Here is a 280,301-nt window from a genome sequence, read left to right on the forward strand (position 1 = left end):
CAGTCCAAACTTGGGTTGGAATTGGTAAAGGTTGTAACAAACCTGGAGGTGCTATAGTTTCATACTTGTTTTGCTGGCATACTGAGCATTCTGCAACCCATTTTCTGATATCTTTTTTCATTCCCTGCCAATAAAAACCTCTATTTATTCTTTGATAGGTTTTGAGTACCCCAGGATGACCTGCTGTGGGAGTAGCATGGTGTTCTTCAAAAATTTTAACCCTCCATGTTGATGTTGGACTGAGGACAATTCTGGATTGATACTTGAGAAACCCATTATCCATCTGAAATTTTCGCAATTTAGACTGCTGATAACTACTTGCATCTACTGCAGCCAATTCTCACAACTTGTTAATTATCCATTCATCCTGCTCCACATGTCTTCTCAGTTCATCCAACCATCCAAAGTAAGGGTAAGAGATTGATGTACATTCAAATTGACTATCCAGGGGAGTTTCTGCAAGTTGTTCAGCACCATGAACTCTGGAGAGAGCATCTGCAACAACATTTTCAGTACCATGCTTGTATTGTATCTCATAATCAAACCCAAGCAACTTAGCCACCCACTTCTGTTGGAATGGAGTGTTAGCCCTTTGATTCAAAAAGAACTTCAAACTGTTGTGATCAGTTTTAATCACAAAATGTCTTCCTTGTAGATATCCTTGCCATTTTCTCACTGCATGCACAATAGCAATGAGTTCTCTTTCATATGTTGACAATGCTTGATTCCTAGGACCCAGAGATTGGCTTGTAAAAGCTATTGGTCTTCCCCTTTGTTGTAAGACTGCCCCAATTCCATTCCCTGAAGCATCACACTCAATTTCAAAGGGTAAATTGAAATCTGGTAAAGCTAGAACTTGTGGTGATACCATGATATTCTTCAGATGTTGAAAGGCTTCAATTGCAGCATCAGTCCAAAGAAACCCTTCCTTCTTGGTTAATTGATATAGGGGCTGGCAAATCTTACCATAACCAGGTACAAATTTTCTGCAGTAACCTGTTAGCCCCAAGAATCCCCTTAACTCCTTGACTGTTGTGGGAATAGGCCAATCCACAATGGCTTGCAGCTTTGATGGGTCAACTGCCACTCCCTCTCTAGAAACAATGTGGCCCAGATATTCCACTTTACTTTGACCAAAAGCACATTTTTGCTTTTTAACAAAAAGTTGATTCTGTTGGAGTATTTGCAAAGCCTGCCGCAAATGAGACAAGTGTTCTTCCCAACTCCTGCTAAAAATCAATATATCATCAAAAAAAAGTAATATGAACTTTCTCAAAAATGGTCTAAACACATCATTCATAAGGTTTTGGAAGGATGCAGGTGCATTGGTTAGCCCAAATGGCATAACCAAGAACTCATAGTGGCCTTTATGCGTTCTAAAGGCTGTTTTCTCCACATCTGCAGGATCCATCCTAATTTGGTGGTAACCCGATCTCAAATCCAGCTTAGTAAAATACTTAGCACCATGCAATTCAACCAATAAGTCATCAATCAATGGTATGGGGTACTTATCTTTAATAGTGACTTGATTAAGCTCCCTGTAATCCATGCACATTCGCCAAGTTCCTTCTTTCTTTTTGACCAACAACACAGGAGACGAGAAAGAACTGTGACTTGCCCGTATAAACCCTGAACTCAACAACTCTTGTACTGCTTTCTCAATTTCAGTTTTCTGTAGTGGGCCATAGTGATAGGGTCTGATGCTAGGTGGTTTAGCTCCTGGAATGAGTGGAATCTTGTGATCATGGGGTCTGTTTGGTGGTAGGGTAGTTGGGCTTTGAAAGACATCATCGAATTCTGACAAAACTTCTTGTAATTCCTCCAACTGCTTGGTGTTCAAATCACATGCTTCAATTTTATCGGCTGCCATAGAATAAAGCAAGATTTCGAAACTTGAAGTATGCAAAATTCTCTCAAGTTGTTGCTGAGTTGCTTCTTGTACCAAAGGTGCTTAAGGTTGAGTGCTTTCTATCTTATATTTTACTGCTCCCACGCTAAATTCCATAGTCAGAAGCTGGAAATCCCATAACACAGGGCTTACTGAGGATAACCATTGCACACCTAGGACCACATCACAACCCCCAAGAGGTAAGACAAAAAGACTTGAGTCACACACATAATCACTCATAGAAAGAGTGGTGTTCAAACACCCTTTACTCTTAACTTTACCCCTATCGGCTATCAACACCTCAAACTCAATAGTGGGGTTCAACTTCCAGTCAAGCTTTTTGATCAACGGACCATCACAAAGTTGTGAGTACTTCCAGAATCCAAAAGAATAGTTACAGGGCAATTTCCAATGAAACCTGCAACTTTCATGGTTCTGATAGACTTCGTGGCTGATGTACCATAAAATGCACACTCACTAAGCTCCATTTGTTGTAATTCCCCAGAGGAATCAACCACAGTTTCTTCATTTGTTAACTCTTGATCCTCCATCTCCCAATTCACATCTAGAACCAATAGTTGTTTCTGATTATATCTATGATCCTGTGTATATTTTTCTTCACAGTAAAAACAAAGGCCCTTAGACTTCTTCAATTGGACTTCTTCTGGTGTCAATTTTTTGAACATGGGTAACCCAGCAGGCTTAATAGTATTATTGGGTGGTGGTAAGATGGCTAATGGCTTTGCAGCAGAGCCAGAACTTGGAATTGGTGAGGGTTTAACTACAGGCTTAAGTTCACTCAACTTAGCATCAATTTGAGCAGCCAGAGCAATTGCCTCATTAACAGTCGAAGAACGCATCAACTTGACATCAAATTTTAATTCTTTCTTTAAGCCTCCCAAAAAACAACTCTTAAGTAAAATAGGTCCAACTTCTCTAGTACGATTTGCCAATCGGTGAAATTCAGTAACATAATCCTTGAGAGTACCTGTTTGCTTCAATTTGAAGAGAGCCTTGGCACTATCATCAAATTCTGATGGCCCAAATTCTCTGCAAAAGGCACGAGTGAAATCCTCCCAACGTGGTGTCGTCGCTAGGCAATCCATCCAACGAAACCACTGTAGTGCTTCGTTCTCGAGATGAAAAGAGACGGTGACCACTTTTTGATGCTCAGGCGTGTTGTAGAGAGAAAAATATTGCTCTGCTCTGTAGATCCAAGCTAATGGATCATCCCTATCGAAAAACGAGGAAAACCGATCCGATGTGGCCATGGTTGACGCTGCGCTCCTCCCCCCCCCTCCATCAGGACGACGGCGACGATAATAGCCACCATCAGCGTTCTCCGCTGTATCTTCAGCGTTCGATCCACCCCCTCCCCCTAGAGCAAGGTCATGGCGGAGCTGGTTAAAATACACACGGAGTTGTGTATCAACGGTGGCTGGAAGGAAATCCCTCAAAGATTGAAGGTCAGTAGTGAAAGCGGTGATGGAAGTTTCGACGGCGGTCAGACAGGTATCCATTTGCTTCGCGCGGGTGAGTTAGCGGGGCATACACAGGAAGGGAACAAGGATTAAATGGCTCTGATACCAAATGTTAGACCCCTTTCAACCTTGACCTGAATATGCAGAGGAAATGAAAAAGAAGGAGAAGATGGAAGGAAGAGCTGGAGTCACGAAGACTCCAGAGGATATTCCATTGATACTTTCTATTTAATCACTGCTTACAAGGAAAGAGCTGTTGGCCTATATACTTGCGTTAACAAACAATTTACCCCAGCCTAGGCTGCCAGCTAGCAGTTACAATCAATTTAAAAGATAAAACAGTAAAATAGTAAATGTGACTATAAGTTGTGATTAAGCAAATCACAGCTTCGTAACAATCTGTGATTGTTTTACGGAGCTCGTGCCCAGTTCGATCGGGTCGTTGCCGAGGCTCAGCAGCTTGAGGAATCGTTCATAGTCCCTTGCGCGAAAGGTGGAGAGGGGAGGAGAGGGAAAGAAACAGAGAGAGGGAGAGAGAGAGAGAGAGAGAGAGAGAGAGAGAGAGAGAGAGAGAGAGAGAGAGAGAGAGAGAATGGGGAGGCCGGCTGTAGACCACCGCGTCGTCCCCTGAGCCAGGACCGGCTGGGTACCGGGTTTTTGCAACCAGATCCCTTTATCTTGGTGGTGAAGTTAAGGGCCTTTATATAGGCCTCCAATGGGCCAATGGGCCAATGTGCATATGGGTTTCTTCTCTTGGGAGCTTTTCATGTTTCTTTAATCATCAGATCTCATGGACTAGGCCATGGGTCTTCCTCTTCGAACTCTTCAATGTGGGGCCCAAATGGCTAGGCAAAAAAACGGTACAAACAACATGCATCTGAAATCTGGATGGATCAACACTTGCTAAAAGCTTGAACAAGGTTACACCACTTACACATGAATAAGTAGTTTCTCTAATTAGCAGGTTTTTTAGATTTAAGCTTGTTCAATATGTTATTCCTGTAGAAGTATTTAATGTGTGGATCGAACAAGATGGGCCTCCTTGGTTATTTTATGTTATTCCTAACGATAAACATGTAATTTCCATGACATTGATATCTGGCTTTTTCATAAAAAGAAAAAGTTGGTGAGTTATTGTCATCATGTATATTTTTTGTGCAAGAGTAGTCCCTACCTCCTCTGTCTTTATTGACGCATAAATTCAAATCTTCTTATAAACACGTAATTTTAATTGATTAGTATAAAATTAGCATACAAAGGACTAGCAGAGAATTCAGATCCAAAAAAAAGAAAGTTGGGGGAAAAGAATGAAGCCAAATCACAGACATTGCTCCAACATTTACTCAGGAAAGAAAGCTTCAAGATTGTAGCTTAATTTGGGAGCCAATTTAGGCTAAATTCGTCTTTGATCACCTTATCTATATGTTTTCCGAGATTGTGCTTGAAGGATTCCCGTTAATTTTGTCTCCACAAAAAATCCAAAAAAGAGATGAAAAAAAATAAAAATGCACAAATCACTATAGATAATCAAGGCTTTTTTGCACTAATACCATCTTAGACTATATGGGATGTGCATAATTAGCACCCATAAAAAAAACATTACAATTAATCATCCATACTTTCACATATGTGACAATGTGACATCTATTCTCCAATTTCGTCAATTTATCTGTTAACTTCAAGAGTATTTTTGTCAATTTATGTGATATAGCATTTAAAAATTTGAAGAAAAAAAGATAAGGATACCCACCAATTTGCTTACTTGACCCTAATAACTTTTTTTTTAATAAAAAAGTTAAATTTAAAGTTTACTCAAAAATGAAAATAGAAAAAATTTAAAAAGCCCACATATCCCCACCGATTGCAGCCATATATGGAAGAGAGAGAGAGAGAGAGTGGATGAGGGAGGTTCGCAGGACTTTGCGGGGAGGGGGGGTGTTTGAGTGTTTTTCTTTGGATATCGCCATTTTAGAGGGGTGTTTTTCTTTGGGCGGCCATTTTCTGGAAAAACAGATTTTTGCTTTTTATTTTTTATTTTTTTTTAATTCAGGGGTAAAATAGGCAAAATGGGCAAAAAATGGAAGGGTGGTCAACTAAGTGGTTTAAGGTGGTGCGCATAGCCCCACCCATCTTGGTTTCGCGCCGTTTAGTTTTTCTCTTGGGCCTGTGCTTTTGTTTTGCCCACAGCGGGCTGCTCTCTTAGGGCCTACTTTGTAGCTGGCCCTGGTTTAGGCTTTGAGTGAAGAATTGTGTCCTGACCAAACTATTTAAGATAAGAGACAGAGCAGTATCTTATATTGGGTAGTTTGGAAAATGTGAAACAAAGTGACTCTTAGAACTGAGTATCCATAGATTATGATCGAGTGTCCAGTGGTGTTAATGGTATCACCACTCGTTGAACCAAATTGAAGCTTACAATCGCAGCTTAAGATTCATAGTTGTCAATTTGTCATATTTGTGCTGTGCTCAAGATTCTAGATTATTGTAATACGGTTCTGCTGATCATTTATGGCAATACACCATCCAAACCCACATTGTAAATTTCTGTATCTTCCCATGCGTTGCAGCATGAGTAAACCAAAAACTAGTAAACTACCCTGTGATATTCAGCAATCTGCAATTTCGGTTGGCACTTGGTATAATGATTCAAGTCAGCACCAACTGTAAAATTTGAACTGAACTCAAATGATTGCTAGAAAAAAAGATAATGCAAAGAGAAAAGATACACGCTGTATGGTTTTACAAACAATCCTCCAATTAACTCAGCACAAATAGTTACTGCAAGAACATATCGAATTTTTTTTATGTATTCCAACAATTGCTACAAAAAATAAAAAATCATGGAAAGAAGAACAAAAAAGAAGACGATTGTTCAAACATTCTAAATTCAATGTCTGATCCATAAAATCTGTAGGATCCAATCTTAGCACTTCAGTCTTGTAAGGTGTGAAATTGACATTTTACTTCATTGAGTGCCATTGCACCGGAAATGAAGAAGAAGCTAGCGTCTGTTGGGCATAGGATTGAGAACTAGAAGTAGCTAACTAGATTGCTTAGAGGTAAGTTTGGATTGCTTTGGTTTTCCGTTGATTGCTTGAATCTGTTGCAATGCCTCCACAACTTCTTTCATCGAAGGTCGCTTTTTAGGATCTCGTTCTAGGCATTTTAGAGTAAGATGTGCTGTCTGTAATGCTGCCTTGAAGGAATATTGGCCCTCTATCCGTACATCCATGATGGTTTTCAACTTTCTTTTATGTGAGAGAAGTGGTTTAGCCCACTCAACCAGATTCATTTTTTCCCTACGGCGGTTTTTATCAATTACTCGTAACCCTGTCAGAATTTCCAGCAGCACAACACCAAAGCTATAAAGATCGCTCTTCACGTACAAATAACCTGTTAATTTATGATAGTGTGTACACATTAGACGTAGCAGCTGATTTACTTTCCCAAAAAGGATAATGCTACACTTTTTATATATTTTGGCTTGAATAGGCGTTCACAAAATATTTGCATCTAAAAGATGTCTCATTCATCAATACCCCTAGTAGAAACATATATATAAAGTAAATATGTAACAAACTTCCATATAAAATTTCCATATAATGAACTTCATATATAAAATTTCCTAAGTAGCTTCCATTTTTTTTTATAGAGATATCATTACCTGTTGCAACATATTCTGGAGCAGCATAACCAAATGTGCCCATAACCCTAGTTGACACATGTGACTCTCCATCCAGTTGGCCCCAATTTTGCCAAGCCTAAACCTGAGATTTTTGCATTGTAATTCTGCAAATGATAAATGCAGAAGCAGGGGAAAACAAAAAGGAGGGTTTAATCAATGTCATTTACAATGAAAATTCTTAATCCAAAAAGTCTGCTCTAGTGTAAGAGTGCTCTATTCAATTCTCAACAAGTCTTATAAAAAAGAGAAAAAAAATCAGGAATAAATGCAGCTATAAAAATGTTGCAACATTATTTCTTACATATGTTCTGTTATGTCTGACATAATGCTGTATTTGGTAGAAAGAAAAAAGAATAGACAAGAAGGAATTTGAAATCATTAAATAGTTATTCATTCCAAATTGGCAGCTATATTTCTATATGGTTACTAGTTACGACCAACCTTTCTATCTTCTCAGTAACAAAATAGAGCATAATACATATTACTAAATGAGAGATAGAAAGCTTGGGATAAAAAAGAACAAACCCCATCAAGTAATATGGTTGAGGACTTGATATTCCTATGTATGACTTGTTCTTCTAAGGTGTGCAAGAAAGCCAGTCCCTGAGCTGCTTCAATAGCTATTTTGAGTCTGTTGTCCCAAGATAGTGGTTCAACGGTAGCGCTTCCTACTCAAAATGAAAATTCTAGATCAAGACAACATAATAGATTTGTGATGTAAACAAGGAAAAACAATTTATTCTCAGTTCTCTGTTTTCGTTATTGATTTTGTACTTGTAAACAGTTGATTCCCCAAGCTTCCTCTCGGCATGAACTCATAAACAAGGAGTAGCTCCTCTTTCTCTGTACAGTATCCCAATAGCTTGATGAGGTTGGGATGAGAAACCTTTCCTAGAAAGTTCATCTCTGACTTTATTTTCAAATTTGACAAGATTCACATAATTAGCATTAGAAAAAAGCGAAATACTGAAAAAATTGTAGGAAGAAAAAAATGGGTTACAAATAGCTCTGCACCAAATTGTATAACTAGGATAGCAATCAAAATATGGCATTAAAATCACAACAGGTACTTCTTACCAAAAAAAAAAAAATCACAACAGGTACTAGGATTTTGAGGATTGATATGACCATCAATGAATTAGATTTATATGCCATGTTAACATTATAATCCTCATGCTGAATGGGTTCAACACAAAAAATGGTGTTTTCGATCAGTTGAAAATGAGTTGCAAGACCCAACAGAGCATCATACTTATTAATTACTGAGCGACTAACATACAATTTAAACACAGTATCAGTGCTATGGGAAAGGATAATTAAGAAGATAAGTTTCCAAGTTGGGTGCTGCATGAGGAAAATGAATAGAATCTCCTAAATGCTTACTAATTCAATGCACGACTTAAGCCCATGATTGAACCGTTATTTTCCCTCATGACTTATATGTGGGTGAGAGAGATTCGGATTTACGACATCTCTAACATTATAGATAGAAAAACCACTAAACTAATGGTTAGTTTATTATTCATTACCTTTCTAAACATTTGTAATCAATAGGAACACGACAGATCTTTTCAAGTGAGACCCATATCCTGCTGCATTCCTATGGAATTGAAAATAATAATAATACTAGTAATAAAGCTAAGGCAATAATGCTGCTTAAAATTGAAAACAGTACCTGCCACTCAGGGAAACCTTGTGGATTAAATTTTTTGATAGCAACCGTCATTCCTTTGAATGGCTTAGAAGGTGCAAGTGTCTTCTCATTCACCCAACCCTTGAAAACCTTCCCAAAGCCTCCCTCACCAACCACTGCTTCTGGCCTGAATTTCCTAGTAGAAGCCTTCAACTCTGCAAAACTGAAAGCTCTTAAGTTGGATTTCTCCAAAACTTTCCCATCAGTCTGTGACTGGTCCATTCTTAGGCTTTCTGTTTCTAAAAATGGACTGCTTCCTGCGCTGCTGCTGGTGTTTGAAACTCTGTTCCTGCTGTCATTTCCTGATTCCCCTGGAGAATGACACAAAGTATGCATAAATCATATATGACTTTTGATGATTAAGGAAAAAGAGAAACATTGTAATGGTCTTTTTATAGGAATGATTACATTCCATTCCTTTAAACCAAACATCACCTAAGAAGCTTCATCTTCAATTCATTCAAAGGTATACCAACCTTTAATTTCATTGTGATTTTGTACCACATCACTCCCTTCAATTTGCATGACCCCCACCTCTGTAATATTCGTTATCAAAACCGCTGCCTCATTCACATCCCTTGTTCCTTGCACGCCCAGTGCATCCAATTGAACTGTAGGCAATGAAGGTTTAGGTACTGCACACAACCCTTTAGTTTGAATTTGATTTTGTACCACACCACTGCCTTCAATTTGCTTGATCACAGCCTCTATATTACTTATGGCCGGAACGACATTCACATCTCTTGCTACCTGCATTTTTAGTATATGTAACAGTGTCTGAAGAGATTCATCCAATCCAAGAAGTTTGTCAGTGTATTTATGCTTTTTGTAGCTAGCCCACAGACGAACCTTGGAGCACTTGTGAATGAGCTCTACACCCTTCTCCATTTGTATTCTAAAATTTTTCAGTTCCTCCTTCGGAAGATTCAATACCTTGTTATGTTGTGCTATCTCTTCGATTAGCGGTTTTAAGCAGTCCAGTGTGGATTTGAGATATACAAGGAGGGGTTTAAACATCTTATTCTTATCCTTCACTTCTTTAACAGCATCAAACAACATCCCAAATGCTGCGCGTAAAGCATCTACTCCTTCTAACAACGCCACTGCCATAATTACAACACTAACAAAATCAGAAAATTTGTATTATGTGTTTCAATCAAAACTTTAGAAGTGTGGAAAATGTGAGTCTTAATATAAATTTGGAATCCAGTAACATTAAAAACCAAGCAATACAATGGTTCTCAATCTTTTTATTTAACTTTTTGTGATCACACAAGACGTACGTTAAAGCCAAATAAAATATTTCTGAGATAAAGAATATATTTTGCTTCAATGAGAAAAGCACCTAAAATGCCTTTTCAAGACCAGCCCCTCCAAATTCTAACGGCACCACTGCCATGTTTACAACACCCAACACCCAACACCATAATAATAAAGCAATAACACTATAGGCACCAAAATTTTTAGTTAACAAATGATATGATAGTTGACTTTAGCAGTATCTTCGTTGTCAGAAATAAATAAGGTTCAGAGCGAGTCTAGTTAAATACGTACGATAAAGTTCGAAGGCCAATATAGAATGTTAGAATCCAATTCCCAAGAAAATAATTGTCACCTTGTTCCCCGCCATTCCCTTCATTTGGGTCAGGTATGGTCTCTGTATTTCTTCCGGAAGCCAAGGCCTCCATCACATCCTCTTCTTTCTGCTGCAGTAACTTCTCTATATTTAACAGTAGTCCCTTCACTTCATCAAGTTCTTTGTGGTTATTCCTTTGGTTCCTTGAAAGCTCCAACAGCTCCTTCACATCCCTTGCTTCCTGCAACTTGAGGTTTTCTAACAGTCTTCTGAGAGCCCTGTCCAAGTCAACAAGTTGGTCTATGTAACAACTTATGCAGCAGTAGTTCCACTTCCACAAACGAGAATTCGACAACTTTTCGACCAGCTTTGCCCCCTCCTCCATTCTTCTTTCAAGATCTTCTATTTCTTCATTTGGAAGACCCAATTCCACATTATACACTCCTATCTGTTGGATCGCTGTGGTCCTTAATCGTGTTAAAGACTCTAGTGTGAATTTGAGATCTTTGAGGAGGTACTTAAAGGTCGCTGTCTCGTCCAACGCCTTCTTAACGCCATCGTACAACAGTGTAAATGTTGCTCCTCCGATTAACTCCTGTGCCATAGTTACAACACCTGACCCCAAAATCAGAAAACTGGCTTTCTTTTCATTCTCACGTTTAAGACAACAGACTCAGAGCAATATCTTGCCAGATTAGAAAACGTGGAAAAAAAACTGAGAGGCTATCGATTTTCTCTTTGTTGGTGATCACTGATCAGAAAGACCCAAAAGATGAAGAAGAGAACTATGTTCGTTGGTTGCAGAGACTCTGCTGGGCTCTGTTTTAGAAAAGATTAATTATTCATGAGGAAAGCTCCACTGAAATATCCGAGTGGGGCCCACCATTGAATGATCGACTCTGGTCCATTAAAATGTTTTGTTTTTGATAAAGAGAAGGAAGAAGGAAAGAGTTGTACAAATTGAACTGATGATGCCTAGAAATTGGTTGGAACCACCCTGCATCTTTCTTTCCAATAATTTCCATTGACCAAAAGCACCCATCAATGTTTTTGAGACAGACTTGTTCCACCAAATCACTGCAATAGTCAATGTTCTTTTCCACTAGATTTGGCATTGCATACATCTGAAATCTAGATGGAACAAAGCTTGAACGAGGTTACACATGAATAAATAGTCTCTCTAATTAGTAGGTTTGTAAATTTAAGCTTGCTTATCTCAATATGTTATTCTTGTAGCAGTATGTGACGTGTGGATCGATAATGGGCCTCCTTGGTTATATTTTGTTATTCCTGATGATAAGGATGTAATTTCCATGACATTGATATCTCTTACAAATAAGATTTGACAGACTATTTGGTAGAGGAAACTTGATAACTCTAGAATTGTTGATAATTTAAACAGTGTGCAGTAAAAACACACAATGTATACAAATCCCGGATAACTCTTACATTGTTTTTACAAACAAACACAAAATCCAACAAAAGAAGAATGATAGGTAAAAAATGCAACACAAATCACACAGATGTTGCTCCAACATTTATTGAGGAAAGACAGGAGTCTCAAAATCGACGCTTGGGGAGCAATCCAGGTTAATGTTGTCTTTGAGTGGTACTGGGATTGAAGGGATCCCATAAATTTTTGTGTCTTCATCGCATACCACTTCCCGTAAGTGCCCAAGATCCAAAACAGATACAGGCAACTCTTGCAATCTTGAAAATAGAGAAAGTCGAATGAGAATATCTTGCAGGAGAAACATAGAAGCCTCCATACCTTCCAACTACAAGATTAGCCAAACTTCGGGTGGCGAGCTCCAGGAGGCTCGCAATGGACAAGAAATCTTCATCTAGCTCATATAACTCTACCCACATATTAATGAGAGCGGCAACAGGGATTCTTGTGTCTTCAGGAAATGAACCAAGGTCTATGAAACATTCCTTCATGATAGCCTCTTTTTCATCCAAGGTATCTAAGCTACTTTGAAGGCAAAAAAGCAATTCAGTCTCAGAATCAAGAACAGAAGAACCTCTCGTCCACTCCGTTACTCTTTTAAGCCACAACTCTATAGGCTTTCCGCAAAGTGATCTTCCAACCACGGTAATGGCAAGTGGAAATCCCTTACAGCGCTCTACTATCTGCAGTTACTATTTGAGTTTCAGACTGAAAACCTAAGTTTCTCTTAAGCATCTCAATGGTTCCATGATGATGAGAAAATGGTTAAATAATTATCTACTTTTCTTTATTCTTATTAATTTTAGCTTTAGTTCATAAGTTAGCATAAATGTATGATATATTATTTGCAGGTTAACGTGGTAAAATGGATGTGTTCACTCGTGTGTATGTATGCTTTGTATTAAAAATGAAGATAAGTGAGCATAATGTGGTGCATTGCAGACTAAGAAATCACCTTTTTTGAAAGATCTTTTAGAACATAAGAGCTCCTATCTCCCAGGGATGCTGAATGATGAAAAAGAGTCATTGCATCGTTATCATTCAATGATTTTAGATAATATGGATAACCAAATCCTGGAAATTCAGATCTTGATGTCACCAAAATCTTGTAATATGGCATTTTCAATTCATCAAACTTCTGAAGTAGAGATTCGGATCCAGGCCAAACATCTTCCAGGACCAACAGTAAAGGATTCTGTCCTTCTTCCTTGAGAAAATGTTGCAGCCACTTTATTAGAGTTAATTAAGGCATTTGCCTGATAACCAAGTTTTCTGTTTTAGTTAGTTAATTAAAATGTCGTTGCTTAGTTGGCATTGCCTCATAGGGTGATGTTTGTATTGTTGTAAGAGCTCATAGGCTCGTGTGTGTGGCAACGGTCTTAAGGCTGCTACTGTGTCGTTTTGTATAACAGAATTCTTGGAATGGAATATAGCTTGCTGGTGTGTGCATCTTGCATACATGAGCATGACTTTTTCGTGTACCTACTTCTTCTCTCTCTCATTGCTCTGAAATCCTCTCTGTAACCCTCTGTACTCTTTAGCCTACATTCCTGGTTACATTCTAGGTACCATATATAGAAAATCCAACATGGTATCAGAGCCAGGTTGGTTCTGTGACTGGGCGTTGTACTGTGTGTGTGAGCTAGAGTAAAGCAGAGTTGCAAAACCATCTAGATCTAGGCATGGCTGGGTCTGGGAGTGGTGAGCTACGGGCTCCCATTTTTTATGGTACTGAGTATGAATTCTGGAAGGTGCGCATGGTGACTATCTTCAAGTCACATGGCATCTGGAAGTTAGTAGAAAAGGGAATTACAATTCCAGAACCAAAGAAGAAAAAGGAGAAGACTAAGAAGGAAGGAGAATCCAGCATCGATGAGGAGGATGAACTGGAAGCTTACATGGAGGAGCAGAATATGAAAGATGCAAAGGCATTGGGCATCATTCAAGGGGCTGTATCCAAAGAGATTTTCTCTCGGATTATCAACCAAGACACTGCAAAGGGAGCTTGGGATCTTCTACAAACAGAGTATCATGGTGATGAACAATCCAGGTCAGTTAAATTGCAAAGTCTGAGGAAGGAGTTTGAATATATGAGAATGAGGGAGAGTGAAGCCTTATCTGAATACTCTACTCGTTTCTTTGATTTAACTAACCAAATGGAAAAATATGGTGAATGTTTGTCTCAACAAAGAATGGTGCAGAAGGTCTTAATCAGTGTAACTAAGGTCTATGATCCTATGTGTGTGGTACTTGAAAGAACCAGTGACTTAAATTCTGTGTCTGTAAATGAAATCTTTGCCTCTCTCAAAAGCTATGAGTTAAGGCTAAGCAGGCATGAAGAAGATGATGAGAAGGTGGAAAGGGCCTTTGCTAGTATGAGTATTGGCTCCAAAGGACAGAACAATCAAGCAAAATCTCACAATCATGATGGGGGAAAACGAAACTTCAAGAGTTGGAAGGGAAAACCCAAGAAATGGGATAACAAGGTTCAATCTAATTTGAGACCAGGAGGTGACACTGGGAAGGCAAAGTGCAAAGTGTGTGATAAGGCTCACTATGGAGAGTGCTGGTTCAAGGGAAAAGTGAAATGCTACAATTGTGATAGGTTTGGGCATGTAATGAAGGATTGCCATCAACCACACAAGAAGGGACAGGTTGCTAATTATGCAAACCAGGTCCATGAGCCTGCCACCATGTTCTATGCATGCCACAAAGCCTCTGTGGAGAAAGAGCAAGGTGTTTGGTATTTAGATAGTGGCTGCAGCAATCATATGACTAGCCATGAGTCACTTCTGATCAACATTGACAGAAGTATGAAATGCAAAATAAAAATGGGGACTGGAGACATTGTGGAATCAACTGGGAAGGGAGTCTTGCCTGTGCAAACCAAGGGAGGAACAAGGTATATCACAGAAGTTATGATTGTGCCAGGATTAGATGAAAATCTTCTCAGTGTTGGACAAATGGTGGAGCATGGTTATTGGCTGGTATTTGGTGAGTACATGGTGAACATTTATGAAGATAAGAGTATGAAAGCTTCTGTGGCAGCAGTTCAAATGAAAGGGAATAGGTGTTTCCCACTTGTACTCGAGGACATAAGTCCAATGATGGAAAAGAAGGCCACAGTGGCTGGTTCAAATTGGAAATGGCATAAAAGGCTTGGCCATTTGAATTTCGAGAGCATGCTGCAATTGCAGGACAAAGAAATGGTGATTGGCTTACCAAAGCTCACAAAAGGAGAGCATGTTTATGAAGGATGTGCTTTGAGCAAAAGTCACAGGGAAGCATTTGATATAGGGAAGACTGTTAGAGCTATTGATCTGCTAGAATTGGTTCACACAGATGTTTGTGGACCAATGTCAGAAACCTTGGGAGGAAACAAGTATTTTCTCACATTCATTGATGACAAGTCAAGAATGTGCTGGGTATACTTTTTGAGACAAAAGTCAGATGTGTTCACTGTATTCAGAAAGTTTAAAGCAATGGTAGAACTTCAGTGTGGTTACAAAATGAAGAAAGTAAGAAGTGACAGAGGGGGAGAGTATACCTCAATGGAGTTTGAGAAGTTTTGTGAAGACTTTGGAATAGAAAAGCAACTCACTATTGCTTACTCTCCTCAGCAGAATGGAGTGGCTGAGAGGAAGAATAGGACAATTATGGAGATGGCAAGAGCTATGTTACAAGAGAAGAAGCTACCTAATTATTTTTGGGGGGAAGCAGTTAACACTGCTGTGTATCTTCTGAATAGGTGCCCCACTTGAGCCTTGATTGGTCAAACTCCATTTGAAGTTTTCAGTGGAAGGAAGCCAGGGGTGAAGCATTTGAGAATTTTTTGTTCAATGTGTTATACACACATTCCTACTCAATTGAGACACAAGCTGGATGATACAAGTCAGAAAGGAATTTTTGTTGGATATGGAACTAGAGAGAAAGGTTATAGGGTGTTTGATCTCAAAAGCAATAAGGTGATAGTCTCTAGAAGTGTGATTTTTGAAGAGACAGCAATGTGGAATTGGGAATCAAAGTCCACTGAATACATATCAGTTCCATGGAGTGATGAAGAGGATTCTCAAGCTGCTGAAACTGAATCTGAGCATGAAGTCTTGTGTTCAACTCCACAGAGTCCCTTCAATCCAATTGCATCTCCTAATGCTAGTTCAAGTTCCAGTACCTCTCCCTCACCACTTGCAGCAGAAACTGAAGTAGAACTAGCAAGCACATATGACTTTACTCCAAAGAAGTGGAGAAGTCTTGATGAAGTATTAGCTCACTGCAAAATGAGCATTGTGGAACCAGAAACCTATATGGAAGCAGCAAAAGACAAGGCATGGCAGAAGGCTATGGAGAATGAAATTGAAATGATTGAGAAAAATCAAACTTGGCAGCTGGTTGATAGGCCAGGGAACAAACCAATTGTTGGTGTAAAATGGATATTCAAGACTAAACTCAATCTTGATGGGTCAATACAGAAGCACAAGGCTAGGTTAGTAGCCAAAGGTTATACACAAAAACCAGGAATTGACTTCAATGAGACATTTGCTCCTGTGGCAAGGCTTGACACTATTAGAACCTTAATTGCTTTATCAGCTCAAAAGGGTTGGAAGCTCTATCAGTTGGATGTCAAATCTGCTTTTCTAAATGGAGAGCTAGAAGAGGAAGTTTATGTAGATCAACCTGATGGCTTCACTGTTAAAGGGCAGGAAGACAAAGTATATAGGCTGCACAAGGCTCTCTATGGCCTAAAGCAAGCACCAAGGGCCTGGTACAGCAACATAGACACATATTTGATGCAGTGTGGATTCGAGAAGAGCCCAAGTGAAGCTACTCTTTATGTTAAGAACAAAGAAAATCAGGGAACACTCATTGTTTCACTCTATGTGGATGATATAGTCTACACTGGCAGTAGCATGAACATGCTTGAAGACTTCAAGGCAGAAATGATGAATAGATATGAGATGACTGATTTGGGACTGCTACATCATTTTCTAGGAATTGGTGTAATCCAATTAGAAGGGAGCATTTTCATTCATCAAAAGAAGTATGGTCAAAGTTTGTTAGAAAAATTTGGCTTGAGAGATTGCAAGGCTGTCTCTACACCTCTTGCAACATCTGATAAACTCAAGAAGAATGATGGAAGTACACCAGCTAATGAAGAACAATACAGAAGAATGGTGGGAAGTTTACTCTATTTGACAGCTACAAGACCAGACATCATGTTTGCTGCAAGCCTCTTAGCTCGATTCATGCATTGTCCCTCAATGAAGCACATTGGTACTGCAAAAAGGGTGCTGAGATACATACAGGGAACTTTGGATTTTGGCATCCAGTACAAGAAAGACTCTGCTGCAATCCTAATAGGATACTGTGACAGTGATTGGGGAGGAGATGAGGATGACATGAAGTCTACCTCAGGTTATGCATTTTCATTTGGAAGTGGAGTTTTCTCTTGGGCATCTGTGAAACAACACAGTGTGGCATTATCAACAGCAGAGGCTGAGTATGTCAGTGCTGCAGAAGCAACAACACAAGCCATATGGTTGAGATTTGTGTTACATGATTTTGGTGAGGAACAAATGGAAGCAACCCCACTTATGTGTGACAATACATCAGCTATAGCTATGACTAAGAATCCTGTCTTTCATCAGAGGTCCAAACATATTAAGAGGAAGTACCATTTCATTAGAGATGCCATTAATGAAGGAGAGATTGAGTTACTGTACTGCAAGAGTGAGGAACAATTGGCTGACATTTTCACCAAGGCTCTTCCTAGAGAAAGATTCTATGAGCTGAGGAATCATCTTGGAGTGATATCAGTCAAATCCTTAGAAGGGAGTATTAGAGTTAATTAAGGCATTTGCCTTATAACCAAGTTTTCTGTTTTAGTTAGTTAATTAAAATGTCGTTGCTTAGTTGGCATTGCCTCATAGGGTGATGTTTGTATTGTTGTAAGAGCTCATAGGCTCGTGTGTGTGGCAACGGTCTTAAGGCTGCTACTGTGTCGTTTTGTATAACAGAATTCTTGGAATGGAATATAGCTTGCTAGTGTGTGCATCTTGCATACATGAGCATGACTTTTTCGTGTACCTACTTCTTCTCTCTCTCATTGCTCTGAAATCCTCTCTGTAACCCTCTGTACTCTTTAGCCTACATTCCTGGTTACATTCCAGGTACCATATACAGAAAATCCAACACACTTAACATCATTTTCTTCATTTTGGAGAGTAGGTACCTGAGCACCTTTGCGTTGATATAGTTCTTCTAAAATAAGGTCCAAGCTGGGCTTTTGTGAAACAGTGACAAAGAAGATATTGTTGCCAAATTTACCTATGCAAATAAAATCCAAGAAAGCTATAACTGAGGGCTCATTTAAATGTCTAGAATTGTACAAAGCAAAACATACAAAATGATACCTTTGACTTCATCATTTTCCCAAAACTTTGCTGCCAAAGTGGTTTTCCCACATCCTCCAGGAGCTAGCAGTGAGCAAAAGCATTGACACCGCATCATCCTTAAGAAGCTTCTCCTTCAATTCCTTCAAAGGCACATCCAATCCAACTGTAAGTGATGGAAGCTCAGGTACTGCACCCCAAGCTTGAATTCCAGATTGATTTGTACCACAACATTCTCTTTATTCTCCAATTTTACTTCAAGTCGCTTCACTGTAGCCAAGGTCTCCTTCCCATCCACCAAGGTCTCTTTCCCATCCCTTACTCCTTGCACTCTCAGTATATTAATAAGTCTGGAGAGACTTAGCCAATTCAAGGAGTTGGTTGTTGTATTTATACCTTTGTAACCTCATCAAGAAACCACCCTGTGAGCATTTGCGAATGAGATCTATACCGTTCTTCATTTTTTTTTTTCAAAATTTTCTATTTCCTCCTTTCGACGATCCAACACCTCGTTGTATTTTACTATCTCAATGATCAGCGGTTGTAAAGAGTTCAGTGTGGATTCGAGATCTTCGAGGAGGGGTTTAAACATTGTAGCCTTCTTCACCACTTCCTTAACAACATCATACAACAGATTGAATGGTAGTCCTAGAGCAGCCCCTGCAACCTCAGCCATTCTCGTCTTTACAACAAAACCCAACACCAAAATCACAAAACTTGAATTCCAGTAAAAAAAAACAGAGCAGTTTGCAAAACCCAATTTTCTCTTACTTTGAATGATGCCTGATGTAAAGAAGAATAGAGTCTTCTTCAATGGGAACTTGGGAAGCAGGTGCAACACTCTTTCTAGGAGACTTTCATGGTAAGGAGAATGATAACTCACCAACCTGCATAAAATAAAACAGTTTATTTTTCAAAAGTTTTCTTTTTGATAAAATAAAACAGTTTTTCAACCTCTGCATCTGTATTTCACTACTATTTCCAATAATTTCCATTGACGAAAAACAGGAGGAGCTAGGTGTTTGAATCCGTAGCTCCATCTCTCTTGTTAGAGAAGTGGACCTTTTATTGTTTTTTAACCTTTCTAGCCTTTAGTTTTTCTCTCGGGCCAGTACTTCTGTTTTGCCCACAGCGGGCTGCTCTTTTTGTGCCTAAAGTGTTGTGCCCGGTTTGGGCTTTTATGACGAATTGTATCCTCATATATCCAACTATTTTTATATAGCAAGGACGTATGCCATATGGTATGTATTCTACGAATCTATACTCTAATTATGTGACTTATCATGTGATTAGAGAGAAAGATATATAAGGTATTACACTTGTTACATGAAAGTTTTAATTCAACAAAAAAGCAAAGTAAGATCCTTATGATTCAGGTTATTTTTCATTTTACTTTTGGAAAATCTTAAAAAATTACCCAAAAGTTTTGGACATAAGGCATTATCCATTTTTTAAAATTTTTAGAATTATAACATTTGACTAGTGTTCGAGTTCTCCTCATGTGGTACTTGAACCCTCTCGAGTAGTGCTCGAACCTTATCAAGTAGAGAAAAGTCTTTTTTGTTTTCTAATTGGAACAAAATTGGAAAGTTTGGACCAAAAATTGAGGAACTAATATTCTAATAAAGAACCCAATAGTTCAAATCATATTACATAATTCAATGGGTAAGAAATCATGATTTTATCCATTTTACATAATTCACTATAGTTCATTGGCTTCAGATGCACAGAGATTGCTTTCAATAGTTTTCCATCCATAGTATTTGTGGATAAATCCACAAGGATTTAACAACCAATTATAGACTTTCACGTGGTCTGATAAATCCTATTTGGCACTTTGACATTTCAACAATTGACTTGGTCAAACCGAGTACCTGTACCACCATATCAGCTTTGATCCGACATCATTGTCCGAACCGAGCTCCCATCTTGGTTACTATATTTATCCGCTTGAGAGATCATCTTAGAATATGGCAGTTTGGCTCGGCTCGGATTGGATATCATTCCAGATCTTCCTAAGATGACCACTTCACACTTGGAAGGATTGATATTCAGCCATTCAGTTCAGCTCAGACTATATATGATGTCGCTGAGCTCATCTATCAGATCTCATACGATGTCCTGGAAAAAATCTATGTTCAGTTCAGCTCAGATCCAATGCTTTACCGTTATTCCAAAAGATCAAGCTAGTATAAACTGCCACACTTGAGTGTATGTGATGGGACATGCCACATACAAAGTCTGACACTCTAGTTTCAGTCATGACTTTTGGGACATCCCACTATGCCCAACCATGCTTGCATTCAATGTAAGCATTGAATGCAAGAGCGCTTGGTAGCTGTGCATGCCACTGTTCTGAACTAATGATGTGGCCTCTTCTTCAACATTCATCCTCATGCAGATAAACATAGTTTTTGCCTCTTCATTTGCCTGTATAAGCTCACTTATATTCATAATGAAAGAGTTCACAGAAACAAAAAGAAAACACACACCCACTTGAGAGATAATCCCAGAACATATTACTTTGTTCTTCCTATTCCTCCCAAGTTCATCACTTTATTTTTTATGGTTCTTGCTCATACACCTCCTTCTTGCTCTGTACTAACTTAATCATCGGAGTGTAGTTGACTGATACTACACTAGTGCTACTTCTTTTGATTCTTGTTCATGCAGGTTACTTGTGTTGGAGATCATCAGCAAGATTAGTTCATCATCATCGCTCTTGTTCATCCTTCAAGAAGGCTGAATCATCATCCACATCATTTACTTTAAGTTGTTGCATCACCGGACGAATTTTTACATCAACACATAATTTGAAGTATTGGAACCTATATTAAGACTGCAATGAGCAATAACACACGAAAGTACAAATATCTTAACCCACAATGGAATTTGTGAAGACCCTCTCCTTTTTTTTGGGTGCTGTAGGTGTAAGGCTGATCATTAAAAATAAAAATTCTAAAAATTAATGCAATCACAAAGAGAAAAGAAAAACGAATATGTGGAGGCAGAGAGAATTGACTTTAGTTAGTTAGTTCAATGTGGTCTTCCTCATCGCGCGAGTTCATCATAATTTATGACTTACTTAATTTGAAATCTGGTAGAGACACAAGTACACAACAATCTTCAAATTATTTGATCTTCAACATGGGCAACGTGAAACTTACCACTCGCAGAGTGGACTGACCATTGACCAAGACCTTTTATCTTTTGTACTTCTATTGACCAAGACCTTCTCTTTTATTTTGGACTGATCATGTCCACAAGTTTCAGATCTCTACTCTGTTCCTATTATTTTATTTATTTATGTCTACAGTTCTCTTTTTATCTTTTGTACTCATGTACTGTAGTGCTATTGACCAAGACCTTCTTTTTTATTTTGGACTGATAGTTGTTCTCTACTCTGTTCCTATTATTTTATTTATTTATTTATGTCCACCGTTCTCCCTCTACTCTGTTCCTAGTTCCTACCTAATATCTTTCATTCAGTTCGCAGTTTCACACTGCAGCTAGATTGCTAGAATATATTAATTCCATGTCATTACAATGTTTTTATAAGTTAACCAGGACTCTAAAACTTATAACACCTAGTCCTCTCATATCACGTCTCAGTTTTTTTTTTTTTTATTTACATTTGTGTGACAATGAAGATTACTACCTGGAAAATGGCAAAGGTTTGATCATTAAGCCAATTGTTGAATCTAATTGTCGTGTGACAAAACATAATTGCATCAATTAATCTATTGTTCCAGTGATCATTTTTTTTTTTTTTCGGTCGAAAAACAGTTCATTAAAAAGGCACAAAGCCCACAGAAAACACAAGTCCAAATTGGGGCGATACAAACAAAGACACCAAGAAACCAAAAACAGCATCTAAATGTCTTATGGACCAAATGTCTTATGTTGTTATAGACTTATAGTGAAATTTTTATTCTAAAGCAAATAGAGAGATGGGAAAATTAAACAATTTACAGCATATAAAAGCTTCTCTTACTTGTGGAATGGGAAGAATAGCTAAAAGGAAAATATTTGGGTCCTCAGTTTCTCATTTTTAGTACTAATAATCTTATAACATGTGTTATTTTTTTAAAAAAGTGATATATCATTTAAAAATAAAACAAATTTATATTTTATTTTTCATAAATAAAATTATCAAACAGTAACAATATTCCGCATCATTATTGAATTTTTTTCTTCCTCCCTCTCCCTTGGTGCATCACTGCAGCCCTTGATATCTTGGGTTTGTGGGCCATATGGGCAAATAGCTTTACCTTACTCCCTATCTCCATGCAACTATGTAAGAAAGTAGAAATCAACTTCTAAGGTTTGTGGGCGTAAGAGAGGTTTATGGGTGTTAGGTTTTATGCACATCAACTGCATTGTGGTCTTCATCATTGATATATGGCCTCCATTAAATCAATGATGATTGCAACTCCAATACTATATATATTATAATATATAATAACAAATTATAATACCCTATATTTTCTGAACTATTCAACTAAGCGAAAGGAAAATAACCTATTGTTTTTTTGTTTGATGCAGTTTGCTCAAAAGAAAGAAGTGATGATTTGTTTTAATAAATTATTTTAGTTATACAAATAAAATTGAAAAAAGTCTATGAATTGCCCAAAAAAAAGAGTCTTTCATTTAACTCTGCAAAACTCTATATAGCATTCGCAAAGTCTACGTGGAGTTTATGAAAGTCATTAAAAGTCTATCAACTCTATCAAAGTTAATGATTTTTAAAAACTCTATAAAAGTCCATTAAAATTATAATTGAATACCACTCCTTAAATTTGGGGTCAAATTTAAAACTTTTGATCTTTGTTGACGCAGCGTAACACGCAAATAAGAGAGATTAGGGAAAACCAGCGTTAATCCTAAGAAAGAATCTGAAATCCATCAGAGAAATGAGAGAAATCTCAAGGTTTTCTGATTGAAAATAATAATAATGAATGTTACAAACATCCAAAAAGGTTGTTTAAATACGTTCAGAACCCTAGACGTTCGAAATTCAAAACGGAAATAAAAATGGAAATAAAGTGCAATTTAGAAAACTTATTCAAAAACACTAAATTGCTTATTTAAAGCCCTAAACGAAGGAATTTGGCCAAAATAGGCCCTCAGTCATTGCCTATGGCCATGGCTTGAATTTGTCTCGTTGTTCTCTTCGAATCGGTATATCATGGGCTCATTTCTGACACTGGGCTGAGCTGAAACTTGTTTCTTTTCTTAACCTTCTGGCAGTCGAGTTGTTGCATGAACCGTTCTGCCATTTGTTCTACATCATTTGTGATTAGGGTTATTTTTCACTTCTAGTTATTCGAAGAGAAGTACTAACAAACTTGCAGCCCAACTGAAATAATTGAATAGTACCATTATGATTACTAAATTTAGAGATTTTTTGGATATATTACTTCAACATTTCTGTTTTTAGATTAACAATTTATGTCTTTTTAAGTTTTGAATGTAGTCTTCATTTTACAATTTAATAATCCTAATTGGACATACATTTATATTTATTCTCTAATAAATATCTAAAAAATTATAGGATTAATCTATCTAATTCGTAGGATAAATTTTAAATTTATTCAGTCTAATTATTCATCAGATAATTTAACTGCTTTTTTGGCTTATTCAAATATGATCCCAACCTCATTTATTTCTTACAAAAAAAAGTAATACATCATTTGGTAAGAAAACAAAATTGATTACTACATTACTATTGATAATTAAAATACCAGGCCATGCAAAAACACAATGAATATAAATCCCGAATAACTCTTACACTGTTTTTACAGAACAAAATCCAAAAAAGGAAGAATAGTAGCAAAAAAAAAGCTACACAAAACACACACATGTTGCTCCAACATTTATAGAGGAAAGACAGGTCTCAAAATCGAACCTTGGGGAGCCAATCCAGGTTGATATTATCTTTGGCCACAGTTATGCGTATGTTTCTGGTACTGGGATTGAAGGGATCCCACAAATGTTTTGTGTCTTCATCACATACTACTTCCTGTAACTGCTCAATATACAAAAGAGAAACAGGCAGCTCGTTCAATCTCAAGCACTGTCTCATGTTGAGCTTTCTTAAACTACTTAGTTCACCAATCTCTTCACGCAACTCCTTAATGCTGAAGCAATTAGATATGTCAAGAAAGTTTAACTTGATGAGGTTCTTAATCAGTGTTTTCAGACGCAAAAACATGACGCGAGGCGTTTTAGTCGTAGAAGACGAGGCGTAAGCCTCAACGCATTAAGACGTAAGCTTTTTGGGATATATTTTTTATAATAAAAAAATTTTAAATATATATATAAACATATATAAATAGGTAAATATATATATATAAGTATATATATAGAACATAAGACCAAACCCATGCTATAAGTATATATATAGAATATAAGTATATATATTGGTAAACATATATATAAATAGGAAAATAGGTAAGTATATATATATATAAGTATATATATATATATATAACATAAAAAAATTAATATTTTAAAATATTTTTGAATTAAAAAAGAAATAAAAATTCTTCTACCTCCCTTCCCCCCCCCCCCCCCCCACCCTGAGCATCCCCCACCCCAAGGTCCTCAACCCAACAGTCCAGCATTATCCCCTCCCCGGCCCCACCCCCACCCCCACCCCCACCCTATCACCCCTTCACCCTCACCCTCACCCAAGCCCAACCCAACCCCCTCATCTTCACGCGTGGAACCAGGAGGCACTTCCAATCCTTCACGGTCTCTTTGGGATGTCTTCTCCGATCTTCTTGGGGGAGAGACTGCGCGGACCGATCTTGGGGGGTGAGCGAACTGGCAGCGCCGACGTCGCCTCTGGTGACTCGGACGTAGACGTCCACCGGCCACCTGCGATGGGTTGAATTTTGGCGGCATGGGTTTTGCGGATTTATCTCCTTCTTCGCATGGGTTTTGCGTACGCCTTCAACGCCTTTCCGTCGCCTTTCAGTCGTTTTACACAGTCCGGCGACGTCGTGCGCAATCGGCCGCCGCCTCGCCATGACTCGCGCCTTGAGGCGCGCCTGAAGCTTGCCTTTAAAAACACTGTTCTTAATCGAGCCTGGAAGCATTACCAAGTCTGTACAAGACCTTAGCCTCAACACTTCTAAATTGACCAGCTTTCCAATATCTTCAGGCAAGGCAGATAGCTTATGAGAGTGTGTGATACTCAGCTTCTTTAGGCGAATAAGATCAAAGAGCTTGGCAGGCAATTCCACCAAATCATTGCAATAGTCAATGTTCAATTCCACTAGATTTGGTCATGCATCTAAAATTTGGATAGAACAATTGCTAAAAAGTTGACCAATCTTACACATGAATAAAGACATCTTCTGTAGACTCTTCAACTGTATGGGGACGTGCTTGCTTATCGAAAGAAGTGAAATGCCTTGTAGTCTGATTCTCTTAAGATTTGGTAACGAACCCAATAGTTGAAAGTTGCTTAATTCAGCAGGTACAAAACCATAATTCGTGACTATTAGAACCTTTAATTTCTTCATTTTCTCCACAAATTCAGGTATCACATAATTCTCTGTTTGAAAATTAAGAACTAGAACCTCAGCTTCTGGTAGTTCCATGTTGGGCCAGTTTGTTGAGAATTCTCCATCTGCAAACACTATGCTAAATGTTTTGAGAAAAAAATCTATTCAAGTCTTAGTGCATGAACCTCTGTGTGTGTGTGCGCCTGCACGCGTGTGTGTGTATATATATATGTGTGTGTGTGTATATGTATTTTCTACAGAGAGATAGATGGAACAACCAGTTGAAATAGATACTAGGCGAGCCTTGATGGGTTGATACTTCTGTTCTGTCCACCATTTGGGAAGATTGTCTCCACGTATGTCTATAATCAGTCTTTTTCTCTGTTCTATTGGCTCATTATTCGTCTGATGGATAGCTAGCTCTCTGATTATGTCATGCTGGGTAACAAAGTGTTCACTGTAGTAGTCATCCATCTGCCCTTTCTCTTTCCTAGTTATGATTAAAACTAAGGTTCTTAGAAGAGATATGTTGAGCATACATATTGCAATAGATCGAAAACCATGAACATACAATTGCAATAGATCGAAAACCATGAACATACAATTGCAATAGATCGAAAACCATGAACATATATATTGCAATAGCAAAACTAAAAGTTCTATGAAGGTTCTTAGAAGCCTGCATACCTTGTGACTACAAGATTAGCCAAGGTCCGGTAGGTGAGCTTGTAAAGGTTCGTGATGGACATTCTGTCTTTAACTAGCTCATACAACTCTGCCCACATATCAATGAGGGCAGCAGCAGGGATTCTTTGGTCTTCAGGAAATGAACCAAGGTCTATGAAACATTCCTTGATGTTATCCTTTTCTTTATCCAAGACATCTACACTACTTTGGAGGCAATCAAGCACATTCTCCTCAGAATCAAGAATAGAAGAACCTCCAAACCATTCATCTATTCTTTCTTGCCAGATCTCTATAGGCTCCTCACAGATTTCACGAAGTGATCTTCCGACCACTTCAATGGCAAGTGGAAGTCTCTTACAGAGCTTTACTATCTGCAGTTTGATTCTCCCAAATGAAGTCAATTACCATATCATGAAGCAGATCCTAAAAACAAGCTTATATAAATCATCTCAATGCTTTCAGTATGAAGAGGAGAAAATGGTTAACAAAGAATGTACTTTTCTGCATTCTTATTTTTGTTTTAGAATGCATAAGTAAGCACAAATGTATGAATATTTGCAGGTTGATATGATAAATGGATGTTATATGAAAGCTTTGCATAAAAAGCTAACATAACTTAATTAACATCCCTTATTGTGAGGCATAAATAAAGCATATATTGTGTGCCTTGCAGACTTAAAAAATACCTCTGTTGGAATATCTTTCAGATCAGAAGAGCTCCTATCTTCGAGGGACGCTGAATGACGAAAAAGAGTCATTGCATCTTCATCATTCAATGATCCTAAGTAATATTGAGAGCCAAATCGTGGAAATTTAAATCTTGATGTCACCAAAATCTTGCAATTTGACATTGTGGGTTCTTTGAATCCATAACGCTTCTGAAGAAGGGATTTCGACTCAGGCCAAACATCATCCAGGACCAAAAGTAAAGGACTTTGTCCGTATTCCTTCAGAAACCGTTGCAGCCAGTCAAATGCAATATCTTCGTTTTGGAAAGCAGATAGCTGGGTTTTCTTCCATTGATACAGTTGGTGTACAACATGGGAGTTGGGCTTGTGTGAAACAGTGACAAAGAAGATATTTTTATTGAATTTACCTGTCCAAATAAAACATAAGAAAGCATCACTGAGACATGTCATTTAAATCTGTCTACAACAATTGTACACAGAGAAACATATATAAAAAAAAATATATATACCTTTTACTTGTTCATCTTGACAAAACATTTTAGCCAAGGTGGTTTTCCCACAACCTCCAGGAGCAGTGAGCACAAGCATTGACACCCTATCATCATCATCATCATCCTTAAGAATTAAGCTTCCTCTTCAATTCTTTCAAAGGCACATCCAATCCAACTGTAAAAGATGGAGTTTGAGGTACTGCACCCCAACCTTGTACCACAAGATTTTCTTCAATTCGCTTCACCAACGTCTCTATATTCCTTATCGAAACCCTCATCTCCTTCACGTCCTTTACCCCCTCCAAATTCAGTACCTCCAACCCTCTTTGAAGAGACCCCTCCATCTCATGAAATAGTTTGGGGTCAGGAGCACTGGAGACCTTGTCAAGGTCGGTTATGATACGCTCCATTAGCTTCTTCAACTTCTCTGCTTCCTGGCTTGGGAGATTCAATTTCCTGTCAAGCTCTCGTATCTCTTCGATCAGCGGTTTTAAAGAGTTTACCATGGATTTGACTTCTCCCTGGAGGGATCCAACAGACTTGTCCTGCAAATCCATAAGCTTTCCATACAGCGCTGAAAATGTTGTTCCTACAACACCCCCTGTGATAAGCTCTGCTCCTAATAGTAGAACCATTCTTGATTCTTTACAACAAAACCCAACACCAATATCCACAAAACTTGCTTTCGTTTCAATCTAAACTTCTAGACAGCATAACTGAGAAAAATATGAGAAAATTGAAAGAAGCTTGGAAACCAAGCCCAACCCAAGTTTCCTCCTGAGTTGGTGATCAGACGAGACACAATATCCAAATGTATAAAGCTTTTCTATCCTGCTTCATGAGAACAGAATATGTTGTCTATGACTTTTTGGGTCTGGATCAATGGGTCATCGAACTATAATCTTAAGATAAAGTCACCTTCTGGGAGAACAGAATATGTTGTCTATGACTTTTTGGGTCTGGGTCAATGGGTCATCGAATTATAATCTTAAGATAAAGTCACCTTCCGGGAAAATGTGTGTCATGGGGACCCAACTCTGAGTTTGTATTTTCCTGATAGCTTGAATCAAGCAATTTCTTGACCAAAAGTAATTTCCAAAGGGGATATGTGTATCCCTTTTGTTCTTGAATGCAGTCTTTCATTTTACAATTTAACAATCATAATTGTGTTGTAAATATATTGTTATATGTGGCTATCCCTGTAATTAGTTGTAGGGGCATACTAGTAAATATACAAAACCTAGTAAACCCTACTTCTATATAAGGATATTTATAACATGAATGAAATAGACTGATCATATTCTCTATGCCTCCTCTTTTCCACAAACCCTAATTTATACATACTTTTACAACACGTTATCAGCACGAGAAGCTCTTTGGATTGTGGATCGCTAAACGAAAGAGGATCATCATTCAATTTGTTCTTCAACCAAGTAGGTTTTATAAAATAATTTTATGTTCATGATTATTTAACCTTGATTGATTGAAAAATTCTCATGAAGCATGAACCCTAAATTTATGTGATTGATTTATTTAGGATTATATATTTTATTGCTTCCTTGAATTGAATGATTAAAATAAAAAGAGGAAAAATTTTTGGGTGATCGGAAAACCACCCAGCGCTGCCCTCGCGCGCGCAGCAGTGCCTTGTGCCTTACAGCAGGCCTTGCTGCCAGCAACAGCTCACCAGCCCAGCATGCCTTGCTGCCAGCAGCAGGCCTTGCTGCCAACAGCCCAGCAGGCCCAAGGCCCACCTCGCAGCCGCAGCCGCTGCCACGTGGACGCCACGCGAGCTGCCACGCAGGCAGCCCAGGCCCACCACGTCAGCTACCACGTGTCTGCCACGCAGGCAGCCAAGCCGCTGCCACGTCAGCGCCATGCAGGCGCCACGTCAGTGCCAAATCGCTGCCACTCCCACGCTGACACATGGCAAGCCTCCTGAAACTTTGTAAAAAGGAGATGTTAATTCTTGTCATGCCTGGAGTTTGAACCCAGGACCTCTTGGGTACTAAGAGTGCACCTTTACCACTGTGCTGCTGATAGTTTATTGTTAGTATGCAAACCATTTAATATATATACCCTAAATGCTAGAAACTTTTATTCAAATAATTTTGTGATATTTTTCTGTTCTACTTGGGTATATGAATATTTTACTTGTTTAAATTTTTGCACTAGAATATATGTGTAGAAATTGCAGGTAATTAATGAACCAGTAGTTCATACATAAATATTGAACCTGTAGCTTCAATAATGCCATATAAGGAACCTGAAGTTTCCTTTATAATTTCACCATACATGATAAAACCAGTAGATTTTACATGTCTATACCATGTTATAGAACTTGAAGTTCTTATTTATTGTTTATGGATATTATTGCCCGAAGCACTAATCATGATTATTTGTTCCTTTCAACCAAAGAATGTCAAATCTCAACAAGCTTGATTTTGTCGCTTTGGAAGTTTCCGGAAGAAACTATCTAAAGTGGACTCAAGATGTTAAGCTTCATTTGACTGCCAAGAAGATGAGATCGACAATCAATGCAGACAATGTTGTCGCAGAATCTCTTAAGGCAAGTGCCATGATCTTCATGAGGAAGCATATGGAGGAAGCACTTCAAGTTGAGTACCTCGCTGGAGAGGATCCACGAGCTCTTTGGGTTGCTCTGGAAGAGCGGTTTGACCATCAAAAGACCATTTTCTTGCCTGAAGCAAGACATGATTGGCAGAACATTCGTTTCCAGGATTTCAAATCCGTGAATGAGTATAATTCGGAGATCTGCCGGATCCGGTTGCTCCTCAAATTTTGTGGGGAGGAGCTCACCGAAAACTTTCGATGATTATTGCATGCCCCTTGGGATTAATGTTGAACATCGAGTTCCCCATGTTCACACCCAGAATGGTCTCGCAGAAGCGTTCATTAAAAGATTACAAATGATCGCACGAACCTTGGTTATGCGCACCAAGCTTCCAATTTTTGCGTGGGGCTATGCAATCTTGCATGCAGCCATGTTGGTCCGGTTGAGGTCCACTGCTACCTAACCTTACTCCGCGTTACAGCTGGTGACTAGGTACGAACCTGACGTTTCGTACTTACGCGTATTTGGGTATGCAGTTTACGTGCCAGTTGCGCCGCTACAACGTACCAAAATGGGTCCTCAACGAACGATGGGCATATATGTCGATTATGAATCCCCATCTATTATACGCTTTTTAGAGCCCTTGACAGGCGATCTCTTTACCGCTAGATTTGCGGATTGTCACTTTGATGAGACAGTCTTCCCGCCGTTAGGGGGAGATATGAGCGTCACCGTTCTTGAAGAACGACGTGAATTGACGTGGAATGTCCCCACTATGTCTCATCTCGGTCCCCGAACCGCACAATGTGATAGTGAAGTGCGGAGAATTCTAGATCTACAGAGTATAACTCATAATATGCCAGACGCATTCTCTGATCTAGCTAAAGTGACGAGATCACATATACCTGCTGCAAATGTGCCTGCAAGGATATCCGTCCCCGAAGGACGTGTCGTCCCAGGAGGACGTGTCGTTCCAGATGGACGAGGTACAACAATAGTGGCTAACCAGTCATATGTCCCTGCCCAGAAGTGAGGTTGACCACTAGGTTCGATGGACTCTTATCCCCGGAAGAAGATACATTTGGCACAAATGAGTCCCCTTGACATCGCGATCTCAATCGATCCATCTCACGAAATAGTTCCGGATTATGGGTCTGTCCCAGAAGAGACGGCGTTGGGGGACGCTCCAACGTTAGAACCCACTCCCGAGAACATAGAGATCTCTATAAATTATGCATGCTTAAGTGAGCTCTGGAATCGAAAACGAGATTATCATCGATGATATATTTGTATTCGCGGTAGCTACCGAAATCATAACTAGCGATGACATCGAACTTCACTCCGTTGATGAATGTCAACGTCGAGACGACTGACCAAAATGGAAAGAAGCAATCCAGGTCGAATTAGATTCCTTGACAAAGAGAAAGGTGTTTGGGCCTGTCGTTCCTACACCTTCCCCATGTTAAACCTGTAGAATTTAAATGGGTATTTGTAAGGAAGCGTAATGAGAAAAACGAGATTGTGAGATACAAGGCTCGTCTAGTGGCGCAAAGATTTTCTCAACGCCCTGGGATTGATTACGAGGAAGAGTATTCCCCCGTAATGGACGTCATAACGTTCCACTACCTTATCAGTTTGGTAGTTTCTGAAAAACTGAGTATGCAGCTTATGGATGTGGTCACTGCTTATCTCTATGGGGATCTTGATACAGAGATATATATGAAAGTTCTCGAAGGACTTAAGACACCCGATGCAAATAGTTTCAGACCACGGAACACGTTCTCCATTAGTTTGAGGCGTTCACTTTATGGATTGAAACAATCCAGACGGAGGTGGTATAACCGTCTAAGTGAGTATTTGATCGGGATGTGATATGTGAATAATGATCTATGCCCTTGCGTGTTTATTAAGAAAACAAGTTCTGGTTTCGCTATTGTAGCTGTTTATGTCGATGACATGAATCTAATTGGTACTCCTGAAGAGATCAAGGAAACCGCTAAACACCTGAAATTGGAATTCGAGATGAAAGATCTTGGGAGAACGAACTTCTGTCTCGGCCTGGAGCTCGAGCACCGTGCAGATGGAATTTTGGTCCATCAATCGAATTACATCCAGAAGATGTTAAGGCGCTTTAATGAGGATAAAGCGAAACCTTCTAGCACGCCCATGATCGTCCGTAGTCTAGATCCTAAGAAAGATCTGTTTCGTCCCGCAGATGATAACGAAGAGGTATTGGCACCAGAAGTCTCATATCTAAGTGCAATAGGCGCATTATTGTACTTGGCTCAATGTACTAGACCGGACATCTCATTCGCTGTGAACTTGTTAGCTAGATGTAGCTCTGCGCCAACACGCCGCCACTGAAATGGCATAAAAGACATTTTCCGCCACCTTAGAGGACGACGGATATGGGCTTATTCTATCCCTAGCTACGCATCAAGGAATGAATCGAACCCCCTCGATCCTCGGAATGATGTCCGCCTTTTGGATATGCTGACGCAGGGTGTCTATCAGACCCGCATAAGGCGCGTTCTCAAACTGATTATGTCTTTACCATTGAGAATACAACAATATCTTGGAGGTCTACGAAACAGACCTTTGTTGCTACTTCTTCGAATCATGCTGAGATTCTAGCCCTTCACGAAGCAGTTCGTGAATGTATATGGCTAAGAGCAGTTTCCAAGCATGTTCGAACTACGTGTGGGCTGAATTTCACCACTGATGAACCAACGATTATCTATGAGGATAATGCCGCTTGCATTCAGTAGATGAAGACAGATTTCATCAAAGGAGACAACACCAAGCATATTGTACCGAAGTTCTTCTTCAGTCAACAACAACAAGAGCATCAGATGATTGAAGTCAAGCAGATCCGATTTCAAGACAACCATGCAGACCTCTTTACCAAGTCACTGCCAAAGTCCATGTTCTTGATGCATGTTCGAGGTATTGGGTTGCGTAGATTGGCTGATTTACCTAGTATGTAGTCTTCAGGGGGAGTCGACATCAGGGGGAGTATCCCGAAGCATACTCGCTTGACCATCGTGTACTCTTTTGTCCTTCGTCCAGGGTTATTTTGTCCCACTGGGTTTTGTTACCTGGCAAGGTTTTAATGAGGCACATCTTGGCATGGTCACCCTACTCATACTACATCCTGAAGATGTGTTGATCTGATGTATATGCATTTGCTCATCTTTTCCCTTCGACCACGGGTTTTTCCCATTGGGTTTACCGGGCAAGGTTTTGGTGTAGCAACTCTAATGCACCCCGCTCCCATTGACATACTATCTGCTTATAATCCAGAAGATATGACTTCACCTACTTTCGAGGTTCTGATGCGACTACTCCACACTCACGCGCGTTGCACTCTTTTTACTTCGACCAAGGTTGTTTTTGTTCCCACAGGGTTTTTATTACTTGGCAAAGTTTTAACGAGGCAACTTAGAAGCGCATAGTAGAGACAACACTAATGACATGGAATATCCAAGGGGGAGTGTTGTAAATATATTGTTATATGTGGCTATCTCTGTAATTAGTTGTAGGGGCATACTAGTAAATATACAAAACCTAGTAAACCCTACTTCTATATAAGGATATTTATAACATGAATGAAATAGACTGATCATATGCTCTCTGCCTCCTCTTTTCCACAAACCCTAATTTATACATACTTTTACAACAAATTGGACATAAATTTATATTTATTCTCTAATAAATACCTAAAAAATTATGGAATTAATAGTAGGACAAATTTTAAATCTATTCAGTCTAATTATTCATCAGATAATTTAATTGTTTTTTTTTTTTGGCTTATTCAAATATGATCCCAACATCATTTATTTCTTACAAAAAAAATAAATAATAATAGATCATTTGGTAAGAAAACAAAATTGATTACTAACATCCCTATTGATAATTAAAATACCAGGCCAAGCAAAAGCACAATGGATATAAATCCTGATTAACTCTTACACTGTTTTTAGAAAACAAAATCCAAAAGAGGAAGAATAGTAGCAAAAAAAGGCTACCCAAATCACACACATGTTGCTCCAACATTTATAGAGGAAAGACAGGTCTCAAAATCGAACCTTGAAGAGCCAATCCAGGTTGAAATTATCTTTGGCCACAGTTATGCGTATGTTTCTGGTACTGGGATTGAAGGGATCCCACAAATTTTTTGTGTCTTCATCACATACCACTTCCTGTAACTGCTCAATATACAAAAGAGATACAGGCAGCTCTTTCAATCTCGAGCACTGTCTCATGTTGAGCTTTGTTGAACTACTTAGTTCACCAATCTCTTCAGGCAACTCCTTAATGCTGAAGCAATCGGATATGTCAAGAAAGTTTAACTTGGTGAGGTTCTTAATTGAGCCTGGAAGCATTACCAAGTCTGTACAAGACCTTAGCCTCAACACTTCTAAATTGACCAGCCTTCCAACATCTTCAAGCAAGGCAGATAGCTTATGAGAGTGCGTGATACTCAGCTTCTTTAGGCGCTTAAGATCAAAGAGCTTGGCAGGCAATTCCACCAAATCATTGCAATAGTCAATGTCCAATTCCACTAGATTTGGCAATGCATCTAAAATTTGGATGGAACAATTGCTAAAAGGTTGACCAATCTTACACATGAATAAAGACATCTTCTGCAGACTCTTCGACTGTATGGGGACGTTCTTGCTTATCGAAGGAATTGAAATGCCTTGTAGTATGATTCTCTTAAGATTTGGTAACGAACCCAATAGTTGAAAGTTGCTTAATTCAGCAGGTGCAAAACCATAATTCGTGACTATTAGAACCTTTAATTTCTTCATTTTCTCCACAAATTCAGGTATCGCATAATTCTCTGTTTGAAAATTAAGAACTAGAACCTCAGCTTCCGGTAGTTCTATGTTGGGCCAGTTTGTTGAGAATTCTCCATCTGCAAACACTATGCTATATGTTTTGAGTGTGGGGAGCAATTAATTGCAAAAAACCTATTCAAGTCTTAGTGCGTGAACCTGCGTGTGTGTGTGCACATGTGTGTGTATGTATTTTCTAAAGAGAAATTGATGGAACAACCAGTTGAGATAGATACTAGGTGAGCCTTGATGGGTTGATACTTCTGTTCTGTCCACCAGTTGGGAAGATTGTCTCCACGTATGTCTATAATCAGTCTTTTTCTCTGTTCTATTGGTTCATTATTCGTCTGATGGATAGCTAGCTCTCTGATTATGTCATGCTGGGTAACAAAGTGTTCACTGTAGTAGTCATCCATCTGTCCTTTCTCTTTCCTAGTTATGATTAAAACTAAGGTTCTTAGAAGAGATATGTTGAGCATACATATTGCAATAGATCGAAAACCATGAACATACATATTGTAATAGCAGAACTAAAGTTCTATGAAGGTTCTTAGAAGCCTGCATACCTTGTGACTACAAGATTAGCCAGACTCCGTTGGGTGAGCTTGTAAAGGTTCACGATGGACATTCTCTCCTTAACTAGCCCATATAACTCTGACCACATATCAATGAGGGCAGCAGCAGGGATTCTTTGGTCTTCGGGAAATGAACCAAGGTCTATGAAACATTCCTTGATTCGGCCTGCAATGCTGCTTCGGAGGCAATCAAACTTATCCAAGGCATCTATGCTGCTTTGGAGGCAATGAAGCAACTTGTCCTCAGATTCAAGAATAGAAGTACCTTCAGACCATTCATCTATTCTTTCTTGCCAGATCTCTATAGGCTCCCCACGAAGTGATGTTCCGACCACTGTAATGGCAAGTGGAAATCCCTTACAGCGCTGTACTATCTGCAGTTCAGTAGTCCCAAATGAAATAAAATACTATTTGAGTATCAAACTGAAAACCCAAGTTTCTCTGAAGCATCTCATTAGTTCCATGAAGACGAGAAAATGGTTAAATAATTATCTACTTTTCTTTATTCTTATTTTAGTTCTAGTTCATATGTATAGTGAGTGTAAATGTATGGTTATTTGCAGGTTGATATGGTAAAATGGATGCTTTGTGTAAAAATGGACATAATTTATTTTCCTCCTTTTGTGATGCATAAATAAGCATATAGATGTTGTGCATTGCAGACTAAGAAATTACCTCGCTTGAAAGATCTTCTCGAACATAAGAGCTTCTATCTCCCAGGGATGCTGAATGGTGAAAAAGAGTCATTCCATCTTTATCATTCAATAAATTTAGATGATATGGATAACCAAATCCTGGAAATTCAGATCTTGAAGTCACTAAAATCTTGAAATCTGGCATTTTCAATTCCTCAAACTTCTGAAGAAGTGATTTTGATTTAGGCCAAACATCATCCAGGACCAACAGTAAAGGAAGTCCTGCTTTGTTTGGAAATTGTTCAAGCCACATAACTACATTTACTTCATTTCGGAAAGTGGGTGCCTGGAAACCAATGCTTTGATATAGTTCTTGTACAATAAGGTCCAAGTTGGATTTTTTGAAACAGCAACAAAGAAGATGTTTTTCTTGAATTTATCTATCCAAATACAATATAAGAAAGCTGTCACCAGGAGATCATTTAGATCTGTCTACAATTATGCAAGCAAAAAACATAAACAATTGTATTGTCAAGGTCATAAAAACTGAATTATCTTTATCTCAACTGCAGCCCTAACATATGCAAAGAGTAAGAAAGGAGTAAAGCAATTTTCTTCAGAAAACATATTCCAACCATGAAGTTATAATAAATGCTTGGTTCCTCTTCCAAAGTAATAGTTCCTATGGTTGAGATTTGGCAAATTTATTCCTCTAAGGTTATATGCAAAGAGTAACTGTTCGAACATAATGATTAAAAGGAAAGAATGAACCATATATCAGCAATGGGAAGATTTTTCACACAAGTATTGCACGAGTGAGACTAGGGTCACCCCTATCCCTTGGCCATTTTGAAAAAGAAAGCTAGAATTTTGAGTCCAATATGGCATAATATTCAACCAACAGTTCATTACATTATTTGTGGCTTTACCATGTAGTTGTATAAATTATTTACTTTTCTACAGCTCAATCATCTCATAGAAAAGGCTTCAGTTTCAAGAATGATATATTTAACACACTATTAATGCACATAAAATGATGCTAATGCAAATATTAATACTTTACCAATTAGATAGAAAAAAAAAAACAAAAACAAAAACAAAAAACAAACTGATAGCATACCTTTGACTTGTTCATCCTGACAAAAAACTTTTGCCAAGGTGGTTATAAGAAATGAGAAAAGCAATTTTCTTAAGAAAACATATCCCAATCATGAAGCTATAAGAAATGCTTGGTTACTCATCCAAAGTTAAAATTCTTATCGATTGATCAGATGGGGTAAGTGTATTCCCATAACTGCTGAAAACAATTAAAAGGAAAGAAGGAAACATAAATCAGCAATGGCCTCTTTGAAACCACTGTCCCTTGGCAATTTTGAAAAGAAAGCTTGAATTCTGAATCCAAAGACATAATATTCAAGCAATAGCTCATTACAAGATTTGTTGCTTAATCAAGTTATTTACAAAAATTTAGATTTCTACAGCTCAATCATCTCATAGAAAAGACTTCAAATTCAATAATGATGTATGTAAAATTGCACTAATACAAATAAAATGAATTATTACTACTATAACACTTTTCAATTAGCAAAACAAACGAATATCGTACCTTTGACATCCCCATCTTGGCAAAAGATTGTGGCCAAAGTGGTTTTCCCGCACCCTCCAGGAGCAGTCACCACAAGCATTTTCACATCATCATCCTTAAGAAACTTATTCTTCAATTCCCTCAGAGGAACATCCAATCCAACTGTAACCGGTGGAGGTTCAGGTACTGCACACCAACCTTGAATTTGATCTATTTGATTTTGTACCACAACAACAGTACTCTCTTTTTTCTTCCATTCTTCAACATCCAATTTGATTCCCTTGACCTGCTCTTCTAAACTATTTACTGTAACCAAGATCTTTGTTCCTGTCATCATTCCATCCCTCGCCGATTCAACAAGTTCATCAACTTGGTTGTCTAGTTTCCTTGCCAAACCCAAGATCTCCTTCGTATCCCTTATTCCCTCTGCATTCAGTATCTTTAACTGTCCTTTGAGAGACTCATCCAACTCACGGAGTTGGTCGGTGTAGCGAGCCTTTTTCAAATTCCACTTACCAGCCTTCTTCCAGATATTGTCAACCCGATCTTTCCCCTCAGAGATTGTATTCTTTAGATTTTCTATTACCGTGTCTGAGAGATTCAATTTGTTGTTTTGAACTTCTATCTGTTCGATCAGTGGTTTTAGAGAGTTGAGGGTGGATATGATCTTCTTAAGGTGGGGTTTAAACTCCATAGACTTGAAGATCAGTTTCTCAACGCCCTTATACAGCTCTGTAACCAGTAGTCCTACAGCTCCCCCTGCAAAAAGCTCTCCTGCTCCAGTCATTCTTGACTCTTTACAACAACAAAACCCAAAACCCCAAAATCACAAACTTGTATTCCTTTCAGTCTAAACTTGAAATCAAAAGACTAAGAGAGCATGCCCCAAAAGCAGTCTCACCTGCCAACGATGAACAACAACAAAATCGATTGTTTCAATCTAAAGTTTATTTAAAACAAGAGAAAGAGCATAAAGTATCTTGGCATCCAATTATAAGGTTAATGTCAGTTGGAAGCTAGACAAACAATAAATGAAAATAGATTTACTCAAAACCAAACAATACAGAAGTGTATGTACTCAATTTTCTCTTACTTGGCTGGTGATCATACAAGACGCAAAAGATGATTGATCACAAAAATATGTACTCGGATTCTTCTTCAATTTGAGAATTAACAACTACATATATATATATATATATATATGGAAGCTCCTCGGAAATTTCCGAGTGGGACTTGACTCATCAATGAACTATTAAGTCTATTAGCACTTGTGAGACTTTAAACAACCAAATTGTGAGACTCTCTGAACCACTTGTTTCTTGTTTATAAATTGATAAAGATAAAAAATCAGTCTTAATTTCCAATTTCCATTGACGAAAAAACACCAGTAACTAGGTCATGGTGTGAATGCATACCTCCTTTTCCATCTCTGGTCCACTACTTAGATTCCTCCTCGTCTTCTCTCTTCACCGTCAAGCTGGCGTCAACTGGCCCTCTGCTCTTTCGCGCCTTTAGTTTTTCTCTTGCGCATCTACTTTTGTTTTGCGGAGTTTGGGCCTGTTGCCTGTTGCCTGTTGCCTGTTGCTGCCCAGTTTGGGCTGCTCTCTTTGGGCCTATTGCGTATTGCTTTTTTACATTTGAGGAATCAATCAAACATCTAGTCTAGGCTTTCATTTTCACACAAATTTGACTGCATTTGTTCACACATATATGATAGGTTTTTTTGCATGTTTACCACTCAAATTTTGCACTATGTATGCAAATATCACTCGTAAAAAATTTTTGGCCAATTGCTACCCATATGTTACAAATGGTGCTAATGTAGCACCTACTGTTACATTTTTTGGATGAAATGTAACAGCAAGTGCTACATTAGCACCATTTACAAAGTATGAGTGATATTTTCGCACAAGATTTAAAGTTTGGATGGTAAATGTACAAAATAGCCAATTTCTTTTCCTAAACTTTTCATTTTGTCCTTAAATAGAATTTTAATTTTTGTATTAAAAAATATTTTTTTTTAGAAAATTGAAAATGTATTTCTAAATAATTTTTTGTAATGAAAAAAATATTTTTTTCACTTAAATATAAAATAAAAAAACATTTATCAAACAAAATGGGTATGCGGAACACGGTGGTCGTGGTGGCTATGAAGTGTGTCGGTGGTGGTGGGTGGCAATTGGCTAAATTTCTTTTGGGGAGTGCTAGGGTACGTGCCCTAATGACATGGAATTTTCATGTCAATTAGAGTATTTAATAATGCATTTGCCACATAAACTTTTAAAAGACTCATTTAACCTTTGTTAAAATTATATAAAACTTAAATTAAATTTCAAAATTCCAAGACCAAATTAAAAAATTTATCAAAACATACATTATTTCACTTATTTCATCTACAATTTAGAAAAATTTTGTTACGCTTTAATTCACTAATTTTATCTAAAAAAGCTATGAAATCTGATTATTTGGCTCCAATCATTTTGGCTTGGGTGGGTAAAGGGCAGTCCCTCGTGCTTGATGATGAGGTTTGATGTGAAACTTTGGTTGCTGGAACTTCCATTTGCTACTCCACCTGCTCTACTAGATCCGGAAGATCTCTTTTAATTTTGCTGTTTGGCTTTATGCATATATGGGCGTCGCCTTGTTCTTTCCTTTTTGCTACTTTGAATCTCTTTGTTTGATTTCATTTGCTCTGTTTTTTTATTATTCTTAATTAACTTGATTAGTTGATCCAATGCCAAACAAGAAAAATTGTAAATTTCTCAAACCATGGTGAATGCAGTATTTGATCCTACCCAATGTGTCATTCCCTTCAAATTAATCCATACAAACGAGTCATATAGTTAGTATGTTATCTAATGGCAACATACATCTTTAATCAAGCAAGATGTAAAACAGAGGCAAACATAATTTAGAGACAAACCTGTGAGTACACCAAAACAAGATGAACATGCAATCAGCCTCATAAAACCAGTTGTGTGATTCTGGGCAAAACCAATTGATAACAATATATCAGTGTACAATACCAGTCGACCAACAACAAGTTAGTGCTAATGTTTATTTTTGCAGTATGATCATCAAGTGATTTCAAAAAAATTTAAAGGAAATTTCCAGAAAATAATGTATATTCCCTTAAACTTTAAACCCATTTTATTTTCGTTTGAACTTTTTATCCTCTACGTACGACCCTTTGATTGGAATAAGTTCTCAACTTTTGTTTTTTGCAATTTCATAAACAAGATATTGGAAAAGCTGGGAAAATTGAAGATCAAAAGAGAAATTAAAAAGAGGAATGAAAATGAGTAAAATGGTTGAGATGAATTAAGGGTTAGGATTTAATTGAAGTTGATTATAATGGGTAATTTAGTATTTAACTTAAAATGACATTGCAATTAAATAACATGATGTGGCAGTTTAATAATGATATTAATTAAATTAATTTGCCACATCAGATTAGGGCACATATATCTTGTGCCCTAATAAGGCACAAAATCTTTTCCCTTTTTTTTTTGGGTCCGTTAATTTGAAGGTACTGAGAACCTTTTAAATTAACCAAAAGCACCCAAACAAAAATAATTACTCAAAGCCCACCTTCAACTTAATTGCAGCCCACCCGAAAGCCGAATAGAAAACACGCTACACAACACCCTAAAATTAAGTAATTTCAAATTAAACAAAAACTGCCAGAAAACTGTTCACATTCTACTTTACCAATTTCACTAAAGACAGTACAGTACTCGAGAAATTACAGAAAGGGAGCAAATCGACATAGCCAAAACTACACAATTTCTCAAAGGTAACCCTAAAAACCTAATCATCTACTTCTAAATTCGTCAATAAACATCTAATTTATTGGTTTTTTGTTCTAATCTCCTTCTTTTCACTTCATATTTGCAGTACAGTTTTAGTTCTTCATATTTGTAGTACAGTTTCAGTTCTTTTTCACTTCATATTTGCAGTACAGTTTCAGTTCTTGCAGTTTCAGTTTCACTTCATATTTACACTTTTAGTTCGTCAATAAACTTCATATTTATTGGTTTATTGTTTTGTTTGATACATTAAAATGAAGAAAATGGGCTTTTTCTGGGTTTCTGGGAGGTGGAAATGGCAGCAGCTGCGAACTGCTGCCTCTGATGCTGAGGGTAGTGTCTGATAAAACGTGTTTGAGGAATAAAAACTGATTGATTCCTATTGACCACAAAAGTGGTATTTATACAGAGAGTCTATAACATAATTATAGGGAAATAAATGAATACACTAATTACATATTAATAGAAATAAATGAATACACTAATTACATATTAATACCATATAATTCCCATTAATTACACAGTTGACTCACGTCAACACTCCCCTTCAAGTTGGTGCACATATGTCACACATGCCCAACTTGACTAGTGAGTCAAGAAATACCCTGCTCGCTACTGCCTTAGTAAGCACATCCGCTAATTGATCTTCGGACTTAACAAACGGAAAGTTAATTATTCCAGCCTCAAGTTTCTCCTTGATAAAGTGTTTGTCAACCTCAACATGCTTAGTCCGATCATGCTGAACAGGGTTATGAGCAATATCAATTGTTGACTTATTATCACAATGTAACCTCATACCAATCCCTGGTTTAAAATCAAGGTCTGTCAATAAGTTCCTCAACCACAGTAGCTCACATACTTCTAGTGCCATACATCTGTACTCTGCTTCTGCACTCGATCTAGCTACTACTTTTTGTTTTACTTCTCCAAGTTACAAGATTTCCTCCTACAAAGGTGAAGTATCCTGAGGTTGACCTTCTGTCATCAGTTGAGCCTGCACAATCTGTATCAGTATAACCTTCAACATTCAGGTGACCATACTTAGAAAACAACAAGCCTTTACTTGGAGCAGACTTCAGATATCTTAGTATGCGCTCCACAACATCCATATGAGGTTTGCATGGAGCGTGCATAAACTGACTCACAACACTCACTGCATAAGCAATGTCAGGCCTAGTATGAGACAAATATATTAATTTACCAACTAGTCGTTGATATCTCCCTTTATCAGTAGGAGATGCACTCAAGCATTCAAAAAGCTTGTGGTTCTGTTCAATTGGAGTGCTGATTGGTTTACACCTCATTATTCCTGTTTCAAATAAAAGGTTAAGTACATATTTTCGTTGAGAAAGGAAAATCTCATTTTTAGACCGAGCAACCTCAATCCCAAGAAAGTATTTCAAGTCTCCAAGTTGCTTCATCTCAAATTCAGTGGCCAAATACCTCTGTAAGTTGGATATCTCTTCAGCATCATCACATATCACTACCATATTATCCACATATATAATTAAGGCAGTAATTTTACCTCATTTACACTTTAAGAATAAAGTGTGATCGGAATTACTCTGTCTATAACCATAATTTTTCATTGACTTGGAAAATCTACCAAACCACACTCTTGAGGACTACTTCAACCCATATAGGGCCTTTTTCAACTTACACACCTTTCTTGTACCAGAAAATTCACATATACCTGGCGAAGGATCCATATAAATCTCTTCAATTAAATCACCATGTAAGAACGCATTCTTTACATCAAACTGAAGAAGTTTCCAATCTAAGTTAGCAGCCAATGACAACAGTACTCTAACTATGTTTAGTTTAGCCACTGGAGAAAAACTTTCCTCATAGTCTATGCCATATGATTGAGTATACCCTTTTGCTACCAACCTGGCTTTAAATCTTTCAACGGACCCATCTGCATTGTGCTTGACTGCGAACACCCACCGGCATCCCACTGTCTTCTTTCCTTTTGGTAGTGAAACAAGTTCCCAGGTTCCATTCTTTTCCAGCGCTTCCATTTCCACATCCATAGCTTTAGTCCACCTAAAATCTGCTAAGGCATCCTGCAATTTACTAGGAATAGAGACAACAGATAATTGATGTACATAAGATACATAAGACTTGGATAGCCTATGAGATGAGATATGGTTACTAATGGGATACTTAACTTTGGCCTTAGGGTCAGGTTTATATGTGACAGGGGGTTGACCACGAGTAGAGCAAGGTCGAAGTTGATATTTAGAAGGGTTAGACTTAAGAGTAACTAAATTATGATTATATGAATCAAGATTAGACAATACCTCTGTGGAATCGATAGGCGAAGATTGGACCAATGGTTCATGTCCTCACCAGTCAAGTGGGACTGGTCCTCCAGTGACTGTTCTTCTACGAACCGATCTTGATGATGTTCTGAGGATCGGTCCTCTGAGGCATGCTCCTGCAATTCAACACCAATAAATGCCTCAAAGAACCCAAAATCATCGCGATTCTATACTTCATCAATGGTCTCCCCCTGAAGGGAAGAATCAGAGATTCAGCTGGAATAAAAGAACAGATGTTCATGAAAAATCACATCCATGGTAACATACATTCGTTGGGAAGACGGATGATAACATCTATATCCCTTCTGAGATGGCCCATATCCAACAAACACACATTCTAATGCACGAGGTTCAAGTTTAGACCGTTGATGAGAATTTAAGTGAACATACACCACACAACCAAATACCTTAGGTTTCAAATAAAGAACTGAGGATAATGGACAGTGATCGGATAAGACATCTAACGGTCACCGAAAACCAAGGGCACTAAAGGGAGTCCGGTTGATCAAGTAGACATCGGAACTCAAGGCATCATCCCATAAATGTGACGGATCACGACCCCCAAGAAGAAGAGAGCGAGTAACCTCCAACAAATGTCAGTTCTTACGCTCCGCCACCCTATTTTGTTAAAGAGTGTGAAGACAAGAGGTCTGGTGGAGAACCTCAGCAGAATGCAAAAAATCAATGAACTCCCGATTCACATACTCACAACCATTATCGAACCGAAGAACTTTAATAGCATACCCAAATTGAGTTAAGACCATTTGATGGAATTGTTTGAACACAATACACACATCACTTTTATACTCCAGAAAATATACTCAAGTCATCCTGGTGCAATCATCTATGAAAGAAACAAACCAACGCATGCCATTATCAGTGCTGCATGGCGCTGGTCCCCAAACATCTGAATGAATTAAAGCAAAAGGAATTCCAACTTGATTATTATGTGAATGAAAAACTATTCGATGACTCTTAGCCAACACACATGTAGCACAATGAAAATCGGAAAGATTACACCCAACAAATAATGAAGGAAATAAATGCCGAAGGTAACGAAAGGAGGGATGACCCAGTCGCTTATGCCACAACCAAATCAGTCTCTTATTATGAAAACTATCACCACCTACATGATGAGAGAAACTGCTACCATTTGGCTTTGGAAACCCGTTATCCAGATAGTACAAACTACCTCATCTTTCACCACTGCCAATCCTCTCCTTGGTACAAATGTCCTGAAATACACAGTGAGTTGGAAAGAAAAGAGCAACACAATTATAAGACTTAGTTAGTTGACTGATGGATAGCAAATTACAATCAAGAGAGGGTACAAAGAGAGTGTTTGTTAAGGATAAGGAAGATGACATAAACACAGTGCCTACTCCAACAACCGGAGAAGACCATTGGCATTTGTAATAAACGACTTTGGGCATTTAGATGAAAAACTCTGAAACACATAGCGATCACAAGTCATATGATTCGTTGCTCCTGTATCAATTATCCATGCACTATCACAGGTAAATTCTGGAGTGCTCAAAACAGAACTAAATGTACCTGACTTGGCAACAAAGCCGGAAGCGATGACAGAATGACCTATGGGAATCGGTTCCTCCACCTTAGGATCAGAAGACACCTTCTTTCCCTTTGGATGCCATGCCGGATAACCATGTAGTTTGAAACATGTCTCAACCACATGACCGTCACCACCACAATGAGTACACTTTCGAGACTTCTTAGAATCAAATCGATTAGAAGCATGCTTGCTCACCATGGCAGCCCCATCAACTTGAGATGCTCCAAGCATAGCATCTTGTTTATTCACCTTTTGACACACCGTCGCATAGGCCGCCAGCAAATTTGGAAGAGGAGACTAGCAAGAATTCGTGCCCGAGCACTATCCAAATGAGAATCCAAGCCAGCCAAGAACACATACAGCCGGTGAGAATTCTGGATCGCATCAATTTCCTGCCACAATTTTCGTAACTTTCCAAAATAAAGAATATATAACAAACCCTCCATCTTGTCAAACAAAAAATACCTCACAGTGAAGCTGGTATGCCTTTGAGGCATCTTGTCCCACCGAATAGGTCTGTTTCAGTGCATCCCAAATGGCTTTCGCAGTAGGCAAACGAAGAAAGATGGTCCAGACGTCTTTTGTCATGGCATCAAGAAGCCATGACTTCACCATGCAATCATCCTCATCCCAAGTGTCATATTCTGCCGAATCCACATCTTTGGGTGCTGCCTTTGAACCAGTGATAAAGCCCCATCGTTTCCTGCCTTTGATTTTGTTCTGAGCATTAAGAGCCCAATCAACATAGTTAACGCCATCAAGCTTCTCAGGAGTGATTAAAGTGGACATCTCTTGCGAACTCAATGGTGGGAGAAATGAATCCACCACATTCTGGCCCTTATCTTCTTTAGACTGATTAGAATTAGACAGACTACAAGAGTCAGAACCATCAACCATAACTGATGATTGAGTGGTAGTAGTAGCAGCGGCAGAGAAGAATAAAAAAAAAATCTTGGCTCAAAAACTCTAATTTGGATTCCTAAACAAATTTACATAGATTAAAAAACAAGATAAGTTTGTATGATTTTGTGGAAGGAATCGATAACCAAGGTACCTAGAATCACAATATTCCCAAAACACAAACAAAACCCTTATTCCTATGGATATGCAGAGGCATAAGGGGTTGCTCTGATACCATGATAAAACGTGTTTGAGGAATAAAAACTGATTGATTCCTATTAACCACAAAAGTGGTATTTATACAGAGGGTCTATCACATAATTACAGGGAAATAAATGAATACACTAATTACATATTAATACCATATAATTCTCATTAATTACACAATTGACTCACGTCAACAGTGTCTACAGGTAGTTCTGTCAAATCAAGTAAAGCTAGCTAGCTTGCATGCAAAAATTAAAAACTGAAAACTGATGTGTATCGCACAATGCCAGTGGGTTTTGATTGGTACGTATGTCTCCAAGTGGGTTAGGATATATAACTGGGGGTGGTGCTGTTATTTTTGGGGGTAATTGCATTGGCAGGAGGACAGATGTAGACAGATGTGTAAAGTCTAGGTGATAAATGTGTAAAATAGCCTAAATGATGTACCACCCACTGCATATATATGTCTATAGTGTTGATGCAAATTTCCGTAAGAGAGATGCAACAACTTAGAGATGATGACCTGGCTGATCCGAAGTCTCGCTGGATGATGATGTGAGATCTTCCTGTAAGAGAAACAAGATCAAAGGAGATGGACCGGTGTGGTACCAGCCAAATACGCTCTCATGATGAAGTCAGTGATATGTGTTTTGTGGTAGGTGAGGAAGAACAAAGGATGAACTTGGGAGAATGGGAAGAACAAGGCAAATGTTCTGGGCTTATTCCCAGCAAGTTGGGTATGCTCTTGGGTGAGTGAAGGCTTCTTTGTAAGTGTTTGTTTGGTGAGAGGTGATAGTTCGATGGATCCCCATTTTGCACATATGAGTTGATATATATAGGCAAATGAGATTGTGATGAGTAAGTTACCTGCATGTGACTGGCTGGTTGAGAAAGATCCACGCGTTCGGTCATGAACAGTGACATGCACAGCTGCCCTACCTCCTTTGCATTCAATGCTGCATTGAATGCAAGTATGGAAGATTCAGGTGAACTGCCCCAGTAGTCATGAATATAGGCTGGATTGTCTCCTTTGTCAGAAGACCTTTGTCAGGTGCATTTAAGTGTGGCGGTTTATCCCAACGTGATCTTCCTGGGAATGGCGGCGGAGAGCCGAGCCGACCCGAACACATGTTCCTATGTGTATACATGAAGCCCATGTGTGATCGGATCGGACACGGGATTCCTGACCGAATCGATCCAGTAGATAGGGGTCCTTTAAAGCCACAACTGGTTGACGCTTAGGACTTGAAGCGGGATTCCTTCCGAGCCGAGCCGAGCCGAACCGGGATGGCCGTGGAAAGATGAACACTCAATCCCTTGGAAGATCATCGGTTCGGCTCGGACCGGGCATGGAGGATTCGGCATGGAGACCCGATCTAAACTGGCGGCAGAAGTACTGAGCAGTGATGATGTGGAGGTCAAAGTCTGACCACTGAGAAGTCAAACACTGAAGTTGGGTCTGATCGGCCACGTGTCCAGCCCTGACTGGCCGTTGGATCGGTGTGGGTTTATCCACAAACAGGAGTCCCCCAGCTTCCGATCCGAACGGACAGTGGTAGATTGGAAGTTGAAGTGTAGTGGCTTTCCCAAAGATGGCATGCTGCTTGGTCCGAGCCGAACTCGACGGGTCCATGTTCCCGAAGATCCGAACAAGCGATGACTTGTGTTTGGCCAAAATGTCTCGGGGACAGGTGAAGGGACGTTTGGCGTCTGCATGGGGGAACGTAAGGGTTACATCATTTATGGGTATTTTGAATGTTGACAGGTGGCAAGATCTGGGATTTGAAGCGCCATTTTTGGATGGCTGAGATCAGTTTGTAGGGGGGTATAAATGGGCTGTTTTCTCTCTCTTCTTCCTCATTTCCAGTTTTCAAGCTCTCTCTCTGCAAATTCCTCTCTCTCCCCGCGAGTTTTTCTCTCTCCCCGCGACTGAGGCGGTGGTCCGATCCCAACTCCGACCAGGTACGGTCATAGGCGAGGTGGTTCTGAGGGTATTAGGGGCGGAGAGATTTGGCCAGACAAAACCAGTAAGTGATTTTGTCCACTTTTGAGTTTTTGTTTTTTCGGGTTTTTTCTGAGTGTGTTCTTGAGTGTTCTTGAAAAAGGGCACTTTTTGATTCAAAAAGCAAGAGAGAGAAAAGAAAAAGAGTGTTTGTGATGTTTGGAACCGATTCGAGCAGTCGGCTCGGCTCGGGGAATGCCTTCGAGGGAGATAGTGAGGCCGAGCTAAGCCGAAGTCCACCAGGGGGTGAGGCAGACTGGGATAGTCTGTCCGAGGAGCTGAACGAGGTCATCTCGACCTTGGATCGGAACCCAGGTGAAGTACGCCAGCCCCGGGGTGATGAGGAAGATGATCATGCCGAGCCGAGCCCGAGTGTTCCAAGGAGACTCATCTCGGGTTCGGCGGAGAAGGATAGGGGTCACGAGGTGTCGACTTCGGATCGGCTCAGATCGGTGATGGGAAGTCCGATCGATCCGGACTTCTACGAGGAGTTGGCATGGAAGGCCGACCAGATCCCAAACGAGATGACCGAGTTTCATCTCGAGGATCTGAGGGCTCGGTACACTGTCCCCGAGGCCGTGCTGATGAGACTGCCGATCGAAGGAGAAAAACCGAGCCGACCCCCAAAGGGATGGGTGACCATGTACCCCGAGATGTTTGAGAACGGGGTTCGGCTTCCTCTGCACCCATTCCTGCAGGACTGGTTGGCGATGATCGGCGCGGCGCCGCACCAGCTCAACCCCAACGTGTATAGAATAATCCTGTCCATGCACATCTTGTGGCACAAGGTGCACAAGTGTGTGCCAGACAAGGATATCTTGTTTTGCTCCTATGCGCTGAGGTCGAAGCAGACCGAGTTCGGCTTCTACAACCTGCAGGCCTACTCGGGGCCGTTGTTCTCAGGGAACCCCTCTTCCCAGAAGACTTGGAAGAGGAGATTCTTCTTCGTTTCTGGGGATTGGGAGTTCGCCGATCCGAACAGTGCCACCCCGGCTCGGGTCCCTAGAGCCTTTAGGATTCCAAGTGGGCATTGGAAGTCTGGGGCCGATCCGAAGGCAACTTGTATATGTTTTGTGATAATTATGTTTTCTTTTGTCTAACTCCTTTCTGTTTCATCTTTGCAGTTAGCTGGGGCAAGTACAAACTGAGGGGCGAGCTCAAGGATCAGATCGCCGCGATCAGGGACTCACCAGCAGAATACTTATCCACCAAGTTTCTGCTCGGGGAAACCCAAATCAGATCGAGCGGGATCTCCTGGTTTGTGCCCAGGTGGAATTCGCGAGCCGAGAAGGGGATGAGTTCCGCCGAGATGGAGGCTCAATTGAGGAGGAAAGCGGAAAGGAGCGCCCAAAGGAAGGCTGCGGGTCGGGCCCCAGCCGAGCCGATCCCGACGCCCGCCGCGGCGGCAGCCCAACCTGGGCCCTCCGTGCCGAGGTCAGACCGGCACGGAGAGAAGAGAAAGGACCCCGCGACCGAGGTCCGGCCAGAAAAGAGGACCCGGGCCGAGCCCAGTGGTGCCGATGCCGAGGTGTCTGTCTCGGCCTTCTTGAAGACGGTGGAGGTGGATCCCTCGATCGAGCCGTTCGTCACGGGCTTCAAACGAGTGGTCACGCCGAAGGTGGTGGAAGGGCTCTGGGCCGGTCAGGAGACGCCGAGCTTCGGAAGCAAGGCGCTGAACGCTTCCCGCCAAGCTATGGTGGTAAGTATCCCTGACTTCGGTTTTATGCTTTTTCCAATTGGCTCAGACTAACATTTTTCTCTCTGTTTTGCAGCTCGCCCTAAAGCAATTTGAAGCAGCCCAGGCAGCAGTCGACGCCGAGGCGAAGATGAGGAGGCTTCGGGAGAGGAACGGCGAGCTGAGGGAGAAGCTAGCCGAGGCTGAACGGGAGGTTAAGGCGGAGCGCGATCGGTCGGCCGATCTTCGAAGCAAACTGGCCGAGAAGGAGGTGGAGGTGGCTCGGCTCGGGAAGGAGCTCCTGGAGTCTGAGAAGAAGGTGGCCGACCTTGGCCAGTTCGTCGGCGATCTCCAGCGGGACTTCGAGGCCGCTGAGCGGAGAGCCGTCAAGTCTCGGCGTCAAGCTGGGCTGCCAAGCGTTCAGGCACTTGCCAATGCCCAATTCGAAGGGTACCAGGAGCTGCTGGAGGAGATCCGGTCCAAGAGGCCAGACTGGGATGTGTCCTTCCTCGACGAGTCCGACGGCGAGGAGGATACCCAGGGAAGTCAGCAGGAAGAGCTTCCTCTTCCCGATCGCCAAGCCCCCGCCGAAGTGGTCGTGTCAGTGGCCGAGCCGATTCCGGAGGATCCTCCGCTGCCTGAGTGTGAGCCGACCCCGATTCCTCCGATCCCCGAATCCGATCCCAACGCTGAGATGCGGATCGGCGGGGTCGAGGTGGTGCAGCTCGGAGAGGAGACGCCTAAGGAGTCCACCGAGCAGATCCCGGAGGGGCCTGCCGAGCGATCTGCATGATACTTCGCTGATTTTGTTATGTTTTTACTTTTTTATGTCTTTTTCCCGAGCCGATGTGTGGCTCGGGTTTGATTGATTTTGGAACAATTTGTGTTTGGATTTATCTTGTCAATTTATTCAGTATTTTCTTCATGAATTAAGTTGTTGTCAGTTCAGCTCGGAAATGAAACTAAAGACATAACAAGTAACACATGAATAAGAAAATGATAAAAGTAACAAGGCATTGTGAGATCGGTTCGGCTTCCCGATCGTAATGGAATGAATTATAATAATCGATTACAACTTGTCTTCGGATCAGCCTGATGAGCATAATGAAGATAAGTAGGAATCTGAAAAAACTCTAATGATTCAAAAAGGGGTTGATATACCCATTGAAATATTAGAATTTTATTTTTGTGAAAAATATTCAAACCTACTTTCAGATCGGCTCGGCATGCACGATGAAAGTTTGGGATGAGGGTATATTTTTCCTTTAGAAATATCCTATTGAACGTTAGGACTGTAGAAAGTCACTTCGGCTCGGACAGGGATTTTTATAGACCTGATAAGTCTGTACTATGTCGAGCATCGGACCGAAAGTGGCGCGCCAGCTCGGCACAGGAGTTTATAGACCTGATGAGTCTGTAATATGCCGAGCATCGGGCCGAAAATGGCGCGCCAGCTCGACACATGAGTTTATAGACCTGATGAGTCTGTAATATGCCGAGCATCGGGCCGAAAATGGCGCGCCAGCTCGACACATGAGTTTATAGACCTGATGAGTCTGTAATGTACCGAGCATCGGGCCGAAAATGGCACTTCAGCTCGGCACATGAGTTTATTATTTTTTTGAAGGAAACACTTAGATCTTTCCTCTTTGTTGAAAGTGTATAGGAGTAGAGTCCCCAGTGTTTGCTTCAAAAAATGAGAAGAAGATGAGTCAAAATGTGTTCATCCTTTCATTGATTGGAACAAATGTTAGGTCGGACAGTCCCCGATCCTAACTACATTTTACTGATAATAAGTCTTCAAGTGTTCAGCGTTCCAGCTATGCTTGAGAGGCTTCCCGGCCAGAGTGGCCAAGTTGTAAGTGCCAGGCTTGACTATGCCTGTGATTCTATATGGTCCGGTCCAGTTCGGATCGAATGAGCTCTCCTTGACGGCAAGAGAATTCTTCTTCATGACGAGACTGCCCAATCCGAAGCTCCTGGGTTTGACCCTTTGATTGTAGTATTTGGCTGCCCTCTATTGGTAGGCGGCTTGACAGAGATTGGCGTCGGTTCGCCTCTCCTCAATCATGTCTAGGCCGAGCCGAAGTCCGGTGTCATTGGTCTCCGGATTGTATGTGCCGGTCCGGAATGAAGGAGTCCCCATTTCAACCGGGACGACAGCGTCGGTTCCGAATGCCAATGAATAAGGTGTTTCCTTCGTGGAGTTGCGATAGGAAGTTCGGTAGGACCATAGCACCTCTGGCAAGAGTTCAGGCCAATTCCCTTTAGCATTATCAAGCTTGGTCTTCAAGGTCTTCTTGATGATCTTGTTGATGGCCTCGACCTGTCCGTTCGATTGCGGATGGTAAGGGGCGGTGAAGTGCAAGTTGATGTTCAGACGTGAACAAAAACTTCTGAACTTCTTACAGTCGAATTGTTTGCCATTGTCCGCGATGATGGTGTGCGGCATGCCGAACCGGCATATGATGTTCTTCCAGACAAAAGTTTCCATCCGTTCGGCTGTGGTGGTGGCTAGGGGCTCAGCTTCGGCCCATTTTGTGAAGTAGTCGACTGCTACTACGGCCATTGTTACTTGCCCTTTTGCCTTCGGCATGGGGCCGATCAAATCGAGTCCCCATTGCGCGAATGGCCAGGGACTGGATATGGAGGTCAGCAATTGGGGAGGTTGATGGGGGACCGCGGCAAACTGCTGGCATTTGACACAAGCGCGAGAGAGATGATCTGCGTCCTTGTTCAGCGTGGGCCAGAAGTAACCCTGTCTGATCGTCTAGTAGGCGAGGGCTCTTCCTCCAGAGTGGTTTCCGCATATCCCCTCATGGATTTCTCTCAGCACATCCTGACCTTCTTGGGGGGTGACACACCGCAAGTAGGGTAGGGAGAAGCTCCTCTTGTAGAGTTGACCATCGATCATGCTGAGAGCAAGAGTCTCAATTCCGTCGCGGAGGGCGTAGCAATCACCCGTGACGTGGCCGTGGTTGGAATGGTACTTGCAGAAGAAACCCTCATTGATCTTATCTGGGGGTGGTCCCTTGATCTCCCTTGCAGCTAGGAGTTGGTCCTTGATCTTGGAGAAGATCGTCTCCAGACCGGCGTTGAGGGGAGTGTACTCCGTGTACTGAACGAACTTGGGCCCCTTGCCCAGAAGCTGGCGCGGTTCCTCAATTCGGGACTTCTTGGTTTGGGCCTGAGGCTTGGGGCTCGCGACCTCTCCTTCCTTCCGTTTGGTCAGGGTTGGCTTGGAATTCAGGGCCTCCACCTGAGTATCCCACTCTTCAGCTCGTGCCCATTTGGTGGCTTCAGCAGAAAGCTCATCATAGGTGGATGGAGGGTTCCTCATCAGATGGGAGCGGAGTCCCCCGGCGAGCAGACCTTGCATAAGAGCATTCTTAGCCGATCTGTCGTCGCAGTCGTCACACTTCGTATATTCGATGTTGAAGCGGATCAGATAGGTCTTAAGGCTCTCCCCTTCTTGCTGCTTGATGAGCGACATATCGTTCAAGTTGTAGAGTCGTTTGGATACAACCCGATGCCTCGTCAGGAAGGCTCTCCGGAGATCGGAGAAAGAGTCAATGGAGTTCGGCTGGAGAGTTCGAAACCATCCCCGAGACGATTTCTTCAATGTTGAAGGGAAGATTCTGCACTTCGTGGCCTCAGATGCCTGGCGGGCCTCCATGGCGTATCTGAAGCTGTCAAGATGATCGTAGGGATCTTTAGTCCCGTCGTACTGATCCATCTTGGGGGGCTTTATATCTCGGGAGACCTCAGCATCCATGATCCTGCTGGTGTACGGGAGAGTGAGCTCTTCCCCGTGATCGGCTCTACTGGTGTACCCCCTGGAGACCTCGACTTGGCCGAGCTGATCGTGGACACTCTGGATTTGGTTTTGGACCAAAGTCCAGACAAGATTTTCCACATTGGGTGGGGTCGAGTTGGCCGCAGTTTCCCCTGAGCACTCGGTCCGGTCGCCGAGTCTCTCATTCACCGGCTAACGAGTGATCATCTCGCCGACCGGACGCTGATCAGACATGACCATGGTAGATTCTAGTCGGTCACTCGCTGATCGCCTCCCCGAATGAGCTCCTGACGGGGGAGGATCCTGGGTTCGGCCGAACCGGTTGGACTGATGGCTCCCAATCGGGATCGAGCCTGAGGTCGTTGACTGGTGTTGAGGTCGGCACGGTTTTCCCTCAAACCCCCGGGAGAATGTTTCCCGAAGGCCGCCTGCTTTCGCTGAAGGAGACGGTGGGCGTTCAGGAACTCGGCCTGCTCGGCCGGGGGCATGTCTTCGAAGCCTGGGAATGTGCAATCCGCGTCTTGCCGAGCGGGTTGATCGTCCGGCTCGGCCGGAGCACTCTGCCGAGAAGGAGATGGCGAAATGACCTCCTGCTCGGTTCGGGTTCGACGCGATCGGAAACCCGATCTATCGCTGTTCTCGAGCTGAGCACGATGACGCGCAAGCTCCTCGGCTAGCTCGGCCTGTTTTGCGAGCAGCTCATTATTCTGCTTGAGAAGTGCGTTCTCAGCGGCCAGATGTCGTTGGTTCTCCCTAAGGAGTTTGTGAGCAGCCCTGATTTTTAAGGGGCCTTTGGACTTTGGTGTCCTGGGGAGTTGTGCTCCCCTCGTCTTCTCGGGTGTCTCGGGCTGATGTTGCTCATCATTCTGGGACGCTCCTGAAGAAGAACTGCTGTCACGGAAGATGGTAGCCATGGTGATTTGTTTGGAGGAAGAAACTTAGCACATGTGATGATGAGCACAACGGCTGAAGATGATCTTCCCACAGACGGTGCCAATCTGTTGATGCAAATTTCTGTAAGAGAGATGCAACAACTTAGAGATGATGACCTGGCTGATCCGAAGTCTCGCTGGATGATGATGTGAGATCTTCCTGTAAGAGAAACAAGATCAAAGGAGATGGACCGGTGTGGTACCAGCCAAACACGCTCTGATGATGAAGTCAGTGATATGTGTTTTGTGGTAGGTGAGGAAGAACAAAGGATGAACTTGGGAGAATGGGAAGAACAAGGCAAATGTTCTGGGCTTATTCCCAGCAAGTTGGGTATGCTCTTGGGTGAGTGAAGGCTTCTTTGTAAGTGTTTGTCTGGTGAGAGGTTGATAGTTCGATGGATCCCCATTTTGCACATATGAGTTGATATATATAGGCAAAGGAGATTGTGATGAGTAAGTTACTTGCATGTGACTGGCTGGTTGAGAAAGATCCACGCGTTCGGTCATGAACAGTGACATGCACAGCTGCCCTACCTCGTTTGCATTCAATGCTGCATTGAATGCAAGTATAGAAGATTCAGGTGAACTGCCCCAGTAGTCATGAATATAGGCTGTATTGTCTCCTTTGTCAGAAGACTTTTGTCAGGTGCATTTAAGTGTGGCGGTTCATCCCAACGTGATCTTCCTGGGAATGGCGGCGGAGAGCCGAGCCAACCCGAACACATGTTCCTATGTGTATACATGAAGCCCATGTGTGATCGGATCGGACACGGGATTCCTGACCGAACCGATCCAGTAGATAGGGGTCCTTCAAAGCCACAACTGGTTGACGCTTAGGACTTGAAGCGGGATTCCTTCCGAGCCGAGCCGAGCCGAACCGGGATGGCCGTGGAAAGATGAACACTCAATCCCTTGGAAGATCATCGGTTCGGCTCGGACCGGGCATAGAGGATTCGGCATGGAGACCCGATCTGAACTGGCGGCAGAAGTACTGAGCAGTGATGATGTGGAGGTCAAAGTCTGACCACTGAGAAGTCAAACATTGAAGTTGGGTCTGACCGGCCACGTGTCCAGCCCTGACTGGCCGTTGGATCGGTGTGGGTTTATCCACAAACATATAGCCAATAAGGGAAAATGGTTTTCGTTTGGCTCTTGTTTATTTACTATCCATCAGCATGACAACATATAAAATTAATCAAAACACAAAAAACATTATAGGTTTATGCTAAAATAATGTAAGATTTCGCTGACAAATGAGCAACTAATTAACGTAGAAGATTCAAAGATATTTATGTAGAAATTGATTAAAACGAGGACAGTTGGGCTGGGCCTTGGGTCTAGTCTATCTAGTCTGCAAGTGCGATAAATGAAATACAGGGCGTAGTCGCTGATATACGATTCTCTGGTTGGGCTGACCACCCTCCTCATCATGAGTAGCCAATTCGGGAAACAGTGGTGTCTCTGCAGCCTTCTTTGTTCGGTTGCGAAAACTTAGCATCGCTGTTGATATGGTCGAAAGTGCCATCTCCACTCTGTTCCCAGAATTTCCGAAATCCCAATACATTTTGCAGTTGGAGGCCACGCTTGACAAGTCCTTGGCCGGCAGAGCAAAGCCTTCTACGTGGGTATGGCATTTCACATTTTCGGTGGAGATCGGAAGGTTGCAAAATGGGTTGTTGGGTACGGATGCCCAACCCAGAAGCTCTTCGTCTCCGTAAAAATCACCTTTCTCAAGGGTCTTGTGGATCATTGATGATGACGAAGTCGTTGCTAATCGTCCAGCTGCACCACAATTACTGCATTCGCTAGTGGTGAAGGTCCATATGGTGCCTTGTGTAATGAAGAGCATTAGATCAAGTGGTTCTCCCGTTCGAACGATGTAGCTATTCTCAGCGTACATCACTGGCCTCAAATAGTCGCACATCATTTTCAACGCGGGCGCTTTCACATTTTGAAGCTTTGGTACCTACATAACATAATATCTTAATTTGCTTACTTGAATTGATCGAAATGTCTATATATATATCCTACGTACGTACTTTCTTTAGCGTTTCCATGCAGAGAAAACGCTTTAGAGATCTTCTGGTTTTCCAGGGAAGAATAGAGAATAGATTCTCCAGATTCGCATCTTTGTTTTCTTCCAATTTTTTTCTTATGTTTTTAAGGATTTCCTTCTTCAAATCATTAGGGAGAGCATTTCTCTCCATCCACACTTGTATGTCTAGCTCTCTCATTTGAATCTTTTGTCGTATCTCCTCTGATTTTGAAGTTGACAACTGCATGAGTGTCTGTTTCACCACAAAAAGATTAATTAATTAAGCTCCATCTGATCAGCTACTAGTATAAAATTAAACAAGTGAGACAATTAAAAGATTCAAAATTAAGAGAAACAAGTCCGACTGTGTGAGAGAGATTTATTACCGACCTGCACATTCCCAATTAGATATAAAAACAATAGCAAGCCAATGATGGAAATAAGAATTGCAAAGCAATTTTCCCACAAATAGTCACTTGTTTCCAGATTCGTGCCAAAATTACTGCAAAAAATTAGTTAGTGATCAAGCAATATGTTATAGATACTAATCAATGAGGTACATAAGTTATAAATAATTGATCGATGTGCTTATATATATTGGTGATGTGAATACATGTATATATGCAAACCTTAGATTTCGCAGGCCCCACCAGAATGAGTAAAAATACTTCTTTGCAAAATTTATTTCCCCCGTGTTACCGGACTTAAGGAAATTAAGAAATATTCCAAAATTAAACGGCACTGTGGCTTTGTTTGGAATCTCGAAAGGACACTGCTCGTTTATAAATGTACTGATATCTCTTGAAGTAGTATTGCGATCATCGCAATAAAAAATACTCATACATCCTCTAATATCGATATAATTTTTACAAGCTTGATGCCAGCATGTTGTCTCTCGTTGAATAGAAAGAAAGTACCAAAAGGCTCCAAGTATCTATAATATAGCAAATTAATTAGCCAATGATTTAAGCATTACTTAAATTCTTAGTGAGCCAACATTTTTTGAAATAAATATTAGTCAATCACTACTTAAAAAAATAAAATTAAAATAAATAGAGGACGAAGATATGAAACTTACGTGGCTGGCAAGGATGTATTGAAAAAAATTGGATGCACATTTAATCAATATTCCAGTAGTATTTCTTAATTCTTTAGAAGAAAGATGGATTCGATAAATTCTTGGCACATATTGGCTGAGAAGAAAGACATTTAGAATCTTTCTCTTATTTAAATGCCGAGAGCCACTCAATTTGAAGAAAACACCTACTATTAGCACCTGAAGAAAATAAATAAAGGGTTAGAAACTTAGAAGTCTGTTAATTAATCAATTGTAGCGATAGCTTGGTAAGAATTTACACGAAATGAAAAGGAAAAGTTGAATTTGATCGAATTCTTACTTGTGGGATGGGAAGAAGAGCGAGAAAGTCAATAAAGATGGGGGGAGATAACCAGGGCATCTCACTAGCAATTAGCTTCGTTATTTGGTTAAACTTGCGAGCTATTTCCTTAGCAAATTGAATGAAGTCTCCTTTTTTCAATACACAATCATCATTTGCTCCTGTTTCTACGTCCAAGGCCACAGCTTTTTTGGTATTCTTTGTTGGCACAATCTTAATAGCTTCTTGAACTTGATATATGATATCCACTATCAAAATGACATCGGTGAGTGCTCGTAAAAGAAGAGAAGCATTCCTCAAACTTTTGTCCTTCCCAAGGCATTTTTCTTCCTCTTTGACAATTGGAATGTAAAAAAACAAAGGATCCATTATCACTGCAATTACACATGAAAGTGCAATTATCTTATCCCACAATGGAATTTGTGAGGGCCTTTTCCATTTATTGGGTGCTGAAGGTCCTCCTCCTCCGGTTGCATTTTTTGGGTGCCTTAGGTATTGACCTGGTGTAAGGCTGATCATAAAAAATAAAAATTCTAAAAATTAATGCAATCACAAAGGGAAAAGAAAAATGCATATTTTGAGGCAGAGAGAACTCACCTTAGTTCAATGTGATCTTCCTGATCCTGCGAGTTAATCATAATTACTTATTTGAAATTTGGTAGAGACACAGACTACAACACAAAATTCTTCAAAATCGATCTATTCTATAGACTTTTTATTACAAATAAATAGTAGTTGTTAATTTGTGTTATATATTAGTTCATGGAATCTATGTAATCAGGGGCAACGGGAACCTACTAGTCGCAGAGTTTTTTTTTTTTTTTTTTCTTAAGAGGACTAGTAGCTAGTCTCATACACTGACCAAGATCACGTCCACAAGTTCCTATTATCTAGCTTTTCATTTTCAGCTGAATCTGCAGTTACAATTACATTTAACAAGGCTATCAAATTTTGGTCTAATTAAATTTATTTATTTATAATCAGGACCCTGTGGGGTTGTCCAAAAACAATATTGTTAGTTAGCATTGAATCGTTGATAATTAATGGGTCTTCATGCTGACCAACACCATGTCCACAATTTTCCCTATACACTGTTCCTAGCTAATATCTTCTTCATTCAGCTCACTCAGCAGCTAGAATATGTTTTCCTTGTAAAATTTGCACTATGTCCATAAAACTGAGCTGAATGAGCTGAATAAGTTTTGTGGACATAGTGCAAGAGCTGAATGAGCTGAATGAGCTGAATAAGCTGAATCAGTTTTGTGGACATAGTGCAATATGTCTCCCTAAACCCTAAACCCTGAATGAGCAGCTCATTCATTCGATCACCATGTCCACAAAACTTGCATTCCTTTCAAAAATTAAGAACAGAGCAATATGCAAAACTCAATTTTCTCTTACTTTGTAATTGGTGAACATACACTCATACAAAAGTCCAAATGATGCCTTGTATATATAAAGAAGAATAGAGTCTTTCAATGGAAAGCTCGAAATTCCCTAGTTGGTGCCCATTGACTCTGCCATTTAATGACCAAGCAAATGCATAACTGTTTTCGACGAAGCAAATACATAGTTGGGTCTGGCCCGTCTGGGTCATAAATCAAAATGACCATTATTGGTTTCACCAAACCATCGTTGGTAGCTGGCAATATTTATACCTTGCTAGTGACCACTGACCATACAAGTAATGAGAGGTAGTGGGGTCATGACTGAACACCAAGTCAAGATAATCACATTATCAATGAAATTCTAGACCCATGTTTTCCAACTTGTTTGAAGCAAGCAATTTATTTAATAGTTGACTTGTGCTCTATTCTGGTCCACCTCTCCTCTGGGCGAGGTAGAGATGGAGCATGACAAGCTCAACAGTCAATTGGCTTCTGCGGTGAATACTCGTATCTAGCAGCATTCCCTATCTTTGACCTTAATTTGTTTGGGTTGTGTTTCTCTAGATATTTTCGTTTTTCTCTTGGGCCTGTGCTTTTGGTTTGCCCATAGCGGGCTGCTCTCTTTGGGTCTAAACTCTAAAGTGTTGCTGCCTGGTTTGGGCTTTTATTGAAGAACTGTGTCCTGATCCAACTATTTTTAAGTCAGCACCTCAATCGATCAAATGGAAAAAGAGTAAAACTGGTAATGTTGGGACCCTAGGATTAATAAAAGTGACATTAGAAGGAGTTATTTGATTAAATTTCTCAATTTCCCATTATGAAGTTATAACAAAAGTTTAGTTACCCTTCTAAGTAACCAAGATTTGTGGCGTCATTTTCACAGAAACAGCCTTCATATTGAGGAATGAAATTTGAACATAACACATACAAATTAAACGGTGTAAATTTGTGTGGTCCTACAATAATAAATAACCACAATAATTATTCTACAAACAAACTGGCCTTGAAAAATAAAAGAACAAATTCCACAAAACTACAATGTAGATAGTATGGAATATTATTGCATGGCCTGTTTGTTTACTACAATGCAATATCCATACTATTTACAAAAACAAAAAAACATAAAAATATAAAGAGCAGTAAACTAGGCAAACGAAATGAAGCACAAATCACGACGTTGCTCCAACATTTATTGAGGAAAGACAGGTATGTATGTTTTTAAGAAAGCGTAAGAAGGGTTCCCATAAATTTCCCGAGGAAAGACAGGTCTCAGGATGGAAGCTTATGGAGCCAATTTAGGTTGATATCTTCTTTGACCACCTTTATGTGTATGTTTTTGAGAGAGGGTAAGAAGGGTTCCCATAAATTTTCTGTCTCTTCATCACATATCACATCCTTTAACAGATCAAGATCCAACACTGATGCAGGCACCTCTTGTAATCTTGAGCATTGTCTCATGTTGAGCTTTTCTAAACTGCATAGTTCACCAATGTGTTCAGGCAGCTCCTTAATGCTGAAGCAATTAGATATGTCAAGAAAGTTTAACTTTTTGAGGTTCCTAATTGAGCCTGGCAACTCTAACAACTCTGTACAGGACCTGAGCCTTAGTACTTCTAAATTTACTAGCTTTCCAATCCCTTCAGGCAAAGAAGATAGCTTATGAGAGTTAGTGATACTAAGTTTCCTTAGGTTAATGAGATCACAGAGGTTGTCAGGCAATTCTACCAAATCATTGCAATAATCAATGTTCATTTCCATTAGATTTGGCAATGCATCTAAAATTTGGACCGAACAGTCGCTAAAAGGTTGACCGATGTTGCACATGAATAAAGATATCTTTTGTAAACACTTCAACTCTCTGAGGTTCTTGGTTATGGAAGGAATTGAAATGCGTTCCAATCTGATTCTCTTTAGATTTGACAACGAACCTAGTAGTTGAAAATTGTTTAATTCAGCAGGTAAGAGACTGTAATTTGTGACTATTAGAACCTTTAATTTATCCATTTTCTCCGCAAATTCAGGTAAGGCATAGTTTTTTGATCTAAAATTCAGAACTAGAACCTCAGCTTCTGGTAGTTCCATGTTGGGCCATTGTGTTGAGAATTCTCCATCTGCAAACAATATGCTGTATGATGTGAGCAGGGGCGAAAATACTATTGAAGTTTTAGTGGTTGTGTGTGTGTATGTGTACGTGCGCGTGTGCATACGTATGTGTTCATGCTTATGTATTTGCTAAAGAGAGAAGGGAGAACCAGTTGTGATGGATAATAGGCGAGCGCTGACGGGTTGATACGTCTGTTCTGTCAACCACTTAGGAAGATCATCTCCACATATGTCTATAATTAGTCTTTTTCTCTGATCTATAGGGTCCTGACTCGTCTGATGGATAGCCAACTCTCTAAGCACATCATGCTGAGTAACGAAGTGTTCAGTGTAGTATTCATCCCCTTCTATCTTCTCCTTCCTAATTATGATCAAAACTAAGTTGCTTAGAACAGATTTCTTCAGCATGCATATTGCAATAGCTAATCATGAGTGGTAACTTGTTGTGTATAAACGAAAAAAATAGAGTGAAAGTATCATACAAGATAAATATAGAAGCTTGCATACCTTGTGACTACAAGATTAGCCAGGCTTCGGGAAGTGAGCCCATAGAGGTTTGCAATGCACAAAACATCATCATTTATCTCATATAACTCTGCCCACATATAAATGAGGGCAGCAACAGGTATTCTTTGGTCTTCAGGAAATGAACCCAGGTCTAAGAAACACTCCTTGATGATAGGCATTTCTTTATCCAAGGCATCTAAGCTGCTTTGGAGGCAAAGAAGCAATTCAGTCTCAGAATCAAGAATAGAAGAACCTTTAGACCATTCAATTACTCTTCTTTTCCATATCTCTATAGGCTGTCCGCAAAGTGATCTTCCGACTACTGTAATGGCAAGTGGAAATCCCTTAAAGCCTTCTACTATCTGCAGTTCAATTCACCCAAATCAAGTCAATTATTACAATTTCACTAGCAGGCCCAAAATTAAAGTTTCTAAAAGTCATCTCAATCAAGAAAATGGTTAAATAACTATCTGCTCTTCTTTATTCTTATTTTAGATTTAGTTCATGAATAAGTGTGAACATATGATTATTTGCAGGTTGATATGGTAAATTAAGTGTTCTCTGTTCACTACTCACGTGTATGGGTGCTTTGCATAAAAAGCGAACATAATATCTTTTCCCCCTTTTGTGAGGCATAAATAAGCATAAATTTTGTGCATTGCAGACAAAGAATCACCTGTCTCAGAAGATCATCTGGAATATGAGAGCTCCTATCTTCAAAGGATACTGAATGGCGAAAAAGCGCCATTGCATCTTCATCATTCAATGATTTTAAATAATATGGAGAACCAAACCTTAGAAATGAAAATCTTGAGGTCACCAAAATCTTGTTATTTGACATTTTTAATTCATGAAACTTGTCAAGAAGGGATTCTGATCCGGACCAAACATCATCCAGGACCAAAAGTAAAGGATTTTGTCCTGTTTCCTTCAGGAATTGTTGCAGCCAATTAACCGCGATTACTTCATTCTGGGAAGCAGGTACCTGGGAACCCTTCTGTTGATATAGTTCTTGTAAAATGAGGTCCAAGTTGGGCTTTTTTGAAACAGTGACAAAGAAGATATTGTTCTTGAATTTATCTATCCAAATACAATATAAGAAAGTTGTCACTAAAAGATCATTTAAATCTGTCTGGAATAGAACAGAGAAGAAAACCAAACACAAATGGTGAAGTCATGAAAATGAATATCTAGATCACATTTGGAGGTAAGATATGCAAATAGTAAGCAATGGGTGAGGCAATTTTCTTAACAAAGCATATCCCTATCATGAAGTTATAACAAATGGTTAATTGGTTACTCTTCTAAAGCATATCCCAATCATTAAGTTATAACAAATGCTTGGTTACTCTTCTAAAGCATATTGCATGAAGTTATAGTAAATGCTTGGTTACTCTTTTAAAGTAACCAAGATTTGTGGCTTGACTCTCACAGAAAAAGGGTTACAATTAAGGAATAAAATCTTTAAAATAGCACTAATACAAGTAAAATGATGTTAAACTTTAGATTTGGGTATACGATATAGTGATATACCTCTCACTTCTTCATCTACACAAAACCTCTTTGCCAAGGTGGTCTTCCCACATCCTCCAGGAGCAGTGAGCACAAGCATTGACACCCCATCATCCTTAAGAAGCTTCATCTTCAACTCCTTCAAAGGAACATCCAACCCAACTGTAAGCGATGGAGGCTCAGGCACTGCAGCCCAACTTTTAACCCAAGATTGATTTTGTATCACACAACGCTCTTCAATTTGCTTTACCGTGGTCTCTATATTCTTGACCAAAACCAAGGTCTCCTTCACATCCCTTGTTTCCTGCACTTTGAGTATACCCAACAGTCTTTGAAGGGATTTATCCAACTCACGAAGTTGCTTGGTGTATTTACACTTTTTGCAGCAGCTGCTCCACAGACCCACCTTGGAGCACTTGTGAACCAGCTCTACCCCCTTCTCCATTTGCATTCTGAAATTGTCCAGTTCCTCCTTTGGACGATCCAATACCTTGTTAAGTTCTGTCATCTCCATGATCAGTGGCTCTAAAGAGTCTAGTGTGGATTTGATATCTCCAAGACGGGGTTTAAAAGGCTTGCCTTGCAGTTCCATAACCACATTAAACAGTGACCCAAATGCTGTTCTTAAAGCAGAAGACACTGCAATGATTACAATAGCGCCCAACAACAAAATCAGAATACTCCTATTTGTTTCAATATATTCAGACAATAAGAACAATTAAAGTTAAGTAATGTCATTTGGGACCCAAGAAAACAATATATAAATAAAGAGACTCAAAAACCAAACACAAAACACAGTATTCTCTTACTTTAGTTTCGGTAATGATAGCAGACTTCTTCAGTTTATAGAATAATATACTGTTGTTTGCAATTTTCTGGGTTTTGGGGGATGTAAGCATATATATACAAATATGGCCGAACGTAATTTCCAGGTTGGAACTTGGAACTAATTGACGGAGTGTTTCTAATATGCAGCCAACACTCAAAAAAAGACCGACTCTATTATGAGACTAAACAAATTTAACCGCGCAAATCCATACCTTTTTCTAAGAAATATCATACCTTCAACTTCGAGACCCCGCCACGTCCACTCGTTTTTTACGGTTTTACGGTTTTCTGAGAAGTATCTTGGGTATAGTAAGGAAATAACCCCCTTTAGCGTGTAAAAGGAGGTAGTGGGCCTACCACAGAGCCCACAACTTTACTTTTTGTATATTTTAAAAACAAGTTTTTTCTATTTTGCAAAAGAAGGATATATATATATATATTTTTTTTGTAATAAAAGCAAAAGAAGGATAAACTTTAAGGAAATGATACAGAAGATACAAGGTTTGAACCAAAGAATTAAATTTTGGATTTCGAGGAAATTTTGATGGAAATTTCAACGGAAATTTCGATGAAAATTTTGAAGAATTTTAAATTTCAACAAAAATTAGACAGAAACGACGAAAATTGCTATCAAAATACTGAAATTTTTAATGAAACTTTACTATATGTTTATTTAACATATTATCTATTAAATTGATAAAAAATATTAAAGAAACCAAATTATATAGTTGGTTTCATGTGATATAAGGTGAATATAATGCGCGCTGAAGCAAATACTGTTAAATAAAATTAGTATATTCTTTATACTGTATAATTTAATTATACACTAAAATCTAAACCATAATACTCTGTATACTCTATATACCCTAATACTCTTTATACTCTATAATTTATACATTAAACCTTATATATTCTATATTCTTTAGGATATTAGGTTTTAGTTTCTTTAAGATACTTTTTATTATTTTTTTATATAGAAATGTATTAGAATTTAAGGTTTAAAATAACTAAACGAAATCTCAAATCTTTTTTTTTTTTCTTTCCAATTGCCCAAAGACCCCAAACCACCCCTTTTTTTTTTTTCTTTCTTTAACTTTCCCCATGTCTCTCTCTTCAGTCTTTTTTTTTTTTTTTAATCTTTCCTTCCTTTTTTCTCGTGCCTCTCACCCAGCCAAGCTTTGTCTTCACTAAGTGTAACAACCCAAATTTTGGCTTATGGTAATTTTGTTACTTAAATTTTTCAAACTTGTTTTAAGGTTTGTTTAAAGAAATTATAAATTTTTTTAAGTTTATTTTAACTAACTTAGACCTTTGGTTGTGGTTCTAAAGCTTAGTTGTGTGGAAATGAATTTTAGAAAATGAAAATTCAAGAATTTAGCGATTTTTTTTTTAGAATTAAATTATGAGAGTATGATTTTTCATAATTTTTTTGAAAGCAATTTGACTATTTTGAGGTCATAGGAAATTAGTACTCATCAATATGAGTCCGTAGACTTTTTCGGTGAATTATTTAGAGTCTTGAGCTATTTTTGGTGAATTTCTGAAGTTGGAGAAAATAGGAAAATTTCAATAAATTTCGATAAATTTCACCGAAATTTCGACAAAATCTTCACGAAAAATTGTTAAACATATGTTTCGATTTCGAAACCCTAAAAAAATAAAATTTTTTACAAAATTTCGCCGAAAATTTTGAACTTTAATACCTTGGTTTGAACCAATATGCAATAATTAGTTCAATAAATTAGCATTAATTCTTAGTACCAAGAAAACTCATACTAGATATAACCACTTTATGCTATACATATCTCATAGAGTAGATCCCATCTTTATGAGAATTGTTGACGGTTAAAGAAAAATGCAAAGAGTCTCAACTTTTTTTTCTAATTGTTATTATCACCTTATGTATCATTACTTTGTTGAATATGGTACTTCCTTTTTTTTTTTAGATTTTATTTTTTATTTTTTAGTGTCTAATGTATGAATGTCATATAAGTTGAAAAAGAAAAGTTAAGATTCCTAGTACTACTATTCTCAGAAAAAAAAAAAAACAAAATGTTGATGCTCAAAAATGGTAGAGCAGTCAACGTCGAGTCGAACCACGTAGGCCCGTTGACCCACCACTGAGTGGACGACACGTCGAAGTGGGGCAGGAACGGGTAGCTGGGTCCGACTGGTGAGTAATGAGAGAGAATGATATCCAAAGCACCCTGCGCAAGTACACAAAAGTGAGCGGGAAGGGCACCGGTGTGGTGCCGGCCAAAGCTCCTCCGACGCTCAAGTCAGTGTTCAGAGAGATCTGAGAGCAGAGTGAGTGAATAGTATAATAATGATTTCAGTCGTCCTTTTGTGACAAGAAGGTACCTCTTTTATAGTACCTTTGGAAGAGTGTCAACCAATCCGGTGATGACACGTGTCCCTTGTGATGACTTGCACTGTAGGAGCGCCACGTGTCACCGGTCTTGAGGATCCGAGTGAGTTGACACGGGTCGGGGCCTAGGAGGCTGGAGCTTAGAAGGCCGGAGCCTATGGGGCCGGAGCCTAGGAGGCCGGAGCCCAGGGGGCCGGAGCCTATGAGGCCGGAGCCTAGGAGGCCGGAGCCTAAGAGGTCAGGGGCTAGGAGCCCAGGAGCCTAGGAAGGGCTTAGTCTTTGGGTCTAGGCCCAAACGACATGATGTTAAGCCTTATGTCACTTGTCGTTATGCCGAGATGATTAGTCATACGAACAGAAGTCCCCCAAGTTTCCGAGCAGAAGATACTTCTTGGTTGGGAACTTTGTACACACAGAAATCCGAGCAGAACGACAAGTAACCACATGCTTGTTCCTGCTTAAGATACTGTTTAGAAGTCCCCCAAGTTCCTGAGCAAGAAAAGCTGTACTGTAGGAAAGCTTGGGGGGTTAGATATAAAAGATCATAATAATTTTTTTTTTTTTTTTTGAATTTGAGCGCTCTGTATTCCGAACAGTAGACGCTTCACAAAATCCCAGTGAATCCCGTCCAATTTAATGGGGGGATGTCGCCCTTTGTAAATGAGAATCTTGAATGAAATGGTAGAGCCCTAATATAAAGGATTCCACACCCTCATCTCTCCCCCCTCTCCTCTTTTTTATTTTTTTGAAAAATGACTCGATATAGAGCTGCCCCCCCTTTTTGTTTGTGATAACCGAATACAGGGCTGCCCCTCCTCTTTTTTTTTTTGTTGGTTGTGTTTGTGACTAACTCGGAGAGAGAGAAGAAAGTTGGTTTTTTTTTTTTTTTTTTTTTTTTTTTTGTAACAAACATTGGCTGTGAGCGGGGTGGAAACAAAACAGAGGAAGACAAGAGGGGCTCGGGTGGGAGGTTGTGGTGCTCGGATCGGACTGAGGGGGGGGGCTGCAGGCTCGGGTTGGCGGCTTGGAGCAGAGGAGTCCGGGCAGCGACGCGGAGGGGAGGAGCCATCGTTTGGGTCGGATCGGGCTTGGGCTGCTCAGATCGGCGCGGTTCGCCTCGGGTCGGAGCAAGTGGCAGCGGCTCGGAGGCTGGGCCGAGAGGCAGGCTCGGTGCGCGGGTCGGCTCGGGTCCGAACAGGGGATCGGGCCGGAGGTCTGGTGTGCGCGGAGGAGTCGTCGGGGCGGGTCGGAGGAGGAGGCTCGGATCGGGCTGTAGCTTTGGTGTGCGCTAACGACGGGGCTCGGGCCGGACTTGGGACAGGGGCGGCGCGGACTGGCTGGGCTCGGCCCGGGTCGTGGGTTGCTGCTCGGGTTGGCGCAGGGGGGGTGTTGCACGCAGTGGTCGGGTCGGATCTGTGGCTGCTCGGCTCGGAGCAGCTGGTGAGCTTGGGGCAGTGCGGGCTGGAGGTGGTGCTCGGGCAGCAGCGTGGGCTGCTCTGGTAGGCACGAGGGGCTGTTCTCGGGTCGCGTTGGGGTGCTGCGCGGAGGCGCTGCGGGTTGGGCCGGATTTTCTGGCAGCGATTTGGGGGAGCTGCTGGCAGCAACTTTGGAGGATCTGCTAGGCTTGGGCATTGCGCAGGTGGGTGGCTGCTGGGAGTGTGCACAGGTGAGGGGGTGCTTGTCGGATCCATTAGCAACGGGTCGGGGGGGTGCTCGGCGGGGCCGGATCGTAGCTGTGGTGCGCGGGCAGCAGCTCGGTTTGAGTGGGTCGGAAAGTTGGAGGTTGTTCCGAGCACTTTGAGGTAAGCACTTTGAAATTCGTCCTGGCCATGTGAATTGTTGATGTTGCCTTAGAAAATTTAGAACTGTGAGAAACTGTGGTCGTCCAGCCTGAGGCGGACCTTGGAATTCTGATTGTGAATTTGTGGATGATGTGAGTAGGGGCAGGTGGAGGTGCAGGTGGGTATGAACCTTGCCGAGCACTGGGTAGGCCACGCCTTTATTTTGGACTTTGTAATTTATTGGGTGTTTTTGTGTTTTTGGCCAGGTACATAAGAAACAAGATTAGTGGGTCGGAACCCGTCTGAGCCGTTGAAGCCGCGGAATACTGGTAAGGCTTGGGTTGTCATTGCTCTTTCTCTTGAATTGATTTTGTGAATATTGGTATGTGCATGATTAGCGGCTGAACATGAGAAAGTAATAGGGTGAATGTTGTAAATTTGGGGGTGGAAGAGCACTTATGAGTGGTGGGAAACCAGTAGTGATCTGATATGTCCATTGTGTTGCCTTGGTATTCCGAGCACTTCCTATCTTGATTTTTTTTTTTTTTTTTTTTTTTGTCTGGGATGGGCAGGTGTGGTGAGGTCGGACATTCCATGGTTTCCTCAGACGATTCATCAAGGGAGGGCAATTCCATGGATGATGGAGGGTTCGACCAGGCGTCTACAAGTGATGAGACACCGACGAGGCCAAGTGTGCCCCGATTTTGACTGGGACCGCTTGCGTGGTCTGCTACTGGCAGTAATGATGAGCATGCCAACGTCCCGGAGGGAGGTACCCTTGAGGTAGAGCCCGAGGATGGAGCATCCACAGGTGGAGAGCATGACATGGGAGATGATCCCAAATAAATGTTTGAAGCAAACATGGCCCGGGAGCAGGGGTGGGCGGACCATTGCCCTATTTTTACTTGAGTTATATGGTCGGGTCGGATGTTGCCCGTACCAAATTGCAAACTCTTTTGAGTATTAAGTTTGTACTTGAGTATGTAGATGATGTTGAGGGTGTCCGACCCGTTATTGGGTAGGATGCCTTTCCTTGTAATACATGGTATTGTGGAATTTTTCTTGAATGCATGGTACTTAGTTTCCCTTGAATGCATGTATGATACTGATTTTCCCTTGAATGCATGGTACTTGATTTCCCTTGAATGCACGGTACTGATATGGGTAGGGTCGGATGTCCGATGGCCCGGGTGCCCATACACACAATTAACGCTTTGAATGAAAAGATGTCCGTGGTAGGACTTTCATTGATTAAAGCGTTAAGATAGATGAAATTGAAAAAAGTTCCCGGGGGGTACAACTTGTAAAAGTAACGGAGGTGCGCGGAAGCCTGGGTGGTGAGCAGGGCGAAAGCCTGGGCACGAGCCGGGGCTGGCGGTGCGCGGGGCGGAAGCTCGGAGGGAGCTGGCGTCAGGGGCGTGGAAACCTGGGTGGTGCCCGGGGTGGAAGCCTGGGTGGGCGCGCGGCGAGGAAGCCTGAGTGGGTGCGCGGCGCGGAAGCCTGGGCTCGGGCCGGGGCTGGCGGTGCACGGGGCGAAAGCTCGGAGAGAGCTGGTGTCAGCAGCGCGGAAGCCTGGGTGGCTGCGCGGCGCGGAAGCCTGGGTGGGTGCGCGGCGAGGAAGCCTGGGTTGGTGCGCGGCGCAGAAGCCTGGGTAGTGCGCGGGGCGGAAGCCTGGGTGGGTGCGCGGCGCGGAAGCCTGGGTAGTGCGCGGCGCGGAAGCCTGAGTGGGTGTGCGGGGCGGAAGCCTAAGTGGGTGCGCGGCGCGGAAGCCTGGGTGGTGCGCAGCGCGAAAGCCTGAGTGGGTGCGCGGCGCGGAAGCCTGGGTAGTGCGCGGCGCGGAAGCCTGAGTGGGTGTGCGGGGCGGAAGCCTAAGTGGGTGCGCGGCGCGGAAGCCTGGGTGGTGCGCGGCGCGGAAGCCTGAGTGGGTGCGCGGCGCGGAAGCCTGGGTAGTGCGCGGCGCGGAAGCCTGAGTGGGTGTGCGGGGCAGAAGCCTAAGTGGGTGCGCGGCGCGGAAGCCTGGGTGGTGCGCGGCGCGGAAGCCTGAGTGGGTGCGCGGCGCGGAAGCCTGGGTAGTGCGCGGCGCGGAAGCCTGAGTGGGTGTGCGGGGCGGAAGCCTAAGTGGGTGCGCGGCGCGGAAGCCTGGAGGGAGCTCGGAAGCTGGGAAGCTCGGAAGCTCGGGAGCTCGGAAGCCCAGAAGCTAGGAAGCTCGGAAGCTCGGAAGCTCGGAAGCTCGGAAGCTAGGAAGCTCGGAAGCTCGGGAGCTCGGAAGCTCGGAAGCTAGGAAGCTCGGAAGCTCGAAAGCTCGGAAGCTCGGAAGCTCGGAAGCTCGGAAGCTAGGAAGCTCGGAAGCTCGGAAGCTAGGAAGCTCGGAAGCTCGGGAGCTCGGAAGCTCGGAAGCTCGGAAGCTCCACTACTACAAAAAAGGCCTTTAATATCGGTGATCCACTGATATCTATCAGGGTGAAAATCCGATATTTCCAGGGGTGATATCTATTCTACCCCTAAAATAGATATCAGTGTAACACCGATATCTATTCCATGTTTTAATATCAGAATGTTTGAAAAAACTGATATCCAAACATCTCAAACTGATATCTAAACGTATTTTAAATATCGTTTTTGTATTTTAAATTGATATCTAAATGGACTTTGATACTGGTTTTCAGTAAATAACCAATATTAAATCATTTTTATATATCGCATTACTTATTAAACTGATATCTAAACTAACTTTCATATCAGTGGTCAATTATTAATTGATGTTAAACTCATCTTTACATATCGCATTACCTATTAAACTGATATACAAACTAACTTTGATATCGATTCTCAGTTATTAACAGATGTTAAACCCGTCTTTATATATCAGTTTTTTAATAGAACTGATATTAAAAACTCCGAAAAAAGTGATCTGTAAGGTTGGTGTGAAATAAATTTTTTTTTTTTTTTTGTGCAAAAACTCATATAAAAGCCCTGACCATGCAAGTACACAAATGTGTGGCTTGAAATTGGTGCATTTTCAAATTTTCCTTTCATCCAAACATTCCAAGTACAAAAAGGCATTCCATTGATCCATACATTTCAATTAAGTACAAAATAAAAGGATTACAAATTAATCCCACAAAAACAATAGTCACAGCCATGATCAATATTTCATAACCCCTATCAATTGTTCCAATTCAAAGCTGCCTACACTTTCAAAATATTGGCATGGCAGCAATTCTCCTAACATTTGACTACATTGTTCTAAAATCTGCATGCACTTGTTCTTCCTTTACAAAAAATTGGCTTGGCCATCTAAATACCACAAAATGGCTAACGTACCCTGGGGGCATCAGATGCTTAGCTCGCTCCAGAACTTGTATCAAATTAGCTGCATATTTCCAATCATGCTCAGAGAAAGAGTTGTACAACACCCCATTTCTTTCAACTCGGTAAACGTAGTCCTCAACCACATTAGGGAAATCATAGTTAATCACCACCCTGTAACATGAAAAATCATAGTTAATCTCTTACCACTCTTGATATTTGTCCCAGTGAGTCGCTGTTAGTTTTTCATTAATAAGTTGAGCATGAAAACTTAGGGGGAAAAAGAAGAAAAGAAAGTGCGATGACATGAGCTAACCTTATATCTTTGATGTCAATCTGGCAAGCAGCATCATCAGTGGCAGCTAATAATACTGGGGACTTTCCGCAACAGAACTCATGTAGAACCAAGTCTCTCTCATGTTGAGACTTGTCCCCATGAATTGCAGCAGCCCCAATAGTGTCTGCAACCACAAGCTCTCTGTGGAACAAAAAACAATGACCTTAGAACCTTGTTCCCGGCATCTAAGGATCTGGTCCAAGTGCGTCTGCTTCTCCATTTGTGGGACAACTTCAAAATACTGCAGATTTATAAACAACTTATGTTTTTGTGAAGCTTGACAGAGTTCTCATAGAGAAGATAATAATGATATCAAAGTGATCAAACACTCAAAAATTACTCATAAATCATAACCCTTTTCAGATTAAGACTAGTTCATTGCAAAAGAAGACATTAAAATTAAAAAAGAGAAGAAAGCAACTAAATAAGTACAATAGATTGTAAAAAGGAAACAAACATCAAATTTTGCTCAAAAGGAGGAACCAACAAAACTAAAACCCAACAATCCCAATAAACCCTTTTATAAGAACCTGAATGCATTAGTGCTCACCAGACCAGCAAGACAAGCATTTTCCTAGAAATCAGTGTTATCACATAATATATAACCTGCAAAAGTGGGAAACAACATACACTCCTTCAAATACCTCCTTTAATGTTCATAACTACATAAATAAACCAAAAATGATAACATATACAATACCAACTCCATGAATCGATCTCGCCATGGCCCAATTAGTATTCATAGCTCCTAGTCTAAACCAATTAGTTCTGAAAACTGCAAACAAAAAAAGGGGGAGAGGGAGAGGAAGGAAGTGAGAAAAGAGTCCATTAAAGTGGAGAAATAAGAAACTTAATGCTCAGATATTGGAGTCCAATTCCATTTATCACTAGGACTGAGACCAATTCACCAAATAATCTACAAAAATAAATACTGATTACTCTAAAATTAAATACATTAGTAATGATAACCAGACCATCAAGACCAATTATTTAAAATAAAAATACCATCCAACAACCAAATGAGCTAATATGTGCATATGCATTGACATTCAAAGATTTTTTAACTGAGGAACATGTTCTGGCCACTTGCACCTTCAAAGATTTTTTTTGACTGCCATAGTCCATTTAGAAATCATCAGAGTACTTGACTTTTCATGTCATATGATATATGCAGTCTATAATTAATAGAACCATCAGGGTGAGAATTGCATTGTGAAACTTGCAAACAGCCAGTATGGTCTAGATCAATAACAAACAGCCTCTATCTGAATAACAGGGAATCGCCTTGTAAAATGTCTCGCCAAGTCGCCAGAATAATTTGGGTTTGCTCCAAATGTCACAGTGTAGTAAGAAAAACTAATAGAGAACTTCTGTAATAAATATGCTAGATCAACAGTCCAAATGCTGCAAACGAGATGTCAGTATTCAGTCAGATATATCAAAAACGTTTCACATAAACTTATATTGAATATTTGACCTTAAGTATCAAGCATAAACCTAAGTGCAACTTTAAGCTATCAAGCATTCATATGGCACTACATACCTATTCCAACTTCACAAGAAGTATTCATTTATACAAACAATACAAGATTTCTGTAATAGGACCAGCTATAGCATGACCTTCATTAAAAAATAGCATTTAGGAAAGAGTAAATTAATCTAGTCATACAAATACTAATCTAGTATTTTCAACACTAGATCAAGGAAGCACTTTCATTCTTCTACAGTTTCTATCTTCACCAAGCTTTGAACTCATAATCCTATAAAACATAAATTAATTTATAAAGAACAATAATCATAAGGGAAAGTATATAACAGAAGGAACTTAAGTTTTGACTTTGTAAAGAAGGGAACACCTAGTTGTGCAACATAGTTCTGCCAATGTCTGAATATCGTAGTTGTTAATGCCAATGGTCCTAAAAATCATCAGAACGCAGGCGAGGCCGCAATACCAAGAATATAGCTGGTTTATGTGTGGGACCTATAAGCAAGACACCTAAACAAATTAAAACTAAAGTCACAATTTATTGTGTATTTGAATTTGAATCTGTATACATAGGAAAATCATTCAATTATTTGATTCATATTCAAAGGTGATGCTGATACATAGGGAAATCATGGTTCACATAAACGTAGCTTCACAAAGTCTGACGAACCATCAAATTAAACTGATCAATTTTCATCATATAGATTGAATTTCCACAAATGAAACGATCAACAAATTGAACAAGGAGCTCAACTTTTACAACTAAACCAACCAATTAAAAAACAAGGAGATACATATCATCAACAATAATAAAGCTGAATAATTCATCAAAGATATATATTACAGCTCAATACTTTGTAATGCAAATCATCAAAAGCAAAGCATTGATGGTGGGTCAAGTACTCTGGTTGTAGTTTCAGATCAAAATCCAATCATTTTTCAAAGAGTAACAAAGATTTTTTTGACTTCCATAATCCATTTAGTAACAGATTTCAAAGAGCACAAAATTGGAAAAATGTGAATATGGAAATTGAGAACACAAGAAATGTCCAAATGAACTGAGTAATCGAAGCAGATTTCTAGGATAAAGTGTAATCAAAATACATAATTTATACACATATATAATCAGAACTCCCACCTCAAATTTTTCTATTTGTTGCTTCAACACATATATCCTCCACGTTCTAAACCTTGAAGTTATATCCTAAAGCTGAATTCTCCAAAAATTTATGAAAAACCCAAGACAAGTATAAAGAAAACCCTAAATTTGAGGAAGCACCCAAACCCTAAATTCATTATAATTTAAACACAGTGAAAGGGAGATAGAGACCAAGAGAAAGAGGAACCCTAACCTTAATTCGGTTCAATTACCCACACCAATAGAGAGCTCAAGTTGACAGGAGAAGAACCCCTATCGAACCGCTGCCACCCACCGCTGAAGTTGCCAGAATCGAACAGAGAAGGTCGCGACCTTTCAAGCTTCAAAATTCTACCGTGCGTGGTTGTCGAAGAAAAGGGAGGCCATGGATCAATTCAGCTCAACGAGAGGAACCCATTGCGGTCGGAGTTGGGCCGCGACACCACTGGAATTAGGAGATCGCTTCGCATGAGTAGACCTTTGGCTCTGCCTGGGTTAGGTTAGGGAAGGGAAAGGAAAAAGAGAGGAAGATATGGCCGGTGGTCTCGCCAGCCATCGCTGTTGGACGGTGGCAGTTCGATTGGTGAGGAGGCGCGGTGAGAGAGAGAGAGAGAGAGAGGAAAGAGTGAGTGAGAGAGAGAGAGAGAGAGAGAGAGAGAGAGAGAGCTCGGGAGGGAGGGTCTAAGAGTTAGAGTCGAGATGAGTGAAAGAGGGTACCAAAAAAATTTTAAGTTGGAGGAAAAGACCGGTTCAGGTAACATTACATATCGGTTTAACCCTTATCTACTGAAAAAGGGTTACATTAGATATCATTTAAAAAAAAGTGGTGATATGTTATCTACTTTACATATCATCAAAAACCTCAATCGATATTAAAATTTTTACGATATCGATTTTTCAAAAAATCGATATGTATCTAGTGATATTAAAGGCCTTTTTTGTAGTAGTGCTCGGAAGCTAGGAAGCTAGGAAGCTCGGAAGCTCGGAAGCTAGGAAGCTCGGAAGCTCGGGAGCTCGGAAGCTCGGAAGCTCGGAAGCTAGGAAGCTCGGAAGCTAGGAAGCTCGGAAGCTAGGAAGCTCGGAAGCTCGGAAGCTCGGAAGCTAGGAAGCTCGGAAGCTCGGGAGCTCGGAAGCTCGGAAGCTAGGAAGCTCGGAAGCTCGGGAGCTCGGAAGCTCGGAAGCTCGGAAGCTAGGAAGCTCGGAAGCTCGGAAGGTTTTTGCACCTCAACTGAGGGTAGAGAATTCAATGGGGAAAAGTTGTAACGTTTCCCACAGACGGCGCCAAACTGTTGATGCTCAAAAATGGTAGAGCAGTCAACGTCGAGTCGAACCACGTAGGCCCGTTGACCCACCACTGAGTGGACGACACGTCGAAGTGGGGCAGGAACGGGTAGCTGGGTCCGACTGGTGAGTAATGAGAGAGAATGATATCCAAAGCACCCTGCGCAAGTACACAAAAGTGAGCGGGAAGGGCACCGGTGTGGTGCCGGCCAAAGCTCCTCCGACGCTCAAGTCAGTGTTCAGAGAGATCTGAGAGCAGAGTGAGTGAATAGTATAATAATGATTTCAGTCGTCCTTTTGTGACAAGAAGGTACCTCTTTTATAGTACCTTTGGAAAAGTGTCAACCAATCCGGTGATGACACGTGTCCCTTGTGATGACTTGCACTGTAGGAGCGCCACGTGTCACCGGTCTTGAGGATCCGAGTGAGTTGACACGGGTCGGGGCCTAGGAGGCTGGAGCCTATGGGGCCGGAGCCTAGGAGGCCGGAGCCCAGAGGGCTGGAGCCTATGAGGCCGGAGCCTAGGAGGCCGGAGCCTAAGAGGTCAGGGGCTAGGAGCCCAGGAGCCTAGGAAGGGCTTAGTCTTTGGGTCTAGGCCCAAACGACATGATGTTAAGCCTTATGTCACTTGTCGTTATGCCGAGATGATTAGTCATACGAACACAAAATAATTTAAAACTAAACAGGTTTGTAGTAACAAGTAAGAAGTCCATAAAGAAAACCATTATAATACATAGACAAAGATAAATTTATTGAAAAATAATCAATTCGGTCCTTGTAATTTGAGTTTTTTTTTTTTTTTTAAACATGTCTTTACTATTTCAATTCTTCCAATTAGAGTTTCATTTATACTTAAAGCAAATTGAAAACGTTCATCAATTTGTTAGATGAAAATGTTAATTCTTTGCTTGAAATAAATTCCTTATACTTCAAATAAAAAATTTTATACATTAATTTTTTTTTGACCGGCCGCCTGGTTCAAGCCTATGAGGCTATGACTCTATGACTATATGAGTTTTTTTGATAGAAATTAGTAATTTGAAAGGCAACTGTATTCAAGATAATGATTTCAACAAAAGAAAAACCTTAAGTTCATTATTCATTTCTCTACCTTCTTTTGATTGTTTAAAACGTGGGAACAAGAACTAATATTCAACAAAATTAATTTTCAAATTAAGAGACTAGACTGGGTAAAGAGAGATCAACAAGGGTGTTGAAATAGAATAGAATTTTCAGCCGTGGAATTTGAGTCGATCATAGCTAGGTCCACAAATATGTTCAAAGGCCTCGCTAATTAAACTACTATGCAATACCGCATGCTATTTACAAAATAAAAAAGTCCAGAAAAGAGAAGGAAAATAGGTGAAAAATCATACACAGGTCTCAAAATCAAACCCTGTGGAGCCAATTCAGGTTGATATTTTCTTTGGCCACATTTATGCTTATGTCCTTTTTGAGACTAGCTAAGAAGGGCTCCCATAAATTTTTTGTTTCTTCATCACATATCACCTCTTCCAACTGCTTAAGATCCGAAACAGATAAAGGCAGCTCCTGCAATCTTGAGCACTGTCTCATGTTGAGCTTTAATAGACTGCTTATTTCACCAATGTCTTCAGGCAACTCCTTTATGCTAAAGCAATCAGATATGTCAAGAAATTTTAACTTTTTGAGGTTCTTAACCGAGCCTGGCAACTCCGACAAGTCTGTACAAGACCTTAGCCTCAACAATTCTAAATTCACTAGCTTTCCAATCCCTTCAGGCAATGCAGATAGCTTATGACAGTTGGTGATACTGAGCTTCTTAAGCTGATAAAGATCACAGAGCTCAGCAGGCAATTCCGCCAAATCGTTGCAATAGTCAATATGCAATTCCTCTAGGTTTGGCAATGCTTTGATAGAACCGTTGCTGAAAGCTTGACCAATGTTACACATGAATAAAGATATCTTCTCTAGACTCTTCAGTTGTAGGGGGTTCTTGGTTATGGAAGGAATTGACACACGCTCTAATCTGATTCTCTTTAGGCTTGATAACGAATTCAGTAGTTGAAAATTGCTTAATTCAGCAGGTAAGAAACCATAATTTGTGACTATTACAACCTTCAATTTATCCATTTTTTCGACAAATTCGGGTAAGGCATAGTTTTCAGTCTGAAAATTCAAAACTAGAACCTCAACTTCTGGTAGTTGCATGTTGTGCCATTTTGTTGAGAACATTGCACCTGAAGCAAGATGCTAATTGGTGTGAGTGTGAAGAGACATATTTAAATCTGAAAATACAATTCAAGTGTGTGTGCGCGTGTAAATATGCATGTGAATGTAAATGCTAAGTAAAGAGGATAAGACAACCAGTTGAGATAGATAATAGGCGAGCCTTCATGGGCTGATCCCGCTGTTCTCTCCACCTCTTGGGAATATTGTCTCCATGAATATCGATAATCAGTCTTTTTCTATGTTCTATTGGGCCCTCTTTCGTTTGATAGATAGCAAGATCTCTAAGCATATCATGCTGAGTAACAAAGTGTTCAGTGTAGTATCCATCCACCCCCATCTTCTCCTTCCTAATTGTGATAAAAAGTTGCTTAGAACAGATTTCTTCAGCACACATATTGCAAGAGCTATTTATGAGTGGCAAGTAGCTGTGAATGTAAGGGAAAAATTAGAATGAAAGTATAATACAAGAGAAATATAGAAGCCTGCATACCTTGTGACTACAAGATTAGCCAGGCTTCGGGAGGTGAGCCTGTAGAGGTTTGCAATGCACAGAATGTCTTCATCTATCTCATATAACTCTGCCCACATATCAATGAGGGCAGCAACAGGGATTCTTTTGTCTTCAGGAAATGAACCCAGGTCTAAGAAACATTCCTTAATGGTAGCTTCTTCTGTATCCAAGGCATCAAAGCTGCTTTGGAGGCAAAGAAGCAATTCAGTCTCAAAATCAAGAACAGAAGAACCTTTAGACCATTCAATTACTCTTTGATGCCAGATCTCTATAGGCTGTCCGCAAAGTGATCTTCCAACCACTTTGATGGCCAGTGGAAATCCCTTACAGCGGTCTACTATCTGCAGTTCAAATCTCCCATATGAAGTCAACTATTACTATCTGAATTGCAGACTCAGAATTCAAGTTATAAACAAATCATCTCAATATGAGGTTTCATGAAGATGAGAAAAGTGAACATAGGTAAGCTTAACTGCATGAATAATGCTCACATGTTCACTTGTGTAGTTGTGTATGGATGCATTGTGTGAAAATTGAACAAATTTCTCTCCTCTTTTCGTAAGGCACAAATAAGCAAATATGTGTTCATTGCAACAAAGAAATCACCTTTCTTAAAAGAGGTTCTGGAATATGATCAGAGCTCTTTTCTCCCAATGATGCTGAATGACGAAAAAGTTCCATTGCATCATTATAATCCAATGATGGTAAATAATATGAAGAGCCAAATCGCGGAAATTCAGATCTTGATGTCACCAAAACCTTGTAATTTGACATTTCAAATTGAAACTTGTCAAGAAGGGATTCTGATCCAGACCAAACATCATCCAGGACCAACAGTAAAGGATGCTGTCCTTCTTCCTTCAGAAAATGTTGCAGCCACTTAACTGCATTTACTTCATTTTGGAGAGTAGGTACCTGGGCACCCTTGTGTTCATACAGTTCTTTTACAATAAGGTCCAAGTTGGGCTTTTGTGAAACACTAACAAAGAAGATATTGTTGCCAAATTTACCTATATCCAAATAAAATACAAGAAAGCTATCACTGAGGGCTCATTTAAGTGTCTAGAATTATACAAAGCAAAACATACAAAATGATACCTTTGACTTCATCATCTTGACAAAACTTTGTTGCCAAAGTGGTCTTCCCACATCCTCCAGGAGCAGTGAGCACAAGCATTGACACCCCATCAGCCTTAAGAAGCTTCTTCTTCAATTCCTTCAAAGGCACATCCAATCCAACTGTGAGTGGTGGAAGCTCAGGCACTGCACACCAAGCTTGACTTAGAGACTGATTTCTTGTCAAACAATCCGATTCAATTCGCTTGATCCCCTGTTCAATCTTCCTTAACGAATTCGAGTTCTCCTTCACATCCCTTATTCCCTGCACATTCAGTACATCTAACTGACTCTTAAGAGATTCATCCCAATCAAGAAGTCTTTTGGCGTATTTATACTTTTTGTAGACACTCCAACTTCGAACCTTTGAGCACTTTTGAACAAGCTTCTCACCCTCCTCCAATTGCAGTCGAATACCTTCTAGCTCCTCCTTTGGGCGATCCAATTCCTCATTATAAAGTGCTATCTGTTTGATCAGTGGTTCAAGAGATTTGAGCCTGGATGTGATGCTCTTGAGGAGGTGTTTGTATATGAGACACGTTTTGATCAGCTGCTCAATGCCCTCATACACTGCACTGAATAGTGTTCCCAGAGCAGCCCCTCCAACAAGCTCCCCTGCTCCACTCATATTCTTGATTCTTAACAACAAAATCAGGAAAGTTGTATTCCTTTCATTCCAAACTTTAAGACAAGAAAACAATAAGGAAATTTTCTCTTCCTTTGTTGGGGGTCATAACATATACTCTTGTACAATGAGAAAAGAACATGATGTGTGTTGACTCTCTGGGTCATATAATATTTAGGGGAAGCTTGATTGAAATTTCCGAGTGGGAACCCATTGACTTATTTTGACTATATTAGGAGACTTATAAATCAACCAACCAAAGAACCCAACTACCAATCTACAATGCACAAGTGGCTGTCCAAAAAAATATACTTTTGTGAGATCACACTGTTTCTTTTTAATTGTCTGGACAGATTTGAAGAAGGATAATACATACCATACAAAAGAGAATTTGTGAATTAATGAGCAAAAATTAAGTACTAAAATTTTGTTCTTTATACCTAAGTAATCAAACAAACTTATAGCCCAGATGAAATAATTTAAGAGTAGAGTTAAGAGTCATATTCATCAAATGATTTAACTGTCTTTCCTCTTATTCAAATATGATCCGAACCTTATTTATTTCTTTACATATAAAATACTCACATATCATTTGGGGAAAAAGAAAATTGATTACTCTATGACTATTGATAATTTAAATAGTAGGCGATGCAAAAACACAATGGATATAAGTCCCCGATAACCCACAGATTTTACCAAACCGAAACAAAATCCAAAGAAAGAAGAGTAGTAGGAAAAAAATGCAACACAAATCACACACATGTTGCTCCAACATTTATTGAGGAAAGACAGGGTCTCAAAATCGACACTAGAGGAGCCAATTCAGGTTGATATTATCTTTGACCACCTTTATGCGTATGTTTCTGAGACTGGGGTTGAAGGGATCCCATAAATTTTTTGTGTCTTCATCACATACCACATCCTGTAACTTCTCAAGATCCAAAACAGATAAAGGCAGCTCTTGCAATCTTGAGCACTGTCTCATGTTGAGCTTTCCTAAACTACTTAGTTCACCAATCTCTTGAGGCAACTCCTTAATGCTGAAGCAATCAGATATGTCAAGAAAGTTTAACTTGGTGAGGTTCTTAATGGAGCCTGGAAGCTTTACCATGTCTGTACAGGACCTTAGCCTCAACACTTCTAAATTGACCAGCTTTCCAATATCTTCAGGCACGGCAGATAGCTTATGACAGTGAGTGATACTGAGCTTCTTTAGGCTAATAAGATCACAGAGCTCGGCAGGCAATTCCACCAAATCATTGCAATAATCAATGTTCATTTCTTCTAGATTTGGCAATGCATCTGAAAGTTGGATGGAACAGCTGCTGAAAGCTTGACCAATATTACACATGAATAAAGATATCTTCTGTAGACTCTCCAATTGTCTGGGGTTCTTGGTTATGGAAGGAATCGAAATGCGCTCTAATCTGATTCTCTTCAGATTTGACAACGAACCCAGTAGTTGAAAATTACTCAATTCAGCTGGAAAGAAACCATTATTTGTGACTATTAGAACCTTTAATTTGTTCATTTTCTCCACAAATTCAGGTAAGGCATAGTTCTTTGTCTGAAAATTCAAAACTAGAACCTCAGCTTCTGGTAGTTGAATGTTGTGCCATTTTGTTGAGAACACTCCATCTGCAAACAATATGCTATATGATGTAAGTGTTGGCACCCTAAAACAATATGCTATATGATGTAAGTGTTGGCCAAATTGAATGTAAATGCACTATAAATCTTAGAGCGTATGTGTGCGTGTGCCTGCACATGTCCATGTGCGTATGTGTGCATGTGTATGTATTTTTTCAAAAGAGAGGGGACAACCAGAGGAGATTGATAATAGACAAGCCTCTATGGCCTGACACTTCTGTTCTGTCAACCACTTGGGTTGTTTGCCTCCACATATGTCTATAACCAATCTTTTTCTATCTTTGACTGGGCCTAGTTTTGTGTGGTAGATAGCCAAGTCTCTAAGCATATCATGCTGGGTAACAAAGTGTTCATTGTAGTAACCATCCACCTCCGTTTTCTCCTTCCTGGTAATGATAAAAACTAATTCAGTGGCTTATAAGAGATTTCTTAAGCATACATATTGCAATAGAAAATGATTAGAAAATAGCTGTGAATAGAGAAAAGTTTGAATGAGAATATCTTAGAGGAGAAACAGAGAAGCCTTCATACCTTGTGACTACAAGATTAGCCAGACTTCGGGTGGCGAGCTCCTGGAGGATCGCAATGGACAAGAAATCTTTATCTAACTCATATAACTCTGCCCACATATCAATGAGAGCAGCAGCAGGGATTCTTGTGTCTTCAGGAAATGAACCAAGGTCTATGAAACATTCCTTCATGATAGCCTCTTTGTCATCCAAGGCATCTAAGCTACTTTTAAGGCAACGAAGCAATTCAGTCTCAGAATCAAGAATAGAAGAACCTCTCGACCACTCTCTTTCTCTTTTAAGCCACAACTCTATAGGCTTTCCGCAAAGTGATCTTCCAACCACGATAATGGCAAGTGGAAATCCCTTACAACGCTCTACTATCTGCAGTTCAGTAGTCCCAAATGAAATCAAATACTATTTGAGTTTCAGACTGAAATTCCAAGTTTCTCTGAAGCATCTCAATGGTTCCATGAAGACGAGAAATGGTTAAATAATTATCTAATTTTCTTTATTCTTTTTGTAGTTTTAGTTCATATGTAAAGTGAGTATAAATGCATGGTTATTTGCAGGTTGATGTGGTAGAATGGATTTGTTCACTTGTGTATATGGATACAAATAAGCATAGATGTTGTAATTGCAGACTAAGAAATCACCTTTCTCGAAAGATCTTCTGGAACATGAGAGCTTTTATCTTCCAGGGATGCTGAATGACGAAAAAGTTCCATTGCATCGTCATAATCCAATGGTGGTAAATAATATGGAGGGCCAAATCCCGGAAATTCAGATCTTGATGTCACCAAAATCTTATAATTTGACCTTTTGAATTGATCAAACTTGTCAAGAAGGGATTCGGATCCAGGCCAAACATCATCCAGGACCAACAGTAAAGGATTCTGTCCCTCTTCCTTCAGAAAATGTTGCAGCCACTTAACTGCATTTGCTTCATTTTGGAGAGTAGGTACCTGGGCACCCTTGTGTTGATACAGTTCTTTTACCATAAGGTCCAAGTTGGGCTTTTGTGAAACAGTAACAAAGAAGATATTGTTGCCAAATATACCTATATCCAAATAAAATACAAGAAAATATAAAAAGTCTGTCACTGAGGGCTCATTTAAATGTCCAGAATTATACAAAGAAAGACATACAAAATGAATGATACTTTGATATATCTTTAGAAAATCATCTATGTATATACCTTTGATTTCGTAATCTTGACAAAACTTTGTTACCAAAGTGGTTTTCCCACATCCTCCAGGAGCAGTGAGCACAAGCATTGACACCCCATCATCCTTAAGAAGCTTCTCCTTCAATTCCTTCAAAGGCTTATCCAATCCAACTGTAAGTGGTGGAAGCTCAGGTACTGCACTCCATGCTTGAATTCCATATTGATTTTGTACCACAAGATTCCCTTTATTCTTCAATTCTTCAACACTTACTTCAAGTCGCTTCACTGTAACCAAGGTCTCCTTCACATCCCTTACTTCTTGCATTTTCAGTATATCAAAAAGTCTCTTGAGAGACTCATTCAAATCAACAAGTTGGTTGTAGTATTTAAACCTTTTTAACCTCACCCTAAAACCACCCTTGGAGAACTTGCGAATGAACTTTCCTCCATTCTCCATTTCTTTGACAATGTTTTCTATTTCCTCCTTTCGACGATCCAACACCTCGTTGTATTTTGCTATCTCATTGATCAGTGGTTGTAAAGTGTCTAGCGTGGATTCGAGTTCTTCGAGGAGTTTTTTAAACATTGTAGTCTTCTTCACCACATCCTTAAGGACATCATACAGCAGACTGAATGGTAGTCCTAAAGCACCCCCTGCCAAAAGCTCTACCCCAGACATTATCGACTCTTTACAACAAAACCCAACACCAAAATCACAAAACTTGTATTCCTTTCATCTCAAAATTGAACACAAGAGAACAGAGCAGTATGCAAAACTCAATTTTCTCTTTACTTTGTAATTGCTGAACATACATGAGATGATGCCTGATATAAACAAGAATAAAGAATAAGAATAGAGTCTTCGTTAATGGGAAGCTCGAAATTCCCGAGTTGGTGCCCATTGACTCAGCCATCGAATGACCCAGCAAACGTGTAGATGATTTCAACGAATCTTCCAGAACTACCGAGCCTATAGTTTTTAAAAAACTTCCATGGTAAGAAAAACAACCCATCTATCCCATTGATGGAAGCTGACCCAGAAAAAGAAAAACTTCTTTTTCTTTTTTGATAAATTGTGAGGACAAATTTAGAGAATGATTAGACATAAAGACGAGATAATTTTTGAACTACTGAGCAATAAATTACTACAATTTAATCTTTTTACCAAAGTAAACAAACAAATTCATTATCAAATGCAATAATTTAAATAGTACCCTGCATCTTTTTGTACAATTCGCGTTGACCACAGACAGCTGCCATTTCTTTTTGAAGAAGTGATCACTGATCACACAGAGTCAGTTGGAAGTTGTAACCGTTCTGTTCTGTTTCTCAAGAGCGATGTCGGCTTATCAACTCATAGCACCACTTCAGTTTTTAGTTGAACAAAACACAATTATTTGAACACTAATTTGCGGCTCTGACCCTTTTTTGGAGTAAACTTTATTCTTCAAAAAAATCAAACAAAAATTTAAATAACTATAAGGGGGGGGCTATTCCCACCAGCCAAAAATGCTGAGTTCACCACCCCATTAATTTTTTACCCTTTTTTGCCCATTTTGCCCCTACATAAAAAAAAAAACCTCACCCTCCAATTTTGGCCGGCCACCCTCCCCGCCGCCTGCGCGACCCACCCAGCTCTCCCCGCCGCCGGCGCGACCCACTCCTCCTCTTCGCCGGTCGACCCCGCCCCTCCCCATCGTCGGCGCGACCCACCTAGCCCTCCCTGCCGCCCGATCTCCCTTCTCTCTCTCTCTTCCCTCTCTCTGCGAGCGGGCTGGGGATGGGTGCGACGGGGGCTGGGCTTGGGGATGGGTGTGCGGGCGGGCTGGGGATGGGTGCGACAGGGGTGCGGGCGGGCTGGGGATGGGTGCGACGGGGGCTGGGCTTGGGTGAGGGGGTGCGGGCGGGCTGGGGATGGGTGCGACGGCGGCGGGGCTTGAGGTGAGGGGGTGCGGGCTGGCTGGGGGCGGGCTGGGGAGGGGAGGGGATTGGTGGGGGAGTGGTGGCTGGGTGGGGGAGGAGGAGAGGAGGGCAAAATGGGCAAAAAATTAGGGGGGTGGTCAACTCAGCAAAATGGGGTGGTCTGAATAGCCCCTCCCCCCCCCCCCCAACTATAATGGGTTGAGTTCAATTATTCTAAGCTGAAAATTTTGAGTTTTGAATCGGGCTGGCCCAAGCCTTTAGTCTCTTTGAATATTTAGAGCAAACGAGACAGGCCTAAGAGGGAAGAGGAGGGCTTGAAGCCCAGCCCAACACCCTTCGACTTAGGCTTCGAGCCAAGCTCTTGCTTTTTGTTTTGTTTGTTGGGTACAATAGGGGATAAAGTCCAAAAAGGAAACCCAAGACTATCAGCTGCATAATTATTTTTTAATGTGATATTTAAATGTGGCAAGGCTAAAACTGGCATGTAAGACTTTATCAATCAGAAGAAAGTGGTTTGTTTAAATGTGACTGGACGTCAAAGGAAAGTTAGGTGTGTTTTAGATAATAGACGTTGGTTTCTTGCACTGTATCTAACTACGTACTCTGCAATATCTCATGCTATTTACAAAATCTAAAAGGTAGAAGAAAATAATAAACAAAATGCAACATAAATCACACAGATGTTGCTCCAACATATATTTGAGGAAAGACAGGTCTCAAACTCCACGCTTGTGGAGCCAATTTAGGTTGATATTTTCTTTGGCCACCTTTATGCGTATGTTTCCGAGATTATGCTCAAAGGGTTCCCATAAATTTTTTGTCTCTTCATCACATATCACTTCCTCTAACTTCTCAAGATCCAAAACAGATAGAGGTAGCTCCTGCAATCTCGAGCACTGTCTCATGTTGAGCCTTATCAAACTACTTAGTCCACCAATCTCTTCAGGCAACTCCTTAATGCTGAAGCAATCAGATATGTCAAGAAACAGTAACTTGGTGAGGTTCTTAATTGAGCCTGGAAGCTTTACCAAGTCTGTACAGGACCTTAGCCTCAACACTTCTAAATTGTACAGCTTCCCAATATCTTCAGGCAACGCAGATAGCTTATGACAGTGGGTGATACTGAGCTTCTTTAGGCAAATAAGATTACAGAGCTCAGTAGGCAATTCCACCAAATCATTGCAATAGTCAATGTTCATTTCCTCTAGATTTGGCAATGCATCTGAAAGTTTGACTGAACAGTTGCTGAAAGCTTGGCCAATATTACACATGAATAAAGATATCTTTTGTAGACTCTCCAATTTCCTGGGATTCTTGGTTATGGAAGGAATTGAAATGCGCTCTAATCTAATCCTCCTCAGATTTGATAATGAACCCAGGAATTCAAAATTACTCAATTCAGCGGGTAAGAAACCATAATGTGTGACTATTAGAACCCTTAAGTTGTTCATTCTCACCACAAATTCAGGTAAAGCATAGTTCTTTGTTTTAAGATTTAGAACTAGAACCTCTGCTTCTGGTAGTTGCATGTTCTGCCATTTAGTTGAGAACTCTCCACCTGCAAATAATATGCTATTTGATGTGAGTGTGGGAGAAATATTTAAATGTGAAAGTAATAATCAATTGTGTGTGTGTGTGTGTGTATGAGCACACACGCATACATGTTCATTTGTGCATGTGTGCGTATTATGTAATTGCTGATTAGAGAGAGAGAGAGATAGAGAGATGAGACAACCAGTTGAGATAGATAATAGGCGAGCCTTCATGGGATGATCCTGCTGTTCTCTCCACCGCTTGGGAGGATTGTCTACAGATAAGTCTATAATCAGTCTTTTTCTATCTTCTATTGGGTCTAGTTTCGTATGATAAATAGCAAGCTCTCTAAGCATATCATGCTGGGTAACAAAGTGTTCACTGTAGTAGCCATCCACCTCCGCCTTCTCCTTCCTGGTTATGATCAAAAGTAGGTTGCTTAGAAGAGATTCTTCAGCATTTATAATAACAAATTGTCATTAGCAGCTGATCGTGTGATAATATCATAACACGAGAAGCATAGAAGCTTGCATACCTTGTGAGTATAAGATTGGCTAGACTCCGGTTGGTGAGGTTATAGAGGTTCCCAATGCACAGATTGTCTTCAGCTAGATCATATGACTCTGCCCACATATCAATGAGGGAAGTGGCAGGAATTCTTTGGTCTTCAGGAAATGAACCAAGGTCTAAGAAACATTCCTTGAGGATAGCCTTTTCTTTCTCCAAGGCATCTAAGCTGCTTTGAAGCCGGACAAACAAATCAGTTTCAGAATCAAGAATGGAACCTTTAGACCATTCCGCCACTCTTTGCTGCCAGATCTCTGTTGGTTGTCCACGGAGTGAACTCCCAATCACTGTAATGGCAAGTGGAAATCCCTTGCAGCGCTCTACTACCTGCAGTTTAATTGTCCCAGATGAAGTCAATTACTATTTGAGTTGCAGACCGAAAGTTCAAGTTATTCAATATCATCTCAATAGTTTCATGAAGATGAAAAAATGGTTAAATCACTATCTACTTTTTTTCATTCTTATTTAGTTTTAGTCCATCAGTAAAAGAAGCATGATATGATTATTTGCAGGTTGACATGGTAAAATGGATGTGTTTAGTACTCGTGTGTATGTATGATTTGCATAAAAAAGAGAACATAGTTTACTTCCCCTTTTTGTGAGGCAGAAATAAACAATGCTGACCAAGAAATCACCTTCCTCCGAATATCTTCTGGAACAAAAGAGCTCTTATCTCCAAGGGATGCAGAATGATAAAAAAGAGTCATTGCATCTTTATCATCCAATGATTTTAAATAATATGGAGAACCGAATCCTTGAAATTCAGATCTTGATGTAACCAAAATCTTGGTATTTGGCATTTTCAATTCATCGAACTTCTGTAGAAGGGATTCTGATCCAGACCAAACATCATCAAGGACCAAAAGTAAAGGATTTTGTCCTGCTTCCTTAAAAAATTGTTGCAGCCACTGAACTGCTTTTGCTTCACTGTGGAAAGTAGGTACCTGGGAATCCATGCGTTGATAAAGTTCTTGTACAACAAGGTCCAAGTTGGCCTCTTTCGAAACCGTGACAAAGAGGATATTGTTCTTGAATTTATCTATCCAAATACAATAAAGAAAGCTGTCACCAAGAGGTCATTTAAATCTGTCTACAATGGAGCAAACAAAAAAAAATACACAATGGTGATTCTGAGGTCATAAAATGAATATCTCTACCTCAATTTCAGCCCTAGCTAGCATATGCAAAGAGTAAGAAATGAGTAAAGCAATTGTCTTAAGAAAGCATGAAGCTATAAAAAATGCTTGGTAACTCTTCCAAAGTAAGAATTTCTATGGACCAATGAGATGGGTTTTAGTGTATTCCCTTTACTGCTGAAAACAATGAAAAGGAAAGAAGGAATATATCAGCAATGGGGAAAATTTTGTAGAGTGAGACTCTGGGTCTCTTTGAAACCACTTTCCCTTGGCCATTCTGAAATGAAAGCATGAATTCTAAACCCTATAAGACATAATATTCAAGCAACAACTCATTACAAGATCTGTTGCTTGACTTCAAGTCATTTAAATAATTTACATTTCTACAGCTCGATAATCTCATAGAAAAGGCTGCAAATTGAGGAATGATATGTGTAATATACCACTAATATGAATAAAATAATGTAAAATTTCAGATCACTACTTTTCAATTTGCAAGGTAATACTTCACAAATTAGAGGAAACTGATATACCTTTGACTTCCTCATCTTGACAAAACTTTGTGGCCAGAGTGGTTTTCCCACATCCTCCAGGAGCAGTCACCACAAGCATTGACACCCCATCATCCTTAAGAAGCTTATTCTTCACTTCCATCAAAGGCACATCCAATCCAACTGTAACTGGTGGAGGTTCAAGAACTGCACACCAACCTTGAATTTGATTTTGTACCACAACAACAGTACTCTCTTTTTTCTCCAATTTGGCAACACTCACTTTAATTTCCTCGACCCCCTCCCCTATATTGTTTACTTTTACCAAGGTCTGTAGCCCATCCCTTAATTTCAGCACACTCAGCATATTCAACAGTTTGGTTAGAGATTTTTCCAAATCGAGAAGTTTGTTGCTGTATTTCCACTTTTGGTAGACACTCCACCACCGAGTCTTTGCGCACTTGCCAACGAGCTTTGCACCATTCCTCATTTGTTTTTCAAAATTTTGTAGTTCCTCCTTTGAACGATCCAACTCCTTGTAGTATTTTTCTATCTCTTTCATCAGTGGTTCTAAAGTGCCTAGCGTGGAGTTGATATCTCCGAGGAGGGGTTTGAACATCGTATTCTTCTCCTTTACATCCCAAAGGACACTCAACAGCGCTCCAAATGCTGCTCCAAGCGCAGCCCCTCCAGCATCTACAGTCATTCTTGATTCTGTACAGAAAAACCCAACACCCAAAATCAGAAAACTAGCAAAACCTAACACCAAAATCAGAAAACTAGCTAAACCCAACACCAAAATCAGAAACTAGCAAAACCCAACACCAAAATCAGAAAACTATCAAAACCCAACACCAAATTTAGAAAACTAACAAAACCCAACTCAAAATCAGAAAACTAGCAAAACCCAACACCAAATTTAGAAAACTAGCTAAATCCAACACCAAATTATCAGAAAACTAGCTAAACCCAACACCCAAATCAGAAAACTAGCTAAACCCAACACCAAAATCAGAAAACTAGCAAAACCCAACACCAAATTTAGAAAACTAACAAAACCCGACACTAAAATCAGAAAACTAGCTAAACCCAACACCAAATCAGAAAACTAGCAAAACCCAACACCAAATTTAGAAAACTAACAAAACCCAACACCAAAATCAGAAAACCTGTATGCACTTCGATCTAAACTTGAAGCAAGAGAGCAGACCAGTATGCTGAACTCAATTCTTTTTCTTTACATCCATAAGGATATTCAAAAGCACCCCAAATGCTGTTCCAAGCGCATCCCTTCCAACATCCGCATTCTATTTTTGATTCTTTAGAGCAAAACCCAACACCGGAATCAGAATCTTGTACTGTAGAGAGCAAAGCAGGATGCAAAACTCAATGAGTTTTTAGATAAAGAAGAAGAAGCTTGAAATTTATGCGTTGGACCTCATTGACTTCACTATTGAGTATTGATGCTTAATTAACAAGGCAAAATGGCAAATGCATCACTGCTTCTAAGAAACTTACCGAGCTACCGGCCCCACACTGTTTCTGGGAGACTTTATCATTCATTAGTGGATGACCAAGACTTTTAACTTATGCAAGAGACTTGAATTTACTCAAAACCAAGGCAATTACTTTGTTGGTGATCAATGAGAAAAGAATATGTTTTTTGTGACTCCCTGCAAGAAATTCATTAGGGAAGAAGGTAGCTCGAAATTTTCGACATGGAATGGAACCCTTCACTTGACCATTGACCTTCATGTGACTAAGAATTATGTTTGCTGATTTAAAACTCACATCACCAAGATAAACAATTATGTTTACATTATCAATCCTATACTAGTGGGACTTGCACGTGACTCAAGTAGCACTACGCATGTGACACATTAAATTCCTCACAAGGAAAGCATTGTAATTGAATTTGTTTGATTTTTGTAGGGTTTTGAGTCTTTTGACCCCTGAAAATGGATAACTGATTCAATTAAATTAGCTCTTCAGATTTTACATCTAATTAAATTGAATTAAACAGATGGATTCAGTATAGATTTTGAACCTCATACTTTGTGCACTACCCTAATAAAAGTGCATATAGACACTATACTGTCATGCTCATTCTTATCTTAGTTTCTTATTTATTTTATTCTACGTCATCTGTAAATTTGTAAGTTCAACTTAAAAGAGATTTTAACAAAATAAAAAATATAAAGATGCGTGAGGAAGAAATTGAGAGAAAAAGGGTATGTCCCTAACACAAACTTTGTGCTGTATTCAAGAAGTTTATGATTTTGATGGAGTTCAGTCATGGGTTTAGAGTGGCATGTACAAATATCAAAGCCTCCACCATTGATCCCTTAAGATTTCGTTAATTAGATTTCTCTCTAGCTCTTCACGTCAGGGTCCTTCCTCGCTCCCTCTCTCCTTCCTCTCTCTTCCAAGCAAACAGTGAAAGATTTAGTCCCTTTTGTATTTGCTTTTTTAAAGGCCAAATCACTTATTTCAAAGTTTTGGAAACATCACCCCGTTTTAGGGGTGAGTTTAATTATCAAAATATCAAAAAATATCGATGCCGTACCAGTTTTGATACCAAAAAATATCAAACTAGTCGGTTACCAATACCGATACTCAGTTTTTATATCGATACCGATAATTTTAGTAATGATACCGATTCACAAAGCCCGGTACTGACGGTATACCGATACCAACCGTATATTGAAAAAGTATAATTAAAATAATTCATTTTTATACATTTCTATACTATATCGATATACCCTAAATAAAAAAATACTAAAATACTAAATACATTTCTATATAATTTCTAATTTTATATAATACATTTCTAATTTTCTAAAAGTTATATAAAACATATATAAATTTATAAACCCTATAACTTATTAACTTATATGTTTTTTAATTTATATAATACATTTCTATATAAAAACTAATTAAAAATATCCTAAACCCTAATATTATACTAAATTATAAACCCTATATAGTATATGTATATGATATCTCATACTAAATTACTAATTTCTATACCCTAATAGTCTAATACTATAAATTTATACTTCATAGATTTATAGTTGGTAACTTAGAGTTTGGTATATAGTATAATACTATAATATGGTATAGTATATTATAATATGATAATATTAGTAATTTAATTAGTATATTGTATAATATGATATAATATAGTAAAATATGGTATAATATATTAATATCAATATGGACTATGGAGTTATGGACTATTTATGATTTATGTAATTACCTCAATCATAAATATATAATATGGTATAATATATTATTATTAGTATATGGTATTAGTCATTTAGCCTAACAGCCCTATTAGGTATATGACCTATACCATATATCATATACCATAAGGTTTAGAAGATGATAAAAATTAAAAAAATATGTAAACTATTAAGTTATTGACTATATACTATAAATTCTAAAAAACATATGTAATAAAAATAAAAAACTTCAAACCCCAATTGAAATTTGAAATCCTAAAATACCCTAAACCCTAAACCCCAAAATACCCTCCCTTCCCACCTTTCAATATGGACTATGGAGTTATGGACCATTTATGATTTATGTAATTACCTCAATCATAACTGTATAATATGGTATAATATATTAATATGGTATTAGCCATTTAGCCTAACGGCCCTATTAGGTATATGACCTATAGCCTATACCCTAAGGTTTGAGATATGATATAAATTAAAAAACATATAAACTATTAAGTTATTAACTATATACTATAAATTATAAAAAACATATGTAATAAAATTAAAAAACTCCAAACCCCACCCAAACCCCAAACTCCAAACTCCAATTGAAATTTGAAACCCCAAAATACCCTAAACCCTAAAGTCCAAACCCCAAATGAAACCCCAAAATACCATAATCCTAAATTCCTAATGTAAAATAATAAATGAATTAAAAAAAACATTTAAACAAAACAACAGGTATTTTTTTTTTTTTTTTCACTATATGCCTCTTTCTCATTAAGTCATTCTCTCTCTCTCTCTCTCTCTCTCTCTCTCTCTCTCTCTCTCTCTCTCTCTCTCTTCTATGCGAATTGAGATCTCAATTTCCCAACCAGGCAACTATTCCACCACCATCAATCCAGCATCTCTGAGTCTTCAACCACCACCACTATCTTAGACTCCGAAAACGCCCCACCAGTTCACCACCATCGCCTCCCTCTCTCCCTTTCTCTTTGTCTCACCAGTCCATCGTCGCCTCTCTCTCTTTGTCTCATTGTCGCCTCTTTTTGTCTCACCAGTCCATCATCTTAGCTACTAGCTACCGTTCTTGGGTTTTCTGATTTAGGGGTTTTTTTGGGTTTCAAACTTTCAATTTATTGGGGTTTTGATTTAGGGGACTTTGGTCTCTCTGATAATTCTGATTTATGCCAAAGGTGCTTCCTTGGTTGCTTACTGTGCTTCTGGGTAAGTTTTTTATCTCTCTGTTGATTTTGATTCTTGGTAATCTTTCTTTGTCTAACTTTCAAGTCTCTCTCTCCATCTTTATCTCTCTGTCTCGCTCTCTCCATCTCGTTGTCTCTCTCTGTCTTGCTCTCTCGATCTCCATGTCTCTATCTCGCTGTCTTTCTCAGGTTTCGACAAGCCCAGTACCGTGCCAATGCTGCCCTTCTCCGACCGCAACCAAAAATTGCCGTTACCGCAAACCATCGGCACGGTATCGGTGACAAAAACAAGAGTTTCAACCCCTAACGGTCGACATGCGGTATCAAGATTTTGGTACGGTTGCCGTATCGAAACCACCCCTACCCCGTTAGGTAAAACATGAATATATGCTTTTTATATAAAATCACTGCCAATGACACCATTTTGGAAAAGCAACTGAAGGAAGCTTTCCATTTCCGCTTTTAAGGAAAGCGGATAGAGAACAGGTGGTGTTTAATGAATTTTTTTGAACTATCCAAAATATCCTTGATCATTTTTATAATTTACATCATATATCCCTTCTAATTTTTAGTCATTCATCGTTCTTTACCTTCTCTTCTACTCCCTTTTCTTTTCTTTCACTAGTTCATTCTTCTCCTTCTCTTCACTCTTTCTTTTAATTTCTCTTGTGGTATAGTTGAGCCACTCCCTAAGAACGAGAGGACTCAGATACTTTTAATTTTTTTTTTCTTTTTCATTTTTATTTATCATTCCTCCTCCTTCATCACCCAATACACCTCTGTTGGTAGTTAGAACTCTCAACTTTTAGGGTGTGTTTACTTCTCATTTCTGTTCAGTTCAATTTTTTACAAGCGTCAGAAAAACTCGTCTCCCATAACATATATATATATTTTTACTAATTATTCTTGATTTTTATGCTATTTCAGTCATTGAAGGAAAAATGTACAAATTATCTGTATGTATTCTACTTTCTCCTTGCTGGTGAAGGACCAGCAGTGAGCACAAGCATTGACACCCCATCATCCTTAAGAAACTTGTTCTTCAATTCCCTCAAAGGCACATCCAATTCAACCGTAAGCGGTGGAGTTTCCGGTACTTCACAGCAACCTTTAATTTCCATTAATGTACTTTGTGGCACAACATTATCTTTTAATTCAGCAATATCCAATTTAAGTTGCTCCATCCCCTCCTCTATATTCTTTGCCACAACCAAGGTCTCTTTCTCATCCCTTATTCCATGCACGCTCAGTATAGCTAACAGAACTTTTAGAGATTTATCCAAATCTTGATTCCAAGGAGGGGTCTGAACATCGCAGTCTTGTCCTTTACATCTATAACGGCAGCAAACAGCACCCCAAATGCTGCTCCAAGAGCAACCCCACCAACAAACTCCCCTACCATTCTTGATTGTTCACAACAAAACCCAATAACAGCGAAATCAGAAAATTTTGTATTCACTTTAGTCTAAGCTTTTAAGACAAGAGAGCAGAGAAGTATGCAAAACTTAATGCTTTCTGAGCCCCAGCCCATTGACTTTGCCGTTGACTGATGAACCAGGCAAATGCATTGCTTCTAGGAAACTCCCACCCAGAGCTTCCGACCCTACATATTCTACAATTGTGTGCGTGTGTGCACACGCATACATGTTCGTTTGTGCATGTGTGCATACTCGTGCAATTCACATGTTATTTCCGTCATCTTAATTAACAAAAGTAAAGATGTGTCATCAAATAACAATAGTTAGGAAACTATTGGGAAAAAATCAACACAATTTATGCTACATGAACGCCAAACCTAGCCCAAAGTCCCAAACAATTGTAGGGACAATGGGACAGACAGACGTTGGTTTCTTGCACTGTACCTAACTATGTGCTCTGCAATATCTCATGCTATTTACAAAATCTAAAAAGTAGAAGAAAATAATAAACAAAATGCAATATAAATCACACAGATGTTGCTCCAACATATATTTGACGAAAGACAGGTCTCAAACTCCACGCTTGTGGAGCCAATTTAGGTTGATATTTTCTTTGGCAACCTTTATGCGTATATTTCCGAGATTATGCTCGAAGGGTTCCCATAAACTTTTTGTCTCTTCATCACATATCACTTCCTCTAACTTCTCAAGATCCAAAACAGATAGAGGCAGCTCCTGCAATCTCGAGCATTGTCTCATGTTGAGCTTTATCAAACTACTTAGTCCACCAATCTCTTCAGGCAACTCCTTAATGCTGAAGCAATCAGATATGTCAAGAAACAGTAACTTGGTGAGGTTCTTAATCGAGCCTGGAAGCTTTACCAAGTCTGTACAGGACCTTAGCCTCAACACTTCTAAATTGTACAGCTTCCCAATATCTTCAGGCAACGCAGATAGCTTATGACAGTGGGTGACACTGAGCTTCTTTAGGCAAATAAGATCACAGAGCTCAGCAGGCAATTCGACCAAATCATTGCAATAGTCAATGTTCATTTCCTCTAGATTTGGCAATGCATCTAAAAGTTCGACGAAACAGTTGCTGAAAGCTTGGCCGATATTACACATGAATAAAGATATCTTTTGTAGACTCTCCAATTGCCTGGGGTTCCTGGTTATGGAAGGAATTGAAATGCGCTCTAATCTAATCCTCCTCAGATTTGATAATGAACCCAGGAATTCAAAATTACTCAATTCAGCAGGTAAGAAACCATAATGTGTGACTATTAGAACCCTTAAGTTGTTCATTCTCACCACAAATTCAGGTAAGGCATAGTTCTTTGTCTTAAGATTCAGAACTAGAACCTCTGCTTCTGGTAGTTGCATGTTCTGCCATTTAGTTGAGAACTCTCCACCTGCAAATAATATGCTATTTGACGTGAGTGTGGGAGACATATTTAAATGTGAAAGTACTAATCAATTGTGTGTGCGTGTGTATGTGCACACACGCATACATGTTCGTTTGTGCATGCGTGCGTATTATGTAATTTCTGATTAGAGAGAGAGATAGAAAGATGAGACAACCAGTTGAGATAGATAATAGGCGAGCCTTCATGGGATGATCCAGCTGTTCTCTCCGCCGCTTGGGAGGCTTGTCTACAGATAAGTCTATAATCAGTCTTTTTCTATCTTCTATTGGGTCTAGTTTCGTATGATAAATAGCAAGCTCTCTAAGCATATCATGCTGGGTAACAAAGTGTTCACTGTAGTAGCCATCCACCTCCGTCTTCTCCTTCCTGGTTATAATCAAAACTAGGTTGCTCAGAAGAGATTCTTCAGCATTTATAATAGCAAAATTGTCATTAGCAGCTGATTGTGAATGAGATTATCATACACAAGAAGCATAGAAGCCTGCATACCTTGTGAGTATAAGATTGACCAGACTCCGGTTGGTGAGGTTATAGAGGTTCCCAATGCACAGATTGTCTTCATCTAGATCATATGACTCTGCCCACATATCAATGAGGGAAGTGGCAGGAATTCTTTGGTCTTCAGGAAATGAACCAAGGTCTAAGAAACATTCCTTGAGGATAGCATTTTCTTTCTCCAAGGCATCTAAGCTGCTTTGAAGACAAATAAACAAATCAGTTTCCGAATCAAGAATGGAACCTTTAGACCATTCCACTACTCTTTGCTGCCAGATCTCTGTTGGTTGTCCACAGAGTGAACTCCCAATCACTGTAAGAGCAAGTGGAAATCTCTTGCAGCGCTCTACTACCTGCAGTTTAATTGGCCCAAATGAAGTCAATTACTATTTGAGTTTCAGACCAAAAGTTCAAGTTATTCAATATCATCTCAATAATTTCATGAAGATGAAAAAATGGTTAAATCACTATCTACTTTTTTTCATTCTTATTTAGTTTTAGTCCATCAGTAAAAGAAGTATGTTATGATTATTTGCAGGTTGACATGGTAAAATGGATGTGTTTACTACTTGTGTGTATGTATGATTTGCATAAAAAAGAGAACATAGTTTATTTCCCCTTTTTGTGAGGCAGCAATAAACAATGCTGACCAAGAAATCACCTTTCTCCGAATATCTTCTGGAACAAAAGAGCTCTTATCTCCAAGGGATGCTGAATGATAAAAAAGAGTCATTGCATCTTTATCATCCAATGATTTTAAATAATATGGAGAACCGAATCCTCGAAATTCAGATCTTGATGTCACCAAAATCTTGGTATTTGGCATTTTCAATTCATCAAACTTCTGTAGAAGGGATCCAGACCAAACATCATCAAGGACCAAAAGTAAAGGATGTTGTCCTGCTTCCTTCAAAAATTGTTGTAGCCACTGAACTGCTTTTACTTCACTGTGGAAAGTAGGTACCTGGGAACCCATGTGTTGATATAGTTCTTGTACAACAAGGCCCAAGTTGGCCTCTTTCGAAACCGTGACAAAGAGGATATTGTTCTTGAATTTATCTATCCAAATACGATAAAGAAAGCTGTCACCAGGAGGTCATTTAAATCTGTGTACAATGGAGCAAACAAAAAGACATACACAATGGTAATTCTGAGGTCATAAAATGAATAGCTCTACCTAAATTTCAGCCCTAGCTAGCATATGCAAAGAGTAAGAAATGAGTAAAGCAATTGTCTTAAGAAAGCATGAAGCTATAAAAAATGCTTGGTAACTCTTCCAAAGTAAGAATTTCTATCGACCAATGAGATGGGTTTTAGTGTATTCCCTTAACTGCTGAAAACAATGAAAAGGAAAGAAGGAACCCTATATCAGCAATGGGGAAAAAATTTCAGAGTGAGACTCCGGATCTCTTTGAAACCACTCTCCCTTTTGCCATTCTAAAATGAAAGCATGAATTCTAAATCTAAGACACAATATTCAAGCAACAGCTCATTACAAGATCAGTTGCTTGACTATCAAGTTATTTAAATAATTTACATTTCTACAGCTCGATAATCTCATAGAAAAGGCTGCAAATTCAGGAATGATATGTGTAATATACCACTAATACGAATAAAATAATGTAAAATTTCAGATCACTACTTTTCAATTTGCAAGGTAATACTTCACAAATTAGAGGAAACTGATAAACCTTTGACTTCCCCATCTTGACAAAACTTTTTGGTCAAAGTGGTTTTCCCACATCCTCCAGGAGCAGTCACCACAAGCATTGATACACCATCATCCTTAAGAAGCTTATTCTTCACTTCCATCAAAGGCACATCCAATCCAACTGTAACTTGTGGAGGTTCAGGAACTGCACACCAACCTTGAATTTGATTTTGTACCACAACAACAGTACTCTCTTTTTTCTCCAATTTGGCAACACTCACTTTAATTTCCTCGACTCCCTCCCCTATATTGTTTACTTTTACCAAGGTCTGTAGCCCATCCCTTAATTTCAGCACACTCAGCATATTGAACAGTTTGGTAAGAGATTTTTCCAAATCGAGAAGTTTGTTGCTGTATTTCCACTTTTTGTAGACACTCCACCATCGAGTCTTTGCGCACTTGCCAACGAGCTTTGCACCATTCCTCATTTGTTTTTCAAAATTTTGTAGTTCCTCCTTTGAACGATCCAACTCCTTGTAGTATTTTTCTATCTCTTTCATCAGTGGTTCTAAACTGCCTAGCGTGGAGTTGATATCTCCGAGGAGGTGTTTGAACATCGTATTCTTCTCCTTTACATCCCAAAGGACACTCAACAACGCTCCAAATGCTGCTCCAAGCGCAGCCCCTCCAGCATCTACAGTCATTCTTGATTCTGTACAGCAAAACCCAACACCCAAAAGCAGAAAAATAGCAAAACCCAACACCAAAATCAGAAAACCAGCTAAACCCAACACCGAAATCAGTAAACTAGCAAAACCCAACACCGAAATCAGAAAACGAACAAACCCAACACCAAAATCAGAAAACTAACAAAACCCAACGTCAAAATAAAAAAACCTGTATGCACTTCGTTCTAAACTTGAAGGTAAGAGAGCAGAGCAGTATGCTGAACTCAATTCTTGTCCTTTACATCCATAAGGATATTCAACAGCACCCCAAATGCTGTTCCAAGCGCATCCGCATTCTATTTTTGATTCTTTAGAGCAAAACCCAACACCGGAATCAGAAACTTGTATTGTAGAGAGCAAAGCTGTATGCAAAACTCAATGCTTTTTGAGATAAAGAAGAAGAAGAAGCTTGAAATTTCTGCGTTGGACCTCCCGGAATCAGAATATGTTGTTTGTGACTCCCTGCAAGAGATTCATTAGGGAAGGTAGCTCGAAATTTCCACATGGAATGGAACCCATTCACTTGACCGTTGACCTTCATGAGACTAAGAAATTGACCAAGCAAGCAAATGCATCACTGTAAATCGATAACTATAGTCCTTCAAGAAACCGCCATGACCACAAAATTCCAGTTTTTACAGCTTACCGTTTCTAATAACCTTTCTCAACCTTCAGAGCTACTGGGAGACTTCCACTTGCACATTATTTAAGTAAAAACTGGAAAATAACCCACCGACCATTTTTTTGTGGAATGGGAAGTTGGGAACACAATTTTTTTTTTCTTTTTCATTGTGGGGAAGATTGGAAGAATTTAAATACTGATAAGACAGAAAGACAAAAGAATATTTATAGGATTTTTTTTTTTTTTTTTTTTTTTAAGTCTAAAACGAAAAAGTTCATAATCGATCCACCCATTTACAAAAATATAGTGACAGACTAGTCTACTTTAATGAGCAATGAGCCGAGTGCTCAGCACTTTCATCGAGCACTCGGCAATTGCCATTGTGCAATGATAACTGTTTGAATTGCATAAAAAACCTGTGTTATACTATTACTAATTGCTACTGTTTGACAGTGGCAATTTGTTTAGTTAAAAAGAAAAAATACGTCGAGCGCTCGACACAAAAAACATGAAATAAAATATAACTTGGGCTTTATTTGTAAAAAGTTGATCTATTTATCATTGCAAATTTTTAGATAAGTTTGTTTATTATTAAAGGTTGTACAATAAACTTTAGAGTAATTTACTTATATTTTTCTGGGCAAAAACAAAAAAAACAAAAATGGTAAAGCAGTAAATTACTAAATTGTTATAAGGTAAGAGAGCAGTTTTGCTCACCCTTTTAATTCAAGTGTATGCTCACCTCCTATTTAAAATGCTGCCATGTGTTGGAGTTATTAACCATGATTTAACTTATTATATTTAATTATTATTTAACAATAAACAATTCATACAAAACATTTTAAAATATTTAAGACTTCAGAAAAATAAAATAAAAAATAAAAAAACTTAAGAAAACCCATAGCCCACCTCTGTGTGCATATCTCCACCAACCCCCACCCTTTCTTCTTCCTTCTCCTCCTTCCTTATCCCAGACCTTCTACAACTAAACCCCAAGGTCAAATAAACCCAGCCCCCAGACAAAAATAAAAAAATATAATCAAAACCACAAGCGAACATAAATCGAAACCCAAGCAACCCAATCAAAAACTCATCTTCTTCTTCTTCATCTTCCTTCTCATACTCTGCGATTTCTTCACCTAACAACAAGACCCATGGGAGCCTATATTTCTCACAATTATTGGTATATTCATATCACACACAACAACCTCAAAAATGCCAAGAACACAGAAACACAAAATCAAAGAGAAATCAAAATCACATGAACACAGTAGAGAGAGAGAGAGATTTGGTAGAGGAAAAAAAAAAAGGAATCAACGAGATTTGGCAGAAAGAAATAGGAAGAAAGAGAGGGTGGAGAACGAGGAAGAATGAAAGAGTTGGGTTTTCTTAATTTTTTTTTGAAGTTTTAAATATTTTAAAATGTTTTGTATGAATTATTTATTATTGAGTAATAATTAAATACAATAGATAAACTCATGATTAGTTTTTTAAATACATGTCAGTATTTTAGATTTTAGATGAGAGGTAAGCATATACCTGAGTTAAAGGAGATGAGCCTCTCATAAGGTAAAGGTAATGTATCATTTGTTAAATTGCCACATAAATTAAAAATTATGTGAATAAAAGTATCAAAATTATGCGAACATACACTAATGGTGAGGTTAAAGGACAAGACTTCAAACACTCACAAATGGTTTGGGAATATAATGGGCTTTGTTGAGTAAAACTGTCAAAGTTTAGTTTTTCTTAAATGTAGGCCTATGTTGTTGGTCAAATCTCAGATTGTAAATTGAAGCCCCGAAAGATAATGGTTCTTTTTTATTTGGGATGAAGGAAAATGCCCCTGCAAGCCCAATGACCTTCAACCAAAACTTTTTCAGCCCAAACTTATCCCATTTCATAACTTTGCCCCCATAAAAACTCAGTCGTCAAAAAATGTTCAAAACTGATACCGGCTTAGTTGGCGCCACAGCCACCATACCCAGCTATGAAATCCTTGAACCCAAAAGTTTCCAAGGCTTTTCCTCTGCTATTCTTTAACAGAACCCACTCATTTTCTTCTCAAACCCAACTGAATAAACCTCTAACTGAGAAAACTTTCTTTAAATCCAACACCAAAGACGGCCTCATAAGCCGCTTATGCAAAGACGGAAAATTCAAAGAAGCCATAGACATTCTTTGCGAGCAAAAGCGCTTATCAGAAGCAGTTCAGCTACTCCACCGCATAGATAGACCCTCTGCTTCTATATACTCCACCCTCTTACAGCTCTGCCTTCAACAACGAGCTCTTGAGCTCGGCAAATTGGTCCATACCCACACAAGGGTATCTGGGTTCGTGCCCGGGCTGTTCCTTTGCAATCGTTTTATCGACTTGTATGCGAAATGTGGGAGTCTTTTGGATGCCCAGAAAGTTTTTGATGAAATGACTGATAGGGATTTGTGTTCTTGGAATACTATGATTTCTGGGTACGCGAAACTGGGGCAGCTTGATGAAGCTAGGAAAATGTTTGATGAAATGCCGGAGAGAGATAATTTTTCTTGGACTGCAATGATATCGGGGTATGTTCGCCATGAAAGGCCTAAAGAGGCTTTGCAGTTGTATAGGATGATGCAAAGGGGTGACAAGTCGAAGTCTAATAAGTTCACAGTGTCTAGCGCTCTTGCTGCTTCAGCAGCCATTCAGAGTTTAAGAATGGGGAAGGAGATTCATGGTTATATAACGCGAATTGGGTTGGACTCGGATGAGGTGGTTTGGAGTGCCTTGTCGGATATGTATGGGAAATGTGGGAGTATAGAGGAAGCTAGGAGCATTTTTGATAAGATGGTGAATCGAGATGTTGTTTCGTGGACAGCAATGATTGATAGATACTTTGAGGATGGGAAGAAGGAAGATGGATTTGCTTTGTTCTCGGAGTTGACAAAGTCGGGGACTAGACCAAATGATTTCACGTTTGCAGGGGTTTTGAATGCCTGTGCTGATCATGCTGCTGAGAACCTGGGCAAGCAGGTTCATGGGTACATGACAAGAATAGGGTTTGACCCCTTTTCATTTGCAGCAAGTGCCCTAGTTCATATGTATTCAAAGTGTGGAAACACTGAGAACGCGAATAAGGTGTTTCAAGGGATGCCCTGCCCAGATTTGGTTTCGTGGACTTCCCTGATTGTTGGATATGCTCAGAATGGTCAACCTGATGAGGCTCTTCTTTTGTTTGAGTCACTACTCAAATCAGGTACTCATCCTGATCACATTACTTTTGTAGGTGTTCTTTCTGCTTGTACTCATGCTGGTTTAGTTGATAAAGGACTTGAATACTTTCATTCAATTAAGACAAAGCATGGGTTAAAACATACTTCGGACCACTATGCCTGTGTTGTTGATTTATTGGCCCGAGCTGGCCGATTTGAAGAAGCTGAAAATATTATTAATGAAATGCCCATGAAGCCTAATAAGTTCTTGTGGGCTTCCTTAATTGGTGGTTGTAGAATTCATGGAAACCTCAAGCTGGCAAAGCGAGCTGCAGAAGCATTGTTTGAGATAGAACCCGAGAATCCTGCTACTTATATTACTCTGGCCAACATTTATGCTACTGCTGGTATGTGGGGTGAAGTAACAAAGGTCAGAAAGACAATGGATGAAAGAGGGGTAATAAAGAAACCAGGCTTGAGTTGGATTGAGATCAAGAGAGAGGTGCATGTCTTCTTAGTGGGAGATACGTCCCACCCGAGGTATAATGAAATGCATCACTTTTTGCGCGAGCTTTCAAAGAGGATGAAAGAAGAAGGGTATGTCCCTGACACGAACTTTGTGCTGCATGATGTTGAGGAGGAGCAGAAAGAGCAGAACCTCTTCTACCACAGTGAGAAGCTTGCAGTTGCGTTTGGCATTATTTCTACTCCACCAGGAACGGGAATCAAGGTTTTTAAGAATTTAAGGACATGTGTAGATTGCCATACTGCTATTAAATTTATTTCTAAGATTGTTAACCGAAAAATAATAGTGCGGGATTCAAATCGGTTCCATTGTTTTGAGGGTGGGAACTGTTCATGTCTGGACTATTGGTAATTTGAATCACCCAAAACGCTGTAAAGCAATTGAGTTGGACTTCTGAAAGATAAGCGTAAGGTCTTGTCTGCAATGTGGAACTTTCCACATATCCTTCTGAGTGGAAAGAACTAGAATCTGAACTTTCACCATCTTCAAAATCAATTGTGAAGATGGTGAGCTTGGAATGAAGAAATTGAATTCGGAGTTAATCCTGTTTTTTCCAGTGCATTACAGAAGAAAGGAAACAATACTGTTCAGAGTCAAGGAAGTTCTAAATTATGAGGTCTTGGAAATGGCTGAGGACTAGTTGAGGCATCAAGGGTACTACTATTCAGATCAAGCAAGTCTTAAATTCTGAGGTCTTGGAAATGGCTGAGTGCTTTTGGAGGCCTCAAGGTATAATATGGTTATCAACAACAATAGGGGACGAAACATAGAAGGGACTAAGAGGAGTCATGGCCCCTGCAAACTTCTGAAAAAAAAAAAATTTCAATATATCATATATGTAGAGAATACAAATGTGTTGCATTTATGTCACTTGTAAAAACTTTTTGTCTTCTCTTCTACTCTTCTCATCAACATTACAAAGATTCTCTAATGTGGAATTCTCTAGCCATTCAAATCCTTTAAAGATTTTAAGTAGAAAATAAAAATAAGTACTCTATAAAAGACTTCAAAAAACATTTTAAGTAAAAATAAAAGTCTTGAGAATAAATATGAGAGGTTTTTTTTTTTTTTTTAATGAATCATAAATCTTCAAGCCTAATTTCTTAGTTTAAAGTACTCAATCTAAAAAAATCACGTTAACTCTACACATTTCATTGTAAATTTGTACCATTAAGCCCCGTAATATCCTCCTAATGTTTGCAATGTTAAAAATGGTCCACCCCTTCATTGCAAATGATAAAGAAGCCCACGTTATAGGAGGCACTAATTCTACGCTTGGCGCATCTTTTTATTTATTTATTTATTTGGTGGTCCTACTATTTGGGATTAGATAGATTGCCATTGTCGAAGAATAACCATCACTATTACTGTTTTTTAAAGAGTACCATTTAAACTGTTTAAATATCATTTTTATGCGATCTTTTGGTCAGTGACAATGGTTGTATTTGCCGGATAGTGACAATGTTTAACCAAAAAAATGCCAAGCACTCAAATCATTAAAAAGTGGACCTACCCATAAAGCATGTGGGCGGCATGTCAAGCCATTATTGCTTTTGGGAAATTTTTTTTTTTTTGTTAAATTTTACAATAACATCAAATTGGAAAATAATATTTAAGAATTGGGTATTACACATACCATTGGTGACGTCGAGTAGTGCAACAAATGTGTAAAACCTAATATTCCAACAATAATTTGTTTAATATTCTTATAATAAATAAACTCTAAATGAATATATGTTCCGATAACCATTTGGTCTAGTCGTGGCACCCAGTCTCCTTTTCGTTGGAAAGAGGTCCTAAGTTCAAATCTCATGGACAACTGTTTGATAATAAAAAAACATAAAAATATGGATATTGACATAAAATTCTTATAAATACACAAAATTCTTGTGAATATGTTTTGGAGGCATAGTCTCACTCAAAGAATGTTTTATATCATTCATTATAATTACAGTCCGTAATTTTATTAGTAAATTATTCATAACCCCTTGTTTCGAATTAACTTGATTAATTCAAAACCCTCACCCTTAATGAAACTAATTCAAAACCCTCTATTAGAGACTTAATCTCTCCCACAACTCCTGTCAACTAATACCCATCAAAGTTTGACCTCTATTTTTTTTAATATTTTAGTTTTACCCATTTTTTAAATACTTTAGTTTCACCCTTTTATTGATTTTGTTCATTTACTTTTTTGCGGTTGTTTTCCCCAATTTGTAAGGGTAAATCCCTATTTTTGATTCAATTTCCTCCTATGGTATGAAATGGGCTTGGTGGAGGCATTATGTTAGGGTTTAACTTCAGAATTTTGAGCAACTACAAAAAATAGGGATATTTGTAATATTGAAACTTTTTATTGACTTATTTATAAATGACCCTTTATTATGTATATGAGGTAGGGCTGTCCATCGGTCGGATCGAATCGGTAAATGCCCTTGTCGATTCGATTTCCGAAAATTTCGGTAATCCAGTTTTGATGCCGATTTCCGAATCGATTTTTTCGGATTTCGGCATTTTTCGGATCCTTCGGATTTCGGTATATTTCGGTATTTTCGATCCTTAGATATTTGCAGGCCTTCTCATTTCTCTCCCCTTATTATGCATTTTCCCAAATACCTACACACAGATTCACACCAAAACCCAGGATCGAAACAACACACAGAAACCATGGGGAGGGAGAACAGACAAAACATAAAGCATCAAACATTCACATCAGCTTCGATTCACAGACTCACAGAGTTTCTAGGGTTTGATTTGGGAGTTTTCAGCTCGATCAAAATTGGACCCATGCGTTTACACCAATTGACAGAGCTCGGAGTGAGGAGAAGAATGGGACCGGAATCGCCGCAATCAGCCGTCGGAGTCGCCGGAATCGAGCTGGGGAAGCCGCAGACTTCTCGGCTTCAAAGTACCATGTACGGCGGTCGTTGGGGCTGTTGGTGATCACCGAAGGAAAAAGCATGCCCAGAGGAACGTTGTGGGACTATCCCGACGACGAGAAGTCGCCGGAGTGAAAAAATCCGGCTAAGGGGGGTTTCGGGTCTGGTGTGTTCGATTGGGTTTTTGGCTGGGATTTTGGATGATCAGAATCTAGAGGGAGATAAGGGAGGAGAAGACGAGCATGAAATGCCCGGCCACGTCGTCAGCCACCGTCGGACGGCGGCCGATCATAGAGAAAGGGAAATCAGGAAGGGAGGAGAGATGAGAGAGGAGAGAGGAGAGAGAAGAGAGAGTTGGGGGATGCGGCTGGTTTAGGAGAGAAGGAAAAAAATTCTAAGTTTAGGTTTTTATACTAAAACCCTACTGTATGAAAAGACCAAATTGCCCCTCATAACTTCAAGCGTCCCTAATTTCACCATCGTAAGTCTGATTCGGGTTCCGTTGACGTCTACACGATCGTAGGCTCGAACTCTACCTATCTAGACTATAATTAAATTATAAATCCTAATAAAATTTATTGTTCCTCAATAATTCACTTAAATCAGTAAAATTCAAAATAAACCCTATTAAATACCATATACCCTAAACATAATCAATACCCTATCCTAGATCCTATACATATACCCTATACTAGTATCTCTATATATACCCTATACCATATCCTAGCTAGTAATGGTGTAGGAACAACCAATAATAATTTGATTAGTTTTGGGGTTTAGTCAGATTAAGGTTTGGCCAATTGGGGGTTTATAAATATACATATATATATATATATATGAGAACATCTCTGATCGAAACCGTCTATGTTTTAGGAAATCATTCAAATATCATCTATGCAAAAAATCATTCAAATCGAAAATTGTTTAGCCATTTGATTAGTATTAACAATATTGAAATCTAATTGATGAATTGTGTTTGCATGTCTACATAGTTTAGATGAACAATAATGACTGATTTGACTAATTTTTTGCGATGATAATCTTTAAGGAGAGACCTAAAAAATGAATGGTTTCGATCATTAAAATACAATGGAGAATGGATTCCACAAAGAATCTCTTAAGTATTCTTAAGAAAAACTGAGAAAGTGAGGAAGAGAGAGTCACCGGGGGGGGGGGGGGGAATAGGGGTGGGTGGGCGCAAAAAAAAAAAAGAAAGGAAAGAAAAAAATGAAAAAAAAGAAAGGAAAGAAAAAAAATTGGAGTTTGGGCAATTGGGGTTTCGATTGCGGTTTTGTTTGGGGTTTCAATTGAGATTTTGTTTGGGGTTTTTTAGTTGTTTTAATTCATGTAATACATTTCTATATAAATAAATAATTAAAAATATCTTAAACCCTAATATAAACTATAGTATAAGACTATAATACCATAATACTAAACCCTAATATAAGACTATAATACTATATGTTATATGTTATATACTTATATATGTTACATATATAAATTATAGTATTATAAACTATGTAGTATATACTATCAATATATAAACTATAGTCCTATAGTATTATAAACTTTATAAACTATATACTATCAAATATATAAATTATAGTCTTATAGTATTATAAACTATATACTATATTATATACTATTAATTATATAAACTATAGTCTTATAGTATTATAAACTATATACTATCAAATTATAGTAACTACTAAGAACTAATTAGTTTATAACTTTATATATAACTATATATTATATACATAAACAATGTTAGGTATATAAACATTATAGAGTAATTAATAAATAATAATAGACTTAGTGTATAGAGTTTAGTGTTTAGAAATTAAAATTGTATGCTTAATTGGGTTTTAAGTTTTAAGTTTTAAGTTTTAACTTTTAATTATAGTGTATGGGATATTAATAGAGTTTAGTGTATTTAACTTTTAACTTTTAAGTTTATGATATAAGATAAAGTGTATAGACTATAGAGAATATATAATATATAAGGTAAAGTGTCTAAAACTATAAGTTATAACTAAAAGTCTAAAACTATATACTAATTAGTAATTTTATTATATAGGGTATAAGTATAACTAAAATTATATATTAAAACATTATTATATAAGTAGTTTATACTTTGTACTATATACTATATAGAGTTATAAATTATATAATATATAAAGTTAGTAAAGTTATAAACTATATATTTATATAAACTATATGACATTATAAACTATATACTATATAAACTATAAACTATATAAACTATATACTAAGCATATTAATGTAATAATAATACATATAAATATATATAATCATATACTAACCATATTAAATTATTAATGTAATAATATTACATATAAATATATATAACTAAATTTCGGTAATTGTTTCGGATTTTTCGGTATATATTTTGGTTTTTTCGGTAATAATCGATTCGGTTGCTTTCGGTCATAATTTTCGGTAATCGGTCGGTTTACCAATTTTTTTCGGTTTTTACCAAAACCAAACCAATTTTTTCGGTAATTTTTTGGTTTCGGATATTCGATTTTCGGTATGTTAAAATCGATTTACCAAACCAAAAAATTTCGATCGGTAGTCGGTCGGTTCGGTAAATACCAAACCAATGGGCAGCCCTAATATGAGGGTATAAAAGACTAGAAATTTTAAGTATTAAGAGGTTTTGAGAAAGTTTTTATATGAGTGGGGGTTTAGGCAAAGTTTTTGGGTGGTTAGGGGATTTAAAATTACGGATTGAAAATCTTATTGATGTTTTATGTTTCTACCCCTCAATCATGAAATCTTATCTCTGCTCTTGGCCACGCTATCAAGATAGCCTTCACTGTTTGATCAATGTGAGAAGAAAGGAACCATTGTCATTCAAAATTGAAAATTGTTTGCTGCTAGATCATTCAACATCAATTGTCCTATGTGTGACCATGACTGGAAGAAATTTACAGCATACATGTACTGATTATAAAATTCAGTATTGTTGAACAAAATAAGTGTCTTTATAGACACAACTTTGTAATTAGGATTGTTCATCAGTTTAGAATCCGTACGTGGATATCCCATCTAGTCCAACCCAATTCAATAGGTTAGATGTACTAGTTTTGAAAATTGAAATTTTTTTTTTTCCTTTACAGTCCCTAAGCAATAATGGCTTTGTTGTATGAGATTCTTTTGTTCAAATATTTAACAGTTGCAACAATTCATGACTGCAACATCATTTAAATTTCCTAGGAGTCTAGGATTGAAGATAAAACATATTTCTTAACACAAAAAAAAATAAAAAATAAAAACACAATTGTCAAAACACAAGCGACTGAAGTAGCACTAAACATGTGACACATTGAATTCTTTACAATTATAGCAATGTACTTGGATTAGTTTGATTTTTGTCGGTTTTTACCCGTGAAGATGGACAACTGATTCAATTATATTAGTCTTTCAGATTTCAAATCTAGTTGGATTGTATTAAAAAGATGGATTCAGTTTAGATTTTGAACCCCATACTTTGTCCACTACCCTAATAAAAGTGCATATAGACACAAGTTCACATGCAACACAGCAAAAGACACTCTGCCAAAACGTTTTCTCATGCACAAAAGCCACCTTTGCTTTGTTTCACTTTCACACTCACTTTTTCATGAACTACCATGCACTCTTACAATGGACTCTATAATCCACCTGACAACTCACTTGGTACACCCAACACAGTCATACTCACTCTTATCTTAGATATTTGGTTCACTCTACTTCACCTATAAATTTGTAAGTTCAACTTAGAACAAATTAAAAAAAGACAAGATGCATGAGGAAGAAATTGAGAAGAAGGAGATGATGATGATGATGAAGAATGTCATTCCCAACAAACAGATTGTGCTGAACCAGTATGTAATTGGGTACCCAAAAGAGAGCGACTTTGGATTGAGATCCTCAACAATCAATTGCAGCCTTTCATCCCATGGATCCGCAGCAGCTGTGCTTCTCAAGAACCTGTACCTCTCTTGTGATCCTTACATGCGTCACCGCATGTCCAGTCATGTCTGTCATTCTGCCACTATTATCCAATCCTTCACCTCTGGCTCTGTCCTTGTGGGGTATGGGGTATCCAAGGTCATAGAATCCACACATCCAAGCTTCCAGGAAGGTGACTTCGTTTGGGGATTGATTGGGTGGGAAGAATACAGTGTGATCACTAACCCGGATAGCCTAAACAAGATCAAGTACACTGACGTTCCCCTCTCATACTATGCAGGCATTCTGGCAATGCCAGGAATTGCTGCTTATGTTGGATTTCACAGTATATGTTCTCCGAAGAAAGGGGATTCTGTGTATGTTTCTTCTGCATCAGGAGGAGTTGGCCAGCTTGTTGGTCAATTTGCGAAAATAATGGGTTGCTATATTGTTGGAAGTGCTAGCACCAAACAGAAGGTTGACATCTTGAAGCAGAAGATGGGATTTGATGAAGCATTCAACTACAAAGAGGATCATGATTTGGGTTCAGCACTAAGGAGGTACTTCCCAGAAGGGATTGACATTTACTTTGACAATGTGGGGGGTCACATGCTTGATGAAGTTATCTTGCACATGAAAGTTCATGGCCGCAATGTGGAGGGTGTACAGAATCTGTTCAGCCTGATCACAAAGCGGATTCACATGAAAGGGTTCATTGAGACTGATTTTAACCTCATATATCCGGAGTACGTTGAGTTTTGTATCAAACACTTGCAGGAAGGGAAGTTGGTCTATGTTGAAGATATTGCTCAAGGCCTAGAAAAGGCCCCATCTGCTGTAGTTGGAGTTTTCTTTGGTCACAATGTTGGTAAGCAGCTGGTTTGTATTGCTAATCAGTAAGATTCTTCTAAAATTCATTTAAAATGGAAATAAAGGTTTGATACTATTTAGAAGTTTTCATATATGTTAATTAATTGATCTGCAAGCATTTTGCCTCATAAGTGATATTATAAAAGTGTAATTTACATAGATAGTTTTGCAGTGCAGAGTTGCATTAAGGGATTGCACTCTTATTTCTTCTGCAATAAGGATTACATAATTTTGCTGTTTTAAAACTCACATCAACAACATAAACAATTATGTTTACATTATCAATCCTATACTGGTGGGACTTCCACATGACTAGCACTAAGCATGTGACACACAGAATTCCTCACAATTAAAGAAATGTAAATGAATTTGTTTGATTTGTGTTGGTTTTTTACTCCTGAAAATGGATAATTGATTCAATAAGTTAGCTCTTTAGCTTTCACATCTAATTAGATTGAATTAAACCAATGGATTCTGATTAGATTTTGAACCCCATACTTTTTGCACTACCCTAATAAAAGTGCATATAGACACAACACACTAAGAGACACTACCAAAAAGTTTTCTCATGCCCAAAACTACAAAAGCTACCTTGCTTTCTCTCCTTTCATCCAACGCCTCATTTGCTACCCCTATCACAGTCACTTTTTCCTACACAACTTGCATTCTTACAGTGAACTCTATAATTCATCCTACAACCCATGCACTTGCTACTCCCAACACGTTGTCATACTCACTCTTATCTTAGCCTCTTATTTGCTTCATCACTCTATTTCATCTATATATAAATTTGTAAGTTCAACTTAAAACAAATTTTAACAAAATATAAAAGATGCATGAGGAAGAAATTGAGAGAAGAAGGTATGTCCCTGACACGAACTTTGTGCTGTATTCAAAAAGTTTAAGATTTTGATGGACTTCAGTAGCACACGTGATGTTCAGATGTGGGGTGCAGGAAAGAAAGAAGAGTCAAGGAAGCAACCAAATTTTCAATTTAAATGTATTCAATGGTCATGTTAAACATTTTATAAATGTGTTAAAATGTGTTGTATTTGAGGCAACATGATATGAATATTAGATGTGTTAATTCGAGTAAATATTGCAAATGACCTTTTTTTTTTTTTTTTTAACGAATGAGAGATTTCATTGAAGCAAAACAGGGAATTACAAGAGTACTGCAGCCAACAGAACAACAAAGCAGGCCAACACAAACTAACCAGAACAAGCAAGTGAACTGCAAAGTTACAAAACAAAGAGTAAAACCATCTAATATGTAAATGACCTTTAACCTTTAATCGTATTGAGTTGACATAATTATTAAAGTAAACTCAAATCATATTTTTTTGTAAAATTTTTTTTTATGGAGCAAGACCATCTAATATGTGATATCACATTTAGTCATTGATATTGATAATGATTAATGACTAATTAATTTGTCCATTTCTTCATTCTACATTTGCGAAGATTCTTAATGTCTCATGTCACATTTTTTTGTTGTCCATTCTTAGGTCAACTTTGGTCATTTGACAACTATATTTCATTTCACATGCTTATGCTTACCTTCTATAAATTAAAAAATATGAGAAATTCTTAAAACGTCTATGGTAGTAATTCTTTCATGTGTGCGTTTTATGCACCTGTTCTATTAAAAAATTACTCTAAAATAAGATTTCAAGAACTATCAGTCAAGGTCTCAAAATATTAGGTATTCGAAATTGCCCTTGCTATAGAGCCAGTAGCCACTCAAGACATCAATGAATGGACCTAACCTGCCAAATCAGGGTTGTAAATGAGCCGACCTAAATGCATGACCAACAATCCATATGCCAATTTTGACTTAAGCCTATATCATTGGCAACAAGTGCCAACAACCCATCACCTCGTTAGGTTCTTATCAGTAGTACACTTCAATGTTTAATTGTTTATAGTGTATTGATGTGGCATATGTAGTTTGGATTAAGTTTCATTTTTGTCTCTATATTTTTTAATTATTCTAATTAATTTTGGTCGTGCCTTTTACAAATTATTATAATTTAAGAATATATTAGTATTTTTATTTATTAATTCATCAAATGTGTTGTATTTTTTGCCTTGTACTTTACAAATCGTTATAATTTTTGTCATGTATTTTATAAATTATTGCAATTTTGACCATATACTTTATAAATCGTTGTAATAGTGAAATTCGTTGGATTTAAAGTGGCATGTACAAATATCAAAGCCTATAACAAGTCCACCATTGATCCCTTAAGAATTCGTTAGATTTCTCACTAGCTCTTCACGTCAGGGTCCCTCCGCGCTCCCTCTCTCCTAACTCTCTCTTCCAAGCAAACCGAGAAAGATTTAATGGGAAATGGACTGCCCAATTTGGCTTTAAATGGATATAACCGTGGTCCCCAAGCACATACTCAAATACGCCATTGTCTCACTGACCCCTCTCAGATTACGTACACGTACACGGTACACCTTCAACCCCCTGCCATAAATTTAATATGACCTCAGTTCTTTAAATGCACCCCCAAAGTCAAAGTATTTGCTTCACTTCACGGACCTGATCCTCTACCAGTTTGATTGGTACCAGACTTTTAATCTCAGCCTTCAAATATTATTCTGTGGCTAAGATCTTACCACATCTACAAACTTATATTTTTCCTAAAATAATATTTATGAAAATTAAAAAAACAAATTAAAAAAATCTATCAGCCACTGCCCACCATACCTCACGCCACCTACCTCCCCTCTCCTTCCTCCCGACCACCCAAAACATACAGAGACACACTCATTTCCTTCTCTCTATTCCTCTCCCTTTTGTCTCTCAAGTAGTAGTTGAGAATGGAAATGGGTTTTGTTACCCAAACAAACACAAGCTGGTGGGTGTTTACTCTCCCTGCTTTTCTTGGGTCCTCAAACCTTGTTGATCATGGCTATGTTGGACTCCTCTATCTTTCAATCACCTTTCTCTGTCTTGTTCTTCTCACTTGGGCTTTTGCCGTTGGCGGCGTTGCGTGGAAAAACGCCGCTGACCGCTCCCTCAAGCAGTCTACCAAGATGCTCATGTCCAGTCGCGCCATCGGCTTTGGCCCCAGCCTTTCTTTAGCTGTTACAACTCTGTTTTTCTTTAAATTTCTAACAAAAATTCATTTGGGGGGTTTTGGCTTTGGAATTGAGGTGGGTCTGATTGCAACTTTGGAGTGGGTATGTGTAATCTGGGTCTTTAAGGGACGAGAGTGTACAGAGGCAGAGAAGAAAAGAAAAAGAAAGAAAGGGGAGGAGGTGGGGTGGGTGGTAGGAGGGAGGTCGGGACGGAGGGAAGGGACGGAGGGAAGGGGAGGTAGGTGGCGTGAGGTGTGGTGGGCAGTGACTCGTAGATTTTTTTGTTTGTTTTTTTAATTTTTATAAATATTATTTGAGAAAAAATATAAGATTTGTAGATGTGGCAAGATCTTAGCCACAGAAGAATATTTGAAGGTTGTGATTAAAAGTTTGGTACAAGTGGTACCAATCAAACTGGTAGAGGATCAGGTCCTCACTTCACACCGATAAGTGATTACACCCCACTTGCTACATTTATGATCTGTCACACTCACTCTTCCCTACACTTCTTACACTCTTTCAATGGACTCTATAATTCACCTTACAACCCGCTTGCTATACCCACAAAGTCATACTCACTCTTTCTTAGACTCTTGCTTCCCTCTACTTCACCTATAAATTTGCAAGTTCAACTTCAAAAAATAAAAAGTAAAAAGGACTTGAAGATACACGAGGAAGAAATTGAGAAAAAGAAGATGATGAAGAATCTCATTCCCAACAAACAGATTGTGCTGAACCAGTATGTGACTGGGTACCCAAAAGAGAGTGACTTTGGATTGAGATCCTCTACAATCAATTGCAGCCTTTCCCATGGATCCACAGGAGCTGTGCTCCTCAAGAACCTGTACCTCTCTTGTGATCCTTACATGCGTCACCGCATGTCCGGTAATGTCCTTCATCTTGCCACTGCTATCCAATCCTTCACCCCTGGCTCCGTCCTTGAGGGATATGGTGTATCCAAGGTCATAGAATCCACACATCCAAGCTTCCAGGAAGGTGACTTCGTTTGGGGAATGATTGGGTGGGAAGAATATAGTATGATCACTAACCCGGATAGCCTAAACAAGATCAAGTACACTGATGTGCCTCTCTCACACTATGCAGGGATTCTGGGAATGCCAGGAACTGCTGCTTATGTTGGATTTTACGACACATGTTCTCCGAAGAAAGGGGATTCTGTTTATGTTTCTTCTGCATCAGGAGGAGTTGGCCAGCTTGTTGGCCAGTTTGCGAAAATGATGGGTTGCTATGTTGTTGGAAGTACTAGCACTAAAGAGAAGGTTGACCTCTTGAAGCACAAGTTGGGATTTGATGAAGCATTCAACTATAAAGAGGAGCATGATTTGGGTTCAGCATTAAGAAGGTGCTTCCCAGAAGGGATTGACATTTACTTTGACAATGTGGGCGGTCACATGCTTGATGAAGTTATCCTGCACATGAAAGTTCATGGCCGGATTGCGCTCTCTGGTATGATTTCACAATACAATATTGATGAACCAGAGGGTGTGCACAATCTGTTTAGCCTGATCACAAAGCGGATTCAGATGAAAGGGTTCATTGAGATCGACTTCAAGCACATATATCAACAGTACGTTGAGTTTTGTATCAAACACTTGCAGGAACGGAAGTTGGTCTATGTTGAAGATATTGCTCAAGGCCTAGGCAAGGCCCCATCTGCTCTAGTCGGAATTTTCCATGGTCGTAATGTTGGCAAGCAGGTGGTTTGTATTGGTAATGAGTAAGAATCTTCTAACAAGCATTTGAAATGGGAATAAAGGTTTGAAACTACTGCTTTTATTATTTAGAAGTTTGCAGTTATGTTACTTGATTTGCAAGCAATTTGCCTCATAGGTGAATTTATAAAAGGGTATTTTACAAAGATAGTAGTGCAGTACAGATTTGCCAATGAGTAAGATGCACAACAGTTCAAGGCCATCATCTTGGGCACTTGGCTATTATAAAACACAATTCACAGAAACTATACAGTATTGAAAAGCCTCCAATTTCACTATGGGAATTTGGTTTACATTCCTCTGCTTATTTATGACCAATATCAATAACAGAAACAATAATGTTTACATGGATTAATCATATGCTGGTGTAAGACAAATTAAGATTTAAAACAATTTTGTATATACAAATTAAATTTAACAAAAGAATACATGCATTACCAATTTGGTATCTATCTAATATTCAAAAAAAATTTGTAACACTTTCCATATGTTTGGACAAAGCTCTCTGTTATTCTACCACAGCCCCACACCAAACCAAAATCAGAAAAATTCACTTTGGTGCATACTGTCTGCACAACCCTTTTCAATCCAGAAAACTTACCCAAACCTTACTTGCACTTAGCTTGAAAATCTAAGAGCTACTGCCACCCCCTACTTCATTCACATCCATTTGATCCCCTCTCTTACACAGAACCCTTATCTCAGCCGAAATCCTTATAACATCCAATGCCACCTTCACTAGCAAATCAATGGTAATCAGCCAGCGAAGAGAGTCATCCAATTCTTGGAGCTTTTTGTAATACCTTTGGCTCTTGCACAAGTTATTGCAGCAACCCACCTATTCGAATGTGCCTTGAGGCCCTTCACCCACTCCTAACACAACCTTATGGCACATATCGGAGTCTGTTTTTTTGGTGTCAACAGGCTTCACCAAAATTCCGGCACCCAACACAAAGCCCAAAACAATTCCCAGCTTAAGCATTATATGTTTATATACAATTGCTACAAGTATCCAGGCGATATAACTAACTGCACGCAACAACACCCAGAACAATTTGCAGACTAACCATAAACCCTCGGCAGTTATAGCCAACACAAACCACTTTCTCTGATCTCCAGCAAGAAGAAACTTGACCTTGATCAAATAGTAAACAACAAACACGATCATACCTAATGAGAAAAGCTCCAGCATCTTCTTTGTCAAAAGCAAGTTCTCCTTCATATCCCTTGCTTCGTGTGCTTGCAGTATAAGAAGGTGTCTTTTGAGAGAATCATCCAATTCACCAAGTTTTTTGGTGTAAGAAACCTTCATGCGTAAATTCCACATACGAATCTTGGAGAAGTTGTTGACGAGTTTTACGCCCTCAGAGAATGTCATTTTGAAACTCTCTATTTCCTTGTTTGGGAGACCCAATTTCGTGTTATGATCTTCTATCTGTTTGATCACCGGTTGTAGAGAGTCTAACGTGGATTTGATGTTTTTGAGTACTTCGGGTTTAAACTGCTTAGACTTTCGAATCAGTTTCTCAACTCCCTTGTACAGCTCTGTAAATAGTAATCCTACTGCTGCTCCTGCTGCCAACTCGCCTACTCCTACCATTCTTGATTCTTTACAACAAAACACAAAACCATTAAAATCAGAAAACTTAGAGAAAAATTCTGGTACCGCCACGTATGACATACAAACTCATATATTCTTATTATCGGATTTTGAGAAGTTCATATGTTTGTATGAATACGATGTCTCTACCATATATATATGAACTCGATCAAGCTTGCATTCGTTTCAGTCTAAAAACATTAATAGAAGTTTATTAACCTTAGAAAATGTGAGACGATGAAGTGAATTAAAACCAAATCCAAACTCGATCAATATCCAAATAAAGCCTTTTGAGATAGACAAGCTAGATTTTTATTACTGCTTCATATACATGAGAACAGGATATGTTATTATGTTGCCTGCGACTCCTTGGGTTGAGCATATATATACTATAAGCTCCAACTTGCTGAGTACGTTAATTAAACGCGGTGGTTGAATACATATATGGTCCTAAACGCGGTGGCGTTAAATTGCTTGGAACCGGGCATACTAAAAGTTAGCGTGCTATTATTACCTAAAGAGAATTACTCACCAAGGGAATTAGTTGCTGGGATTCTGTGATGCCCAATATAATGTGATTTAGAGATGTGATTAACCTCAAAAACTGAGTTGTATGGCTCAATATAAGTCATGGATGTAAAGCGACATTTTATAAGATGAAGACCTCACACTTGAATAATGTCCACTGGGCTGATCTAACCATATAATAGGCCGCTGTGTTGGAGACTTGGAGTTTTGTGACTCAATACATACAAGTCAATGGATGTGAATTTCAAAAGAAACAAAATATAAGTTAGGAATCCACTGCTAATAGTACCGAGACCTAGACCTAGGTGATTTAATTGAGAGCAGTACCAAGTAGCCTTATTAGTAATGTTATATATACTTCTAACTTTTGGTACCTGCTCCACTTGCACATGCAGGAGCTTTACAATCCTCTCAATTTAGTCGGCATTGCTAAGAATAGTTTTTGTATGCATGGGACTTGCAGTTTTTATATAAATTTTGGTAGAATGTTATTATTTATGCACAAAAGTAGGCCCAAGCCCTCTGTCTCTTTATATTCTCTTTCTTCTGGGAAAGACCCCTCTGCCTTTCTTGAAAGAAGAAAAGGAAAAATGATGCAGCAAGCGTGGCTGTTAACCTCTTGAAAACGTCGCATGAAGGATAGAACTTGGAAAAGAAGATGGTTCGGAAATAGCAAGGGGGTGTTTTTGGGCTTGAAATTGCGTTCGAGCAACAGCTTAATTTGGCAGCTTGTGGCGGCCAAATTAAGGTGCTCAATTAATTAGTAGGCTTATTTACATATTTATTCCTTTTTTTTTTTTTTCCACAGCATATTTATATATCCCTTAAAATTAATATAGTTTTACTTCACTTTAATTCTTTAAAATTTATTGTCTTAATTTATTCCCGTAAGTTTCTTCCGTGTCTCATATAATTTAAAACCGTCAAGTTCGTCCATTTTACTGTTCAAATTGCTAATATAATGTCTACGTGGCAGAGGATAAATTGACGTGAAATTGATAAACTTGACAGTTTTGAATTATATGAAACACGTAAGAACTTATAAGGGGTAAATTAAGACAATAAACTTTAACGGGATAAATGACCAAAGACAAAATTATAGTTTTATAGGATAAATGTGTGAATAAGCCTAATTAGTATCTGGTATGAGATATATCAATTTAAGAAGTGATTCTTATCCTTTATAATTATTATGCATTTTATGGCATGCAGCTTGTTGACCGATTTCTTTAGATAGCCGATGGGATTACGGTGAATTTTTTAACGAGTGAATTCCTTTGACTTGGTCTAATACTCAGTTTCTCAAGCAATTTCTTCTTCATTTAAATGCCGTGTTGAATTTTCTCTTACAATCTGCGTACGCGCGTACCAGACAGTTTTGACTGTAAAAAACTAAAAATCTAATTAATATGTTGCTATTAATTGTAGATTGTAGATCAGTAAACAATGGACATTAGACCCACAAAGATGGAGGAAAAAACATAGAAAATTACATAAGGAAAAAGAAGAGAGTTCAAGACTAGCAGTGCCTACAAGGTCAAGATCACTCAAACAAAATATTGTACACAGCCACTTTCCAAGCAAAGCATGCAAACTAGCTACTGAACCTTCTTTTCCTTCTCTTCCCCAACTATCGCCTTGTCATATTGTTAAGCTGTTTTTAAGCTGAACAAGTCGATCTATGATGGTTCAGATAATTATTAATCACTAGCAAATCATTGTCTGTGGGACCCTACATAAGGTGGTCTCGTTTTTATTAGAGATGGTGAGTTGAAATATTAATGGTACAAATATCTATACTTATTTTGTTAAGCCAAAACTAACCAAGTTAATCGAACTAACTAATCATTTTATTATGATCTAGTAGAAACACTTCCATGCAGTGGCGGAGCCAGGATCTTCATCCAAGGGGGGCACTTACTATATAAACTTTTTTGGAACAAACAAAATATTTAGTATTGATTAATAATTTTTTTTTTTTTTGTGTTATAAACATAATATTTTTTCTTTTATGAGTCTTCAAATTTTAAGAATGTTGGTTGATAACTTCATTGTTGTGAATGTATAATTGTTTCTCTCAAGACATTCATAACAATAAAAATCATCTTTACATAATTAGAATTACTTTCACAAACAAAAAATTCAAGAGAATTAACTTGTTCTTAAGTTAATTAATCATTAAGTATTTCCAACAAAAATAAGAATTTTTTTTATAAAATGAGCAAAATAGATCAACTTTTACCATTAAAAAAAATATATATAATGACCATCTGGATTTACACATGTTACACAAGAAACTATTTCATTTTTTATATAAAAAATAATTATTTAGAAAATATATGTCATATATATTAACAAAAATAATAGAAAAATCAACAAGAAAAGTCAATCAATTAGAGGTGAGGGGGGGCTGTGTCCCCCCTGGTCCTGTGTGGCTTCGCCACTGCTTCCATGAGACTTCGATCTCATGCTCCCAGGGACGGAGCCAGAAAAATGCACTTATGGGAGCACATTTTTCTTTACTTTTTTTTTTTTTTTTCCTTTGTTGCTTTTCCATTTTAGATTTTTTTTTTTTTTTTTTTTCCAATCAAGCAGATAATCACACACAAAGTCAAAAATTCTTAACTACAGGTAGGTGTTCCTTCTCCTCAATACCTATTCAAATTGGCAACACTCAACTTTTTGTAAACCCTATCATATTTTTGTAAATAAATTATAGCTTAATTAAATATCAATAGTTATTTTAAATTTACATATTTAAAAATACCCACATTAATTGAATGATAAAGAGTTTTTATGTAAAAGAAGAAAACAACTCAAAAAATGCAATAACAATAAATTAGCAATTAATATCTATAAAATTAGAAAGAGCAAGCTGGCTGCATTGATGGAAAAAGAAAACATAAATCACTTACCAGCTATGGCTTGAGGCGGGAGAGGTTTGGAGAGCATGCCTTGGAGAGACGTGGGACAAGTGGAAATAGGATTGAAAATTGATAAAATATATTAATTGTTTAGGGGCACTTCAGTAAAATACAATAACTCAATACCTAATATTTTAATAAAAAAAAGGAGAGCGGACACATGTCCCCCTGGTCCCAACGTGGCTCCTACAATATGGTTCGCCTGATCACGAAGTGGATTTAGATAAAGGAGAAATTATTGTACGAGACTGTAACACCATATGGCATGATGACGTAGTGTTACGTACCAATTCACTCAAATTATAACATGTATATAATAATTAATTTTTAAAACCCTAAAATCTAGAAAGAAAAAAAAAACCCTAAATTAAATCTAGGAAAAAATCCTTAAAATTGTTCACGTGTTATAATTTTAATAGATTGATAACACCACGTGATAATGACGTGGTGTTACGGTCATATACAATAATTTTTCCAGATAAAGGGTTCATTTCGATCGATTTTGAGCACATATATCTATAGTATGTTGAGTTGTTTACCAAACACTTGCTGGAAGGGAAGGCCTACAAAAGGCCCCATCTGCTCTAGTTGGAATTTTCTGTGGTCGCAATGTTGGTAAGAGTCTTCAAACAAGTAATTAAAATGGGAATAAACGTTTGAAACTACTTAGAATCCAGTTTATTTTATGAGTTTTTCTTAAACTAATACCGGTAGTGATTTAAGGTTTTTAATCAATTCTTTTTACATTTTCTTCTTTAACGGCTTTATGTTAAGTTTTAACTTCAGAATTTTGGGCTCTACCCAAAATCCCGGAGTTAAAACCTAACAAGCAGCCTCTACAAAACCCACTCTACACCTTAGGTGGGGAAATATCCTTCAAATCGGGGGAGAACTTTATTATGAATTAAAAGAATTTTCTTTTAAATTAAAAAAACTTTATTATGAATTTTAAAAAAATTCTTATAAATTAAAGGACTTTATTATAAATTAAAAGAATTTTCTTATAAATTAAAAGAATTTTCTTATAAATTTTAAAACACCACCGGTCTCCATCTAAAAATTATTTTTCTAAATGACCGAGCCTAATTATATTATTTAGAAGTTTGCAGTTATGTTACTTGATCTGCAAGCAATTTGCCTCATAGGTGAAATTATAAAAGGGTATTTTACATAGATAGTAATGCAGTACAGATTTGTCGATGAGTAAGATGGACAATAGTTCTAGGCCATCATCTTGGGGGTCCTTTGTTGCTATTATAAAACACAATTAACAGAAACCATATAGTATTGAAGCCCCTCCAATTGCAGGGGATTTGGTTTACATTTGCTGATTCAAGACCAACATGCATCAACAACAAATACAATTATTTTCACATGAATCAATCGTATGCTGGTGTGAGACAGATTAAAATTAATAATAATTTTGTATAGACAAATTAAATTTAACAAAAGAATACATTAGCAACTTTGGGCATCCATCTAATTATTAAAATCTATTTTTATACTTTCCATATGTTTGGACAGGAGCTGTCTGTTATTCTGCCACAGCTCCACACCTAACCAAATTCAGAAAAATTCTCTTTGGTGCATACTGCACAAGCCTCTTCAATCCAGAAAACTTACCCAAAACCTTACTTGCACCACCCCTTTCTTGCACATCCATTTGATCCCATCTCTTACACAGAGCCCTTATCTCAGCCGAAATCCTTATAACATCCAATGCCATCTTCACTTGCAAATCAATAGTAATCAACCTGCGAAGAGAGTCATCCAATTCTTGGAGCTTCTTGTAGTACCTTTGGCTCTTGCACAAGTTATTGCAGCAACCGACCTTGGAGCACTTATCAACCAGTTCCTTCCCTTGAATTAGCTGTAGATGTATTCGTTGGATGACATCGTCCGGGCAATCTTTCCCTTCGTCAGATAGACACTCGATTTCCTTGATTTTTGGAGTGATGGTTCGAATTGTGAATTCCAGTTGTGCAAGGATCGACTCGTACATGTGCGCGCTCTCCCTGGCTTGTGAAATAGCTCCTAGTAGCGCCTCTAAGGCGCACCCTATAATACCATCTATAAGGGTTTTTTTCCATGATTAGCTTCAAGTATCTTTTTATTTTTGCTACAAGAGTCTGCTTTTGATTGGGAATAGGGAGCAATGCTTGTTTGATTTTATAGGACCTTGTGTTTTGTGGCTTGTAATTACATGAATATATATACTATGGAAATTAAAAGAAAAGATCAAGGCATGGACTTGGTCTGACACTATGGAAGAGACAAGATCAAGGCATGGACTTAGACTAAGAAGAGAATTTACAAGTTACAGCTAAGCTGGTAACAATGTCAAAGATTCAAAAATATGCAGCCACTTTCCTAGGAAACGCAGGCAAAACATCTACCGAACCTTCTTTAATTAAATGCCTTGTTGATTTTCTTTTACAATCTGCGTACCAGAAAGTTTTGGCTGTAAAAATCTAATATGTTATTAATTGTAGATTGTATATCAGTAAACAATGGACATTAGACTCCGAATAGATGGAGGAAAAAAAAATAGAAATTACATGAAGACCGAAGAGAAGGAAGAGAGTTCAAGAAAAAGCTGTTGGTTTGGCTTCTAATTGGACTAATTAGTTTGGTCTGGCCCACATTTATTTTAGCTTGTTTGGGTGGTTTTAAATGTGCCACATCACCCTTTAGGAAGTGGGCAGACTTGAGCTTGTTTCACCCGAGAATACAAGGCTTCCAAAAGAAGCTTGTGGTTATTTAGATCGAACTCAGGGGCAGAAAAGAGAGAGAGAGAGAGAGAGAGAGAGAGAGAGGAAGGGTTGGTATTTGCAGCCTCACAAAGAGAAAAAGAAGACAAGCCATATTTCCTTGGCTTGTGAAGGTGCTATCAGTTTGACCTTAAAAATAAATTAGACAATTGCCTTATTTCAGTTGTATTAATAATTTAATATGGGATTCTGGGTTGCCCCTTATTTCAGAATAAGAAATGGGAAACAGGGAGCAATGCTTGTTTGATGTATAGGAGTCTCTGTAGACTCTGTTCTTCGTGGGTTAAATTTTTTTTAGAACAAGTAATTTAATGCTCTCTGGTATGATTTCACAATACAACAGTGATGAACCAGAGGGTGTACACAATCTGTTTAGCTTGATCACAAAGTGGATTCAGATGAAAGGGTTCATTGAGACCTATTTCAATCCACAGTACGTTTGAGTTTTGTATCAAACACTTGCAGGAAGAGAAGTTAGTCTATGTTGAAGATATTGCTCAAGGCAGAAAAGGCCCCCAATTTGCTCTAGCTGTTTTTGGAATTTTCTAAGGTCGCAATGTCGGTAAGCAGGTGGTTTGTATTGCTAATGAGAAAGAGTCTTATAACTAGCATTTAAAATGGGAACAAGGTTTGAAACTACTGTCTTTATTAGTCAGAAGTTGACAGTTATGTTACTTGATCTGCAAGCAATTTGCCTCAGGTGAAATTACAGATTTGCCAATGAGTATGATGCACAATAGGTAAAAACCATCATATTATAAAACACAATTCACAGAAACCATATAGTATTGAAGACCCACAAATTGCAGGGGAATTGGTTTACATTCCTTTGCTGATTTAAGACCAACATCAACAACAAAAGCAATTATTTTTACATGAATCAACACACATGCTGGTGTGAGACAAATTAAATTTAACAAAAAAATACATTATTAATTGGGCATGCATCTAACTAATTATTCAAATTTATTTTTACTTTTCATATGTGTTCGTATGATTAATCGTCTCGGCATAACGACAAGTCACACAAGGCCTAACACCATGCTGTTTGGGCCTAGACCCAAAAGACTAAGCCCTTCCTGGGCTCCTAGCCCATGACCTCCTAGGCTCCGGCCTTATGGGCTCCGGCCCCCTGGGCCCCGGCCTCTAAGGCTCCGGCCTCCCAAGCTCAAGCCTCCCGGGCCCCCGGCCCGTGTCAATTCACTCGGATCCTCGAGACCGGTGCCACGTGGCGCTCCTACAGTGCAAGTCACCACAAAGGACACGTGTCGTCACCGGATTGGTTGACACTCTTCCAAAGGTACTATAAAAGAGGTACCTTCTTGTCACAAAAGGGACAACTGAAATCATTATTATACTATTCACTCACTCTGTTCTCAGATCTCTCTGAACACTGACTTGAGCGTCGGAGGACCTTTGGCCGGCACCACACCGGTGCCCTTCCCGCTCACTTTTGTGTACCTGTGCAGGGTGCTCTGGATACCATACTCTCTCATTACTCACCAGTCGGACCCAGCTACCCGTTCCTGCCCCACTTCGACGTGTCATCCGCTCAGTGGTGGGTCAACGGGCCTACGTGGTTCGACTCGACGTTGACTGCTCTACCATTTTTGGGCATCAACAGTTTGGCGCCGTCTGTGGGAAAGTTACAACTTTTCCCCATTGAATTCTCTACCCTCAGTTGAGGTGCAAAAACCTTCCGAGCTTCCGAGCTCCCTAGCTTCCGAGCTTCCTAGCTTCCGAGCTACCAACCCTCACAATGTCTGACGGAGGTCCTATCCTCGACCAAGTTGACAACACCCCGCTGGTTGACAAGCGAGGTAAGAAGACCGCCGAATCTGATCAGGAAGAGTACATCCAGCGTTTGGAGGCTCAGCTCCAACGAACCCAGGAACAGCTCGACCTCCAAAAAGGTGCAACACAGCTTTATGAGCGACTCCTCCGTGACAGGGAAGGACATACCACTCCCCGGAGTGGTGAGAGGAGGAACCCCCATGACAGGGACGAACACACCGCTCTCCGGAGTGGTGAGATGAGGGATCCCCCCCGAAGGGACCAAAATGTTCCCCGCCAATTGGATGTAGGGCAAGGTAGCCATCCGCCCCCAGGTTTCCAAAAGAGACTTGTCCACCCGGTCAGCCGGGCTCGATCTGGCGAGCATCCTACCCGCTCTGAGGAGTTCCACATTTACCGGGACTGTCGTCATCTGCTCGACGACAACCGCTCTCGGCGAGAAGAGCAGCGGACGAACCGGGGCGAATCCAACCCGCGTCCCCGAGACTTGGAGGAGGAGCAGGGGCGATCCAACCCGCGCCCCCGAGACTTGGAGGAAGAGCAGGCCCCCCGTCCCAAGCGACGACGGGGAGAAGAGCAGGTCCTCTCGGCTGGGCGCCGCACAGAAAGTAACACTTACATAAGTGAACAAGTCGCTGACTCCGGTAACAGCGGCTCTCTTCCACCAGACCAGCTCCAGCAACTTCTCATGGACATCAGTGAGCGCCTGAAAAGAGTGGAAGGAGGAAGTCGGGGTGGGCACCCATCTCTAGAAACAAGGGAGCTGCCTGGACCTTTCACAGCTCGCATCCTATCCGCTCCTCCGGTTGGCGACGTCCGACCTCCCAAAATCACTCCATACACAGGGAAGGAAGACCCATATGATCACCTTATGAGTTTCAGATCCGCTCTGGAATCTAAAGGTGCTGATGACATTACGAAGTGTCGAATCTTCCCTTCCACCCTCTCTGGCAGTGCAAGGGACTGGTTCTACCAACTTCCTCCAGGCTCGGTTGATTGCTTCAACGAGCTCCGAGAGCTCTTCCTAGGTCAGTATATCATCCAGACCGATAGAATCTACACCACGGATGACCTGACTCGAGTCCGACAGGGCAGCAGGGAATCCCTCCGGGAATACATTACTCGATTTCAGCTAGAGCGATCTCGGTGTCGCGACTGTGATGAGAAGGTAGCCTTCGCCGCCTTCAAGGGTGGTCTCCTGGAGGGGGACTTCTTGTTCGAACTCAACCGCCGCAATCCACGCACCTACAAAGAACTTATGCAAGAGGCCATTGCCTATGCTACTGCGGAATTCAAAACATATGGGAAGAAGCCGCCCACCATGGATCGCCCAAGTACCGACCAGGCCATCATAGTGCCACCCCAGCCCAAGCCCTACTCAGGTAGCCAGCATGGGGGGTCCGGGAAAAAGTTCAGTAAATTCACCAAGAAGCAATTTGGTGATGGTAGAGGTGGAGGACAACGAAGGGAGGAAACCTATCAGACATCCTACGCCTCCAGGTTCAAAGTCTATACAATTCTCAATGTTACTTATACAGAATTGTATCCTCAGATCAAAGACATACTTCCCAAGCTACCACCCCGCCCACCACAAACGCGGTACCGGGCCAACAAGAACTTCTTTTGCCTTTATCATAATGACCATGGCCATGACACCGAGGCATGCAGAGCCTTTAAAGAGGCAATAGAAACTTTGGTACAGGAAGGAAAATTGGATGGCTTTATAGACAAGGAGGCCACCGAGAAGGCCAAGGCCGAAGGACAACGACGGGGGCGGGTCAATACCATCTGTGGGGGCCCGACCCTCGCTGGCAACTCCAACAGGGCTAGGAAGGAATACGCCCGAAGTGCTCAGCAATGCTCCGGCGTTATGACTGTAGACCTCCACCGTGGAAAAAAGACTCCTAAGCTCGGGTGGTCGCCCATTTCCTTTGCTGAGGAAGAAGAACGTGACTTGATCTTCCCACACGATGACCCCTTGGTCATTGAAGCCACCATAGCTAATTTTGATGTGGCTCGGATCCTTGTCGATTGTGGTAGCTCCGTCAACATCCTCTTCGCCTCCGCCTTCACAGCTCTTGGGATTGACCAAGAGAGGCTCGACCGGTCGGTCGCTCCTTTACTTAGCTTTTCGGGCGATATGGTCACCCCTCTTGGCGGGATCTACCTTCCACTCACCCTTGGGAGGTATCCTTCGTCCGCTACCACAACCACTCAGTTTTTGGTGGTCGACTGCCCCACAGCGTACAACGTCATCCTGGGACGACCAGCCCTTAACCAACTGAAGGTTATGATTTCCACTCACTTGCTTTTGATCAAGTTCCCGACCCCATGTGGCACGGGGGTAGTCAAAGGCAACCAAGTGTCAGCCAGGTCCTGCTATACGACTTCCGTCAAGAAGAAGAAAGAGGCCATGCCCTCTATGGCTGTTTCTGTCTCCCCCACTTGCCCTACCCCGGATCTTCCCGAAGATCCTCGTGATTCATCTTTCAGAGCCATCGCCCAACCAGATGACAGTCATGTGGAGGAAGTGCTCATCTCACCTGCCTACCCGGACCGCAAGGTACGGGTCGGAACTCAACTCAGTATTGCCCTCCGAGACGACCTCATCAACTTCCTTCGTGCCAATGCTGAAGTCTTTGCCTGGTCCTATGATGACATGCCTGGGATCTCTCCGGAGGTGATCTCCCATCGCCTAAGTCTTAATCCGCGGCACCGCCCCGTCCGCCAAAAACGCAGGCAGTACAAGCCCGAAATCTATGCTGCTATGAAAGAAGAAGTCGACAAATTACAGAAAATTGGTTTCATCCGCGAGGTTTCCTACCCGGATTGGCTGGCCAATGTTGTGATGGTCAAAAAATCAAATGGCAAGTGGCGGATGTGCGTCGACTTCACCGACCTCAACAAGGCCTGCCCCAAGGATAGCTTTCCTCTTCCACGAATTGACCAACTGGTTGATGCCACAGCAGGCCATGCACTCCTTAGTTTCATGGACGCCTACTCCGGCTATAACCAAATCCTTATGCACAACTCCGACCAGGACAATACGGCCTTCATCACTGACAGGGGCCTATATTGTTACAAAGTCATGCCTTTCGGACTCAAAAATGCCGGGGCCACCTACCAGCGTTTGGTCAACTCCATTTTTTCAGAGTACATTGGTAAGTCCATGGAGGTCTATGTGGACGACATGCTTGTCAAGAGTGTCCGGGCGGAGGACCACGTCCAAAAACTCTCTGAGATGTTTTCTGTGCTCAAGAAGTACCAAATGCGCCTGAACCCTGCCAAGTGCACGTTCGGCGTATTTTCGGGAAAATTCCTTGGCTTCATGGTGAGCCAAAGGGGGATCGAGGCCAACCCTGAAAAAATCAAGGCCTTGATCGATATGCAATCTCCCAGGACTCAGAAGGAAGTGCAGAGCCTAACGGGCAGGGTCGCCGCCTTGACACGATTCATATCCAAGGCCACCGACCGTTGCGCCCCATTCTTCAAAACCCTTAAGGCTCGGACAAAATACATTGACTGGACTCCGGAGTGTGAGCAGGCCTTCCAAGATCTAAAAGAGTACATGGGCAAATCACCTCTACTTTCTAAACCCGAGCCAGGGGAAGAGCTACTCCTCTACTTGTCCGTTTCCCTGACAGCCACCAGCTCAGTCCTCATTCGACTTAAGGATAGGGTTGAGCACCCGGTGTACTATACCAGCAAGGCCCTGCAAGATGCTGAGACCAGGTATCCAGAGATAGAAAAATTAGCCCTTGCCTTGGTCACATCAGCCCGGCGCCTCCGCCCATACTTCCAGGCTCATCCTATCGTGGTTCTCACCAATCAACCACTTAGGCAAGTATTGCAGCGGCCTGAGGTCTCTGGCCGGCTTATCAAATGGTCCATTGAGCTGAGCGAATTTGACATTTCCTACCGCCCCCGGCCCGCGATCAAGGGACAGGCCATTGCAGACTTCATTTCAGAGTCTACCTTCCTACCCGAAGCTGAGCCCTCCTCCGCCATTGTGTCGACCACCGACCCACCAAGTTCTTCTACTCCAGCTATCCGGTCGGATCGCCCGATCTGGTCTTTGTATGTTGATGGATCTTCTAATCAACAGGGCAGTGGAGCCGGACTCGTTTTGATCGCCCCTGACCAGACCACCATTGAGTATGCTCTTCGCTTCGGCTTCCAGGCATCCAACAATGAGGCTGAATATGAGGCTCTCATTGCCGGCTTATCTTTGGCACTACATATGGACGTGGAGCAACTCCGAATCTACAGCGATTCTCAACTTGTGGTGAACCAGGTCACGCAGGAATACCAGACCAAGGGTGAGCGCATGGCCGCTTACTTCACCAAAGTTCAAAGCCTACTCAATCAATTCTCAGCATACCAGCTCATACAAATCCCTAGGGCGGACAATGAAAGGGCGGATGCCCTAGCTCGCCTTGCCTCGGCAGTCGACCATGAACCTGGGAGGTCTGTCCCAGTTGAGTTCTTACCTCAGCGCAGCATTGATGTTATGGAAGTCTGCCAATCTGCGCAACAAGCTAGTTGGATGGACCCTCTTCTTGCATTTCTTAAGCATGGGAACCCGCCCGCGGACAAGGCTGAGGCTCGGCGCCTTCGCCATAGAGCTTCCCGGTACACCATTATCAACGACAAGTTATACAAGCGGGGCTTCTCCCTGCCATACTTGCGCTGCCTTACCCCCGAACAAGGCGACTACATCCTCTGGGAGATCCATGAAGGGGTCTGCGGCAATCATGCAGGAGCCCACTCTTTAGCCCACAAGGCCATCCGCCAAGGCTATTATTGGCCGACCCTCCGCGCTGATGCAAGGAGGCTCACCCAGAAATGCATCAAGTGCCAAAAATTTGCAACTTTTCCGCACCAACCACCTGAGCCCCTAACTACCATGAACAGTCCTTGGCCCTTTGCCCAATGGGGCATTGACTTAATCGGACCTATGACTGAGGGGAAGGGCAAGGTCAAAATGGCAGTCGTCGCAGTGGACTACTTCACTAAGTGGGCAGAGGCCGAGCCCTTGGCAAAGGCAACCACCCAGACCATCAAGAGCTTTGTATGGAAGAACATAATTTGCCGCTTTGGTCTCCCTTACGCCATTATCACTGACAATGGCAAGCAGTTTGACAACAAAGAGTTCAAATCATTTTGCTCCGCATTCAACATCAAGGTTTTCTTTGCCTCTCCTGGTCATCCTCAGGCCAACGGGCAGGTCGAGGCAGTCAACAAGACCATTAAACATACCTTGAAGACCAAGCTTGATGCAAAGAAGGGCAAGTGGCCTGACCTCCTACCCGAAGTCTTATGGTCCTACCGGACGACCTGTCGATCCTCGACCGGGGAAACCCCATTTTCTTTGGCCTTTGCTTCTGAAGCCGTCATCCCAGTTGAGGTCGGGCTTGCCTCTTACCGCCTCGACACATTTCAGCCTGAGCACAATGCTGACCAGCTAGCTCTCAGTCTCGACCTAGCTGAAGAGCATCGGGCCCAGGCTGAGCTACACAAGTATGCCTACCAGCAACGGGCCACTCGATACTACAATTCTAAAGTTAAGCCTCGCCACTTCCGAGTGGGGGACTGGGTCCTGCGCAGCACTACCTTGGCCAAAACGGGTGCTCTGAAACCTAATTGGGAAGGACCGTATGAAATTATTGAAGTCATCCGCCCAGGCACATATAGGCTCCGCGCCACAACCGGCAAGGAACTCGGCCACCCTTGGCACGCCGAGCACCTCCGCTACTTTTACAAGTAGACAAATGTTGTACCCCCCGGGGACTTTTTTCAATTTTATCTATGTTATCACTTTCAATAAATACAAGTCCTACCACGGACACGTTTTTCTTCATTTTTATTTTAAGTGTTAAATGGCTGTATGGACCCCCGGGCCATCAGACATCCGACCCTGCCCATATCCGCCCCATGCATTCAAGGGAAGCTAAGTACCATGCATTCAGGGCGCGGCTATGGCACATGCATTCAAGGGAAACTAAGTACCATGCATTCACGGCAGTCCTACCACGGACACATTTTTCTTCATTTTTATTCAAAGTGTTAATTGGCTGTATGGACCCCCGGGCCATCAGACTTCCGACCCTGCCCATATCCGCCCATGCATTCAAGGGAAGCTAAGTACCATGCATTCAGGGCGCGGCTATGGCACATGCATTCAAGGGAACTTAAGTACCATGCATTCAAGGGAAAATCAATCTCATGCATTCAAGGGAAACTAAGTACCATGCATTCAGAGAAAAATCAATTTCATGCATCCAAGGGAAACTAAGTACCATGCATTCGATAAAATTCTGCAATACCATGTATTCAAAAGAAGGGCATCCTACCCCATAACGGGTCGGACACCCTCCAAATCATCCAAATAACAATAAGTACAAAACTTAATAATCAAAAGAGTTTGCAAGTTGGCACGGGCCACATCCGACCCGACCATACAACTCAAATCAAAATAGGGTAATGGTCCGCCCACCCCTGCCCCCGGGCCATAAGTGCAACAGATGCCTATTTGGGATCCTCTCCCATATCACGCTCTCCAACTGGGGATGCTATGTCCTCATGCTCTACCTCCTGGGCACCTTCCTCCGGGACGTTGCCAGGCACTTCGTTGCCAGCCCCTAGCAGACCACGCACGCGGTCCCAGTCAAAGTCAGGGCACATCTCCTCGAGCTCCAATTTGCAATCGCCAAAGCCCATGGCATAGCCGCTGTTGTACTCATTGTCCAACTCCTGCCTAGCCTGGTCCGCCTCTTGCTTGGCTTGGCTCAGCTCCTGCCCGCTCTGCTCCAACTCCTGCCTAGCCTGGTCTGCCTCCTTTTTGGCCTGCAGCAGCTCGGCCTGCAACGCCTGGTTCTGGGCAACCAGGGTACCGACCCTCTCCTCAGCTGAGAGTGCTCTGTCCTTCCACACCACGAAGCTCGACATCTCGTCCTTCATCTTCTCCACCATGGCCAGGACCCCGACATGTGCCCGATAAGTGAAGAACAGTGCCTGCCAGGTCGGATGCCACGAAAATGTTATTACAAGCTATAAAGTTTAAACTTTGGACATCTCGTCATACTATACCACTTTCCCTTACCTGGGACTGCTCAGTAAAGGCCCGCTGCAAGACGGATAGTGGCTCAACCTCATCGCCAATCACCCGGTCATCCCTCCCCTTCTTCAGGGATCCTCCAAAGTCTGTCACTGCCTGCTGTGCCAGACGATCCTCCTCGGGGACTGGATCAGACGCAGTGGCTGTGGCTGCCCTCTTGCCCTCTCTCCCGGGCTCGGCCGCATCTAATACCGTCTTCCTTTTCCTCCCGGGAGAAGCCGCCTTCGGAACCTGGGTGTTGGTAGACCCACCATGCCTCATACCCCCGGGCACTGTTGCACCTCTACTTGCATTCCCCTGGGACGAGCCACCCCCAGCCAACAGTGCCCCCATCATCATCCTCCTCTGGGCAGGCGGGGCATGACCAACCGGTCTACTTGTTTTCTTCGTGTTGGCCATCTTCACTGCAAGACCAAAATAAAATTCAATAAGCACAAATTATTATCTCATCAACTACTACTCCAATAGGGGAAGTACAGAAGCTCACCTGGGACTCCGAAGCCGTACTTGGCCAACTTCTCAGGAGACAAGAGGTAGGCAGCGCTCAACTTTCGCGCAGGTCGGCTAAGCACTCTTCGCACCTCTTCCGCGCTATCCTCCGACAATGGAAGCCTCTCCCACTCACCCCCTGCAAAATCAAACAACAAAAGACGACTATCAGTATAAGCATAACATGAGCTAATAATCCAAGTGTACATAGACCAGTGCATTGGCTCAGCCAGGCAACCTATTATGTGGAAATTCGTCGGCACTCTATACGTGGTCATCCTACCACTCCGGCCGAATTCCCAAGCTCCACTCGCGAAAAACCATTTTTTCTTCCATTCCTTATGAGCGTCCGGGTGGCTCACTTGTATTTGGCGAGTCGCACCATCAGTGAACTGCCCATTTGCCAACTGTGAGCAGTACATCCACCCTCGCAATTTGGGGCTCGATTTAATCTCAAACAAGTTTGAGAATTGAGCCATGGTCGGGGCATCATACCCCTCATCTCGGAACAATACATACAGCCCAATCAATGTTCTCCAACTATTGGGCGTCAGCTGAGCTGGTGCAATCCCTAACTTCCTCAACATATAATGGAAATAGGGGTGGAGCGGCAGCCTAAACCCATGGTGGAAACTCTTGGCAAAACACAAAATATGCCCCTCCGGCGGGTCACTCAAGACATCATCCTCTCCCGGGAGGCTCAGGTGGATATAATCGGGAATGTGGAACTCCACCCTCAATTTTTCAAGGTCCTCCTCCGTCATCCTATTCTCACACAACCCATCCACGGACCAATAAGGCACACTGCGCCCACCCACATCATCACAACTAGTGGGTGTCTCTCCATCATCGCTGTCCTCACTACCAGTGCCTTTTCCCTCACTTCCCATCACCATGGACAAGCTCTCCTGGACGGTCTTGAGTACTTTGCCCACCCCCACGTTTCCACAACCCATCCGGGGTCGGGGCATATTGGGCCTCATCGGCGTCCCATCACTTGCGGACGCCCGATCAGACTCCCCCTCTGTAGAACTGTTCTCATCTGAGGAAGCCATGAAATGTCCGACCTCAGCACACCTGCCCATCCAAGACAACACCATGGACATATCAGATCAATACCGGTTTCCTACCCCCCGTATGTGCTCGGATACACTCAATTTGACAACATTCACCCTTTCATATGCTCAGCCACCAATCATTTATCAATGCCAGTATTCACAATATCAATTCAAGCAGACAAGCAATAAAAAAAAATTAAGCCTTTACCTATGTTCCGCGGCTACAACGGTTCAGACGGGTTCCGACCCACTTCTCTTGCCTCCTCGGTACCTGAACAACAACACAACATCCAATAAATTACATAGTCAAAAAATGAAGGCATGTCGCCTACCTAACGCTCGGCAAGGCTCATACCCACTTGCACCTCCACCTGCCCCTACTCACATTTTCCACAAGTTCACAATTCCAAATTTTTCCAAGGCAACAAATTTCACAAACAAAGGCTAGGAGGAATTTCAAAGTCTCTACCTCAAGTGCTCAATCCGAGCAGAGCAGAGAACCAACTCGAGCACAGGTATCCGAGCCCTCCAAGGATCCGAGCCCTCCAAGGATCCGAGCTGCCCACGAATCCAAGCCGAGCTGCCCGCGCACCCCACGCCGCCGCCAAGACCAGCCCGAGCAGCACCAGCCACTGCGCAGAGCTTCCGAGCCGCGCCCAAGCCCACAAATCCGGCCCGGCCTCTTCCTTCCGGCCCGGCCTCTTCCCCCCGACCCGAGCACAACCCCACGCGCAGCTCTCCCCTCCAACCCGCGCCGACCCGCGAAGAGCAGCCTCGACGAGCAAGCCTGACCCGAGCACAGTCTCACCCGAGCCGAGCCCAGCACTCGTCGACCCGTCCCTTGCTCCTCCGACCCGCGCAGGAATCCTCCGACCCGCGCAGGAATCCTCCGACCCGAGCTCCTCCTTCGCCGACCCGACCCCCTCAGTCCGATCCGAGCCCTACTCCACCTGACCCGAGCTCGCCCTCTCCCTTTCGGTTGCCTTCCGAGCCGCCGCCAACCTCAGCTGCAGTCCGACCCGCCGACCCGATCACCTAAGCCCCTCCGACCCGAGCACTCCCTCGCTCCCCCTCAGTCCGGCCCGAGCACTCTCCTCTTCGTGATTTGCCCACTTTTTCTGTTTTGTTTTTGTTCAAACACAGCTACCCCTTTTGAGTCCTCTAATACCCACTCTCTCTCCAAAAATTTGTCTACAGTAACAAATGTGAAATATGGGGTGGGTCTTTTATATCTGAGCTCTACACTGTAATTCTACAATCTTTTTTACAGACGGCAACATCCCACCAGTACAGTGAACGGGGTTCACTGGGTTTTTTGCGAAGTGTCTACTGCTCGGAGTACAGGGTGATCAGAAGTTCAAAAAAAAAAAAAAAAAAAAAAAAAAAAAAAAAAAAGAAGGGAAATCTTTCATATGTAACCCCCAAGCTTTCCTGCAGTACAGTTTTTCTTGCTAAGGAACTTGGGGGACTTCTAGACAGTAGCTTAAGCAGGAACAAGTGTGCGGTTACTTGTCGTTCTGCTCGGACTCTTTTGTGTACAAAGTTCCCAACCAAGAAGTATCTTTTGCTCGGAAACTTGGGGGACTTCTGTTCGTATGATTAATCGTCTCGGCATAACGACAAGTCACACAAGGCCTAACACCATGCTGTTTGGGCCTAGACCCAAAAGACTAAGCCCTTCCTGGGCTCCTAGCCCATGACCTCCTAGGCTCCGGCCTCATGGGCTCCGGCCCCCTGGGCCCCGGCCTCTAAGGCTCCGGCCTCCCAAGCTCAAGCCTCCCGGGCCCCCGGCCCGTGTCAATTCACTCGGATCCTCGAGACCGGTGCCACGTGGCGCTCCTACAGTGCAAGTCACCACAAAGGACACGTGTCGTCACCGGATTGGTTGACACTCTTCCAAAGGTACTATAAAAGAGGTACCTTCTTGTCACAAAAGGGACAACTGAAATCATTATTATACTATTCACTCACTCTGTTCTCAGATCTCTCTGAACACTGACTTGAGCGTCGGAGGACCTTTGGCCGGCACCACACCGGTGCCCTTCCCGCTCACTTTTGTGTACCTGTGCAGGGTGCTCTGGATACCATACTCTCTCATTACTCACCAGTCGGACCCAGCTACCCGTTCCTGCCCCACTTCGACGTGTCATCCGCTCAGTGGTGGGTCAACGGGCCTACGTGGTTCGACTCGACGTTGACTGCTCTACCATTTTTGGGCATCAACAATATGTTTGGACAAAGCTTCTGTTATTCTGCCACAGCCCCACACCTAACCAAATTCATAAAAATTCTCTTTGGTGCATACTGCACAGTCTGCACAAGCCTCTTCAATCCAGAAAACTTACCCAAAACCTTACTTGCACTTAGCTTGAAAATCCAAACACTAGTACCCCCCTTTTCTTGCACATCCATTTGATCCCATCTCTTACAAAGAGCCCTTATCTCCGCAGAAATCCTTATAACATCCAATGCCACCTTCACTTGCAAATCAATGGTAATCAGCCTTCGAAGAGAGTCATCCAATTCTTGGAGCTTCTTGTAGTACCTCTGGCTCATGCACAAGTTATTGCAACAACCCACTTTGGAACACTTATCGACCAGTTCCTTCCCTCGAATTAGCTGTAGATGTATTCGTTGGATAACATCATCTGGGAAATCTTCGTCGGATAGTCGTTCGATTTCATTGAGTTTTGGAGTGATGGTTCGAATTGTGTTTTCGAGTTGTGCAAGAATCGACTCGTACATGTGCGCACTCTCCCTGGCTTGTGAAACGGCTCCTAGTAGCGCCTCTAATGCGCGCCCTATAGTAGCCCCCAGAAAGATTTGTTCCATAATTACTAGTTTTTTGTTTTTGCAACCAGAGCCTGCTTTTGAATGGGAAATATGGAGCAATGCTTGTTTTATTTATAGTAGTCTGTTTTTCGTGGCTTATAATTACATGAATTACTAATACTATGGAAATTAAAAGACAAGATCAAGGCATGGACTTGGTCTAATACTATGGAAGAGACAAGATCAAGACCATGGACTTGACCAAGAAGAGATTTACAAGTTACAGCTAAGCAGCTAACAAGGTCAAGATTCCAGAAACATTGACTACTGTATACTGCAGCCAATTTCCAAAGAAAGTATGCAAAGCAGCTACTGAACCTTCTCTTCCTTCTCTTCCCTGCCTGCTGTCACCTTCTCTTCCCAGGTTCCTCCTGTTACCTTGTTCTTTATGTTCTTGACTACCTTTTCGTCCACCATGTCATGGTACCTTTTCCATTGTGCCTTCACCCACTCCCCACTCCTCTTTATGTTGTCCTCGTACTTCACATATATTGCTGGGATTGTCATGCCCATCACAACACCTGCATACAACACAAAATGACAAAGTTTGTTGAATTAATTAGCATTGTTCTAAAGCAGATTGAAATGTTGAAAGATATGGTCTAACATTGATTTTCTATTTTATAACAATACTAGAGACATCAACTTTTATTCACCTAAATGACTTGACAAATTGTTACTTGAAATGTTGAAAGATATGGTCTAACATTGATTTTCTATTCTATAATAATACTACAGAGACATCAACTTTTATTCATCAAAATGACATGACAAATTCTTATCTGCAAATAAATGAGGTCCAAAGTCGGCCTAGTTATTGAGCAAATGAATATTGTCACATTAGTTGGATCAATCCATAATGTTGGGAAAATAGTTGGTACCTCTAAAACTATTCTATATTCTAACACTCCCTTCTCAAATGTGCGTCTCCTTCCACCATTATAAGAGCTCAGCATCCCAACTTGTGAAATTCAACTTATACGATTGCTGGGATTCGAACTCCCAAACTTTGATATCATAATAAAATTTGTTGAATTACTTTCCAAAGCTAAAGCTATTAGGATGTGGACCGACAGACAATATTGATTTTATATTCTAACACCAAAACTATATATATGTAAGTATGAGACTGTGAGAGACTCTTAATTTGATGGGTATTATAAGACTAGAAAATGCTCCCTTTTATGGTTGAAAGTCATAAAGTACCTGTATACAGAAATGTAAGCAGATCGAAGCAGCTTCCTAAACGGGAGAGCAACCACAAAGCAGCGGCAGTTCCAGCAAAAGAAAAAAAGTCTCCCTCTGCAGCCACCCGAAACATCCATCGAATTCCTTCTTCACTCCACGCTCGAACCGAATTCGCCATCTCCAACGCCGACTTCTCTGTGACTCCAAATCCTGACAAGTCCGGAGGCTCTCTGAAAACAACCAAAACCCATACATGATATATAATCACTCTCCTTACACAAGAAATTAAGTGAACAAGAATAAGGATTTATAAGGAAGCTTACTTTCCAAGAAGCCTAAGCACGTTGCCATAGAGAAACAGAGAAGCAAAAACAAACATGGCCAGCCATGAAATTACAGTGAGGAAGTTGAATTGGTAGACTTCAAGCAAAACCCATGTTGCTGTTGCTGTCAAAAGAACCAATACACTCTGCTTCTTCTTCCTCCACAGAAATATATCTCTCACAGTTGCTGCACCACATCACAAGTGATCAGACAAGACCCTAAACGTGTTCAAGTAGATATAATTCATACATTCATAGTTTTGGAGGTCAATTAATTACCTGACGTGGGTAGTGAAGATTGATCAGATGCAGAAGACATGTTGTTCTTGACAATTGGAACAGAGCTGAAGATGAAGAACAGGACACACTATTTTGGAAATGATATTTTGAAGCGGTTCGTTGAGGTATCGATTAAGAAGTGATTGTTTTTGGACTTTCACGTAATGGGCCCATATATGTGAAACGTGGAAACCATGCAAGGCTTCATGTCACTCATTGCGTGTAACCTACCTGGGCTAGTTGGACTGTTGGAGCACACAACACCGCATGGCTTCTATGTTTGACCGACGTCATGAGAAAAGTTTCACACCTTGTAAGTGCATCAAGAAGAGGAGAAGGCTTAAGTGGCCAAAAAAAAAAAAAAGAAGAGGAGAAGGCTTATCTCTTGTTGGGCCCAAGTATGATTTCATGACCCCAACCCATTGAATTCGTCATCCTAATTCTTGTCTTTGTTTTTTTCTTTTGGTCAATAATTCCTAATTCTTGTCTAGACATGGCTTTTTTTTATTTTACATATGATAATATTCGAATTTAATATTTTTCACTCTTCACTCTATCCTAAATTCCTAATATCAATGAACTATAGAATCCATGGGAGACATATAACTTCCTCTTGCATTTCTAAACCCAAAAAGAATTGAAAAAACTACGAAATGATATCAACCCGACCCATTTAAGCCATGACACAAATACAAAATAGGATCGAAGCTAGGTCTTATTAAACGGAAATCACACTACGATTATTGAGTGAGTCGGCACATATATAAGTACAGATGGGTCTAATTTATTATGTCAAACCGGTTTGACAGAGCCCGTTTTACACCACTAAATTGATGATTGTAATATTACTGAAATATCCAAGTTAAAAGCTTCTAACACAAACTGTTGCATTAAAATAAATTTTGGAAAGTGATTTAGGATGTTCCTCATAGTCTTTTATTCTCTTCTACATGCAGTATTTGTTGTTTGTTTTATTACCAGTTGCACTGATTGTGGTTCCATCATTATTTATTGTTCATGTTGTTCCCAAGTAATCCCAACAAGTGGGACACTCTTATGCCATCACGATGAAGCATCATAATACATGGGACTACTGTCACTTATTGCTTCAACCAATTCTTTCATGCTTTAATTTGTATGGTTTTATTTTATACAATGCTGAATTTGGTCCGACCCTTCCCTAGTCCCCTCTCCTTTTATGATTTTATCAGACACATATATTGGATAAATGATGAGAAAAGTTTAGCAACAACCTCTGTACTATACTACAATGTGATATAAATGGGATATATATATATATATATAAAGTTCAACATCGACGTTTGGTAACGTGAAAAATTATTGAACTTAGACTTTATTCAAGTAATCCCGCCAGCTCAATTCAGTGGAAACAATTATTCAAATCTCTTATTCATTGTAAGCCTAAGCATATGTATGATTCTACCACCATTTTTCTAATGTTATTTGTCTCTTTAATCTTTACTTAAAGAGTACTGTGATACCTACTGATTGCATATACAAGGGTCAAAAATCCAGGCCCATGCATCATTCACTGGATATCACATGGATGACATGATTAGCGTGCCCCTCACTATTTTTAACTCTTTCACTCTAATAAATCCTATTTAAGGGATGGATAGATAACCAGGAGAGAAAAAAAGAAAAGAAAAAAGAATATGTGACAGGATATAAAAAAAAGAACAATGTTATTCTATTATAACATTGTTAAATTATGAAGAAAATTAACATTTTCAGATATGATGATTTTATATGTACGTGGTTCTACTTTAACAATGTATTTAAGTATATTCTCAAAAAAAAAAAAAAAAAAACAATTAGTATCGTAGAACCATAAAATCATGGTATCTAAACGTACATGTTGATTTGCTTCAAATTGTGACTTTTATAAGGATAATTAAGGAGCCAAACATTAAATATGATGTATATTGTTTATAATTTTGTTAGTTTTTTTTTTTCGCCACGATAATTTCGTTAGTTTAACAACAACAAAAATCATCAATATGTAAACTATATAAGAAAATGCAAATTTTAGAGTTAAAATTGCTGATTGGAGAGAGAGAGAGAGAGAGAGAGAGAGAGAGAGAGAGAGAGAGAGAGAGAGAGAGAGAGAGAGAGAGAGAGAGAGTTAAACTGTTGATTTTAGAGTAATGCACAACTAAGGGAAAAAAAAAAAAAAAAGAGAAAATGTAAATTATGTAATGCATGTACAACCCTAGCTCATAGTGCTATGAAAATGACATTTTTTAGCTCTGACAATAATATTTTCCTATGTACGCTATATATCAATCATTAAAGAAATTAACAGTCACTACAAAAAATGTAAGCAAAGCTCACCCTTATTGGTTGCTACAAAAGGGGTGCCAATTAAGTAATAGAGACTAAAGTACCTCAATTTTAACAAAAATGAATGACAATTGAGCAATAGGGACTAAAGTTCTCAATTACCACCCCTTTTATAGCAATCAATCATTAGTGAAATTTGCTCACATTTCTTATAGTGAGTCACGTTCAAGATTCGTTAACAAATTAATTATCCAAGACGCATACAAAGATTTAGGCTTAATTACTTTGATTAAAATATGGGGCCAAAACAACCATCACTGGATAGTCGATCCTCCAGTACTCAATCACTCTATCCACTCACCTCTGCCCTCAACTAGTTGTTTTCCTAATGGGTTGACTTACCCAAAGTCTAAAAGCTTTTTGGGGTATGCAAGAGAGCAAGTGGGGTATGAATCCTGTGCAGCACATGCCCATAACTTGTAACATACACTGCATTATCCTAAGGCTGGAACTTGGGTGGGTCAGACCATGACTCATAATTAAACTAAGCTTTGGGTGCTTCTAGCTTGTGTTTGATTGGTCCATATATGGCCTTAGTCGGTTCAACATTTTGGGTGAAGCAAGTTGTACCTTAACCCAATTATGAGCTGGACTCAGCATTCAATTGTATGTCATGCACATGCGCACCATAATTGGTGAAATAGCATATTGAAAAAAGCCAAGGTGGACGCAAATTAAGGAAGGACAGACAAGTCCCATGAAAACTTTGAATGGCATTAGCTAATGTCATACTTTGAAAAAAGCCAAGATGCAGTATCTAACTAGTTGCTGCCTTAGCTATTGTCATGTCTACTTGTGTCTTCTATAGAGACAAATTGCTAATACTTTATTCGCATATTACTCACCAAATTTATTCATTAAATAATCCATATTTATACATATGAGTATTTAATTTATAGTTTTCGAAATTTTTTTTTATTAAACTCTATCTGATAGACAACTAGTATTAAAACACTTGCTAAAAACAAGCCAACACTATATATCAAGTTAACATGTAGCAGTGCCCGCATATCATCATTAATTCAACTGCTGCCGCTTTATCAACCAAAAAAGAAAACAAAGGGGATAGAATAAGTTGGGGTTGGTTAGTGGTTAGAAGGCTCGTGGATAGCATAAAAGGGTTTTTTTGGTCTTGAAATTCATTTATATATATGTTTCTGCGTTACAGCCTTGCAGAGGCTACAGCTATTTCCAAAGTTGCAGAATTATGGAAAAAGAAAATGGCAGAAACAATATGGAGCCAGTCAGATAAAAACAGTTTTTTTATCAGATCATCTACATGTGACACCAATAAATAGTTTCATTCCTTTTTAACAAAACTACAAAAACCTAAGAACAAAACCAATTGGTTATAGTCGGTGGTACAAAATTGGTGAACATTGTCGTAAACTCAGACGTTGTAATTAGATTTGAACATTTATAGATGTAAAATACGTGAATTTATTTAATAATTATGATCACCTCTAGAACTACTCTTTCAATAATGATTATAGGATGTGTTGATGCAAAGATCGGTGAGTCAACTCCAAATAGTTGACTTAGCTTCCTGTTTGATCTTCTGTGTGGATGATATGGAGCATCTGGGATGAGCTCTTGCTTGAGATCTTTACTAGGTGTGACCTGTATGAACAAAGATCAACAGAAGTAGCACCGGCGTGGTACCAGCCAATTATGCTCCGATGATTAAGTTAGAGATGGACAGACAAAGAGGGAGATTGCAGGAAGAACAAGCAAGAACTTGGCAGAAATTAGAATAACAAGGTAAGAATTTCTAGGTTATTTTCTTAAGTGGGTAAGTATAAGTGTTTAGGGTTGTGAACCTTTTGCTTGTGTTTGTTAGTTATATATATATATATATGCAGAGAAGAGGTAAGTGAGATATTTACCTGCATGTAGTTGGGCGATGGAGATGAGGCCACGTCGTTGGCTTTGAACAGAGCCATGCATAACTACTCAGCAAAACAGCATTGAATGCAAGCATGACTTAGTGATAGTTGGTAGCCATAAGTGTCCCAACTGAAGCTAGTATATCAAAGATCAAGAGTGCTAGGTCACAAACACTTGAGTGTAGTTGAGAATAATATCTAAATCTTCTAGTAAGGCGGTGAGAGTAGGATATTTGAGTCGAGCCGTATATATGTCAATCTGTAGATTCTCCAAGCATAAGGTCAAATTACTTCGACAGATCAGATCAAGAAGATGTCATACAATACCGAGCCGAGTTGAATAATTTTGGGGCAATCCATTGGGTCAGTCAAATGTCCAGTGGTTGAGTTATGCTCGGCTCGAAGTGTGATAGTGGGGTCAGAGCAAGATATTGCTGAGCTGAAATGATGTGTTTGACCAAGTCAACCGTTGAATCAACGTGCCACATAAGACTTTGTTAGGCTACGTGTGAGTATATAATTGGTCTGGAGAATCCAGGTGGATTTCTCCACAAACAGGATGTATCTCGTCTTTACCTAAATAAGATCTTGCCGAGTTATAAGGGTTTTCATCAATTGAGAAGTAGGTTACATTCAATTCGTTTGAACAAGTATTTTGTTTTCTTATTAAATGCAGCCATGCATAAACTTTAACATTCATTAATTTAATATAACTGTAGCCATAAATATTCCCACCTATAAGGAGTTTCATATTTAAGAGTCAACAAAAGAAAAAGAGATAAACAAAGACAAAGGAAAAGGTAATTAAATTTCAGCATCAAAGGCGCAATTAAAGGACATTAATTTTCACTTTTACTCAGGAATGATGGTATAAATGCTTTCATTCTAAGCAAATTATAATTATTATCATCACGCGGAAACGCGTAATAGGCTACTAATAGCGCCCAATACTAGAGAAACAGTGATGGCTTTGATGCCTTGAAAACCGGCTTTATTTTTGAAAAGCACTATTGCTCTTTAATAAAAAATAGAGCAATGGGGACATATTTGGTGAAGCACTTTTTCCCGCGCTGCTGCTATAAAAGACTGTCACTAACTGCCACTCATCCAATGTGACCCAAAGAAAAAAAGAAAAAGAAAAAGAAACCCAAATCTGTGGTTTTTTTGAGCAAGTGGCATTTTGCAGGGACAATGGAGAAGGCAGGCTTGTTGCTCCACTTGGTTTGTGGGGTTCTGGCTGTTTTCAGTGTTTCTGTGGTGAAAGCAGATGACCCATATAGGTATTACACTTGGACTGTGACTTATGGGACTCTTTCTCCTCTGGGTGTTCCCCAACAGGTTGGTCTTTTGCCATTTTTGTACTCTCAACTTCTATTTTTTTGGGGGCTCTTGGATTTCTAAAGATTGGGGTTTTGGTGTTTGAAGGTTATCCTTATCAATGGTCAATTTCCTGGCCCTAGACTTGATGTGGTGACCAATAACAACATTATCCTCAACCTCATTAACAAGCTGGACCAACCATTTCTCTTGACATGGTGAGCTCACCTTTCTTTCCACTTCATATTCCTTTCTATTTTTTTTTTTCCTTTGATGTTAAGCTCATTCTCAGCTCAGGGTTCTCATTCCCAGTTTATTATAGCTCAAATGCCTTTAGTCATTTTGTTCTTTATTTATATAAGTTTATTTACAAGCATGAAGCACTGAAGAATTCCTTGCTGGTGGCCTTTAAGGGCATATTTCTCCTTAATATATGTCAACCTTCTAAGAAATTTTAGGACAATGCATTACGCTTACTTGTGTCCTAGATTTTAATTAATGAGAAATATATTCTATTGATTCATATGTTTTCCCCTACATTTACTTTGCCACCAAACAGAACATTTAGTACCTCTTCATTTAGGATTTTACATAGTTGGAGCATGGATTTGCTTGCTCACTTGTAGCTTCTGCAATGGTTTAATTTTGTAGAAATGGAGCAAAGAATCATATTGTTATATAGTATCTCACATCTTCATTTCTGTTCCTTGCATTTTCAATGTGTGAATCTTTGTTTGTGGCATTCAGTCTAATGATATATGCATAATAAGAAGTTTTCTTGGCGCAACCAGGAATGGGATTAAGCAGAGGAAGAACTCATGGCAAGATGGGGTATTGGGAACCAATTGCCCCATCCCTCCAAACTCAAACTACACCTACAAGTTTCAGACCAAGGATCAGATAGGTTCCTTCACATATTTTCCATCAACTCAATTGCACAGAGCTGCTGGAGCGTTTGGAGGGATCAATATCTATGAGAGACCTCGGATCCCAATCCCTTTTCCAAACCCTGATGGAGATTTCACTTTACTTGTTGGTGACTGGTTCAAGACCAGCCATAAGGTAAGAAACATATGACTGTGATTAATATCATTCTACTTGTGATTTTGTTAAATTGTTGAAATTTATTAATCAGATGATATTGCTGTGAGTAGTTTCTACTGGTACTGTCAACCCTTACTGCTCTGCAGGTGTTTGATAAACAATTTTTCATGGCTATTCTGGTTAAAATTTGGTTTTGATGTTTTCAGGCATTACAGCAATCTTTGGACTTAGGAAAATCTCTTCCTTTTCCCGATGGTGTCCTTATAAATGGCCAGGCTAATACCACCTTCAGTGGTGATCAAGGTAATGCTCAATCTTGATTCCTCAAAGGATATCTTGAACACTTGGATTGGACCATTCTTAGTTCCCAAATGAAAAATGTTCAACCACGCTTTTCTTGTTATGATTTCAGGGAAAACATATATGTTCAGGTTCTCAAATGTGGGCTTGTCAACCTCATTAAACTTCAGGATTCAGGGCCATGCATTGAAGTTAGTTGAAGTTGAAGGATCTCACACAGTTCAAAATATATATGACTCACTTGATGTACATGTTGGCCAATCGGTGGCTGTCCTTGTAACCTTAAATCAGCCTCCAAAGGATTACTACATTGTTGCATCCACGCGATTTACTAGGCGTGTCCTTACAGCAACTGCAGTGCTGCACTACACGAACTCTCACACCCTGGTTTCTGGGCCAGTGCCTGCTGGTCCTACTTACCAAATCCACTGGTCTATGAAGCAGGCCAGAACTTACAGGTATATTTTAAGAAGGTTCAACACAAAAAATGAGCCTTGGAATTGTTGGACTTTTGATTATAATGATTTAGATTGATCCTTTTGAACTTGGTTTTTCCTGCAGGTGGAATTTGACAGCAAGTGCAGCCAGGCCCAACCCTCAGGGCTCATACCATTACGGAAAGATAACACCAACAAAGACGATTATATTGGCCAATTCGGCACCTTTAATAAATGAGAAGCAGCGTTATGCATTTAACAGGGTCTCTTATGTTAACCCTGATACCCCTCTAAAGCTTGCTGATTATTTTAACATCCCTGGAGTCTACAGCCTAGATTCCATCCAAACCATTCCCTCTGGTGGTTCTGCATTCGTAGCTACCCCTGTTATGCAAGTCTCACACCATGACTTCCTTGAAATTATTTTCCAAAACAACGAGAACGCCATCCAGTCTCTGCATCTAGATGGTTATGATTTCTGGGTTGTTGGGTAAGTCAAATGTGCTTTCTTGTGCTTATTTTTTGGTGAGATGGGTAGGCTTATAATCTTTATTGTTTGATCGAATGCAGTTATGGTTACGGACAGTGGACAACAGCCAAGAGAACAAGGTACAATCTAGTAGATGCTCTTACTAGACATACGGCTCAGGTAAACAAAGGCTGTGAATGATGGTATATGCTTAATTTACTTAGTTACTTGTAGGCATTTCATATTGGCTTTACTTTTGTTTTAATTAATATGTATTGTGTTTTCTTGAAGGTGTATCCAAACTCTTGGACCACTATATTGGTGTCACTAGACAACCAAGGTATGTGGAACTTGAGGTCTGCTATATGGGAAAGGCAGTATCTTGGACAACAGTTCTATCTCAGGGTTTGGGATCCAGTCCACAGCCTTGCTAATGAATATGGCATTCCTTCAAATGCTCTGCTGTGTGGCAAAGCTATAGGACGACACACTTAGGATGACCATCTGTTATTTGGAGTCTGTTTCTTAAGTCATGAGGGTTTGACTAAACTGAGGGCAGATTTGAGCAAAAGTCAAGGAGAAAAAGAAAAAAGAAAAAGAAGATTCATATTTAAAGTTTTTTTTCTTAACTGTATTATTCCAATTTTACATGAATTTTCCTTTGTGTTGTACGATTATGTGATCACTTTGAAAGTCCTGATCCAATATGCAAAAGTCAGTGGTTCTTAATAGGAAGTTAGGAACTCATAGGATTAGAGTAGTATTATGACTAGGAAAAGAAAAAAATTCAGACATCTGCCATACATTACATTTGGTATTTGTTGTCTGATTTGACTCAGTATATTTATATAATTTCTCTATCAAATCCATATCATTAATGGTGCGTTTGGATGGAGAAAAAAAACTTTGAATTTAAACAAAACTCAGCATTTAAGAAATTACATGCTCTAATTTCCTTGTTTGGATCTATAATTATAGAATTTTGTAAATTCTATGTGGAAAAAAACTTGGGATTTGAAGATTGTAAATTCCAAATTTAAATTCCATTTAAATTGGTGTCATTTTCAAAATTCCAATTTTTATGAATAAAAAAAAAGGTCGTGTTCACCCATCACCTTGCCAATTAATTACAATACCACCAACACTACCACCATGCCGCAGTTACCATCACCACCACCGTCACCACCACTGCCACCGCCACTGCCACCTACGCCGCCACCATCACCACCACAACCACCTACACCACTTCCGCCGCCACCACCACCTCTGCCACCACTACGACCGCCACCGCCGCCACCGTCACCATCACCACCACCACTGACACCGCCACCACCACTACCACCGCCCGCTGCCACCACCGACACCACCTCCGCCGCCACCACCACAGCCGCCACTACTGCCACCACTGACACTGCCACCACCACCACGACACCGCCACCAGTACCACCACCACCGACACTGACACCGCCACTGCCGCCTCCATCACTAGTGCCACCACCACCACCGCCAATGTTGCCGTTGCCGCCACCTCCAATACCCCAATTTTTGCCACTACCATTTCTCTCACCACTCATGGGCCATCACCCCTATTACCATCATCAACTCACCAAAAGCATCATTTTTATTGTTGCCACCATCACCATCACTCTTTTATAAAACTACTATAAATTTCGTATTTAAATTCCATTATGATTACATTTATCCAAATAAGAGAATTTACAAATTCTAAAATTTTAAATCACGTCATTTTTAATTCCGTCATTTGTGAATTTCTTAGAAGTTTCAAATTACTTCATTCAAACGCACCATAAGAGAATTTTTTTGTCGATCGCTTATCCACTAAATGTTAACTATATCATTACTACTTTAAACAAATATAATAATAATCTAAAAATTACACATTACCCTTTTTCTACATACATTTTCTCTAAACCACAGACTCTGCATTCTCTCTCATACCACGCTTTTTTTTCCTAGAAAAATTATAGGTATAACCGATATACTGCCATATGGTATAACTAATCCAACATATAACGGTATTACTAGACGATGTGTTTATATTAGTAGGGTATAGTATTAATAACATCCACTCATATTATAACAAATAGACTGGTTATACTACGTGTCAATATAGCGGTTATATAGAATAATTTCTCCTTCTCCTAATGTAATTTCCATTAGATTGTACAAGTAGAGATGTGTGGTACATCTAGTATCATATATAAGTGATTATTGGATATGAGTATTAAAATCAAAATTGTGTCATTCATGAGCTTTACCCCAATCGGAGTTCATGGAGAAGAGTATATTTAAGTTCAAGTTTTGTTCTAAGCGAGTAATAGAAAGATTCAAAAAAAAACAAGGTGAGTCGGGTCAGCCTAGCGGATCATCCAAGGGTGTGGCACAGGTTCCAACCATTTGATGGGCAGAAAATAAAGTTGGGCTTCCATCTTGGCTGCACATGAACAAGTTAATGGGCCAAAGTGCCAAACTGTAGCTATATATGGCTAAACTGCCTGTTCATCCTAGCAATAGCGTAGCCCAAATTGATTGGGTAACATCCATAAGTAATCCACTATTCCATTTTCAAGAAAATATATATATATATATATATATATTTCATAGTGGGCTTAACCTAATTATTTCTTTGAAACTTTTTTATTAATAATGGAGACAAGATACTTAATAAAATGTCTGAAAAAGACTGAGTTGAGACAATAAGAAATATTTGAAAGCTTCTGCTAAACAAACAATGAAATTTCTATAAAATGAGGTGCATTGTATCAAAATATAAGGTTTATGGCAAGAGATGAAAATACAATTACTAACCTTGTGAGTTGTGAGTCTTTGGCAGCAAGAACCTAGCTTCTGAGACAGAGGAGGAGGAGAAGTTATTGCTGGGCGCTAAATGCAAGCCTATGTCTTACCAGAAGAGGTATGAATGTTGAAGAGGGTTAAGAAACATTGACAAAGAATATGATTGGACTCACCAAAATTGAAATCCCATATCATAGGCACATGATGAGAACTGAATGTCACGTGTGTTGGAATTGAATTGCATGTGCCATGTGTAATTTAACTCCTGTGTTCCCTATATGCCCCAAAAAAATTATTTTTAAGGAAATTAAAATTAAAAAAATGATGTTGTTTTCCCTATGAGATCTGTCCTTGGGATCCATGGCCAATTGTACTCTAAAAGTCGACTTGCCCATCAAATAAGCTTTCTTTTGACTTTAAACTCGTGGTACTATTTGGATTTTGGACTATAGTCTATAGAGGGTGTTCCTACTTACACGAAAATGTCTTCTTATAATGTTAAGAGTCAATTTTCATCACAATCAAATTAACAGTTTAGTGTCCAAATAGCTAGATCTTAATATGTAAAGTCAACTAGCAGCTAGAATAGGGTAGCATTCTAATCTCTTTTTTTTTGGTCGAAATGATACTTTCATTGCAGGGAAAATTCCAAAGAAAATTACAGAATTCAATCAAATCTAACTCATAGAGAGAGGATATGAAAACATGACAAATAAAGGTAAAGCAAAATACAAAAACTGAAAACTTCTAAAACAGATAAAAATAAATAGCCGTGGCAAGAAAAGACCATTGTGGAATGGGAGGAGCAAAGAAGCTCACACAAGCTCCAATATCTCATTACATTGGCATCGAACAGAACCTACAACCACCAAGAGGAGCCAGTGAGGCACCAAAGAACAAAAGAGAACTGAGGAAGATGGAGGTGCGAACACCCGTGCCGAAGCACACATCTTTCATTGAAATAGCGACTGAATCGCGTTAGCAACCACGATCCAATCACCATTGCCAAAAGTCCTAGAAGTTTGACGAAGGTGACTGGTCGGGAGGTAGGGACCAGTAGAAGTAGCGACCGCCCAATACTTGGCGACGAGAGTTGGGGATTGAGATCTATAAGATATGAGAATAACTTGCATGCCCCTGTGATAGGGGTAGGCTTATGTAACGGAAGTGAGAGAAAGAGAGCAAAAGGAGAGGAGAGAGAGAGAGAGAGAGAGAGAGAGAGAGAGAGAGAGAGAGAGAGAGAGAGAGAGAGGGAGAGAGAAAAAAAAAAAAGGAGAGAGATAGAGAGAGGGGGATATATACCAACTGTGGTATCCCCGTTTCAGGTAAGTCTTTCTCATAAGATATATTCTTCTATACTGTAATTAAAACAAAATCAATAATATTCTAAAGGTTAACTTCCCACTTTCTCAAATTATTAAGGGCAACGTGTGTGTGTGTGTTAGATTAATGCTAATTTATTTAAACTTGAAGGCAAGAAGAGAATATCCTTGTACTTGAATCCTATTTGCTAGTTTACTACAATTTCTTTTGGTCAATAATTAGCAAATCCATGCATATTCTGTTATAATCAAACAAATTAGATAGGTCTTGTATGTAAAAGGTGGTGTCTTTGCCCTCAAGCTAGCCTAGACGGTAAGGAAGGAGTGGGGAAATGACTAAATTAGGATAGATCATGAATTCAATACCCCAATGACACAAACTGTATCAGTAGTGCTACATATACCACATTTTTATACCATAATTTCATACCACCTTATGTGGCAACTTACATGACATTCATATATTGGATACTAAAAAATAAAAATAAAAACCCAAAAAGAAAAAGAAAAACATTGTCCAATAAAGTAATGACACGTCAGATGGTATAAATATGTGGTATAAGAATGTGGTAAGTATAGCATTATTCCAAACTGTATGTGATGCTAGTATAATGACATTTTTTAAAACACATTAATGAATATGTTATATACTTATATTCGAAGGGAGTTACATGCTAATGCTAATCACTAGACTGTAAGAGTTTAAATGAGTTTCAACATTACATTAATTATTATAATTAATAGTTTTTATTTTATTTTTTTATCAAAGGCATGCATTTAGCCTAAATTTATTGATCGAATAGATCGACTTATGCCATAAAAAAACATCATGGAGGTAGGAAGTAAGCCATAATGGCCCTCCACACAATCGATCGCGCGGTTGCTCACAAGTCACAACTTAATGCAAACCGAGCTAACTGATGAGCTACTATATTTCACTTTCTTGGAATAAAACAATGGAATTATTATAATTAATAGTTATTTGGTACATATATAACTTGTCACTGGTTTACTAGCTAATTAATGTGATTTACATGATAATGTTGATCAAGTTGTGTACCATAAAGTTGTCTATGGGAGCAATTATCCCTCTACATATATGAGTGATAAGACTTAGACTAACCTTCTTTCTGGAAAAAAAAAAAAAAATAGAATTGCTGTACAGCCAAATCAAAACTTATGAAGAAATTAATCATATAATTAACTTGGGGTTTAGAACTTTGGAAACAAATTTATGAAGGGACCCAAATAAAAAGTTAGCAACAGCGTGTTAGTTGGTTTTACGCGGCTGATCAAGAAGCTCAACTTAACTGCACCTTAATTAGAAGAAGGGTACGTAAGTTAAGACAGTAGTTAACTGTCAATGACCAAATTAAAGGAGGCCTATTATCAAATCTCATCAAAATTTCTTAGGCCGGCGTGAATTCTGTCTTTGATTGGTCTAAGGAATTAGTATAGTGCGCGAAAATTGAAAAAAAATCCAGCTCAGAGAAGAGATGTGATTAGCTGATAATGATGAAATTAATTAATTGGACCAGACTGCCCTTCCATTAATGTCTTCGCTTTGCCTTTTTCCCATCAATATCGTGATTATGTGAGAGATCTAAGCCTCATTTAAATCTCGAGTATTCGAGTCAGCAAAACTCATTGAGTCAACAAATATATGATATAGATGATGGTATATCAGTATATGCTGCATTAATTCTCATCCCTCTCTCCGCGTAAAAATAAAATTAATTAATAATTAAATCCGATATAGTAATTAAGAAGGATCCATTCTGGGCTGCGCTGCTCCCGCTATTGCTTGCTTACATCTTAATTTCCTTCCCGCCACCGACGAATCCATTCGCACTCACTGACTCACGTACACATTACATTTTCACTATCATTAATTCAATTTAATTCAATTCATTGGTCGGTTTTGCAAAACTCAAGAAATTTATCTATGTTACTAGTCAAATTCATTCAATTCAAATGAGTTGTGAATGAGTAGCATATGCAAGTATGCAACTAGCTAGCTGACTGGTGAACATGAAGTGCGCCGCAAATGAACTTCCGATTTTGGCTCGGTCCTCGCATCGATCCACATCCACCACTCTGGCATTGCCTGTATCTTCATGTCTCTGCTTCCATGCATTTATATAAGGCCTCCATGATGTGCATTTCTTCAACTCAACCGTACACTATTTCCCAGTACACACTTCATTACATAGTTACATCTTCCTCTTATATTTGAACAAGGAACACTATGAGGCCAACCATGTTCCTGCATTTTTTTCTCGGAACTTTGGTTTGCTTCACTTCTTTATGTATCATCAATGCAGAGGACGCATATAGATATTATACATGGAAAGTTACGTACGGACCCATTTCTCCATTGGGTACTCCTCAACAGGTTCATATCCTAGCTTTCTGACTCTTATACCGTATAATGTGGTCTAAAAATGTGATCCATTTAACAGGATTGATTAACGTATTGCTATTATCCAATTCTGTATTATGTATTGCTTGTGCTTAATCTACAACTGCTAGTTAATCAATCAATTTTGCAGGGTATCCTTATTAACGGTCAATTTCCTGGACCAACAATTGACGCCGTCACTAATGACAACATAATCATTAATGTCATTAATAAGTTGGATGAACCCTTCCTCATCACATGGTTAGTACTTTAATTTGTTGGGAGTTGTTATGTCATACATGTAAATCTAGAAACTGTTGTATATATATAGTTCCTCATAGGCCTAACTGGTTTTCTGAACTTATTGTTGAAAATGATTAATTAGGAATGGGATCAAACAGAGAAAGACCACATGGCAAGATGGAGTGCTTGGAACCAATTGCCCAATTCCTCCACACTCGAAGTGGACTTACAAGTTTCAATGCAAAGATCAGATTGGAACCTTCAACTACTTCCCTTCCACCAAAATGCATAGAGCTGCTGGGGGTTTTGGGGGTTTCAATATTGCACACAGGTCTGTCATTGCAGTCCCATACCCTATGCCCATCGAAGACTTCACCCTCCTTGTTGGTGATTGGTACAAGAGCAGCCACCAGGTCTGCAACTAATTCAATATCATACATCCTCTCATTTCTGTTCCTTTAATTTTGTTAAGTGTTTGACATATTATGTTATTAGACTGTCAATATGTGTCATTGCGGCGAGACTATTATATCAAGAAGCATATTCTGATATATGCGCTTTATGTTTTCAGGTATTACAGAAAAAATTGGACAATGGCATTCCTCTTCCTCTTCCTGATGGTATTCTTATCAATGGGCTTCATAAAGGTGCTACTTTCACTGGTGAAAAAGGTAACCATTCTGATACCTCTTCAAAAGTGTTTGTATAAATGCCATAATGATCATTTTTTTGAAGATTTTGTACTCAAAGTTTAGTTGGGGTTCTTTCAGGAAAGCTCTACAAGTTCAGGATTTCAAATGTGGGAATATCAACTTCAATTAACTTCAGGATTCAAGGCCACACAATGACACTTGTTGAGGTTGAAGGAGCTCATACCTTGCAAGAGGTGTACGAATCGATTGACATTCATGTTGGCCAATCTGTAGCTGTTTTGGTTACGTTTCACGGTTCAGTCAAGGATTATTTCATTGTTGCCTCCACCCGATTCACAAAGCCTATTCTCAAAACTACCGGAATTCTTCGTTATGCTGGTTCTAGCACCCCTGCTTCAGGGACATTGCCAATTGGTCCAACCTATCACCTTCACTGGTCTATGAAGCAAGCCAGGACCATCAGGTAGTGATCAAATTGTCATGTTGAGCCTTATATGTCCACTTTGCTAATCATCTAATTAATTTCCTTCTTTTTTTTTTTTTTGGGGTAGATTGAATTTGACAGCAAATGCAGCCAGGCCTAACCCTCAGGGGTCATTCCACTATGGTACCATTAAAGTTGTGAGGACACTTCTTCTGGCCAATACTGCTGCCAAGATTGGTGGCAAGCTTCGGTATGCCGTAAATAGTGTCTCGTACGTTGATCCCGAGACCCCATTGAAGCTGGCTGACTGGCTGAACATCCCTGGTGTGTTTAACTTAAGCACAATCAAGGACACACCTACTCCAGGCCCTGCAGTACTTGGCGCCTCTGTCATTGGAACCACCCTTCATGACTTTGCCGAAATCATCTTCCAGAACACCGAGTCCTCAGTTCAATCTTGGCATCTTGATGGATATAGCTTCTACATTGTTGGGTAGGCCTCTATGTACAAATTATCATATGCATATATGTACAACAAAATACTGCTTAAAAATATTACTCAATTTTAATCATTTGCCTATACTTTTGGCCTTCAAATATGCAGTTATGGATCTGGTAAGTGGGTCCCAGATATGAGGAGGCGCTACAATTTGGTAGATGCTGTACCAAGACACACAGTTCAGGTAAATTGAAAGCAACTTGAATGCAGAGTTTCTGGATCTTATTGTTCAAGTAATTGTTTCTGTTATTGAAATGTGGCTTGGTATGTGAAATTTGACAGGTATATCCATATGGTTGGAGTGCTGTATTGGTGTCTTTGGACAACAAGGGTATGTGGAACTTGAGGTCTGCAATCTGGTCAAGGAGGTATCTGGGGCAGCAATTGTATGTCAGAGTTTGGAACAATGAACACAGCCAGTTTACTGAGAATGAGATGCCTCTAAATGCAATACTTTGTGGCAAGGCCAAAAAGCACTGATAGGAAAATTATTGTTTAGTCTTCAAAATTTGGTGTAACTTTCTGTGTTCCTTCATTATTATTATTTTTTATTTAGTGGTTGTTAATTAAGTTTCAGTTACGAGGGTGTGACTGTCAAAAAAAGAATGGGGAAACTGCAGGCTTAGGGGTGAGGGAAATAAGATGTGTTTATGTGTCTTTGTGTTAGATTTCTTGCTAACCTGCACAATTAATATTCCTATGAAGATTTGTCTTACATGTTCATTTCTAGTACAATGTGTTTTGTTCTCTGTTATGCTGCTTATACAATAAGTCAAAAAATGAGGCTTAGAAGATTGGCTTCAATTAGTCATTGGAAATTGCATTCCAGTTCTAACATGTCTACATGAATATGACCCAAAAACTCATTTACAGTTAACCACATGCTGCTCTGAAGAAACAAAGCATTATAGAAATTTTTACTAAGAAAAAACAAAATATGATGTCCTGTTTGGTTGCTCGGAAACTTAAAGGAAATGTCTTCAAGATTGTTTGTTATATATGCCAAATATTTATTATTTATCCTTTATATTAAGCAATCAAATACAGTATTATTTGTCTTATGAATTGGATGCTCCAATTGCCAATGTGATCAAGACACCCAAGACGCGCGTACACTGCACACACACACAAAGTAGACTATGCCTTAGAGCTAGTTGAGATAAATATATAGCAACATTGAGATCCTTAAATTAATGTCCAAGATCGATGAGCAGGAGTTGACAGTACTACTCCACCATGAGTTGGAACTCATCATAGTAAACTCGGTGATCTAACCATAAATATGTGCATAGAACGCCAGATTGAAGAGAGCAATCCAAGGCTATACCAAGAAAATTTCTTTTAGTGTACCCAAAAAAAATTCTTTTAGTTGTGCTTTTTTTCTTTCCAAAACTTAAGATTCTTAAGTTTAATTAGTACTCTTTGCTTCAACTTATTCAATTCATGCATATTCAAAAAATGATCTCCATCTTATCCAATTGTAGGATTATATATATACAAATTCGATCAGGTGCGGACGAGCGAACGTGCAAACTTGTAGCCAAGCTCTTAGTACAACGGTTGAGCGCTGCACCGAGCGCTAGGCACTGGGTGTGAATTAACTTGCGGATGTCCACGCCTGAATGGGCTTGATATATACATATATATAATTTTCATTCTCCATTTCAAATATACATAAGAGAAATTAACTTTAGGCTCAATTTTTGAATTTTGTTAATTTCTATACTTCAAAATTAAAGTTGGTGCTTCTAGTACTACTCATTTTGAAAAAAACTTATTTATAGCGAGTGTTTTACGTGATGATAGATACTAGGGGTAGGATTTTGAACCGAAACACCGAGAAATCGATCGATCCGAACCGATCGGTTGGCTCAGTATTTTCAGTTTCGGTGTGATCTCGGTTCTCTGTTGGTTATTCATACCGATCGACAAAGGTCGGTATCGAACCCGGTATGGGATATTGAAACCGCAATACCTACTGATATCGACCGATATGCTTCTTCTTCTTCTTCTTCTCCTGCTACTTTTTCTTCTTCTTCCCTAAAGGTGGACGATGAGCTAGGGCTTGGCAGTGACGAAGCTCAGAGGATTGGGTGCGATAGTAGCGCTTGGGCGCGGGTGAGGTGAACTGCGCAAGGTTCTGAGTCGCAAGAAAAGCTCCGAGTCTGAGTGGTCGGACCGATGCCATGCAGAGTTGGAGTTGCAGCAAGCCATTAACTGGAGGTGCTGGAGTTGGAGTCGCAGAGACAAGATGATGAAGTCCCAGCCACCGAAACCAACCTCGCCGAACTGGTAACTACTGAAACCGACCTTGTCGGTATCGATGTCGTTGGCAAAGCTAGCCATACCACCTGTGGTTGGTCGGTGATCGGTGTGCCATTTCGGTTCGGTAACTAAACCGATACCACTCCTAATAGATACAAATACAATGAGTGTATACAGGATTGGCCCAAGCCCAAGACTAGCAAAGGCCTCATTTTAGAATTTTCATTATACATACATTTTAGGAGCCCAAATAAAAAGAAAAAAATGGCCCAAAACATAAAAAATGCCTCATTTTAGAATAAGTGTTTTATTCTAACACTTTTAGAAAAGAGCAAGTGAAAAAGAAAAAGTAATGATCCTAATTTCCTAAACAAAAAGAAAACCTCAATTTAGAATAAAATATTTCTAATTTTTGCTTTACACCTCATTTTTAATCAGGCCGTTCTTAAATATATACATCTGTTGCATAAAATTTTTATTGCTCTTATCACCTGATCAAAAGCCTCAATTTAGAACAAGTACTTTCTAATTTTTTCCTTAGGTCTCATTATCAATTAGGTTATACCTAATATATACACCCGTTACATCAATTTTTTACTCTCCTATCACAATTGCCTGCTGGATTAAAACATTTATATATAGCCTCATAGGTACTTCACTGACTAAACAGTCAAATTTGTAAACATTAGAACTGAATCTGATATAGACAGACTTTACGCCTCGAAAGGATGCATGCTTAATATACAAAAGAAGGCAACATATACATATGATGTGTGTGTGTGTGAGAGAGAGAGAGAGAGAGAGAGAGAGAGAGAGAGAGAGAGAGAGAGATGATATATGGTGGTGGGTGGGCTTAGTGTTTGGGTTGGGCACCCAAATTAAGGGGCATAAATCTATAAGGCCAGAGCTGAGCTGCAGACACACACTGGCCAGTTTTAATTTAAGGCTGCTTTGTTGCAGGTGGCAAGCTAGAAGGGAATCCAGCTCTGACGGAATAGTACGTACTGTGTAAGAATCAAATTGCTGTATAAGCTAGAGAGGCAAAACTCATCTTTCCAAAGGCTGCTGCTGCTGCTGCTTTATTACTTCTTCATTCATCACTTTCTCGATCATAACCAAACACATAACTCAATCTTCATGTGCCCTCCACCACCACCCTCATCCATCCCCAACTTAATATATAGTTTTTAATTTACTCAACCAAGACATTCTAAATTAAGTAGTTAGAGGTACCCAAAAAAATGTTACATTTAATTCCCTTGACTAAGATTATTCTTAAACTGCTCAATATATTACCCTCCTCAAAAGGTTGAATCCAACACCTTTAATCAGGCATCTAAGCAGAACCCATTGTATTTTATCCCAAATGATGTGATAACATCAAGAAATATACATAAACAAATTTAAGAACAAAAGTTTTAATTAATTTCCTGGTCCTTAATTGGTACACCCTCATTTCCTTTACACCTTAAAACACACATACAGATAGAGAGAAGAAATTAAAGAGAATTCACCACACAAAAAAAAAAATCAAAGAGAATGAAACCTAGCTACTGGTGCTATAAAGCCATGCTAGTAATATTACACCCCACACAAACATAACTGGAAAAATAAATTAAATAAAAAAAGAAAAAAAAAAAACACCCTAGCTAGCTAGCTAGCTACACAAAGAAAAAAAAAAGCTTAATTAATTGTAAGGATAATCTTAATTAAGGGTAAGCACCGTTGGTTGTTGGAAGATCAGACCACGTGAATGCCGCCGGATTATTCCAGTAACCCATTTCATGACCACCGACAGCCGGCACCGACTCCAAAATTGAAGGTATAGAAGATGATGATGCAAGAACTCCTGCTGAATGATGAACATCAGAATAATAAGTAGTAGCTGGTGATGATGATCTTAGTCTCTGAAATAGCTCTTGAATTCCACTGCTTTGGACCTCTTGACCAACCATGAAATTACCATTTTGTTGTTGTTGGTGGTGTGGAGGCTGGTTTTGATTGCTTAAGTTGTTGCTGTTGTTTCTCCAGAAAGAACTGCACAGACCAAGCGAAGGATTTGCCTGCTGCAGGCTTAGTGGAAAATCGAAACCCAGGGTTCGATTGGTCATTCCACCATTTTCAGGTGCTGCTGTTGCTGTTGACTCGGTCAACATGTGGGACCCAATATTCATACCCCCCTCTTCTTTCACAGATGAATTACATAGTGGATTGATATTAGCGTTAGTAGGGTTAGGGTTTTGAGTGCTGGCTCTTAGTAAGGCTAGCAAATGGGAATTCTGAGGAGAACCCCACAGTATTGGGCTCCCTTGGACCTCGTGATCGAACCCCCCGCCGCCGCCAAACCCTAACCTTCCAATATCCGACGCCACCGTTTTCAACTTCCCGGCCACCACCGCCTTGCCGGCTACAGATGTTGACACAGTGACGCTCTTGTTTTTCCGGCACCCGCCGCCGATTGGGACGTTCCGGAGGGCCCCACCCTTGGTCCAATACCGGCGGCAGGTCTTGCAGAAGTGGCGGGGCTGAGTGAGGTTGTAGTTGTTGTAGTAGCAGAACTTTGTGTTGGCAGAATCGCATCTCGGGCATCTCAAGTTCTCCGAATTAGTCGCTGTTGCGGCGTTGGTGGTGGCGGTTGTAGTAGTAGTTGTTGTTGTTGAAGAAGAAGGAGATGGTGAAGAAGAAAGAGAAGGAGAAGAAGAAGTAGTTCCATGAATGGACGAGATTTTCCTCTCTCCTCCTCCTGCTGCTGCTATATTATTAAGGCCTGCAGTACCTCCGAACAGTTCTTGGATCATCTTAATTTTTTGATGATCTTCTCTTTGTTGAGATCTACAACAATCCAAAAAAACAAAGAGAAAAAGCAAATAAAAGATGAATCTTTTTGAGTGAGTGGAGCTAGTTAGAGAAAAGCAGCAAAAGAAAGTGGTTTTTGTTTTGTGTATTTAGTGAATGTGTGATCTAGCTAATAGCCTAATATATATGTGTAAGAGAGAAGATTCATGAGGTGGAATAATTTCAAATAAATTTGGCTTGCCTTGTGATTTAAGACTTAAGACTTGAGTTGTTGTAGCTAGCTAGGCCTTTGTTGGCCAAATATATTCTGAGGGGTGTAAAAGAATGGAGGAATTGGTAGTGGAGGAGAAGCTTTAATATATATATATATATATATATATAGAGGTCTAATGCATGTGGAAGAAAGAATGCATATGGCAACTTTATACTGAATCTAAAAATAAATAACCCAAAGTGGCCGGTATTATAATTTGGTGGATTTGGAATTCAGTTGTGGGTGGTTTTTGGAGGGAAGTAAATGGTCTTTTCTCCAATTCTAAGTCTACCGTATATACCCTTCTAATATCATCCAAACTTTCCTCTTATGAAAAAATATATAATTTTGACAAGACTGCATTATTTCCCTAATGATTCCAATAACAGTACTCAGAAAGAACATTAAAATTTATGATTAAAACCACCTTTTCTCTTTTGTATTCTCCATGCAGCTAGCTAGCTCTTTGTCTAGCCAAAATAACAAGCAGAAATTAATCACACTAGCTAGTTAGCTACTTAATTAATTAGCTAGTGGCTAGTGCTAAATTGCAAATTAATTAAGACTCAGTTTGCACCATGTTTCTAAACATAAAATGAGCAAAAACCCAAATTTTCTTTGTAATTAAATGAGTCTCAATTTTTGTCAATGTGGGGGGGGGGGGGGGGGGGGGGGGGCTTAGTGCAAGAAGCGCTTTTGAATTGTATTGCATCAAGAAACGATTTGCTTTGGCAAAGGCATTATAAAATTAGTACTGGAACTTTTATATGGCTGGAAGTGGGGGAGTAGAGAATTGAAGAGAGAATATATATATATGAATAAATATATATAATGATAATAGCAATCAAGTTTTGCTAAAAGAATAATCTTTGTTGTGTGTGTGGGGGAGCTTTTGTGTTTCCTTCCTGAAGATGCTGTTGGAGAACCATCATTATTACGATGTGTTGGCTAATCACATGGAACTACGTGTAAAACCAATATTGATTAATGTCCCTACACCAACTATAAAGCCACTGCCCCGAAACTTATGGCTTCAATTTTGCCTTCCCCACACCCACACATACACTACCCATTAAAGACCATGCAGCTTGAGCCCAGATCATATATGATCATATCCATCGTGTTCTTTTTAACCCAATTGGGTCATTTTAATTTAAACCTAAACTAATAATTCAAACGTGTGGTTTGTTGTCTAGCTAGCGTCAAGTACTTGCATGATGAGCACATTTCATTTGGATTTTAAAAATTCATCATTAATTTTTTTTTGTGTCAGTCAACCATACATGTGTGAAACAATTCTAAAGTATTGATAATTACGATGTGCTATAAGATTCATACCAATCAAGGTCTGTCAATTACATAAAAACACACATAAATGATTGAGTAAAATTAAAATTAGTCTTCATCGACATGTAGAAGAAATAGAATTCGTGAAGGGAACAAATGGATGAACTGTGGTAAATGAAGAAGGATAAACTCATTCAGAATGCCCATAAACTTTAATTCAAGTGGCATTGGATAGAGAAGTGGTAGATAATAAATTCGTGCCATCGTTTGTAATTTAAAAAAAAAAAACAAATTTCATTCAAAGCAGGCGCTTAAGTGATAAGCCCTATGCATTAGGGATGGTGTCCCGTTCTACCTAACACAATCCCATATAACATATCTATCAAAAAAAAAAAAAAAAACACCCATATGACATAATAAGGTATTAAACACATGTGCATGACCTGATCTCACTTAGCTCGATCACCTATGAGTCTTGAAACATGTTCATGGAATTTTCAGAGATTGGTACAGTCTTGATTGACCAGCCTACTCATTCAGATCAATGGTTCACATTCAAGGAAAATAAGTACGAAATTTCCCAAAAGCTCATGGACCTTGGTCGTGTCCATACTGAATGGTGTGCTAGGTACGTTGCTTATTAGGCGTGCAATTGACACTGTGCCACCTAATTACATGGGCATGCATAAGACAAATTGCACATTAATCAAGTTGATGTAACCCTTAATTATCAGTTAGCTAGCTAGCTGCTCATTGAATCACTGTTTAGGTTTATGTGGACCAATTATGCAGTAAATTACATGATTGTGTGAACAAGCTAGCTACCTTCTATGAATTTGTGGTCTGAATACAAATTACTTTAAACGTACCGCGTGTTAATGGAAACGAATTGAATTGAAAATATGGAAGGAATATATAAAAGAGTGACTTAAAATAGATTGGGTCTGGCGGGGTCTACATGTCTGAGATTTGTGGAACCATTTTTCAATCACCATCTTGGTTTGAAGATTGTTGATCATGAAGGGTAAATCTTATCCCTTAAGTTATAAGATATATAATATAGAGACAAATTATGGGTAATTACTGATTTCTTGGTAATTTCCACTGTTAATTAATTATTCATTAAAAGGTCCACATGAGTAAATCAAGTCTAATTCATTTGACTCCATGAAGCAATTGAATGGATTAGTTAGCGGGTAGGGCCAACATAGATTAAACTAATAAACCCCAATACTAGGTTCATTTAAACGTACTAGAAGAAGTGAATGCTTTCAATTTGTATAACATATATATATTAGCTTTCATTTTTTAAAACTTCTTGGAGTTCTTCAATTCACATTCTGTCAAGTCATTCGCAATTACCTTTATGAATCATTTGATAGGAAACATGTGAATTTAATCATAAAATACTGTTGAATTTTATAAGAAGCACGATGTAGTAGCACTAACTGCTACATACTCACCGTATCACCAAATTTATTTACTAAATGATGAATTTAATTAATTAATTAACATATTTTTCTTGGCAAAAAAAAATAATTATCATATTTTGAAGTACATTAATTCATATTAATTATGGTTGTGCCAAAGAAATTGAAGATATATAGAGTTAGTAAAGGTTGTGCATGGTAAAGCAAAATATTGCAACACTTTTGAATTGGTTGAGGTAACTGATGAGAGAATAGGAGGTACATCAAAGCCAGAATGAGTCAGCTTTCATCTTTGAACAAAGCATTACAATTGGATCATGCACATTCAACCCAATTGAATGCAATTGGGTTAACCCAAAACTGCAGAGATCGAGAGAGACACACACACACACACATTCACTTTGGTGCTGCTGTTGAAGATCGAAAACGAAATGTGAAGGAAAAAGGAAAGCAAAAGCAACCATGAAAAAAGAAAACCCATGTTGGTTTTGCCGGTAATAGTGGGTTGGGTTCATCAAAACAAATGGAAATAGATTATTGGATAGGCTCTCAGTCTCTCTCTCTCTCTAAAGTAGAAAGTGAGGAAATTATTGGTGAATGGATGGTGATGTTAGTACAGTCTACGTACCTGACCGCGCGTGCCGTCCGGAGCGCGAGACTTAATCAGACGACCAGACCGACATGCTTTTTTATCTGCCAAGGGCAGCAGAAAACGACACATGAGATGAGCGTCTTATATCTCTATGACATTGATATACACATTGATGGTGGGCAGCGCGGGCAGTCCGGGCAGTCCGGGCAATGAATCATGGTCGCCGTCTATGTTGGCTTGGCTGAGTGGGGCAGTCGTCCCTCGATCCTCGGGCACACTATTACTCTCTCTCACTGCTCAGTCCCTGTCAGCTGCTTTCTCTTCTGTGCAATCCAAGATTCGTTTTCGCGCCGAATCTCCGTCAAAATTTAAGCCCATCTTATTATATTATTAATCACTTAAAAAAAAATATATATATATATATATATGGAGTTTCAAGTGGGATCCGGCCCACTTCACATTATATTTTAATAATTTAAATTATTTAATTTTAAAATCTATATTCAAAGATCCTTTTTATAAAAAAATTAAGCAAATCAAAAATTATTAAGCTATTAAACTTTGATTAAATAAATAGATGAATAAAATATTTTCGATAAATACTTGAAATGATAATCATTAAGTCAACGGTCAAATAATTTGTTATATAATCAAATTTTTTATAAACACGATCATTCAATGGAGACAAAAAAAAAATAGACGGTTCCGATTATCGAAATACAATGTAAAGTAGACCCCATGAAAAGATCTCACAAATAAGCCTAAATGTAAGATCTCATACCCGAAGTGACATGTATATATATATCAGAAATTCTTGACGTTTTTAACTAATTGAAGAAAGGACACATATGTTTTATAGCTTTTTTTTCATCATTTGATTTTAAATATACTTGGAAGGAATTAATTATTTAGGGTATAAATCATCAATCAAGATATATTTCTAGGTTTTAACTCTCATGATTTTGAATTCTCGTTCCTTGGTTAAAATTTAGATTTTCACTCCCAACCACCCAAAACTCGAGAGTTAAAACTTAAAATATAATCTCGAACAATAACTCTATACCCTAAAATATAGAACCATATACCCTAACGTGTTGAACCCTACCGCCTAAAACTTGAGAGTTAAAACCTAAAATATAACTTCAAATAATAACTCTATACCCTAAAATATAGAACCTTATACCCTAACATGTTGAACCCTATAAAATATGACCTAAAAATGACAAAATGTCATAGAAATACCCATGTTTGTTCTTTAGTTAAAGAACAAACATCCTACATAGATAATTTGTGATGTATATATATAATACCATATAATCTAAATTCTAAATTGCTTGACGGGCTTCTTGTTTTAGTGATTTTAATACTTGAAGTTTTCAATGTAAAGTTTAGAGATGCAACAACACTTGGTGAATTAGCCCAACTTATGAAGAATTAGTGTACACACCTTATGAGTTTGACTCAAAGACAGATGACTCTTATTTTAAGTTATGAATTCCAGGTGTTGTTCACCAACATATAGAACTTCTTTCAATAATCAAATGAAGAATGACTTTGTTCAAACTTACGATATATTTAATTAAGATGAAGAGAAATACTAAAATACTACTAAATCCATAGCTATGTAGTTAGTACGTAGAACATCCTTGAATGGGATATTCCTAATGAGTAGAATTATGATCTCACTATAAAGAGAGGGAAAATAAAATAGAATATGAATGATGTATCCACAAAATTATGAGAGTCCAATTGAAGCTATGTTGTGGGTGGATATAACATATGAAATGAGAATAATATATGCAAGGGATGGGAATAAGGGATGTGATAGAATTCCACATTCTAAATAGATCAACCCCGACTAATGTCCTCTCCTTATGCGGCAATGCAGCTTTTTCTAGGGCTCCTCACCTTTCTTCCTTTTTCGATTAAAGTGACTCTCTCTCTCTCTCTCTCTCTCTCTCTCTCTCTCAAAAGCATTCAAGCAGCTTGCATGTACCAATATATATATTGTTCAAAATTGTTGTTGTATGGTATTCTTTTTGTTGGATTTACTTAGTACATAGTTAATTTGGTTGATCTACTGATTATGAGTGTTTGCTTTATATCCAATATTTCAAGTTCGAAGCTAGCTCCTCTTCCAATACCATTGGTGTTGATGTGCAAAATTCTTAACGCAGTTAGCCTTAACCTCTAACCTCCACGTTAAGGTTCACGTAAGTGAATACATCAGTCTCCTTAATTCTATCATGCACACTAAAACAACGAACACTGAGCGTAAGGGAACACCAGTGTAGTACTGGCTAAGGACCTTTTGATATTCAAGTCAGTAATCACATCTTATTTCCGAGTAGGATTGAGAGCTTTAAGTTGTCTATCTCACATGAAGGCTAGCATCTCTTATTTATAGTGATTATCGTCAAGGGTTTCCTTATCCTTGTCGAACTAGGGTTCTACATAACTTGCCACACAAGTCGCCGCCTTTTGACTTTCCTTGTGAGTCATGACTGCATGTCCAAGTAGAACACATCTTCCACTAGGCTGACTCCTGCACAGGCTAGGACTTTTATCCAAGAAGGCCATTTATTCCACCCTAGTTGCCCACAGACCTCACTTCCTGGGACCCCTTGCTTGGGTCCCAAGTGCGATTCTAGGATGATAGCAGGTCACATCTAGAGCGGCTCCTCTCCCGGGGCGTCCCTGAGGTAGGCCTCTGAGGTTCCCTTATGTCAAAGCCCCAAGCTTGAATCCTTAAGATTCGACCTTTTACCGGTGCTGAAGCTATCCTTAGTCTTGCCTAGCCCATGATCCTTCACGTCCTTATAGTATCGAGGCTATCACCTGGACTCAACCCATGAGCATTGAGTCCATGATCCTTCACAGGCTACCACTCGTTTCCAAATCAAGGCTAACATATCATCGCATTTCTTATTCACCAAGCCTCCCCGGCCTTGGCCCATTGGTCAAAAGATCCATAGTTGGGTTTTGGTCCTTTGAGTCTCGAACCCATGTTTGAGTCTCGCCCTGTCCACTAGACCCATTTTTCGGCCTATAGATACATCTGCACGTCTCTTGTGCCTTCTCAGCCCAAGCTTAAGCCTATGTCATGAACAACAACCTAAACGTCATTTAGGTTTTGTCATTTTCATTTCTACGACTTGTTGTTTTGCTTGGTTGAAAAGGTATTAACAATTCTTGGCCCAAAAAAAAAAAAAAAGGTATCAACAATTGGATAAATAAAAAACTGAAACCTCATCCATTAAATAGCTTGATAGATTACACTAACCTTATCCATAAATATTTAAGCCTATCGGCCCTATCATATTATTATATACTGAGCTAGCTACTATATATTGCTTTACATTATTTTCACAAATAGCTAGGAACATCGATCGCTATGGAAAAAGACAAAAGAGAAAAGCTAGTAACATCAAAGAAAAAGAATGCTGCTCGTACATTAAATATTCTTGGTCATACATTGTGGACCCGATGCATTTCACGTGGATTACACTAACCTTATAATTGAGTACTAGTCCCTTCCTAACCTTATACTCTATCAAGGGCCCATGACGTTCCAAATCAATCTTACAAACACAGAAACATTTGTCCCCTTGGATTATTCACCAAAATCTACAACATGTGTCACTTAAAGAACATTTTGTCATTAGGGTTTGTTTGCACACTCTCTTGGGATCCTCACTTATACCTCTTTCCAAGCTGTTCATGAAGCCAATCAAGAACATTTTGTATTTCGTATTGCACATCATAGAATTTTAGGGGGGGAGCAGGGAGCTAGAGAGAGAAAAGGTTGACAAAATTCTTGAAAGGAGAAAAATGGATGGTTCTTAATCCTAACATTCCCCTCCTATGGGCCCCCCACCCTTGAAAATAATACACCAAAATATACGAAAATAGGTATGCTAGCTAGCTAGGTTATTGTCAGGCTGTCAGCAAAACCCAAGGGAGGGTATAGCTAGCAGCTAGTATTCAAACCTGACAAAAGCTAGCTAGAATGGACAAAATCCATGGGTGCAGAAGGAGCATAGATCATGTCCCTTGCCACAAAGCTTTGCATGCATGTGGGTTTGTGCTTATTGGATATCAGAGGAACTTGCAACAGCGGAGTGACTCATGATCACAATGAGCATAGAAGCCAGAGCTAGGTGCTCGGAGAGAATTTCTCACTGACATATCCCTAGCTACGGATAATATATAGGATTCTTATGTCCATATACGAGATTGGTTACTGTTCAATTATTACATGCAAACTGATTAAACGAAATAATTTATACGAACAAATTGAATAAATAAAAAATAGTAAATTCGTCGATTAAATAGTGTATATAACTAATGTCTGCATAATAACAAATTTCTATATATATATCTCCATCATGGTCTTACTAATTCTATAATTTTGACATATATTTATTTTGAACAGTTAATAACTTTAAATATTTTTTTAATAGTGAAGAGCTCAAATTATTATTAGAGTTGAAGATATTGAAGTTAGAATCGAACTAGTTAATTGAGAAAATAGTCGAATTGATTAAGTATATACGTGGTGGTATAAGGCTAAAGATCTGAATTATTCTGTACTGAAATTGACAGATGGATGGAGCCCTGTAACCAGGTTCATTAACTTTTATGGAACACAGATTGGCTGAACTGAATCCCATATTGAATTAATTAAGACTGAATATTTTGTTAATTATCATATTATACAAAGAAATACAAAACGCTAAAACACAGTTTGATTGCGTGATTAACTGATTTGGCCTACACTATAGTGTGTATATAATATTAATTAATATATATGTTTTCCATCTGTGATTAATGGTTAGGTACACTCCAACAACTCCCACAAACCACCACTACCAGATAGCTAGATATTGAAGCTCTCAAATCGATTCACAACAGTGGAAACCTGCCTGGACATCTAAAGCCGTCCTAGCATGCAAGTTGTTGCTACTCAGATAACATTGTATATATCTACTGATCATAAGAGAAATTAAGCACCAAACACCCTTGAAACTTGAGCCTCAAGTTGTGGATTTCACTAGCTTGGCAGCATCAGATATATATTTGAATACTATAATAAATCCAAGCAACTAGTGACCAATTTAATTAGTATATATGATAATAGAATAACATTCTCTTACCACGTTGGGTAACACGAAATTTACGTTGATGTAAAATTATTACTCTAATTAATCGTCTAAATGTACAGTCTAACAATAATATAAACAATTTATATTAATAATTAATGTGTTCTTTTAGTCTCACTCTCACCTAATGCAAGACCGATTGAGACTTGCCAAATTAATTAAGTAATGGGTTTTAGGTCCTCCGCATCAGTACTCTAAACTAATTAACCCTGTCGGCACCACTACAAATTACTTTATAAATTCTAGCTAAAGTGATAATAATTTATTTGTTCATATTTGGATCACTTTAAATCTCATTTAGTTACATATATACTTATTTGCAATAAATAAAAACATGTCATGTAATTTGTCGTATGAGTTGGTAACTAAAAATTTGAAAAAAATATATGGTGCCTCTAGTCATTCACCTTCAGCTTGTCAATGTTATAATATATTCATCAAGAAAATATATATGTTGTTAATGCATACCCTTCTTGATACAATTATTTAAAGCTGGAAACTGTTGTTTGCAATGCTACGTACATGATAGTACATCTCCTTTTCCCACAACACTACATTGCTTTAATTATTCTATCATTGGAAGACTTTGTGGATAACAAGATTGAGGTTGTATCACTTTCAACTATATATATATAATGGAGGCACAAAATTGAAGAATATGACAAGTATGGTTGGTTTAATTTCTTCCTCTACTTCCATCTCTTTATTAATTTTGATTATTTTCGAACTTTATATCTGATGTTGACACTACTCTTTGAAATCTTCTCCTAATTGTCAACAACAAAGAAAAACTAACACATATATTAACATTCAGTTTTTTTTCGGTTAATTAAATAAATATTAGTCTCTCAATATGCGCTTTGTCTGTGTCTAATATCTTACATTGTTTTCACTAATTTTGTGTATTTGTAGCCTTTATAGAATTGTTTTTTCAACAACTCTAGGTCTTAGTATTCATTTGGATGAACTGAATCTACTTTTTTCGTTACTCGTAAAATAATAAAATAAGATTATTTTTTAGTCGTGAATAAAATAAAAGTTTATTCCGCCAACTTCAAACTACTAAAGAGTTAACATAAAATGGTTCTACAGTTCTACACATCTTCTCACAAAGCCCATATGAAAAGCCCAAAGGGCCCAAAATAAGAAGGCCCAAATCTAAAATAAGCATTGCAATTCTTTCACTGGTAGACTTGATCACTTCAAGTTGAACACTCCTCCGATCGAAAGCGTTTAGTCACCGCCAACGACACCAATCGCGCTCTGAAACACCCACTTTCATCGTCTCGAAGAAAGCTAGGGTTTCTCTTGGCCAAAAAAAAAAAAAAAGAAGAAAGCTAGGGTTTCGTAATCACTCTGAAACTCCAATTCGCTATCACCCCCACCACCGCACCATGAATTGTGAAGTTTGCCAACTCAATGAATTGGTAACCTTCTCTCTTCGTCGTCTTCTTCTTCTTCTTCACTCTCTCATTCTCTAAAAAATTTCAAGTATTATTTGATAATTTAAACTTTTCACTGGTTTTCAGGAAGTCGAGCACTTTGAGATACGGGAAGTTCTTCGCTGTAAGTTACCGATTCAATTTTATGCCTCTATATAATTTACATCCTAGTTTGCGAATCAATTTTACCAATGAATAACTCCGAAGATTAAAACTTGTACCACACACAGAGCTTGTTTGAAACAATTCAGCTAAATTTCGTGTTTTTAGGTGTGACAGAGAATGTAAGATAAGCTTTGTTTAAATCGGGGAGCGTGGAATTTTTTTCAATTTTGGTTGGGTTTGCATTGGTTTTTCAATTTTTGTGTAACACTGATTTCGAACAATGCAAATGTATACTGTGAAAAGCTATGTTTGTAATGGCGCTAAAGATGATTGGATTTTTTTTTAAACGTAAATTATTAACTATCGAATTAAACTACAATCAAAGAACAATTCCTCAAGGAATTGAGTTTTGTATGTGAAAGATTGTGATTGGTCGTTTCCTAATTGTATAGGATAGTGTGTTCCTGTGCTCAATGCAGGATGATTTTATTTGTTTTTCACCTGAACTTACCGAACTTTGAAAATGAGTGCAGGCATACTTCACACAATTGTGTTTCATCGGGCTTTAGGTCTTGTGCGGCCCAAAGACATTGATTTGGAACTTTTTGAAATTACATATGTAAGTGTTTTATATTGAAGATTTGTTTCCCTGGTTAGGTGCATGTTAGTTAACAACAGTTACTTTGAACGATTTTTTCTTTTCATTCTCCCCTGCTCATTAGATATGTAAGAACAATTTATATGGATCAATATTGTATTATTGCATGGCTTTTTCCTTTGACTGAATGATGTGCATTGACTTCCCAATTGAATTATGCATTTACTTGCATGCTTAATTTGAAGGCACTGCCAAATGCCAACCGCAAATTCTGTTGTAATCTTAATAACCCCTCAACAGGAAATGATGAGGTTCATCATTTTTGTTTGTTTGCCTAATAATTGTGGCATCAAATTTCTTGTCCTGTGTAAATTTTTTTTGAGATGACTCTCGATGATTGAATGGTGCCGTATTCTAAATCATACCTAAATGTGGGATTGAATGAAGTTTACATGTTCTGATCTTTGCCTGTGATATGTGTGATTATTCTGTTTAAACCTCCTTTCTGTAAAGGTGCAATGCGGAGATATGGAACTTGAAAAGAAAATAGATGAGAAGATTGAGCAATTCATCAGTTGGGTAGAGAAGCACCCAAACAAGAAAAGTCAGGTTTGTCCTTGTCATTGTCCTTGAGTAATTATATTATTTGCTGGTAGAATTTACTTATGCTAGAACTGATAATTTTTTCAGTTAGTCACCTGTTCGACTTCACATCCAAAAATTTGTCCTGATATATTCTCTCCTTGTTCAATTAAAGCTTTTCATCATTGTCAATATTTTTTGAATAATATTTTCTAATTCACTTCCATGATTATGATCTGTGATGCAGATCTGCTTGTCTTTCTTTGAAGTAAAAACCAAACAGCCATCCTGGTTCACTAACAAAACAGAACGCCTATACTGGGAACAGTGGTATGTCAATTTGAATGTGGCCCAACACCCAAAAGCACATTCTAGCAAATCTCATCATCCCAAAGTTGCAGTTGATCCTGAAGGTGCAATTACTATTTTGCACTGAATTACATATTTTGTGATGCTCTACTTTCTAGTAGGCATGCTGACCCTTTTATTTTGTTCAACCTATGACTGCAGAGAGTGCATTGGAGGAGAGAAATGCTCGCAGAGCAGCACTTGAAGCATCTCTTCATGAGGTTTTGTTTCAGATAATAAAATTTGTGAATGAGAAGAAAGACCATGTTCCCCCCATACCGAATATTGAGGGTGCAGTCTCTTTTCCCTGTGAAATTACTATCCCAAGGTTGGTTCTCCTTTTAATCAGAAATTTTCCAAACAGGGTACATTTAGCTTATATCTTGTCTTTAAGTGAAGAAAAAAAAATCATAATTTTCAAGGATCTTTAAAGGTGAGGTAAAGGAAATGATTTATGAGACACTAATAATAGTTGTTGAACTTACATAATGTAATTCTCTTTGTAGCTTTTGTCAAGGCAAAGTAAGGTTTTGGTGGTTTTCTGATGTCATCAATTGAAATACATGATTTTTACTAGGAAATGCCTTGCTGCTAAAAAGCTGTAATTATTTATCTTTGTGCAAATAGAATGTTATGTTAATTCAATATACGTACTAAGAATTTATTTTTCTTTCAATTCCCTTATGTTACTTAATTCTTCCTAGGTTATCTAAGTATTTTAAAGTTTTTGTTCATGGTATGGTAGTTTGCCTAGTATGGGAAATAGCTTGCTTCACTAATTGGGGTTGTATTCACTTCAGGATGCTTGGTTGGTTTGTATTTTGTCATGTCTGTATGCTCACACATGCTTGCAGACACATGCACATACATAATGTGTGTTTTATTTATAAATTTCTTGCCAAACTACAAGTTCTAAAGCTTCATGCCTGATGTAGAGCCTATCCTGTTGAACACCCCCCCACCCCCCTCTATTTGGAGGGTCCAAAAGATCTAATTTATTATGACATATGTACGATGTAGGTGACTTCGTTGTACCAGTTTACACATGCTCTACCTACCAAAACCAGCATGCTTGTGTAACATTAGATTGGCATTCTAGTGTCTAGTTAGTAAATAGGCAAGACCTAGGTCTGTATCCTTGGTACTTTGTTCAACTTTTAAAAATTGACGAGCTTCTGTCCATGTACAACAAACAAATTCAGACTTATGTCCTTGTGGTTAGATAAGTAAAATCTGAGTCTGCCTAACATGTTGCTCTTGTTTTCTTAACAAGAAGTTGTTGTTGTGGTCAATGTTATTGTTGTTTAGGAAATTTCTCTGACGCTCATGATTAGACTGCTGAGTTTATATTGTGATGACATTGGTCAGTTCCTCGGATTCTGCATTTGGGATGGACATGATCAAGAGGATGCTGCAGACTGGCCATCCAACCATGCTTAGCTGATTGTCGGAGTTTGGGAGCTATAAATACCGCCTTTCTAATCTGCTTCTGAAAGTAAATCAACTCTTATGTTCATAATGACGAGAGGAACTTACCTATCCTTGGTTGTATATAACATGTGAGACACAAATATGGTCATGTGACTTGTGAGACACCATGTGTGTGTCTCACATGTTGTATACAATAAGGGATATGTAGTTTTAGTCTCGTAATGACTCGAGAGGTGCATGCATTTGTTAAGTTGGTAACCTTATGCAAAGAAAAGCTGCGGATGTAGTTGAGGTTCGATTTTCTGTAAAGAATGAATTCTAAGTGCGTAGATTGCTATAATCGTTCATCTTTGTAAATATTCTTCATTTTTTTCCCCATTTATCTTTACCTTTCTGGCCCGCCCACTGTTGTGTATAATACTGAATTGATGCATATTGTATGGCAATATTATGGCTTTGCTTCGTCACTGAGCATGGATAGGTACTTTTCAAGTTTGAACTTTGAGATGTCAAATCTTAGTGTGATCCAGACCCCTTGCGTCTCGTCAATGTGATTGTGGCCCGCAACCTTTGTGATTATTGTTGGCGGCATTTATCACCACTGCGGCAGGCTTTAATGCGGATTATTGCTGGCGTCATTTATCACCATTGAGGCTGTCTTTAACGCGGATGAACAATAAATAAGCATGAATGTGAGCATTGATATAGTGCGGATACAGTGTCGACACACTAAATTGAGATGTGTTGCACTTAGTTGATGATATGTCGATACTGTGTCCGAATCATGTTAACGCTCGTATTTATGTTTATTTACTGTTCATCCGCATTAGAGTCCGACTCTATCACCACTTGTTTTGAAAGTCACAACAATACTAAACTAGCTTCATAAAAAATTGCAGCGTGACTTTCAAACTCTGCATGTGGGATAATTGCGTGTCCTTTGACAAATCATTTTGAAAGAAAGGGACAACTAATCCATTAATAAATCAAGTTCCAATATGTAGCAAATGTCCCTTATCTCACACAATTGGCATTCCTAGTGAAAAAAAATGGACAATACATTTGACAAATGAGGAAATGGAGCGACCACATATCCTTTGGTGTCTGTTTGTCTCATTTATCCTCGTGCTTTATATACCTACTTCATAACCTGCCAAAGAAAGCCAAGAAGAGAGACAGCCAATGGGGAATGCAAAACACTTTGTTTTGGTTCATGGAACTTGCCATGGAGCATGGTGCTGGTACAAGCTTGTTGCTCTACTCCGGCAGGCCGGTCACCGCGTCACTGCTCTGGACCTTGGTGGTGGTGGGGTCAATTCCAAGCAACTAGAGGAGGTCACTTCCATTTGGGACTATGTCCAGCCCTTGATGGACTTCATGGCTTCTATTCATGATCATGATGAGACAGAAAGGGTCATATTGGTTGGCCATAGCTATGGTGGCCTTGCTATATCTCTGGCCATGGAGAGCTTTCCTCAGAAGATTTTGGTTGCAGTTTTTGTCACAGCCTATTTGCCTCATTACAAGTCTCCATCAGGATTTCTCATACAAGAAGTAAAGAAAATTTCTAATTGTATTTATAGTTGTATACTTTATCTGCTTCAGAAATGCTTATTTTGATCTTTCTTTCTTTGTGATGGAAAACAAAGTACTTGAAGAGGACCCCAGTGGACTCCTTATTGGACTGCCAGTTTACATTTGGGCAAAGCTTGGAAAATCCATTAACCTCTGTTTTCTTTGGTCCACAATATATGGCAGCCAAGTTGTACCAGAACTGCAAACCAGAGGCTAGTACTGTTGACTTTTGCAACTTTAATTTATAATGACAAAATGGCTAATAAGTAACAACAGTTATATTTTAGTGATGTGTACTGGTATCATTTGCATGCAGGACCTGGAATTAGCCAAAATGTTGATAAGGCCATCTGGGTTGTTCTTGGAGGAATTGAGCAAAGAGTGCCTGCTAACAGAAGCGAAATTCGGGTCAGTGAATAGTGTTTTTGTGGTGTGCGAAGAAGATGAGGTAATGAAGGAAGACTTCCAGAGGTGGATGATTGAGAATGGTCCAACTGCAGAAGTGATGGTGGTTAAAGGAGCTGCCCATATGGTCATGCTCTCAAAGCCCAAAGAGCTTTGCCAATGCTTATGTGAAGTGGCTGAGAAAATATAGTAATGCTAACAGATATATAAGATTTAGCAGTACTCTGAAATGATATTATTGGAGACCAGAAATTCAGTCATGGATTCGTTGCAGAATACATACCCGAATCTTTTGGATTTGTAGGGAGAGAATTCTTCAGATATTTCTAAACCATATATGGTTGGGAAATTTCCTTTTTCTTTTTTAATAACTAGTCATCAGCTTAATATTGATGTTGATGTTAATGAATGTTAGCCACTTTTAATAAAGCAACCAAAATTCCGTCAGGCATGTACAAACTTAGGGTTCATCGTAAGACTTTGGGTATCAAGGAGAACCGCTAAATAGAATTGTGAGAAAATTTCACATTCAGCCCACTTATTATCCATTGTTCCGTGCTGGTCCACGAATTTTTTGTGTGTCATATTCATTCACGAACTAACGTACGTTTGCTACGTTGGTCAAATCCATCAAAATACCCCAAAAGGACTCAATATTGATCATGTGCCCTGCACATAGAAGGGCAAATTGGTGATTTCATGTCCCAACCACCAACCTTCCCACCACCGACCATCGCCACCCCACCTCCCTTCCTTCTCCGGCCATTGGCCTGCTGGCCCCACCATCGAGTCTCTACCCTCCCTCTCCCTCCCTCCCTCTCTCTATACGCCGTCACCTCCTTCCCCAGAGAGAGAGAGAGAGGTTGGTTGATGGTGGGGACATGAAATCATCAATTTGTCCCTCCATGTGCGGGACACGTGATCAAAATTGACGTCCGTTTGGGGTATTTTGATAAATTGGACTAAGGTGACAAACATCAAATAGTTCGTGAATAAATATAACACCAAAAAAAATTCGTAGACCAACACGGAACATAACGGATATCAAGTAAACCAAATGTGAAATTACTCATAAAATTGTTGCATTCATGTGACTTTTTTCTATTAGGTACACACAAAAAAAAAAAAACAATATTTTTTCTAATAAAGAGGACATTTATACTAATTAACTTTAATTTGTTCACCAAATTATATGGTAGTATTTTATTTTATTTAAATTTGAACCACATATATCATTTAATAAGTCAATTTAGTGAACAAATTTTGTAAATATAGTATTATTGTTTAATGAATGAAAAAGATAAACCCATATGCTATAAATGGAGCCAGCCATAGGCCGAGCAGACCATGTGGGTGTTCCTACAACAGCAGTGTGCTTCTGTAGCGACAGTAAATTTCAACGGAGGAGGGTGATCCTTGACAAGAAAATTAAACGTGTGATTATTGCATCTGCTTTTATTGCTGTTGACACTTGACAGGACATGTATATGTTGGTTGTCGGTGTCCAATAACATATATGATTCGGGCACAACTCTTTTAGCCACGACTTCAAACAACAATAATGAAGAACAATGATGATTAGATGATGGAAATTAATTAAACCAGGGGTGGTGGATCTCTTTTTTGAAAGGGATTGTGGAAGGTGCTCAAAGCTTTTTTGCTTCTTTGAATTTCTGGTGCTCTGCGATCGGCAGCCACCACATGGTATATGGCATTGTATTAGTTTACCGACTTTATATTTTTATGTTATTTAGAACATACAACATTCACAAATTATTTTATAAAATTACTGAAATATTATAAAGTTCTTCCTTATTTCTTTATAAAATTTATTTTAGTATTAATTCTTTTAAATACTAGTGAAGAAAAAAAGAAATTAAAAAACATACTCAGAGAGGTGGTCGAATAAAGAATCTCATGGCTTCTTCCTGTGCCTATATGTGAATATTAAATAAAAAATCTCAATGTTTCTTACTGTGCCTAAATGTGAATATGATTGGACCCATATATGATACTTAAAACCTTTAGATGCAATTGGATTTGTTAAACAAGTATCACTCTGGGTTTTTATGGCCTAGCAGCTACCTTGTTTTAGCTAGTCATATATCAATATATATATATATATATATAATGTATAGACGGAACTGCAAAGAAGAATGCTCTTATTAATTTTAAGAAGAGTATACGTAATACTAGAGATATCAACTCTTACACTAACTTTAAAAATACCAACTCATGTGACAGTTAGATCCTACCCTTACACTAATCAACAGGATTAATTAGATCCTATCCTTTTAGCTTTTTTGGCATGAAAAAAAATTATTAACATCAATAAATAATATTAATAATTTTAAAAATTAAAATTGTAAAACAAAAAAGAATTAACTAGCTATTTCCCATTTTATTGGCACATACGATCGAGGAGCGAAATATCACATGTATTTTGTGGTTGCCTGTATATTATAATAGTATGGAGATAATGAAAACGTGGTTTGTCCTATTTGAATCAGACAAAATATTGAAGTTCATCACAAACAGATAACGGCAAGTTATGCAAGCAATGATGCATTGAAATAACAATCCTTACTTATTACTCATAGAATCTCATTTATTGAAATAACAATCTGCTGACTGTTATATGTTTGTGGGAAAATCCACATAGATCCGAACAGCCAATCACGGCTCGACACGTGGCTGATCAACATCCATCTCGGAGTTGACTCTCAGTGGTCAAACTTTGACCTCCACATCATCACTGGTCAGCATTTCCCCTGCCAGCTCAGACCGAGTTTCCACGCCGGGCCCATCATGTTCGGTCCGAGCCGAACCGATGATCTTTCAAGGGATTGAGTGACCATCTTTCCACGGTCATCCCGGTTCGGATCGGCTCGGCGCAGGGGATGGTCTCTTGTCGAGTTCTGGCGTCGGCCAGTTAGAGCTCGGAAAGACCCCAATTTACTGGATCAGCTCGGTCTGGAATCCCATGTCCGATCCGACCACACATGAACTTCATGTCAACACATAAGAACATGTGCTTGTATCGGCTCGGCTCGGCTCTCCGCTGCCATCCCCGGGAAGATCACGCTGGGACGAACCGCCACACTTAAATGCACCTGACGCCATTCTTCTGACAAATAGGATATCCAGTCTGCATTCATGACTACTGGGGCAGTTTGCCTGAACCTTCCAACCTTGCATTTAATGGGGCATTCAATGCAGCATTGAATGCTGAGGAAGCAAGCAGCTGAACATGCAACTAGGTCTGGCCAGATGCGTGGGTCTCTGGCAGCCATTCATTCACATGCAGGTAACTTAATCATTAAGTCTTCCTTTGCCTATATAAAGGGATCATGTATGCACAAAATGGGGATCTAGCAATCTATGCATCTACCCACAAACACTTACACAAAATTTCCACTCACCAAAGAGCTTACCCAACTTGCTGAGAATAACCCAGAACATTTGCCTTGTTCTTCCTATTCTCCCAAGTTCATCCTCTGTTCTTCCTCACCCACCATCAAGCACCATCACTGATTTCATCATCGGAGTGTGTTTGGCTGGTACCACACCGGTCCATCTCCTTTGATCTTGTTTCTTTTGCAGGAGGACCTCAACCAACATCCACTTCATCGTCCAGCAAAGCACCTGATCAGCCAGATCAGCTATCCTAAGTTGTTGCATCTACCTTACGAGAATTTGCATCAACAGATTGGCGCCGTCTGTGGGAAACTGACTTCAGCCGTTGTGTTCATCACCGCAAGTGCTAAGCTCTTCCTTCACGCAAGTCATCATGGCTACCATCTTTCGGGACACCAGCTCTTCTTCAGGGGCGTCTCAGAATGATGAACAATATCAACCTGAGACACCTGAGAAGAGGAGGGGAGCACAACTCCCCAGGACATCTAAGTCCAAAGGTCCCTCAAAAATCCGAGCTGCTCATAAACTCCTTAAGGAGAGCCAGCGACATCTAGCCGCTGAAAATGCACTCCTGAAGCAGAATAATGAGCTGCTTGCAAAACAGGCCGAGCTGGCCGGAGATCTTGCACGCCACCGTGCTCAGCTTGAGAATAGTGGGGGATCGGGTTTCCGATCGCGCCGGACCCGAACCGAGCAGGAGGTCCTTTCACCGTCTCCTTCTCGGCAAAGCACTCCTGCCGAGCCGAACGACCAGACCGATCGGCAGGACTCGGATCACGTCTTCCCGGGCTTCGAGGACATGCCCCCGGCCGAACAGGTCGAGTGCCTGAACGCCCACCGTCTTCTTCAGCAAAAACAGGCGGCTTTCGGGAAACGTGTCCCCAGGAATTCGGGCGGAGACCGTGCCGACCCGAATACAAACCGACGACCCCCGGCCCAATCCAGATTAGGGGCCAACAGTCCAGCCAATTCGGCCGAAACCAGGGTCCCGATTGGGGATAGGCTCGGTCCCATCACCGACCAGTATCCTTCCCCATCGGGGGCTCACTCAGGGAGACGATCGGTGAGCGACCGACTGGGATCGACTATGATCATGTCGGATCGACGACCGGTGAGCGAGAGGATCACTCGCCAACCGGTGAGTGAGAGACTCGGTAACCAGGCCGAACGCTCAGGGGAAAATGCGGCCGAGCCGACCCCGCCCGACGTGGAAAATCTTGTCCGGACTCTGGTCCAGGACCAAATCCGGAGCGTCCACGATCGGCTCGGCCACGTCGAGGTTTCCAGGGGGTACACCGGTAGAGCCGACCACGGGGAGGAACTCCCCCTCCCGTACACCAGCAGAATCATGGATGCTGAGGTCTCCCGCGACACCAAGCCCCCTAAGATGGACCAGTACGATGGGGCCAAGGATCCCTATGACCATCTTGACAGCTTCAGATACGCCATGGAGGCCCGCCAGGCATCTGAAGCCACGAAGTGCAGAATCTTCCCTTCGACCTTGAAAGGCTCGGCTCGGGGATGGTTCCGAACTCTCCAACCGAACTCCATCGACTCCTTCTCCGACCTCCGGAGGGCCTTCCTGGCAAGATATCGGGTTGTATCCGAACGACTCTACAACTTGAACGATATGTCGCTCATTAAGCAGCAGGAAGGGGAGAGCCTCAAGGCCTATCTGATCCGCTTCAACATCGAATATACGAAGTGTGACGATTGCGACGATAGGTCAACTAAGAATGCCCTCATGCAAGGTCTGCACGCCGGGGGACTCCGCTCCCACCTAATGAGGAATCCTCCATCCACTTACGATGAGCTCTCTGCCGAAGCCACTAAGTGGGCGAGGGCTGAGGAGTGGGATGCTCAGGTGGAGGCCCTGAATCCCAGGCCGACCTCGGCCAAAAGGAAGGAGGGAGAGGTCGCAACTCCCAAACCCCAGGTCCAATCCAAGAAGACCAGGACCGAGGAGCCACGCCAACTTCTGGGCAAGGGGCCCAAGTTTGTCCAGTACACGGAGTACACTCCCCTCAATGCCGGTCTGGAGGCGATCTTTTCCAAGATCAAGGACCAACTCCCAGCTGCCAGGGAGATCAAGGGACCACCCCCGGACAAAATCAGGGAGGGCGTCTTCTGCAAATACCACTCCAATCACGGCCACGTCACGGGTGATTGCTACGCTCTCCGCGACGGGATTGAGACTCTTGCCCGGGTGGGTAAGATCAATCAATTCCTGGCCGGTGGGCCTAGGGTACCCAAGGCCGCGCCGAAGAAGCCCACCAACACCATCGAGGTCCAGGATGCTGCCATCGGATCGATCGGGGGGGGGACCAACCTTCGTGGGGAGCTCGAACCGATCCCAGAAGGAGTATGTCCGACAGGCGGCTCAAGCTCACGAGTCCCTGTCGATCCAGGCAGGTCAGCCCAGCACTTCCAAAAGACAGCGGAAGGACTGGGCACCGGTCACCTTTGAGCCGAACGAGGAAAACGAGATCATCTTCCCCCACTATGATCCGGTCGTCATTGTGGCTGAGGTGGCCGGGACAACCATCGCGCGCTCCTTCGTCGATGGAGGAAGCTCAGTCAACATCCTCTACCACTCTGCGTTCGCACAGATGGGCATCGGCGAGGATAAGTTGGAGACCGATACACCTGCCTTGGTCGGGTTCGGGGGAGAAGTGGTTCAGCCCCTCGGACACATCTACCTTCCCATTTCGCTCGGGAAGGGGCCGATCAAGAAGACCTGCATGACGTACTTCATTGTCGTCAAGCGGCCGTCAGCCTACAACATCATACTGGGCAGACCGGCTCTGGTCGACCTTGACTGCATCGTCCATTACGCCAACCTCCTCATCAAATGTCCGGTGGGTGACGACTGCATCGTCATTCAGGGAGACCAGTGCTCGGCTCGGTCTTGCTACGCCGCTTCGATCAAGCAGAAGGGTCAACTGCCGAACTCACAGGAACTCGAGTCCATCGCTGATTCAGGCAGATGGCCGAGGTCGGAAACATTCGACTTCACTTCCGAGCCGAACCCAGATTCTCGGCCCCTTCCCGCCGAGGCTTGGGAGGAAGTGCCGATCTCGGTCGAGACACCGGATCGGCTCGTCCGAGTGGGGACTCAGATCAACCCCGAGCAGCGATCCGCCGTAATTGACTTCCTCCGTGCCAATGCGGAAGTGTTTGCCTGGTCTTACGATGACATGCCAGGCATATCGTCTGACGTGATCACCCACAGGCTGAACACCGATCCGGGATGCAAACCGGTCCGTCAGAGGAGGAGGTCATACGATCCGGTTCGATACGCCGCCATGGCTGAAGAGGTAACCAAGTTGCAAAACAACGGGTTCATCCGGGAGGTCAATTATCCCGACTGGCTTGCCAACGTGGTCATGGTGAAAAAGAACAACGGGAAGTGGAGGATGTGCGTGGACTTCACCGACCTGAACAGGGCATGTCCCAAGGACAGCTTTCCCTTGCCCAGAATAGATCAGCTCGTCGATGCAACAGCTGGACATCAGCTCCTCAGCTTCATGGACGCCTATTCTGGGTATAACCAGATCCTCATGCACAAGTCCGACCAGGAGGGCACATCTTTCATAACGGACCGCGGCATGTACTGCTACAAGGTCATGCCCTTCGGACTCAAAAACGCCGGAGCCACCTACCAAAGGCTGGTCAACCACATGTTCAGATCTTCCATCGGCAAATCCGTAGAGGTTTACGTGGATGACATGCTGGTCAAAAGCATCAGGGCGGACGATCACGTCAGGGACCTCTCAGACATGTTCGGAGTCCTGAAGGAGTATCAGATGCGGCTGAACCCAGCCAAATGTGTCTTTGGGGTTCGGTCGGGAAAGTTCCTTGGCTACCTGGTCAGCCAACGGGGAATCGAGGCCAATCCAGAGAAAATCCAAGCCTTGATCAACATGAAGTCCCCAAGGACACGCAAAGAAATCCAGAGTCTGACTGGAAGAGTCGCCGCCCTGAACCGGTTCATCTCGAAGTCCACTGACCGGTGCCTCCCCTTCTTCAAAGCCTTAAGGGGAGCAGGGAAGGGCATAGAATGGACCCCCCGATGCGAGCAGGCCTTTCAAAATCTGAAAAGACATATGGGGGAACCTCCCATATTATCCAAACCGGAGGAAGGTGAAGAACTTTTTCTCTATCTCTCTGTCTCTGACTCGGCTCTCAGCTCAGTTCTAGTGAGAGAGGTCGGTGGTGTACAACACCCCGTCTTCTATACGAGCCGAGCCCTCGCCGATGCCGAGACCAGATATCCAAGGTTCGAGAAGATGGCTCTCGCCCTGGTCAGCTCGGCTCGGAAATTGAGACCCGAGACTTCGGGTCGACTCATCAAGTGGTCAATCGAGCTCGGCGAGTTTGACATCATCTACCGTCCCAGGACGGCCATCAAAGGTCAGGCCATGTCGGACTTCATCTGTGAGTCGACCACCTCGACGGAGGATCCACCGCGCACCGACGCTATGCGGCGTCCGACCCGAACACAATCGGCAAACATGGCCAGGTTGACCTCCTCACCTGGACCCTCTATGTGGACGGATCTTCCAACGCCATGGGAAGCGTCGCCGGGCTTGTTCTGATCTCCCCAGAACAAGTTGTGATGGAGTATGCTCTTCGCTTCAGATTTCAAGCATCCAACAATGAAGCAGAGTATGAGGCACTCATCGCCGGGCTCAGATTGGCAAAGGAGCTCGGCGCGACCAAACTGAACATCTTCAGCGACTCCCAACTAATCGTCAATCAGATATTGGGAGAGTACGAGACTCGGGAGCCCAGCATGACTGCCTATCTCGAGAAGACCCGTTTGCTACTCGGGAACTTCCACGAATACAAAATATCCCAAATCCCGAGGGCAGAAAACTGCAGGGCCGACGCCTTGGCGCGCCTGGCTTCGGCCACGGATACTGGGTCCGCCAGGCACGTTCCAGTTGAAATCCTGGACAGACCTAGCACCGCCGAAAACGAAGTCACTGTCATGCAGACCGAGGCCGAGCCGAACTGGATGACGCCGATCATCACCTACTTGGTCTCCGGGATCCTCCCCCCGGAGAGGGACAAGGCACGTCTCATCAAAACGAGGTCGGCTCGGTTTAGCATGATCGATGGTCAGCTCTACAAGAGGAGTTTCTCCCTGCCTTACTTGCGGTGTGTCACTCCCCAAGAAGGCCAGGATGTGCTGAGAGAAATCCACGAGGGGATATGCGGCAACCACTCTAGAGGAAGAGCCCTAGCCTACAAGACGATCAGACAGGGTTACTTCTGGCCAACGCTGAACAAGGACGCAGATCATCTGTCCCGCGCTTGTATCAAATGCCAGCAGTTCGCCGCAGTCCCTCATCAACCTCCCCAGTTGCTGACCTCCATATCCAGTCCCTGGCCGTTCGCGCAGTGGGGACTCGATCTAATCGGCCCTATGCCGAAGGCAAAGGGGCAAATCACCATGGCAGTGGTAGCAGTCGACTACTTCACTAAGTGGGCCGAGGCCGAGCCCCTAGCCACAACCACAGCCGAACGGATGGAGACCTTCGTCTGGAAGAACATCATATGCCGGTTCGGCATGCCGCACACCATCATTGCAGACAATGGCAAACAGTTCGACTGCAAGAAGTTTAGGAGTTTTTGTTCACGTCTGAACATCAACTTGCGCTTCACCGCGCCTTACCATCCGCAGTCGAACGGACAGGTCGAGGCCATCAACAAGATCATCAAGAAGACCCTCAAGACTAAACTGGATAATGCTAAGGGGAATTGGCCTGAACTCTTGCCAGAGGTGCTTTGGTCTTACCGAACTTCCTATCGCAACTCGACGAAGGAAACACCCTACGCCTTGGCATTCGGAACTGACGCTGTCGTCCCGGTCGAAATGGGGACTCCTTCATTCCGGACCGGCACGTACAATCCCGAGACCAATGACACCGGTTTTCGGCTCGGCCTGGACATAATCGAGGAGAGGCGAACCGACGCCAATCTCTACCGAGCCGCTTACCAACAGAGGATAGCCAAATACTACAATCAAAGGGTCAGACCCAGGAGCTTCGGATTGGGCAGCCTCGTCATGAAAAAGAATCCCCTCGCTGTCAAGGAGAGCTCATTCGATCCGAACTGGACCGGACCATACAGAATCACAGGCATAGTCAAGCCTGGCACTTACAACTTGGCCACTCTGGCTGGGAAGCCTCTCAAGCATAGCTGGAACGCTGAACACTTGAAGACTTATTACCAGTAAAATGTAGTTAGGATCGGGGACTGTCCGACCTAACACCCATTCCGATCGATGAAGAGATGAACACATTTTGACTCATTTCTTCTTATTTTTCGAAACAAACACTGGGGACTCTACTCCTATACACTTTCAACAAAGAGGAAAGATCTAAGTGTTTCCTTCGAAAAAATAGTAAACCCATGTGCCGAGCCGAAGTGCCACTTTCGGCCCGACGCTCGGTACATTACAGACTCATCAGGTCTATAAAATCATGTGTCGAGCTGGCGCGCCATTTCCGGCCCGATGCTCGGCATATTACAGACTCATCAGGTCTATAAACTCATGTGTCGAGCTGGCGCGCCATTTCCGGCCCGATGCTCGGCATATTACAGACTCATCAGGTCTATAAACTCATGTGTCGAGCTGGCGCGCCATTTCCGGCCCGATGCTCGGCATATTACAGACTCATCAGGTCTATAAACTCCCGTGCCGAGCTGGCGCGCCACTTTCGGCCCAATGCTCGGCATGGTACAGACTTATCAGGTCTATAAAAATCTCTGTCCGAGCCGAAGCGACTTCCTACAGTCCTAACGTTCAACAGGATATTTCTAAAAGAAAAATATACATTCCAACCAAAACTTTCATCGTGCATTCCGAGCCGATCTGAAAGTAGGTTTGAATATTTTTCTCAAAAAACAAAATTCCTAAATATCTCAATGGGTATGCCGAGCCCATCTGGGATCACTAGGGTTTTTAAATTTTTACTTATCTTGGTTATGCTTATCAAGCTGATCCTAAAACAAGTTCTAATTTATCATTACCATTCATTCTCATTGCGATCGGCATGCCGGGCCGATCTCAAAATGACTTGGTTTTTATTATGTTTTTCACTTTTATCATTTTCTTATCCATGTGTTGTTAGTTATGTCTTTAGCTTAATTTCCGAGCTGAACTGACAACAACTTGTATCATAAAAAGAAATTACTGATAAATTAACAAACATAAAATCCAAACAACATATTGTTCAAAAATCAAATTAAACCCGAGCCACACATCGGCTCGGGGAGAAAAATAAAAAACATGACATGACAATTAAACAAAATAAGCCATCACGCAGATCGCTCGGCAGGACCCTCCTGGATCGGCTCAATTGACTCCTCGGGCGTCTCCTCGCCGAGCTGCACCACCTCAACCCTGCCAATCTGCATCTCAGCGTTGGGATCGGATTCGGGGGCCGGTGGGATCGGGGTCGGCTCGTACGCAGGCAGTGGAGGATCTTCCGGAGTCGGCTCGGCTTCAGCGGGGACTTGGCGATCGGGGAGTGGAAGCTCATCCTGCTGACTTCCCTGGGTATCCTCCTCACCGTCGGACTCGCCGAGGAACGAGACATCCCAGTCCGGCCTCTTCGACTTGATCTCGTCAACCAACTCCTTGTACCCGTCGAAGTGGGCATCAGCAAGTGCCTTGGCGCTCGGCGCTCCAGCTTGACGTCGGAGCTCGGCGGTCCTCCGTTCGGCAGCCTCGACGTCTCGCTGAAGATCGTCGACGTACAGCCGCAGGTCAGCCAATTTCTGCTCCGAGGACACAAGCTCCTTCCCTAGCCGAGCTACCTCCACCTCTTTCTCGGCCAGCTTGGACCGCAGGCCCGCCGACCGATCGCGCTCGGCCTTCACCACCCGCTCGGCCTCGGCCAGCTTCTCCTTGAGCTCCTGGGTCCGCTCTCGAAATCTCCCCAGTGTCGCCTCGGCCTCGACGGCGGCATGGGCAGCTTCGAACTGCCTCATGGCGAGCTGCAAAAGAAACACGTTTATCACCAATCCGAACCGAGCGGATAGACGAAATCCGAAGTAAAAAAAAAAAAAAAAAAACTTACCAACATAGCCTGGCGGGATGTGGTCAGAGCTTGGTGGCTGAAGCTCGGCTCGTCCTGACCGGCCCAGAGCCCCTCCCGCGCCCTCGCCGTCATCACGCGCTTAAGGCCCGAGACGAACGGCTCGATGCACGGATCGACCTCCACCGTCTTCAGGGGCACCGAGCCCGAGGCTTCGGCATCCCCACCACCGGGTTCAGCCCGAGTTCTCTTCTCGGGACGAGCATCGGTCGCCGGGCCCTTCCTTTTCTCTCCCTGCCGAGCCGGTCTCGTCACGGAAGGCCTAGGTCGGGCTGCGGCGGCGGCAGGCGCTGGTACCGGGGTTGGCTCGGCGGGCACCCGACCTCCAGCTCTCCTTTGGACGCTCTTCACCGCCTTCCTCCTGAGCCGAGCCTCCAGATCTGCCGAACTCATACCTCTCTCCGCTCTCGGATTCCACCTGGGTACAAACCAGGAGATCCCACTCGACCTGATCTGAGTCGGTCCGAGCAGGAACTTGGTGGACAGGTATTCGGCCGGTGAGTCTCTGATCACGGCGATCTGATCCTTCAGCTCGCCTTAGAGCTTATATTTGCCCCAGCTGACTGCAAGGATGAAACAGAAAGGAGTTAGCCACAAAATACATATATATAGTCATTACAAAATATATACTGATCGCCCTCGGATCGGCCCCAGCCTTCCATTGCCCACCTGGAATCCTAAAGGCTCTGGGAACCCGAGCCGGGGCGGGTCCGCTCGGATCGGCGAATTCCCAATCCCCAGAGACGAAGAAGTATCTCCTCTTCCAAGTCTTCTGGGAAGAGGGATTCCCTGTGAACAACGGCCCCGAGTAGGCCTGCAGATTGTAGAAGCCGAGCTCGGTCTGCTTTGACCTTAGCGCGTAGGAGCAGAACAGGATATCCTTGTCCGGCACACACTTGTGCACTTTGTGCCACAAGATGTGCAACGACAGGATGATTCTGTACACGTTCGGGTTGAGCTGGTGCGGCGCCGCGCCGATCATGGCCAGCCAATCCTGAAGGAATGGGTGTAAGGGGAGCCGAACCCCGTTCTCGAACATCTCTGGGTACATGGTCACCCATCCCTTGGGAGGTCGGCTCGGCTTCTCCCCTTTCATCGGCAATCTCATCTGCACGGCTTCAGGAACAGAGTACCGAGCCCTCAGATCCTCGAGATGAAACTCGGTCATCTCATTTGGGATCTGATCGGCCCTCCACGCCAACTCCTCGTAAAAGTCCGGGTCGATCGGACTCCCCGTGACTTGCTGAGCCGAGGTCGACGCATCGTGACCCCTGTCCCTTTCACTTGATCCCGAGGTTAGCCTGCTCGGGATGGTCGCGATCGACTCAACATCAAGGGGCTCCTCGTCACCGCCTTCGACCGCCCCTTGTTCCCTGTCGGAACTCAATACTTCGGGATTTTCTTGGTCCCCTCGGGCTCGGCGCTCTCCACCTGGATTGCGATTCAGTGCCGAGCCGGCCTCGTCCAATTCTTCGGACAAACCGTCCCAACTCGCCTCACCCGCAGGTGGGCTTCGGCTCTGCTCGGCCTCACCCGCCGATGGGCTTCGGCTCATCTCGGCCTCACTATCTCCTTCAAAGGCTTCTCCCGAGCCGATCCGGCCACTCGAATCAGTCTCAGACATTACGAACACCTTCTCACCTTTCTCTCTCTTGCTTTTTGAATCAAAAGGTGGTTTTTCTCAAGAACACCAAGAACACACACTCAAAAACCCGAAAAGGCAAAAACTCAAAAGTGGACAGAATCACTTACTGGTTTTGTCCGGCCAAACCTCTCCGCCCCAAACACCCTCGGAACCACCTCGCCTATCGCCGTATCTGGTCGATGTTGGGATCGGACCACCACTCGAACGACGGTGAGAGAGAAAATCTTGCGGTGAGAGAGAGAGTTTTGCAGGAGAGAGAGTGAGTTTCTGAAAAAAACTGAAAGTGTGAAGGAAGAGAGAGAAACAGTCACTTTTATACCCCCATGCAAACTGATCTCAACCCTTCATTTCTGGCGCTTCACATGCCAGATCTTGACACCTATCAAGCATTCAAAAATACCCATAATGAGGTGACCCTTACGTTCCCCCATGCAGAAATCAAACGTCCCTTCACCTGCCCCTGAGATATTTTGACCAATCACAAGTCACCACCTGCTCGGATCTTCGGAAACGTAGATATGTCGGGTTCGGCTCGGATCAAGCAGGCATATTATCTTTGGGAAGGTCATCGCACTTCAGCTTCCAATCCACCGCTGTCCGCTCGGCTCGGAAGCTGGGGGACTCCTGTTTGTGGGAAAATCCACATAGATCCGAACAGCCAATCACGGCTCGACACGTGGCTGGTCAACATCCATCTCGGAGTTGACTCTCAGTGGTCAAACTTTGACCTCCACATCATCACTGGTCAGCATTTCCCCTGCCAGCTCAGACCGAGTTTCCACGCCGGGCCCATCATGTTCGGTCCGAGCCGAACCGATGATCTTTCAAGGGATTGAGTGACCATCTTTCCACGGTCATCCCGGTTCGGATCGGCTCGGCGCAGGGGATGGTCTCTTGTCGAGTTCTGGCGTCGGCCAGTTAGAGCTCGGAAAGACCCCAATTTACTGGATCAGCTCGGTCTGGAATCCCATGTCCGATCCGACCACACATGAACTTCATGTCAACACATAAGAACATGTGCTTGTATCGGCTCGGCTCGGCTCTCCGCTGCCATCCCCGGGAAGATCACGCTGGGACGAACCGCCACACTTAAATGCACCTGACGCCATTCTTCTGACAGATAGGATATCCAGTCTGCATTCATGACTACTGGGGCAGTTTGCCTGAACCTTCCAACCTTGCATTTAATGGGGCATTCAATGCAGCATTGAATGCTGAGGAAGCAAGCAGCTGAACATGCAACTAGGTCTGGCCAGATGCGTGGGTCTCTGGCAGCCATTCATTCACATGCAGGTAACTTAATCATTAAGTCTTCCTTTGCCTATATAAAGGGATCATGTATGCACAAAATGGGGATCTAGCAATCTATGCATCTACCCACAAACACTTACACAAAATTTCCACTCACCAAAGAGCTTACCCAACTTGCTGAGAATAACCCAGAACATTTGCCTTGTTCTTCCTATTCTCCCAAGTTCATCCTCTGTTCTTCCTCACCCACCATCAAGCACCATCACTGATTTCATCATCGGAGTGTGTTTGGCTGGTACCACACCGGTCCATCTCCTTTGATCTTGTTTCTTTTGCAGGAGGACCTCAACCAACATCCACTTCATCGTCCAGCAAAGCACCTGATCAGCCAGATCAGCTATCCTAAGTTGTTGCATCTACCTTACGAGAATTTGCATCAACATTATACTTTTAGAATCATACAGGAATACCAATATATTAATTAGCTAGGTTGTGTTATATATTTTCCAAGAATTTATTCATACATCATACATGATATTATGGTGCATACATACTGTCTCATGCATACACTTAGCTAGCTAGTGGCCAGGTGCTCATTTTTACTCAAGCGTATTTCTCAGCTATATCCTGGATCTGGGAGAAGAGCTCCACTGGTCTAGAGAGCATGACCATGTGATCAGAACCGTTTATCACTTTCACTTCATCTGGCGGATTGTTCTTGATCATCCACTTTTGCACATCGAACACTATCGCATGGTCTTGGTCGCATACGATGAAAACTCTACGAACTGATCCATATTTCTCCTTGGTGAGCTTTATTTCATCATAATTGTAGAGAGGAGCATATCTAACTAACGACAGCCCTAGTGTTAAATCCTGTCCATTAATACATGATCACCCAAAAAACAGAAAAGTGGAAAGTATTAGCAAGCCAAATGTAAGGTAATGCATGCTTATTTTGTATATGACACTTTTTTATTTTGGGTGCAAGTGTGCAACTACTCACACTCCACGATTACATAATTATTGATATTAAGGAATGTGAATATATAGCATTTACCTATATTTTCTTTTAACTAGAATCGGGGCATAATGCCCAAAACAAAGAAACCCTACACTAGCTACACAGCCTACACTATACAACGTAACCTACCAACCCCCACAACGTACATCAACAAGAGAGCCAATTTCAGGAGGAACAGAAAAACAAGTCAAACTCAACTCAAAGGAGCAATAGCATTTCCCTTTATTTTTATTTCCTACATTCAATTTTTTTTTTTTTTTTTTAACAAATGTTACGGCCGGTCAGGAAGCAATAGGCATTCTTGAAGATTATTTACCTCTGGTGGCGAGAGCTGGTAGAAGCTTGTAGCTAAGACCTTGGGCCCAAAGAGAAAGGAAGTTGCAGGGTTGTTGGACCCATTATCATATCTGTATTGAGAATCCATATAATCCAATCTCTTGTTAATCTGTACAATTTTTCAAACATATCATTTGTTAGTTACCTTTATCAATAACTAGAAGTTAGAAGTTAGAAGTTAGAAGTTAGAGCATCTAACTTAAAATCAATTGATAATAAATGAGAGGACTTAATATATTATATATCATCACGTAAAAACTTAGCATTCTTAATGTGGGATATGCTCTTGATCAATTCACAACTTATTATATTCTACAGTGGAAACTAAAATAAAACAATAAGAAATGTGGAGTTGAGGGGCAATTAAAGTATTTAGATGTGTAATTACCTCTTGAAATATAATGGTGTAATTCAGAGTTGGCCCAGACATGAATGCAGTGGCATACACCGCAGCAGCAATTTTCTCAGGAAACCTCTCCATGAAAATAGATATGACAGCCCCAGTCATGCTGTTTGACACGAGGATGACCTTCTCCTTTGGTGGCAGAGACACCATGAGTTTGGTCAATGGCTCGACGTATTCGTCAAGTGTAGGGAGTTGCTGCACCTGTGTCGGGTTGATCCCGGAAGCTGCGAGATCCAGAGCTGTAAAATTGTGGCCTGAGCATTTCAGTAGAGTTGCAACCTTATACCAACTCCATGCTCCGTGACCAGCTCCATGAATCAACACAAAATGCTTGTTCCCACTTGGGGTTTGGCTCACATTTGGGGATGGGGTACAAAGTTTTGCCAAGAAATAAAAGGAACACAAAGTGCTTCTTTCTCATGATGTGGTCCATTTTTCCCATCCAAACTTTGATCTCTCTTTAATTCCTTGCTCTGCATTTGCTTTTATATGTCTGGCTTTTTGTGCTAGAAAATGGAGTTCGACTATCGCTGACCAACCGATTTGGCATTTGAAAACGACTTGACGTACAATAGTGGCAGCATGCATGCAATAATTGTTTGAAAAGATTTGGTGTACACCAACCACAAGGACGTAGCAAAGTTCATAATTAGTACTAGCTCCGGTCTCCAAGTTGCTAGCCAAGTCCTAGTTATTAATTCGTAGCTGGCTAGATCTTTGGTCAGTACACTTAATTTAAGAAGAACGAACTACGGGCAAAAAAATGTAAGCACCGACTAACACTTATAATTTTTAAATGATGATCTAAATGTATTCTGAATATAAACGGATTAGTAAGGTAAAATGACTCCATATGCACTATTTTTTTGTTAATTAACTGTTGTTTATGAAATTTAAATTGAAGATCTACTCGATAAAGAGAGACTCAATATTATCTATTACACCAAATAGTCATTGCCTTATTGACATGACACCCATATGCACTATTTGAGAATCCACCCCTACTGGCAGAACCACTAGCTCATCCACAATGCCGTGAGCCTGTGAGATATGATTAAGCATATATATATGACATTAAAGTTAAAAATACTTGATCCAATTGATTTGTTTAGAGTTTTTCTCTACTTCACTCCTATCACTTTCAACTTCATGAATGGAGTCTTCAATTGTTAATAATTTATAAATACCCCACATATGTCAATATAGGAGAATATTTCACGTTTAATTAAGCATATATAATTCTACGTTCTAAATTTCCAATTTGGCAGATTATCATAAAAAATCTCGTTCACTTTTTTTTTTCGTCATTGTTTACGTCGATGAATGAAAGACGTTTTATATAGAATTTTGGATGGCTAAGTTTGTATTTGATTCAAACTTTTTATGTTGCCTTGGTTAAGAGTGTGAGATTTGGCAAACACGTGGATTATGAAAAATCAGGTCCGTTGGAGATTGATAACACAGAGAGTATGTGTTGAGTTTTGACAAGACTTGTACATGTATTGTAGATCTTTGTACGATGGCGAAACATATATAGTCTCAATACCCTTTGCATTGTCTTCCTCCACCATTGTTATGAGAGATTTGGAGCTTTATGTTTTTGTTTCTCTGTCTTTGAATTTTTTTTGTTTGTTTTAGTTAGATCTGTCTATGATTAAAAGGGGAGAATTACATTCCAAAAGAAATTAAGGAGAATTGGATTGAGAATATGAGAGGGACTGATTGATTTGGGTATAATAGTCTTTTTGTTTAAATGATGTGTTAACCAATAAATGTGACTGGCAAATTAGTAATGAGTTTAACCACATCAACTTCCAAGTCATTAGGGCACACATTTGGACACATAATATTAGGGCCGATAATCTTTTCCCTATCTACGTACTTATATGTGGAGCTAGCGTGAATTGCATCATTTAATTATTATTAACTAAATAGATAATGCATTTAAATATCACACAAATTGTTTGTTTGTTTAATAATAATTAGATGATTAAATAATTTCTAATTTAGTTAATTTTTTTACATAAATAATCTTTAAAAGGTAATCCAAAAAATAAACAACTGTAATAATGAAACTACGTCATTGTAAAATATACACACAAAAAAAAAAAAGGAAAAATACAAAAAAAAACAAGACAGTGTATTTCCCTTTTATCACCTTGTGTGGTTATTCGGTTGGTTGCGGACAATGTAAACTCTAGTTACGTAACCTACCGTTTCTACTCGACTATACTAATTTCTGATTGGTAATTATTGTTCTGCTTCTAGTATTCCTCACGTTATAATGGCTATATATGCAAGAATGACATTAATTGTGTCCCAAGTCCCAACCCAAATAATGTTATGGAACCACGTTGGATGATTTGGAACCGCGGGCGAGGGAGGGAGGGAGGGAGGGAGGGGGGGGCGGGGGGCTATTCAGACCACCCTCACAAATTTTTGCCCATTTTGCCCCTAAACTCATTTCTCCAATTTTGGCCGGCCACCCCTCCCCGTCGCCGGTCAACCCTACCCCCCTCTCTCTTCTCTCTCGATCTCCCCTCTCTCTTTTCCCTCTCCCTCCCCTCTCTCTTTTCCCTCTCCCACCCCTCTCTCTCCCTCCCCTCTCTCTGCCTCCCTTACTCACCGGACCACCATGGGTGGCCGGTGTGACCCCACCCCTCCCATCGCCGGTCGACCCTACCCCTCCCCATCGCCGGCGCATCGCGACCCACCCACCCCCGATCTCCCTTCTCTCTCTCTTCCCTCTCTCTGCCTCCCTCCCTCCCCGGACCACCATGGGTGGCCAGCGCGACCCCATAGACCCCATAGGATATAATAAGCCTTATAAGGTATATGATTTAAAAATTTTAAAATACACAATAGAGTTTAGGGTATGGGATATAGGAATATGATATAGAGTTTAGTATTTAGTTTATAGTTATATGGTATAAATTGTTTAGGATATAGTATAATATTAGTTTAAGGTATTTTTAATTAGTTTTTATATAGAAATTTATTATATAAATTATTAATTACAAGGTTTAGGGTTTATAAATTTATATCTTTTTTATATAAATGTATTATAGAAAGGTATTTAGGGTATAAAAATGTATAAATTTAATATTTAAATTAAATATTATATATATTCGGTTCGGTTCGGTAAACCGACGGTTCTAGGATCTGCAAACCGGAACTGAAACCGAACATACCGGTTCGATTAGCAAACCGATATCTCGATACGGTTTATCTCCGGTATAGTTATTCTCGGCATCGGTTGGAACGTTTTCGGGTACGGTCTCGATTTTTTGGTCAAACTAACCCAGCCCTGCCTATGAAGACTGGGACACTACAAACAGGCATGAGAATATTAGCTTCACCTACACCTTTCACCTAAGCTCTTGCAAGATGTCGACATGCATGTGCTGATGTGCATGCATGACAGTATGACAAATTTTTTGTGTAACACACCAACGTAGGAAATAACTTACATATCACGGTTGTATATAATTATTGTGTATCTCTCTCATCATGTGATCTAGCATGTGTTGAGAAAGATAGCCACAATAGTATATACATTCGTTACACAAAAGTCTTTCTCCACTAACATACGGTACTACTGTACTAGAAGAAATCAAATCAACGACCAAAAAAAAATTGAATTTAATCATAATACATTTGTAATAAAACCCGTGGGAATGACCCGACCCAATCCATATAATAGTATTTTGTATTGAATTTCCGATGGATGCGAAAGGATCCGCTACTCTGTTTGCTTCTCTATAGACATGCTTGTTATATGCTTCTTAAAATAATCTTGTGTGTTTTTCTTTTGGGGGGTTCTATTAATTGGTACCCGCAATTAAGCTCTCCTAGCTAGCTAGTGACTTGCATGCAGGTGCTCATTTTTAACTGAGAGCATCTCTGCAATATTCTGGAGGTGGGAGAATAGCTCCACTGGTCGATCTAGACATCATGACCATGTGATCAGAACCATTTATCACTTTCACTTCATCTACTGGATTGTTCTTCATCATCCACTTTTGCACATCCAACACAATCATATAGTCTTGGTCGCACAAGATGATTACTCTACGAACCAATCCATATTTCTCCTTGGTGAGTTCTATTTCTTCACCACGCAAAGGGGAAAATCTCACCAACGACGATGCTAGTGTTAAATCCTATCCATTAATTCATGAAAATCTTAAAACTACGTTGTTTGAAATCAACACATAAGAATTAGTAGAGGATTCAAATCCCATATTAAAATTCATGTTGTATGACAAAATTTACATGCACATTACGAGATGCATAGGAGATTATAAATAATTGATCAGTGCATACTATAAATTTTCAATTAATTTTTTTTTGTTTCACACACTTACCTCTAGTGGCGAGTGTTGGTACAACTTTGAAGCGGGGGCCTTGGGCCCAAAGCATGTCGAGGTTGGAGGATTGTTGAGCCCTTGGTCATATCTGTATTCGACGTCCATAAAATCCCTGTTATTTTCTGAAAAGAGTACACAATTAACATTTGTTTTCTAAAGTTTTTCAAAACAAAAACAAAACTGTTTTGAACTTCTCTTTTTACAAAGGATCCTTAGTCTTGTTAAAGCCCTACAGTCTAACTCACCTTTAAAATCGACTTGTAAAAGGTAGATTGCTCAAGACTTATGGCGCCGTGAGATATTTAACAACTCTTAACTCTTTTTACTTTTACATTGTTTTTCATATGTAATTGTAACATTCCAACCATCATAGTAAATTTACTATTTTATGCTATTCACAAACGTAGCTTGATCAATTTTGGTGGTTAAATTTTAGTGTTACTTGTGTGTGACTGTGATCCAACGATTTAATTTTCTGGTGGATTAGCGGAGCCAATTTTGGATATTTTTTGATATAATGGAACTCATAATCAATTACCTGGTCAGATGTAGCCAAGTAACTAAGATGAGGACCAGGCATTGCAGCTGTGGCAGAAATTCTCTCAGGAACCTCTCCATGGCGATGGATATGGCGACTCCACCCAAGCTGTGGCCCACCAGCATTAGGTCTGGTCTTAGTCTTGTCCCATTCACCTGCCTTTAGAGGCTGAAATCTGGTCCATTCCAACAATCCAATGATTTAAGGGCTGGCCACATCGGCTAGCATAAGGTGTGATGTCTTTTCTCTCCAGAAAAAAAAAAATAATAATAAGTTTGTGTTTTTTATAACTGTTGTTATTTATTTAATTGCACAACATATTCGACATTCCCACAAATTAGTGGGCATGACGCCCTCTGCAAAATATATCCTATTTGTATTGGTGTATGTAAGCTGGTTGCCAATCTGATTAAGACATAAATTATTGTGTGTGATTATAATATTACATGATATGTTAATGCATGTGGTATTACGAATTAACTTAAATTATAATACATGTACAATAATTAATATCTAAAACTTTAAACTCTAAATAATATATATTCTTAAAAATTATACACGTGTTATTATTTTAATGATTTGATAAAATCACGTCAAAATATATAGGCCTAGCTTCATTGGCCTTCGTTTGGGCAGGCTTGCCATATGCTTCTTTGTAATAATCTTGTTTTCTTTTTTGTTTTTTATTTTCCTTTTTCTCATATAATTGTGATATTGACATTTTTAGGGGACATTATTTGACTTGTGCTCTAGGCCCGGTACGTATGAGAATCATTATTCGTATACTATACACTTTCATTTACATGAAATAGCACAATTTATTCAAAACATAAGATACATAATACATGAAATAGCACTTTTCTAGCAGCTGGTGTATATACTTCATTTGGCTAGAAGAATATCTACACTAACTAAGTGATTTTATTTAATTAATTTCTAAAAATGTACTCATAAAGGCTAGCTAGTGTATACCTGAACCATTTGTACAATGACAAGCTCGTAGCTTAGCTAAGTTATATACAGGTGCTCTCTCTAAGAGTAATTCTGAGCAATGTTGGGAAGGTGGGAGAAGAGCTCCACTGGTCTAGAGAGCATGACCATGTGATCAGAACTATTTATCAATCTCACTTCATCTACCGGATTGTTGGCGATCATCCACCGTTGCACATCCTCCGGTATTGCAAGGTCATGGCCGAGTACGATGAATACCCTAGAAACCGATCCATACTTCTCTTCGGTGAGTGACATTTCGTCAGTAAAGAGAGGGGAAAATCTCAACACCGTCAATGCTAGTGTTAAATCCTATCCATTAATACGTACATCATCCAACAAAAAAAAAAAGTATTAGCTAACTTGAAATTGAGATTGCATGGTGGTAATTAATTGGAGAATAATTTAAAACTTACCTCAGGTGGTGAGAGCTGGTACAATGATGCCGCCAGAACCTTAGGCCCAAATTTAAACGAGGTTGGAGGATTGTTTGGCCCGTTATCATATCTATATATTCAGAGTCCTGATAATCTAATCTACCATTGATCTGCATATAAATATTTCTCCAATAATTAATCCAGAATTAATTCATATATATATAGTTATTCGTTAACTAACTAACTTACCTGTTGACGTATAGTCTGGAAACTGAGAGTCGGTCCAGGCATTAAAGCGGAGGCGAAGACGGCAGCAGAAATTTTGTGAGGGAAGGTCTCCATGGCAACGGAAATGCTGGCCCCACCTTTGCTTAATCTTGATTAAACTCTTAATTAATTAAAGCGATCAAAAAAGTCTGTATAATAATAATTTTTATGATCAAAAGATTAGTCATATATGCATATATCTAGCTTAGTGTGTAGACTTGTAAACCTTTCCAGCTGGCTCTGCAAAGTCAAATTTCTCCAAGTAAGCAAGTACCTCAAGTTGCTAACAAACTAATGAATTTATATTTGGTATATATAGTGATTGTTCAACATACAATCACAATGAATAGATGGCAAAGGGTCTATATTCTAATAGTAGAAAAAGAGAAGCCGTCCAGATCTAAATATATATACAAGCATATGACTTGTATGCCGGCCGGTGTACAAGCTTAATTCCTTGATAGGATAGGACTAATCTTTTATTAATTGCGTCTAGTTTAGTTCAGTTTATAGCTGACTCGCGTATAATATATTATGCCTTGATTAGTTGGTTAATTAATATGTCCTGTAGGGGTGTCTCAAAATCCAAATTAATATGCCAACTTGCCATCTGAAGTCTGATCGAATTCGAGGTAGACCTTAGATGACATCGACGCAATCTAAAGCCAATTGGGAATTTGGGAGACCATGGCCCACATTCGTATTAATATACCAATTTTTTCTTTTTTTAAGAGGAATGATGGTACCTTTTTTCTTTGTGCATTCTTTTGTATCTTCTCTCTTTTCCTCTTCATTCTGCACTCTGCACTTCTGCAGTATAGTTTTATTATTAAAACTTTATAGATAGATCCATCACCGTTTAAAAAGCATCTAAATAAAAAATTAACTAAATAAAAAATCGTTTAGTCATCACTACTACAAAATACCCTATTCATGGCGATCTTAATTAGCCAAAAAAAAGAATTTCCTAGCAAAAAATTTACAAAATCCGCTAGGATTGCATTGCATTGGTGAAAAGGGTCTCCGAAAGGATTGATTGCGCATGGTAAGCACTTTTCCTAACAGATAGCTCCCTAAATCTGCCAGGAAATTAATTTTGTGCTGACAAGACATTAGGGTTTAAATCTGACGGGAAAAGTATTCGCATCGGATGTAACCGCCAGCATATGTATTATTCCAGTCGGATATATCCGACAGGAAAGCTTTCGCGTCGGACCAATCCGCCAGCATATTAATTATTCCGACAAGAAAAGTAATAAAATATATAAAAATATTATTTCCTAGCGGATATAACCGCCAAAATCATTTAATATTAAAAAAAATACAATTATATTTGAAATAATTTATATAAATATAAAGTAAATTAATAAAATTCACAAAACATTTCAAATAATATTATCTTCCAGTAAAAATAAAATAAAGTCTATGCAAACTAAAATGATCTACTCAAGTCCATGAGCAGAACCCGAACCAGAAGCTGAATGTGACCCTGATCCTCCCTATGGACCGAAATGTCTCAAAAAGTCATCATCAGCTATATGACCGAAAAGCAATCCCGCAAATCCACCACTTGAGACACCTGTAGAATTAATGATGTGATGCACCAGGAGATTGCTGTGAAGGTACCTCTAGCCAATATCCTGGCATCTGCAACGGTAACTGCGGCATTAAAGGCATCTGGTACATAGGATTCATCGAATACATAACATAAGGATAATGTATAGGCTGACTCTGGTATGATGCTGTGGATGCGAGCTCTGCGAGTGTGTCTATGTCTGCATTATCATATGTTGTTGTTGCTGCATAAACATCATCATCTGTTGCTGCTGTTGTAACTGCATAAACATCATCATCTGCAATTCTGCATCCAACTGTTATTAGATAAATAAATGATTTTAATAACTGTTAAATTTACCATCTATTTATTATTACTTTTTTTTTTTAAGAAAACAAGTTATAGGCTGACTATGCATTAAACTTTTGCCAACTAGGTCCTTCCTCCAACAAATGATAAGCCTTCAAACTGTCTAATTATTTGATAACAGTTAAATGACTAACTGATTTTTGATTTAATCAATATGTTTAAGAAAATATCTTTAAGAGTGATCCAAAAAATAAATGATTTTCATCTTGAGACTATAGTGCAGAATGGACATAAAAACAGAGACGGCAATTATCGTTCCTCTTTATCCATTGGCAGTTCTTATATTTGCATTGCGTTAATTGCCATATGCTTCGTGTAAATGGTTTTTTTTTTTTTTTTTTTTTTCATTTTTCATTGTTGCAAATTTGCAATCTTATTATTTCTGGGGGCCATTAATTATTTGGATCGAAGCTGGGTAGAAGGCATGTTCCATTGGACCAAAATCCAAATCGACCCATATAAGTGAGTTTATAATTAATGCAGAGTGAGTCCCATAATTCAGAAGAATCCTTCAATGTAAAATTTCATTATAAAGCTTGTGCTTTTTAAGGGAGCTGAGGTTCCATTTAAGGACTTTTAAATATTCATTAAATAAGATAAATTTAAATAATCCCTTGTGCTTTGAAATGCGCGCACCATACACGTAATTGGCTAAAACCCAGAAGTTAATTAAGGAATCATATATATATATATATATATTACAATTCCATTAGGGAGGTGATTTATTCGCACTCTTCTTTTCTCCATTTGCACTCCTTTTTATTTTTTTAAATGTTTGTATATATTTTATTCTTTATTTTCCACATATACCCTTTAGCTTTAATTATAAAATGTCACCTATGAAATATTAAATCTTACACATTTAATTTTTTAAAATTGTCATAATAATATATCATCTATAACTCTTTTTTTAAAAAGGAAGAAAAACTTATGTAACTCTCTACACTTCTGTTCATCGTTTTGATATATAGTACATCTAACTCTCTTTTCTTATTAAGCTATCATGTGACATTCATTTTTTTAAAAATCAAATATGCTACAAATTAGTAGTGGTTGCTATGGGAACATTTTTCTTGGCAGTATCAAATGACCAAAAAATGAGGGAGTGGACTAATTGAAAACCCCAATTAATTTCATAACACAAAACCCACCATCAAAAGAAGAAGAAGATACCTAAATCATGATCTTCATGAAGAAAATGAAAAAAAAAAATGACAGGCTAAATATTTTCCTAATGAAAGTATAGAATGATGATTGAAAGCACATACAAGACTGGTTCACATAAATTATGACCCTCATGAAGAAAACGAAAAAAAAAAATATGACAGGCTAAATATTTTCCTAATGAAAGTATAGAATGATCAATGATGATTGAAAGCACGAACAAGACTGGTTCACAAAAAAAAAATGGCTTAGAAGGCAAAGAGATACAATATGAAGAAGATACAACGAGGGGGAGAGAAAATTACATATTTTTATTTTTTAATAACGATGAGAGAATTTATGACAAAATAATCATTACTGAAAGATAATTAAAATAAAAATTCAACAGCTATAAAAGGTAGATTTGAAAAAATATATAATAAAAATATACAAAATACATTAAAAAAAAAGATGGAGTGTAAACGGAGAAAAAAAGAGTACGTGCGAAAATCGCCTCCCTTCCATTAACATGAAATAGCACAATATTTCTATTTAAATGATTAAATAGAAATATGCTTATACAAAATCTTGTGTGTTTTATTTTGGGGTTTATGCTTCTATTGATACCTTCAATGAAGCTCTCCTAGCTAGCTAGTGACCTGCATGCAGGTGCTCATTTTTAATAAAGGGCATCTCAGCAATATTGTGGAGGTGGGAGAAGAGCTCCACTGGTCTAGAGAGCATGACCATGTGATCAGAACCGTTTATCACTTTCACTTCATTTGGCGGATTCTTCTCGGTCATCCACCTTTGCACATCCTCTCCAATTGCACGGTCTTGATTGCTCACGATGAATACTCTAGGAACCGACCCATATTTCTCCTTTGTAAATTTTATATCATCATTATTAAAGACAGGATGAAATCTCACCAACGATAACCCTAATGCTAAATCCTGTCCATTGATGCAACACCCAACCATGAAACAAAAATAGAAAAGATAAACAATATTAGCTAATCAACTGATCGAAAATTGAAAATTGAGCTTGCATGGATGGTGGTACGTACAATTAATTAAGGTAATGCATGCATGCCTACATTATGTATGACACTTTATAATTTTAGCAAAATGCTAGGGTGTTTAGTAAGGCACCAACTTTTTTGCATTGATTGCCATGTCAATTTAATTGTTACAAAATCAACTATTTTCTTATTTGTCATAAATCTTACAAAACCTAAATTATATATAAATAAAAACTAAAAAATAAAAGAAGATTCATCCCCAGTTCCTTTAAGGAGTTCGCATTCTAATTCTGGATTCAACACTTTCAATTGAACAATTTTTTCTTCATTGCGCTCCGAGTAGGGACTCCAATATAAACAATTTTTTTTTCTATTTTTACTGACATCTAGCTTAGTTTTTCTTTTAGTTTTCACCCCTTTCTTTCCTTAGTTATTAGAGCAAAATGCACCGTTGGTCCACTTATTATAGTGGATTTCCCAAGTTGGTCCACGAATTAATTTTCGTCTCAAGTTGGTCCACTTTCTTTGCACCATTATCCAATTTAGTCTTTTCCGTCAATTTTTAGTTAAATGCCGTTAAAATTCAGCATGTGCAGAGCATGTGCCATTTTTTTTTAGGGCAAATGAGTCTTTTCCACCCCAAGCCCACACCCAACTGATCCCAACCTTTCTTTCTTCTTCTTTTCTCCTTCTTCTTTTTTTCTTTTTCTGCAACACACGCCCCAAACCACCATCTCCTTCACAGCTCGCGCTGGTGTGTGCGACGCCGTTCGGAGGTGATTGCCAACGAGACTACCACTACCAGTCTCGCCTATCTCCCCTCTCCCTCCCCCTGTGAGTAGAATACCCAGAAAAGCAGTGTAATGGAAAGCCCAGCCCGAGAAACGATCGGCCCCCATCGCCGTTGACCCATTTTCCCGGAGAAATTGAGACCGGCCACCACCCTAGTCATCTTCTCCTCATTGTTCAGAGCAAGAGGGTGGTCTTGGATCATTCATCGGATCACCAAGCACGGCCAATCGACACCGAGAAGCCGCAGCGGCTCCTGTGGCTTTACCGGCCAATTACGGCGGCCAATTGGGTTAACCCAGGTATCAAATTTGATTCTCTCTTCGTGTTCTTGCTATTGCTATCTTTGTTTTGGGCCAATTCTTGTGAAATTTGAAAACCAGTTTAGGGAACCCACGACCACGCGGGCTCCGTCGTGGTTGGTGGTTGGGTTAGGCTCCCCTCACCCGAATTTGGTCCCTTGGTTATCAATTGTTGCTTGTGAGTTGAATTGGGACTGAAATTATTCAAAATTTATGTGTTTCCAGGTGTTTCTGCCGCTGCCACCACCGGCGCCGCCACCTAGGCGTCGGGTTGGTGGTGGATTCCATCTATCTTGGCCCGGTTGAGTCCTAGAAGACATCTTCCAGGTTGAATTGTGTTTTTGGGTGAGTTTTTGTGAAGTTTTAGTGGCGGGCTGCGGAGGAGAGAGTTGGAGAGAGGGAGTGAGGGAGTCGGGGGAGAGAGATGGTGGTTTTAGGGTGGGGGTTGCTTGGGTGGGTGAGGGAAGAAAGAAATTTTGTTTTTAACAAAAAAGAAAAAAATTTTTTGTTTAGATGGTGGTTTGGGGCGTGTGTTGCAGAAGAAGAAAGAAAGAAGAATGAGAAAAGATGAAGAAAGAAGGGTTCAGATCAGTTAGGTGTGGGCTTAGGGTACATGGAAAAGACTCATTTGTCCTAAAAAAATGGCACATGCTGAATTTTAATAGCATTTAACTAAAAATTGACGGAAAAAACCAACTTGGGTAACGGTGCAAAGAAAGTGAACCAACTTGAGACGAAAATTAATTCGTGTACCAACTTGGAAAATCTACTATAATAAGTGGACCAATGGTGCATTTTGCTCTAGTTATTATTATGTTTTAACCAAGTTTAAATTTAATTAGGAGAAGCCTTGGGAACTTTTTATCATTCCCAATTATCTTCACAAAAAAGATCCCCAATTATGTATAGCTTTTCTTTCACAACACACATACAGGCGAGAATTAATTCTTAACAAAGCAATAAAACGTACATGTAAAATTTATGTTATATGACAATATATATTATGTGAGAGAAATTATAAATAATTGACCAATGCATACTAGAAATTTTCAATTTCTTTTTTCGAAGACGTACCTCTGGTGGCGAGTTCTGATACAACATTGACGCCAAGCTCTTTGGTCCATAGCGTACCGAGGTTGGAGGATTGTTGGGCCCTTGATCATATCTATACTCCACGTCTATTAAATCCAAGTTAAGCTGCTATTTTGTCAATAAAAGGAAACTATTAACACTTCTTTTCTAAAAATAATAGGAGAATATACGTATCCCCATTATATCTACAACAATTGTTCATAAAAAAATATATTCCCAACATAACTCGAATAAGTCATAATTACCTGGTCAGATATATTCTTGTAACTGAGATCAGGACCAGGCATTGCAGCAGTGGCAAACACTGCAGCAGAAACTCTCTCAGGGAAGCTCTCCATGGCGGCGGAAATGGCGGACCCACCCATGCTGTGGCCCACCAGCACCACCCTTTCCTTTGGTGGGAGAGACGCCATGAATGCCATCAATGGCTGGATGTAGTCCGAGAGCGAATGAACTTCTTGTATCGGCTTAGTGTCGATTCCGGAGGCTGCCAGGTCGAGAGCTGTGACATTGTGGCCTATGGAGGTGAGTAGAGCTGCCACCTTGTACCAACACCATGCTCCATGACCCGCTCCATGAACCAGCACAAAGTGGGTCGGGTTTTTGTGAGGCGAGGATGGGGATGATGATGATGATGAAGAACAAAGGCAAAGAAGTAAAAGGAAGAAAGGCACAAATTGTTTGATCCTCATCATCATATGCTCCATTTTCTTCAACCTTATATTTTTCACTTGGCCTCATGCATTTGGTCTAGTCTTATCAAATTCCTTTGCCTTTAGAGGCTGTGTGTTGTTGTTTACAGTTCTTTTCATAAAATCTGGTCCATTCGATCCAATTGGTTTACAACAGGCCACATCAGCTAGCATTATACAAACTAAGCGATATATTCGATGAAGACAAAATGTAAAAGTCTTAATAATTGTATGATCGAAATGATTCGATCAGCTTTATTAGTGTGTGGATCAACCCTTCACAGTCCCAGGTGAGGTAGCAAAATCAAATTCTCCGACTCTAGTTTAATTAAAAGTAAATTACTAAAATTTCTATTTTTATGCTCTTTGTACAAAAAATTAAAAAAATTCACTTAAAAAATTTAAATGATAAATAGGTCCATACAAATAAATCCATGTTATATTTTTTTTCATGAATTTTTCTTTATTGAAAACTAAGCAAATTGTTACTGTCGTACTTCAAACAGTGACAATTAATAGAATATTTTTACAATTTAAATAATTATTGTCCAACAATAATAATAATTGTCATTGCCAAACAGTGACAATTAATATATTATTTTTACAATTTAAATAATTATTGTCTCACAAACAATAATTATCACTGTCAAATAATACCAATTAAAAATTAATTGTCATTGCCAATCAACTTCTTCTCCTAGCATCCGAAACCCTTCCTTTCTCTCTCTCTCTCCCTCAGTTTCTCTCTCCTCTCTCCCCCTTCCCTTCCACACGCATCCTCTCTCTCTCTCTCTTTGTCTGAAAACACAACTCAGCTCCCCACCCCCACCCCCACCCCCACCCAATTCCCTTTGCCTCTCCTCACTTTCTCTCTCATCTTTTTCTGTCTCTCCCCGCCCCTACCCGGCTCCTAACTAGCCGAAACCCCATATCTCCCCCAGCCTCGACTGCCGCCTTCCCCCTGACGACCACATCTCCCCCCGAAACCGAACCCCCAAAACCACTGAGATTTTGGCAGAGGACCGGTTTTTTTTCAACCCGACCGGGTGGTTAATTCAATGAGTTATAGATCTGGGTTTTTTTTCCCTTTAATTAAAGCTTGAATGCTTGATCATACACACCAATTCCATACAATACAAAATGGCGAGAGGCAGCTTTAACAATATTTATGACTCGAAGTATAATATATTATGGATAGAGGATATATACAATAATTAATTAAGTGATTTTATTTCTTAAAACAAATTATTCATATTTATGAGTATAGTGCATACGGAAGGCTAGCTAGTTATCAGGTGCTAGCTAACTCATCATATTAATTATTAAGAATATTTGTCAGCAATATTCTGGAGGTGGGAGAAGAGCTCCAATGGTCTAGAGAACATGACCATGTGATCAGAACCATTTATCATCTTCACGTACTTCATTTGGAGGATTTTTCTTGATCATCCACCTTTGCAAGGCCTCCTGTATGGAATGGTCTTGGTCACACACGATGAATACTCTTGGTACCATTCCATACTTCTCCTTTGTAAGTTTTATTTCTTCATGGAAAAAAAGGTGCAAATCTCACCAATGACAAAGCTAGTGTCAAATCCTGTGATCCATTAACACATCACCAACCAAACAAAAAAAAAAAGAAAAGAGTAAAAGTATTAATTAGCTAACCGATTGAAAATTGAACATGGATGCATGCATGGTTGTAATTCAAGGTACTGTAAGCCTAGTATAACACTTTTTATTTTTGCACCCAGTAATTATATATCAACTCATTCTCACAACATACCAGTGAGATTCACAGTTACCTTAGGTATATGTTGTAAGAGGAAGGTTATATATATTTAGCAAAAACTATAATAATTTTTCATTTTTCCTCTTAAGACTAACCTATGATGGCGAGAGCTGATATAAGTTAAAGGCTAGAAGCTTGGGCCCAAAGAGAAACGAGGTTGGAGGGTTGTTGGGCCCTTTATCGTATCTATATTGAAAACCCGTCGAATCCAATCTGCTGTTAATCTGCACATTTGTCAATAAAGAGATAACATAAGGTTGTGAGTTGTTGACATGTTGTGACAAAGAATGGCCTAATATTAGGTATAATAATTAAAGACGGGTCATAATGTAAGTAGATTATGCTTATTTGACAGTGTTTTTAGGAAGCTTAAAAACATTTTTAAATAGTCAAAAATATTTTTGCTTATATTTGACAAAAGAAATAAAAAGTATTTTTTAGTTTTAAAGGCACGGAAACGCTTTAATTCCTCATTCTGCATTTGCTCAATTATGTCTTGCTTTTTATACTTGTGAAATCCTTCTTACGTAGTGGTATGTTTTGTCCACTTTGTTAGAAGATGTTGCAAGTTTGAATCACTCCTCCCTCCCCTAGATACATAAATAAAAAACAACTATATTCCAAAGATACAGATAATCAGATCTTAATCTTGGTTAATCAGTACGTAAGTGATGATCATGAGAACTAGAAAATGTGAGTAATATTTGTTTCAAAGATAAATTCAAGTTTGATATGTAGACTACTAATTAATCCTTCCTATCTAGGTGGCCGGGTAGTTGTAGCAAAGTGCTAATTCAGGGTCAACTATAAATATTATATGTTTTGGGGGGGGGGGGGGGGGGGGGGCTCAGAATGGACCTGGGCAACAAAGCCTACATCGATCATATGTCTTTTCTTGATATGTGGTGAATATCTTACAATATTTCAAATAAAATACACAAAATCTAGAGTTTCAATTGAGAAGATAAGATCTGTTTTTCCTCTTTAAGCAATCTTTTCTTGATTAAACAAAATTAACTAATAGGCGTAACAAGTTCAGTTTTTCTTTTGTAAGCATATGGGTCATAAGGATAACTGTAGAGGGTGAATGGTTGAAATTTTACTTTTGGGAAAATGATAGAAAATGCAAGGATCTTCTTCATTTCTTTAAATTAATCGTTAAGATTCATTTTGTATTATTTTCCCTCCATTAATTCAACAATCCTCAAGATAGAAAAGATAAAAGTTTCATTCTAAAAAATTCAATATATGTATAAAGTCTAGCTAGCTCCATACCAAGTTAGATCCAATTTTCTTTTCTCTTCATGAATCCTGCCAAACCCCATAAATGACTTGTGCTTTGAAGAAAATTCTACCATGACTTGTGCTTTGGAGAAAATTCTACCATACAAGCAACGTATGACATACAAATTAACACAAGTTTAACCCTTAAATCTTAACATATTGATCACTTTTTTCACTATTAGAATATACATCTTTGCACAATTAAATCTTTATATATATATATATATATATGTCATACATCGTATGCATGATAGACAAATTGGTGTTTGGATGCATTCTATATCCAACAATATATCTAAACTTCTTTTCAATCTCAGTCCAACTAATACCCGTTTCATGATTTCAATCTCATTCATAATAGTCCTTAATTATTATATGGATATATATATATATATATTCAAATGTATGCTTGAATTTATATATATTTGGTTTGTCCTCTTAATTGGTCTGAGAATGTGCTACCATGCTTGTGGTACAAATGCAGAGATCACTATTTGATGTAGAACAAATGGCAAAACAGTTCATGCAACAACTCGACCGCCAGAAGGCCAAGAAAACGAACAAAGTTCAGCCCAGCCCAATGTCAGAAATAGACCCATAATATACCGATTCGAAGGGAACGACGAGACAAATCCAAGTCAGTGAGCTTCAAATAAGCAATTTAGTGATTTTGAATAAGTTTCCTAAATTGCACTTTATTTCCGTTTTAAATTTCGAACGTCTAGGGTTGTAAAAGTATTTAAACAACCTTTTTGGCTGTTTGTATGATTATTATTATCATTTTTAATCAAAAAATCTTGAGATTTCTCTTATTTCTCTGGTGGACTCTAGATAACGCTAGTTTTCTCTATTCTCTTTTACTTACGTGCTACGCTGCGTCACTATTGAATCAATGGATCCATCCATTTCGATCAATAGGGTATAGTTTTTTGTTAGGATCACTAAGGGTTCAAGTACCCTGGCTTTCCGCTCCATATCAGCTATGGTTTTTGTGGTGTATTGGCTAGGGTCTTAACAGTTTTTTTGGATCATCCAATCTATTCACAGCCATGCATACAAATGTGTCAATTATGAGAATGTCTGCTTCTTCAGCTAATTCTTCGAAGACCCCAAACTTCAACTTCAAATCTAGCCAACACTACAACAAATATGGCCTAAAGCCACCATGAAAATAAACTATATTAGAGTTGGTGACAATTGATTCATGCCATTGCCACTAATTAATAATTTGGAGGAAGTAAACAGTATCCACTAGCCCAAAAAGTTGCTGATTGTCCAACTATTAACAATATAAGTTGATTAATGGGTATCAGACCTCAAAAGGGAAACCGATATGGTGGGATAGAGAGTACATGGAACAAAAAGAGGAGCGTGGGGCAGGTGTGGGAAACCTTATTTGTCTGAAATCCTTTCTTCTCACCACAATTACAAGCGAAAATCAAGACCGGTGGGAATTCTGTTTCACTTCTTACGGTGGCTAGCGCACGAAGCCCCATTATCTTGTTTTGCAACGCCTTCAGCCACCAGGTAAATCTGTGTTGCTGCTGGGATTGAGTGTCTAACTCTTTGAGGGTAAGAAGCTTCCATCGGAATTGGGCAAAGGTGTACCCCTACTAAGCTTTTGAGGAAATTTCTCGAAATTTTGTTAAGAGGGTCTGTTCACACAAAGTTTGCCTCTTGGTTGATCTATGCCCATTATTGGTTTGAATCGTGCTAGCTTGTGTATAATACAATACTATGGGGATCTGTAGCTTCTTTCATGTAATTCCGTCAAGCCAGAACGCACTTCCCTTTTCTATGCTGGTCAATTTTCATCTCATCCATCTTACTTGAAAGAAAAAGAGTCAATCCAGTCACAGGTGAGTCGTATTCGGACTGATTACCCACCTTATATATCCCCGAGCCTTCAGGTCAGTAAACCATTGATTTGTGCATTTTCCCTTTCATTAAATAATGTCAAAACATTATGATGCTGCATATTATGGCAACTATACATCAATTTTTTGGCAGCACTTATTGAATGTGGTCAATGAATGGATAGTTTATGAGTTCCCTTTCATTAAATAAAGACAACATGAAAATTTTGCAGTTTCTCTAAATTTTTCCCTTTACTTCTTGACTCTATGAGCAAATATTTCTAGATCCACCACGTACTGTATCGCAACTGTCTCCTTATTTATATTGCTAATTCCTCAATATTTTACATGACAAGTCTATCTTAATTGTCTATACGTCACGTCAGTGGTGGAGATCGATATGTCCTTTTTTGTGGGTTAGAATCAATGTACGAAGATATTTCTTTTTTGGGTACAAGATAATATTTCATTGACTATAAGCAAATACGCCAAAGTTCTAATCCGACAAATTGAGGGAAGTCAATATTTGTGTCATGTACACTGTACACAAATGCATAACAACAACAACAAGAGCACGTTTTACCGACACTATACTTCTCAGCAATCTCCTCTAGTATAACTCAAGTGCCCGAATTACCGATTCAAACTTCTCATCGGTAATTAATTTCTGCTTCATTTAGAAAATTACTTTAAGAGCATCAAATGTAATTGGATTGAATGCCACTAGGTAGTAGTAGCTAGTTGGTTCATTTAAAGTTAGGCAAGTTTGTAGTGAGAATATGACAAGTTGTCGGAAAAAAACAAGATTAATTTAATCAAACAAATTATTCATAATATTTCTTAGAATTTATTCATGTTTATAAATATACATGGTGCTTCTGGTGCTAGCGAGCTCATCATGATTTAATTAATTAAGAATATTTGTCAGCAATATTCTGGAGGTGGGAGAAGAGCTCCAATGGTCTAGAGAACATGACCATGTGATCAGAACCATTTATCATCTTCACTTCATTCGGCAAGAGTATGGAGCGCTTGGCAGTTTGTTTTCGGCGTTCAGGCCCGAGCACGTGAATAGATTAAGTTTTGACTTAATTTTTTATTTGACTGAATTTTTACTTAAAAATCTTTCAAAAACTGAATTTAAGAATAATTTATCATTTAATTAATAGGGTATGGCAGACATATGGATGTATCGCAACTTGTTTCCTTGTCTATATTTCCATTTTTGTGTGGGTTAGAATCAACGTTCGAGAATATTTCTTTTATCGGTTTAAGATAATATTTTTTACTATAGTCAAATATGCCAAGTTCTAATCTGAGGTTTAAAATTGTTACCTTTAAAAATCACGGAAAGCCTGGCCGGATTCCTAACTAGAAACACTACAGTCCTAGTTTAATGTTTGGGCGTACCACTATTCTTGGCAAATGAGCCATAAAACAAAATATGAGTTATTATTTCGTGCCGAGCTTATTGACTTCTGAAACAAAACAATTGTAAATGAGCAAGGAACAAAAGTTCATCAAGGTTCTGCTTACCTTGATCTTTAAGGACTTTAATCACTTGTTTCAATGACTTGGTGCTCGAATTTGTAAGTACGTAAGATTGTAACTTGAGTAATGGGATGAATTTCAAAATAATGAATCTTGATGAAGAAAGTATGGATGACTTGATTATCCCGAAATTGAGTGATAATACGAGTTCTTATGACAAATCTCATGGAAGAAAAACAACCATTGAAAATAAACAATAACGAAGAAAACTCAATACTAAGAAAAAATCTTAGCAGAGTCAAAAACAAAGAACTAGATCTGAAGAAATAGAACACGATTGAAAACCAAAATCTGGAAGAAATCTGGAACTTGAGTTGTTGAAAAGCTTGTGCTTGACTTGTGAGATATGTTTTTTTAGAGAGAGCTTTTCCTTCTAATGTCTTGCTTTATATAGTGATTAGCCCATAGGGTTAAGAAACTTTATCCTACTTGATTTTGAACTTCTATTTTCTTCTTGATATTTTCCTTTCTTTATGCCCAAGTCATTGAATTCTTGCCTTATATTGATTTAGTACTCTTATCCCGCCAAGGATTCTCGGCCGAAAAAAAAACTTTCTTTAAACATATTTTCTGACAGTCCAGGCCTTTGATTCTGTAACACGCCGTGGGCTTCAACTTCAACCATAAGTGGGCTTTGCTTATGACATTGGGCTTGGCCGGAATCTTGGCCCATAATTAAAATAGGGTGTAAACAAAAATCAAGGAGGAAATTTTCATTTTTTGGGGAGGGGGAAATTTTATCAATATACCAAAATATTTTCGTTAATATTTCGGAAAATTTGGGCGAAATTCTCGAAATTTTGGTGAAAATATCGGTTGGGGTAGGATTTTTGGGTTTCAGTGGGCTTCTGGGATCTCTGGGCTTTCTGGGATTTCTGGGCGGCGGTAAGGGTGAGAGAGAGAGAGAGAGAGAGAGAGAGAGAGAGATGAGGTTGGGGGGAGAGATTTCTGAGATATATTTCTGGACTTTATGGGATTTATGGGATTTCTAGGATTTCTGGGCGGCGACAGGGGGCGAGAGAGAGAGATGAGGTCGGGGAGAGAGAAATGAGAGTGAAGAGTTGAAGACTGAAGAAGAAGAAGTCACGGGAGGAAACATGAAGGAAAGAAAAGAAAAGAAAAGAAAAAAGAAAAGAAAAAATGAAAAGAAGAAAAAAAGAGAAAAAAAAAAAAGAGAGAAAAAAGAAGAAGAAGAAGGGGTTTAGGGTTGATTGGGGTTTGGGCCTTTGGGCAAGTAGAAAGAAACAAAAGGGTTTGGGGTTTAGTTTGGCTCTTTTGAGATTTTATTTAATTATTTTTAAACTCTAAACCCTAATACATCTTTTTAAATACTTAATTAATTCATGATTTAATATTATAATATAAATTTGAGGTGTTATTTTTATAATTATTAATTAGTGACTCAATTTTTTAACAGTATTTACCTCCAGCGCACATTATCTTCATCTTATATCACATGAAACATACTATATAATTTGGTTTTTTCAAAATTTTTTATTAATGTAGTAGATAATATGTTAAATACATATATAGTCAAGTTTCATTCAAAATTTTTGTATTTTTATAGCAATTTCCGTCGTTTTTGTCTAATTTTATCGAAATCGAAATTTTAATCGAAATTCCATCGAAACCGAAATTTTACTCCTTAGGTTTACTTAATTCAACACTAGAAAGATTTTTCTTTTCGTGTTTTTTTTTTTCCTGGCAAATTGAGGGATGTCAATATTTGTGACTTGGTAGTCTTGTTGTGCATAATGATGACCAATACCTAGTTATGTACACTGTATGAAATTTTTTTCATATATATATATATATATATATATCCAAGTATCCAACAGCTCAAGGCTTCATCTTCAAGCTCAAGCATGCCAAATAGCAAGGAAAATTAACCTTGGAATCAATAGAGAAAATTATTTAATAGCATCAACCATATTTGATGTTTTGTTTTGGAAGAATAGCTAGCTAATAAAGAAAACCTTATATTCTTATCTTCATATTAAGTGATTTTATTTGATAAAATTTATTCATATTTATAAATATAGACCATATAGATAGTGCATGAGGGAGGCTAGCTAGTATACCCGATCGGGCGATCCTGAAGCATATATTTGTACAATATTAATGATGATAAAGTCCTAGATCGACCTAGCTAGCTAGTTATCAGGTACACAGCTTGCTCATGATTTCAATTAATTAAGAATATTTCTCAGCTATATTCTGGAGGTGGGAGAAGAACTCCAGCGTTTTAGAGAACATGAGCATGTGATCGGAACCATTTATCACTTTCACTTCATTTGGAGGATTTTTCTTGATCATCCACCTTTGCAAGTCCTCCTCTATCGTAAGGTCTTGGTCACACACGATGAATACTCTTGGGACCAATCCATATTTCTCCTTTGTGAGTTTTATTTCTTCACGAAAGAGAGGGCTAAATCTCACCAATGACAAAGCTAGTGTTAAATCCTACATAAACACCAATCAAAGAAAAAAGAAGAAATGAGGAAAACTATTAGCTGACCAAATGAAAATTGTGTATAAAAGCACTGCACTTTTTAGTTTCTTTGTTTTTTTTTTTTTTCTAAGACAAACTTTTTTGAGAAAATTATACATGTTGCGAGAAAAAGATATATAATCGACAATTCAACACACATTATAATGTTGACCAAAAAAAACACACTATAATGTTTGGCAAAGACTAACCTCAGGTGGCGAGAGTTGGTACAAAACTGATGACAGAAGCTTGGGCCCAAAGAGCATCGAGGTTGGAGGGTTGTTGGGCCCCTGATCGTATCTATATTGAGAGTCCATCAAAACCAATCTGCTGGTAATCTGTATATTTTTCAAAGACATTATTTTCAGATAAAAAGGACAACATGAGGTTCAAATATGTAACAGAATTCTGCATGTTATCGTTACACACAATTATTTTTAAAGAATTTATTACCTTTTCAAATATAGTGCGGGAACTGAGGGAAGGACCAGGCATAAAAGCGGTGGCAAACACCGCAGCTGAAACTTTGTGAGGAAAGCTCTCCATGGCAGTGGAAATGACGGCTCCACCGAGGCTATGGCCCACCAGCACAACCCTCTCCTCTTCTGGGAGAGAGGCCATGAATTTCATCAATGGCTCAACGTAGTCCGAGAAGGAATGGATTTCTTGTATCTGTTTTGGGTTGATTCCGGAGGCTGTCAGGTCTATAGCTGTGACATTGTGACCTGTGGAGTTGAGTAGAGTTGCAACCTTGTACCAACACCATGCTCCATGACCCGCTCCATGAACCAGCACAAAGTGCTTCTTATTCGCACCACTTGGCTTTTGGGTTGGATTTGGAGATGGGATAGTACAATTAATTGTTGCCAAGCAAAGAAATAAAAGAAACAGCGCAAAATGCTTCTTCATATTGTTAACCCTCAACCTCTCTTTAATTCCTTGGCCTGCATTTGCTCTAGTCTTTACTTTTATACTCGAGAAATCCTTCGTTTTGGTCCCTTGCCAAATTTCCATTTGTTCAAAGTTTAAAGTTCAAACCTACTTTTTTCCAAAGGTTCAGTTAATCTGATCTTAATCTTCCGTAACTCTGCACGTAACTGATTATAAAATTTGGAAATGACCATGAGTAATAATTGTTTCAAAGATAGATTCAGCTTTGGTGTACGTGTAGTGTAGACTAATTATGATTATACCCATTTGCAAAAAGACTAAAAATGAACAAACCTTTAAACAATAAAATATTTTTTGAAAAACTTTAAAAATCAGAAAAAATTAAAAACTAAAAGAGCGTGTGCAACACTGGAATTAATTCATTGATTACCGAAACAAATATAGTGGGGTAACTGAGAGCAGGAGCACCAGGCATTGCAGCAGTGGCAAACACTGCAGCAGAAATTCTCCGAGGGAACCTCACCATGGCGATGGATATGGCGGCCCCACCCGTGCTGTGGCCCACCAGTACAATCCTCTCCTCTTCTGGCAGACGCGCCATGAATTTAATCAATGGCTTCACGTAGTCCTTGAGCGAATCAATTTGTCGTATCCGCTTTGGGTTCATTCCGGAGGCTGCAAGGTCTACAGCTGTAACCTTGTGGCCTATGGAGCCATGGAGGTCAGCAGAATTGCCACCTTATACCAACACCATGCTCCATGAACCAGCACAAAGTGGGTCCGATGGTCAGCCGGGCCGGGTGGGAATGGGGTGCATATAATTCTCATTGCCATGCAAACAAATAAAAGAAAAGGCACAATATGTTTCATTCTCATCATATGCTCCATTAATTTTCTTCAACCTCATATGTATCTTTGAATGGCCTGCATTTGATCTAGTCTTATATATATATATAGTACTCAGAAATCCTGCACTTAATTCATTTTGTCTCTTACATTCCATTTATATTTGTTTAAACCTATTTTCGCAAAGATTAGGATTAATTAAGCTCAGTCTTTATTAAAGTAAGAGACAACTGATCGATGATGACAAATAAAAAAAATGCATTTAATTAATTAATAATTAATTGTATCACAGATACGATCAGCTTTAGTGTGTAGACCGATCGTTCTCCTGTAATAAATTAAGTCAAATAAATTGTTAGCAAAGTCCTAATCGAATCCTTTTAGTAGTTTAGAGTATATTAATCTATACATACAAACAAAAAGTCCCATTAACTTTCCTTGTAACCAAGAGTCCAAAGTGCTTGGTAGCGTCTTTTATTTAGTCGAGACTCTATACTCTACAGTTTAGTTAAAAGCTTGAATGCTGAATCACGATAAGTGCGCACCACTCATATATACAAATTGCTGTGAAGCAGCGCGCTGCTGTGACATTTATATATATGACTCGAGTATAAATATTATATATGCTTGAATTGATACGTTTGTCGATCTCGTTGATGTGCATATGAAAAAATTTAAGTATTCATCTCAAAATCAATTGGCAATAGAAGAAGTAGTCTAAACTCTTATAAGCTACTATGCAAAGACTCACATTTTCAATGTGGGATCTATCAACACGCCCCCACACGTACGTGTAGCGTCATTTAAGTCTAATACGTGGACAATTTATATTGGATGACATGAGAGCACGTGTGACCGTTGGGCCTAACACGTAGATAACCTACTCTGATATCATGAAGAAATTTAAGCATTCATCCCAAAACCAATTGGCAATGAAAGGAGTAGCCCAAACCCTTATAAATCACTATGTAATGCCTCACATTTTTAATGTGAGATTTTTCTCTCAACAATGTATAATGTATTTATAGTTAATCCATCGATTTCTATAATTATTTTAAAGGCAGAGAATCCAAATCTAAATTAATATGCCAAGTTTTCATCTGAGGTCTGAGGCGCACCTAGCTAATTCGATTCTAGAAAGATATTTCTTTTGTCTTAATTGCTTTTTTCCTGGCAAATTATAAACTTGGTACAGTTTTATGGTTTAACTTAACCAGATAAACTAGCAGTTCAATTTCTTCAGTTTCTTAATGCTTGTTGTGCATTATCCGGACTAGCAAATACCTAGCTAGTCATGTTCACTGCACACATATATAACACATAATGCACAAGAAGTTGGCAAGTAATTATTTTGTATATTTGTAACTTTCTAACTTTCTAACTTTCTATATGGTATAATTAATTCATGTATTATACTATGAGTAGATGTTATTAATACTATATCCTAAAAGTATAAATTCTTCGTTCATCCATATTATAATATATGAATTAGTTACACTATGTGTTGTGTTACAATTTACTAAATAATTTTTTATGAATACAATTTTCAGCATTCTCCTGTACGCAAGAGCACAACTCAATGTTATGATAATACATGAAATAGCGCTTTGCTAGCAGCTGGTGTATATGCATATAATTATTCATAGAATTTAGTGATTTTATTTTCTAAATATTTATTCATAAAGGCTAGTATATATACCAGAATTAGTTATACAATATATATTGATCATGATAAGCTCCCAAGTCCTAACTAGTTACCTGCAGGCACTCATTTTTAAGAGTAATTTTCAGCAATATTGTGGAGGTGAGAGAACAACTCCACTGGTCTAGAGAACATGACCATCTGATCAGAATGGTTTATCACTTTCACTTCATCTGGCGGATTGTTCGTGATCATCCACCTTTGCACATCCTCTGAAATTGCAAGGTCTTGGCCGATCACGATGAATACCCTAGGAACCGATCCATATTTCTCTTCAATGAGTGTTATTTCATCACCAAAGAGAGGGGCAAATTTCAAAAAGCGACAACGCTAGTGTTAAATCCTGTCCATCAAAACATCACTCAACCAAGAAAGACCAAAAAAAAAAAAAGGAGGAAAAGTACTGTTAGCTAACCATTTAAAAAGAAATCGCAGCTGGATGGTGGTAATTGATTAAGGTAATTAATGCATACGTGTATAACATTTTTTTCTCGATCCCATTCTTTCTCTAACTAATAAAAAAAATAATTACATGGGAAGAAATTACATCTTAAACTTATTCTAATCTTAATTCATTACCTCACTCTCCTTCACCACTTGACTCAACCTAAAGGCTTTATTTGGGAATACATTTTGAAGTTATTTATGGGAATATTGTCTTTAGCACTCATTATAATCCTTGATTTTCTTCAAAAAGTAAATAAATAAAAGAGTTTTAAGTCCAAATTAGAAAGATTATGTAGAAATTACTCCAACTCTTAAAAAATTTGATAAATCAGTCATCTTATTGTTGCTCAATTTGTAAATTGTAGCCGTTACTAAGCTACAAACGGTTAAAAGTTGATATATATACTAATATAAAAATTTAATACGTACACACAAACTCCAAGAATATTCAATCACATGCATATACTCTTCATATAAATTCAAAATGTTCAATTCGAAAGTCATTGTCTCTCGATGACTTACCGCCGGGACAAAACAAAAAGAAAAGAAAAGACAGACAACTCACTTAAAAACCATACCAAATTGTTAAAAAATTGGCACCACCTAGGTTTTGAGTTGGGAACTGGGACGTGGATGATCCGGATGTGAATGAGGTACGCATTGATCTCATTGTTATTTAAAGATCAAAGCGTAATTGTATGTCCTTTTTCCATTAATCCCTGTTAGGACTACTCGATCTTCTATTCGTCTAGTTTAGTTAGGCTCTGTATCATGATAAGCACCACTGCCGTAGGTGAGCCAGCTGTGGCATTTATAGCTGACTTAGAGTATAAAATTATGCTTTGATTAATTGATTAACTTGTCCTGTTACCAAAATCCAAATTAATATGCCAATTAAGTTGCCATCTGATCGAGGTCTGATCGAGGCAGGCCTTAGATTCCATCCATGCGACTAATTAAGGACGTTGGGAATTTACCTATTTGTTCACTGGCATGCCAATTAGATTCCATCCACGCAACTGTGGCTTAAACTATAATGCAAAGTAAGTCTCATAATATGTTCTCAAATAACTGTATTTCATCCATGGTCCAACAATATTAACTAGGTATATATGCTTTTGCAAGATTGTCCACACAGACGACAGTGCATGTATGTGCATGCATGACACACTTTCGATCGGGTCAGAGTCAGACAGACAGTTGAATGCTTGAATAAAGGTTTGATGCATGGCACTCCTTAATTACTCCTTAATATGGCACACATATGGGCTTTACATTTTGCATTGGGCTTGCCATCAAAATGCTGACCCCCAAATGGGCTTTACATTTTCATTGGGCTTGCCATATGCTTATACAAAATCTTGTGTGTTTTATTTTGGGGTTTATGCTTCTATTGATACCTTCAATGAAGCTCTCCTAGCTAGCTAGTGACCTGCATGCAGATGCTCATTTTTAATTAATAAAGGGCATCTCAGCAATATTGTGGAGGTGGGAGAAGAGCTCCACTGGTCTAGAGAGCATGACCATGTGATCAGAACCGTTTATCACTTTCACTTCATTTGGCGGATTCTTCTCGGTCATCCACCTTTGCACATCCTCTCCAATTGCACGGTCTTGATTGCTCACGATGAATACTCTAGGAACCGACCCATATTTCTCCTTTGTAAATTTTATATCATCATTATTAAAGACAGGATGAAATCTCACCAACGATAACCCTAATGCTAAATCCTGTCCATTGATGCAACACCCAACCATGAAACAAAAATAGAAAAGATAAACAATATTAGCTAATCAACTGATCGAAAATTGAAAATTGAGCTTGCATGGATGGTGGTACGTACAATTAATTAAGGTAATGCATGCATGCCTACATTATGTATGACACTTTATAATTTTAGCAAAATGCTAGGGTGTTTAGTAAGGCACCAACTTTTTTGCATTGATTGCCATGTCAATTTAATTGTTACAAAATCAACTATTTTCTTATTTGTCATAAATCTTACAAAACCTAAATTATATATAAATAAAAACTAAAAAATAAAAGAAGATTCATCCCCAGTTCCTTTAAGGAGTTCGCATTCTAATTCTGGATTCAACACTTTCAATTGAACAATTTTTTCTTCATTGCGCTCCGAGTAGGGACTCCAATATAAACAATTTTTTTTTTCTATTTTTACTGACAACTTGCTTAGTTTTTCTTTTAGTTTTCACCCCTTTCTTTCCTTAGTTATTAGAGCAAAATGCACCGTTGGTCCACTTATTATAGTGGATTTCCCAAGTTGGTCTACGAATTAATTTTCGTCTCAAGTTGGTCCACTTTCTTTGCACCATTATCCAAATTGGTCCTTTCCGTCAATTTTTAGTTAAATGCCGTTAAAATTCAGCATGTGCAGAGCATGTGCCATTTTTTTTCAGGGCAAATGAGTCTTTTCCACCCCAAGCCCACACCCAACTGATCCCAACCTTTCTTTCTTCTTCTTTTCTCCTTCTTCTTTTTTTCTTTTTCTGCAACACATGCCCCAAACCACCATCTCCTCCGCAACTCGCGCCGGTGTGTGCGACGTCGTTCGGAGGTGATTGCCAACGAGACTACCACTACCAGTCTCGCCTATATATCTCCCCTCTTCCTCCCCCTGTGAGTAGAATACCCAGAAAAGCAGTGTAATGGAAAGCCCAGCCCGAGAAACGATCGGCCCCCATCGCCGTTGACCCATTTTCCCGGAGAAATTGAGACCGGCCACCACCCTAGTCATCTTCTCCTCATTGTTCAGAGCAAGAGGGTGGTCTTGGATCATTCATCGGATCACCAAGCATGACCAATCGACACCGAGAAGCCGCAGCGGCTCCTGTGGCTTTACCGGCCAATTACGGCGGCCAATTGGGTTAACCCAGGTATCAAATTTGATTCTCTCTTCGTGTTCTTGCTATTGCTATCTTTGTTTTGGGCCAATTCTTGTGAAATTTGAAAACCAGTTTAGGGAACCCACGACTACCGCGGGCTCCACCGCGGTTGGTGGTTGGGTTAGGCTCCCCTCACCCGAATTTGGTCCCTTGGTTATCAATTGTTGCTTGTGAGTTGAATTGGGACTGAAATTATTCAAAATTTATGTGTTTCCAGGTGTTTCTGCCACTGCCACCACCGGCGCCGCCACCTAGGCGTCGGGTTGGTGGTGGATTCCATCTATCTTGGCTCGGTTGGGTCCTAGAAGACATCTTCCAGGTTGAATTGTGTTGTTGGGTGAGTTTTTGTGAAGTTTTAGTGGCGGGCTGCGGAGGAGAGAGTTGGAGAGAGGGAGTGAGGGAGTCAGGGGAGAGAGATGGTGGTTTGGGGTGAAAAAAAATTTGTTTAGATGGTGGTTTGGGGCGTGTGTTGCAGAAGAAGAAAGAAAGAAGAAGGAGAAAAGATGAAGAAAGAAGGGTTCAGATCAGTTAGGTGTGGCCTTGGGGTACATGAAAAAGACTCATTTGCCCTAAAAAAATGGCACATGCTGAATTTTAATAGCATTTAACTAAAAATTGACGGAAATGACCAACTTAGGTAACGGTGCAAAGAAAGTGAACCAACTTGAGATGAAAATTAATTCGTGTACCAACTTGGGAAATCTACTATAATAAGTGGACCAATGGTGCATTTTGCTCTAGTTATTATTATGTTTTAACCAAGTTTAAATTTAATTAGGAGAAGCCCTTGGGAACTTTTTATCATCCCCAATTATCTTCACAAAAAAAATCCCCAATTATGTATAGCTTTTCTTTCACAACACACATACAGGCGAGAATTAATTCTTAACAAAACAATAAAACGTACATGTAAAATTTATGTTATATGACAATATATATTATGAGAGAGAAATTATAAATAATTGACCAATGCATACTAGAAATTTTCAATTTCTTTTTTCGAAGACGTACCTCTGGTGGCGAGTTCTGATACAACATTGACGCCAAGCTCTTTGGTCCATAGCGTACCGAGGTTGGAGGATTGTTGGGCCCTTGATCATATCTATACTCCACGTCTATTAAATCCAAGTTAAGCTGCTATTTTGTCAATAAAAGGAAACTATTAACACTTCTTTTCTAAAAATAATAGGAGAATATACGTATCCCCATTATATCTACAACAATTGTTCATAAAAAAATATATTCCCACCATTACTCGAATAAGTCATAATTACCTGGTCAGATATATTCTTGTAACTGAGATCAGGACCAGGCATTGCAGCAGTGGCAAACACAGCAGCAGAAACTCTCTCAGGGAAGCTCTCCATAGCGGCGGAAATGGCGGACCCACCCATGCTGTGGCCCACCAGCACCACCCTTTCCTTTGGTGGGAGAGACGCCATGAATGCCATCAATGGCTGGATGTAGTCCGAGAGCGAATGAACTTCTTGTATCGGCTTAGTGTCGATTCCGGAGGCTGCCAGGTCGAGAGCTGTGACATTGTGGCCTATGGAGGTGAGTAGAGCTGCCACCTTGTACCAACACCATGCTCCATGTCCCGCTCCATGAACCAGCACAAAGTGGGTCGGGTTTTTGTGAGGCCAGGATGGGGATGATGATGATGATGATGATGATGATGAAGAACAAAGGCAAAGAAGTAAAAGGAAGAAAGGCACAAATTGTTTGATCCTCATCATCATATGCTCCATTTTCTTCAACCTTATATTTTTCGCTTGGCCTCATGCATTTGGTCTAGTCTTATCAAATTCCTTTGCCTTTAGAGGCTGTGTGTTGTTGTTTACAGATTTTATGAAAAATCTGGTCCATTCGATCCAATTGGTTTACAACAGGCCACATCAGCTAGCATTATACAAACTAAGCGATATATTCGATGAAGACAAAAATGTAAAAGTCTTAATAATTGTATGATCGAAATGATTCGATCAGCTTTATTAGTGAGTGGACCAACCCTTCATAGTCCCAGCAGGTGAGGTAGCAAAATCAAATTCTCCGACTCTAGTTTAATTAATGGTGTGTTTGGATAGAGGAAAAAAACTCGGAATTTAAACAAAACTCAGCATTTAAGAAATTACATGCTCTAATAATTTCCTTGTTTAGATCAATAAATACAGAATTTTGTAAATTCTAAGTAGAAAAAAACTTGAGATTTGAAGGCTATAAATTCCAACTTTAAATTCCACCTAAGTTGATGTCATTTTCAAAATTCCAATTTTTACAAAAGAAAAATAAGTCGTGTCGACCATGTTGACGTACACTACCATCACTGCCGCCAACGTCACCACCACTAACACCACCACCCCCGCCACCACCCCCGCTGCCGCTGCCGCCACCACCACCAACACCAACACCAAGACTGCCACCACCGCCATCACCGTCGCCACCACTGCCATCACCGTCACCACCGCCACCACCATCACCGCCATTTCCAACACCACCACCGCCACCGTCAACACCCCAATTTTAGCCACCACCATTTCTCCTACCGCTTGTGGGCCATTACCCCTACCAATATGGTTAACTCATCATAAACATCATTTTTATTGTTGCCACCATCATCATCACCATCACCATCACTCTTTTGAATTGATGTATCAAAAATTAAAACTACCATAAATTTCGTATTTAAACTCCATTATGTTTACATGTTATCCAAACAAGAGAATTTACATATTCTAGAATTTTAAATCACATCGTTTTAAATTCCGTCATTTGTGAATTCCTTAGTAATTTCAAACTACTTCATCCAAACGCACCATAAAAGTAAATTACTAAAATTTCTATTTTTGAGCTCTTTGTACAAAAAATAATAAAAATTCACTTAAAAAAATTAAAATAATAAATAGGTTTACTTTGTACAAATAAGTCAATATTAAGTTTTTTTTTCATGAATTTTTCTTTATTAAAAACTAAGTAAATTGTCACTGTCGTACTGTCCAGCCATGCTGCCGGTAATGATTGTCACTGTCAATTAATAGAGTATTTTTACAATTTAAATAATTATTGTCCAACAGTAACAATGATTGTTATTGTCAAACAGTGATAATTAATATATTATTTTTGCAATTTAAATAATTATTATCTCACAGTAACAATGATTGCTACTGTCAAACAGTACCAATTAATAATAAATTGTCATTGCCAATCAACTTCTTATCCTAGCATCCGAAACCCTTCCCCTCTCTCTCTCCCCCCCTTAGTGTCTCTCTTCTCTCTCCCCCTCCCCTTCCACACGCATCCTCTCTTTCTCTTTCCCTCTATTCTCTCTCTGTCTGTCTGGAAACACAACTCAGCTCCCTGCCCCCACCCAATTCCCTTTGCCTCCCCTCACTTTCTCTCTCATCTTTTTCTGTCTCTCCCCGCCCCTACCCAGCTCCTAACCAGCCAAAACCCCATATCTCCCCCAGCCTCAACCGCCGCCCTCCCCCCGACGACCACATCTCCCCCCGAAACCGAACCCCCAAAACCACTGAGATTTTGGCAGAGGACCGGTTTTTTTTCAACCCGACGGGTGGTTAATTCAATGAGTTCTAGATCTGGGTTTTTTTTCCCTTTAATTAAAGCTTGAATGCTTGATCATACACACCAATTCCATACAATACAAAATGGCGAGAGGCAGCTTTGACAATATTTATGACTCGAAGTATAATATATTATGGATAAAGGATATAAACCCTTATTTCTTAAAACAAATTATTCATATTTATGAGTATAGTGCATACGGAAGGCTAGCTAGTTATCAGGTGCTAGCTAACTCATCATATTAATTATTAAGAATATTTGTCAGCAATATTCTGGAGGTGGGAGAAGAGCTCCAATGGTCTAGAGAACATGACCATGTGATCAGAACCATTTATCATCTTCACGTACTTCATTTGGAGGATTTTTCTTGATCATCCACCTTTGCAAGGCCTCCTGTATGGAATGGTCTTGGTCACACACGATGAATACTCTTGGTACCATTCCATACTTCTCCTTTGTAAGTTTTATTTCTTCATGGAAAAAAAGGTGCAAATCTCACCAATGACAAAGCTAGTGTCAAATCCTGTGATCCATTAACACATCACCAACCAAACAAAAAAAAAAAGAAAAGAGTAAAAGTATTAATTAGCTAACCGATTGAAAATTGAACATGGATGCATGCATGGTTGTAATTCAAGGTACTGTAAGCCTAGTATAACACTTTTTATTTTTGCACCCAGTAATTATATATCAACTCATTCTCACAACATACCAGTGAGATTCACAGTTACCTTAGGTATATGTTGTAAGAGGAAGGTTATATATATTTAGCAAAAACTATAATAATTTTTCATTTTTCCTCTTAAGACTAACCTATGATGGCGAGAGCTGATATAAGTTAAAGGCTAGAAGCTTGGGCCCAAAGAGAAACGAGGTTGGAGGGTTGTTGGGCCCTTGATCGTATCTATATTGAAAACCCGTCGAATCCAATCTGCTGTTAATCTGCACATTTGTCAATAAAGAGATAACATAAGGTTGTGAGTTGTTGACATGTTGTGACAAAGAATGGCCTAATATTAGGTATAATAATTAAAGACGGGTCATAATGTAAGTAGATTATGCTTATTTGACAGTGTTTTTAGGAAGCTTAAAAACGTTTTTAAATAGTCAAAAATACTTTTGCTTATATTTGACAAAAGAAATAAAAAGTATTTTTTAGTTTTAAAGGCACGGAAACGCTTTAATTCCTCATTCTGCATTTGCTCAATTATGTCTTGCTTTTTATACTTGTGAAATCCTTCTTACGTAGTGGTATGTTTTGTCCACTTTGTTAGAAGATGTTGCAAGTTTGAATCACTCCTCCCTCCCCTAGATACATAAATAAAAAACAACTATATTCCAAAGATACAGATAATCAGATCTTAATCTTGGTTAATCAGTACGTAAGTGATGATCATGAGAACTAGAAAATGTGAGTAATATTTGTTTCAAAGATAAATTCAAGTTTGATATGTAGACTACTAATTAATCCTTCCTATCTAGGTGGCCGGGTAGTTGTAGCAAAGTGCTAATTCAGGGTCAACTATAAATATTATATGTTTTGGGGGGGGGGGGGGGGGGGGGCTCAGAATGGACCTGGGCAACAAAGCCTACATCGATCATATGTCTTTTCTTGATATGTGGTGAATATCTTACAATATTTCAAATAAAATACACAAAATCTAGAGTTTCAATTGAGAAGATAAGATCTGTTTTTCCTCTTTAAGCAATCTTTTCTTGATTAAACTGTTCAGAGGAGGCTTAGGTTTAGGGTTTCAATATTTTCTGATTAATTGAATAAGACCACAAAAAGTGGTTTATATACATGGGCCTATAACTAAAATACAGGAATTAATAAATCACCTAATTAATTCTAATAATTACACAATAATCCCACGTGTTGACTCACACCAACACTCCCCCTCAAGTTGGTGCATATATATCGCACATGCCCAACTTGTCTAGTGAGTCCAAAAACACCCGATTTGCCACAGCCTTGGTCAACACATCTGCAAGCTGATCTTCGGACTTCACAAATGGAAAGTTAATAATCTTCGCTTCAAGTTTCTCTTTGATGAAGTGTCGATCAATCTCAATGTGTTTTGTTCTATCATGCTGAACAGGATTATGTGCTATATCAATAGCAGATTTGTTATCACAAAACAAGTCCATAGGTTTGGTAGGTGGACATCCTAAATCAGTCAATAAATGTCTCAACCACAAAAGTTCGACTACTCCAAGTGCCATACCTCTGTATTCAGCCTCTGCACTCGACCTAGATACAACTGATTGCTTCTTACTTCTCCAAGTCACCAAATTTCCTCCTACAAAGGTAAAGTAGCCTGAGGTAGACCTTCTATCATCTGCTGAACCACCCCAGTCTGCATCAGAAAACCCTTCAACATTCACATGACCATGATTAGCAAATAACAATCCCTTACCAGGTGCAGATTTCAAATACTGCAAAATTCGCTCCACAGCATCCATATGGGGTTTACACGGGGCATGCATAAACTGGCTCACTACACTAACCGCATAAGCAATGTCAGGTCTAGTGTGAGACAGATATATCAATCTTCCAACAAGTCTCTGATATCGCCCCTTATCTGCAGGCAAGGCCCCCAAACACTCGAAAAGTCTATGGTTTTGTTCCATAGGAGTGACAGCTGGCTTACACCCAAGCATACCAGTTTCAGATAACAAGTCTAAAACATATTTCCTTTGAGATAGGAATATGCCATGTTTAGACCGAGCCACTTCTATCCCAAGAAAGAACTTCAAGTCCCCCAGCTGCTTCATTTCAAACTCTTGAGACAAGTACCTCTGCAAATTAGAGATTTCCTCATAATCATCTCCGGTCAGAACCATATCATCAACGTAAATGATAAGAGCAGTAATCTTCTTCCCCCTTTTCTTTAGGAACAAAGTATGATCAAAATTACTCTGCCGATAACCATAGTTCTTCATTGCACGGGTGAATCTCCCAAACCAGGCTCTCGGAGATTGTTTAAGACCATACAAAGACTTCCTTAGTCTGCATACTAATCTCGTATTCTCAAACTCTGGTATACCTGGAGGAGGATCCATGTATACTTCTTCAGTCAAATCACCATGGAGAAAGGCATTCTTTACATCAAACTGAAGCAGTGGCCAATCTTTGTTAGCAGCCAAAGATAACAGAACCCGTACTGTGTTCAACTTGGCCACTGGAGCAAACGTCTCCAAGTAGTCTATGCCATAGGACTGTGTATAACCCTTTGCTACCAACCTTGCCTTATACCTTTCAACTGACCCATCAGCTTTGTGTTTGACTGCAAACACCCATCTGCATCCCACTGTCTTCTTCCCCTTAGGTAGAGAAACCAATTCCCAGGTTGAATTCTTCTGTAATGCCGCCATTTCTTCAGCCATAGCTTTGGTCCATCTAGAATCTGTAAGAGCATCCTGCAATCTACTAGGAATAGAAACAGAAGATAATTGCAGAACATACGATTCATATGACTTTGAAAGCCTAACAGATGACACATGATTATTAATTGAGTACCTAACTTTGGCATTTGGATCTGGCTCATATTTAGCTGGTGGTTGTCCTCGGTTAGACCGAGGAGGAAGTGTAAATCTAGAAGCATTAGAAACAACATCTGAACCAGAATGTGAATCAAGAGTATTGTTTGTTACCTCAATGGATGAAGAAGATTGATTCAATGGAGTAGGAGAGATGGCGGTACTATCATGGAGTGGTGATTCCTCAGGCTCAGAATTCGTGGGTTGTTGTCCTACCATATCCTCAGTATCATCCTCAGTAATTTCCGCAATCTCAGTCTCATCCGCAGTAATTTCTGCAGTCCCAGTCTCATTCTCAAACTCAGACACTGGGTGATCAGTAGTCTGTTCTGACCCTTCCTCAAAGAACAACATATCATCTCGATTCTGCACTTCACTAGAAACCTCCCCCTGAAGGGTAGAATCCAATGGACGGGGAGAGTAAAAAAGTTGATGTTCATGAAAAGTGACATCCATAGAAACATAGAAGCGCTGAGTAGAAGGATGATAGCACCGGTACCCCTTCTGGGATGGACCATAACCAACAAAAACACACTCTAAAGCCCGAGATGCGAGCTTGGATCGCTGATGAGAATGTAAATGCACAAAAACAACACACCCAAAAACCCGGGGTTCCAAATGAAGGATACCTGGGAGAGAGACAAAATCCGAGAGAACATCCAAAGGTCGCCGAAAGTCAAGGACACTAGATGGGGTCCGATTAATCAGATAGACGGCAGAACTCAAGGCATCACCCCAGAACAAAGAAGGCACATGACCGCCCAGAAGAAGGGACCGAGTGACTTCCAATAAATGTCGATTTTTGCGTTCAGCAACCCCATTCTGTTGTGGAGAATGAGCGCAAGAAGTCTGATGAAGGATCCCCGCAGAAGCAAAATACTGAGTCAACTCTGTATTAACAAACTCACCGCCATTATCTGAGCGCAAAACCTTAATAGGACAGGCAAACTGAGTGAGGACCATATGATGAAAAAGGCGAAAAACAGCACACACATCACTTTTATGTTTCAGAAGATAAACCCAAGTCATTCGAGTACAATCATCAATAAATGTCACAAACCATTTCATTCCTTTATGTGTACCACACGGGGCCGGACCCCAAACATCCGAGTGGACCAAAGCAAAAGGAACATCCATACGTGTAGCACTAGAAGGAAACACTGAACGATGACTTTTGGCCAACACACAAACTTCACAATTAAAATTGGAAATGTTCAATCCACGAAATAAAGAGGGAAATAAACGCCGAAGATAACTAAAGGACGGATGACCAAGTCGGCGATGCCACAACCAAATCTTCTTCTGATTTTCAGAGGAACCATCACTAACCAGACTCACAATGCCACGACCATCTGAAGCGGAAACCCCACTATCCAGATAGTACAATCCACCACTCTTTCTACCACTGCCAATCTTCTCCTTGGTATGAATGTCCTGGAAAACACAATGGGTAGGAAAGAATGTGGCCACACAATTATGAGTTTTGGTTAGTTGACTAACAGAAATAAGGTTACAATTCAAGGAAGGAACAAACAGCACATTATGCAAAGACAAATCAGAGGAAAAGGATACCGTGCCATCTCCTAAAACAGGAGACGACACACCATTGGCATTGACAATAAATGGCTTAGAACAGACAGACGAAAAATGACTAAAAACATAACGATCAGAAGTCATATGATCCGTAGCACCTGTATCAATTATCCATGCACCATTACCAGTACAAGCAGAATTACTCAAAGCAGAGTTAGAGATACCTGACTTGACAACAAAGCTGGAGGAACTAACAGAGTTCACCCTGGAATGCAGCATTTTTTTTCTTTTTTAAATATTATTTTTTTTTCCTTTTTTTTTTTTTTTTTTTTTTTTCTTCTTCTTCTTTGCCGCTCACAGCCACGCCCAATCCAAATTGTCGTCCCAGCCGCGTCGCGTTGTAGAGAACTCACGCAACAGCAGTGGGTTGACGTCTCTAACGGACGAGCATCAGTCGCCGGCGCTCAAGGAAGGTGGAGGCAGGGCGTCGGCGTCGTGTCGAGCAGGCGAGGCGGCGTCTCGTCGGGCAAGCAGGTCGGCAGAGGTGCGCCCAGTCGCCGGCGTGTCGAGCAGGGGCGTCGGCGTCGGGTCTGGAGGAGAGGACAGCGCACAAGGAAGAGGACGGCGTCGTTGCTGCGACTGGTCGGCGCACAGAGGAGCGAATGGCGTCGGGTCGGCGTCGCTGCAACTGGTCGACGTGGAAAAAGACGGCGTCGTCGCTAGGACTGGGCGGCGCACAGGTGCAACTGGTCGACGTGGAGCAGCCGAGGGGGGGGGTGCGCAGCGATCGACGGTGGCAGGGGGTGCGTGTGCAGCGGACGGTGGCAGGGAGAGAGTGTGCAGCGGACGGTGGCAGCGGAAAGGAACACACACAGTTACGTAGAGTTGGCGGCGGCGTCTGGAGCAGCGGAGGAGCGCGACGGTGGCAGGGGTCCGGCCCGCGAGCAACGGTGGCGGCGGCGTCACTGCTGAAGTCAGATACCAGCCTTCGAAGTCAGAGTCTGAAGGCTTAGGTGCATGCACTTAACCACAAAGCTGAAAAAAGAAAGGCCAATGAACAGTAGAATTTTTCTGGAAAAACTCTTCAAAAAAACCAGTAGGATAGAGAACCATGCTCTGATACCATGTTCAGAGGAGGCTTAGGTTTAGGGTTTCAATATTTTCTGATTAATTGAATAAGACCACAAAAAGTGGTTTATATACATGGGCCTATAACTAAAATACAGGAATTAATAAATCACCTAATTAATTCTAATAATTACACAATAATCCCACGTGTTGACTCACACCAACATAAACAAAATTAACTAATAGGCGTAACAAGTTCAGTTTTTCTTTTGTAAGCATATGGGTCATAAGGATAACTGTAGAGGGTGAATGGTTGAAATTTTACTTTTGGGAAAATGATAGAAAATGCAAGGATCTTCTTCATTTCTTTAAATTAATCGTTAAGATTCATTTTGTATTATTTTCCCTCCATTAATTCAACAATCCTCAAGATAGAAAAGATAAAAGTTTCATTCTAAAAAATTCAATATATGTATAAAGTCTAGCTAGCTCCATACCAAGTTAGATCCAATTTTCTTTTCTCTTCATGAATCCTGCCAAACCCCATAAATGACTTGTGCTTTGAAGAAAATTCTACCATGACTTGTGCTTTGGAGAAAATTCTACCATACAAGCAACGTATGACATACAAATTAACACAAGTTTAACCCTTAAATCTTAACATATTGATCACTTTTTTCACTATTAGAATATACATCTTTGCACAATTAAATCTTTATATATATATATATGTCATACATCGTATGCATGATAGACAAATTGGTGTTTGGATGCATTCTATATCCAACAATATATCTAAACTTCTTTTCAATCTCAGTCCAACTAATACCCGTTTCATGATTTCAATCTCATTCATAATAGTCCTTAATTATTATATGGATATATATATATATATTCAAATGTATGCTTGAATTTATATATATTTGGTTTGTCCTCTTAATTGGTCTGAGAATGTGCTACCATGCTTGTGGTACAAATGCAGAGATCACTATTTGATGTAGAACAAATGGCAAAACAGTTCATGCAACAACTCGACCGCCAGAAGGCCAAGAAAACGAACAAAGTTCAGCCCAGCCCAGTGTCAGAAATAGACCCATAATATACCGATTCGAAGGGAACGACGAGACAAATCCAAGTCAGTGAGCTTCAAATAAGCAATTTAGTGATTTTGAATAAGTTTCCTAAATTGCACTTTATTTCCGTTTTAAATTTCGAACGTCTAGGGTTGTAAAAGTATTTAAACAACCTTTTTGGCTGTTTGTATGATTATTATTATCATTTTTAATCAAAAAATCTTGAGATTTCTCTTATTTCTCTGGTGGACTCTAGATAACGCTAGTTTTCTTTATTCTCTTTTACTTACGTGCTACGCTGCGTCACTATTGAATCAATGGATCCATCCATTTCGATCAATAGGGTATAGTTTTTTGTTAGGATCACTAAGGGTTCAAGTACCCTGGCTTTCCGCTCCATATCAGCTATGGTTTTTGTGGTGTATTGGCTAGGGTCTTAACAGTTTTTTTGGATCATCCAATCTATTCACAGCCATGCATACAAATGTGTCAATTATGAGAATGTCTGCTTCTTCAGCTAATTCTTCGAAGACCCCAAACTTCAACTTCAAATCTAGCCAACACTACAACAAATATGGCCTAAAGCCACCATGAAAATAAACTATATTAGAGTTGGTGACAATTGATTCATGCCATTGCCACTAATTAATAATTTGGAGGAAGTAAACAGTATCCACTAGCCCAAAAAGTTGCTGATTGTCCAACTATTAACAATATAAGTTGATTAATGGGTATCAGACCTCAAAAGGGAAACCGATATGGTGGGATAGAGAGTACATGGAACAAAAAGAGGAGCGTGGGGCAGGTGTGGGAAACCTTATTTGTCTGAAATCCTTTCTTCTCACCACAATTACAAGCGAAAATCAAGACCGGTGGGAATTCTGTTTCACTTCTTACGGTGGCTAGCGCACGAAGCCCCATTATCTTGTTTTGCAACGCCTTCAGCCACCAGGTAAATCTGTGTTGCTGCTGGGATTGAGTGTCTAACTCTTTGAGGGTAAGAAGCTTCCATCGGAATTGGGCAAAGGTGTACCCCTACTAAGCTTTTGAGGAAATTTCTCGAAATTTTGTTAAGAGGGTCTGTTCACACAAAGTTTGCCTCTTGGTTGATCTATGCCCATTATTGGTTTGAATCGTGCTAGCTTGTGTATAATACAATACTATGGGGATCTGTAGCTTCTTTCATGTAATTCCGTCAAGCCAGAACGCACTTCCCTTTTCTATGCTGGTCAATTTTCATCTCATCCATCTTATTTGAAAGAAAAAGAGTCAATCCAGTCACAGGTGAGTCGTATTCGGACTGATTACCCACCTTATATATCCCCGAGCCTTCAGGTCAGTAAACCATTGATTTGTGCATTTTCCCTTTCATTAAATAATGTCAAAACATTATGATGCTGCATATTATGGCAACTATACATCAATTTTTTGGCAGCACTTATTGAATGTGGTCAATGAATGGATAGTTTATGAGTTCCCTTTCATTAAATAAAGACAACATGAAAATTTTGCAGTTTCTCTAAATTTTTCCCTTTACTTCTTGACTCTATGAGCAAATATTTCTAGATCCACCACGTACTGTATCGCAACTGTCTCCTTATTTATATTGCTAATTCCTCAATATTTTACATGACAAGTCTATCTTAATTGTCTATACGTCACGTCAGTGGTGGAGATCGATATGTCCTTTTTTGTGGGTTAGAATCAATGTACGAAGATATTTCTTTTTTGGGTACAAGATAATATTTCATTGACTATAAGCAAATACGCCAAAGTTCTAATCCGACAAATTGAGGGAAGTCAATATTTGTGTCATGTACACTGTACACAAATGCATAACAACAACAACAAGAGCACGTTTTACCGACACTATACTTCTCAGCAATCTCCTCTAGTATAACTCAAGTGCCCGAATTACCGATTCAAACTTCTCATCGGTAATTAATTTCTGCTTCATTTAGAAAATTACTTTAAGAGCATCAAATGTAATTGGATTGAATGCCACTAGGTAGTAGTAGCTAGTTGGTTCATTTAAAGTTAGGCAAGTTTGTAGTGAGAATATGACAAGTTGTCGGAAAAAAACAAGATTAATTTAATCAAACAAATTATTCATAATATTTCTTAGAATTTATTCATGTTTATAAATATACATGGTGCTTCTGGTGCTAGCGAGCTCATCATGATTTAATTAATTAAGAATATTTGTCAGCAATATTCTGGAGGTGGGAGAAGAGCTCCAATGGTCTAGAGAACATGACCATGTGATCAGAACCATTTATCATCTTCACTTCATTCGGCAAGAGTATGGAGCGCTTGGCAGTTTGTTTTCGGCGTTCAGGCCCGAGCACGTGAATAGATTAAGTTTTGACTTAATTTTTTATTTGACTGAATTTTTACTTAAAAATCTTTCAAAAACTGAATTTAAGAATAATTTATCATTTAATTAATAGGGTATGGCAGACATATGGATGTATCGCAACTTGTTTCCTTGTCTATATTTCCATTTTTGTGTGGGTTAGAATCAACGTTCGAGAATATTTCTTTTATCGGTTTAAGATAATATTTTTTACTATAGTCAAATATGCCAAGTTCTAATCTGAGGTTTAAAATTGTTACCTTTAAAAATCACGGAAAGCCTGGCCGGATTCCTAACTAGAAACACTACAGTCCTAGTTTAATGTTTGGGCGTACCACTATTCTTGGCAAATGAGCCATAAAACAAAATATGAGTTATTATTTCGTGCCGAGCTTATTGACTTCTGAAACAAAACAATTGTAAATGAGCAAGGAACAAAAGTTCATCAAGGTTCTGCTTACCTTGATCTTTAAGGACTTTAATCACTTGTTTCAATGACTTGGTGCTCGAATTTGTAAGTACGTAAGATTGTAACTTGAGTAATGGGATGAATTTCAAAATAATGAATCTTGATGAAGAAAGTATGGATGACTTGATTATCCCGAAATTGAGTGATAATACGAGTTCTTATGACAAATCTCATGGAAGAAAAACAACCATTGAAAATAAACAATAACGAAGAAAACTCAATACTAAGAAAAAATCTTAGCAGAGTCAAAAACAAAGAACTAGATCTGAAGAAATAGAACACGATTGAAAACCAAAATCTGGAAGAAATCTGGAACTTGAGTTGTTGAAAAGCTTGTGCTTGACTTGTGAGATATGTTTTTTTAGAGAGAGCTTTTCCTTCTAATGTCTTGCTTTATATAGTGATTAGCCCATAGGGTTAAGAAACTTTATCCTACTTGATTTTGAACTTCTATTTTCTTCTTGATATTTTCCTTTCTTTATGCCCAAGTCATTGAATTCTTGCCTTATATTGATTTAGTACTCTTATCCCGCCAAGGATTCTCGGCCGAAAAAAAAACTTTCTTTAAACATATTTTCTGACAGTCCAGGCCTTTGATTCTGTAACACGCCGTGGGCTTCAACTTCAACCATAAGTGGGCTTTGCTTATGACATTGGGCTTGGCCGGAATCTTGGCCCATAATTAAAATAGGGTGTAAACAAAAATCAAGGAGGAAATTTTCATTTTTTGGGGAGGGGGAAATTTTATCAATATACCAAAATATTTTCGTTAATATTTCGGAAAATTTGGGCGAAATTCTCGAAATTTTGGTGAAAATATCGGTTGGGGTAGGATTTTTGGGTTTCAGTGGGCTTCTGGGATCTCTGGGCTTTCTGGGATTTCTGGGCGGCGGTAAGGGTGAGAGAGAGAGAGAGAGAGAGAGAGAGAGAGAGAGAGATGAGGTTGGGGGGAGAGATTTCTGAGATATATTTCTGGACTTTATGGGATTTATGGGATTTCTAGGATTTCTGGGCGGCGACAGGGGGCGAGAGAGAGAGATGAGGTCGGGGAGAGAGAAATGAGAGTGAAGAGTTGAAGACTGAAGAAGAAGAAGTCACGGGAGGAAACATGAAGGAAAGAAAAGAAAAGAAAAGAAAAAAGAAAAGAAAAAATGAAAAGAAGAAAAAAAGAGAAAAAAAAAAAAAGAGAGAAAAAAGAAGAAGAAGAAGGGGTTTAGGGTTGATTGGGGTTTGGGCCTTTGGGCAAGTAGAAAGAAAAAAAAGGGTTTGGGGTTTAGTTTGGCTCTTTTGAGATTTTATTTAATTATTTTTAAACTCTAAACCCTAATACATCTTTTTAAATATTTAATTAATTCATGATTTAATATTATAATATAAATTTGAGGTGTTATTTTTATAATTATTAATTAGTGACTCAATTTTTTAACAGTATTTACCTCCAGCGCACATTATCTTCATCTTATATCACATGAAACATACTATATAATTTGGTTTTTTCAAAATTTTTTATTAATGTAGTAGATAATATGTTAAATACATATATAGTCAAGTTTCATTCAAAATTTTTGTATTTTCATAGCAATTTCCGTCGTTTTTGTCTAATTTTATCGAAATCGAAATTTTAATCGAAATTCCATCGAAACCGAAATTTTACTCCTTAGGTTTACTTAATTCAACACTAGAAAGATTTTTCTTTTCGTGTTTTTTTTTTTCCTGGCAAATTGAGGGATGTCAATATTTGTGACTTGGTAGTCTTGTTGTGCATAATGCTGACCAATACCTAGTTATGTACACTGTATGAAATTTTTTTCATATATATATATATATATATATCCAAGTATCCAACAGCTCAAGGCTTCATCTTCAAGCTCAAGCATGCCAAATAGCAAGGAAAATTAACCTTGGAATCAATAGAGAAAATTATTTAATAGCATCAACCATATTTGATGTTTTGTTTTGGAAGAATAGCTAGCTAATAAAGAAAACCTTATATTCTTATCTTCATATTAAGTGATTTTATTTGATAAAATTTATTCATATTTATAAATATAGACCATATAGATAGTGCATGAGGGAGGCTAGCTAGTATACCCGATCGGGCGATCCTGAAGCATATATTTGTACAATATTAATGATGATAAAGTCCTAGATCGACCTAGCTAGCTAGTTATCAGGTACACAGCTTGCTCATGATTTCAATTAATTAAGAATATTTCTCAGCTATATTCTGGAGGTGGGAGAAGAACTCCAGCGTTTTAGAGAACATGAGCATGTGATCGGAACCATTTATCACTTTGTAGAAAATGTAAACACAGTTTGTGTATTGATTGTATTGATTGATTACAAGGGAACCAGACTAAATACATGAAGATACATGAAGACACAGCAGGTAACGGGAAAAAAAGGGAAGCCCATACTTAAGGCCAGCCCATACTTAAAGCCATACAGCTATGACTGATTTACAACTATACAGCTATGACTGATTGTCAATACAAACAGTAGAACACAACTACCTAACCAGTACAGTAAGGTACCTTCCAATACTCCCCCTCAAGCGGGATCAAGTATATTGATTGATCCAAGCTTGGAAAGAAGTCGTTGAAACTGAGATGAGGCTAAAGACTTTGTGAAGATATCTGCCAGCTGATCATGACTGCGAGTATAAGCAGTTTGAATTATTTTTGATTGAACCTGCTCACGAACATAGTGACAGTCAACTTCAATGTGCTTTGTTCTTTCATGGAACACTGGATTGGAAGCAATGTGCATAGCTGCTTGATTGTCACAATAGAGATACATAGGCTGAGACTCTAGGAACCCCAAATCAGAAAGGAGACCTTTTAGCCATATAAGTTCACAGGCAGTGGAAGCCATCGCCCTGTACTCAGCTTCAGCACTTAAGCGAGCAATGACATTTTGCTTCTTGCTTTTCCAAGTGACAAGGTTTCCTCCAACGAAAGTGCAGTAGCCTGTGGTTGATTTTCTATCAAGATGGTTCCCTGCCCAATCAGCATCAGTGAAACCCATAATTTGAGTGTGACCATTTCTCTTCAAGAGAATTCCTCGCCCAATAGAACCCTTGAGATACCTGAGAATTCTTTTGACAGTCTGTAAGTGTCTCACAGTGGGGGCATGCATAAATTGACTTACGAGGCTCACTGCATATGTAATATCAGGTCTTGTAATAGTCAAATAAATAAGCTTGCCAACTAATCTTTGATAATAACTGATGTCGCTGACTGGCTGTCCTTCCAAGGTTAACTTTAGCTTACTGTCAAGAGGAGTTCTAACTGGTTTGCTATCCATCATCTCAGCTTCTTGAAGCAGATCAATGATATATTTCCTTTGATTCAAAAACAATCCCTTACTAGATGCTGCCATCTCAATCCCAAGAAAATACTTCAACACTCCTAAGTCTTTAATTGCAAACTTTTGATGAAGAGAATGCTTAAGAGTGACAATTTCATCAACATTATCACCTGTGATGATAAGATCATCTACATAGATGAGAACAACCAATCTTCCAGCTGTGTCATTACGAACAAAGAGAGATGAATCAGCATTGCTTCTTTTGAAACCAACAGCTTCTAGGACTGAGCTTAACTTAGCATACCAGGCACGAGGAGATTGTTTCAATCCATAAATGGACTTGTGGAGTTTGCACACCATGGTAGAATCAGTTTCTTGTGGATGACCCGGAGGAAGTTGCATGTATACTTCTTCTTCCAGATCCCCTTGCAAAAACGCATTTTTTACATCCATTTGATACAAGGGCCACTTATGATTAACAGCAATAGACAAGAGAACCCTCACTGTGTTCATTTTGGCAACTGGAGCAAATGTCTCCTTATAATCAACTCCAAATGTTTGAGTAAAACCGCGAGCCACCAATCTTGCCTTGTGTCTTTCAATCGAACCATCAGAGTTAAACTTTATTTTATAAACCCACTTGCTGCCGACCACCTTTTTTCCTTTTGGAAGACTGACAATACTCCAAGTTTTATTTGCCTCTAATGCTTGCAGTTCTTCTTGCATAGCGTTTCGCCATACATCTTGAAGTTTAGCCTCGTGAAAGTTTTTTGGCTCACTTTCATTTGATATCTTACTAAGGAAAGCTGCATGAGAGGATGACACTTTGCTGTAATTTATGAAATTAGCAACTGGATACCTGGCAGTGTAAGTCACATACTCTTGCATCCTCAATGGTGGACGTCGATCACGAGGAGGATTTCTTCTAGGTGGAGCTGAAGGTATGTCAGGTTCAGCAACTTCAGTTGAGATGGAGGCGTCATTGGTTTGCACTTGTGCATCTGAAGCTTCTACCTCTTCTTCAGCTATCAGATCATCATTGTTAGGAACAGAGACATTGGTATTGATAGACACTGAAGGAAAATCATCATGGCTTGCAGCTGGATTTGGCAAAGGGAAAAAATCAAAGAAATTCTCCCCCTGAATGGTTGACTCTGATGGCTTGTTGAAATATGGTGTGGTTTCATCAAACCTGACATCTCTTGAAACAAGAAGCTTCCTAGTACTGGGATTGTAGCATTTGTATCCCTTTTGAGTTGAAGAATACCCCATAAAAACACACTTAACAGACTTAGGATCCAGCTTGTCTCGGTGAAGTGCTTGTATGTGAACAAAACATGTACATCCAAAAATCCTTAGATGAGACAGATTGACTTTCCTACCCTTCATGACCTCATAAGGTGTTTTTGACTGCAGAACACGACTTGGCAGTCTGTTTATGAGATAGGTGGCAGTAAGTACCCCTTGAGACCAAAATTTTTTTGGAACATTCATTTGGAACATAAGGGCTCTGGTTTTTTCAAGTAGATCCCTATTTTTCCTCTCAGCTATCCCATTTTGTTGGGGGGTACCTACACAACTTGTTTGATGCATAATGCCATGTGTGCTCAGGTATTGTGACATGATATTGGACATGTATTCAGTGCCATTATCTGATCTTAGAGTATGAATTTGAGATGAGAATTGATTCATGACAATATTATGAAAATCTTTGAAAACAGTCATAACTTCACTTTTGAATTTCAATAGATACAACCAGGTGATTCTAGAAAAATCATCAACAAAAGTCACAAAATACTTGTAACCATCAAAGGATTCTAGAGGTGCAGGACCCCAAACATCAGAGTGTACAACTTCAAAAAGTTTACTAGCTCTAGACATAGAAGAATCAAAAGGAAGTCTAGCAAATTTGGACAAATGACAAGTTTCACAGTTGAGAGATGTTTTACATAAACTGGGAAATAAAGTGGACAAAACAGGTTTAGATGGATGTGCTAGACGTTGATGCCACAACTGATGATCTTGAGCTAAACTGGAACTGACTTGAAACCCTTTTGGAGCTTTAAAATCTTTTGACAAGTAATACAATCCATTTAGGTAGAAACCTTCACCAATCAGCTTCTTGGTGACTAGATCCTGAAAAACAACATTATGAGGAGAGAAAATTGCAAGGCAATTTAGAGAGTTTGTAATTTTTCCAACAGACAGCAGTTGAAAGGGAAAAGATGGAACATATAAAGCTGTGGACTCAACATTTTCAGAGATAAGTTTTATCTTCCCTCGACCTATAACTGGAACATCTCTACCATTGGCAACAGAAACTTGAGATGGTTGGGATAATGTCTCAAAATCATATAAATTTGTGGTTTGATTTGTCATGTGATCAGTGGCACCTGAATCTATAATCCAAAAATCATGCATGAGACTAACATTAAGAGCAGTTGAGAAAGCATTCAAGATACCTGGAATCTCATCATGAGATATACCTTCAGCTTCTGCTAAGAATCCTGTAAATTTACCAAGAAGTGCAGTGGAATTGTCATTATTCATGTAAGCACCAGTCATCCCTTCAATTTTAGAATCTCCTTTTTTCTTTTGTTGGAGATAAGCTGCAAACTCATTGATTAAGGTAGCAGGGTTTGCAGTGAAATTTAACAGTCCATCAGTAGAAATAGCAGCAGCATGATTTGCTTTGTGAATGTGATTTTGAGGACCTTTCTGGAAACCTTTATAGTCTTTTGAAAACTTGGGTTTCAATTCAGGATGTAGATTCCAGCATCGATCTTTTACATGGCCAACAGAGTTACAATATGTGCATTTCAGATCTGGTCTTTTGCCTCTGTACACCTTGTCTTCAGGCTGCTTGGTGTTGATCAAAAAAGCTCTAGCTTCAGAGACACTGGCCCTGGTTTCCATATTCATAACCTTTTTACGCACCTCTTCACGCTGAATAGTAGTGCAGACATTTGAAAGTGATGGAAGATCAGTGCTCATCAAGATGTGACTGCGAAGATCCTCATATTCAGAACCTAAGCTTGCCAATAGTTGAAAAATCTTATCTTCTTCACCTCTTTTTAACAACTCAGTTGAATCAGCAGTGTGTGGTCGATACATATCAAGCTCGTTCCACATACTTTTCATGCTACCAAGATGCTGGACAAAAGATTTTCCTGCTTGTTGGAGACTAGCAATATCCCTCTTAAGCTGAAATACACGAGCTGAGTTGTTTTGATTACCATACATTTCTTTAACTGCTTCCCAGAGATGACGAGATGACTCAGAGAAACTGAAAATTTCAGCAACCTTGGATTCCATGGAGTTGAGAAGCCATGACATCACAAGTTGATCCTTACACAACCAGACTTCATATAAAGGAGAAGAAGTTTCAGGAACCTTTAAATTTCCATTGACATACCCAAGCTTGGACCTTCCTCCAAGAGCAAGAGTAATAGCTCTGGACCATGGAAGATAGTTGAATTCATTCAGCAGCACAGAACATAATCGCTGGTTTGGGTTGACATCAGCTTCATGAACACTTGTAGAAGGAACGAGAGAGATCTCGGCCTCAGAACCGAAGGGATTACCCTCTGCCTCTGCCATTCAAGAATAGAATGAAGAGAGGAAAAAGAAACAAGGACAGGCCTATTATGGATCAGGCTCTGATACCATGTAGAAAATGTAAACACAGTTTGTGTATTGATTGTATTGATTGATTACAAGGGAACCAGACTAAATACATGAAGATACATGAAGACACAGCAGGTAACGGGAAAAAAAGGGAAGCCCATACTTAAGGCCAGCCCATACTTAAAGCCATACAGCTATGACTGATTTACAACTATACAGCTATGACTGATTGTCAATACAAACAGTAGAACACAACTACCTAACCAGTACAGTAAGGTACCTTCCAATACTTTCACTTCATTTGGAGGATTTTTCTTGATCATCCACCTTTGCAAGTCCTCCTCTATCGTAAGGTCTTGGTCGCACACGATGAATACTCTTGGGACCAATCCATATTTCTCCTTTGTGAGTTTTATTTCTTCACGAAAGAGAGGGCTAAATCTCACCAATGACAAAGCTAGTGTTAAATCCTACACAAACACCAATCAAAGAAAAAAGAAGAAATGAGGAAAACTATTAGCTGACCAAATGAGAATTGTGTATAAAAGCACTGCACTTTTTAGTTTCTTTGTTTTTTTTTTTCTAAGACGAACTTTTTTGAGAAAATTATACATGTTGCGAGAAAAAGATATATAATCGACAATTCAACACACATTATAATGTTGACCAAAAAAAACACACTATAATGTTTGGCAAAGACTAACCTCAGGTGGCGAGAGTTGGTACAAAACTGATGACAGAAGCTTGGGCCCAAAGAGCATCGAGGTTGGAGGGTTGTTGGGCCCCTGATCGTATCTATATTGAGAGTCCATCAAAACCAATCTGCTGGTAATCTGTATATTTTTCAAAGACATTATTTTCAGATAAAAAGGACAACATGAGGTTCAAATATGTAACAGAATTCTGCATGTTATCGTTACACACAATTATTTTTAAAGAATTTATTACCTTTTCAAATATAGTGCGGGAACTGAGGGAAGGACCAGGCATAAAAGCGGTGGCAAACACCGCAGCTGAAACTTTGTGAGGAAAGCTCTCCATGGCAGTGGAAATGACGGCTCCACCGAGGCTATGGCCCACCAGCACAACCCTCTCCTCTTCTGGGAGAGAGGCCATGAATTTCATCAATGGCTCAACGTAGTCCGAGAAGGAATGGATTTCTTGTATCTGTTTTGGGTTGATTCCGGAGGCTGTCAGGTCTATAGCTGTGACGTTGTGACCTGTGGAGTTGAGTAGAGTTGCAACCTTGTACCAACACCATGCTCCATGACCCGCTCCATGAACCAGCACAAAGTGCTTCTTATTCGCACCACTTGGCTTTTGGGTTGGATTTGGAGATGGGATAGTACAATTAATTGTTGCCAAGCAAAGAAATAAAAGAAACAGCGCAAAATGCTTCTTCATATTGTTAACCCTCAACCTCTCTTTAATTCCTTGGCCTGCATTTGGTCTAGTCTTTACTTTTATACTCGAGAAATCCTTCGTTTTGGTCCCTTGCCAAATTTCCATTTGTTCAAAGTTTAAAGTTCAAACCTACTTTTTTCCAAAGGTTCAGTTAATCTGATCTTAATCTTCCTTAACTCTGCACGTAACTGATTATAAAATTTGGAAATGACCATGAGTAATAATTGTTTCAAAGATAGATTCAGCTTTGGTGTACGTGTAGTGTAGACTAATCCTTGCTGACTACTAGTACTTTTCAACAAGAAACTCATACTTTGGGGGACACATTTTACAAATTAGTACTTTTCAATAATTTCCTGTAGGAAGGAGCAGTGCAGCTCAAGTGGTTCAGAGAGAAAACATGACCATGTGATCAGATCAGATTAGAGCCACATATTTATCTTTATCTGTCTGATTATTCTCAGTCGTGCACTCGTGCATGCACCTTTGTATCAGTCGTGCATGCACCTTTGTAAATCCTACCTTCAATCCACGGTTTCCTCAAATAATTTTATTTAAAGAATTCCTCGTAAAGGCTTACTCCATATAATATTTCAACGATCCGAGCCGTTTATTTTTTATGTCTATATTCAAATCGAAATGATGACCTCAAATCATTATTGCAAAATTTTAAACAAATCGAAAATCATTAGCTATCTAACTTTGATTAAATAAATAAAAGAACAAAATATTTTTTATAAACACTTGAAATGATGACCATTTAATCAAATGGGTAAATGATTACCGATTTAACTAATTTTTTGCAATTATAATCGATTCTTCAATGGAGACTTCAAATGTAGACGGTTTCAATCATCAAAATACAATGTGGAATGTACTCCACAAAGTATCCCTTATATAACCTTAAATAAGAAATCTATCAATGGAATGAGCCTAATATATATGCACATTCCGTTGATGTATACTTCATCTTAAACATAATGAGATATAGTTTGTAGGACCCAATCCGCATAGTAATTCGATTATCAAAGCCGTCTAATTTCTAAATTTCTATAAAATAATTTTATTTAAAGGATTCCTCGTAAAAGCTTACTCCATATAATATTTCAACGATCCGAGCCGTTTATTTTTTATGTCTATATTCAAAAATCATTATTGCAAAATTTTAAACAAATCGAAAATCATTAGCTATCTAACTTTGATTAAATAAATAGAAGAACAAAATATTTTCTATAAACACTTGAAATGATGACCATTTAATCAAATGGGTAAATGATTACCGATTTAACTAATTTTTTGCAATTATAATCGATTCTTCAATGGAGACTTCAAATGTAGACGGTTTCAATCATCAAAATACAATGTGGAATGTACTCCACAAAGTATCCCTTATATAACCTTAAATAAGGAATCTATCAATGGAATGAGCCTAATATATATGCCCATTCCGTTGATGTATACTTCATCTTAAACATAATGAGATATAGTTTGTAGGACCCAATCCGCATAGTAATTCGATTATCAAAGCCGTCTAATTTCTAAATTTCTATAAAAGAAATTAGACAAATTGAAAATCATTTAACCATTTGATTAAATGGTCATCATTTCAAGTGTTTACGAGATCACTATGTTCATCTATTTATTCAATCACAATTAGATGTCTTAATGCTTTATTGGATGACTCCAATTTCTCAGTTAAAGTTGAGCGAGGGTTAAATGAAATCGAAACGTAAAGAATTTTTCAAGAGAAATGTTACAAAGAGCAGTATGCCTAATTAGGTAACTTAAAACTCAATTGACAAACAATTTGCTTATATATGTTCAAGCTCAAGCATACCAAATAGAAAGGAAAAACCTTCGAGTCTATAGAGAAAATTAATAGAGGGCTGACAAATGAAAACTTATCTGTTATGACACAACTCTCCTCAAGCATTTTATCTTCTCCACTCAGATGCAGCCAAGTCCGGAGGTGTCTGTCACCCTGTGATCTAATGAGTTCAGTAGCTTTGTCACCTTTAATCCCTACACCAGAATACCACCCAGGCATCCACTGCTCCGGTTGCCGGAAGATAAAGGTGGCAACTCTACTGAAATTGTTAGATCAGTAGTAGCTCAACTATAGCACCTAATCAATTATGCTTTTGTGAACCAGCACAAACAACACAAAATGCTTCATATTCTCACCCTGTATTCGGTATGTCTAGTCTAGCGAATAATTCATACCCCTGGAAATGAAATAACTCATTTCCCCCACCAAAGTTCCCTCTCCTATAACTATGCATCTTGACTTTAAGTGGGAAAAAATAGTGTTTCCCAGGTTTCAAATATGTTCTGTAACAAACACTAGGCATTACTGCTGATATTGACGTGACAGATACCGAAAGACCCACGTACAATGTACACAACCACATATATATATATAAGCGACCAGCCCAGTAATAACGTAGGACACATCACGTGACCACAAGCTGCTCCCAGCATGCAAATTAAAGCTCACTCTAAAATTTTGTCCTCATTTCAGGCTCCAACCTACCTCAGTCCCGTCTTTGAGGTTTTATGGTCCCTTTTTCAGAAATGACTCCTTTTATTTTGCATCATTTCACCGCAAAACTCCAGACTAAACGTTCATGTCATGCCTCTAAGGCTCTAATCTACACAATACATCTCATGGATACAGAATTATTATACCCCAATAGATGACTTTTTCTATGTATTCTTCCCTTACCAAGGCCCCATCAGTGACAAAATATTGTAGAATACTTTTCACATCAAGCTTCCCATGTAGTGTGATTAGCATTCACATTTGACACCTTGAGAATCTATTATAATTCAAATCACCTGATAATTCTAATCTTAGATGCAGGCTTTTAACTGTGCTACAAAATGAATTTCTTCCCCTCCCTTCTTCTTGGGAAAAAAAAAAAAAGAAAGAAAGAAAAGAGAAATCAACATTAACAATTATAAACAGATAATCTAAATTACCTAACGAGGCTTGTTCATCTGCTTATTCACTGCACAACGTTAATCCAAAAGTGCAATCACCTCTTCTAACAGAATCTCTATATATGGCCCCATAGAGTCGTGAGGATCTAAAAGCACTCTTCCAGCATTGTCTGTCTGACTCTGTCACAGTTGCCTTGTAACATCTTCGCATAACACCTCTAAAGACTAGGCCTCACTGGTTGGCAGGATCTCATTTAATTGCTTCAACTTCAAAGGAATAAATGATGCTCCCCAAAAGTTCATGCTGGAAGTGCAAACAATAAGTTTCTCCATTCTTGGAGAAGTTTATTTCTCGTCCTCAAAACAGAGTTCCTGAAATCTTGTTAAGCTGCAAGTAAAGAGCAAGTATTTCAGTTTGGGCAAGTCAAGTTCACAAGGAATGAATGAAAGTAAAAGCGAAAGCAAAATGTTATCTGAATTTAAAATAAAATTAAACTCCATAGTAAGAGTAATCAATAGTTTGCATATTGGAACTCATTTCAAGGAGACACACCGGTTCAGAAGAACATTAGGATTGTAGGGAAACAGATTCTTTAGATGAAGACTTTCAATTGAAATTTTCAATGAAAGTAAGCACTCTTTGGCTTCCTTGAAATACTGTCCTGCATTTCGAGTTTGCTTGCAGCCACTTTTATTTTCTTCGTCAGATTCATCTTCAAGAAATGTGAGAACTCCATGATTTTTCACTGGGACAAAAGAATCCTCTCCGCTCGAGCCATCGGATGAAACTTTTCTTTTCTTGAAAGACGATTGATTTGTAGCTTGTCCACCCACTGAAAATTCCACAAATAAGCTCCATGAATCACAGACTTTACGCAAGCACCTATGACAAAGAATGCATTAAGGACATTACGAAGCAAGTCAAAGATACAATGAGTTGCATTCAAATGCAACTTTCTCGGGGCAACTGAATTTTTTTTCTTTCCTTCTGTTTTGCTTATTAGTAAAGAGGTCATTTAAAGCACAGGATTCATGCCTTGTAGGTTTTTTTATTTTACTTTTATCAACAATGCTTATAGTTTAGTTCACCATTTTTCTTTTATTAATGAGTAACCAATACAATAATAAAAGCTTATTCAGGGTAACAATCAATAGTGAACAGCAGAAAAGCTTAAGGGATGAAACAAGCACCAAGTAGCATACTGCAATTTAGCTTTCATAAGTTAATAGAAGGGGGACTAGAATTTTGACCTTAAAAGATATTCTGCACAACTGGTTCCGGTATCTTTTGAAATAAGGTAATCAAGAAGCACCTGATGGTCATAGCTTAACTGCAAATAGGTAAAAAAAGAAGATAATGTCAATGATTCCTTTTATCCCGAATACTATTTATTTCAAATTAACAAGTAGGAAACATGCCGATGTGCAAATGGGGGTATGTAATATGAGGATCTTGCCTCTAGAAGAAATAGATGGAATAAAAGTACAGGATTGAAAAGATCTGAGACACGAAAAAGCATATTGCCCTTTGAATCATGAAATGCTCCCTTTTCCTTTCCAAACCTGTATTAAACCCAAAAATTTGTTAAGAGGAATTTGTGATAATGCATTTTACAAGAATGGAAAAGCAAGGATATTTGTTACTTACTGTTCCTCTGCAGAAAAAGGTACACAAAGCAATTGCAAGAGCACTTTGAATAATACATCATCCTACAAATCAAGAATGAGCCAAGAAATGAGGACATAGGTCTAACAAAAAACTGTAAATAATGTGGCAAAGAAGGAAAAAACACAATACTACATAATTTAGTATGCAAACTTGTTGGACAAGATGATGAACATAATTAAAATCAGCTAAGATAACTGGTTGGGCACCCCCATAGAAGGAAAAGAAAGAAGGGTGAGAGGTGGGCACATACTCCACTAGAATTGATCAATAGACATCTCTGGTCCATACCCATCAATCGAAACAGGGGACTGTTTGAGCCCTAAAAGCCTTAACTACTCATTGTCTCTTCAACCCGCACAGGCAGAGTAGTTGTTTGGGACCCTGGGATCAGTAACCAAAGGTCTCTGATTCAACACCCTGAACTATCTATGCATAAAGTTTGCAGGTATTTACATGCATATGTTTGGTAAAAAAAAAAAAACTACTCATTCTTCAAATAAAACAAAAAGAATAGTCTTTTAGTTTTAGGTTCTAAAAAAATCAGCAAATCTCTAATTTAATAATCTGCATGATCTAGACGCTCCCATATTTCTTCACTGGATTTCTCAAGTTCCTGACTTCCTTCTACTACCCAGATGAACACACATATTGCAAAAACACTGCATGTTACAAGTATGCAAGAATTCCACACTAAATGAATCCAATAAATAACATATAAGTGGATGATCATCAGACACATTTTTTTTTATTTTACCCTATTTGTTTCACGCCAAATGAGTAAATAAAAGATGGGGAAAGTAAATATACAAAAAGTAAAATCAAGAAGAAAAATCATGAAATTTTGAGTACACTGAAACATATTATGCAATCCTCCAATGCAACAGAAATAAGCCAAATACACAACAAAGTAGGATACACAGATATCACAAATTAAAAAATAAGTAACATCTAATGAGAAAGGGAGATATACATATACCTCTTTGATATATAGTTGGAGGAAGGATTTGGCAAAGTCGACACATATTTCAAAATACATTTCATGGTCCACCAACATATCAGTTGGAAGATGCCCTTGAAGCCACTTATAGAGCTCCACCAGACCTTTCTTTCTTCCACAACACTGCAGCTCTGCATTTGAGTCAGAGGTCAAGCATAAGTTCCAATGTGCACAAGGGCATTTCTTGTTAGTGCCTCCTTTTGAGCTAATCAAACTAAAAGAACACCTCAGTAAAAGGAAAACAGCCTGTCTTTGTAGATGTCGGGAACACAGACTATTTACTTCTGCATCCGAAACACTGGATAGAAATGGAGAGCCGTCCAGACAATCATCCTGATTATACTCAAGAGTAATGGGTTGCCGCAACATCTCTCCAAAGTAATTATGGATAAGTTGCAACCATGAAACAAGAATTGAGCATTCCGGAACTTGGGAAATGAGCCTGATCATTAGCACCTGCAGAATATGTTTTGCACAATGTACTAGCAATCAAATTCTATGGTAGATAATTTAATAGAGATTCACAAATATTTCACATTCCCAACTAATTGTTGTCAAAACTAGTTAAGAACATTGTTTTTTTTTTTTTTTTAGATTTATGTAAACGTCATTGCAAAACTATCAAGATGGAGAACATATAAAATTCTCATAACAGAAATACAAAGGAAAATTTTTATAAGAGATATTAATTTTTCCAAAAGAAGAAACAAATCTCCACTAGCATCAACCCGACTCAATTAGGCTACCAGGAAAATAATAGGTAGTAGTAACTCAACTAGGTCTTTACCCAGGAAAATAGTAGGTAGAAAGTAACTCAGTTAGGCCTTTATCCCAGGAAAATAGTAGTTCCCATATTAACAAAGAAAAGACTCAGGTTAATTCATACCAATAACTTGTGTCTAAAGTATTGAGAGATGCACTTGTTATAGTAAACACAATCTGCTTGCTCACCAAGGCACCAACATAAAAGCTTGGGCACAAGGTTGATGATTGTAGCAAAAATTGGATGATGCTTGCCTACAGATCCACCTGCAGCTTCCACAGAACCACTTTGCTCAACCAAGGAACAGAGAAACTGAATTAAATTTCCTAGAAACAAGGATCTTTGAAATAAAACATCTGCACCGGAGCTTTTCTGAGCATCAGCATTTGGACCAACATGAATCTCATGTAAGTTCCAAGGCACAGTTGAAAGACAAGAATTGACAGAATCAAAGAACACTTCAACAAGTTCATCATCATTCTCCGACTTCAAATATTTCCGTATCTCACGTAAAACCCTAACAATACCAGCCGCTACAGACCAGTCAGCATTTTGCATCTTAGGTCTTAACACAAGAACTAAACTCGGTGAACCAGATCGAAGATCATCAGCTTCAGTTGTCAAAGGTGATGATAGACATGAAATCGCCACAGTGATCGCCAAATCCATACAAACACACAATAAATGGATAAAGACATCCCAGTTGCTTCCCTATAAAACACATATAGCTAAGACAATGAAGCAGAAAATACTAGTAAATTTCCAAATATGCAATATATAATTACATTCTACGAGGCAGTAAAATTGTAACATACCAAAGCGGCCACGAATTCGGAGACAGAAACTAGAACATTGCACGCCAGATGCTTGACATATTGACTCTCCATTGTTAGCAAGACTATCTGTTGAAAAAGCAACAACATTTGAAGCTTACATAGATTGTGATACGAAAAATATATGATTCATTTTAAAAATTTAAAAAAAAAAAATTGGAAAAAATTGAACTTACCAAGTGAGTTACGATTTTTCTCAGACACATGCAATCACTCTCACAATCTAATCCTACCACCACGCCCTGATGACAAGATTAAGATAACACTTAAAAGTTTACACCTTTGCGGAGTTTTATCGCTACAGAAAGTCCAATTTGCAGCTTAGAGAGAGACAGAGAGACTGACATTATCGGAGTCGGAATCGAGTGCTTGGGTCCAGAGCTTGACTTGTCGAAGAACCTGCAAGTGATTGAAATTATGGATTATATGATGTAAATGAAGACAAAGAGGATTGTGTAAAGTGGTGAAGTGCGATAGAGAACCTGAGAGAGCGTGACCAGAAGTTCTTTCTCCTTGGAGACCAAAACGAGGTCGTGTTCCTGCAAAGCAAAAGAGGATTGAGGTGCCGAAACAATCGAGGAAACGACACCGTATATATGGAGGAGTACGACGGAACTTACAGTGTCCGGACGGAGAGAGTCATCGATCAGACGGTGGAGCCGCGAGAGCTTCGTTTCACTGCACATTTTCAATCTGCGAGGAAAAAAGAGAGCTTTTCTCTTCAGCTTCAAAACTGAGCGTCCAGAGAGGGCGAAACGGTGCGTTTTTGTAGGCTGATATATTGCAATTTGTGCTACTAAAGAAACCATTCACTTGTTGGCGGGTAAAAATAGAAAAGGAAAAGGCGTTAGTCTTATATGCCACCGTTTTATGAAACCTCTTTCTTAGCAGCTCTCATACAAAAATGCACCTCCATAACCTCACTGAAACAAGCGCGTCAACTACACGCTCTCCTCCTAAACACCATCACTGTCGGCTCGCGGACACCGTATCTGTGCAACAATATCCTGTCCATGTATGCACGATGCGGTTCACTCGAGGACTCCCGGATGGTGTTCGACAAAATGCCTCACAGAAATCTTGTTTCTTTCAATGCGCTCATTGCAGCCTATTCCCGAGATTCATACAGTGCACTTTTGGCATTTGAAGTGCTTAACCAAATGGGGGTTGAGTGTCTTAGGCCAAACGGTTTGACTTTCACAAGCTTACTACAGGCGTCTTGTACGCTTGAGGATTGGTTGATTGGCTCTTTGATTCATTCCCAAGTGGTGAAATTTGGATTCATGAATGATTTATGTATTCAGACCTCTCTACTTGGGATGTACTCCAACTGTGGGGATTTGGACTCCACGAGGAGAGTTTTTAGGGGGATTGTTAATAAAGATGTTGTCACTTGGAATTCTATGATTTTTGGGAATTTGAAGAATGATGAGATCAAGGAAGGGCTTTTGCTCTTTGATGCCATGTTGAGGACTGGAATTGTTCCTACTCAATTTACGTATTCAATGGTTTTGAATGTGTGTAGCAGATTAAGACATTTTTATCTGGGGAAACTCATCCACACCCGAGTCATAGTTTCAAGCACACTAGCTGATTTAGCTTTGCAGAATTCCCTGCTTGACATGTATTGCAATTCCGGTGATATCCAAGCAGCATTTAGTGTGTTTAGTGGAATGTGCAACCCAGATTTGGTTTCATGGAACACAATGATTTCTGGGTATTCAGAAAACGGGGATGGAGAGAAGGCCATGGATTTGTTTGTCCGGTTGAAGAAAATGTCTCATCTTAAACCAGATGAGTATACTTTTGCAGCTATCATATCCTCCACAGGAGCATACCTAATTTCTGACTATGGTAAACCTCTTCATGCCCAAGTCACAAAAACAGGATTCGAGAACAGTGTTTTTGTTGGAACTACACTAGTGTCTATGTATTTCAAAAGTGGTGAAACTAATGACGCTCAAAAGGTCTTCTATTCCATTTCAGAGAAGGATGTTGTTCTTTGGACTGAGATGATCATGGGTTATTCGAGATTGGCTGATGGGGAGAGTGCAATTAAGTTCTTTTATGAAATGTGCCAGGAAGGCCATAAGATTGACAGCTTTGCTCTCTCTGCAGCTTTGAGTGCTTGTTCTGACCTTGCCATGTTAAAACAAGGTGAGATGATCCACTCACAGGCCGTAAAAACAGGATGCGATGTTGAAATGTCTGTTTGTGGGAGTCTGGTGGATATGTATGCAAAAAATGGTAGCCTTGAAGCTGCTTATTCTATATTTTCCCAAGTTTCAAACCCTGATTTGAAATGCTGGAACTCAATGCTTGGAGGATATAGTCACCATGGCATGGCAGAGGAAGCATTGAAGCTCTTTTTTGGGATAGAAAAACATGGTCACAGACCAGACCAAGTAACATTTCTGTCTTTACTCTCAGCTTGCAACCACAGTGGGTTGGTTGAAGTAGGAAAATTCTTGTGGAATTGTATGAAGGAAAATGGTATTGCACCTGGGCCTAAGCACTACTCTTGCATGGTAAGTTTGCTAAGTCGAGCTCGATTATTAGATGAGGCAGAGGAACTTATTCTAAATTCACCATTTAAGGAAGAAACTCTTGAACTGTGGAGAACTTTGCTAAGTTCATGTGTCATCAATAAAAATTTGAAAATAGGAGTTCATGCAGCAGAGCAGGTTTTAAGTCTAAATGCGGCAGACAGTGCAACACATATCTTGCTTTCAAATCTCTATGCTGCTGATGGAAAATGGGATAGTGTTGTAGAAATGAGGAGAAAGATTAGAGCACTGCCATTGGAAAAGGATCCTGGGTTAAGCTGGATTGAGGATAAAAATACTATTCAGGTATTCTGTTCTGGTGTTCAATCAGAGCAAGGGTTTGATGAAACCCAAGCTGCAATGCATCAGCTACAAGGAAACATGGTAAGATCCCAAACAGTTGAACTTGATGAACCAATTTAGACTTCATAGGATGTAGAAAGAGACAAGATCTTGAAAAATCATTACTTGGAATCAACACCACTAATTCCTCCTACTAAGTTTTAGAATTGATACAACTGTTTCCAGCTTCCAGGCCTAAATGAACAATCTTGCTTGCAGCCTAACCAACCTAGGGCCTTCATCCTAAGATGATAAATTGATATGTTGCTTTAGCTGAAGGTGTTCCAACAGAACTAGATGGAACATGAACTGAAAGATTAAAAGTTGAAACTAACGAGTAACTGATATAAATTTAAATACAAAGGATTCACATTAAAAATAGAAAGACCAAATTAATATTTTCAGCAAATTAGTGTTATGCCAATGGTGAGCAAAATTATTTTCCTAACCATTGGCATAAAATGTACACTGGAAATTATTATAGGTGGGGCCTTGGATCACCCTTTCTCTAGCATAAAACATAGCATCCATTTCCTTACCTAAGCTTGAGACCTTAGGCAATTGTTGAGAGTGAATGAGACCTCAATGGGGCTGAGTTGATAGAGATTTGATGATAAGTACTTGGACCGAACTCACCGAAGAATATTGATGTTAACGGTTGTTCTGCGCTTCCAAATTGTGCAAACTGAGTGTCCAACCATACGTCTGTGGGGGTCTTTTGCATGAACTTTTCACATAGAAGAAGACCAACCAAAGTTTTGAAATCAATTTCAATTTCAATAATTATCTAACTGTGCATCATAGTTCACAAATTGTCAACATAACATGTCGTTTATCTAGAAGTAGATATTTATAAAAGAGTTTCTTAGTGAGACAATACCTGGTCCATAACAAATGATGGCTGGTGTGTGGTGTCTGGCAAAAAGGCAGTCAAGAAAACAGCAACAGAAATGTTCTCAGTGAACTTGTCCATGGCAAGGGCCAAGTTCATGCCCCCAAGGCTATGTTCTACAAGGACCACCCTTTCTTTGGGACCAAGTGACCCCATCAACTCCAACAGAGGCTCAGAGTACTCAGACAGTGAGTGCACATCTTGTATGGCCTTCATGTTGATGCCTGAAGCTGCAAGGTTCAGCACTGTGACCTTGTGGCCAGCAGACTGCAGCCTTGGCTTGACCTTGTACCGACACCAAGCCCCATGGCCTGCCCCATGCACTAGAACAAAATGCTTCTGGTCCTTAGATGATGTCATTTGCTCGGCAATTGCCACTGTACGACAGAACTATTCGAATTGCATAAAACACCTGTGTTATAAACTTATAGTGTTATTAATTGCCGCTATGCAACAGTAACTATTTGAATTTCATAATTGCAATTTACCAAGTTAAAAAAAAAAAAAACATGAAAGCAAATATAATGTGGGCTTTATTTTTACAAAGTGGACTTAATTATCATTGCAACTTTTTAGGTGAATTTGTTTATCATTAAAGGCTAGAAAATGAACTTTAAAGTAATTTACCTAATAATTTTCACATATTTTTTTTAGAATATAATTAATTATAATTTTCACAAATAAACTTAAAAATAAAAAATTGAAACCAAGGGTTAAGTGCATTTATCCTTAGCAACTGATCATAAATTGTAATTTGAAAATCGCAAGAATTCATATTGTTCAAAGTGACTGAATAAAATGTGGCTCACTCACAATATTCATTATAGGATGGGGCTTTAGATCACCCTCTTCTTTAGCATAAAGCACAGCATTAATTTTTTATTTAGGGTGAGCCCTTAGCCCACCATGCTATTGTTGTTCTGCTTCATTAGTTGAGAAAAATAAAAAAAAAGTGCTAAAAACCCAGCTATTTTTTTTTTTTGGGCAAATGATGGTTCATTTAAAGGCCCAGCAAGGGGCAGAGGAAATACAAAAGGGGGTGGGTCCCAGGGGAGACCCATACAGAAGAGATAAGGGAGGAGAGGCAAATCAATCACAGCAGACCAGCCCCCGAAAAGAAAACTGAAGATTACTAGATCTGGCCAAGCAGAGAAACTGAGACAACCGCCCAGGTCAACCAGAGCTATAATCTTCAGTTCCAAAAACAAATTAAGTCATCGGAGGGCATGGTAGCCCATCGCGAGACAACACAAAGACAAGGGAGGATGGGGGTCTTCTGACCCAGTGTTCAGGGCACATCCTCCGCCGAGCTAGGGTGGCAATGCAGTCCGCCGCCAAATTTGTATTCCTGGGAGTCCAAGACCAAACTGAAGCGTTGAAGGAGCAGGAAGCTTGTTTAATAGCTACCAAAATCAGGTACAGCCTCCAATTTCCTTTCTTAATTTTCCCAGAGACACAATTGATGAGTTCTTGGTTATCAGATTCAAAAAGGATAGAAGAGTAATTGTTTTTTTGAGCAAGGGTGACCGCTTCGAGGGCCGCCAAGGCTTCTGCTTCGAGAGGTGATGCAGCTAAGCAAGATTTCGCTATTCCATCAACTAGAGTACCATAGCAGTTCCGAGCCACCACACCTATTCCTGCCTCCAAGGTGGAAGGATCCCAAGCTCCATCAAGGTTGATCTTGATAATTCCAGGGGAGGGGGGAGACCATTGAAGCCGCTGGTGCCTATGGCTTTGGGTGGCCGAGGAGGGACAAGGCTGGTGGGGGGTTTGGTTCTGGATTGCCGACCGCTGTCTTACTGCAAGGAATTCGGTTGTAGCATTTTCCGCCATTCGAGCAGCAAGAACTGGAGAAGGGGGGGAATCCCTGTAGACAAAGTTGCATCTCTTCTTCCAAATCTGCCAGCAGAGAAAGGCTATATGTGAGAGTAGCCTATCCCGATTCTCCTTTTGGGTACCTGCGGGAAAAGTTAGTGTAGAGAACCAGTGTGCAATATTTGTGAATTCTTGAGAGTTGATTTTGTAATTTAGACTGCTGCTGAACCATGCTCCCCTGGCCCAGGGGCATAGAAATAAAGAATGCTCAATGGTTTCTGGGGCTTCACCACACACACTGCACAAAGGGGAATTAATGACCCTTCTCTTGAAAAGGTTATAAAAGACTGGTAGGGCGTTATTGAGGCACTTCCAGAGGAAGAGATGCACTTTTGGGAGAGTTTTAATATCCCAGATCTTCTTCCAAACGGTGGGATCCAGAGTATAGGATGAGCCAATAGGCCTTGGGACCAAACGCATAGACCTAGAATGAATGGCATGGTATCCGGAGCGTACCGTATAACTGCCATTAGTATTAGCAGGCCAAATCAATCTATCCTCCAGCTCTTCCGGGCCTAGCAAAATGGAGCCGATAGCCTTCAAGGTAGGGGTATCAATAGCTGAAGCAATTGGGACAAGGTTCCAAGTTCTATCCTGCCAGTCAATAAGCTCATTCGCCCAGCGAGGGGCTGCTGGGGGGTGGTCCACCGTGATTCTACCCGAGGGGTGATTCGGGATCCATCTATCATTCCAAATATCCACACTCTTGCCATTTCCAATTTGCCATAATTGGAATTGGAAATGCCATTCTAAAAACCCAGCTAATTAAAGACAATTAAGTGTACTTATGTACTATATCCAGAAGAGAATTGCAAAGCTCTTGGGGTTTTGAAAACATTGGCATATGATCAGCACCCTCAATCTCCGCTACATTTGAAACGCTGCCGTTTTCAATCATCCATCTCTGGTATTCCACTGGTATTGTCAAGTCTTCGATGCAAACCACATAAACTCGTGTAACCGACCCATATCCCTCGTTGGAGAATTTCTTCGTCTTAGACAAGTCTTGAAGAAAGAGTGAGCTTGGCCTTGCCAAACTCTTGGCAAGTTCGAGATCCTTTGATATATGTGCAATGTAGTTATATCAGAACAGAAAATTGATACTTATATAATATGGGATTTACTGCGAAATAAAGAGGAATTCTCTTATATGTATAAAAAATGTGATCATACATATATATATAAGCACAAGAAATGTGAGCCATTGAATTGCAAATCACCTATATATTGAAATCTTACAATTCAGTTACTCACCATTTGCTTGCATGTATGCTCCTTTTTCATGCTTATAAAAGAATTCTGAAATTATTTACCTTTTCTTATACCGTTTTGGCATGATTGTCGAGATAGGGTAGTGGAGAAGCCAAACTATAGAATTGGGGTGAGCTATGGTATCAGGAGAAACACTTTAATTGAACCATCTTATATGTTTATGTGTTTCTCTCTCATCACCTAATTTATAAATACATTGGATGTATAAGACTGTTCTATAGAAGTTTTTTTTTTTTTTTTTTTTTGTTACATGGCAGGCTTAACGCCCAGAAAGAAGAGACAACCTGGCTAGCTAGAGCTCTGGCCCTGCCTAGACCCAAGAGGTCAGAAGCTAACAGGGGGACAAGGGAAGGGGGAGGAGAATCAAACGAGCATTGGGGGATGTGGACTTGGGCTTGGAACTTGGGAGGTGGGGTTGAGGTGGGCTGAGTCTTGTGGGCTACAAAATATACTTAGGCTTTCTAGTGGGCTTGGATGGGCTTGATCTGGCTATAGCACAGTTATGGCCCGGCCTAGCAACCTATACTTTTGATCCTGAGTAGGGTATAATGGTCTTTTTCTTCATGTAAAAATGGTTAGTTGACTAATTTCTTACCCAAAAAAAATAAATAAAGAAAGAAATGTCATTTTGCATAATGATTTTTCTCTTGGATCATTTGTCTTGTAAGTGTGTGCATGTGAAAATATGAGAGAGAAATAGACTTCAACGAAACTAAGTTGGTAGGCTTTCAATTATAAGAACTTGGGATCGAAAAACATTAATGTTAAGGATTCTTCATGTAAAAATTGTTAGCTTCCTAACTCCCAACCTATACAAAGTCATGTTGCATAATGATTTTTCTTTTGGATCATTTGGCCATAAATCCTAATACAATTATAGTTGTCTCGTAAATGTATGCATGCATGTCAAATTTGAGAGAGAAATATACCTCAATGGGGCTAAGTTGATAAAGATTCGATGAGAAGAACTTGGGACCAAAAAACATTGATGTTAAGGGTTCTTCGACACTTCCATAAGGTGTAAATTGAGTGTCTAACCATCCTTCTGCGGGAGAGTTTTGAACCAACTTTTCACATGAAAAAACAACCAATTTTTTTATATCACTTTTTAATTATCGTTTAAACAAAGTAAAAAAAAAAAAAAACTAACTAAATAAACAACATACAAATATTTAAAACAATGAAGCTAAGATCATTAAATTTGTTTCTAAATTATGTAGAAGTACTTCATTAATTATTCAAATTTAGACTGATTCTAAACCTCATTTATGTTCAATGACTTAGATAATATCTTTTATCATCTATCATGTTATTTGGTGAATATATAAATTCAGATTCTAATATTATTGTTTGTACGATAAGCTGAATTAATAACATGATCAATGTTAATCAATATATTAAACATTATGTCTATGATGTTTTAAAATTAAAAATTCGTATTGAAATGATTGGTGGTTTTTTTTAGTCAGGAAGAGATGAGATCAAACTTAGGTGCAGAACTATATATGTTATAATCATAATAGATTATGGACTCAATCAATCCAATATATCAGTAAAGAACAAAGAGATCGTGTTATTTTCGGCTTCTTAGCCTCCATTGTTAATGGACTGTTTAAAATCAAACCTTAAAAGCTTAATTGAAAACCAATATATTGTTAATAGACTGATAAATTAAATAATTTGATTTCTCATATAATTAGACCGATAAATGAATAAGGTTTGGATTATACTCAGACTATCGTATCAAAATTATCCCTGCCCTTGTTGTTAATCGTATTAAAATCTGATCTATGTAGAGATCTAGATGTAAGATAACTTAACAATTACAAAATATCTATATTAACTATAGTGTCACTTTCAATTTGATACATGGGTTTCAAAACTTGACAATTAGATACACTACTTTTGCTCTATCTGCTTGACAATTAAATACCTTCCATCACCTTATCCCATTAGATTTGTCATTTTTTACTTGTGTGTTCACGTTAAATGTCATATGGCACTAGTGAAACCCATCTTTTCGATATTTTGGATTCCAACTCACTTTTTCATGTCCATCAGATGGTTATTTCAGCTCATTTGTATGTTTAAAATACTCATCTAATGGGCAAAAAAGAGTAAGTTGGAATCCAATTAAAATATCGAAAAAATGTGTCATTCTAGTGCCACATGGCATTTAACATTGACATGTAAGCAAAAAAACAACGGATCTAATCAAAGGGTGATATATGTAATTGTCAAAGAAGCAAAAATTGTGTACCTAATAACCAACCAGGCAGCATGAAAGAGTTTCTTAGATATATATATATATATATATATACAGGGCCCTTCTAATAAGGGATCCCTCATTTAGTGTTAAATGAGGGATCACCCTGTGTAGCCCAACCGAGTCGTTTTGTGTTAATCCAAACCGTCTATTTTTTACATCTTCATTGATAGATCATCTCTGCAAAAAATCAGCTAAATCGAAAATCGTTTAGTCGTTTGTTTAAGTGGTCAAAGTTTAAAACAAATGGACGAACAACAAATTCCTCTATAAACACCTAAACTTTGACCGCTTAATCGAACGAATAAACGATTTCCGATTTGGTTGATTTTTTGCAGGGATGATCTATCAATGGAGATGCAAAAAATGAACGGTTTAGATTAACACAAAACGACTCGTGTGGGCCCCACAAGGTGATCCCTCATTTAACACTAAATGAGGAAACCCTTATTGGAAGGCCCTCTATATATATATATATATATATATATATATATATATATATATATATGAAAAATTGAATAATAACACCATACCTGATCCAAAACATATAATGGTTGGTGAATGGTGTCTGGCATAAAGGCAGCCAAGAAAACAGCAACTGAAACCTTCTCTGAGAACTTGTCCATGGCAAGGGCCAAGTTCATGCCTCCAAGGCTATGTCCTACAAGGACCACCCTTTCTTTGGGACCAAGTGAACCCATCAACTCCATCAGAGGCTCAGAGTACTCAGACAGTGAGTGCACATCTTGTATGGCCTTCATGTTGATGCCTGAAGCCGCAAGGTCCAGAACAGTGACCCTGTGACCTGCAGACTCCAGCCTTGGCTTGACCTTGTACCAACACCAAGCCCCATGGCATGCCCCATGTACTAGAACAAAGTGCTTCTGTTCGTTCGGTGCTGCCATATATATTCTCTGTTAATATTAATGGGTCGTTCATGGACCACTTTAGGCTATATATAAAAAGATGATCAAGTTAGCTATGCACTTATGGCCTATGTGGCTATGTGATCATTAATTTGGCGGAGTTTTCATTTTGGTTACTTTAATTTTAGTTGGCTAAATTTTATTTTTGGCCCCTATAGTTTAGGCTAAGTTCTACTTTTGTTTCTGTACTTTCAAATATTTTTTATTTTAATTTTGTATTTTATAAATCGTTACAATTCAAAAATATATTAGTTTTTCCGTGCATTAAGTCGTTAAATCCATCTTTAAATTGCTAACAATTTGTAAAGCATATGACCAAATTGCAACAGTTTATAAAATACAAGATCAAAATTGCAATGGTATGTATAAGACCAAAAGCACAATAGATTTGACGACTTAATGAACATAAATGCTAAAATATCCTTGAATACATTTTCCAAAATACAGAACCAAAAAACAGAATAATTGAAATTACAGAAACAAAAGTAAAACTTGACCCAAATTAAGAAAAATTATTGGGTTTAACCAACATACCTCTACGTAGTATAACTAATTCAACTTGTAAAAGTAGGATTTGGATCCTCTGCCCTTACAGGGTGTGATGTTGCATACCTTTCATAAAATCATGCTCATTCAAAAAATCTAATGGTTAAAATATAGCCATATCAGTTCTCCATCAATAAAATTAAAAAAATAAAAATAAAAATAAGAAAACCCACCCAACCTTCATCCCCACCCGTTGCAGCACCAAATCTCAAATCCCTCTTTCTTGAGCTCATCAAGAAGAAGGTTGAGAGTTCTTGTTGGAAATAATTGTATTATTGGATTATATGTTTATATTTCTAAATTAACGATGAGGACCTAACGAGGGTATGGGTGTTGCCAAAGGTAGAGGCATATTATTGAGGTTATACGACACCAAAACAAGGATTGATAAATCTTATTTATAAAAATCATTGTTCCCTTGGGTTCCCCGTGACATGTTGACCGGGTCAATCGACCTTCATGCTTCCTTGTTCACATTTTGTCAAAGGATGGTCTTCCATGTCCTCCTTCGGATTCTCCCATGGTTGCTTTGTTTGCTTGGGCTTGCTGTTGGGTTGGTTGGATGTTTAGGCTGTTTGCTACTTTGCTTTGTTGCTTAATTTGTTTCTTTGTTTCTGTTGCTGCCTGTTTATGTTTTGTTCGTTGTTGTTACCTCAGGCCTCTTCTTTAGCATAAAACATAGCATTTAAGAGAGAAAAATAAAATAAAATAAAAGCATAGCATAAATTTATTATGGGTTGGGCCTTAGCTAAGGGTGAGACCTTAGCCCACCATGCAATTGTTGATCTGCTTCATTGATTAAGAAAATAACAAATTGCTAAAGACAATTAAATCAAGTGTGCTTATGTGCTATCTCCAGAAGAGAGTTGCAAAGTTCCCTGGGCTTTGAAAACATTGGCATATGATCAGCACCCTCAATCTCCACCACATTTGAAACGCTGCCGTTTTCAATCATCCATCTCTGGAATTCCACTGGTATTGCCAAATCTTCCTTGCAAACCACATAAACTCTTGCAACTGACCCATATCCCTCGTTGGAGAATTTCCCCATCTTAGACAATTCTTGAAGAAAGAGTGAACCTGGCCTTGCCAAACTCTTGGCAAGTTCGAGATCCTTTGAATATATATGTGCAATGTAATTACATCAGTTCAGGAAATTTGAGTACTTATAATATGGATTATGGTGAAATGATCTAAATATGAATACAACTATTGAAACATTACTATTTTTATAGAGAAAGACCATTAACCCTTTTTGCATGATTGTCTATATAGGATAGTGGTGATTGGTGAAGCCAAACTACATAATTGGGGTGAGCCTTGGAGTTATCCCAAATGGTGAGAATGGATGGGTAATGGATTAATATTAAGATGGGCTAAGGATCAATTTCCTCCAAAAGGCAAAGGCTGAGACTTGGGAGGTGGGATTGTGGTGGACTAGTACTTGGGTGCTACAAAATATACTTGGGAATTTTAGTGGGCTTGTATGAGCTTGATCGAGCTACAACCCAATTATAGACCTAGCCGACCTATACTTTTGAACCTGAGGGCACAATGGTCTTTTTATTCATGTAAAAATGGTTAGTTTTCTAAATTCTAATAAAAAAGGAAAAGAAAAGTCATTTTGCATAATGATATTTCTCTTGGATCATTTTGTCTTGTAAATGTGTGCATGTGAAATTTGAGAGAGAGAGAGAGAGAGACCTCAATGGGGCTGAGTTGATAAGCTTTCAATGATAAGAATTTGGGACCGAAAAACATTGATGTTTCATCGCTTCCATAAGGTGCAAATTGAGTATCCAACCATCCTTGTGCAGGAGTCTTTTGGACGAACTTTTCACATGAAAAAAGACAACCAAGAGTTTTGAAATCAGTATTAATTATGTTTTTAATAAAGTAACCAACATGCAAATATCTGAAACAGTCATGCTAAGATCATTAAATTTGTTATCAAATGATGTTGTAGTAGTTTAACTGAGATACTATTTAGCCAGACCAAAAAAAAAAACTGAGATGCTATTTAGGTAATAAAAACAAAACCTTTTTTGATCAATAATAAAAGTAAAACTTAAATATAAATATACCACGGGATTTTGAGACAAAACAATCCATGAGTCCTCACAAAGTTGTTGATATTTGACCACTCCAATAACCTCATGCAGCATATCATTGAAACGGCATTTTATTTCTTGGAGTTGACCCACTGCAATAATAATTTAAATGTTGAAGTTGTATCCACTTGTGTGCTTGCTAATATGTATCCACATATATATTTAGGGAAGAAGATCCTTAGAAGTAATGCTATATATACTCGAACTATATAAACAGTGTTTAATTTCTTTTTATCATATATGTTTACACCATCTTTGGTGTTGAAAAAACTTTTGATGTAAAATCTTGTCTGAAATGAATCTTGACTCCCAAAACCAAGCTTTTTTTTTTTTTTTTTTCTGAAATGAATCTCGTACTTCCATGAATTTCCATTTTTGTTCTGATTTTTTTATTTTGACAATTTTAATTATGTATTTATAATATGATAGTAATTAAGTTCAAAATATTAATCATGTTTAAATTGTTAATGAAAAATTCGACAAATTGTACGTGAATAGTATTTCAGACACCTTACTCTACCTAGATATCCATGTAAGCCTCTACTCACCGTTGAATACAATCAATTTGGATAAATAAGGCATTTCAACACTAAATTGAATGTGTTCAATAGTAGGTAAGGGCTTAAATAGGCTTCTAGATAAATTAAGATGTTCAAAATGTCGCTCACGTGATGAAGCACGTGATTTCACGTCAATTTTTTTATTAATAATTTGAACTTAATTTATTAAAATATAAGGACAAAAGTGTTTTTGTCTTTTCTTTTTATTGATATTGCTATTCCACCCACTTGTTATCAAAAGCGAAAAAGTTAGCAACAAAACAAGGATTGGCCATTATTGTTGTACTCTAGTTATTAACTTTTGACTAGCAATGAAGGCTAAGAAGTCGAAAGTAACACGATTTCATAATCAAATTATAATTTTTAGAAAGATGTTATTTCTCTCAGTTTTTCTCCCAACTATTATTTTCTCACTTAAACATTTTCCTAATTTTAAAATCTTTTCCACTTCTCTCTACTTTCTCACTATTAACTAACCCCATGGGCTTAATAACACGAGGGCATAAAATCAAAAGCTTAATTGAAAACAAATTATATATTTATAGACTTATAGTCACTCGTAATAAATTATTTGGTTTCTCATACAATTAGACAGATAAATGAATCAGATTGGAATTATAATTAGACTAATTATCCCAGTTGATTAATCATATTAAAATTCGATCTATCTATAGATCTAGATATAAGATAACTCATCTTTTAATTATTTCAAGTATAATTAAAAAGTATATTTTTTTATTCTCCACAGCCTTGCTAGTTGGAGCTTGGAAGAACCAAGCAGGCAGCAGGAAAAGTTTCTTATATGCAAAATCGAATAACACCATACCTGATCCATAACATATGATTGATGGTGAGTGGTGTCTGGCATAAAGGCAGCCAAGAAAACAGCAACTGAAACATTCTCTGGGAACTTGTCCATGGCAAGGGCCAAGCTCATGCCTCCAAGGCTATGTCCTACAAGAACCACCCTTTCTTTGGGACCAAGTGAACCCATCAACTCCAACAGAGGCTCAGAGTACTCAGACAGTGAGTGCACATCTTGTATGGCCTTCATGTTGATGCCTGAAGCTGCAAGGTCCAGCACAGTGACCCTGTGACCTGCAGACTCTAGCGTTGGCTTGACCTTGTACCAACACCAAGCCCCAAGGCATGCCCCATGTACTAGAACAAAATGTTTCTGCTCGTTCGGTGCTGCCATTTTCTATGTAATTGGGTTGTTCATGAACCACTTTAGGGTATATATAAAAAGATGACCAAGTTAATATGCTTTTTTACTGCCACTGTAACCATTTGGTGGAGTTTTTATTTTGGTCGCTTTAGTTTCAATTTGCTAAATTTCACTTTAGGTGTATGTAGTTTGAGATAAGTTTCATTTTCATCCTTACACTTTGAATTATTTTGATTATAGTAATCTACTTTACAAACCGATGCAATGCAAGTATATGTAAGTATTTTGTATTTATGTGCAGTAAGTCTTGTTTTTTTTTTTTGTCTATGTGCATTAAATCGTTAAATCCCTTCTTAAATTAGTAACGATTTATAAAGTATATGATCAAAACCGCAATAATTTGTAAAATATATGACAAAATTATAATGATTTGTAAAATATAAGACCAAAAATACAATAAATTTGACGAATTAATATATGAAAATACTAATATATCTTTGAATTACAATAATTTGTAAAAAATAAAATTAAAATTAGAACAATTGAAAAATATAAAGACAAAAATGAAACTTGATGCAAACGCATGCAACTTCAAGTCTTCAATACACTATAAACAATTAAACATTGAAGTGTACTACTGAAAGGACCTAACGAGGTGATGGGTTCTGCCAATTGTTGCCAATGATATAGGCTTATTAGTCAAAATTGGCTTATTGATTATTGATTGTTGGTCATGTCATTTTCACAACCCTGATTTGGCAGGTTAGATCCATTCATTGATGTCTTGACTGGCTACCGGCTCTATAGCAAGGCCAATTTCGAATACCTAATATTTTGAGATCTTGACTGGTAGTTCTTGATATCTTATTTTAGAGTAATTTTTTAATAGAACAGGTGTATACAGCACACATGAAAGAATTATTACGACACATTTAATATTCATATCATGTTGCCTCAAATACAACAAATTTATAAAATGTTTAGCATGACCATTGAATACATTTAAATGTTTACGAGTAAAATTTTTATGTAACAAATGAATATATCTTTTGTGTATATCTTATCACGTGATGAGGCATGTGAGAGACATAAGGTGTATATTCCGTAATTTTTGGAGAATTTACATTAAACAAAAATATGGAAAACACAACATTAATAATTGAGGTCTGATGTCCTGAGATTTACTGTGCCAAAATTGGTGGATTCATAACCCTTTTGGTGCAAGAGAGAAAAATATAAATGAATTTTGGTATTGTAGAATAACCTCGGCAATTAGTAAGATATTAGTCATTCATGAGTTTGATGTAAAGTATCAGTACATGGTTAGCGCACCTAGCCTCATCAACAAGCCAAATCAGACAAGCAATCAAAACAAATCCCACAAGATAATTTTTACAAGCTTATTTGAATCCACAGAAATCATCTCAACAATTGATCTACAATTTTTCTTGTCAACACAATAAAAAATAATCTGACCTAGATTCTTATCCTAAAATGTTACAGTGACATGGATATTTCTTCCAGTATCTCATTGCAATATCACAAAACATTTGGGGTAAGGAAGCAGTATGCAGATGACATACCCGAGCAGCATTTGATTTGCAAATATGATTCTCTTGGGATTTAGTGAAAAAACTTTGCAGACCCATGAACTCCACAGCAAAAGAAGCCGCTTGTATCTCACGTTAGCAAAGAGAACAATTCTTGATACTGAAAAACACAGGTATCTTTCCAAACAAGATGGTTTTCCTCCTGATTTCATGACCTGAAACCACCATAACTAACGCCGACCAGTCCGAGATTTCGGCTTTGCTGATTTCTGCAATCATATAAATCAGAGCTGGTAAATAAATTAATCATTTCTATAGCATGGAGCTATAGTATACACAATGCCAGTAAGATATGTATTAATATTAGCTTTGCAATCTTCTAAGCCCATTTTTTTTCAAGAGCAAACTTTGAGGTATAAGAAGTAGAAATTAACTCAATTAAGTCAGAGAGCTGAAAGAAATTTCACTCACTGATGGAGCCCCAAAGCTAGATCCAAACCCTGTTGCAGCACCTGGAAAAAGTGAAAAGTATTACTAGCAGAATTAAGCTTGCGCTCTGTCATGATAAATAATTTGACGCTTAAGATCAAATTATTTACCATTGGTGAGCAAAAGATTCACAAATATACCAAAAGAAATTATTAGCAGAATTAAGCTCATGCTCTGGACCCCAGCTGCTAATCATTAAGATCCATTATTTCACATCTTCGAACACTGTATGATTGTGTATAGTGAATTACATCAAGGTTATTGTGATTAAGCTATACATGAGTGTCAAAGATAAGTCACCTACACCTATATCATGTTAACAGGAACAAGTCAAAACCAACCATTAATTTGTGTGCAATTAATGTTCATTACATAAAGTAAGCCAATAAATTCCTCAATCCATATAAAAACTACTTGAGAAACCACTAAATCTCCCAAGCTACATAGCTCAAACCAGTGTGAGCAGTTGAGAACCACATGATTGTCACTAAAATTAACAATAACAACAAAGAAATGTCATACTAGGAGACACATGTTGCTGCCATGGGCACTGCTTTTAAGAAATATGATTTCAACTACCTATCCCGAACAAAACTCTGACTGGTGAAAACCTGCTCCAAAAATATCATAATATATGACACCCCAATCTTGGGAACAATGAAATATTGTAGATATTTAAAGCAAAGGACATCTGCAAATTTTCTCACGTAGCATACACTATCATGAAGAGGCGTCACCATACATTCAATGCCTCAAAACATTTTTCTGTTCTTAATTATGAAAAACTATGAAGAACAATAAATTTGTTAATGAAATGCAAAAGTTCCTCATGTATAACTAAAAGAGTGAGAAGGTACCTGAAAATAATGAACTTCCAACAGGAGTGCTAGAACCAAACGCTGGAGCAGTATTGCCTAGCAGAGAGGGAGTTGAAGTCGATCCAAACAAAGATGCTGATGAAGAACTAAAAAGTGATGTCTGGGGCGTAGCAGCTGATGATCCAAAAAGAGAAGACACTGGAGCAGAAGTGGTTGGTGTTGTAAACAGAGATGATGACATGGAAGAAGATGGAGCAGAAGGTGTATTGAAAAGTGAGAATCCACTCCCAGATGAAGCTGTTGTAGTAGCTGCAGATGTCTGCGGGGCAGTTGATGCCCCGTGAGTTCCTGAGCTAGCAAACAGTCCAGCAACTTGAGTTGATGGTTGTGAATTTGCAGGTAAATGCAACGTTGGATGCACCCTCTTAGCAGCAGCTTCTTGCCTTGCCGTTTCCCGTCGATCAGCCTCAAGAAATGGATCATTCCCATCCCCTTGGAGGCGCTGGTTAGTAAGATAAGCTGTTTTCATGGATACAATGTACTGATGAATGCTCTCCACCTAAAAAACGCATCATGACATTGATTAGTAATCATATGTATCAAGAAACAGCATGCTGCTCCATTTGTGTGCACATCAGCAAGTAGTTGAAGGAAGGAATGGGAGGGAAAACCATATACACATTAACTTAAAGCCACATACATTGAACAAATGAGAAGCCATAATTGATTGTATTTTTTACCAGCACAATTTATTTTATTTTGAAATCATTAAATGATACCAATTATTACAAAAGACCACACAAATCAAATTGGTTTCACAAAACTACCAGTATTCTCAAGCTAATACTGCACTATGAATAACAATATGCAAATCAACATTCTCTACCGACAAACAAGAGGTACAAAAATAATTTGTTTACAGCAAATGAGCATAATGATGTAGTTTCTACTACACAACTCTATGATATAATGTTAACGAAACATAACAGATTTGCTTTCATTTACCTTAGCAGCCACATGAACAAAATAGTCATGCACATTTGACATGACTTTTGGAAGAGATTGCAACAATGAGGATCCAGCATTGGCAGAGTTCCTCTCTGAGTCTAAAAGCAGCTGCTCTAATTCTTCAATCCACTGGTGACACTCACCAAAATACTTCTCAAATCTTTCAACTGTTTGCCGTAGGAAGGGAGATGGCTTCCTTGGAAGCCCATTGTAGAAATCAAAAACTGGCACTATAGAAGTAGCTGCCGGTTGACTATTTGAACCTGGGGGTAGTGTTGCTCCAGGAGCCTGTGACGGTGCAGTGGCATTTGAAGTACCTCCTGCATTTGGATGAAGAAACCTTGGACGTAGAATCATGAAAGACCGAACAGCAAGCTCACTATTCCGTAACATCTCTTTCACACTACCCATCAGCTCCTGCAACACAGCTTTCTGTCGTTCCATGGCAGTTCCAATTCCCCCAAGTTCCTGTAAGAAATTGTCAATAATGTTAATAATGGCCAGTATAGGATAAAAATGAGTTTTTCTTGCTTTTTGGAAGCACATTAGGGAATCAAGAAGCCATATATCCCTTACAATTAACTAACTGAACATTGGATCTACAAGTAAAGAGCTCTTTTCATGCTTTTATGAGAAAACTAAGTTTTTTATAATATTATTCAAGAATCAATCATAATGACCCAACACTTGGATCACAAAATTTGGATCACATTGTTCATTGTAAGAGAATAGAAATTCTCTTCTATTATATACCATACAAAATTTGGATCAAATTTGTATTCATGCACACTGCCAAGCCCCAAAGGATCTGGCAGAAGTCAGCAAAGAGTCCAGCATAATATGAGCCCCATTCTATAAACACAGGAATACCAACTTCACCCAAATGACAGCACCTTTCTTTTACAATGACCAATTTCATAATACCAAGACTACAGACAGCAAAAAAGATGAGGATTCATAGAGAATAATTTAAAAGTTTAATTTATTCAAAAAGCAAACCTGAACAATACGACTTGCATCATGCTCGAACACATCATTGGAAACCGATGAATCGTAGAGACGACTACATTGATCCAGCCTCTGGCTCTCATCCCTATATCCCAGTATCCGTTCCCTACATGCAAACAATACTTAGCAATTCAAAATGCATAAAGTGACTGTAAAACCATAATTAATCCTTAAATTAAATTTCACATATCAAAAGGATTACACCAAAGTTACTTATCTCATACCATATTCAATACTAACTAAGTGAAAGCCAAGATTTGAACCCTAATTAACACCCCAGAAATTTAGAGGGAAAAAAAAAAAGTAATTATTTCACTTTGCGTAGTCCAATGCAGCAATTTAGCTTAAGATTAGCTTAACACAACGAAATAGACTCGAAATCTTGCGTTCTTTTCCTACATTTACTCAGCAAACAATCAAGCCAAAAACCCAAAAAAAAAAAAATTCACAATGGGAAATCAAGAAAAAGAAATAAAGGCTAAACATTCCTTTCAAAAAAAGAAAAGAAAAGAAAACGCACTCAATCTGAAGGAGAATTTTCTGGGAATCAGGATGGAGGTCGGCCCACTTGGTACTATAACTCGCCGGAGCCTTGTCATTGGTAAACAAAAACATTTGCTGCTGCTGCTGTTGTTGTTGCTGTTGCTGTTGCTGAAATTGTAGCTGTTGTTGTTGTGGCTGGGGTTGTTGTTGTGAGAAGAAGGGACTGCTTTGCTGAAAAGGCTGTGAGGGTTGCTGTTGAGTTTGGAACAGTGACTGTTGCTGCTGCTGTTGTTGTTGTTGTTGTTGCAGGGGGGAAGAGAATAATGAGAATGCCATTGTTGTGGGTTTTTGTGGTCTGGTTTGGATTTGAAGTCGAAATTGAAAGAGACCCTCTTTAAAACCCTAGGGAGGGAAAAAAAAAAAAGGGCAAGTGAAAGACCCGCCCTTTGTTCTGTTTCAGTGTTGGAAATTTCGGTGATCTTTTTTCTAAATTATTTCATCTTTCTCCTTATTAATTTTCAATTTTCTTTTCCTTCTAAGTTCTAACTTCTAAGTTCTAACCTTTTATTTTTTCATAAAATCCTTCTAACAAAAATAAATAAATCAAAATAAACCAGGTAGGTATTGATCTAATGGTACTTTACACTAGTTTACAACTTTCCCTTTTTTTTAGTAAACTACAGTACTTCTCTTCCTAATATTGACCATGGAAGGAGAAGAAGGTTAAGGCTAGTTTAGGGATGCAAATAAGGTCAGGTTGGACTAACCCAAGCTCGAAATTTCTTTAGATCGAATAGGGCCACAGACCAGGTCAAGCCTAAGAGGGGAAAGGAAGGCCTAAGCTCAGCCCAATCCCTTTGGGCCTTATTTAGGCTTGGTCTTTTTAGCCCAACCTTATTTCTTCCATTCTTTTCAATTTGTAACTAATTAAAACAGTTGGATGCAACAAATAAAAGTTTAAAAGAAGATGTATTGATAAATTTTAAATAGAAATAGAAATTGTAAAATATACATTAAATAGTGGCTGTTTTTTAGCCAAAACATGTACTCCAAGGACAAAACGGCTCATATGCAAAAGTTTATATCAAGTCAGTCCACTTTAATGAGCCGAGCGTTTGGCACTTGAAACGGTTGATAGTTTCAACCGCAAGCGCTCGACTGTACACAAAAATAAAGTGCAACACGGAGCCCTTGCTTCATTCACTCCATATGGTTATAGTGCAGGTTTCTTAACATATTAAAAACTGAGGTGGATTTTTTTAACATCAAACACTTTAGATGGGTTATTTTATCAATGAGGCCTCCAAAGTGGACTTTATTTATCATTTATTATTAAATAATTCATGCACTAAATGCATAACTATTACTAAGAAATTATAATACTACGAAAAACATTAAGAAAGGAGACCCAAAAAAAAAACAGTTGTGTTTAAAAAATTTGTAATTTGCAGTTGTTTGATAGCCCAGTTGGAAGGGCCATAGAATTACTCAAAATGCACCCAAGTTCGATCCCCTCTCCTCCCAACTAAAAAACGTCAAATTTCCCCCAAATTAAAATTTTAGTTAATTAAGCCATCAAATTTTTAAAAATAGGTTAATGTGAGACAATTTTATTTCATCCAAAAATCCTTGTCAACTATGACCCGTATGAAAAATTGCCCCCCAACTTAAAAATTTGATTAATAAAGCCATCAAACTTTTAAAAATAGTTTAATGTGAGCCAATTTCATCTAAATATCCATCCAGAGTATCAGGACAAAATAGACAATTCACCCCCAAAGCCTTACATGGGTCATATGTGGTTTAACATTACCAAAACTTGTCCTCTTTCTCAAAATTTAAGGCATGAAAAGGAACAAAATTTGGTTGAAGAATTGGGACAGTATTCGAACAAACCCACAAGACCTATGTAAGGCTTTGTGCATGAATTGTCCATTAATTGTTCATTTTTTCTTCATTCGAAGGGCACTTGACATCTTTTAATTAACGGAAATTTGGATGAAATCCTAAAAAAACAGCCCACATTGACATATTTTTAAAAGTTTGATAACTTAATTTATCAAACTTTTAATTTAGAGGCAATATGACACTTGGGTTTATGCGGTTTTGGGCTTTTGGGCCATTTTTATAGAATGCTGTTAGATACTTATCTAATGCATCAAGCCGCATGGTATTGGATTTAGTATATTTCATTTGGGGAGTACATGAGCAATAAAAAAATTTGATCTACATTTATGATAGACATTGAGTAATGTGATATATGTAGCACATCTGTGCGGCAGTGCAAAACATATTCCCTCCAAAGAGTTTGAGATGAACCAAAACTTTATTTCAAGGACAAGCAGTTGTCATGTACAGCTGCAACATCAACATGCTGGCAACTATTTAATACTGCCTTTCACTAATTATGGTGTTTCATGTGGGAGAAAAAAAGAATAGAACAGTGTGTTTTGAAGGGGAATTAAAACAGCTTAACCCTTTATATTAAAGGTTTTGAACTATACAAAGGAGAGATACAATATATATGCTTCATTTATACAAGATCTCACAGCGGATGCATAAGTAATGTGATGACAATTAAAATTTTATATGCATAAGATGGATCTCACACGCGATACAATGTATAATGTGACAGAAATTAAAGAGAAAATGGGTAATTAAAATGGATGTGGTTCATCAAAAATTCAACAGGTGAGCTTCCAACTGGATTCAATAAGGACTCATATTCTTCAACAACTGAAAAATTGTGGGCAAAGAGTGCTCCATTGGGATGAATTTGAAAAGTGATCAAATAGCAATTTCATATCCATATCTAATTCTTGTAATTAACTTTAAGAGAAGTTACTTCAATTTGAGCAGTAGTTCTTGGACAGCAATCTCAAGCCTCAACACTATCATATCATTAATTAAAAGCCTACATCAGTAAAGCACAATTTCCACAAGAAACACAAAAAGGAAAAAAAAAAAAAAAAAAAAAAGCAAATTAGAAGACCAAAATGAAGATTCACTTGAGACCATTCCCAGGGGTAGAAATTGCCAACTCTGGCCAAGAACAGAACTCCCCTCCACCAACATTCACTTCTCCATTCTCAAAATGCCACGTGTTCCCCATCCCATGATGAGCCCCACCGTTGGCCCCAACACCCGCACCAGGGTCTCCCACCATCCCAGGAAAAGGCCAAACCGCCCTTCCAAGCCCAAAGCCCATTTCCTCAAACCCACTCGCCAGCCCAAGCCCAAACCCTCCCAGCGCCAAATATCCAGGCGGCCCCTGAGCACTACTGTTGAGCAGAGAAGTGAAGCTCCCGCCACCACACCCATTACCCACATTAGGCTTTACATCACCACCGCCACCACCACAACCACCGAAATGTACGGACGCGCCGCCTTGGTTGGCCGAAACGGGCACAAAAACCGGGGCAGCGTTCAACGGGTGGTGGTTGTCGGCATTAAGCGAAGCAGAGGCGGCCATCATCATGGAAGTGGTGGCGGCGGAGGCGGAGGAACGGGAGCGCTTGGCGTTCTTGCGGGTGCCGCCACCGACAGGAATGTCGCGGAGGGTGCCGCCGTGGGTCCAGTAGCGGCGGCAGGACTTGCAGAAGTGGCGGGGCTGGGAGAAGTTGTAATTGTTGTAGTAGCAGAACTTGGTGTTGGTGGAGTCGCAGCGGGGGCACGGCAGGTGCTCTTGCTCCGGCGGCGGAGCTCCCGGGGTCTGGGACTTGGTGGGTGGCCTTCGGCTCTGCTCGCTCGACTCTGACTGCATTTGGGTCTCGATCGAACGGCTAAGTAAGTTAGTTAGTTGGTTGGTTTCTTATGCTTTGGAAGGTGTTTGATAAAGTTTGTGAGTGAAGATGAAGTAGAAGAGAAGATAGAGTGGTTTTTGGCTCTAGCGTGGTGGGGGTGGAGGGGGTTTTATGGAGAGATATAGAGAGAGATAGAGAAACAGAGAGAGAGTGGAACGTACAGGATTTCTGAGGCATATATGAAGCAGACTCAGAGACTGAGTGGATCAGCTTTAGTGCTTTACAGTGTTGTGTACTATGCAAGACAATTCAGTCGGCTCCAGAAGAGCCTCTGTTTTGGGTCGGCTAGCTCCTACAACTACAGCTACAGAGCTCGACCCTGCCCTCTTTAATTATTTTTCATATAAAATACTGCAAATGATCATCGATCAAATTTCTTTTCACTTTTTTTTTAAATTAATTTTTAAGTTTAATTCCCTTGGGATGAATAATGGAATAGTTCATTAAATTCCCTAGCTTGCTATCCATGACACTATTGATTTGAGTGGTGGCCGGGTATGTATCCGCGTCCCACATGTTTCTTCTATACAAAATTGAAGCATCATGATGTACTACGGGTACTTCCCATTTTGATGTACATACACAGTCATATATAAACAAAAGGTATTACATATTACATATATAATAACATATTAATTTATCTCTCTACACAGAGAGACGGAGGGGTATAGCCCCTGATGTGCCTGAGATTTCACCTTTTGCATGCATGCCTTCGTGTCCTGGGTTCTGTGCATGGGACTAATTTTATTATAAAGAATTAAGTTGGGTTTGGATTGGATTGGATTGGATTGGATGTATTATTTAATGATCCGACAATAATACCGTACGCAGTTGCTCAGATTTATATCTTGCTTTTTTCTAAGTAGCTGCTGCATGTCTACTGAACAAACCATAACTATGTATCTCTAGATAGGTGAAAATGAAGGAATAAAATTTCGGTTTCAATGAAATTTTGGATGAAAATTTTGACAGAAATTAGATAGAAATGACAAAAATTACTATCAAAATACAGAAATTTTGAATGAAATTTTACCATATGTTGATTTAACATATTATCTACTAAATTGATAAAAAATATTGAACAAATCAAATTATATAGTAGGTTTCATGTAATATAAGGTGAATATAATACGCGCTGGAGCAAATACTGTTAAATAAAATTAATATAATAAATAAACAAAATTAGTATATTCTTTATACTGTATAATTTAATTATATACTAAAATCTAAAATCTAAACCCTAATACTCTATATATTCTATATACCCTAATACTCTTTATACTCTATAATCTATATATTAAACCCTATATACTCTATATTTTTTAGAAGATTAGGTTTTAAGCCCTTTAAGATACTTTTAATTATTTTTTTATATAGAAATGTATTAAAGTTTAAGATTTAAAATAACTAAAAGAAATCTCAAACTTTTTTTTTTTCCAATTGCCCAAAGGCCCCAAACCCCCCCTCATTTTTTTTATTTCCTTACTTTTTTTCCTCGTGCCTCTTCAGCCTTTTTTTTTTTTATAATCTTTCTTTCCTTTTTTCCCGCATTTCTTGCCTAGCTAAGCTTTTTTTTTTCACTAAGTGTAACAACCCAAATTTTGGCTTATGGTAATTTTGTTACTTAAAATTTTCAAATTTGTTTTAAGGTTTGTTTAAAGCAATTAGAAATTTCTTTAAATTTATTTTAACTAATTTAGACCTTTGGTTGTGGTTCTAGAGCTTAGTTGTGTGGAAATGAATTTTAGAAAATGAAAATTCAAGAATTTGACGATTATTATTTTTTTCAAAATTAAATTATAAGAGTAGGATTTTTCATAATTGTTTTGAAAGCAATTTGACTATTCTGAGGTAATAGGAAATTAGTACTCATCAATACGAGTCCGTAGAATTTTTCGGTGAATTATTTGGAGTCTCGAGCTATTTTTGGTGAATTTCTAAAGTTGAAGAAAATAGAAAATATGAAAATTTCGATAATTTCGATAATTTCGATAATTTCGATAAATTTCGGTAAATTTTGGTAAATTTCGATAAATTTCGAAAATTTCGGCGAAATCTTCCCGAAAAATTATTAAACATGTGTTTCGATTTCGACACTCTAAAAAAAAAATTTAATTCCTTGGTTAAAAGTAAGGAATAAAATTTCGGATTTCGAACAAAATTTAATTAAAATTTTGATGTAAATTTCGAAGGAAATTTTGAAATTTTGACAAAAAGTATACAGAAATGACGAAAATTGTTATCAAAATACGAAAATTTTGAATGAAACTTTATCATATGTTTATTTAACACATTATCTACTAAATTGATAAAAAAAATATTAAAAAAACCAAATTATATAATAGGTTTCATGTGATATAAAATGAATATAATGCACGCTAGAGACAAATATTTTTAAATAAAATTAGTATAATGAATAAATAAAATTAGTATATTATTTATACTCTATAATTTATACACTAAACCTTATATATTTTATAATCTATATTTTATATTGTTTAGGATATGGTGTATGATATTAGGGTTTAGGTCCTTTATGGTATTTTAAATTATTTTTTATATAGAAATATATTATAGTTTACTAGTTTAGGGTTTAAAAACAACTAAACGAAACTCCAAAACGGCCAAACAAAATCTTAAACCATTTTTTTTCCTTACAATTGCCCAAAGGCTCCAAACCCCAATCAACCCTAAACCTTTTAATTTTTTCTTTATTTCATTCCTTTTTTTTTTTCTTCTTTTTCTTTCCTTCCTTTCCTTTCCTTTCTCTTCCCTTCGAATCTCCACTGTTTTTTCTTCTTCTTCATCCTCTCTCTCTCTCTCTTTACCGCTAGGGATGGCAACGGGGCGGGTCGGGGCCGGGGGTGCCACCCCCATCCCCCGCCCCCGAAATTATTTGAATCCCTGAACCCGCCCCAAATCCCCGATTATGTAAACGGGGATTCCCCGTCCCCGACCCCGCCGGGGAATGGCTTCCCCGAACCCGCCCCGAATCCCCGCCTCAATGTCCACTTTTTTTTCTCCCCTGAACATAATGCATATCAATAACCATTACATATTTACAGATTCAATTCAAACCTGCTAGCAGTAATATAATATTTACAGATTCAATTCAAACCCATATTTACATTTTCCTCATATTTACATAGTTAAGCAGTATGATACAAACCTGCTAGCAGTAAATCAGTAATTATTAATACAAACCTGATGAATATATTAATACAAACCTGCTAGTATCAATAGATTCAATTCAAACTTGCTTAACATAATACATATCAAACTTGCAGAGTTGCAGACCTGTTATTAATGTTTCAATGCATCAAACTCACAAATTAATGTTCTAATAGTCCATAAATGGATAAAACTAAATACATGATACATCCATCAATTGATAAGAAAACACATCTATGGCATCAAGCTTCAAACATGGTTTAGATATCTCCTTTATGGCATCAGTACATCACTCATATATGGTTGGAGTATGCTTGATTCTCCAAGATCATAAAATGTGTTGCAAACCTGCACCAAGAGAGATATGATTGTAAATTTGTAATCACTTGCTGGCTCAGTTGTAATCACATAGATATATAGGGTTCTTAATCTGCTTTTCAGTTGTACAAGAATAATTAATTTGCTTGCTTTATCCTATTGTGATAGGATCCATGTTGCTATCAACCAAAAGAAGAAAATACTAATCTGATAATGGTCAACTATATTAAGATAAAGAAAGTGACACTAAAGAAGTAAAGATATCCACACTGATACAGAGGGTTACGTGTTGTTAACAGTTGAATTCCCCAAGGGTTAAGCTACTCGTTACAACTAGAGAGACTAGAGAGCAGTGTAGGAAGTAATATAGTCCTATTTTTAGGTTGGGAATTTGGGATGTGGATTATGACAACCATATTGCTATTCAAGCAAAGTATACCATTAATTACACTTTCAACTAGTTATGTGGCCTACGGCAATGCAGCAACTTAAGTGCTATAGATTACCTAAATTGCTACTAAGGCAAATGTTACATGACATATGACCAACATATTCAGGGTGACTGCTAACTGTATCCCCTACAGAAACACCCTAGCAGTTACAGAAAAATGTGGATAATAAATGGTGAGTGACTTATTGTCACAGATTTTTTTTGTTAGGAACTGAAACTAAACTCATTATGTATGAGATGTACAATATCACAGTGTTGCACAACATTGACTGAAAAATATATAATAAATGTAATAAAAGATTAAACATACTTGATACCTTAGAATCAGCAAGGCAAGAACCCATATAATGAGTGAGAATAGTCACACTTCATATAATGAGCTATTCTCCTGTTCAAGGCAAGAAACCTAAACAATCAAAACAAAATAAAGTGAGAATAGTCACACTTCATTAATTAAACCATCAAATGATTCAATCATGATTTGCTTACCTCCTCCATGTCAAAATCATCATTAGTTGAAACGCAAGTTTCAGATTCCATGACTTCTACCTCATTCGGGTTTGATTCTAATCATAAAACAAAACAAAAAAATATTATTAGAAAACCTTAAAACAAATTAATTAGCAAACCTTAAAACAATTTTCAGATTACCTTCTATCTCCTTCCATAGCCAATCTCGAGCACACATCAAGGCCTCTATAGTGGCTGTCTGATTTTCCTCATTTTCAGCACCATGGCCGGAGCCGCTGGTCATTTCTCTACATGTAGAGTCCATCTATAAAAAATAAAAAGCAAGAAATGATACACTTTTATATAAGTTGCTGCCTATACAAGTTAAAAGCAAGTATAGATATTTGGACTGCCAGTATAGATAATAAACACATTCTTACACGCACACACACACACACACATTCATATATCAGATATATTGGTACAAATTTAGGGAGGGAAGAGTTAACAAATCTTTCATCTCTCTTTAGGATAAAAAACAGGCACCAACCAAAATACTAATTAGCCAAGGACAGAAATTTAATTGGGAATAAGCCTCCACAAGCATAATTCACAACAAAAGCTGCAGTACAGATTAAAAGCCATCAAACTAAAATAACCAACTAAATCTCAACCCCATCAAAAGCTGCAGTACAGATGGTTGCGCACGGCAACCTTTCAATTCTAAAATCTGTTAAATCGAAAGGAATTAAAAGCAACACTCGTTCTTGACCAATTCAGAAAGCATCAACAAACAAAAACCAAATACATACCAGAGTCCAGACAGAGGGGAGTAAGCGAGACAGAGATAGTGGTGACTGGTGAGAGGGCGAGACAGAGATGGTGGCGAGAGGGCGAGACAGAGAGGCGACTGGCGAGACTCGAGAGTGCGAGACAGAGGGGCGAGATGGTGGCGAAAGGGCGGCACGACTGCGCGAGAGAGACCGAGTGACTGAGAGATCGAGATTAGAGAATAGAGAGTCAGAGTCTCAGAGATGGTGGCAAGAGGGCGAGACAGAGAGGCGACTGGCGAGAGGGCGAGAGAGAGACCGAGTGAGTCGAGTGACTGAGAATCTGAGATAGTTAGAGAATAGAGACTGAGTCTGAGAGATCGAGATTAGACTTTAGGGTTTGGACCAGTGCAACTGTTTGGTGTATTGGGGTTTCAGGTTTGGCTTTGGGGTTTGGAATTTGGGGTTTTAAAACATATATATAAATATATAATTTAACAAACATACATTAATATATGGTATATACCCTAAACATATATATTTGTTAATTTACTTAACATATATATGTTTTTTCATTTATATAAAGCTTAAGGTTTAGGTTAT

At 39.2% G+C, this 280,301-nt stretch overlaps 34 protein-coding genes, 2 long non-coding RNA genes and 4 pseudogenes across 51 annotated transcripts in view; 9 read left to right on the forward strand and 31 right to left on the reverse strand.

The window, feature by feature from the left end:
* Positions 1-18,838, reverse strand: part of LOC147284495 (putative disease resistance protein At5g66900) — a 53,872-nt gene extending 35,034 nt beyond the window's left edge. Inside the window, 8 exon segments of the mRNA XM_086242900.1 lie at positions 12,095-12,456; positions 12,729-13,001; positions 17,952-18,097; positions 18,184-18,247; positions 18,249-18,376; positions 18,379-18,515; positions 18,517-18,632; positions 18,635-18,838. Coding sequence (XP_086099026.1) covers positions 12,095-12,456; positions 12,729-13,001; positions 17,952-18,097; positions 18,184-18,247; positions 18,249-18,376; positions 18,379-18,515; positions 18,517-18,632; positions 18,635-18,838 — 1,430 coding nt within the window.
* Positions 6,104-11,332, reverse strand: LOC147284498 (uncharacterized; annotated as a pseudogene). Its single transcript, XR_015122251.1, has 8 exons — positions 10,363-11,332; positions 9,597-9,850; positions 9,224-9,497; positions 8,730-9,058; positions 7,829-7,964; positions 7,580-7,722; positions 7,034-7,158; positions 6,104-6,762 (listed from the first exon to the last, which is right to left on the reverse strand). The product of XR_015122251.1 is annotated as an uncharacterized LOC147284498 (transcript).
* Positions 18,839-23,913: 5,075 nt separating the features above from the next.
* On the reverse strand, positions 23,914-27,455 carry LOC147284499 (putative disease resistance protein At5g66890). Its single transcript, XM_086242917.1, is given in 5 exon segments — positions 23,914-24,346; positions 25,239-25,801; positions 25,955-26,166; positions 26,364-26,734; positions 27,050-27,455. Coding segments are annotated over 5 exon segments (1,599 nt in total). The 5' UTR covers positions 27,215-27,455; the 3' UTR covers positions 23,914-24,058.
* A 6,585-nt stretch (positions 27,456-34,040) lies between these two features.
* LOC147284500 (putative disease resistance protein At5g66900) lies at positions 34,041-36,482 on the reverse strand. Its single transcript, XM_086242879.1, has 4 exons — positions 36,210-36,482; positions 35,526-35,908; positions 35,180-35,391; positions 34,041-35,039 (listed from the first exon to the last, which is right to left on the reverse strand). The coding sequence occupies exons 1-4, from the start codon at positions 36,480-36,482 to the stop codon at positions 34,195-34,197; spliced, it is 1,713 nt and encodes a 570-aa protein (XP_086099005.1). The 3' UTR covers positions 34,041-34,194.
* LOC147284501 (putative disease resistance protein At5g66900) lies at positions 36,383-39,259 on the reverse strand. 4 transcript variants are annotated; one of them, XM_086242907.1, is made up of 3 exons: positions 39,170-39,259; positions 37,776-38,655; positions 36,383-36,515 (listed from the first exon to the last, which is right to left on the reverse strand). In XM_086242907.1, exons 2-3 carry the CDS (start codon positions 38,539-38,541, stop codon positions 36,496-36,498), a joined length of 786 nt encoding a protein of 261 aa, XP_086099033.1. In that variant the 5' UTR covers positions 38,542-38,655; positions 39,170-39,259; the 3' UTR covers positions 36,383-36,495. The 4 variants fall into 4 exon arrangements, with proteins under 4 accessions (XP_086099033.1, XP_086099032.1, XP_086099031.1 ...); XM_086242906.1 differs by having other exon boundaries at positions 36,473-36,609; XM_086242905.1 differs by having other exon boundaries at positions 36,491-36,633.
* A 16,829-nt stretch (positions 39,260-56,088) lies between these two features.
* On the reverse strand, positions 56,089-60,579 carry LOC147284502 (cyclic nucleotide-gated ion channel 1-like). Of its 2 annotated transcripts, XM_086242896.1 has the most exons (7): positions 59,002-60,579; positions 58,405-58,915; positions 58,086-58,283; positions 57,637-57,941; positions 57,398-57,509; positions 57,012-57,260; positions 56,089-56,938 (listed from the first exon to the last, which is right to left on the reverse strand). In XM_086242896.1, the coding sequence occupies exons 1-7, from the start codon at positions 59,040-59,042 to the stop codon at positions 56,315-56,317; spliced, it is 2,040 nt and encodes a 679-aa protein (XP_086099022.1). In that variant the 5' UTR covers positions 59,043-60,579; the 3' UTR covers positions 56,089-56,314. The 2 variants fall into 2 exon arrangements, with proteins under 2 accessions (XP_086099022.1, XP_086099023.1); XM_086242897.1 differs by lacking the exons at positions 57,398-57,509; positions 57,637-57,941.
* Positions 60,580-60,717: 138 nt separating this feature from the next.
* On the reverse strand, positions 60,718-64,875 carry LOC147284503 (putative disease resistance protein At5g66900). 2 transcript variants are annotated; one of them, XM_086242894.1, is made up of 6 exons: positions 64,724-64,875; positions 63,936-64,553; positions 63,079-63,482; positions 62,403-62,764; positions 62,045-62,256; positions 60,718-61,903 (listed from the first exon to the last, which is right to left on the reverse strand). In XM_086242894.1, coding segments are annotated over exons 1-6 (2,439 nt in total). In that variant the 5' UTR covers positions 64,725-64,875; the 3' UTR covers positions 60,718-61,061. The 2 variants fall into 2 exon arrangements, with proteins under 2 accessions (XP_086099020.1, XP_086099021.1); XM_086242895.1 differs by having other exon boundaries at positions 63,936-64,597; positions 64,724-64,834.
* Positions 64,876-71,962: 7,087 nt separating this feature from the next.
* LOC147284504 (uncharacterized) lies at positions 71,963-73,314 on the reverse strand. The gene is made up of 4 exons (XR_015122255.1): positions 73,238-73,314; positions 73,088-73,143; positions 72,517-72,778; positions 71,963-72,374 (listed from the first exon to the last, which is right to left on the reverse strand). It is a non-coding gene; the product is annotated as an uncharacterized LOC147284504 (long non-coding RNA).
* Positions 73,315-77,643: 4,329 nt separating this feature from the next.
* LOC147284505 (putative disease resistance protein At5g66900) lies at positions 77,644-81,271 on the reverse strand. Its single transcript, XM_086242892.1, has 5 exons — positions 80,263-81,271; positions 79,771-80,174; positions 79,144-79,505; positions 78,789-79,000; positions 77,644-78,661 (listed from the first exon to the last, which is right to left on the reverse strand). The coding sequence occupies exons 1-5, from the start codon at positions 80,906-80,908 to the stop codon at positions 77,832-77,834; spliced, it is 2,454 nt and encodes an 817-aa protein (XP_086099018.1). The 5' UTR covers positions 80,909-81,271; the 3' UTR covers positions 77,644-77,831.
* Positions 81,272-81,417: 146 nt separating this feature from the next.
* On the reverse strand, positions 81,418-85,647 carry LOC147284506 (putative disease resistance protein At5g66900). Of its 4 annotated transcripts, none has more exons than XM_086242888.1 (6): positions 85,447-85,647; positions 84,263-85,057; positions 83,721-84,124; positions 83,087-83,448; positions 82,730-82,941; positions 81,418-82,543 (listed from the first exon to the last, which is right to left on the reverse strand). In XM_086242888.1, the coding sequence occupies exons 2-6, from the start codon at positions 84,909-84,911 to the stop codon at positions 81,714-81,716; spliced, it is 2,457 nt and encodes an 818-aa protein (XP_086099014.1). In that variant the 5' UTR covers positions 84,912-85,057; positions 85,447-85,647; the 3' UTR covers positions 81,418-81,713. The 4 variants fall into 4 exon arrangements, with proteins under 4 accessions (XP_086099014.1, XP_086099013.1, XP_086099015.1 ...); XM_086242887.1 differs by having other exon boundaries at positions 84,263-85,202; XM_086242889.1 differs by lacking the exon at positions 85,447-85,647 and having other exon boundaries at positions 81,418-82,387; positions 84,263-85,366.
* A 1,037-nt stretch (positions 85,648-86,684) lies between these two features.
* On the reverse strand, positions 86,685-91,325 carry LOC147284507 (putative disease resistance protein At5g66900). The gene is made up of 6 exons (XM_086242886.1): positions 91,052-91,325; positions 89,925-90,596; positions 88,891-89,294; positions 88,224-88,582; positions 87,891-88,102; positions 86,685-87,713 (listed from the first exon to the last, which is right to left on the reverse strand). Exons 2-6 carry the CDS (start codon positions 90,586-90,588, stop codon positions 86,872-86,874), a joined length of 2,481 nt encoding a protein of 826 aa, XP_086099012.1. The 5' UTR covers positions 90,589-90,596; positions 91,052-91,325; the 3' UTR covers positions 86,685-86,871.
* A 4,708-nt stretch (positions 91,326-96,033) lies between these two features.
* On the reverse strand, positions 96,034-100,663 carry LOC147284508 (putative disease resistance protein At5g66900). The gene is made up of 6 exons (XM_086244018.1): positions 100,200-100,663; positions 99,343-100,014; positions 98,313-98,710; positions 97,646-98,004; positions 97,311-97,522; positions 96,034-97,141 (listed from the first exon to the last, which is right to left on the reverse strand). Exons 2-6 carry the CDS (start codon positions 100,004-100,006, stop codon positions 96,300-96,302), a joined length of 2,475 nt encoding a protein of 824 aa, XP_086100144.1. The 5' UTR covers positions 100,007-100,014; positions 100,200-100,663; the 3' UTR covers positions 96,034-96,299.
* A 1,963-nt stretch (positions 100,664-102,626) lies between these two features.
* Positions 102,627-105,242, forward strand: LOC147284509 (Pentatricopeptide repeat (PPR) superfamily protein). Its single transcript, XM_086244019.1, has one exon. The coding sequence runs from the start codon at positions 102,643-102,645 to the stop codon at positions 104,716-104,718; it is 2,076 nt and encodes a 691-aa protein (XP_086100145.1). The 5' UTR covers positions 102,627-102,642; the 3' UTR covers positions 104,719-105,242.
* Positions 105,243-111,053: 5,811 nt separating this feature from the next.
* Positions 111,054-112,103, forward strand: LOC147284510 (2-alkenal reductase (NADP(+)-dependent)-like). Its single transcript, XM_086244022.1, has one exon. It carries the CDS (start codon positions 111,054-111,056, stop codon positions 112,101-112,103), a length of 1,050 nt encoding a protein of 349 aa, XP_086100148.1.
* Positions 112,104-115,417: 3,314 nt separating this feature from the next.
* Positions 115,418-117,194, forward strand: LOC147284511 (2-alkenal reductase (NADP(+)-dependent)-like). The gene has a single exon (XM_086244020.1). It carries the CDS (start codon positions 115,643-115,645, stop codon positions 116,906-116,908), a length of 1,266 nt encoding a protein of 421 aa, XP_086100146.1. The 5' UTR covers positions 115,418-115,642; the 3' UTR covers positions 116,909-117,194.
* A 6,291-nt stretch (positions 117,195-123,485) lies between these two features.
* Positions 123,486-123,953, reverse strand: LOC147284512 (RPW8-like protein 3). Its single transcript, XM_086245690.1, has one exon. It carries the CDS (start codon positions 123,951-123,953, stop codon positions 123,486-123,488), a length of 468 nt encoding a protein of 155 aa, XP_086101816.1.
* Positions 123,954-126,481: 2,528 nt separating this feature from the next.
* On the forward strand, positions 126,482-132,283 carry LOC147284513 (uncharacterized). Its single transcript, XM_086245691.1, has one exon. The coding sequence runs from the start codon at positions 126,482-126,484 to the stop codon at positions 132,281-132,283; it is 5,802 nt and encodes a 1,933-aa protein (XP_086101817.1).
* A 5,144-nt stretch (positions 132,284-137,427) lies between these two features.
* On the reverse strand, positions 137,428-138,012 carry LOC147284514 (RPW8-like protein 3). The gene has a single exon (XM_086245692.1). It carries the CDS (start codon positions 138,010-138,012, stop codon positions 137,428-137,430), a length of 585 nt encoding a protein of 194 aa, XP_086101818.1.
* A 90-nt stretch (positions 138,013-138,102) lies between these two features.
* Positions 138,103-139,898, reverse strand: RTNLB13 (Reticulan like protein B13). The gene is made up of 4 exons (XM_086245368.1): positions 139,803-139,898; positions 139,524-139,710; positions 139,219-139,430; positions 138,103-138,533 (listed from the first exon to the last, which is right to left on the reverse strand). Exons 1-4 carry the CDS (start codon positions 139,840-139,842, stop codon positions 138,322-138,324), a joined length of 651 nt encoding a protein of 216 aa, XP_086101494.1. The 5' UTR covers positions 139,843-139,898; the 3' UTR covers positions 138,103-138,321.
* A 5,286-nt stretch (positions 139,899-145,184) lies between these two features.
* LOC147284516 (L-ascorbate oxidase homolog) lies at positions 145,185-148,290 on the forward strand. The gene is made up of 8 exons (XM_086242811.1): positions 145,185-145,390; positions 145,478-145,587; positions 146,161-146,431; positions 146,620-146,716; positions 146,826-147,171; positions 147,275-147,640; positions 147,721-147,799; positions 147,911-148,290. The coding sequence occupies exons 1-8, from the start codon at positions 145,244-145,246 to the stop codon at positions 148,112-148,114; spliced, it is 1,620 nt and encodes a 539-aa protein (XP_086098937.1). The 5' UTR covers positions 145,185-145,243; the 3' UTR covers positions 148,115-148,290.
* Positions 148,291-154,006: 5,716 nt separating this feature from the next.
* LOC147284517 (L-ascorbate oxidase homolog) lies at positions 154,007-156,458 on the forward strand. The gene is made up of 8 exons (XM_086243307.1): positions 154,007-154,153; positions 154,311-154,420; positions 154,545-154,815; positions 154,974-155,073; positions 155,173-155,518; positions 155,607-155,972; positions 156,084-156,162; positions 156,261-156,458. Exons 1-8 carry the CDS (start codon positions 154,007-154,009, stop codon positions 156,456-156,458), a joined length of 1,617 nt encoding a protein of 538 aa, XP_086099433.1.
* A 3,123-nt stretch (positions 156,459-159,581) lies between these two features.
* LOC147284518 (uncharacterized) lies at positions 159,582-161,378 on the reverse strand. Its single transcript, XM_086244416.1, has 2 exons — positions 161,281-161,378; positions 159,582-161,075 (listed from the first exon to the last, which is right to left on the reverse strand). The coding sequence occupies exon 2, from the start codon at positions 161,039-161,041 to the stop codon at positions 159,953-159,955; it is 1,089 nt and encodes a 362-aa protein (XP_086100542.1). The 5' UTR covers positions 161,042-161,075; positions 161,281-161,378; the 3' UTR covers positions 159,582-159,952.
* Positions 161,379-170,945: 9,567 nt separating this feature from the next.
* On the forward strand, positions 170,946-174,726 carry LOC147284519 (meiotically up-regulated protein). 2 transcript variants are annotated; one of them, XM_086244431.1, is made up of 8 exons: positions 170,946-171,051; positions 171,093-171,190; positions 171,293-171,329; positions 171,844-171,929; positions 172,422-172,517; positions 172,738-172,903; positions 173,001-173,166; positions 174,147-174,283. In XM_086244431.1, exons 2-8 carry the CDS (start codon positions 171,158-171,160, stop codon positions 174,157-174,159), a joined length of 597 nt encoding a protein of 198 aa, XP_086100557.1. In that variant the 5' UTR covers positions 170,946-171,051; positions 171,093-171,157; the 3' UTR covers positions 174,160-174,283. The 2 variants fall into 2 exon arrangements, with proteins under 2 accessions (XP_086100557.1, XP_086100556.1); XM_086244430.1 differs by having other exon boundaries at positions 170,948-171,051; positions 174,207-174,726.
* A 721-nt stretch (positions 174,727-175,447) lies between these two features.
* Positions 175,448-176,767, forward strand: LOC147284520 (salicylic acid-binding protein 2-like). Its single transcript, XM_086245118.1, has 3 exons — positions 175,448-175,823; positions 175,919-176,056; positions 176,161-176,767. The coding sequence occupies exons 1-3, from the start codon at positions 175,452-175,454 to the stop codon at positions 176,437-176,439; spliced, it is 789 nt and encodes a 262-aa protein (XP_086101244.1). The 5' UTR covers positions 175,448-175,451; the 3' UTR covers positions 176,440-176,767.
* Positions 176,768-191,276: 14,509 nt separating this feature from the next.
* LOC147284521 (methyl jasmonate esterase 1-like) lies at positions 191,277-192,872 on the reverse strand (annotated as a pseudogene).
* Positions 192,873-196,298: 3,426 nt separating this feature from the next.
* Positions 196,299-200,954, reverse strand: LOC147284522 (methyl jasmonate esterase 1-like; annotated as a pseudogene).
* Positions 200,955-202,360: 1,406 nt separating this feature from the next.
* LOC147284523 (methyl jasmonate esterase 1-like) lies at positions 202,361-206,015 on the reverse strand. Of its 2 annotated transcripts, none has more exons than XM_086243235.1 (3): positions 205,499-206,015; positions 205,236-205,361; positions 202,361-203,002 (listed from the first exon to the last, which is right to left on the reverse strand). In XM_086243235.1, the coding sequence occupies exons 1-3, from the start codon at positions 205,958-205,960 to the stop codon at positions 202,700-202,702; spliced, it is 891 nt and encodes a 296-aa protein (XP_086099361.1). In that variant the 5' UTR covers positions 205,961-206,015; the 3' UTR covers positions 202,361-202,699. The 2 variants fall into 2 exon arrangements, with proteins under 2 accessions (XP_086099361.1, XP_086099362.1); XM_086243236.1 differs by having other exon boundaries at positions 205,236-205,358; positions 205,499-206,014.
* An 8,445-nt stretch (positions 206,016-214,460) lies between these two features.
* LOC147284524 (methyl jasmonate esterase 1-like) lies at positions 214,461-215,892 on the reverse strand. Its single transcript, XM_086243650.1, has 3 exons — positions 215,373-215,892; positions 215,129-215,257; positions 214,461-214,891 (listed from the first exon to the last, which is right to left on the reverse strand). The coding sequence occupies exons 1-3, from the start codon at positions 215,826-215,828 to the stop codon at positions 214,622-214,624; spliced, it is 855 nt and encodes a 284-aa protein (XP_086099776.1). The 5' UTR covers positions 215,829-215,892; the 3' UTR covers positions 214,461-214,621.
* Positions 215,893-215,944: 52 nt separating this feature from the next.
* LOC147284525 (methyl jasmonate esterase 1 pseudogene) lies at positions 215,945-216,813 on the reverse strand (annotated as a pseudogene).
* Positions 216,814-219,839: 3,026 nt separating this feature from the next.
* Positions 219,840-223,509, reverse strand: LOC147284526 (methyl jasmonate esterase 1-like). 2 transcript variants are annotated; one of them, XM_086244172.1, is made up of 3 exons: positions 222,984-223,509; positions 222,721-222,843; positions 219,840-220,536 (listed from the first exon to the last, which is right to left on the reverse strand). In XM_086244172.1, exons 1-3 carry the CDS (start codon positions 223,455-223,457, stop codon positions 220,258-220,260), a joined length of 876 nt encoding a protein of 291 aa, XP_086100298.1. In that variant the 5' UTR covers positions 223,458-223,509; the 3' UTR covers positions 219,840-220,257. The 2 variants fall into 2 exon arrangements, with proteins under 2 accessions (XP_086100298.1, XP_086100297.1); XM_086244171.1 differs by having other exon boundaries at positions 222,721-222,846.
* Positions 223,510-226,133: 2,624 nt separating this feature from the next.
* Positions 226,134-230,643, reverse strand: LOC147284527 (uncharacterized). Its single transcript, XM_086245693.1, has 7 exons — positions 230,523-230,643; positions 230,404-230,414; positions 230,161-230,265; positions 228,812-229,779; positions 228,604-228,718; positions 227,621-227,937; positions 226,134-226,230 (listed from the first exon to the last, which is right to left on the reverse strand). Exons 1-7 carry the CDS (start codon positions 230,641-230,643, stop codon positions 226,134-226,136), a joined length of 1,734 nt encoding a protein of 577 aa, XP_086101819.1.
* Positions 230,644-234,697: 4,054 nt separating this feature from the next.
* On the reverse strand, positions 234,698-255,015 carry LOC147284528 (salicylic acid-binding protein 2-like). The gene is made up of 5 exons (XM_086243193.1): positions 254,644-255,015; positions 254,414-254,490; positions 242,971-243,031; positions 242,557-242,736; positions 234,698-234,787 (listed from the first exon to the last, which is right to left on the reverse strand). The coding sequence occupies exons 1-5, from the start codon at positions 255,013-255,015 to the stop codon at positions 234,698-234,700; spliced, it is 780 nt and encodes a 259-aa protein (XP_086099319.1).
* Positions 246,491-251,592, reverse strand: LOC147284529 (uncharacterized). Of its 3 annotated transcripts, XM_086243190.1 has the most exons (12): positions 251,496-251,592; positions 251,358-251,414; positions 251,221-251,274; positions 251,052-251,117; positions 250,858-250,944; positions 250,166-250,753; positions 249,259-249,735; positions 248,262-248,323; positions 248,071-248,176; positions 247,865-247,944; positions 247,167-247,496; positions 246,491-247,001 (listed from the first exon to the last, which is right to left on the reverse strand). In XM_086243190.1, the coding sequence occupies exons 1-12, from the start codon at positions 251,559-251,561 to the stop codon at positions 246,959-246,961; spliced, it is 2,016 nt and encodes a 671-aa protein (XP_086099316.1). In that variant the 5' UTR covers positions 251,562-251,592; the 3' UTR covers positions 246,491-246,958. The 3 variants fall into 3 exon arrangements, with proteins under 3 accessions (XP_086099316.1, XP_086099318.1, XP_086099317.1); XM_086243191.1 differs by lacking the exon at positions 246,491-247,001 and having other exon boundaries at positions 247,188-247,446; XM_086243192.1 differs by lacking the exons at positions 251,052-251,117; positions 251,221-251,274; positions 251,358-251,414; positions 251,496-251,592 and having other exon boundaries at positions 250,166-250,770; positions 250,858-250,917.
* On the forward strand, positions 251,727-254,092 carry LOC147284530 (pentatricopeptide repeat-containing protein At3g50420-like). The gene has a single exon (XM_086243189.1). It carries the CDS (start codon positions 251,733-251,735, stop codon positions 253,842-253,844), a length of 2,112 nt encoding a protein of 703 aa, XP_086099315.1. The 5' UTR covers positions 251,727-251,732; the 3' UTR covers positions 253,845-254,092.
* An 849-nt stretch (positions 255,016-255,864) lies between the features above and the next one.
* On the reverse strand, positions 255,865-256,950 carry LOC147284531 (uncharacterized). The gene has a single exon (XM_086245694.1). The coding sequence runs from the start codon at positions 256,948-256,950 to the stop codon at positions 255,865-255,867; it is 1,086 nt and encodes a 361-aa protein (XP_086101820.1).
* Positions 256,951-257,305: 355 nt separating this feature from the next.
* On the reverse strand, positions 257,306-261,037 carry LOC147284532 (salicylic acid-binding protein 2-like). The gene is made up of 3 exons (XM_086244266.1): positions 260,602-261,037; positions 258,732-258,869; positions 257,306-257,587 (listed from the first exon to the last, which is right to left on the reverse strand). The coding sequence occupies exons 1-3, from the start codon at positions 260,971-260,973 to the stop codon at positions 257,306-257,308; spliced, it is 792 nt and encodes a 263-aa protein (XP_086100392.1). The 5' UTR covers positions 260,974-261,037.
* Positions 261,038-262,246: 1,209 nt separating this feature from the next.
* LOC147284533 (salicylic acid-binding protein 2-like) lies at positions 262,247-265,430 on the reverse strand. The gene is made up of 3 exons (XM_086243482.1): positions 265,038-265,430; positions 263,245-263,373; positions 262,247-262,654 (listed from the first exon to the last, which is right to left on the reverse strand). The coding sequence occupies exons 1-3, from the start codon at positions 265,407-265,409 to the stop codon at positions 262,373-262,375; spliced, it is 783 nt and encodes a 260-aa protein (XP_086099608.1). The 5' UTR covers positions 265,410-265,430; the 3' UTR covers positions 262,247-262,372.
* A 1,315-nt stretch (positions 265,431-266,745) lies between these two features.
* On the reverse strand, positions 266,746-271,302 carry LOC147284534 (hydroxyproline-rich glycoprotein family protein). Of its 2 annotated transcripts, none has more exons than XM_086244323.1 (6): positions 270,773-271,302; positions 270,244-270,358; positions 269,242-269,712; positions 268,276-268,795; positions 267,364-267,441; positions 266,746-267,198 (listed from the first exon to the last, which is right to left on the reverse strand). In XM_086244323.1, exons 1-5 carry the CDS (start codon positions 271,069-271,071, stop codon positions 267,368-267,370), a joined length of 1,479 nt encoding a protein of 492 aa, XP_086100449.1. In that variant the 5' UTR covers positions 271,072-271,302; the 3' UTR covers positions 266,746-267,198; positions 267,364-267,367. The 2 variants fall into 2 exon arrangements, with proteins under 2 accessions (XP_086100449.1, XP_086100448.1); XM_086244322.1 differs by having other exon boundaries at positions 267,401-267,441; positions 270,773-271,299.
* A 2,402-nt stretch (positions 271,303-273,704) lies between these two features.
* Positions 273,705-274,534, reverse strand: LOC147284535 (dof zinc finger protein DOF3.4-like). The gene has a single exon (XM_086244706.1). The coding sequence runs from the start codon at positions 274,496-274,498 to the stop codon at positions 273,740-273,742; it is 759 nt and encodes a 252-aa protein (XP_086100832.1). The 5' UTR covers positions 274,499-274,534; the 3' UTR covers positions 273,705-273,739.
* Positions 274,535-277,644: 3,110 nt separating this feature from the next.
* LOC147284536 (uncharacterized) lies at positions 277,645-279,853 on the reverse strand. Its single transcript, XR_015122360.1, has 2 exons — positions 279,741-279,853; positions 277,645-278,057 (listed from the first exon to the last, which is right to left on the reverse strand). It is a non-coding gene; the product is annotated as an uncharacterized LOC147284536 (long non-coding RNA).
* Positions 279,854-280,301: the final 448 nt, after the last annotated feature.

This window comes from Dryas octopetala, chromosome 5 (assembly GCF_963921425.1).
Source record: "Dryas octopetala chromosome 5, drDryOcto1.1, whole genome shotgun sequence".
Lineage (NCBI taxonomy): Eukaryota > Viridiplantae > Streptophyta > Magnoliopsida > Rosales > Rosaceae > Dryas > Dryas octopetala.

Coding starts and splice junctions, on each gene's coding strand:
- LOC147284511 (XM_086244020.1), top strand. CDS start 115,643: ATGATCTGTCACACTCACTCTTCCCTACACTTCTTACACTCTTTCAAT.
- LOC147284530 (XM_086243189.1), top strand. CDS start 251,733: ATGCCACCGTTTTATGAAACCTCTTTCTTAGCAGCTCTCATACAAAAA.
- LOC147284535 (XM_086244706.1), bottom strand. CDS start 274,498: ATGCAGTCAGAGTCGAGCGAGCAGAGCCGAAGGCCACCCACCAAGTCC.
- LOC147284524 (XM_086243650.1), bottom strand. CDS start 215,828: ATGAAGAAGCATTTTGCGCTGTTTCTTTTATTTCTTTGCTTGGCAACA. Junction 215,258..215,372: donor CCCGCACTATATTTGAAAAG/GTAATAAATTCT, acceptor AAAAATATACAG/ATTACCAGCAGATTGGTTTT. Junction 214,892..215,128: donor ACCAACTCTCGCCACCTGAG/GTTAGTCTTTGC, acceptor GTGTTTATGTAG/GATTTAACACTAGCTTTGTC.
- LOC147284533 (XM_086243482.1), bottom strand. CDS start 265,409: ATGGCAGCACCGAACGAGCAGAAACATTTTGTTCTAGTACATGGGGCA. Junction 263,374..265,037: donor AATCATATGTTATGGATCAG/GTATGGTGTTAT, acceptor TCATGTGAAAAG/TTCGTCCAAAAGACTCCTGC. Junction 262,655..263,244: donor ATCAACTCAGCCCCATTGAG/GTCTCTCTCTCT, acceptor ATATATTCAAAG/GATCTCGAACTTGCCAAGAG.
- LOC147284517 (XM_086243307.1), top strand. CDS start 154,007: ATGAGGCCAACCATGTTCCTGCATTTTTTTCTCGGAACTTTGGTTTGC. Junction 154,154..154,310: donor CATTGGGTACTCCTCAACAG/GTTCATATCCTA, acceptor TCAATTTTGCAG/GGTATCCTTATTAACGGTCA. Junction 155,519..155,606: donor AAGCAAGCCAGGACCATCAG/GTAGTGATCAAA, acceptor TTTTTGGGGTAG/ATTGAATTTGACAGCAAATG.
- LOC147284507 (XM_086242886.1), bottom strand. CDS start 90,588: ATGACTGTAGATGCTGGAGGGGCTGCGCTTGGAGCAGCATTTGGAGCG. Junction 89,295..89,924: donor TCAAGATGAGGAAGTCAAAG/GTATATCAGTTT, acceptor GTATTTGGATAG/ATAAATTCAAGAACAATATC. Junction 88,103..88,223: donor GCCAATCTTATACTCACAAG/GTATGCAAGCTT, acceptor GATCATAACCAG/GAAGGAGAAGGCGGAGGTGG.
- LOC147284520 (XM_086245118.1), top strand. CDS start 175,452: ATGGGGAATGCAAAACACTTTGTTTTGGTTCATGGAACTTGCCATGGA. Junction 175,824..175,918: donor CAGGATTTCTCATACAAGAA/GTAAAGAAAATT, acceptor TGGAAAACAAAG/TACTTGAAGAGGACCCCAGT. Junction 176,057..176,160: donor ACCAGAACTGCAAACCAGAG/GCTAGTACTGTT, acceptor ATTTGCATGCAG/GACCTGGAATTAGCCAAAAT.
- LOC147284513 (XM_086245691.1), top strand. CDS start 126,482: ATGTCTGACGGAGGTCCTATCCTCGACCAAGTTGACAACACCCCGCTG.
- LOC147284516 (XM_086242811.1), top strand. CDS start 145,244: ATGGAGAAGGCAGGCTTGTTGCTCCACTTGGTTTGTGGGGTTCTGGCT. Junction 146,717..146,825: donor CACCTTCAGTGGTGATCAAG/GTAATGCTCAAT, acceptor TTATGATTTCAG/GGAAAACATATATGTTCAGG. Junction 147,800..147,910: donor TTACTAGACATACGGCTCAG/GTAAACAAAGGC, acceptor GTTTTCTTGAAG/GTGTATCCAAACTCTTGGAC.
- LOC147284500 (XM_086242879.1), bottom strand. CDS start 36,482: ATGTGGCTTGAACAATTTCCAAACAAAGCAGGACTTCCTTTACTGTTG. Junction 35,909..36,209: donor GAGAAGATCTTTCAAGCGAG/GTAATTTCTTAG, acceptor ACTGAACTGCAG/ATAGTACAGCGCTGTAAGGG. Junction 35,392..35,525: donor GCTAATCTTGTAGTCACAAG/GTATGCAGGCTT, acceptor AATCATAACTAG/GAAAGAGAAAGGACAGATGG.
- LOC147284506 (XM_086242888.1), bottom strand. CDS start 84,911: ATGTCTGGGGTAGAGCTTTTGGCAGGGGGTGCTTTAGGACTACCATTC. Junction 83,449..83,720: donor CAGAAGATCTTTCGAGAAAG/GTGATTTCTTAG, acceptor ACTGAACTGCAG/ATAGTAGAGCGTTGTAAGGG. Junction 82,544..82,729: donor TCTATTATCAATCTCCTCTG/GTTGTCCCCTCT, acceptor TATTGTTTGCAG/ATGGAGTGTTCTCAACAAAA.
- LOC147284509 (XM_086244019.1), top strand. CDS start 102,643: ATGAAATCCTTGAACCCAAAAGTTTCCAAGGCTTTTCCTCTGCTATTC.
- LOC147284502 (XM_086242896.1), bottom strand. CDS start 59,042: ATGATTAACTCGCAGGATCAGGAAGATCACATTGAACTAAG. Junction 58,284..58,404: donor CTCTTCTTCCCATCCCACAA/GTAAGAATTCGA, acceptor TATTTTCTTCAG/GTGCTAATAGTAGGTGTTTT. Junction 57,261..57,397: donor ATCTAATTGGGAATGTGCAG/GTCGGTAATAAA, acceptor GTGGTGAAACAG/ACACTCATGCAGTTGTCAAC.
- LOC147284505 (XM_086242892.1), bottom strand. CDS start 80,908: ATGAGTGGAGCAGGGGAGCTTGTTGGAGGGGCTGCTCTGGGAACACTA. Junction 80,175..80,262: donor TCAAGATGATGAAGTCAAAG/GTATCATTTTGT, acceptor ATTTGGATATAG/GTAAATTTGGCAACAATATC. Junction 79,001..79,143: donor GCTAATCTTGTAGTCACAAG/GTATGCAGGCTT, acceptor TATCACAATTAG/GAAGGAGAAGATGGGGGTGG.
- LOC147284503 (XM_086242894.1), bottom strand. Junction 63,483..63,935: donor TGTAGATGAAGAAGTGAGAG/GTATATCACTAT, acceptor GTATTTGGATAG/ATAAATTCAAGAACAATATC. Junction 62,765..63,078: donor CAGATGATCTTCTGAGACAG/GTGATTCTTTGT, acceptor ATTGAACTGCAG/ATAGTAGAAGGCTTTAAGGG.
- LOC147284531 (XM_086245694.1), bottom strand. CDS start 256,950: ATGCGTTTGGTCCCAAGGCCTATTGGCTCATCCTATACTCTGGATCCC.
- LOC147284512 (XM_086245690.1), bottom strand. CDS start 123,953: ATGTACGAGTCGATCCTTGCACAACTGGAATTCACAATTCGAACCATC.
- LOC147284528 (XM_086243193.1), bottom strand. CDS start 255,015: ATGACATCATCTAAGGACCAGAAGCATTTTGTTCTAGTGCATGGGGCA. Junction 254,491..254,643: donor CATCATTTGTTATGGACCAG/GTATTGTCTCAC, acceptor CTATGTGAAAAG/TTCATGCAAAAGACCCCCAC. Junction 242,737..242,970: donor ACCAACTCTCGCCACCTGAG/GTTAGTCTTTGC, acceptor GTGTTTGTGTAG/GATTTAACACTAGCTTTGTC.
- LOC147284510 (XM_086244022.1), top strand. CDS start 111,054: ATGCATGAGGAAGAAATTGAGAAGAAGGAGATGATGATGATGATGAAG.
- LOC147284532 (XM_086244266.1), bottom strand. CDS start 260,973: ATGGCAGCACCGAACGAACAGAAGCACTTTGTTCTAGTACATGGGGCA. Junction 258,870..260,601: donor CATTATATGTTTTGGATCAG/GTATGGTGTTAT, acceptor TCATGTGAAAAG/TTGGTTCAAAACTCTCCCGC. Junction 257,588..258,731: donor ATCAACTTAGCCCCATTGAG/GTATATTTCTCT, acceptor CATATATCAAAG/GATCTCGAACTTGCCAAGAG.
- LOC147284514 (XM_086245692.1), bottom strand. CDS start 138,012: ATGGAACAAATCTTTCTGGGGGCTACTATAGGGCGCGCATTAGAGGCG.
- LOC147284519 (XM_086244430.1), top strand. CDS start 171,158: ATGAATTGTGAAGTTTGCCAACTCAATGAATTG. Junction 171,930..172,421: donor AACTTTTTGAAATTACATAT/GTAAGTGTTTTA, acceptor CTTTCTGTAAAG/GTGCAATGCGGAGATATGGA. Junction 172,904..173,000: donor AGTTGCAGTTGATCCTGAAG/GTGCAATTACTA, acceptor CTATGACTGCAG/AGAGTGCATTGGAGGAGAGA.
- LOC147284534 (XM_086244322.1), bottom strand. CDS start 271,071: ATGGCATTCTCATTATTCTCTTCCCCCCTGCAACAACAACAACAACAA. Junction 270,359..270,772: donor AAAATTCTCCTTCAGATTGA/GTGCGTTTTCTT, acceptor GTTTGCATGTAG/GGAACGGATACTGGGATATA. Junction 267,199..267,400: donor CTAGCTTTGGGGCTCCATCA/GTGAGTGAAATT, acceptor ATATGATTGCAG/AAATCAGCAAAGCCGAAATC.
- LOC147284523 (XM_086243235.1), bottom strand. CDS start 205,960: ATGGAGCATATGATGATGAGGATCAAACAATTTGTGCCTTTCTTCCTT. Junction 205,362..205,498: donor ACAAGAATATATCTGACCAG/GTAATTATGACT, acceptor TTGACAAAATAG/CAGCTTAACTTGGATTTAAT. Junction 203,003..205,235: donor ATCAGAACTCGCCACCAGAG/GTACGTCTTCGA, acceptor ATCAATGGACAG/GATTTAGCATTAGGGTTATC.
- LOC147284508 (XM_086244018.1), bottom strand. CDS start 100,006: ATGACTGTAGATGCTGGAGGGGCTGCGCTTGGAGCAGCATTTGGAGCG. Junction 98,005..98,312: donor CAGAAGATATTCGGAGAAAG/GTGATTTCTTGG, acceptor ATTAAACTGCAG/GTAGTAGAGCGCTGCAAGAG. Junction 97,142..97,310: donor CCTATTATCTATCTCAACTG/GTTGTCTCATCT, acceptor TATTATTTGCAG/GTGGAGAGTTCTCAACTAAA.
- LOC147284518 (XM_086244416.1), bottom strand. CDS start 161,041: ATGATCCAAGAACTGTTCGGAGGTACTGCAGGCCTTAATAATATAGCA.
- RTNLB13 (XM_086245368.1), bottom strand. CDS start 139,842: ATGTCTTCTGCATCTGATCAATCTTCACTACCCACGTCAG. Junction 139,711..139,802: donor ATCTTCACTACCCACGTCAG/GTAATTAATTGA, acceptor GATGTGGTGCAG/CAACTGTGAGAGATATATTT. Junction 138,534..139,218: donor GCTTACATTTCTGTATACAG/GTACTTTATGAC, acceptor TGTTGTATGCAG/GTGTTGTGATGGGCATGACA.
- LOC147284529 (XM_086243190.1), bottom strand. CDS start 251,561: ATGTGCAGTGAAACGAAGCTCTCGCGGCTCCACCGTCTGATCGATGAC. Junction 251,415..251,495: donor ACTCTCTCCGTCCGGACACT/GTAAGTTCCGTC, acceptor TTTGCTTTGCAG/GAACACGACCTCGTTTTGGT. Junction 249,736..250,165: donor ACTTTAGACACAAGTTATTG/GTATGAATTAAC, acceptor CATATTCTGCAG/GTGCTAATGATCAGGCTCAT.
- LOC147284501 (XM_086242905.1), bottom strand. CDS start 38,541: ATGACTGGAGCAGGAGAGCTTTTTGCAGGGGGAGCTGTAGGACTACTG. Junction 36,634..37,775: donor CCAAGATGGGGATGTCAAAG/GTACGATATTCG, acceptor TCCTGGTGACAG/CTTTCTTATATTGTATTTGG.
- LOC147284526 (XM_086244171.1), bottom strand. CDS start 223,457: ATGGAGCATATGATGATGAGGATCAAACAATTTGTGCCTTTCTTCCTT. Junction 222,847..222,983: donor ACAAGAATATATCTGACCAG/GTAATTATGACT, acceptor TTGACAAAATAG/CAGCTTAACTTGGATTTAAT. Junction 220,537..222,720: donor ATCAGAACTCGCCACCAGAG/GTACGTCTTCGA, acceptor ATCAATGGACAG/GATTTAGCATTAGGGTTATC.
- LOC147284527 (XM_086245693.1), bottom strand. CDS start 230,643: ATGCTGCATTCCAGGGTGAACTCTGTTAGTTCCTCCAGCTTTGTTGTC. Junction 228,719..228,811: donor GATCCAAATGCCAAAGTTAG/GTACTCAATTAA, acceptor TATTCCTAGTAG/ATTGCAGGATGCTCTTACAG. Junction 226,231..227,620: donor GGTTCAGCAGATGATAGAAG/GTCTACCTCAGG, acceptor ACAAATGTGCAG/ATTAACAGCAGATTGGATTC.